Genomic DNA, 286,845 nt, shown 5'->3' with positions numbered 1-286,845 from the left:
TGCATTTTGGCTGCTGCTTCTGGTGCCCACGGGGTCCCGGGGAGCCATGCACACACAGCAGCCTGGCTGGCCCTGGGAGGCTTTCTGAGACCAAACCGGGGAGGGAGCACCCTCCTTCCCCACGATCGCTGAGAGAGCAAGATGGCCGTGACACATTTAGGTGTCCAAATACTGATTTTTCTCCCAAACAGCCAGCAATTGCGTGGCCTCTCCGGGTAGGGATCCCCCCGCTCGCCTGCGATTCCTCGGGCGCATCTTGCCCAGCCGTCACGCGCCGTGGAGCACAGCCAGCTGGCTGCTGGTTTCATAGAAATATTCTGCGTCGCATACGACGTCTGCCGAAATTACAGCCTCTCGGGGAAGAGGTAGCGAAGGCTTGTGCGGTGTTGTTGGCTGAACTTCAGCAACTAAAACTTGCTTCACCCAAATTGGAGCACAATGAGGCTTCCCTGCCAGCAGCAATTAGAAATTAGCATTATCTGATTACTTCCTGCAGCAACTGCACTTTGTTATTTCCCTTCTGTGAGGAATGAGGAAATATCATAAGTGGCGGTAGGGCAATAGCTGTTACAGATTTACCTTTGGTGACTGGGGGTATTTCTTATAAACTCTTCAGAAGTGCTTGATTCAAGGTTTTTGAAAGGTTGTCTCATCTTTACTCTGAATCACTTTTCCATCTTCCAGTTCCTGACAGAGCAGCTTTTGCCAGGCTGGTGGTTCAGGCTGAACCCGCAGAGCGAAGCTCTCCCGAAACTTCATTTAGGGATGAAAAGGGCTGCTGAGATTCCCCGGGAGAGATGCGAGCGGAAACCCTCTGGAAACAGAGTACGCTCCAGCGGGGAATAAAAAACAGGCAAGGGTTAGGTTTATTGTATTTAAGTTAGTATTTATATTGGCGCTAGTACTTGTTTGAAGGTCAGCATTTATTTCAGCAAACCGTTGCTATCAGTGAGCAGCTCAGTCCTCCTCCCTTGCTGAGATGGGGAAAAGCGTGCTGGTCTTGAAACACCAGCCTGGCTTTTCACATTTGCACCCCAAGTCCCACTGCATTTTTAAAGCACCAAAGACATGATGCTGCTTGTTACCCAACTCCTTCGGCTTACTGGAAACTGAGCCTAAGCTCTCTGCACGGCAGCTGCCAGCCTCGGACCTTTTAAGCTGCCGATGATGTGGTCCGCTATCTGATTTTCGGGAGGCTCCTCGTGACTCCGGACGCAGTCATGAGTGTTTGGAGTTTTGAAAAGCAGACTTTAGAAGGATGTCATAAACGGAACACCTTTGACTTCTGATTGCAAAAACCAGAGATCACTTCAGGAGATCACAGCCCCCGCGCAAATAGGTTTGGTTAGGGTGGTACCACCATTAAGGACTTTACTGACTGACACAGCACTCGCACAGTGATAGTCTTGGGGAGGACTGGTTTTAATTAGGAGCACTAAGGCTTGTTAAGTGGCCAAGGGTGGTACTGAGTCACATCACATGAAATGGTACAGAGACTGCTTAGGGCCATGGAGTTAGGTCCTTCCTTTTAAAATCTTTCCTAAGACAGTTCCCCTGGGAGGAGGAAGCCAGCGGGGTGTTTGGCATCCCAGCACGCCGTTCAAGCGGGTACCACGAACATGTCTGATCAGAAGCTAAAGACGAGGATTTTGTGGACTCCTAAGAACAGACATGCTGAAATATTACTTCAGTGGAGACACACTGCTGGGGAGGACATTTCTTCTATTCTCACGCAGTCCCTAAAACATTTAATTAACACTGGCCAGCCCTTTACACACCATGCTTTTGCTTGGGACTGTGTCGTTCTACCCAAGTGAAAGCAGTGCCTTCAGACAGTGCCCTCACGATGCTCTCCCGTGACGCTGCACGGAGCTCGGAAGGAGCAGAGGCTGTGCTGAGATGGCTGCAGAACAGCAGCGGCAGGATCTGCCTCTCCCCGTGATCCTGCCCAGGCTTCCTGCGCTGGGCAGCTTGCTCCAAGAGGCCTCATACCCTCCTTGGCCATCACTGTGTAGGGAGGAAGAAGCCTTTCGAAGGATGCAACAGAGCCGGCGAGGCTCGGTTCCTGGTTTGAGGGAAGATAAGATGTCTTCTGGGAACTGTAGTTCCCGGGAAACCCGAATTTGCAGCCTTCCTTGAAAGGTGAGCGAGGAAAGCCAGCAGCCCGCCACCATTTCCATTGCTCCGGTGTAAGGGAAAATGTGTTGAAATTAAGAGAGGGAAAATTGTACAGGCGACTCTGCTTGGAAATTTGCAGACTGCAGTAGGAAAACTCGAATACGCCTAGGAGAACTAGACACCAAGGAAGAAACTCTCTTTGCCTTGACGGGAATTGGAAAGGGGTGGTATTTCTTGGACTTTGCAGTCAAGGGGAAACTATCCTTGGGGTTCACTAGGAAGTATAAAGGCTGCTGGGGGAAAGAGCGTTGGCAGGCAACAGAGAGAACCAGGCACATCTAAGCCCTCATGGCTTAAGAGGGATGAAATTATCCTGGCAGAGTTGAAGAAAGTAGCTTTGTGAAAAGGAGATGGAGAGTTTGGATCCCAACCTCCACCTGCCCGGCGGCAGAGAAGACCTCCCCATCCTGCTGCTCTTGCCTAGGGCCGGGGCTTCGGGGCAACGCGTGCTGCAGAGCTGCTAGACGGAAACTGCAGCTAAGCTGGAGGAAGAACCTGCCTGTATGAACTGCGAGTTACCGACAAAAAGCGTACAGCAGTTGTTTGTGGTTTACATAAGCTGCCGCAAAGTCTGTACGCCGAAAGAGGCGGAGGAAGTGTTTCTAAGGACAACTGCGAAGAACAGAACACAGCACAGGAGTGCAGCTGATAAATCAAAGAGTGCACACTGCGTTTACCCAAAGCTTCAAATACTATATTCGGGAAAGGGATTTGTATTCTTATTCTGGAAAAGACCATCATGTCCTTGTTTGTGAGAAAAAATGCTGTCCTCTGGCTATGCGAAATTCAGTACGATCTGTTCTCTGGGAAGTCTGAATGCATGACCTAGAAGTCACGGGGTGAACAACCACCTCTCGTTACCCTGCTCAAACACACCTGCACAGCCCTGCAAACCCAGACCCTTCGGGCAATGCCTGGTCTTGGCCCTAGGCTATGCAGGTCCCAGCAGGACCGAGCTGTTGCTAGGAAGCAAGATTTACGTGTATTTAGCACGTATTCACATGCTAGGAACTCAGCTGTGGAGGTCTTGGTTTCATTACTGATGTTGGTTCGTGTGTGGCTGCTGCAGCGTGTCCTCTGCAGCCTCTCTGCTCTTGGTTAGAGGGCTCAAACCACAGTTACTCCCGGGCTGGGGCACAGCATCAACAGGAGCACTGCGCTTACAGGCTGAACACTAAATAACTGGAAATAATAACCAGTGAAGACATTTATGAGCTGAGTGGGGCCCTAGGACAATAAAGGATGGTTGATGGTAGCTCCTTCTTTACCACCTTCACATATTGGCAATAAAGCTGACACCAGCAGTCAGAATCACAGCCTCACAAAGGCCTCTTAGACATTATTTACCACTTTTACAAATTTAATTAGCTCTTTTTCCCTCAAGTAGCACAATACAAAAATATTTTTCCTGGTAATATAGCCATTTTCTAGTTGAAAAAGTGGAGAGAACGTTAAAGCGAAAGAGCATGCCTAAATTAAAACTGCTATTCTCATTTTCTACATGGACATTTTGGCAATTGCTTCTCTTCTGAAAGGAACAATCTTTTTATTTAGCACTGTAATTCGTGGACTTCTAAACCAGAACGCTGATGGATGAATTTTTGAAAGGTGGAGTTTAATCTGAATCCCCACGTCTCTCCCTGGATCTGCCAGGCTGGTGCAAGTTTAGAGGGTAACAATCGTATTTTCTTTCTCAGGAATAAGCTGTTGTGATCTCTGGTCCTCCTTCCCCACTGCTGGTGAGTTCACAGGGCTCTTGCATTTTTGGAGGGGGACATTCTGCATGATAGGAGAGCACTGAACAAAACCGTAAGGAAAGGATCAGAAGAAGCAAGAGCAATATGATAACAACACATAGCCCAGAAGCACCTCCTGATCGAACCATCCCTTTTCTCTCTGCCAAAATCAGAGCTGGCCACAACGGGTTCAGGCTGACGCAGCAGCGGAGCGGGGCAAGCCGAGGCAGGAGCTCTGAGCATCCCGCTCAGCTGCTGTCGAAATCAGGGCTTTGCGATGGCTGGAGCCAACCCCGGGGGGTTCCCAGGTAACGAACCCCCGCCGAGGCAGACAGCAGCGCACCGCACAGCCCAGAGCACCCTGTTCAAGGTCAGGGTTTGAGCCCGGACAGCCATCCGTTTGTGTTGATATATGTTCGTTTCCACAAAAGCTAATCTTTGTGCCGTTAACGCAGTCCAGCGTCTGGCTTCCAGAACAACCTGGTAACGGAGTTATTCTTTTTGTTACTTGTACTATCCAAATTCAAACTTATGGACTTGATTTTTTGCTATTAGGAAGCAGAAAATTAATTATGCCAGAACGCAGATGACAAGATTGAGTAAAGGCTCGGCTATTGTACCAGCAGTTCAGCCTGCCTTTCCCAGAAAGAAAATGTTTCACGTCTCCCATTACAACACCCTGCCACGTCGTTTTCCTGGCGTTCTGAATTTCCCAACACTGTGATGTCTACCCCCAGTCTGAGGTGAACAAAGTGATGTTGAGTGACCAATAATTCAGCATATCATCTCAGTGGTAGCATTAATGCCATCCCTGTTCAATGGGGTAATATTTTATGTGCAAAATGCATCGGAGGCTCAGTAAGCCTTACCAGCCTTACTTCTGAGCTTACTAAATCCTTACCAGGGTTTGGAGAACCAGTGTCTGTAGAGAGGGTGCCCCCTGCACTGAGCTGCTGGTGGTAAGAGGCAGATGAAGAATCACTCCCAAACCCATGCACTCGAACCAGCCCCTCTCCACAACAGCCCTTCTCTACCATGTCCAGAAGGTGCTGAGCAAGAGTCATCATCCAGATGCTGGAGATGCTCAACAGAGATGCTCCTCAGATGAGCTGGCGGCCCTGCTGCGAGAGGCCCAAGGTGTAAGAAGACAGATACGGCCGATAAGGCTGAGCACACAGCTTACCTCTTTGTCCCACAAGCTGGATCGAAGCTTGTCTTTCACAGCAACACCTCATCTGGGTTTAAGGACTCCAAGTGAGCACGGTTCCACCATCCTTGCTCAGAAGCTGCTCTCCCTAATTACCCTTTCAGCTAGAATAATTCAGCTTTCAAAGATGAATATTTCTATTTCAGCCTTTACCCGTGGGATCTCATTATGACAGAACTGCATTTCTGCCATCAGGTATCTTTTTCATCCGTAGGGGCCTGGAAACCCTGTTCATGCCCTCTGTCCCCTCACCGGGCTGCCTTTGTGAACGAATTGTTCCTCTATTGCATGCACAGTTCATTGCAGGTAATTCAAGGGGGAGCTGTTTAAATTGAAAGCATGGAAATGCCCTGTTGGACCACTGGATGCGGGGTGAGGAGGACCAAGCAGCAGAATTTAGCCATAGACCACCAGCAGCTCGCCCCACAGGCACTGCATCGCCTCCATCCCTGGGACACCCCAGCTTTGCCCTCCAGTGGCGCGGGGACGAAGAGCACGCGGGCGAGCTCGCCTTGTTCGATAGAAGAATTGCCAAAAGGCCCCGGCTCCGTCTTTCTTTGATAACAAGGCAGCCGAGGCATTGCCCTCTCCCACGAGCCCCAGCGCTCAGCCTGTGAGCTAACAGAGGCTGGCCTTTTCTTTGCAGCTGTATTGTTTTAGTGCTTGGAAAATAGCAGCAGGCTGAGCAATGAGTCATCTGTCACTAGATGGGGTTAAAGTAATTTCCGTTTTCTGTTGCCATGGGGAAATCAACGTCCTAAGATTTGTCCTTTCTCCCACTCAAACATGTGGGAGTAGAAAGCCTGGAACCCAGCAGGGCTAAACTTTTTTTCACTTTTTTAATTTTTTTATTTTTCACCCCCCCCTTATAAACAAACTTCCCTCCGTGGCCTTGCAGCTGTCAGTCTGTTCCCGGAATCATCCAGTTAACAGTGTCATTCCCCTTGGATTGCAAAAAACCCAGAAGCAGAGTTTAAGTAAATATTTGACATTCATATAGGAGTTGCTTCACGTTAACACTTACAAGAGTCTCTGTTGCTTGTAAAGTTTTATGGGGACTTTGGAGGGGGTTATAAACTTGATATTATACAAATCAAAGTGAAACTTCAAAAAAAAAGTTAATTAAAGTGGCAGCTCACCCAGCACTGACAACACGGTGAAAACCAGCAGGAGGAGACTGCGGGAAGCACCGTCTATAAGCCTCGCGAATGTATAGCTTCTATGAGCAGCAGCACAGCAACATCTAGTGTCGGTCAGGGATATAGCTGGGAGTCATCGCCAGGCTTCATTAATGGCAGTGGGGTGAAACCTGCGGGCGGGGAAGGGGCTTTTCCCGGACCACCACCCCAGCGCCCAGCTGCCGCTCCCCCGTGTTTCACAGCGTGCCGTGTTCTCACGCCCCGTGCCACTGCCTTCGTTTGCGCTGCAGAAGGCAGCCGGCTGGTAACGCTCTCAGTCCGCCTAGATCAGTACGGAAACGCTTCTGGTTACACCTAAGAGCTGACTACATAGATCTGCAGGTTTAAATGCGATTCAGTGCAACGGTGGCCCAATCTTTTAGCATCTGAACAGAAATTAAGCAGTGATTCCTGCCTGAGAGCTGATCATGTTACCAACTGTATCGTAAAACCCCGGACCAATTAACCACCGCTGCCGCGTGCGTGGAGTGCTCAGAACTACTTGTTTCCCAAGAAATGAGCACACAAGCGTGCGGCTCCAACGTGAAGTGGAGCGTCAGAGCGGGCCGTGTTTTCGCTCTCCTGCATCGCCCCGGGAAGGCAGGGGTTACTGCCTGATGCGCGCTTTAACACCATCTACAGAAAAACGGACTGAGGCGCGTCTGGATTCTGTCCCCATAGCCCATGTAGATGCTTCTGCTCGTTTAAGAGACACCTGATGCTCAGACTTCAGTTCCTTGCTGCTTAGCTCCTTTGTAGGTATGCATTATGGATTAGCATTAGTTTAGTTTTGATCAGTTAAGTTTAACCAAACTAATCAAGTCTAACTTAACATTAGTTTAGTTTTTAGTTTAGGTTTAATTATTTCTAATGGCTTTGATAAACACTCACAGTTTTTTTGTTATAAGCAAGCCCTTCTATCAGGGCTCACTGAGGACTCTAAATAAAATAATTAATCTCCTCAGATTACAGCTCCTATTACATGGGGTTTGCTTCATCTTCAGTAAAAAAACATCCTTTGGGTTTTCTCAAACTAAACAAAATTCATGAATGGCTGCTTTCCAAATCCAGCTCTGTCTTGCAACACCCTGTGAACAGATTTTTTTGCCACGTTCAAGTTTATTACATGATCTAATTAGCATGACTGTGTAGGTGCGTGGAATGCACTGGGGGAGAGGAAAAATACAAGTGCACAAAATGCTGTTATATAATTTGCTACGGGGACACGCTTATTAAAGACAGAGACCTGGATCATTTTCCAGATACTTTTCAACAGGATTTTGGGAGCGAGCCGTTGGGCAAGGAAAAATAAAAGATGTTCAAGTCTACAGCTGGTGAAATGGTAAGCGCAGGAAAGGCTGAATGCCACCTGATTTTTGTGACTTCAAAATACGATGACTGTTTTAAAGAGGTATTAATTGTATACTCACATTTGTTGCTTTTGTCTCCAGATAAAATAATTCCGTAGAATTCAACACATGACTCAAAGCGAGGACTGCAAACTCGTCAGCTACGCTGCGAGCCTCACTCTTCATCAAGGAGTGAAATACGGCTTCTAACTAATAGCAAGAAAATACAGATTGTTCACCGCTCCAGCCAAGAGAAGGGCATTAGGGTGTCTATTGGAAACACGCAGCCAGAACAGAGATCAGAGCTCTGCTTCGTGTAATTAAGACATTCACACTGCCCTGACCAAATTAAATGGGAAGCTCAGTAACATAAAACTATCAGGCTCTCTTTCTTCCTTCTGTATGCGTGAAAGAACATTTTAAAGTTACGTGTGATCTTTCAGAGCCTTTAAAGGGGTCAGGCACTCGGTGCATCTGGCACGCTGACCTTCTCTTTCAGGGACGTGAAGTCATCCTCCGAGTTGCGTTCCTGAGTCGAGAACATGTAATTTTCCACGTGTCACTCTGCTGACGTGCACATTGAACAGAGACTAATATTAATTTCATAGAAGATTGAGCACATTTAAGAAAATTGCAAGCCCTGCTAATTAGGTTTTAATTAAACTAGGAGTGGAATCGTGTTTGATAAAGAGGGCTGATGTTATTTGAATAAACACGCTCCACACAGCCTGCTGCCGTACATCAGTTCAGTGCCGAATCCCACCCAACGGGGTGAATTGGATATTACAGGATCCTCAAAGGTGTAAGCTTAATGGTAAAATTACCACTTCTTAAAACTGCCACTCTGCTTTCCCCCATCGCGCAGAGGGGACGTTGCCATTGCAGCAGCCCGAGGAGCCACTGCCATGCGAGCTGGCTTACCCCAAAGCACGCCTGTCGCGTTGGAGTCTCCCTTCAGAGGATCGGGATGTGTCCTGGGACACGTGGTGGTACCCGGTGCTGGTACCCAGTGCCACCCTGGCTGGTGGCAGCACTCTGGCGGGGGAGGACGGACCGCAGGTCTGAAAGAAATTTGGTGGTTATCAGCAGTGTGCCTCGGGCATTGCGTATGATAAAGTAAACACTACAATTGCTTTAGCTCTTGCAATCAAAATATCTGCTGTGGCAGGTAGGGAGAAACAGGGCTCCAGTCTGATGAGCAGTGGGAGGCACCCAGCCCTAATTCCTTTGAAATCAAAAGTCTTTCCCCCGTCATGCCCAGAAACAGATCCTAGGGGTGACCTCCAGCATCCAAAGCACCTCTTAAAGCTCTCAGTGACCTTCTCGTTCATGTTTGGGGCAATCAAGGACACCAACAGCATTAGCTGTGCGATAGACTAGATTTCAAGGCACAGGCTAGAGCCTACTCCCTCTAAATTTCCCCACTATAAACACATTACATCATCAATAACTCTCCCTGGGGAGAAGGTGGTCCTGCTCTGGAGGATGCATTCGTGTCCTGCAGACGCTGCTGGCATGGAGGCTGCTGGTTTCATGCTGGCTGTGATGGGTAGGTCAGCCTTGGAAACAACAACCCCAGTTGCTGTCAGCAAGCTTCTGGCTCCCTCTGCACCGGGAAGCAGTCTGTCCACTTGGGAAGATGGATGAAGGAGTAATTTAGAAGTTACAGGATGGGCTCTCTGCAGCTGAAAGTGAAGGGCAATGACTCTGAAAAAAAAAAATATTCCTAGGGGAGAAGGGACCTTATTTACTACACTGTAATACCTTCTGTTTCTGTAGGAACATCTGAAGATAAACAGAATAGTGTCTCATCGTGCCAGGTAAACAGCTCTCACATGCCATGGCTACGGTCTCTAAGGAGCTGCTGTTTATTATGAACAGTCTCTGCCTCGGCTTTGGCTACAAACCCTCGCTGTGAATCCAGCAGGGAGAGGCTCACAATGAAAGTGAAGAGCTTGTATGAAGTTACCAGAGGGATACTTCTTACTTTTGGGATTATAACCTTCCCCTCCTCCCTGAATTTTTGCTTCCCCCCCCCCCCCCCCCTTTTTTTTGTTTCTTACAAGCTGTGGTTCGTTGGATGGAGTGTTTGCCTCACAGTCCCATCTGGACTGCTTTGGTAGGCAGAACAAAAGTGTTATCAAAGGAAAGCTGTTAGTGATGCTACAGAGACTTAAAAAAGTCAACTATGTCTGAATTATTTATTTCCTAGCTCCTGTGAACTCTCTTTAAACAGAGAAATGCTTGGAATTACATGAAACTAAAGCAAGAGTCTCCCTTGAGCCTCTTGATAAGTTTTAATTTGCAGTAAATATTCGTGTATTGATCACTATCACGACCTGCTGAATTTCAATTTCCCTTCACAGAGAAAACGCAAACTTTCTCATTCTGAACCAAATTTGGATTGTTAAAATGGTGTAAATGTAAATTAACAGCCCCAGGGCTATGCTGGTGTAACAGAGATCGTTGTTTAGATTTTTCTTTGGTTCATTTCCTAAGCTTTTGCATTTCCGAGGGGATGGTGTAAGTGATCACACACAGAATCACAGAATGGTCGGGGTTGGAAGGGACCTCTGTGGGTCATCTGGTCCAACCCCCCTGACGAAGCAGGGTCACCTACAGCAGGCTGCACAAGACCATGTCCAGGTGGGTCTTGAATATCTCCAGAGAAGGAGACTCCACAACTTCCCTGGGCAGCTTGTTCCAGTGCTCCATCACCCTCAGAGGGAAGAAGTTAAGTGATGCAATGAGACAAGTACAACAAGCTTTACAGAGTCCAAGCTCAAGTTGGCACATGGCTGTGGAACCCTCATCCTCCTCGCTGAGCGCGATGCACGCCTGACACCTCCTCCCAGAAACCAGCTGGTTGAAGAACAGGAAGGCTGATGAGGTTTTTTTGGGAACGAGGTCCTGTAGCTGGGAGGGCTAAGAGGTGCTGTGGCCCTGCGGTGGTGGTGGGTGCAGCACTGAGCAAGCTGAGTTGGAGGAAGGGTGATCTTCTCCCCTTCACTCCAATGCTTGGAGGGGAAGATCTCCAGGGGACTCCTACCTCTGATTTTCCAGTGGACACAATAGTATTCTTGTGATTTGGATGGTGATGATTTAGCCACTGGGTTTTACAGCCATGTATTCCCACTGCATGGCTGGTAAACCATGAACCAATTTGTTCTTCTCTTTTTAACCCAAAAGGAGAGAGAAAAAGCTTTTTCATGGCACTGTCATTTCTCATGTCCTCATACCAAGGATTTGACTACAGTACTTTATGGCTTTCCTACCCCTCCATCAACCTTGGGATGTTTATTTTTCTTCAAACATAGCTGTTTGCAGCGTGCTAACAAGAACTGAAAATCTTTTAACACTGCTATTTGTTTACGGAAGACATCAAAGCCTTTTTTTCCACAAGCCTTCTTTGAGTCAGTACAATCTGCAAACACCCATGCAAAACCAAGGTGTGCTTTGTGTAGAGCAAAATAAAACCACAGAGCACTGAAGATAAATATTTTCTTATCTGAAATTCTAAATTTAGCTCTGCTTCATCTCTCTCTCTTGTCAAACTATTTGTTCCTAACCGAGAGCCCTGCAGTTTCAGCAGACCTTCCAATTGCCTTCAAGTTGGGTGAAGAACACAACTGCAAATGTGGACAGTGGCAGTGACAGCAGCCAATCTGAAGCAAATATCTTGTAACATCTCTGAGCACAGGTATTTCCTTGTTTATACTTTGGCGGTCGAGATGCTGAGCTATGCTAATGGAAAGCAGGTCTCAATTTTTTGCATTAGGTCCGGTGAGCTTTTGGTTCTGACCCAGGCTGTGGGTGCTGGGCAATACTCAGTGGAAGAAATGACAGATGTTGGCAGTGAGTTAAATAACAAGGTCTGCTGAAAAGAGTGTCCTAACAAATACTGGGGCACCCTTTTTATGGATCTCCTACATGTGTGGAGGCTATTTTAATGCCAGTTGAACTTCCACTCCTTATGGGATAAACGGGATTATTCCTTCTATGGACCATAAGGCAGCATAAACATCACTGTTTGCGTATCATTGGTCTTTTCGATCATACTTTAAGTATTGCCTCACCCCAGATATGTATCCCACCATTCAGAGCCTAGAGACAGCTTCAGAGAGCTTTAAGCATTGGCAGTGCATCACAGGAAGAGTCTCCATGGAGGAAACCCTCAAGTCATTTCATGGAGGAGGACCTACTGGAGTGGTACCAACCAACCAGCTCCCTCAGGAGCTATTCCCCTGTTTGGCTGTGGTATGGACAACAGGGAAGATGGGGGCAACAAGGAGGGAGGGCAGGACAAGGACTGACCGATGGGGTTTTTATTCCACAAGGAAGCAACTCACCCCAGGCTGCACTGGCTGAAGGTTACAGAGTGGGCAAATGCCCAAGGCTTTCCGGGAATCAGGAAGGACGATGTGCAACGTCAGTGAGGGTCAGCAAGGCAGATCTGCGCGGAAAAAGTACGGGTAATGAGAAATGCTGAGTACATCTGTTGAGGATGGACGGTGTGTTAAGGGCATTTTCAGCAAAATACAGTACTTTTTAAACACGCAGCTACAGGTATCCTTCACCCTGTGGCAGCAGAAGACATGCTGCATGAGCTGGTGCAAGGCAGGTGGACAGGACCCATGCAGGAGGGGCTGGGTGGCAAGAGGACATGCTGTTCAGAGGCTCTTAACCCTGCAAACACTGAGAGGCAAGCGGTAAGCAGTACAAACCTTTCCCCATTCACTGGCTTTAAACCAGGCAGGCAGTGCTGGTACAACAGGGAGCAGTCAACGAGGCTGCAGGACACAGCAGTTTTGGCCACTGCCCTTGGCTTTGGTTGCTCCTGAGCTTAGATGCAACATCTGGTTCAGCAAGGCAGGGCTCAGCCTCCCAGCGGTGAGGGAAAAAAGAGCGACTCTTCCCCGGTCCTGGGGTCCCCGCGGGTTGGGAGCAGGGACACAGCTCCATCAGTGACACAGCCAGTCTGCCCTTCCAGTCCCCACACCCAGGTGACTCCTGCAGAGCACTTCCAGAGTCTTGCCTGAAGAAATAAAACAAAATGGCAGAGCCTTAAAAAAAAAAATAGTTTTAAGCACATCCAACTTTGGGATAGAGCGTAAAGTTTCTTGCCAGAGAATTTAAAACAAACTGGAAACTGATCATCTACTCATTTAAACGATGTGCCTGGAGCTATACCAGCAAGGCTGAACAATCTCTGCACTGCTTTCATCCTTCTTCAATTTTTTCTTTGTTCTATCAGCCACATGTGCGTTAAGTGTAAATTGAAGGGCTCTTAGCTGGAAAAGCAGCTTGTGAAAAGGGCTTGGCCCTCATCTTCTAGTTCAGCTTCAGTATTACAATTACTCTTAACAGCATTCTTATTTTGTTGTATTGTTTATTCTGGCTAGAACCCTTTAGGATCCCTTGAAGGCTTTTTTTTTTTTTTTCTGGTGGATTTAGCATCCACTCATGAATCCAGATGTTTCTGCTTTTATCCACGGGAATTTTATGGTATGGATATGCCAAGATTATAACTTCAGGCTCAGCCTCAAGACAAGTATTTTTCAAATTCCCTAAATCAAAAATGGAAAGTGCCATGAAAGACCCAGGCCTTACTGCATTTCACATGCCGGAATGGAAATCAAACCGCAGGACAACATTGCTCGAGGTTCTGGATCTGTGTCGACGCAGTCTCCTATGTCGCACCAGGAGTTACAGCCCAGATCGTGCTATTTTCTGTGTTCTCAGACCCAGGCTCTTGCCTTCAGCACATCTTCAGCTCTTCTTTCCATTCACCAGCCTGAAGTTAGGAGAAAAGATACATGTGGGTCCAAGATGCTTACACTGGAAAAAAGATTACTCACCGCAAGCCAGAGCCACTGCTGGGGTCTAAGTGAATGAAAATGGTTGTCAGCTCTCCATCACCAACATAGACACTCTCCCAGTCAAAACTGGTTCTGAAATAAGGGCAGTGACAAAATGTACCCTGCCCTGATGGGGACCTGCTGAATAACAGAAGTGTCTGCTGTGTCTTTGACAGCACTTTGGAGGAACAACCAAACTCATTCCTTGTCCCGAGCGACAAAAGCAGCACGAAGCAGAGGTTAAAGCAACCGTAATAACCTTCCTCTCTGCGCTGCGCTGCCTGGGGTTTGCTTCAGGTGCTCCCGTTCACGGCGTCCCGGGTTTCTTCCCCACTCCCTGTTCATCAGAGTGAGAGCCCTTGCTGAAGTCGCTGTGCGGTGGTGGTCAGTGCCGGCGCGGTGTTTTGGCCGGTGGCCCCTGCTAGAGATGGTCACATCCTTCAAAGTGCCCTGAGGTAGCTCAGGAGCACAACAGCAGACACAGGAGATGCACAAAACAGTTTTCCTTGGCCTTTTGGCAGCAAACCATAAACATCATCTGCCTGCGGCCATGCTGTGCACAAAAAGGATGCGATGCTACGTCTGATCCCAGAAAAGGTGAGTTTTAGCTCTTCCTCCAGGACTCTCCTGACTGGCCTTGAATGCACAGGGCCCTTCCTCTGCTGTGCCAAATCCAAGTCCTTTTAAATCCACTCACAGTGCGCTGGTGCAGGGAGAAATGCAGAGCAGCTATCCCAGTCTGCTAGAGAAGAGCCCGTTCCCCTCCCCAAGTGGCTCAGGCGCAGCCGCTAGTTATTGCTTGCTCTAATGGCATTAGTCCTTTACCTGCAGAGTTCCTGGATCAAAGGAAACTTAAATTATTCCCAAAAGCTCTTCTAAGGCTTTCCCCAGCACGGAAAAGCCTCTCAGCTGGCACAAAGGACGGAGCTGGCTCCGCAGCAAACCCCTCTGGGGCAGGGATGCGCTGGGACAAGAAGGGGGTGCGAGGGCTGAGCACCCGGCAGCGAGGCAGCCGGCACCATCTCCAGCAGCAGAGCTTGGCCCTCACCTACCCCAGCGCTGGGCTCAGCCGCCACGAGACCCCGCCGCGTGGAGCTGCTGAGGGCGGGGGGAGATGGCAACTCATGGCAAGGGGCTATCAGTCGGGGTGACAAGGCCAGGAGCCTGCGTGGTGTCACGCGCAGGAGGTGGCAAAGGAGCAGCAGAGTTAATCTGGGCCATGCACTCGAAGAGGAAAGAGCTTTTCTTTGCTAATATTGTGGATCAAATGTGCTGTGCAGGGCTTACAGAGGGTGCACATTAAATATCCCAACAGCATGGCAGTTCTGCCAGTTCCTATCACATTTTCTGTTTTATAATGAGGAACTTTGTTAGCATTCAAGTATGCGGTTTGAATTTTAAAGGCCACCCACTGTACTTCTACGCTATATGACAAACTGCATAAGTATACCTGTTCCAATTTATTCTTCTAGTATTTTTAGTAAAATATGGTTTCAATGACTTTGTCTTCCCTGTAAAAAAAAAAAATCCACATTTTTCTTTAATAAGTTCATGACATTCAAGCTACTAGTTTTCCTTGCCATCACATCCCTTTTTGGACACAGAATAAAGGAGACAATGTAAAAACAAGTTGGGTTGCTTTTTTTTTTTCTAAGTTGGAAATAAAGAAATACAAAAATATCGTGCTCTTTAGTTTTAAAGTGTTTTTTTAAAAATCTCTCAGCAGGTCAAAAGAGTGATAAAATGCTTTTGTCTCCCTTTCAGGAGGAGGCCAGTTTCGCCTTCGATATACTGAGCATCACGAGGCCCTCGGTACAATTTGCTGCTGCCCTTGCATCTCCTCTCCTTGGCCCAACCTGCTACTGCTCGCTCGCTGGGACCAGCTACCTGGGGTAGGCAGCCCTGTGCCCCTCTCCCTGCGCTGACTTCCCAAACCTCTGCAAAGCCCCATCACGTGACGAGCGGTACCGCCTCATCCCATGAACTTCGGACCTGTGCTGGAGTTCGGCCATATTCTGCGCATCTTTGGTTTCTGTGATGACTTCCGTGAGACTGCTCTGGTCTGGACACCGAAACCCGAGCGTCAGTTGCGGCGGGGAAGGCGGATTGCTGCTGTAATGCCCTGACGGCAGCACGGCTGTGCCGGGACAGGCAGATCCTGAACGCACTCACGCCGGGATCAGTGGTGCCCCTGAAGCCACGCGCATTGTTCCATTAAATCAGTTCATGAACCAGTAATTTTTCCCTTTATAGGCATTACATCCCAGTGCCGTTCCAACTAAAGGGACACACCTTTAGCATACATAGCCTGGGCCTCTGAATTTAAAGGCTGGGCAGAATTTTATGGAAATTATAGCTTGCTTTTGACATTACAGAAAGCAGAACCTGAAGATTTGCATTTCTGTTCTTCCTTATGACTGTGAGTGCTGCACTGCCATTAATACATGGAGCTGTTAGAACCCGTGCAGACACAGTGAGCAGCAGTGTGCCCTGGCTGCCAAGAAGGCCAATGGGATCCTGGGGTGCATAAAGAGGAGTGTGGCCAGCAGGTCGAGGGAGGTTCTCCTTCCCCTCTACTCTGCCCTGGTGAGGCCCCATCTGCAGTACTGTGTCCAGTTCTGGGCTCCCCACTTCAAGAAAGATGAGGAGCTACTGGAGAGAGTCCAGCGGAGGGCTACGAGGATGAGGAGGGGACTGGAGCATCTCTCCTGCGAGGAGAGGCTGAGGGAGCTGGGCTTGTTCAGCCTGGAGAAGAGAAGGCTGAGAGGGGACCTTAGAAATGCTTATAAATATCTCAAGGGTGGGTGTCAGGAGGACGGGGCCAGACTCTTTCCAGTGGTGCCCAGCGACAGGACAAGGGGCAATGGGCACAAACTGAAGCAGAGGAAGTTCCGTCTGAACACGAGGAAGAACTACTTCCCTCTGAGGGTGATGGAGCCCTGGCACAGGCTGCCCAGGGAGGCTGTGGAGTCTCCTTCTCTGAAGATATTCAAGACCCACCTGGATGCGGTCCTGTGCAGCCTGCTCTGGGTGACCCTGCTTCGGCAGCGGGTTGGACTGGGTGACCCACAGAGGTCCCTTCCAACCCCGAACATTCTGTGATTCTGTGAAATCTGTTACTTGACCAGCAAAAGAGGTGTCAGAAACAACCACCACCCAGCACGTATCACCTCTGCTCCAGGTAGAGACTGAGGCAGCCGCATCCTGACGGTCTGGGAGGATGAGAGGTGAGGGCAGGAGCAGTACGAGGAGGAGGAACGGGGCTTTGGGCCACCTGGAGCGGAGGCACTGCCCAAGCACCACGCTCCCAACCGGCTCCCGCGTGAGGCACAGCGCTGGTTTCCAGCCCTGACATACCCCCAGCCCACACGCCTTGGAGAACTCACTGCTGGTTCAGACATTTGCAAATTTTGCTGTGCTGAGGAAAGTCTCACCTTCCATGCATCTGATCCCTTGGGGTTTTTTTCTTCCCTTTAACATTTGTTCAGGGTCAGCCCTGGATTCCTGAAAATAACAGTGTTTCCATGACAACAGCCCAGCAGTGGACTCCTCCAGGGCATCTGCAGAATCAAAACGTGGCCAGTGCTTCCTCCTGTTCCCACATCCCACCCTGCGGTACCACGGCCCCATCCTGTCACCTCTCCCTCCTCTCCTGCTCAAGTAGATGGCAAACTACTCTGGGCAGAGCTCCGTCTGCTTTGGCACTACTGGCATTTACTGACGGGTAAGTCACCGCACACATGTGATGTACGAGCAGGTGTCAGACTGTGGTACCAGCTTACGGAGGGGAGCAAGGCCAAGGGGGTCTGCAGTCTAAAGCACCAGACAGCTGTTGGATTTTGTAATCCTCTCAGCTTTATTAACAAGTTTCATAATTTTCATGCCCTCCCTGGTATTTTACAGAGGCTGTGAAATGATCCTTTGTTATTCGCAGTCACTGCTTTGCTTCCAGCACACCGCATTTCTCCTGCCCCACCTTCAGCAAAGCCGAACCCTCCGGTCCCGACTCAGCAAGGCACACGAAGGGCCCCACCGAGACCAGGAGCATCCCCAGAAGCGTTCCCTCCTCAAGCGGGGCACAACGCCAGCCCTGTGCAGGATCAGGCCCCGCTTGCCCAAGCATTTTCTCCTGCGGGACGCACAGCCGGTACCTTGCCAGAGACCAGCTCCAACCCACTGATCAATTGATCCACTGCTCTTGAGGCCGTTCCAAAACCCCATCCCTTCCCTGCAGCGCTTCTGCCTGCCCTCAGACCAGATTTATGAGGGTTATCCATGGACGTGGTTGCAGGAAAAAAACAAAAGCTTTTGTTGCTCTGCCGCGAGCGGCACTAAAACAGCAAAATGCTCTTTGCATACCTGATCCTATCTGAAGGGTTACGAGCAGGACACCCAGACAGACAGACAGCTCTGCAGCAGGACCCGAGGAGGCAGCGTGGACCCGTGCCAACCTGACAATGGGGTTTCTTTTAACAAGCACAGATTTGAGTGTGGAAATCAAATATGAAACAGTCGTAGCCAGCATTGTCTGCATTCTTGGAGTGGCACTGAACTAGCAGAAAGAAAAGAACTGAGACACTGGCCCAGACATGCTCCAGCTGTCTGTGACTACCTCTTCCCTCCTCCACTGAATGCAACTATTCAGCTTGTTTTCATTTCATTATAGGATGTTATTTTTGCAACCTGGGAAAAGAATAGAAGGTGGGGGGGAGGGAGGGAAGTCCTTCAAATGCTTTTGGGTTTCTTCTTCGGAACTAGACCATTTCTTTCCTTTTTATCAGAGATAAAGTAGACTTCAAAAAGTGCATGAGGCCTATGGTCTTATTAGGTAAGCATTTGTTTCTCAAATAAAGTCCTTTATCTCGGAGGCAGCAGCATTTGCGTTGCTGTCACATAAGTCGGACTCATTAGTACTGAGCACATGCAATTAAACAGCCATATGAAACACCCACAGGGTGAGCAGCAGCTGCCTACAGGTAACCTTAAATTTCATGCACTCGCTCACCAAATGCTTGAGCTCCAGCCGTACAAATCCTTATTCGCACACGGGCGTGGGGCAGGCGCTTTCCTCCGTCACCGTGGGCAGGTAAACAGGGGGCACTCCTTCCCCGGGCCCAGCGCAGACCCAGCTTTTAACGAGCTGGTTAAAAGCCTGATGCTGCTGGGGGCTGGTAACGGGAGCACTTCGCAACCCACCGCAGGGTCAGCTCTTCCCCACCGCCCTTCCCTCCTCCACCTTCCTTGCAGGAGCACATCTTTTTTTGATGTTAAAAAGAATTGGCATCCAAGAGCTGACAATAACTCATTTCTCCTCTCTTTACACCAATTTTGCTTGACAGGGAAATACCAACACGCACTGCCCGTACCCCCAGCTGGGGACACTCCACCCTGGGAAAAGCCAAACGCTTGACAGGCCAGGACTAGATGGTTTCCCACTGAGTGCAGTGGGAATTCTTAGCTAGCGCTGGACTTCTCTGGGGAAGAAGAAAAAAAAAAAAAAAAAATATCTTTCCTCCGTTTTGATGCCGATACACTTCAGCACAGCAGCAAATATTCAGTGCTGCTTCAAGGGAATAGCAGGATTCAGAGCATTTCTTATGATTTTATTTATCTTCCTCTTGGGGACAAAGGCATAGACACTTAACCAGAAGCCCTCTTCATAGCAGCTTTTACACACTCCTGCAGTATTCCTGGCAGCAGAAGGTCAGATATGCTTTAACGTAAGTTGTTGTCTCTCCAAACATTGTTTCATAACGTCCAAAGCAGGTCTGTAATTCTAAATTCGGATATTTTAAGCTCCAACCAAGATTCTGAAGTGCACTTAAATTAACCGCTGGCTCCATGCAGATCGTTGCTTCCTAATGGATGGCGTTGCTCTAAGAAGTTGCATGGAAAAGTTTTAATCTTATTTTTACCTTATTCCAGCCAGCTCAGTGAGGGGAGAGCCCCTCCTACCTCCCCCTCCCCTGCACTGGCCAGCGCTCAGCGTGGCCTTCACCAGCGACAGCTGAGACACCAAGCATGGCACTCTGCTCCCCACGGTGCCGAGCCGACCCTGCCAGGCGATCCGGGGGCTGGAGTACATCTGAAAGCAGGTTGGAAGATAGGAAAGAAATCTTGGAATGTTTCTCGAAATTGTGTTCTTTCGATTTTATGGCATTCAAATGAGCTCATTTCCTTTCTCATCCTGCCTTTTTTACCTTTTAGCGGTTTTTAATTTTTTGTTTATTGAAAATTAATTCTCAAACTAGAATCTAATTTCCATTCATTAAGGACAAAAGATGATGATATCAAGCAATGAGGTTCTCCAAATCCAGAATCCCTAAACATATGCTCAACACCAAGCTCATGAGCAACTCCATTTACCTTAATACATGTGCTTATCTCTAAGCATGTGCTTAAATGGTTTGTTGGCAAAAGCTAGAGTGCTTATCCCTTTCCAGATGACCCTATTTAATATTTACCGCTATTAATCTGCTCAGTAACTATAAACACCAGAAAAAACCACATTGAATTATCTCTACACAGAGCTTTTCCAAATATGATTTCTAAATTACCCAGGAGGGTCAAACTGTTCCATGCTCAAGGGCTGACCCCAAAGCCACGGGAATCAGTGGAAGGGTGTTGACCAATGCACCGATCTGGGGATGGGATCCCCTGTGAGCAGAAACACCTTTCTGTTTTTGGCACTGTGACTAATAGGGATAACAAAGACTCTACGCTACCACTAAAAAATTTGTTTTATGTATTGACATCCTGTTAACCTCCAGCGCACTTAAAGGAAGCTGTTAATTTAACGGTTGCGTCAGAAGGATATGGCAGAACACATATTGCTGAGCAATGAAGGAACTCTCCAAGCCTGATGTCAGCACGGACACCTGCACAGGGCAGCACTGCCTGCAGGGACCTCTGCACAGACCACAAATTTAAAGAACTTGCCCTTGACAAGGAGCAAATTTTCAAATCAAAGCAGTAGTAGCTGATACAGACTCTAGGTGCAGGCTTTGGTATCTGCCTCCACCATGCTCTCCAGCAGCAAAACCTCTCTAGATCCTACATGTTCTCCCAGATGAATTTGGTGCAAAAAGGATGGATTAATCCTCTCCCACCACTTAGAGGTAAGAGGCTGCGCACAGGGTCTTATCTCACCCTGTTGTAAAGGGTTCTCAGCAGCCCTCAAGAACCAAAAAAGTTTATTTTGATATTAAGCAGTGCCTTGATATCACTGCAATTAAATTTGATTTATAGGTGGTACCCATTTTACTGAGTCATCAAACTCATATCGTGCATGCATGCAAAGGTAAAAGTAGAAGGTAATGGTAAGACTTACCTAAAATGAGATGCTTAACCTAAAAAAACAGAAAGATATAAAGGCCCTGACTCAACAAAATGCTTCAGCACATACCCAGAGCAGATGAGCAGAAGATGCTGTTGAACTTAGCCTAACACAAGTGCTGTAACTAATATTATGATAATCAGGATCCATTACGAGCTGGATGGGGTCTGCATCACAGCTGTGCTGTAAAACCATGCTTTTAATCTGTGAATGCCAGAACATCACTCGAAGTGAAGAAGCTATAGTCTTTCCACTGCCTGCTCAGACACTGGTTTATATTTACACCCCAGAAAACAGCTTAAAAGCAAAGTAGAAAGATTATTTGGATTGTCACCCTACTTTTAAGAAAACCTTTCTCTTTGTGTGCCAGGCTGGCACTCACACTCAGGTTGAGTCCCAGCTCACTGACCCACATTTGACACTTCTCCAGACTGGAGCACTGACCTTCCAGGCATGAGACCATGGATTGGTGTCCTTTACTCCTGCAACTCACAGCACTGCTCCAAATGCCGTTCCCGATTGTGAGCCACTCCTGACTTATTTTCTGTTAAACAGCCCACCACCTTCGTTCATCCAGTCTCCCCATCTGCCTCCTGCACAGCTATCACTGTCCTTTCCCTACTCTTCAGCCTGTGGCTCAGGGTCAGCATCATCCTGCAGTCCTTCATCCCGCTGCTTACACTTTCCATCCACTAGCTCCTAACGAGAAATGGAAAGGAGAGTTCCTTACAGCTTCAGCCAACCCAACCTGCTAAGGTCTTTCTGCCCAGAGAGACAATAACTATGGTTCAAGCCAAGATACTATCTCTTCCAGACGAGGGAAGTCTGGCAACCCTGATAGCTAATGACCTACATAAGCCTGTGTTACAATTTCACTTTCCATAATTCCACTCCAGTTCCTAAACTGTGTGGAAATGCTATATGGTATTTATGGAAACATTAACGTTACTTAGATTTTTGGAAACAATAACACTGTTTTCAGTAGTCTTCGTTAACCACAGTCTTAAACTATCACATTCACTTGATAAAGCTTACAGATGCTTAGAGATATTTCTACCAAAATAGAAAGGAAGAATTTGTGAGGCATTTCAGAAAACAAAATCACTCATGAGCATGCGTTCCTCTGCTCATCCGGCTGCAGTCGGTGCAGTTGTCCATCTGCACACAGAGCAGACGGCAGAATTAAAGCCTAAACCTATAATCATTAGTCAGGCAAAATTACAGTGGGTGATGGTCTGCTCAGCTGAACCGAGTGCTTTATGGCCAGTAATCAGCACACTCCTGCCCAACAACCTTTTTAATCTCTTGGGTTTCTAGTCAGCAGTTCTGCTCATGTGGGCAGCAAGCATACAAAAGCTATTTTCTCTGCAAGTGTTATAATTTCTATTTCAGTTCAGCCCACTTCCTTATTGAACTGTCATTGCCCACAAATGAGTTTTCTGAGTAATTAATACTGCAGGGGCTCTAATGAAGATGCCATGTCAGATTTTGCTACAGCAGCTCCAGGTGACTTTACCAGCCTGCAGCCCTTTTCCAGCTCTTTAAAAATATGATGCCTCCTTAGCAGGACAAATCAGGGTCAAAATAGTGCTACAGCACCAAGATACCGGTTATTTTGCTTGTTTAAAAAAAAAAAAATAACTTTTATCACTAGATGTGTTATTCTAGACAACGAGATCCACTGTTTATCAAGCCAGGAAGAAATCACTAGCAGCAGCAGCCCAGCTCTCCACCGGCAGCCCTCATGTCTCTGGGCAGTGTTTGCTTTAGATGGTTTTTCATGGACTCCTTGCCACCAGTGTCACCCGTGCGCTTCCACTGCAACCAGGAAAGAAAAACGAAGGGCTGTCAACTCTGGGTCCGACCAGAGCAAAGGAGATTGAGCAGCCTACTAAAATATCCCAGCTACTGTATGGCTGTAAATGGTAGAGCGGGAAGGGTGATAGCAGTGTGAGGGTTTGTGCAGGGAAGGACTGGATTCAGCCGCTGTGATACGTGTGCAGTGCAGCAGACTGACCTGAGACCACTTGCTCCTCACACAGATGAAGGGGTTTAGTGCTGATAGTGCCTCATGTAAATAAGCGAAGCCAAATAATCCTTACACAGGAAAAACACTAAGGAAGCTGTGGTTACCAAATATGCAGCGCTAACAGATTTTACTGAAGGCTTGGAAACATGGGCTCAACAAACTAGCAGTTAAGGGATGTATTTTCAAGCTTGTGGAGTGCAATTGTGTTTCTTTGTGTGCAGGGAGGTTATACGAGTTCACATTCCCCAGCATCGGCTGAGCACACGTTGGGATCTGCTGGGGGGACGTGTGGGCGTCCCACCACCACCACCACGCTGCCCACCCCGCCACGGTGCTTTGGAGCAAAGACTGACATTTCCACCCTAGTTCAAGCTTTTATGTTCAGCTCGCCTCAGAAAACATCGGACATCAATCCTACCGTGCAGGTACTAATAACAGAGAAGAAAACATTGCTGAAGCCCCTGACCACCTTTTCCTCCTCAGGACACCTGATTTATTATTGACAAAGTGCTTCCTGCTTTGTTTTCACATCCGACTCGACTGCAAATGCCCGTCAGAAGTAAGGAGCAGTTCATCTCCTCATCATTTACCTCCAGGGCAGTTTAGGTTGAAGTCAAACCACATGAAAGGAGACAGTGTTTGTCCGCTTTTACAGCTCTGCAAAAATTGCCTTTTCATTATATTGGATGGCAATTTTTGTAACTGGCTCTGATAATTAATTGGAACCTAATGCAGGAACAAATGAGAGAGCATGCCACAAACTGTATTTGGAAGAAAGACTACAGAAGAAATTCAAGAAAGAAATTTTGCTGGCAAAGTTCAAAGAAAAGTAAAGGCATTAGTTAATAGCCTTATTTTCTTAAAACAAGAACCCCTTCCTTTGAAGGCAACAGCTGATGAGTAAGAATCTGATGCTTGTAAAGTTGCTTTGAAACAACGTACACCCTCAGAAAGAAAATAATTTCAAAACCCTGGCAATATTACGCATGTCTTCTGAAAATTCTTGTAGTTACAGTAACTTCTTTATTGTGTGAATAGCCTTCAAGGAGAAAAACACACACCTACTTCACAGATTGAATAAACAATCCTATTGCAAAGCTGGTATAACACTTCCTTTTCCCTGCAAGTTACACGATTTAAGGCAATCTTACCGAAATTTTCTACTTTGACTTCAGTTGAGCTAACAATTGTCGCCTTTATGGAAGCTCAGACCCAGCAGAAAACTCAGATGCCCACACAGCTGATACCAGAGTGCCTGGCTGTCAGGAGTCTGCCTCCCAGTTCCCATCCACACCAGTAACTGGAATCTCTGTATATGGCAGGAGTCACGTACTTCCTAGAAGGCCCAAAGCCCCAGATGTTCAGCTAGGCAGACAGAAGCAAGAACAAAGGAGGAGGAAGCAGGTACAGGATGGAAAAGTTTGAAATCCTGGCTCTTTCTAGGATTTCAAGACCTGGACTGAGGCTTTAGGGCAGCACTGGCTGACAGAGTCCAGCACCCACCGCGGTGGGTGCTTACAGCTGCTTTTGGGGAGGGCTAAGCAGATCTTACTCCGCTTTTAACTCCTAATTGCCAGAGCAGGGAGGGATGATGCCAAGGTTCTCAGGCTGGAAGCTAAAGCCAAGAAACTGAGAAACACAAGTATTATACCTTCGATTTCTTGGAGGGGGAGGGTGTCAGCAACAGCAGAATTCTGTTCATAGAGTAGGGAGGAAACGCTATTTTGGGACACTGGTACCTCTGTCCTTATTGGAAACCTCCCCTCAGCCTCAGGAATGACTATCTTCAGCACAAGAATGATGCAAGGTGAGAAGTTTCCACCTTGAACCGTGGCACCGCTCTTATCACAAGATGCCTGGTGGCAAGCAGGAACAAGAACTCTGAGTAAAATTAGCTCTTATGTGGGAGGACTACCTCAAGGCCCATCTCAGAGCGCTTAAATAGATCCTTACAGGACTGCTTTGAAAGGGAAGGAGACATGCAGAAGCTTTTCCACAATACCAAGACCAGCTATTTCCTTGCTGTTGGTCTCCACTGTCTGGGTTGGGGTTTTGCCCTATGGAACTAACCCAATATATCTGGTTTGCTGCGCGCAGCCCAGTGACTAGCTAGGCTGAATAAACCCTCAGTAATCCCATTTCTACCCACAATTCGGATGTGCTGACCCCTGGAGGGATCTCCCTCCCGGATGACTGGGGGCACAGGGGAACTGGTCTCATGAAATTCTAGGAAAATTCCTCAGGCTGGAATGCCTGCCCTGGTTGAACTTACATTTAACGCCAGCAGATGTGTCCCAGCTACCTTTTATAACCAGAATATAATTACACAGAATGGTTTCTTCAGTGCAAAGCCAGTTTAACGATTTCTGCCACAGTCCACAGCTGTCTGGGCTGGTGGCACCGGTACGGAAGTTCTCTAGCCTGAGAAAATCCTCAGGAAAAAGAGCCTCAAAAGAAGGGTGGAAGGTAGCACAGTTTAACTTGGATTACCTCACTGACTGGTGAAATTCCCAAAACAGTTACATGATGGAGTGGGAAAACATCACACATAGCTGAAGCATACTTAGAGATGGGCAGTTTTAAAGTGCCTGGATAAACAAGTGCATGCAGTAACCTCCCAACAAGCCTGCTGGTTTTGAGACTAAATACTGCCCATGGTCTGACTCAGAAACTGCCCCTGGCCCTCCCGCTCTGTTCCTCGCCCAGCGCTGGTGTCTAAGGGTGAGGTGTGCAGAGCCACATGAACAGCCCCGTGTCACCCGCAGAGGCAGTGCCGGCCCCAGCCAAGCATTCCTACCAATTTCCTTGCACATTGCCTCTCCGACCCCTCGGCAAGATGATTCAGCTCGCTAAACCATCCAAACTATTCGGCCCTGTGCTTCAGGAGGGCTCCTGCACTGCCCACACTGCGAACTGCAGGGAAAGGTATGCGACACGCGTCCAGCCCGTGGACCAGCTCCAAAACAAACGCATCTCGGCTAGCACAAGGAACATAAAAAGCCAGACACATACTACCTACTCCAAGCACATTTTCCTACCTTTGTGGGATTAAAGTCCCTCCCTGCATGTCTAGTCCTCTGCTCTGAAGCTTGTTCCTCTCTGTGTAGGCAGGAGATCCCTGTAAAAAAGGAATACTTCATTATAAGAGCATTCCTGTCTCTTCATCCCTCACCTACCTGCTTCTCTTGAAAAGATCACACACACACATTACCCATTTCCTAGAACTTGTAGCAGAGGCCTACGAGGATGATGAGGGGACTGGAGCATCTCTCCTACAAGGGAAGGTTGAGGGAGCTGGGCTTGTTCAGCCTGAAGAAGAGAAGGCTGAGAGGGGACCTTAGAAATGCTTATAAATATCTCAAGGGTGGGTGTCAGGAGGACAGGGCCAGACTCTTTCTAGTGGTGCCCAGCGACAGGACAAGGGGCAACGGGCACAAACTGAAGCACAGGAAGCTCCAGCTGAACATGAGGAAGAACTTCTTCACTGAGGGTGACGGAGCACTGGCACAGGCTGCCCAGGGAGGCTGTGGAGTCTCCTTCTCTGGAGATATTCAAGACCCACCTGGACCAGGTCCTGTGCAGCGTGCTGTAGGTGACCCTGCTTCGGCAGGGTGTTGGACTGGGTGACCCACAGAGGTCCCTTCCAATCCCTGCCGTGCTGCGATTCTGTGATTTCTGGACCACTATATAAGCCTCATGCAGCCTCCAACACTTCCTCTCTGGGTACCCCACCCAGGCAAATCACGCAAGCTTAGCGATGCTTTTTGTTACCCCTGTGCTAGGTGCAGGTGTTTCTCTTATCTTTACATTTCTAAGCAGGGCAAAGAAAAAAACAAGCTCCAGATCCCAAATGGAGTTTGAGCTTGACACCACTGCAGTTACCCCTGTTACTGAGCTCTGCCAAAGGGGACTTCCCAAATTATCGCAGTTCGTTGCCCAACAGGAGTCTCGTACCAGAAAACCTACCCCAAATCTGGTTTTATTTTGCGGAGTGTGCCATCATCATCCTTCCCAAGCGGAGCTCTGTTTTTTTACTGAGAATGTATGAAGTCTCATGCATATTGCTGTTATTGTGTGGCTTTCCCTTCCTCTCACAGCTAGCAAGCTCAGGAAGCCTTACATTCAGGTAACAAATGTTATGGACTGACTGCGGTCAGATATTGCAGTGCCTATAAGAAAAGCCTCAGATGAACCTTCAGTATCAGACAGCTGTACCCACCGAGGGCCATCGAGCAAGAGAGGCTTGGAAAAACTGAGTATAACAAATGAATACATTGGATTTTATTAGTCTGCATATACCAAGAAGGCACCAAAATACTGATTTCATGAGGCTATCTAAAAGCAGACTTGCAGAAATAGTTCCTTGTTGAAGGATCCCCGCAGACAGACAAATAACTTTTAAAAGTACCAGCAATAAAATACAAGTGAAATGGCTGTGTTGGTACACTGAGCTCACATCATTAAGTAACAGTGCTATGAGGTTAGTGGCAAAGTGATTCTCTTGTTTAAATCTAAATTGGAAGAGGTCTTTCCAGTTTTAAGAAGCCTAACGCAGTCTTAGGGAGACCAGGGTACTAACAGCTCACTAGAAACATCACCACTAATTCTTTGCTGTCCTCTAGGCTCCAATCGACAGCATTGATAAAGGATAAAAAATTACATTTATCTAAGCCACTTTTGTTGTCTAGTCACGGTCCTAGAGGACAGTCAGAATTCAAGTGATGTCTGCTAAATTCAGAGGTTTTTGGAATGGAATTTTGGGGTAATATTCATAATACAGCTAGGAACAACTAAAACCTGAATTTTAACTTCAAAATCCATTCCCATTCTTCCTTTCCATGCCAGTGCTATTGAGATTACAGCCAGACTATGAATTTAGAGAAAATTCAGAAGAGAACGTGCTTTGTTCATTTCCCCTCTAGGAACAAAGAGCAGAGCTGACTTTGTGCTCCGCAGCATCTAGCCACCAAGGCATCCCCAGGTGATTCAGCACAATGACAAGCAGGTGACAGGGCACCTGGCACAGCTCTGGGTACACCAAGAGCATCATTTCAGCTCACTGAAGCCAAGAGGGGAAGGTCTTAGCCCCTGTGCCAGGAAACCATGCCCAGCTGTGCCCCACATCTCAACCCAAGGCGCCTACTGTGTGCTGCCTCCTCCCAGTTCAGTTCCTAGACATTCAGTTCCACACTTTTTCTAAGCAGGCTGAAATTTAAGAAATTTGTGGAACTAGCAGTGCTGAGAGAAATTCAGGATCTTGGCTGAATAATCTGAGATACATAAATTCCTGCAACAATTAAAACCAGAATCTTAGCAGAGACCAAGCACCAGGAGCTTCTCGTAATATGTTCAGTTTCTCTCTTCTTTGTTCCCAGTTTGCACAGATAAGGGAGCCGAATGACTGAGGGACTGCGTCCCGCAGAGTCTTGGAAATTGTACCGGTGTTGACAAGATCAGAGATACTTCCCATCTCACAGCAATCAATATAACAACTGCTTAACGTATGCAAAGCTGCAGAGATACATAGTTCCTCGGAATCTCACATCCTCTGCAGGGCTGCTGCATCCCACCTAGGTGGGTTTGTTGGACCCCTCAGCAGTCATGCCACAGTACTGTTTCATGTAGAGCTTCCAAGGTGAAAACGAGTACATGGCTATTATATGAATCCTGGCTGCAAAGACATGGAAACCCACTGATATGCCACCAGTCCTTCCCTACACACCCCTCAGATCAAAGGGGATCCCTGTTCCAGCTGGAGCAGACAGGCTCTGGCTCTCTTGCAGGGGAGCTAACAGGGTCTGGGTGCCCGGAGAGTGAGACATGCAGGGCTCTTCTGCGCTGCGGAATGAAGTCCCGCATAGGCGTTTGCTTGCACAGTAGTCTCTGAACACAGGTAAAATGAGCCATGTTTTGCTGGGGATTACCATGTTGTTGCTGATTCCCCAATAGCAGCAGCTCCAAAGTGTAGACACAGCCAAGGGGAACGCTTAAAGAATCCAGATACATTTCTCAGCTTTAACATGTTTTCCTTTCCCAAAAATATCACCATACTTTTTGTGCAGTGACAGCCATGACACAGATACCTCAGCAGAGAAGACGACCAGTTTATTTGGCATGTGCTTGTGTTTTTCAGCTGAATACCAGAAAAGATAAATAGAGCAGTTGGCCCTTTATATACAATTTTATGGAGATTATATGAATATATGAACATATTGCATGGTACATGGCAGTCTCACCATCAAGGCAGCAACTTTTCTTAATAGTTATGCTACTAAGGAATATTAAATAGAACAATATGCATCTGGCCCTGTTAAAGGGCTTTACAGAAGACCGTAATAAAGTTTTCTGTGAGATGGGACTCTGGGCTGGTTCAGACAGTCTCTCTCAGTGCGTCTCTCCTTTAAGTATCAGAAATAAGCTTCCACATGGACATGGGGTATTTCAGGAAAAATAAACAGGCTAGGGGGCATTTATTTGAAAAGCACTTCAATAATCTAATCTCTGTAGCTAATTTAAGAACTCCTAGGGAAAGAGAAGGTAGAGATAAGGAATCTTAATGAGGTCAGGCCAAAAATCAACACATGATCAGCAATCAAATGCTTGCTGACTGCTGCCTGTTCATTATATGTGATGAGTTTGACAGGTTCTCAAGAGGAGAGACCATTACAAAAATAGTAAAAACATTCCATTAAAAAACCCACTGAGCCAGTATTGAAGTCTTAGTAAACAGTAAAAGCCTGGTAAAGCATTGCTAGTCATTGCTAAAGTATTGCTAAGCAACCTTTTATCCTCCTTAGGACTGGATTAGCTTCATCATGGCAATAACTAACAGCCCTTCATCCTCACTCGCAATGCTTAGTTTGAAGTGCTATGTAATTTTCTTTGAAACTCGAGTGAGAGTTGCCACTCCAGTTCCCAGTCCCTGCCAAGGCGTGGGGGAAAGCCGCACATCCGCAGGGAAGCCTGTCCACAGCTCCCAGCAGCTTCAGTAGCCAGGCTGCTGGACGCAGCAAGTCATTCATCTCGAAAGCCAAGCAACAGTTATGCGCCCTCACACTTTAATTCTTCACTGATTGATAATCAGCAGCTGACATCCCTCTTTAATACTTATTTTAAAAAGCTGAGCCTTGCTCTTGCCCAAAGCTAGACTGGCTGCAGCCAGAATTTCTGCTAAAGCTCTATTTAGCTCCAGTAAAACCACGAAATCAGGAAACTCCTGGGCATAGACCTCTCTGGACTACTGCTCAGAGGTAACAGCTTACTGCTAGGCATTGATTGCTACTATCTTCCGTCTTATTTTGTATGCCATTTACATTTGTATCTTCTCAGCAGGACCTCCAAAGTGCTCCTTCCCTGGATATTAGTAATAAATAACCTACCAGAATGAATTCAAGCGGGGTGTTAGCTCATCTCATCACTGAGCAAAGTCCAAAGGAAGACAAGAGGAACAAGCGACTCAAGCAGCACCAACCTGATCTGAAACCCAATGCAATGAGGGTCAGAGACCAGCACCACTAAACCGATACTTCAGAAAAGCCAAGGAGCCTAAGAAAAACGAGTTAGGTGAGCCTTTGAGGTCTGCCTAGTGCCACCTTCCCTGTGGTCCCAGAGGTTGGGGAGGCAGCACTCAGCAACCCATCTGCTTTCCCGGGCTGTAGCCAGAAAGGGTGGGGAGGTCCCAGGCACCTTCACAGCCTTTCTTTGCTTCCGACTACATTTCATTCTCAGATTAGCGTAGATATACTAAAAATAGCTCTCCTCAGCCCACATGGTGCTTTAGCAAAGGTACAGCCACTTTTATCTTGAGTCTGGCAAGTGTTGTTTGTCACCAGCCAGACCCACAGTGGAGTTATAATCTGGGGCTAGGATTTATTTATACATTACTATAGCTGTCTGCTTCAGCTGGTAAGATGACAGTTCTCTGTTAACTAGAATTACTTGTTCACTGCAAAAGTTAAAGTCCAGGCCTACAAGAGAGATATTTGCTAACAGTAATTTTTAATAACTGAAAAAAAAAATCAGTTACATAGTAGGAAACAGTTTTTTAGGGAAAACAGGGTGATAGCTGCAGGAGTATGTATTCAGGTATCATCCCTTTGTCAGAATGACCATCTCAGTGCAGGCAAGGGGTGGCATATAAGTCAGAAACCATTGTACATTATCTCTAGTTTAGGAAGAGCTCAAAAGCTTGATGCCCTTTCCCAGAACCTGGGATCTGAAGCAGACAGGGTCAGCTCACATGCTCTTACTCACATGGATGAAGAGATGCTCTCCCAGGAGTAGTAGGGCTCCTCCTGACGTGACAGTCTGGGAGAACTCCTCACTGATTCAAGTAATTAATCCCCCAGCTCCTGAAGAAAAACCAGGTTTTTTTAATTTTTTCCTGAAAAGACAATGCACACACAAGATGTTTTAGTTTTGTCACAGCAAGGGCTCCAGCTGCTCCCCGAGGGAAGGGAACCAAGGGTAACCCCAGTCAGGGCAGTGCCTCACTCCCACAGAGTCAGAGCAACCAGCAGCCCCAGAGCCACCCAGGGACAAGGAGGTCCAGGGGCCACTCAAGAGCAAAAGGAATTAGGACCAGAGGAGCTGCAACACACACACAAGGGGCCACAGAGGAGAGAGCTACCTGCAGCATCAGTCCAAGGAACACAGGCAGCAACAAGGCTACAGCCCAGCACCCGCACAGCACAGCTCAGACAGGGAGCAAGGGCCTTGGGCTGAACTTAAATAGGGTCCAGGGCCCATGGTCAGGGTGTGGGTGAGGTCCCAGGTGAGGCTGCTCAGGGCCATTAGGTCCCTGTGAGGCCCTGACACGTACACCTGATGATGATATTCATTTTATGGTTTAAATACTGATTTCTTCCTACGTGCAAATAAAAGCAGATGACAGCCACATATCAGAACCTCTCCCAAAATGCTCCTGGGACAAAGTTGTGTGGCTCTGCTGAACCCCAGGTCTCTGAGACCCGCTCCCAGATTAGACCTCACCCTGGCTGATGAAAATGCTGGGCTGGTAACAGGCAGTGGCAGTGTAGTTAAATTTAAGTGAATTTGTTTTTCTGAGTTGCCTAATTTCCCAGGTTAACGCCACCTCCAAAAAAGCACATCACTCAGTTTAAAAACGAAGCCCCCTTCAGTGGGTTTGACTTTCTCGTACACCAGCTCCCCTGGGACAGAGCTCAGAGGAATAGAAATGCCTGGCTTTAGGCATTCAGATTTGAATAAGTACATGACATATTTATTTATTTCCTAAAATCCAGCGTGGATAGATGGTGTAGCCCACCCTTCCTTCCACACCTTCCCTGTCTGGGGCCGAGTCTTCTTCCTTATCTGCAGCGAGCGGTTCTGACATTCTCCAGATACGCGCATGAGGTCATGCAGAGACTTTTTGGCTAAGTACCCTGCTTATCCACAGCGCTTGCACGTCAAGGAGGCTGGGGACATCTTCCCATATTTGAACCAAAGGGAGAGTTTTATCTCTGCGGGAGCCCCAGAGACACAATACAAATGTTTGCCTTACGCTGTTTCGCTCCTTAACAAGGCCCTGACGGCTTTCAAGGGAATAGATTGCAGGGCTGTGCCAAAACTGGCAGCTTCCTGGAGAATTTGCAGTAGATAACTTTAAACAGGTTGAAGGTAAAGATGAGACCCAGTAAACCATGAAATGGAATAATAAAACAGAAGGGAAGACTGGGAAAAATGGTGCGCTAAAGAAATGCTTTCTTTAGCAACGCCAGACTGGGGCTTTTTGCAAATAATGCTGATTCCTAATTAAACTGCTCCTACTCTTTACATTTTCTTTTTACAAATTTGCTTCTCTCTGGTATAGAGACAATGAAGAACTCACGTTTTCAAGTAAAGCTGATGTGCCAAATTGTGATCTCAGTGAAAGCGGTGGAAATGGACATAAAATGTTCCCTTAGGGGAATGGGAATTGTGGGGTTCGGAAAAGAGTCCTGGTCACACAAATGCAGTTTCATTATTTGGTATGTGAGTTCATTATAAGTGGGTTCAATTATATTTCATCATTGAAGAGAAAATAGCCTTTTCATCCAATGTATCTAGTTGAGTTGAATGCTAAGCACATCTGACGCAGCTTTTGGAAAAAAAACAAAACAAGAACAGTAGCCATGTGAAAAAAACAAACAAAACTAAGGCATCTCGGCGCCTCAGCGAGCTCTCTTTTCTCACGGAGCCATTGGAGAAAGCAGTGAATGAAGTACAGTAGCTTAACATGCACCGCATGAGTGTGTGCGGTGCCACATTTGCTGATTTACTAACTCGTTTTGTTTGAGGGGCACTTGAAAGGCTTTGACATTTACAGCTCTGTAGGCAAATGTGAAAGGAAAGAATAGACGCTGTATCTCCAAGCTCTCCACTGCTGGTAAATGTCTACTCAAAGCGCCAGCAATCCACATGGGATCAGGAGGCACAGTCAGCCACAGAGCTTCCCAGGTTTGTCTGCGAACACTATTAGAGAAAATACATCAACAGTCAGTAGAGTTAAAAATGTAAATGGATCTCTCAGCAAGATGTGAAATCTCTCAATGGAAAGTTGTAATGCCTTTACCAAGTTTTCTGTTCAAAGGCTGGATTCAGAGAACAGCCCAGAGCCTGCGGTTAGCAGCTGTGTATCAGTTACTGAGCATGCACTGGGTATCCTAAGATACTTCAGTCAGTGGCGTTTTAGGATGCTTTCCTGGACTTTAATTGCAAGGACAGTTTTGTTTCTATGTGAGTCACACACTATACAAATGTTTATTCTACCGTAAGTCTCCTGCTTCACAAGGGCCTCGTGGTTTTCAAAGATGTAGCACACGCAGACCTACCAGGAGCAGGACAAGCACATCTCGTGAAGTTTCGAGTACTGTACTCAGTCGTGCTGTTTCTCACAGATGTAGCCGTTACATCTTGATCTGTCAAGCCTGAAAGGTTTTTGTCTTTCTAAATCAATCAGTGGAACACATTTTTGATAGCGTGGATGTCTCAAAGCTCTTCAAATCAGCCTTAGCAGTGCTGATGTTGGATTCGTGGGCACAGCATTATTTTTCTATCCTGCCATGCGATGTGGCCTCTGTCTGTCTGCCGCTGGCTGACAGGCAGCTCTGTAAGAGTCTGCAGTTGTCTGTACACCCAGTTATTCTCTGTCAGTCCTTATCCACCTATTTGGCAGGACCCAGTTAGGATTTGTCAGCCATGTGAGGAATAGCATGGTAAAGACTGAGGGGATCAAGGGAGGAAGCAGGGTGGGGCAGGAGGTGAAATGAGATGGAGAAGAGGAAAAAGCAAAGATAGCAATGGAGTAGAAAAGCAATGAAAAGATACACAGGAAATACAATGATTAAGACCAGCAGGGACTGACAGAGAGATGATGACAACTGTTTTCACAAGAGGGATGGGGTGGTGCTGGTTCTGCAACGTGCAAACTGCGGGCGAAATATTCTTTACAGATCTTTCGTGCAGTCTTGCTCAATTGGAAACCTGCATGGAGAGTAATTGCCTGCATTTCCTTCCCATGGAGACCAGAATATAGGGGAAGAGAGTAGAAAGTTGCATGCTTGGATGTGATCCACAATTAGAAAGCACTGCTGGTCCTGTAGTTTAGACGTGTCCTGCCTTAAATACTCTCAAATGGACAAGAAATGGCAGGCAGCCCTACTCTCTGCCAAGCTACTTTGGAGAATTAATCTCAAAGAAGACTGGAAGATGTTTTCAGAGGTCACTAATAATATCCATCTTCCAGTTACACTTTGTCCTCTCTACCATCTCAGAGAGTCATGTGGAAGACCAACTCCCAGTCAAAAGCCTATGTGAATTCCTTCCAGGAAGGGCTCAGCTAAAACCACTCAGCTACAAAACTCGTTCAGCCTTCCCTGGACTAAGCATTACTAAGATCCACTGCTTTCTCCCGCATTCACATTCACGACGCCCACAAATCAGTCTTGCAGGGATGCCACTGGGCATATAGGCATGTGTCCACTGTCCTTTCCCTCGCCCTGTGAAGAAGAGTCGCTGAATGCTGAAGCAGCTCACCCCTGGTTTTTCTCATCCAGTCTCACAATCTGGTCCCCGGTCCCTGCCCTTCCTGTGTGCAGCCGCTCTGCAGAAGGAAATTCTGCTTAACTGCTAACTTGTGGGGAGGAGGCAACAATGGGAAATTCATGCCCTTCCTCAAGACTGCCAGAACAAAACCTCCTGTTTCCCATCCTACCACAAGAGAAGACACTTGGGAAAATACACAGGCTCTTGCAGTGCCGGATGCAGCGCTGGTGAGTTGTTATAGCAAAAAGTGTTACAGAAAAGTGGGATATTTCATTTAGATTTCTATCTAGATAGTATTGTTGAACAAGTAAGGACAAATTCCCCCAAATTGTTTGCTGAAACACAAATCACACATAGTTCAGATTATTCTTAGGATATTCGCTTTATTTCTCTACTTAGAGCTTCATATTTATCACATCTCATGCTCAAAATATTTTTTAATTAAGAAACAATGCCGTCAACCTACTCTTTTGCAAACTAAAACAATGCAGAGGAAGAAAGGCTGCTTTTCTCATTTTCTACTGCATACAAATGACTAATGCCATTCTGTGAGCATGCCTTTTGAAGTGCACAGTTGACCACTGCCACCCACCATGCACAGATCAATTCCTTAGGCTTTATGTTTCTTGAAAGTCTGTATGACATCTTTAGATTGGAGATAAGGTCAACACTGTACTCCTTGCCTCAGATGATGAGTGTCTAGGCTTGATTCACATTGACTTCTATCAAAACAGAATATAAAACAGAATTGTAACTGGCCTGCAAGAAAAAATGAATTAAGGAAAACAAATCATTCTTTTCTTCTGCTCTGATGCTGGCAATAAACATCACTGTAGCTGTGAAATGCAAATGAGTAAGGGCTTTCACTCACTGACAGCAGACATCACATCACCAGAGAGATGGCCTTGAGATCCCTGCCAGTCGCAGGCACAAGCCATCCCTATGGCAACTAAAGCAGGGGCTTGCATGGAAGAGTAATACTGGGAAAAGGCTGATTTAATATGCTCTAGCAGCTGAAAATAGGAGAAAAGTCAGCACCACAGGAGCAGCCTGCTTTCTGCAGATCACATCAAGGGCTTCGTCCCCCACTGGCAGCAAGGACTGCTACCAGGTGACAATTCAGCTGAGCTGCGGGGACATACCACTGGACGTCCCGAGGTCTCGGTCCTTCATTATCCTGCCCCAGAATGTGATTATACCACATAGTGACCTTCATCTGGCCCACACATAGAAATTTCCTTCCCATAAAAAGGAAAATACAGAGAAAAGCCTGGAGCTTGGGCACTGAGCAGACAACACACCCAGGCTAGGAGCTGTCTGAACGTTCCTCCTTCCAGACGTGGCCAGGGGACTGAAACGGCTTCCAACACATCCTTTTACAGTCTGCTTTCCACCCCGTAGATACAGGCCTTTGCAGAACAATGCTAAAATGCTGAAACACTCCAGAATCTCAGAACTTCTTCCCGAGCTGGAAAAGAGCAGGTACAGGGGCAAGCAGAGCAACTAAAGTCTGTTCTGGACTTGGTGTTGATGCCAGAGGTTGCTGTCAAGAGAACCAGCAGACTATTGCCATCGTGTGATGCCACCACTCGTGCCCTCATCTCTTACAGCCAGTAATTGTTCTACGGATTGCTTTTTTCATACCTCCACTTGAATATTGAACAGCAGGCACCTATAGGGACCCACCGTTTTTTCAACATCTACCTCTCGTTTTTCTATTTTTCATTGGCAATGATTATAGGAAAGGCGAGCATCACTAAAAGTAGGAGTAAAACAGCAGAATTTACCTGTTAGAAGCAAAAAAAATGCACAAGAATTAATTAAACTCCAGTAGGAAAACTGTTATTTGCTTTGTATATTCTAAAGTCAGGTTTAAATAAGGCAGAAGCTTTAATTTCCAATCCTGTTTCAACGTCTCATCCTGTTTCAATGTCTCATTTAGTAAACATTAAGAGGGAATGAGTTACAGAGAAGTAAGACAAGTTTAGTTAGGAGAAAAAGCTCCTGAAGAAAGAAAAAAAAAAAAAAAAGAAGAAAAAAATTCCAGTAAGCTGAAGTATTTGTAGGAATTTAAAATAAAGCGGTGAGATGAGCAGTGTGCGGCTCACCGCTGCTGCTGCGGAGCTCAGCCTGGCGCTGAGCTGCGCTCCGGGCTCAGCCCTGCTTTCTGCCAGCAGCAAGAAAGCCCGGAGAAACGGTGACTGGCCAGCACAGAGAGCGGCCGAGAAGAAACCACTGAGTTAGGTAAGAAGCCCAGACACATTACAAAGGAAGTGGGGAACTAGTGTAAGTAATCTTCAGTGAATCACTGACCGGCGCAAGCATGGAAAAAGAGTTTATTATCTGATAGTTACAAGTGTTGGGGAGGGACTGGATCACCAGAGGACATCTGCACAGTGTTTTCATCAGCCTAATTGTGCCAACATTAACATTAGCCAACAGGAACTGAGCTCAGTGTATTAAATAAACTTGCCAGTATTAACCTGTTAAAACTCTCTGAGTACTCGACCGAGCCAAGTTCTTCTCCAGCCCACCTGGAGCAGCGTATGGCACCACCAACCAGATTAAGCCTTTTAATCCGCATATTGTGGCAACTTGTAATGAGATACAGAGTTTTCCACTGTTTCTAACTCAGCCCTGGTCGGTAATGCTTTTCAGTCCCCGCTGCCTCACGGAAGGCTTTTCTGAAGTTATTCCAGTTACTGTTGTGCCTTCATTTCTTTGTAGACTTGTGATTACCGTCGTGACTGGCAAATCAACCGGTCATGTCAGCAGAGCCTCTGGGGCTGAGCAGGCCCCAGAAATCAAGCAGAGTCTCCAGCACAAAGGCTCCAAGCCCAGGACACAGAGAGCAGGACACCAGCAGCTAAAACTCCAGAGCCGTTTTCCAGCACTGGGTCCGTGTAAACTCTCGTTTCTCACAGCAGAGCCATGCATCTCTGTGACTTTTGTGGCGTTGATCTAAAGGTGCACCTTCTGGCTTGGTCCACCAACCCTGCTCCTCTGGTTTCAGCGAGCAGCGAAGGTGTGCTCACAGAGAACACAGAATGGAATTAGTTTTTCCTGGACCTGTGATTTTTCCTCCGCTACTTTTTGGTCTATCATAAAGATGAGAGAGGTCTTTCTTCTAATGGCAGACCACTGAGCTGTGCTGTAAGGTGAGGTCAAGGAAGAAAATAGGGCTTCTCTGGAGCAGAAGAATTATTTTCCTGTGCCACGTATGCCTGTTAAAATTTAGTTCATTGGTTTCTCAGCGAGGTGCAGCCTGTGTGCAGTCAGACACCGTCCACAGGGGAAGCTTGAGTCTGAGCACCAGCTTGGACAAACTTAATTGTCTGAGATGCTAAGTAGAGAAGGAAGCCAACAAGCAGGAGAAGCAAATATTGAATCCGACCTCGCTGTCCTTCCCAGAGCAACAGCTTTCTCCTCTGTGGCCAGGACTGGCACAGGCAATTTCCTCCCTGAGACTTGGTTTTCTTGGCAAAAGCTGTTTATTTTATTGCGTAATTTTTCTCCCAACGGGTCCAGTCCCTGACTTGTTTCAAAAGTATTTGGCAGTCTCTTTCTCATCACCCTCTCGGTTGCTGCCTCTGTGTTCTGGGGCTGCTGGCGGGGTGATGCATTGCTGCTGGGTGACATTTGCAGACACTTTACTGACAGGAACACAGCCACGATTTCCTGAGGTGAAACTTCCCGCTAGTCTCTGTGTGTCTGTCTTTGTGGATGTGTTGTTTCTTATTTTTCTTTGGCTTTCATGTGATGTCCCAGCTGTTCAAATTACATCACCATCACCCTGATATAAATTCCAGTTATTCACACTCTGGACAGCCCTGCTGCTCGCATCTCAGAGCTGGGGCTAGAGGAGTTTCTAATGGTCTCGCCCCGGATTCGGGTACTTGATCGGAGCCCATCATCTCTTCAAACCAAGGGTTATCTCTATAGATAATTTTGTAAAACATCAAGAATACACGAAGCAGAAGCATCTGAGCTGTATTTGCAGCTGACAAGTTTCAGAGTTAATTTCATCGTTTCAAGTGAGCCTTCTAGATACAATTCTCACTTTCCTTGAAAAATGTTCCTGTAAAGGATATATTTTATTCTTGACTTGACTAGGGCTCTGGTGAGACAAGAGTGGTGTTATGGGAGGTTGAGATCATGTAATGAGGGGTGAAAGCAAAGACTTTTTGCATTGTCTGGCGTTCAGCGAAATGCAGCAAACACAACGAGTACTAACATCAGATGCTCTATGTGAGGGTATGTCAGCAGGAGAAGAAGAGGTCCCTTTCAGAACTTGATTCACTGGATGGGTCTATATTTAAATGATAAATCTCGATGATAGTATTTTATATTTATATATACCATGTATTATATGCCTTTAATTTATACAAAATCTAATGCAGGGGAAAACATGGTAAAAACAATGAATTTTTAGTTTTTAATATTTGTAAGACAATTTAGCATGATAAAACCCAGTTTCCAATGCTCTGCCGCTTTGCCCCAGATCTCTTCCCATCCAACCCCACTAACCCCCACTGAACGCCTCATCTCAGCCACGAAGCTGAGGAGCCCCTGAGACACGCTCCCAGACACTGAGATTAAATCACACTGAAACCCACAGTCCCCTCCCTGATGAACTCGCTGGTGGAGAGATTCGTGCAGTTAAGACAAGGTGTCCTAGGAAAGCCAGAAAAGGGTCAGGTTGAGGAAGCCAGAGCAGAGTCGCTCGAGGTTTATGTTGTTTGAGCATGGCATGGCAGCAGTGTTTTGAACATCTATGAAACTGTTGAGCCTTGAAGAAAATACTGAGCTAGTGGCTGGAAGTGGTGGAGGAAAAATGGAAAAGGAAAGGTACATTACCACGGTGTATAAAACTACTGCCAGGAAAAGTATTGACTGAATTAGTACTAAAGCGTATTGAACCATTGATCGACGGAAAGAGTAAGCTTGGACACAATGTAAGATACAATATGATGTGTGTGGGGAGTTATCTGCACAGTCTTCCCATCACCAACTGCACAGACAACACACTACAGCACCCACATCCCACCAGCTCTATCCTCAGCTACGCTGTCCCATGCAAAGCTGTCTGAATGTAGTGTGTGTCATTAAGAAAAATAATGAGAATAATAAGATTATTAATATACAATAATAGATTAAAATAATACACTTTTTTTTCATGTGCAGACAGTTTGGTACAGAAATAGGAAAGTAAGCTGAGATGTTATCCCTGCTCATGGCAGGGGGGTTGGAACCAGATGATCTTTAAGGTCCCTTCCAACCCTTACTATTCTATGACTCTATGATTCTACGATTCTATGTTCAAGTCTGCCAGAGTGAGGTGGTGGTAACAAGCTGAGGGCTAAAAGCTGCCTTGGATAAAAGTTATAACTGCATTTCTCTGCATTCTTCCAGGAACCAAGGCAGGCTGGGGAGGAAGCTGCAATAATCAAGAAAGGCAGCATGCAAGCTAACAAGAAGCTGTTAAATGAGAGCTGTTCCATGGCCATGCTCATTTACAACTATAGTTTCATCATTTTTTTTGTCTGTAGAGGTACAATCATTTTTCTATGGAAACAGCACATCAGCCTGGAACGCGGAGAACAGCAAACACAATGCAGTAACGGCACTGACTGTTTAGAATACAAACTACATTCTTGCTTTGGCTGCAGATCAAATTGTGGGTAGAAGCCCAGGTCATTTCTCTTTCTGTCCAGACAAGTCTTCCATTCCTAGCTAGCTGTTGGCCTCGCCTTTTCCATCCAGGAGCTGCTAATACAGTAGTGTCTTCTGTAGCATATTTTAGACGTGCTGTTGTTACGGCCTCTGCAGTTTGTCACTCACAAGCCATTGCTCCCATTCCTTCCTTTCCCATTCGGAGAGACTTTTCATAATGGAGATGAAGTGCTGGATTTGATGGGCCAAATCCATTTTCTTACAGACAGCTTGTCATGGTAGGATTCACAGGGTCATGGTTGTCCTCCATTTCTGCTGTCTGTTATAGCAACCTGGGCATTCCTTTGAACACTCAGTCCTCAGCCCCTTCTACGTGCTTTGTTTACCCAACTTACTAATACAACAAAAGTCTCAACAACCTGGACTGCCATTATGGCAACAGCACTTGTAATAACGAAGAGAGTTCACTACTGCATCAGTAGGAAAAAAGGAAAAGACTTCTTTTCCTGACTTGGTATGAGGCCTGGGATATTGAGCTATGAATTTAGGGCAATAAGCTTTCCATTTTTGCAAGTAGAACTCTTACTATTTCACTTACCCTTTGTGATTCTTATAAATGAAAATATAATAAAGGTAACATTCAAACCAAAAATGTTACAAAAAAGCATGAAGCACATATAGATTTTTTTTTTAATGCTCTTAATTAGAGTCATAAAATTTCAGGGCAGAAAATTTCCATTTGAATGACTCATGTTAAATACAGGACTGTATGTTCCCATGGCTCAGCAGCCTTAGTAAATATATCGTTAGTGGTCCGCAGAGAGAGAATGGATAGTTTGGTGTTGGTGTTCTTATTTGTAGCAGCTTAACACATCAATGATATAACTGCCATTATTTTTCCATAAATGTTGTTGTCCCTGCCAGAGTATGTGGTGTGATCAGAGATGTAAGGCGAAGGGGTTCATGATTGTCCACGATTCACACTAAGACTGGCTTTCCATAGCCTGTTAAAACCTAGGCGGCATTGCAGAAGACTGAAAACCATTAATATAATACATACTCTGTAACTGTAATAACTATAACTATAATACATACTCTGTAACTGTAACAGGCAACTCAGGCTCCCTTAGATAAGTCCATACGTTAAAATCATGCAATATTGTCCTGTCTTTTTAATGTAGTAGGAAACACATCCATGGCAGAAAAAGTAAAAGATATTGGGTCTTTTGGAAATTTTCTATTCACAAGGAGTTTAACACTACAGCACACCTTAAGCCAAGGCCTTAGTCTTTTATTGGATCTGAGAAGCATGAATATGTGGACCTGTGCAAAGTGTTAATTAGTGACTATGCCTGTCTACAGGTGCTACGATTGCAGTCTATTGATCTGAGTACGCATCTTCAAGGTTTGCTCCCTATCTACCTAAATATTAATGGCCTCATCTCATCACTGTCCCTCCGGTTGAAATAGTCGGTGAGGCTGATGCTCCTCACTGCCAGTAAGAATGTATCCATTCAGACATGGATTTACATGACATAAGGAAATAGCACGAAGTAAGACCAGAGGTCCTGCTCTCCAGTAGTGATGCAGGGCTACGAGTGCTTTAGTAAGCTTTGTTGGCCCTGATGGGCCTCACTTGCGACCTCCACCCCCACTCCTGGCCCCAGCAGCAATATTTAAGCTCAGCCTGGGGGCCCTCAGCTCCTGCCTAAGCTGTGTTACTGGTCTCCAGCTTGATAATGCCTCTATTTGTTTGTGGAGTTCTTCGGTCCAGACCTCAACCTGCAGACTGCTCTCCTGGCTTGACTTCAGTCCTATCTTGCTGCTATGGACCTACCTGGCAACCCCTGGACCTGGTTTTACCCCTGACACGTGGATTGACTTACTGACCTTGGGCCTGTCTTGTCATCAGGATATAGCCTTATTGTCTGGACTCTTGGTCGAACCTGCCTTACTCACCTTGCTCAGGTACTACGGGAATGGGCTGTGGCCAGAGAGGTCCTGCTGGCCGTGTTATGCCTTTGGTGTTCATCCCTTAAGGAGTAGCAGGCCTTTGCTTCTTGCTGGCAAGCAGTCAAAGCAAATATCAATGGATAAGTGTAAGAGCAGCTGAGTGAGCATAGGCTGACGGTGAAGTGATATTTCCCCAATGTGTTGTTCCTTTAATCTCTGACCATTTGCAGCTCAGTGAACCAGAGTTGGTGCCTTCATATCTAATAGCTGTCAATGAATTTCCCTTATCTGAATTTCTTAAGTCTTCCCTTGAATCCGTGTAAACCTCTAGGATCCACAGTGTCCTGTAGCAAGGGGTTCAGTGACATACAATACGATGTGAAGAACATCATCTTCCTTGTTTTGAACCTGGTATCTGCTAGCTTTGTGTAATACCCATCACTTCTTGAAGTGATATAATGTGAACAATCAGTTCTTCCTTGCCTTCTGTGTTTCACTTTACACTGTAAGCTTCTACCACATTCTGTTCTTGGTCATCTCTTCTGGGGCTGAGGAGTTGTAGTTTACTTAGTTATCCCGCATCACGCAGAAATGGACGTAGGCACAAACATATGTGCGCACACCCTTCTGTTTATTAGTACTGAAATTCCTCAGGAGATGAGGGATGCCTAAGAACTTATGCCTCCATGGCTTTAGTGATTTGGTATCCCAAAGAATATATCCATCGGTATGGGTTTAAACTCTTGCAAGCTCTGTTCTTGAAAACAGACTGAGAGAAGTGCAACAGCATTGCTTATTTACCGATGTCTTGGCAGCCCTGCGGAGCAGCCTTCAGGGGAGCACCTGCTTCTCCCCGGTCAGTAGCGCTGCTTTGTTGCGAGTTGCATTGCTCCTTTCTACTGTTACTATCTAAGTGAAAATAGTTGAGAAAAGAAATAGGACAGAGTTTTAAAACATTAATAATTGATCTGTAAGATGCAGAACTGTTATTTTTGCTAGTACTTCATTTCTGGTCTTTACAAAGTCTTCTAAGTGAAGAGCACACAAGCTATGCAATTCAAACTAACAAGGGTATAGACTGTATCTGACAAATCAAGTGATTACACGTACATACAAGTACAGCTATTCCGTTGTGTTCCCACATGTATATTGAAGTCAGCTCCTGGAGAATGCAGCACAACCCAGACTTCCAAGCTGGATACTAACTCAGCTGGAAAGAAGCTGTTGTACTGGGAGCTGCTGTATGCTTAGCTCTTGTTGGAGCTTGACCTTAAAGGACTAAGAAAGTCTAATCTGCGCAGCCCGAACTGTTGCACCTCAGGACACACATCGGGAAGGAGGCGATGGGAGATGGGTTGGCCATCAGCAGTGTGTTCCTGGTGGGGACAAACAGCAATGCTTTTCCTGCTGGCATGGAACAAGGAGAGGTAGCGCAGAGCTCTGACAGCCTGCACAGCTTGTGTGTCATAGCAAATATTCACTAACATTCCTATTTCAAAGGGAAAAAAAAGAGCCTCCCTGACTTGGGAAAGCACTTACTGGCAGCTGCAGATTTGGTTTCATGACTGAGCAGCTCAACAGATCTCACAGCTTGAGGCTGCTGATAGACCCTTTTTTCCCCACTTACCTTTTATCTGTGTAAGTTAAAATAACTGCTTTCTCTCCCTGCCAGTGATGACCCACGGCTCCTAAAAGGAGTGGGACCTCTCACCCTGCTCCACTGCTGACTGTGTCTGCTGTTGCCAAGCTCAGACTATTAGCCTGTCATTTCTAATGAGACACTTCAGGGAAAGGAGAACACACAGTAACTGCTAGCATAAAATAACTTTGCAATGTGAAAATAACTGCTTCCTGACCCTGGTGAACATAGATGATTTTGAAGTCTTCTGCAGAAAAATCTTGTGGATCTAGAAGAACTATTGCTTGCTTCTGCATTGTCTGACCTACCTCCACCTGCTAGCCAAACTAAAACTTTGTAAGTGATGTGCCCCACTGCTACCCTGGCAGTACACTGGAGGTCAGAGCCATCTCATGGTGCTGGGAGTGAGCTCCTGCTGCTTGTTAGTTAACAGTAGCTGATGATAAAGAGAAAACAATACTATAAACAAAACTGCACCCATGCCAACATAGCCATTCACTCTTGAACTTTTCAAAACAGGAGTAATTTAACCTTTTACTTCAGTTTTTATAGTTTAAAAGCTTACACAGGCAAATGTGGGCATGTTCTGGCAATTAATAATCAGCTGAGTCAGAGGTCTTCAAGGGAGCTTGTAATGGTGTGCCAGGAAGGATCTTCCTCTTTTAGATTGAAGTTCCTATATCCGGAATGCAATCCGCATTGCTCAGCACAGCAGCTCTGCCTTTTTGGGCTACATCAGAGACATCCAATTGTTTCAACGGAGATGCTTTTCCTATTGCCTTTGACAGTTAAAAATGAAGTACCTGAGTTTTCACTTGCTGGAATACCTGAGCGTAAAAGTCATGCCAGTCTGATCTGGTGATGCTTCTCCCACACAGAGAGTGCTACCGGTCTGTTTATATGGTCCCTACATCTACATCAGCTCAGTATATTTGTGGTATTTTAGAGTAACAAATGAGCACAAAAATCGACCAGCTCATGCCAGGAATAGGAAGTGAATACACCCTGATGGGTCATAGCCTGGTTCCCCAAATTACATCCTTCACAGTTCTTAGGTGGGCTCCTTGGCTGCAAACCAGGCGGAGACACGTCACAGTAGATTTCTTTGCAAAGGCTCCACTTCCGCGGCCTTATGTCAGGAAAATAAGGTTACCAGACTTTTCCAAATGAATGACTATATTAATAAATATATTGGGGTCCATGATGTAGATTCACACTTCCAAATGCACTCATACAACAATGGCTGAAAGTGCTAGCAAAAGTAATACTGCAAGCATCTACAAACCAATTTGAAGCACACATTTTTTTTGTTTTCAGGGTAAAAGATCTGCATCCGTGGGTAACTGAGGATTCTGGGCTTGGGACTTGAATCTGGCTCTGCATTTCACTGACCTGAATAAGGTAAAAGGCAGTATGAGCAAGGTCATCACTTGGCTCAACAAGCTTATGCAGTCTCTTACAGCTGTTATCATCCCAGCCTCCTTATCTTGCTCCATCTGCTCCATTCCAGTGATATTTTTAGTCTGCATTCACTATACAGTTTTTCCAGTCTGCCTGCCTGACCCTTCGGTCTCCTAACAATGCAGCTGCAATGGAAGCAGTGCACAAGCAAAGGCTGCCAGTGAAGTGGGATTTTTTCCAAATCCCAGAATAACCCCCAAATTTGACCAATCCTGTCCCTTTGGAGCTGTTTTTTAACAAGTCAAGCTGGGAGGCTTTTTCTGTAAGCTTCTGTTAACCTATAAATGGCTGTAGCCCAGCTTTGAAGTTAACACTTCATCAAGATTAATTGAGGAAGTTCACACCTCTGCTGGGAGTTTGTCTAGCAGACTCTGCAAGGCAGAAGTGAGCTGATTTACACTCTGATGCCTGGCTTTGTAGCCATAAATAAAAGCAAGGGCAGTTGCTTTTGAAACTGCTCAAGAAACAGTGCAAGAGCTGAAAAATAACCCTACTTGCACAAGCTCAGCTCCTCCTGCTCCTGAACCTCATAAAGTGAGTGGATGCTGATGACAACAGCCCTGAACTCGCACTGCAATGTCAGGTGCCGATCCTGGGGCACTGAGTGAGTGGGGATATACAATTAAACCTTCTGTTGCTGGTTGTGGATAAAGGAGGAGGTAAATTTTTCCATTTGGCTACTGCTGCCTGGTACGAGCTGGAGATTATTCACTGTGAGGAGGGGGGAACTGGGGCTGGCTCCTGCTGACACACGGGCTGTGTCCGGTGCACTGTGTCTGTGGGAGAGGTCTCCAGGAGGATGCAGGGGAAGGAGCGGAGCTGCGTAATTCTGTCTCTTCCCCTTGTGTCAGGCCACGTGATGGGAAGGAAGCACCCCACAACATGTCAGGTCTGTCAGGATCAGGAAAGCTGATGTCCTTCTAGCCTCTTGTGTATCTGTAAGCATTATTCATGGTGCCTTCAAACCTGTGGTGCTTGCAACAACCAGAAATCAAATTTAGAAACAAATCAAGTATGGTTTAAATCTCTCTTGTTAGGGAGGAAGTTTCGGAAAAGCCTTACATGACAATGTGTTTTTTATGGGGACAGAAGGCGGGTGGGGGGACGGACGGACGACACAGGAAACCTGTCATCATCTTTCTAGAAAAGGAGCACCAAACCAATCAATGGCCCCTGCGTTGTGAAGGAAAACAGGTTGAAACCTCTAGCTTCTCTTCTGTCCTCCCTGGCCCTGCTGTTGCCAACTGCCCCTTGCCAGGCTCCTGCTGTGCAGTCCGGTGTCACGTCCCAGCGCAAGTCCGTGATGGACTCAGCCAATGTGCCAGACCTTAGGCTGTGCAGTGCAAGTCCCTGATGGTATCAGTTCATCTGCCAGACCCTCGGCTGTGCAGGGCAAACAGGGGAGCTGCCGGCTCTGCTGGAAAGGCAGTAGCCTGTAGCAGTGATGTAGCACAAGTCCTTGTGGATTTCAGCTCTGACTTCTTTCTCCTTGTGATGATATCCTCAGTGGTTGTTTGAGGTCAAATGGTCATTTCTCCAGGATTTCTAGATGAACGTCAGAGCTGGGATGATCCCAGGTAAAAGAAAGCCTCAAACAAATGGATGCTTCACCTATATGTTATCTCACAAGCAGTGAGTTGTATACCTCTGGGATACACCTGATCAACTGTGATAGTGTGTTTGTTCTAAGCAGGCCAGACAGCTGTGACTAGCAAGGTCTTAACATCACCAGACAGAGCCCTCCAGCAGAATAGCACAGTGGTAACTATGTTTATACCGGCACTTGGGAAATGTTGTGTGATGAAGCCCTTTTCCCTTGTGAAAGTCTGGAGAAACAGCATATCAAAGCTATGGTGGTGTTATGTATGGCATAGTAAATAAGTCAGATCTTGGAGTATGTCAAAGTTCATAGTCAGAACAGTTCTTACCCATAATTAATTTTCATCCTTAAGAGCAGATGAGTTTCAGACTCCCATACAACAGTGCGTATGAACTGCAGCTGAAGTGGTTTAAGCGAACTCTCCAATTTAGCAGTGATTACCTTCCACAGTAATGACTGTGTGGTGCTTTCCATAATATCTGCTCAGCATTTTGAAAGGGTTATGATTAGCTGTGATATGACAAAATAAACAATGGTGTGTAGTGTTTGCACAACGGCTTTCATACTTATGGCTTTGTGTAAGATAATCTTGCGGCCTGAAGCTAGGAGAAACATCTCTTGTAGCACAGTCAGCTTCTTTGATACATCTTTATCTTTTTACTGTGTTTATTGCTGGCAGAAAACAAAAGTAAATGTATAGATAAACTCCAGGGTCTTAACCGGCTTGGCTAGAGGGGTAATCCTGGCTCCATTCATGTAAACAGCTAAATTCCTTCTGATTCCATTTGGACCAGGGTTTCATCTCTTTGAGTACTTTTTTCCCCTCTGTTTGCAGTCCTTGAAGGAATTGCAGACCGCTGCCTACCACCTGCATTCCACCGGGCACGGGGATTGCAGCTGAAGGCTCAGCAGTGAGCGCAAGGAGAAATCTCCTCCTTCTAAACTTTCAGATCTTTAAGCATTTCTGGGGTGGGGAACGTGGGAGGATCCATGAACCAGGGGCTGAAAACCCATCAGGCACCAGAGAGCAGCAGGAAGAAAGGGACAAGTCCAGCTGCAAACTTGTCCTTTGATGCAGCTGCTAAAGCTGCACAGCTCCCTGTGTTACCGGTGCAGCACAAAGGCTAATATTTAATGCTCGAGAGACAGCGATGAGCATTACATCTTCGAGTTTTAATATCTTACTAATTTTTTTGCGGTACTAGTACCCGGAATCTTCAGAAAAAGAAAATAAAATGGTAGCAAACAGGGAGCCACTGCCCTACTTCTACACACAGCCCTCCGTTGTTGTATTGTGGCTTCATGTCTGGCCAGGACATTTCCAGTTCTGTGAAAAGATCTTTAGTGTCTGTGGTTCCTACAGGTGAAATACAACACAACATTTGCAATGTGCATTTTTTCCAAATATGTTTTCTACTTTTCAGGACAAACATTTGTACAGATGAAGGCTACGATACCGGCTGCATTAGAACTCAATCTCCTGTTCATTTTCAGGTCAGATCTAGTTTGGAGATCTACAGCACAAACTGCCCCAGCATTGACTGTAGCTTGCTAGTGCTCCCAGACAAGATCTGATTCAGTGGAGTCTGGGCTAACGTAAGTCCAAGCTGTCCGTAGATGTCTGGGCTCTCTTGGCGTAGCAAGAGGTCCTGCTCCCCCTTCACAGGAACTCAGAGCTCTATGGGAGTTTTAAATTCCAGTTTCTGCTTTACTAGCATATTCTATCCAGAGTTATGCTGCAAATGGCTTTCAGCAGTCAAATCACTCATAAAGATCAATATATCAGGAGGTCCTTTTATATAAGAAATGTTTTGCTGCATAAAACTAGTAAGACTAGCTTGCTAGGAGAAGTGGTGACTACTGCAAATACCCCTTTTTCTTAACTACTATGCACTCTAGCAAAGAATGACCATCACTGCCTTCCAGATTCTATTTGCATTTTGGTATAACACCTTCCATGGAGAAGAACTGGAAGCCATGTGGTTTTATCTGGACCTCCACTGCTTGGAAGCTGAAATACAGCTAATTTTTAGAAACAGGTTAGGCAAATGCTTGCTGCACATTGGTTAAGGATAAACAAAGTAATGTCCTCTGTAAAATATCATTGGAAATGTAGGTTTAGCTACCTGAGTTTGAATTCAGGAGAGGCATCTGGTTCTTGAATGAGTTCAGTCGTAACTACTTGCAGGTGAGCCTGTGGGATTCACTAGCCCAGGCTGGGCTAACCAAATGAAAAGGTATTTTCTGGCCTGGACCAGAAGGCTTCATGATTAAGGAAGAAGTGTCCTGTGTTACACAATCCATCAGGAAGATGGCACTTGCCCAAAGATAATACCCTTTACAGCATAACAGGAGAACTTCTTCCTTTTAGACCATTTTCACCAGGAAGTCTGTAGAATTGGTTACAGGTGCTCCTATCAGGGTAACAAAAGACACATTTCTTCTTAACTTAGTTGAAAAGTCTCTTTCTGTGCCTTCTGTCCAGTGGGCAGCAACTTGATTCATTCCAATATTCTTTCAAATTATGGGGATACAGCAGAATGCAGAAAAATTGCAGACAAGTTGATTACCCTCTCCTGAAGATCAGACAAGAGGGAAAAGTACTGCCTAATTGGCATGATGCGTTGTCCCCACAGAGTCTTTGTTCTAAGACAGTTTTGATATTTCCAGATGCAAACCCCTAAAACAGCAGTGAAGGGGGCTAGGGTGGGTGGTTGTTTTTTTTTTGGCTTGATCAGCTAACCTGAGAAGGTATGTCTGTGAAGTCAGGAAAGTAGCGAGATTCCTGGTTGTAGATCTTGGAAATTGTTGCAGAAGCAAAGCCAGGCTATTTCTATAGAAGTTGTGTTATCAGAAGTAGTCTGGAAAGAACACGTTAATATCTGGGTTTGATTTATTCGAGGACCTAGGGTTCAAGTTCAAATCCAAATCAGGATTAAAAAGGACTAGAGTATTCAGCAGGAGATTTTGGCTTCAAATGATAGAAACAGTGAGAGATCTAGCTGGCTTTGGTGATGGGCCAGGTTTTTAAATCACCTTGATTTTTGCACGCCTCCTCTTGCAGATAATTGAAGCCACATTGTGTTACACACACGCAGCATAAATTTTGATTAGTAATGTGTCTTTATCCTGAGAAATTACATTTTTTTTTTCCCTGTTACTGAGACAGAGAAGCTCCTTTTTTTGATCCCTGGCATCCTCCTTCTGGCTCCTGTGAAACAGTCTGGGCCTAATTTGAATTCCAGTGATGAGGAATAACCTGATATTTTGCTTACCTTCGTGAATGGAAGGTTAATTCTGTACATCTAAGTTCTATACTGCATGCTAGTTTGTTAAAGGCATTTTACCACACAGCTGGTGAGGGATTTTTAAAAAATACAAGAGAACTCTGTATGTTATTTGTTTTAACTTTTCCTTTCAACTCCTTTTTCATTAAGTTCCCAGATGACTGCACACTCTTGAATGCAGCAATCTGTTTAATCTAGTTTTAGCCTTCCTTTTCCTGTTTTGCTGTTTACTTTTCGTTCCATGCCAGTAGCTATTGAGGCAATACTGTGGGTCCATTATCTGTTTCAGACCTCTTGGAATATATGTGCTGGCTCTGCTCTGTGTGCCCATGCATGAGAGAGGAGGAATAAACATACATGTGGCCAATTAGTCAATACACTTAAATTAATGAAGAGCAATCTATGAATCTCCTTTTTCTGAGAATTTGAAAGTGCTGAGAACGCTTGCCATGGAGCCTTCAAAAACTTCAGAAGCAGCTATTAGGTCACAGTCTAAAACTCCCTTCTGTATACTCTCGTCTTTTCTAAAAATATTTCCCAACTTAATCTTCAGTAAGTGGAACAGGAGGGCAGAGGGGGAACAGCAGTGTTTACGACCAAAGTGCAAAGACAAGGAAGAAAATGAAATCCACAGAAAAGCGAACCTTTTGATCTCTGCTTCATTTTCCTCATTACGAACTTACCAGTGCCAGCAGTTCTGTTTTAACTAAACATTGAGTTTATGGACCCATGTCTCTGCCTACAGATAAGGGAAGGTCAAGCAGATCTCTGCTAATGCTGTCTTTGCTTTTGCAGATTTTCCTTGAATTGGGACACCCAAACAAGTCAGTGGGAGTCTAAACACCAGTGGTTTGGGTGTGTTGCTCCTTGTAGTAGGTAGAATATGCTCAAAGATATCTGCTCTGGATATACACAAGCCTGAGAGGATAGGGTCTTGGTACTATCGCAGGTAAAGGGGCCTCTAGGATCCATCAAACTTGAAAGAAAATACCAGAGCAAAAACAAGAACAGCAAAATGAACCCAGTAGCAGAATTTGGAAGGAAGGGTAAAACAAAGGAGGCTCAATTTTGCCCCATCTCTTTACCTTCATAACTAAGCTTACTGGGTCTTGCTCATCAAAGTAGTTCCTTGTCTGGTTGATAAACACATCCATCATTTGATAACGCTACAAAGTGACCACATCCTCTTCATCACATTCCCACTGTACTGGCTTCACAGACTTGCTTCATCCCCTGTAAATCCCAACCGTAGTAGCCAGCAGAGCTTGCACAGTGTGTCCTGACAGCCCACCAGTGCCCGAGGGATGCCCTGAAGGGTCACTCCAAAACAGGGCCCTCTCATACTTCATCCTCCAGATGGGATGACTGGAGTCCTCAGAAAACCCATGTGCATCAGAAAGGAGTTGAGGCTTGCAATGAAGAAGTCAAAGGAAGACCAGAGGTCCCAAAGGAGAAATAATGTATGACCTAGTCTGCAACTAGGGCTGATGCCATCCAAGGAAAATAAAAATCTTGCTCCCTTTCTTTCTGTGCTTTCTTATAAAGCACAGAAGAATAAGGTAGCCAGATTTTACCCTCCCTGAAATTACTCTGACATATAAACAAGTAACTTGGTACTGGACATTAAGGAGAGCTTCCATTAGGGCCATATCCAGAGGGAAATAGCTCACACAGGCATGTGTATTGGAGAAGTAAGGCATGTCCCCTGTCGCTGTTGGTCATCTATAATTTAGGCTCTAAGTACGCAACTGATTCTGAACTAGTTCCAAAAATAAAAGGAAAAGAAAAAAATCATAGTTCCTGAGAAGTCAGTATGCTGGCTCTGACTGACATTGGCCACGAACATGCCTGGGCCAGCAGCACTGAGCTGAATCTGGACTTGAAGCACAGACAGGTCATTTCCAACCGTCCTGCAATTAAGCAACACTCTTCACCCTAGGGAAGTCTCCCTTCCAAACACTTCCAGCGTTCCATGCGGGCTTTCTTTCAAAGTTGCTGGCTGTTCTCACTGTTTTTTCTTCATCTTTACTCTTTTTGAAGATTTTGGGATGTTTAGGGAAGCTGCTGTATTCATTTTCTCAGATGTTTTGAGTTCTGAAAAGCTTTCACCTGCGAAGGATTTATCCTGATGAGGAATTAATTCCAGCTTTCTTTGCAGAAGAAGGAGAACCATATACAAAGTGAAAGATGCTTGGCTTCTCCTCAGACACTAATACGAGCAAGTCTGAATGGAGATCTGTTAGAGTGTTCTGGATATTTGCATGTCAGCATGCCGAGAAAGCAAGCAAATGCAAATGAGTGTTCCTGAAAACAGCAATGGAAAGCAAATTTTTTTTTTTTTTACATGCCCTAAAAAGACCTTGTTATAAGGCTCATGACAGCAAGAGCCCAATTCCAAGAGACAGAAGTACTAAGCTTCCAGAGCAACCGGCTGGCTCACCGCAGGGGAATCGGGACCCTTCCCTCCTAGGTCCCAACCGTGCCCTAGGGCAGTTGGCTGTGGCACCACTTTCGGACCAGCTGGTGCAACCGTCAGCTTACCAGGTGCAGTACGGTTCCCAAATATATAATAAGACAGTTAACATAAAATAGCTGCATCATTGATGCTATCAGAAGAGAGGTTCATCATTAGACTGGCCCTTCATCTACGGGGGAGAGTTTGGGTGCAGGGTGAATAATGGGCAGATGGAGAATTTGTCAAGTATCAGGATAAAGTTGAGCAGAGTAGAGAGCTAACATGCAGCAGAGGAACTGGTAGAGTTCTCCTCAAAAAAAAGACAAATAATGGATAGAGGCAGCAAAGATGATGAGGGTGGTGAACCACTGGCACAGGTTGCCCAGAGAGGTAGCAGATGCCCCATATCTGGAAACATTCAAGGGCAGGTTGGACGGGGCTCTGAGCAACCTGATCCAGCTGAAGATGGCCCTGCTCACTGCCGGGGGGTTGGACTAGGGGACCTTTAAAGGTCCCTTCCAGCCCAAATCATTCTATGAAGTACACAAAAAATATGCAGCTTTGCTGTCTATGGGGAGCAGCTACACTCACTGTGTACCTACAACAAGCTAGACCCCCATGAGCAGATTCTTCTTGCTTAGATTCCACTGAGATCCCTAGTTTGATTTTAGATGCATGTCAGCATCCAGAAGCATTTAAGCCTTAGAAAACTCCTTTAGGTGGAATTTGGGCTGTGTAAATCTGCACGCAGGAAGCCTTCCCAAACCCCACGGCGCGTGGTTTGTGCACACACGCATGTGAGCGCATGCATGTGCTCATCAGGGAAGCAAAAAGAAGGAACTGAGGCAGCAGACACATGACTCGGGGTGTGGGCGAGATTGGTAATATAACCCCAGTATCGCTGGATTATCAGCAAGTTCGGATCTTCATTCTGCAGCAGCTGGGCTACCTCCCAGCAGAAAATGCTGTGGGCAATGTTTGTGCTTAGTAGTCAGTTACCCATGGAAGCAGGTAAGGGATTAGTGACCAGGTAGGGTTTCACACCTCTCAACAGGGCGAACACAGAATCACAGCGTGGTCGGGGTTGGAAGGGACCTCTGTGGGTCATCTAGTCCAACCGCCCTGTCGAAGCAGGGTCACCTACACCATAGCTGCTCAGAGATATTTAGCAAGAGAGAGGAAATAATACAGCTTTTTCTGTTCTAAACCACAAGTCCCTTGCATTTGAACTGAAGGAGAATTGTCTCCCTTTGGAATCTGGGATGTGACATGTGCCTGGACAAGATGCGTGTCCAAGTCACGTTGCTGCGTGCGCTGTCCTCGCCTTCCACCCGTGCCTGCCTCGGTACTGCAGCCCACCACCCCTGCCTCTGGGTCACTGCTGCTTGTGCTGTGCGAAATCAAGCGTGAAGATACCTGGCTGGAACTGGAAAAAGAAAAGGAAAAATAATTTCTTTTTTCTAGAAAGGCTGTTTTTCAGCCAGATCAATTTCCCGACCTGATTCATGGCATCGATGCAAAAACCAGCAGGCCCAGCACAAGCGGGAGGACAGAGCGCAGAGGCACCAGCTAGCAGTGAGGGGCAGGGATAGCTGAAATTCCAACTGCTGCCAGAGACTTTGCATCACGAACCTACAGCTGGAGCTGCAGTTTGGGGAACAAAGCTCAGCCGAACGCCGTTTGTATTCTGAACAGTGCAGAAATACCACGGGTTTAGCTGGTTTTTACCTCGGCCTTTGCATTAAGGGGCATGAATTAAGGTTTGCATCTTTCACCCAAAGAAACCGTATTAAGCAGCTTCTTTCTGCCAATGTAATTAATCAGGAGACACCAACAGATGACTTTGTTTCACGCCAGATTTCAAACCCCGTTCACCTGCTCTTCCCTGGCCTCTTGAGGGTGTCCCACAGGCTGCATCTTCTGGGCAGCTGTGGTCTCTTCCTTTTAGCTACAGGTGATGGCAACACACCTTCTTCTCTAAACAAATCCCTCTAATAATGCCTGTTGGTCTTTGAAAGCAATCAGGTGTGAACAAACTTACCTTTAAGTTAACCTGCCTAAAATTTTTTTCTGCTCTCATTTTCCTAGCTTTCATTTTCTTATGTATCCCATTGATTTATCAGGAAAAAAAATACTTGGTTTTCACTTCTTTAGGAGTATCTTCTGGCTCTTCAAAATTGTAGCATTTGCATCAGCTCACTTTAAATGTGTTTCCTCCATCCCCTGCTTAACATAGCTAAGGTTTTGCAAGTTTTGGATGCATAATTTACAGATTGCAAGGGTTTTCTCCTTTAAATTCACTGAATTATATTTAAAATACTCAGGTGCTATTTTATTATTACTAAATGGAGTCACAAAGTCAATATATGAATGGAACTGAGCACTTTTCATGATTAAGTTCAAGCTGGTATAAAAAGAGATGAATTACTAAAACTTAAAAAAACAATATCTGATGCTCAGAACTCTCCCCAACAAGAATAACTGTAGCTTGCTCACTCTCTTTACAGGCATACCATTATACAAGAAATGTAAGGTAAGATATGGGCATATCTTGAGTATTTGTTAAAATTAGCATTCTGTTCTTCATTGGATTTTCTTTGTGCCAAATAGAACTTTTTTTTTTTCCACATTACTCCATCTTGGACCCTGATCCTGCATGTGCTTGCTTGGTTATTCTGAATACTTCAAAGTACTCTCAGAACTGTCTCATACAATGAACAGCCAAGTCTATTGTGAATACGTTAATCTCAGGTAAAGTTAAATACAAATATATGCCCCCAGCACTCTGAAGCACTGATGTGTTTCTGGGTTAATCTCCGAGAATCTTAGTGCTAGTCAGAAGAAATGATCAGCATCCGTTCAGTCTTGCTTCCAGGCAGGTGTACATTTTCATGAGAAATGTATGTGAATCCCATTACAGAAATGCCAGCTTCCCTATTTTATAGTCACAGAAGTACTGAAACACCAAAGGACTCGGAGAGTGGTGTGGCGACACAAAACATTTATTTTTTGGACAGGGGTGGGACAGGATTAAAAGGTGCTGCCATACGAGACCCAGTACTTCTGCGGTCTAACCTCTCTCTGCCAGTTCCAGTTTATTTTAAAAATTCTGATGCATTGACTTCGAACAGACAGGCTTTGTGCCAGATCAGGCACTGTCCCTCACGTCCATCCCAACTCTGCGTTGAACCCCAGAGCAGAGGCAGGGTTAGCACAGAGGTGTCGTGTTGACATGAATGGTGCCCTGCACTCTGTTAAATTGAACGGACTTGCTTGCTCTGGGATAAATATGCTGAGAAGAAATCTAGAGGTACATGGAAGCAGTATCACCGCTTATGTAAAACGCAGCTCTGCAACCTCGGCTGAGAAGAGATGTGGTCTGTGGTAAAGAGACCATGGCTCCAGGGGCATCTCTTCCCTTTCCCACCCTCATTCAGCAGCAAGCAGAGCTGGGAGAAACCAAAGAAGTTACAAAAAGACAGACCAGGGACTGTGAGACCCTGAGGATGTCTGTGAGTTGGGACTGTAGGTACCAAAAAGGCTCGGTAATAAAAATGGACCAGGGAAACCAAAGTGGGTTGCTGAAGGCATCAGGAGAGAGACCAAGGCAGCTTGAAAATGATGTTTTGGGCGGCATGGGAGGTAGAACCAGGTGGCACGGGAATCCAGAAGAAGCTGGACTCGTGGGGAAATGTTGAGATAATCCCTTCATTTGGGTCTCCTACTAGCATTCCCAAGTGTCCAAGAGTCTAAAACCTGACCAAAACTCGGGCCCTGTAGTAGTGTTGCCTGGCTGGAGCGAGGCTGAAATCTCGGCTGGGGGCTGACAGTCCTAAGAGTTGCAAAACCGTCCCATGAGACACTTGGCTATCACAGGCGAGATGGCGTTAACCACATGCACGCACACCTCATCTGCTGGTGTTCATCGTTATGCTGTTATCAACAGAGACACTTCACAAACCTGCATAGGGCAGGGTAGAAATTTCACTGGAGATGTAAGTCTCTCCTGCTTTGACATGTGGGGTAGCACTGAGCTGAATGAAGTGATGGGAGAAGCATTCAACACGTCTCTACCACTACCTTGAAAGGAGGGTGTGGTGAGGTGGGTGTTGGTCTCTTCTCCCAGGTAACCAGCGACAGGACGAGAGGCAATGGCCTCAAGTTGCTTCAGGGGAGGTTTAGGTTGGACATTAGGAAAAATCTCTTTACTGAAAGAGTGGCCAGACATTGGAACTGGCTGCCCAGGGAGGTGGTGGACTCCCCATCCCTGGAGGTGTTCAAAAAACGTGCAGATGTGGCACTTCAGGCCATGGTTTATCAGGCATGGTGGTGTTGGGTTGACGGTTGGACTTGATGATCTTAGAGGTCTTTTCCAACCTTAATGATTCTATGCTTCTGTGATCTCCAGCCCTGCCCTGCCTCCAGCTGGGAGCTGTGCCTGGGCTTGGGGCTGGGGGTCAGGGATGAGAGCAGGACCCCTGCGCCCCACTTCATCTGCACAAGACAGACCGCTGGCCGCGGGGATCAGCTCTGCAAATCTTGCGGGTGACTTCATTCAGGGAAACAGAAGTACGTGCTCCGTGGTGAGGAATCGGTGAAGAGCGCAACCCAAAGCAGATTGCTCTTTATTTCACAACTTCGCTTCTGAAACTGAAGTAATGTGGGGAGAGGGGAATAAGAAACATCTGAAATACATATGAGAGCTTTGTCAATTCTTTTAAGATGTCTGTTACGTTTATTTAATCTTTATTGTACATGGCATAAGATTTATTTTATAACAGGAATAATGGGCACCTTTCCTCTGTAAGAACTTTCTTTTGGAGAGATCACAAAGCATATTTATAAATACCCGTCAATTAAGCCTCATAAAATCGTTGTGTGCATAATGAAAGTCATTCTATTTGCTTTCCTGTCACTTCAACATTTGCTTAAATCACATGAATCTTCAAAAGACAAACAGCAGCAGAAGCCTGTGAAGCATCCACCTGCCTTCTCATTTTAACAAGCTACAATCCTTCCTCCAGCTCTGTGACGGCTCTGCGGTCAGCCTTCAAGTGAGATGTAAGTTCATCTTCAAGCTACCAGCCATTGAACGATGCAGGACCTGCGTGGAGACCATTTCACGTCATCGCGTATCGCAGCTGTGCTCTGCCAGGGCGCACACAGCACGGCAGGAGCTGAGACAGCACGTTGCCTGTATTGCCTTGTTTGTGGCAGTTGCTCCTCCTTCAGTCAAAAACCATCCCAGGTTTTGTTGCTCTTTAGGACAGGCTGCTAGATCTTCACGTCATTAAAAAAATGTTCAAGGTGGGTAGGATTTGGGTGTGATAGTGTGTGTGACAGAGCATGATGGAGAGGTTAAGCCTGGGCGTTTATTATAGATAAAAGAAGTAACAGAATTGTAAAACAAACATTATTTTTTTTAAATCATTCTAGCCTGAGGCACAGCTAGCTGAAGAGATTTTTTCCAAGGCCATAACAAAACATCTCTATTATAGACTTAATTATTTATCAACATGAAGTAGATACATTATCTCAGGCATCACCTTTTAAGTCTAGCGAAGTTAGCAACTTGGTAAATAATTTTTAAAATGTGACTGCTTTTCAAAGTAGTACTTTATACCTTTCCATGCCGTTTGGGGGAAGCGCTAGTAAAAGTCATTACAGAATCACAGAATCACAGAATAGTAGGGGTTGGAAGGGACCACTGTGGGTCATCTAGTCCAACCCTCCTGCTGAAGCAGGGTCACCTACAGCAGGCTGCACAGGACCTTGTCCAGGCGGGTCTTGAATATCTCCAGAGAAGGAGACTCCACAACCTCCCTGGGCAGCCTGTGCCAGTGCTCTGTCACCCTCAGAGGGAAGAAGTTCTTTCTCATGTTCAGACGGAACTTCCTGTGCCTCAGTTTGTGCCCATTGCCCCTTGTCCTGTCACTGGGCACCACTGAAAAGAGTTTGGCCCCATCCTCCTGACACCCACCCTTCAGATATTTATAAGCATTTATTAGGTCCCCTCGCAGCCTTCTCTTCTTCAGGCTGAACAAGCCCAGCTCCCTCAGCCTCTCCTCGCAGGAGAGATGCTCCAGTCCCCTCCTCATCCTCCTAGCCCTCCGCTGGACTCTCTCCAGTAGCTCTTCATCTTTCTTGAACTGGGGAGCCCAGAACTGGACACAATACTCTAGATGGGGCCTCACTAGGGCAGTGTAGAGGGGAAGGAGAACCTCCCTCGACCTGCTGGCCACACTCTTCTTGATGCACCCCAGGATCCCATTGGCTTTCTTGGCAGCCAGGGCACACTGCTGGCTCATGGTTAACCTGTCGTCCACCAGGACACCCAGGTCTCTCTCCGCAGAGCTGCTCTCCAGCAGGTCCACCCCAAGCCTGTACTGGTGCATGGGGTTGTTCCTCCCCAGGTGCAGGACCCTGCATTTGCCTTTGTTGAACCTCATCAGGTTCCTCTCTGCCCAGCTTTCCAGCCTATCCAGGTCACGCTGAATGGCAGCACAGCCTTCTGGTGTGTCTACCACACCTCCCAGTTTGGTGTCATCAGCAAACTTGCTGAGGGTACATTCTAACTCTTCATCCAGGTCGTTGATGGAGAGGAGTCCGACTGAAATTTCTTAAATCATTCAATGCTTTTTTTTGAGATAATATATTAAAACTTGGTGATTTTTTTTTCACAAGGCCCTCCACCTGGCATAGAGGATCTTGTTTTATTGCAGATATATAAAGTTTTAATGTATATTTTTATATATATTTTTACATATATATTTATGTAAATGCTTTTCCATGATGTTTTCAAAGAGGATTTGTATGTATGGAGATGCACAAATGGGCATCTCCATCCGCAAGCTGTGAGCCCTCCGCTTCCACAGTCAGCCAGGGAATCGGAGATGCTCACCAATGGCTAAGAAAAACAAAAAAAGACATAGTCTAGGTGTATTTCTGCTACATTTGTGACTAAAAATACACTTAGCAAAGCTGTGAGGAGAGGAGGAAGCCACCAGTGCACAGCAACGTGCCCGGGGCTCCCCTGGATCAGAAGTGTCGGAGGATGGCTGGGGTGGGGGCTGGCTCTTCCCTAAGCACTTGCTGGGATTTATGGGAATCTTGTGACCCAGGGGCTGGAACTGCTGTTCCAGCACCGGAGGGGTTTATGACTCTCTTGTTGTTTTGATGTTATTTGTGCATTCACTGTACGCATTATGAAATTGCTGTGGTGGTTTTTTTTTTTTACCTCTGAAAAGCCAGACTTCTGAGCCACCAGTGTAGCTTTCTAATCGCAGGCATGGAAACTCCTGAACTTTAACCAGCGGTGTTATCTAAGCAGTCTTCTTTTTGGTTTTCCCAGGTGCTTTTTTAAATTACTTTGGGGAAAAAAAACAGTAGTAATGCTTGTTTAAAAAGCTTAAATTTAATGCTTTGCTATTGCAGAGCAAACCTGCTGAGTCACTGGTAACAGTTAAATTCCAAAGCTGGCAATGCTGCTCATCGATTGTCCCGTACATAAAAATCTCCACATTGCATATGTATGTAATTAACAGTAGATAAGGCTGTTCTATTTAAAGACTATGAAAAGAAGAAAAATCCTTCAAGTTGTACCCTGGCTGATTTAAAATTAATATGATTTTTTGACAAAACACCGTCTGTAGCATGCAGAATGAAGATTCCCAGTGTGCAGGGAAAGGCTTTCATGATACCACTAGAGAAGTCAAAATAAAGAACAGAAATTCTTAGGAATTCACTAGAAACCTTGGAAGGAGCTAGGAATAAAACCCCCATGTATAGTCCTTCCATTCAGCAAGAAAAATAAATGTTTACTTACTAAAGCATTTATTTCTAAATTGTCAGATGTGGCTGCCCTTTACAGGAAGGCGGGTGCACGACTGGCAAGGGAAAAGAAAAAATTAATGGGCAAAATAAATACCATGAAGAGGAAGGAGATACAGCACAGAGGAAAAATACTGTGATAGGAAAGGGCAATGGATCAGCAGAAGTTTGCTGGTATGTGCAGAAATGACAACATCTGATTTTTTTTTACAGTGAGAAGAAACCATTAAGCATATTTTAAGTCATTCCTGCTTGTATTTTCTCCCCCACTTCTTCCTTCGTAGTTGTGTTTTTTGCTTTTTTTTTTTAACTACACTCAAGAAGATAAATTGCTAGTTGTAAAGAGTGCTGCAGGGGAAACACTGGGGATATAACCACCTAATTATGAATTTCCTGAATGTGCAACATGACCAGGAGCAACTGGACAGGATTAGCGCTGTGTTTCATCTCCAGCTGTTTCATGAATACCAATCTACAAAATCTTCCAAGAAGAACATTTTTTTTTTCATGGCCCTACTTTTGGCTTTAACAATGCAAGCAATACTGCTTTGTTTTCTTTAGAGCCTGAACTGAAACAAGAGCTTTCAACAACACAAACCCAAAGCGAACCTAACGAGCCACAGAACTGCACAGCGTTAAGGAGATTTAGCTGAAATAGTTGTAAAATATTGAAAGGAACATCCTTCCCATTGGCAAAAGTGGAACTAACGCTGCAGAGATGGGTGATGATGAGACACCGAATGAGAGCATTTTCTTCTGGTGCAGTAGTCAGAAGTTATTGTTTTGAACAAGCACAACTGGTGTGTAATCTCCATGGCAAGCTTCTTGCACTGGTTAAGTGCCAATGCTCTTTGGAAGCTCTTGGCAGACGGGAACTTATTTAAACTTATAAAACCAATGTAGACGAAAAAATGTAAAAAATGCCCTGTGTAAGTCCTCGGCTTGCAAGCAGCCAAATGACGAAGACAATGGTGCTTCTCATGGAAGACAGGGCAACAGGAGCACTTTCTTTCCAAGACGCCTTTGTGTAGCTTCAGAAACAACGAACAGAATAATGTCCCTGACAAACAGCAGCTTCTGGTGTGTCAGAAATCGCAGCTTTAGAATAATGGCGCTGGTGGTTAGAGGGCCTCTTCTAGCTGCTGGTGAAGCCCCTGGGTCTTTAGTGACTTCTAGTAGGCTTTGACTGGGCATATTTATTGCTTAGTAGCGGTCCGAGAGATTCAAAGACCAAATTAAGGACTTGCCCATTAAATGTAATAAAAGGCTGCCCAGTCGATAACTGGTTTTATCACAGATTGATGTGCAATGCAGTTACCGTGTGCCCTGCTAACAAGAGAGGCAGATAATTTTTATTTCAGAATCTTGAAGTGATTAGTCCTTTGATCTTGGGGCTTGATTTCTGTGTCTGTTACTGAGCATGAGAAATACTGACCTGTGTCCTAAAAAGGGAAAAATCTGCTAATTAATACCACGAATACAAACTCCTCGCCAAACCCAGTCAGTTCATGAATGCAAAAACACAAATATATGCTCAGTGAATAACTGGCATTCATTTCCTCTAAATAGAGAGGTACAGACAGAAATCCTGGTTCATGCTAATGTTTACATGCCCTAGTTATTTAAAAAGAGCGTCCTGCAGAATTTTGGATTCCCTGCAGTAAAAGTGACCATTATGAACCACAAACTGCATACGCTTACCCAGATCTTCTTGCCTGTGCCAGTCTCCACTGGCACTATCTTGCAAATAATATTATAAAGATTGAAGGAATTCAATATGTTTTGATCTGTACAATCTAATCTGCCTTTAGCTTTGATTTTTTCAGATAAAAGAGTGAGAGAAAGCTACCGTGACCAGATAGTACTGTATAATTTTGAGTACCCAATTTTCTAAATTGCACTAACTGTAATGGTTTGTGATACTTAAAGACAAAGGCCTCCAAAAGGGTTTACTGACAAGAAAAAACAGATTATACATTCCTGTCTTTATTCTGTGGAAGGAGTAAGTTATGTGATCACAAGGGGGGGGAGGAAAGGCTTTACATCACTGTGTTTGGGGTGTTTTCATATGGAGATCATCCAGTTGTTTGCTTTGAGCCTCCTGCCCTTCCCCGGGCAGAGTGAGGTCCGAGTGAGGGATGCTGCAGCGCCCACTCTCAGCCCGCTGAGGCGTCACCAAAGGCGTTTCTTGCCGAGTACATCTCTTTTTCTCCATCCAAGTTGCTGCTGGCCCTGAGAGTAAGAGTCTGAGCCCGGAGCTCTTGCTATGGGTAAACGTAACCTATACAACAGCGAGACCCGAGCCAGCCCACCCCACAGCTGCTCAGAGATGTAATGATGCAGATGGAGAGACAACGCCTGCGGCCACAGTCCATCAGTGTTCCAGCAGAACCGTCCACCCTATATGTGCTGCAATGTGGTATGAAAAATGACGGAGGGCAGTACACCCCAGGTAAAAAAACAAAACAAACCAAACAGCATTCAGCAAATAAATCAATCAAAGCATTCTCTGTATACTGTCAAACAGCACCGATGCCAAGACCTCAGCCTGCCTGCCCTTCAGAATACAGAACGTGCAGCTTGTGGGAATAGTAAAAGTTTAACTCGAATCCCATCAGAAACCTGAGGAAAAGTATCCCGTGAGAATAAAGACTGTGTCTTCACAGCCTTTACAATGACGTCTGATCTCTGAGGCCACATCCCGATTTGTACGCGGAGAGTTTCCACAGGCCCCTCTCTGGGATTGTCACCAAACAGGAGGGGATGGATGACGGGGATGATGGCAGAATACAGGATTTAGAATTGGTTTGGATCCAGCCCCAGGCAACAGTGCCTAAATTGTTACTGTGTGATGGCTAAACAACCCCTGCTTGAAAGGAGCGCAGGGTTTCTGTCTGTTCCTGGTGGATGTGCAGCTTGGGAATGACTTTCCTAAGGACACAGTTCCAAGAGAAAGGCCAGAGAAGGGGACAGCATTGTCCCTTCATCCCACTCCTCTGCAACGGGCGCACGTGGGAAGGGAGACGGAGGAGATGCGCTGTCACGTTTCTGACGCCACTCGCTTCCTGAATAAACAGAAAGATCTCACCGTGATAACAGAAAAATATGCATGTTATTGTAAAAAAAACCCCAGACTCATCAAAACAGAAAAGTTAAGTTCATGGCTTTGGTCTGTATTTATTTGGATGATAGTTTAGGTCAGTCATTTTCTCCAGCGTAATTTGTCTCTCCCTGATGTGTCACTACTTAACTTCATCCTTTTCCTTTTCCAGGGGCAAAAGACGTTTCCTCCTCATCTGATTAATGCTCTTCCTAGATGAGCTGGCTCAAGGAGTAAACCATTAAAGAAGTAGTTTTATCTGTTATTTATGTAGGAACTTTCTGAGGAGAAACGGTCCTTGCTTCACTCTCCCCTGCCCTCTTCCTCGGTTTACAAACCATGACCAGTTTCCACTGCATCAGTTTGCTGTCGCTGTTAACCACATCTGCTCTTCCAGCTCATCACGGCTGGCATTGTAGGAAGGACTCCAAGGAGGTCGCATTTGCTCCAGACCCAGGCTGGCTTTGCTCTGTTCTTTGTGAGTTTGGCCATTTCTCCAGTTCCAGGTGAGACTGGAAATGTCCCTGTTCCCTGGGGCCTCTGTTTTGACTCTGCAAGTGAGGACCTAGCCTTCCTCTGGCCCCTCAGACAGAAAAGCTACAGATCAATCGAGGAGTTTAATTTCCTTCCTCTCTTTTATTTCTTTTAATTTTGCTTTCTTCAGGTTTGATTTACTCTGCAATGTAAATTTGATCTTTTCTATCATTTTCCAGCTCGGGTAAGTGATTTTTTCCTTGCCAAACCAACTCCTTCGCTCCTTCCCCCTGTCTCTTTTCTCTGTCTTTTCCTTCACAAAACAGTCTATTGGACCAAGTAAAGGCTTTACTGCCCTGGTGAATAATTAATCTCATCTGACTCTGTAACTCAATCCAGGATCATCAAAAAGTCTCCATGTTTTGGGTCACTAATGAAACAAAACATTTTTCTACTTTTAGATTGTACTCATTGCAAAAGTTTTTGCAATTAACGACGAACAATACTCTGTGCTGGCTGACCATTTTACACTGAAAAATCTTTCCCATGGGAAAACATAATTTGCTATTTTTGCAGGAATTATCTATTTCAGATAACTTTATTTTCATTTTTCTGTGTTTTTGTCACTTAAAAAACAAAAGCAGCCCAGCCTAGTTGGGCATGATGTTTTGGTTTTACCAGCCTTTGATGCCAAACCCATTTTTCTGCCGTGTGAGTCTCAAGAAGAAGCAGACCATCGAGGAGTCCTGTGGGAAAAAAAATGTTTCTGTTGATGTTTTAATGGAAGCTGATGAAAATACACCTGGGTCGCCTACGACTCCGCGGGGTTTTCTAGTTTCTGTGAGGAAACCTTGCTCTGGCGGATCAAGCAGATCAACCGCTGAGAAAAGTGGCAAGGAGAAATAACATTGCAGCATACGGTGATGGAGAGAAGGCAGAGCACAGGAGACACGGGTGATCAGCTTTCGCAGAGGAAGGTTAGCTACCCAAAGGACTAAGGCCAAATCAAGAGACCCACAGAATCACAGCATGGTAGGGGTTGGAAGGGACCTCTGTGGGTCACCCAGTCCAACCCCCCTGCCGAAGCAGGGTCACCCAGAGCAGGCTGCACAGGACCTTGTCCGGGAATGTCTCCAGGAAGGAGACTCCACAACCTCCCTGGGCAGCCTGTTCCAGGGCTCCGTCACCCTCAGAGGGAAGAAGTTCTTCCCCATGTTCAGCTGGAACTTCCTCTGCTTCAGTCTGACCCCTCAGAGCGTGGCTGGGCTCTGCGGCGTGGGTGAGACCAAGCTCCATTTTAAGCTGCTCCTGTAACCAGATGAAGGCTCCGACCCCGATCCCCACATTGCTGGGGTGCAGTGCCGGGAGCTGAACCACCACCGCGGCTCCTCCAGAGCTAGCGGAGAAACTTCTCTTCGGCTGCAGCAGCACGCCAGAGCACCCCTGAACCCCTCCAGAACCCTGCCCAGAGCTTCTCCTAGCCCACAGCCGAGGGCAGCGCAGGAATCAGCGGGCGGACGAGACTAGGGGCTCTGGTGGCTCAGCGCCCGCAGCTGGGGCCTGGGGCAGGATGGGCAGCGGGGCGCGGGAACCGCCCCCAGCCCCTCGGCCGCGGGCCTGCCCAGCCAGGCGCGCCACCGCCTGACGACCGGGCCCGCCCCTGCCGCGGCGGCGGGCAGGGCGAGGCTGCGGGGCTGCCATCCGGCAGGCGGTACCGGCGGGGAGCTCGGGGGCCGGGCCGGGTCCCCCCCTGACGGCTCCCCCCGGGCGGGGCCGGCGCGGGGCGGAGCGGGGCGGAGCGGCGGCTCGGCGGGGCGGGGGCAGCACGGCCGGCGCGCCCCGCCGCCGCCTCAGCCGGCTTTTCGGCGGGAGCCTCTACTCCAGGGTGCGCGGTAGCGTGGGCCGGCCGTGGGCCCCATGTGGTGCCGACATCACTGACATGGCGGAGTCCCCGCCGAGCCCTCCTGGCACTCGCTCCAGCTAGCCGGGACTCACCGCCGCCCGCACAGCCCGCCGCCAGGTAAGGACCCGGCGGCGCGGAGAGGGAAGGGGGGGGGGGGGTCCCGGGCGGGGAGCCCCGCGGCTCGGCTGGGCCGGGCTGGGCTGGGCTGAGCACGGCGGGCAGCACCCGGGCAGCCGCGTCCCCCGCCCCGAGTTGCCGCTCCCGGTCCCGGCTCTTTTGTTCGGCGGCGGGGCGGGACGCGCCCGCACTCGGCGGAAAGTTTCTCTCGCTGACCCCCCCCCCCCCCCCCCCCCCCCCTTTCCCTTCCCTTCCCGCCCGGTCCGTGCCGCCGCGCCCCGGGGCCCCGCCGGCTCCCCCCCCCCCCCGCCGGCGGCGGGACGGGCCCTCCAGCACCGCCCGGCCCTCCTGAGGGGCTGCCGGCCCGGCCGCTGTCATCGCCTCCGCCCTGCTCCGGGGGGGATCTGAGGAGAGGTGGGTGCCGGCGCCCGCGGGGCCACGCGTGGGAGGATGCGTGCGTGGCGGCTCCCCCCGCCCTGCCCCCGGCTCCCCCCGCAGCGGCCGCGCGGCTGAGGGACGCGGGGCCGCTCCCGCCCCGGCCCGGCGGGGACAGCGCCGGGGAGAGGCGGCTGCTCCCCGCCCGGCGCTCGGCCCAGGCGGCTGGGGGAAGGAAAACCCTGGAAACTTTGGGCTTTGCTTGCCAGACACCTTTTTAAAAAAAAAAAAAAAAAAAAAAATGGCATGCTACCAGGAGAGGGAATGAAATGAGAAAAAAGTCCTTTAAAAGCTGAACCTCTCCTGGGTTGAGACCGCAGCTGCATCCCGCGGCCGCCCGTCCACCCGTCCCGGTTCTCAGAGCCCTTCTGTGTCGGGAGGGCTTTGGCCAAGGTGGTGCGGCTCGGGGGGAAGCGCGACGGCCGGGTGTGCCGGGGAGGGGGGAGGGGGGGGCCTGCCTTTCTCTCTCCGTATTAGTAATTTCGTTCGCATTTCTTTGTGTGAGTGTCTGGAAGTGCTGGCCTGGCGCCTTAAAGTGGTAGTTGCCCCGTCGGAGATGGGGAGACTGAGATATGGAAAAACTGAATTCTTCTTCGGTGATGGGTTTTTTTTTTTTTGGTTGTTTGGGATTTTTTTTTTTGTTTGTTATTTTTTTACTTGAACTCAGTGCTGGATTTGTGAGAACAGAATTCACCTATCCCAGTGCCCTAACAGCGTTTGCTGTGTCCCCCAACTGCTCACCCTGCAGAACCCAGGGCTCAACCACCAAGTACCTTCCTGAAAGGTGCCAGACCAGTCTAACTCGAGCTGAACAACGTGCTAGGGAATGGGATTTCAAACTCGCATGCGTTTTTAAGCCTAGAACGCTATATCTCAACCTTTTTTAGCAGCTGAGCTCGCTTAAAAAAGGTTGCGGTTGCCAGGGCTGGCAGCACCTCGGTGCCCGTGCTGGGCTCTGCTCCTCGCTGGTGGGGAGCTGCTGTTCTGGCTGTGGGTGACGCGATGTGTGCTTGGCTGGAAATACAGGCGAAGGCATCACTTCCAGAAACCTCAGGAGTCTGCCGTGGGCTGCCTACTCTCGCCCGGTTCCCCGTGGTCTCACCACCTACCAGCCACGTATCTTTGTCAGCAGTGAGAGAGCGCGCTGCCGGTGCTACCAGTAAGAAAATGATTCTTGGCGGTGTTCCTGGGGTCATTCCGGGTCTTGCACAGAAGCGGTCTGTTAGTGCTTTTCTCCAAATCTTCAGCACTTTGTGGTTCCCTCTTGTTAGTTTTAAAGCAGTTGCGCTTTGTGGTTGTGTCGGGACCCTGCTGTGACAGAAGCGTCTGCTGCCCCAGAAGTGTCGCGTATTGTTCTTCCCAGTGCAGGATCTTTTAGCTAGTTTATGCTCATAAGGGAGCTCAGAGATGAGGTTGTGTGGAAGCTGATATATCTTTACAAATTTAAAAAAAAATTTTTTTTTTTTTTGAACCATCGGGACTCATCTGGTTTGGGTTTGAGGTCACTGCTGGGATGGCGATGAGAGGGGTTTTTCATACTGTTAGCCTGTAGTTGGCCGAAGGAGAAGAAACGAAGAAAGTCAGCGTCCAAAATAAGCTGACATGCTGCTATAGCCAAGAAGCTCGGAGCTGTAACTCCACACCGCAAGCATTTTATCTTCGCTCTCGGATAAGTTTGTGACTTCCAATCTGAAGTGTGTTTATTCTGACACTTTTTTTTTTTCTACATATGGTATTTAGTGAACTGAGAGAAGATTCCTCGTACCCCTTTCTTAGCAGAGAATTTATGGGCTTTTTTCTTTTTACTTTATAGATTGCTTGAAGTCCTCTGATGAGAGAGAGAGAGAAGCGGTTAAGGGCAGTTAAACCTCCCCAATTCATAAATCTGTGCAAGAAAATATACACAGATCGTACAGCAAACTTCTGTGTGTGTGCGGTTGTATTCATGAACTTTCTAATTAGTGTAATTGGCTTTTCCCTCAAAAATGTAGGTTGTCGGTCTGAGTGCTAGTGCAGAAGCAAAACTTACAGTGTGAATAAATGTTTGTAGTGTGAGGATCTAAATTCCTACAAAATACATGTAATTACATAAACGTCCCAGAGCCCATATACAGCTGAATAAAACAAATTACTCTCCACAGTGCTTCTCTTCTTGATACAGTTGCCGCTTGTCTGGAAAGGGGGGACATGAGGGGAGGTGGAGTGGCGTGTGGGGAGCAGTGGGGCTGGCAGTTTGGGGTGCCCCGGGAGGGCATCCTGGCCTCTCCGTGCTAGCGGGTGTTGAGTCTGGAAGTCGAGTGTCCCGGCGTGGCGGAATGGTTTTGTGCAAGATGCAGCAAGTTATCAAAGTCCCGTTTGTTTGCAGTAGCCTTTAGTGTACAGCAAATAAAATAAATAGCAGAGGAGGCCGGCAGACCCCTGTGTAAATCTCAGCTGTGCGAAATACCAGTGAGGCGAAGAGTTTCTCAGAGACGTTGCGCAGAGGGCTTGTGCCTGGGTGATCTTCTCTGCGCTGCTGAGTGGCAGCAGCTGAGCGGTGGAGGATCCTTTAGAAACAGGAATATCAAAAGTCGTGTTGTTTACGGCCAAGGTTTAGTGTCCTTGTGTGATCTGTCCCTGGAGATGGAAGGTATGTGGGAAGAGGGAAGTTCTTCAAACAAGGCGGTGGAAATAGGAGACGCTGGATACACAACGGGCACAGGCCATCTACAGGCAGGAATGTTGGTGTGTCAGCGAGCAGATAACCCTCCAAACAACCTCCAGTGGGGATGCGGTGGTGTGCATTTCTACCAGTTTACTCGAAGCACCTCTTTGCAAAATTCAAGTTGGAAGCCTCCTCTCTGTTGGATTGCAGACAGCCAGGAAAGAAACGCAAACTAATTAATCGTGATTTATTGTGGAATTTGTAACAGTGCTGGAGAGATTAGTTGCCTTTCAGAAATGCTGCCGCGGATGTTAAATCTGTGCTCTGCTCTGGATGAAAAAAGACAGTGCTGTTGAGCGAGTACACAAGAAAAGCGTAGTCTGTGCGAAAGTCTGTTCCTGAACAGGAATATTCCCTGGAGGTCCCAGGTAGTGCGGCTTCGAGCAAATCTTCACGGTGCTTTTAACTGGGAAAGGAGGGCTTGCCTCGAGCTTAGAGGTTAAAACGTTCAGCTTCTCCAGGGACATGCTTTCTGTGTTTGATCTGAGGAATCCTTTGTTTACAAGTAAATTGTGTTGTTCGTTAGCAGATAACAAACCAAAAGCCAACTACAACACCAACTGTATAAGAAACATTCCTTATTTGTATTTCTAGTGGTGACAGTTTATAGTGGGGTTATGTACTGAAAGTTACCATTTGGATACTCTGCTTGTTAAACCGCAGCTATGTATAATGCTATTGATGTAATAGGAAACAACAAACAAGTCCTAAGTAAGTATATAGTTCATATTATTTTTTGAAGAGGACAAAGATTGCAGCTAATACTGATAGGTGGCATTTGCTTGTTCTGGCATCTGCTTCTAGTTCCTCTAGAAGCTACTGGGTACAGTGACAAGACAGATTCAGGAGCAGAGTTTCTGCTGTCGCGTTTTGGTGTTGGTTTTTTTTTAAATTAGATTTAGGATAACTGAAATCAAACCCTTGAACGCTCTGGAGGTGAAGGCGATAACTTGTCTGATTTCTCTGTGCTGACTTAGTGTATAGCTATTATGTGGCAGCAACGCGCATACCTTAAAGCATGCTTTATGTGTAAGTCTCTTGTAATTGCCTTGCATGTAATTATGAACATTTCTATTATTAGGTTGTTGCAAAGGACTCTAATAATAGAATGTGTGTATGTGTGTATCTGTGTTTAAACATATACTTCATGCTTTCAGGAATGTTTCATATGGAATGTTTTGAAAAGAGAAAAAAGAAATGGCTCTCAAGAGGCTGTTAATAAAAACTTCAATAAGCACCAATTTTAGATGACCCTTGCCACCCTCAGAGATCGTTGGGATGTTGTGGACAGATTTCCCCATTCTTTTAATCTAAACTAGCAGGATATCAAATGTGTTCTGCTTGGTTGGTAGCAAGTTCTCTGGGCCGCTCTGCAGCTGTGCCAATTTTACATGGTTACTCCCTGTTCCCCACTCGCCCACTAATAAAATGCTAACATTTATGATCTAAATCCCCGTGTTATCTTTTGCCCCAAGAATTTCTGCATGATTCTTTAGTCAAGCCCAGGACTGTAGTGAAGTAAAATGGTGTGATTATTTTGGACCTCGCCAGCAGCAACAGCATGGGAGTGGAGAGTTGTCCTGATGTGTTTCAGGATCACCTTACTGTTTTTCTTTAGTGTAAGATTAGTTAGCAGCTAGAATTTATTCCACTTGAGAAGTTGCCTTTATTGTGGAAGTGTATGCCTGTTCAATGGCAATTCATATATCATCAGTGACCTTATGCTCGCTGACACTTGAGCTGGTGTAGGTATGTTATTAAGTATTATGCATTGCTCTTTGCTTGTTATTTATTTATTGATGTGGAATAATGCAGCAGAGGAAAAAAAAGATGATCGCATTTGTGGATAATGAAAGCAATGAATAGGTTTCCTTCTAGTGAGCCTGTTTTTCTTGCAGACTCACGTAGTGTCAACTCGCAGAAGAGAAAGAATTGCTTTCAGTGTCTTGTTGCTAGCGAACGTATGGCAAACAGAAGCATCACTGTATTAGAATAAATTAACAGAGCAGAAGCGAGGCAGTCGGCACTGCGGAAGTTGTGGATTGTTTGGGGTGTGTAACGCCTGAAGAGTGGCTTTTGTCCATAAGTACTGATGGAGGTGCTGAGGTTGAAAAGCAAAAGCATGGCTTGGGCTGGACTGACTTCATGAAGTGTGTTCCTGTACTGCGTGACTTAATGTTTTGCCTTTCTTTTCATGTTTTGGTATTGGGAATAATGGCTTAGGTTGAAGTGGAGAGTGGAAAAAATCCTGCTTTTGTGACAAGATAAGGCAAATTGGGCTATACCATGCCCCTGATTCTTCTGCGTCTATTTCAACTGGTTGCAAGTTGAGACCCAGCTGAATATATGCGCGTGTGCTGCCTTCTGTTCTTGTAGCAGAAGGGTGGTTACATGGTTGGTGTTTTGCTTTGAGTTGTGTGTTTGGTTGGCTTGAAGAGTTAAAACGTTGGTCTTCTTTTCCCCAGTTCTTAATCCACTTAACGTATATTAATATCCTGTTGTTTTGTAAGACACTCTAAAGCTCTGAGGAAAGATTTTATAATCTAATTCCAGTACATACCCCTTTTTTCAATTCTTAATCCAATTAATAAAAAGGTATCAAGTAAGCTGTCATTTTTTCCCCAAGACCTGTGGTGCTGTTCCTCTAGTACGCAATGCTGCCTTTAACTGTGGCTACCTTGGAAGCTATGGCTGTGGCTTCCAGGGTGAGGAGTGTGCTTCTGTTCAGTGGCACTGACTGAGGGATGACAACACATTTTCTGAGGGCTGGTTTCCGCTGAGTCATCCCCTGCGCTGGGTAGAGGGCCGTTCTCAGCTGCTGTCACATCTTCTGCTTTGGCAGGTTAATGACAAAGTTTTTTTTCAAAGCTTGCCTTGGGGAAGGGAGAGCTACAAGTCTTTGTTTTCTAATGCTGGAAAGCGTTAGAAGATGTGGCATCTGAAAGAAAAGCAGATGAAAGGAAACAACTATTTCTTGCTCTGGGTTTTTATGGAGTCGCCTTCTGCTTCGAGGAGATTTCTCATTCCTAGGAGTTCTGCTTGTCTCAGTGTCCCACTTGCCCATCCTTTCTTTAGTAGACTTACTCATTAGCTGCCTGATACGAAGACAGGGTTTTCCTTTTAATGCTGCCTCTGTGTGATTTATATTTTTCTGCGGCTTGCACAGTTGTTAAAGGTGATCCTCAGTCATGCAGCGAGGTTGCTTCTGCTCCCGTGCTCCAGACCAGAGGCTCGGGGTGCAGCAGTTGGTGTTGCAGAAGAAGTGTCCCTCCTGAGTGGCCAATGCCATCTGACAATCTGGGGAATGGAGCAGCTAAATACACAATACTTCATTTGGCACAGTGTTTGCTGGCTTTTCTTGAATGCTTCAGATGTGGGCGAGGGAGGGGCTGCGGGTCTGTGTATGTGGCACGTCGCATTCCCTCCTGTCCTCTTCCCGTTTGCTTCACGCGATGGGTGTGACGTGTGGTCTTTGCATGACTAAAAATGCAGGCATGTGGATGGGAGGCGGTTGTGTGGGCAGAACGTGTCCGTCCACACGTGTGGGGGGGGTGTGCCCAGCACTGCAGCCGAGGTGGCCGTGTCCTGTCTCTGGGGTGAGTACAGAGGACACAGGAAGGCTGCGGTATGCGGTCCCGGAGCGCTGCAGAAAGAGTCACAGAATCACAGAATGTTTGGGGTTGGAAGGGACCTCTGTGGGTCATCTAGTCCAACCCCCCCGCCGAAGCAGGGTCACCCAAAGCAGGCTGCACAGGACCTTGTCCAGGCAGGTCTTGAATATCTCCAGAGAAGGAGACTCCACAATCTCCCTGGGCAGCCTGTGCCAGGGCTCCGTCACCCTCAGAGGGAAGAAGTTCTTCCTCGTGTTCAGACGGAACTTCCTCTGCTTCAGTTTGTGCCCGTTGCCCCTTGTCCTGTCGCTGGGCACCACTGAAAAGAGTCTGGCCCCAAGCGGGGGCGGTCTGATCTGGCAGGACCACAGGGTGCTGCTTTGAGGTTGAGTCATTGGTGATGGTGCCTGCCAGCCGGCCACGCTGGGAGAGAAAACCCATGGGCGTCTTCAAAAGCTGGTTTTGAGGGGTGGGCCAGAAGTGTTCTGGCCTGTTTAGTAAAGGTGGTCATGGGTGGAGAGTGATAGGGAAGGAAGCGAGAAGTTGGAAATATAGAGAGGTGGCCTTGTGTTCTGGCTGTCGTGTACGGGAGGGAGCGTGAAGGCACAGAGGTGGCAGTGGTGGAAGGAGTTAAGCTGCGCGCGGCTTGCAGCGCTGTGAATGCTCTGTGGAGAGCCTGGACTCGGAGACTCACCCAGAAGCAGGCTGAGCTGCAGGGAGGTTGGTGGTGTTTATGGGCAAGAGAAAGGGCTAAGCAGGAAAAAGAAGTGTTTAAATTCAAAATAAACCATAACTTTCAGTCTGAAGTTGTCAGTCCATTAAGAGAATGGCGCTTTCACTGTGTGTTGATACTGAGCATGCACATATGTTGTCTCCTCTTAAATGAGTGACCTTACGTGGCTTGGAGGGGGAGAGAAAATGGCATCAGTGTCACAAATAATCCCCTGTATATACTCTGGAGTCTAACACCATTCAAGATTGTAGATCAGTGCAGGACGACTTGATGGCTGGAAGAGTGATCCGCTGCTCGCTTTGCACGCCGTGACCTTGCAGGTGTTTGGCTCTGCTCTGAGAAGTTCAAGCCTGTTTTGTACCGGCCTGAAATGTGTGTTAGATGTTTTGAGGATAAAGGATTATTTTTATAGCAATTCAGTGAGTATGTTGATGTGTTCCATAAGTCTAGCCGGTGAGACGCAGTTGTTTTCTTGCTGTTCCCTAATCAGAAGTTAGTGATTTAGGTTACTGTAGGTGCTCACCTGGTCTCGGGTAATACTGATGAAGGTAACTCTCAGAATAAGCAAAAGTGAAACACAATTTTCTGATGCTTCTGTGTTTCACTTACACACAAGGAAATAGGTAGCTCATACCTGTGGTAACTTTCTGTTTGTATGTTGTCTGCTGGGTTTGTTTGTTATAAAACTAAGTTATATTTTAGTTCAACAGGACCTCAAAACAACAACAGAAACCCAACAAACAAACAAAAACCTTAAAGGTCCAAACCAAAATGACTTCATATTTCACATTCTGGTTAACTTCAGTGGTGGTGTTCACCAGAGACACAGGTAGTGTCTTGTTGCATGACTCTTGCAGAGTACTGTGCAACCCTGAGCTGTTCCTGCCGTGCCGGGAGGGTAAAGTGCCATACCAAGGTGGCAGCTTATGGCTCACCGAGTTTTTTGCCACTAGGTCATGTGTTCCAGTTTATCTTCATGAAGGTCTAGAACCACACTCTTACAGGACTTGGTATGGAACGTGTGGGTTATCTGACTGTAACAGGTACACAAGAAATCTTATGGCTAAAGAGGAAAAAAGTCGAGTTCTGAGATTTGCAACAAAGCAAATGTTCTGCAGATCTTGATGTAAGACTTGGTGAAAACGATCTGAGTTGTTAACATTGCTCATGCTTACACGCAGTCAGCCTTAATCCTCGTTTCTTTTATGTCAGCTGGTGGCAAAATTAACTTGATTCTGCTCCGCACATATTTATTTTTGCAGCTCCATATGCTGCTTGTACAGATCTTTATTATTCCTTCTTAAGTTCACGGGTGCTTTTAATGACCGCACAAAAGATAAACATCCTCTGGGCCTTCGTTAGACGTACAGTGCAAATGTCTCGTTGCCGATTTGAAGCCCGTTCGTCAGGTCAGCGTGCATTGCCTGCGGCAGTCAGGGCGCTGCACGCCCACGACTCCTGGCATGTCTGAAGCGGAGGGGAATGGTCTTGTTGCTGAATTGAAGTGTCTTCTCCTTACAAGCTCTGGTGTGCACGGTGTCTTCTCTTTACCCTTTCGCCTCTTGCTCAGCAGAGCTGGACAAGCTTGTCCAGATGTTCCAGCTGCCTTGTTCAGCGGGCAGGAAATGGCAATGGGGTGGAAATTAGGCAATCCTGCCGAGCGTGACCAAAAGGGTCTCTGATCTCCTCCACAGCAGCCGCTTCTGGATAAAACTGAGAGTCAGCTCATTCAGATACTTCTGCAACCGCAATCTATGTAACGTACGAGACGGCTACACTTTAATTTTTGTGCATCTGAATGGGTTGCTTCAGTGGATGTGTGAGAGCTGCTATGTTACAGTAAAGGCAATATTTGTGGATATAAAACACTGAAGTTAGACATCAACGGTTTCACTTCCTTTTGGCATTTCTTGATCATGCAATCAAACAGGATGATACTATGCTCTGAAAAGTTGCTGCAAAAAGTTTTTCAATTTCTCAGACCTTCTAGACTATTATTAGAGTGTTTTCCCTGCTAGTGGATCTGGGGCCTTCCTTGTCTGCCTTAAATCCTTATTTCTCTATTTCCTTCTTCCTTCCTTAGATTCTTCTAGACTGGAACATTTTCATTTCAATGCGTCCTGAATTGTGGGGTTAGTGTAAGGGAATAAAGGTGACTGGATATATGGTTGTAGCATCTTCTGAAACATTCGAGTTGGGAAGTAGAAAATATGGGTATGTGAACACTATGAAAATAATAATGAAGAGAACAGTTTGCAAGTAGATGGAGCATATTATTTGTGGCCCTGCTGTCATTTAATATTCTGTAGTGTTCTCTAAATGAAATATAAGCAAATACAATAATATGCTGTCTTATGTGCTTGAGTTTACTTGAATGGTGATAATACCACCTCTGAGCAAATTTGGTACATCCTCGTTACAGGCGGTGACGTGGTTTGGCTGCAGCTGAAAAACTGGGCAGGGATGAGGTGCTGCTTTCTAAGGCTGTGGGTTAGCGACGTGGCAGTGGGAGATCTGCCCTTTCCCTTCGGGAGGGAAGTGCAAAGCTTTGGCCCGGTGCCTGGACTAGCCTCAGACGGCGAGAAGAGGGTTTGTACTCCGAGTTCGAGAGTATATGGGGGTGGCAGATGGGATCTGTCAACTTTCCTCCTCTTCTGTCCACAGGAGAGTTATTTTCTATTAATTATAATTATGGATATGATTTTTTTGAAGTGTTTTATTTAGGTGTCAGTGTCGTGGCTGCGTGGCGCGAGGGAGGTTCAGCTGTCTGCTGGCGGCTGCCCAGAGAGCCGTGCTGGTGCAGGGCTGGCCCGGGGCTGGTGGCCGCACGGGCTGGGCTGCGGCGAGGTGCTGCCAGCACTGCTCCTCTGCCCCGTCTGACCGCGGGGCCATCCCCAGCAGCTGAATGCAAAGTTCAGGTGATTCACATGAAGAAAATCTTACCAGATGACTTACCATAAAAGTTTTGAAGAGTGCTTGACTGGTTCTTCAATGAGTATTTAGTATTAGCTATAAACTGTGTGAAGTATCTGTGTTTTAGCATTTTTGCACATCCTTTTTGCAGAAAATATTTCACAACATTCAACAACTTGCGCGTTTTTGAAAAACGCAAAGGGATTTGGCAGATGGGAGAGGGAAGCAACTGAATCTGACTCTTCTCGTCGTGCAAAATACACGGTTGGGAGGAAGAAACAGAAAAATGCCGTTTTTATCTATTCTAGTATATTAGACAGAGATTTAAGGTGGCTGCTATACGTTTTTCTGCCAACATCATCTCTTCCTGACCTTTGTGGTCAATATTAGCATTGAGCTTTTTTTAAAGCAGGTACAGAGGCTTTGCTGTGTGACTGTTTGCACTGCTTGCCCACAGTGTGAGCGTGGTCTGGTAGTGGTGATGCAGCCAGGAAGAAAGGCATGCACCAAAGGGTGGCCTTTTCTTTTGCTTTTAATGGAGATGCGAAGGGAGGTTAATACTGTTTTGCAGGTCCTTCTGGGATTTCTTTTGGAACACGTATACGTTCTGATCGCCTGTGTTCACGAAAGATGGATAAATTTGAAGCGGTAGAGTTGTGGGAGGGGGTTACAAGCATGTATGGAAGTGTAGAAAGCCTTTCTGGTAAGATGAGATGGAGAAATATTTAACAGCAATAAAGTTCCAGTGAACTTTACTAAATCCATCAGAGATGTAAATACTGCGAAGACATGCGGGGCTGTTGAAGCCAAAGCCGGTGTCAGCAGATGAACGCATGGATGCAAGCTGTCAATCAACAAAACTTTTTCAGAATTTGATCAAACAGCTTAGTCCAGAACCAGTCCAGCTATCCAAACAGGAGACATCTTAAGGCAAGCAGAAAGACCTAACTAATTTTAACATGTAGAGCTTTATGCAAGGCTACAAAAGACTATGTGACTGTAGTATTTTCATATATGAAAGAGGAGTGTACAAGTGGCAGACCGATTTCAAGGAAGCGGGAGAACAGAAAAGGACCTTCTGTCTTGGAATATGGTTTGGTGAAAATACTTGAGGCTGTTTGCTGCAACAGCAACGTTTATAAACCTGATCCTTATTTTTTAATGAATTGACATGATAAAAATACTTTATTTTCAAACCTGCTTTCACTTGAACTTACGCATGTGCAGAATTGTACAGTATTGGTGGTGAAACGCTGATACGGCTGCGATCGTGGTGGAGTTTCACTCCTATTACCTGTTGCTGATACTCGCTTTTATTGATAGCAGGTGCTGATGTAACATAGCTTCAGGATGGGAGATGGGCAGCTTTCAGAGAGTTTTGAATATCAGGTCAAACGATCAAGGTGCTTTCCAAAACTGCTTTGTGAAAGCGGTGGGTCGCTTGCCGGAGTAAAACCCAGAGGTTCGTATCCAAAACTTTACTAATGATAATCTGTAGGAAGGAGCGTGTTAACTTCAGGATAATCACAAGCTTCAAAGCCAAATCAGAACACGAGATAAACTTTCTTTATGCGTTGGCTTAGGGGGGAAAAAAAAAAAGTAATGAGATCAGTGTTTCACAAATGTGAGTTATAATATTTAAAAATTGAAATGTCTGAACTTATATTTGCTGATAGAAGATTTAAGTTATCCTGAAATACAATGTAAAAGCTTTAAAAACAAAAGTGAAATAAATCAGTGAAACAGACGTGCAATGCCAAAATAGAAATATTTTCAGTGATACGGAAAAAAAAATCTAAATTGGGTCACCTGCAACTTCGGAAGTGTCTGTACAAACAACACATTACTTGTTGTGCTTGCACCAGTACTCTGGAAAAGGAAAAATCAGCATGTAGCGGAGGTATTATCTAGCTAATTGCTTTAATGCTGGGCTGTGGTGTTGCCTTTCTCAGCAGAAAGGCCTTTGTCAGGCAGTAGTTAATGTTTCTTGGAGAGAGGAGGATGCAGTGAGTCCTTGGGCAGGCTTTCATCCCAGTGTTTTCCTCTCCGAGGAGGAGTCACAGGAACTTGTTGACAAAGCTGTTCTCTGTGATTGAACCGAGGTTTTGTTTTGGGCGGTTTGTTTTCTTTGTTCCAAATAGTCAGGTTTTACTTAACTATGTTATAAACACTGCCTCATTTGAGCTTGTGTGATGTGCTTTCATTTCTGAGCTACTTAGGGGGGAAAATTGTTTTAATTGTCTTTATGTTAATGGAAAAGAACCGGGAGCTTGCTTCCATCCATCAGGTCTGGAGACTTGAAACAAAAGCCAAGCAAACTTCCAGATGGTGGCAGATCCTGGATCCCGGCCACTGCCCGACACAATTCAGCACGCCCGCCTCTCTCATTTAACTGCTTACGAAACAGCTGCCTGCCTGCCTTGCCAGCCTGGATTTTGCCTTCGTTAGCGGTCCGTGGAAGGAGGAAGGTGAAGCTATGTGGTGGGGCAGGAACAGTTCCCGTGGCTCCTCGGGCTTCGGCCAAGGCGCCTTGCCAGCGACGTCAGGACTGGCTTGCGAGTTCTCCAGGGTTATAAAACGCCCAGCTGTTGACTTTTAAAGCTGTGTGACTGGGCAGCTGAGAGCCTGGATGGGCTGGAGGACGAGCTGCATTGACAGAGGAACAGCGGTTTCTCCAGCACACACACGTACTCGCCTCGCCCCGCTTTCGGGGCCTTGGATGTGCATTATCTGCAATCCTGTCACTAATTAAAAATCACAATAAGCCAGTGCATTAAAAAGTGTGTTGTTTATTTTTTTTTTAATTTTAAAAAAGGAAAAATTCTCTGGCTGGGGAGTTAATGAATGGGAATGGCATGTTGCGTTGTGGCCACTTGCTCAATTGTGGTTAAGTTGGTGCAAAGTATGTCAGAGTCGAGTTTATTGTTCTGATGGGATTTCAGCCCAGGATGGCAAGGGAAGAGTTAATTTGGGTAATGGGAACTAACCCAGCATCAGGGTGTGAAAGTGCTGGTGGGAGGGGGGGAGCTGGCTGGAAGAACCTGGCTGGGAAGGGGCAGATGGGGCAGAGGGAGCATCCTGGGGCTGGGCAGGTTGGTGGGACCTCGGGCGCAGGCAGCAGCGGTGGTCTTTGGGGGGTCGGTTAGTGGTGGCTGTATGTGGGTGGCTGGGTAGTGTGGTTTAGTTTCAGTCCCACCCATGATCTGCTAAGCGTTTCCTAATTTAGGAAGGTCTGTATGAACAATTTGCAGTGTAAAGTTGTTGTTGTTAATGTGGACTGCCAAACAGATGCTGTGACCTGATACTTTTATTTAGTGTTACTGGCCAGGAGAGGCTGTCAATTTTAGTAGGAAATCGTTAAATAATCATTGGTGAATAACCAAGATGATGGTTCCTTTGCTCTTGGGAGATACCAGAGCACCTAGCAGAGGTGATGCATTTCATTATTCCCACTTTACAGCTGAGACGACGCGGAGGTAGAGTAACTGGAGATACTTGTTTGCTGCGGCTGGCTCCGGCTGAGGCTGGGCTAGAAATCCAGTTAGTGGTCTGCATGTGTCAGGAGGTTTCCCTCCCCACCACGAGCCTCCGGCAGCGCCTGCGTGGGGTTCGAGTACCTCCGAACGCCTCCCCCAGCGAGGAATGCTGACAGCTTCATGTGGCAAGAGGGCAATAACTGTTTGCCTTCTGTTTAGTCTACTCTGTTGTATCTGTAGGAAAGCTCTGTAAAAGGCTGACTTGTTACGGGTAAGGGGGGACGAAAATGGTTTTCTTACAAATGCCAACTATGTTTTTGCAAGCTAATAAAATTGTCAGTGAGCAGGACAACGTATGCTGAATTTAGTAAGGTTATAGTTCTTTTTTTAGAAAGGATGAAGTTATCCTGGCTTGCTCGTAACTTTTATTTCTGGTGAGCACATGAAGTCGTATTTCCATAAGAGGAGGAAATACTGTTCACTTCCCCTGGGTGATCCCATCTACTCTGGTAGCTAATCTTCGGATTTTTGTTTATCGTGTTGTGCCCAGCTCTGCTTTGCCTGGCTCCTGTTCTGCTCACTGGTTCTTACTGTTCTTTAACATGGGATACTTGCTGGCCCTGGGACCGTGTCCATAACTCTCGCGCAGCGCTGTGCTGGGAAGCCCCACCGGCGTGCCACGCGTCGAGCCGTTGGGTGCTCCTGCACCGTGGCGTGGCTGGTTCACAAACAGCGTTGTCAGGCTGCAGATTAAATTGTGGTCTGTTAGCTGGCCAGATCTGAGCACATTGATGGTATTTCATTTTGGTTGTGCAGTGCGAACTCTTCTATCAATGTTGCATGGTACCAAGTCCAACGCTGGCCAAAGAACAGATACGTGCGAACGCAGCTAGCTTTCCAACCAAAGGTGTAATCTCGTCGGAGAGTGCGCTCGGATGTGTTTGACAGGACCTGTTTTTATATAGAGCGACAGTGCTGATTGCGTTCGTATCTTTGACTTACTTATCGCTGGAATCCTCCGTCGCCTTTTGGTTGTTTTATCTGCGAGCTGTGGGGGCTAATGGGGTGCGATAGCACTGCTCATCCCGCTGCCCCCTCGGCTGCTGGCCGCCGCCGGGGCCGTGCGGGCTCCCCTCCATCCCTCCCCAGCACCGTGCCCCGGCCTTGGTGGGTCAGGCGTTTCCTCAAAGGCTCAAGTCAACACTTAATTGCAAGATTTCAAGGCCGACTTGGCCACTGAGGTATTTCATCAGTCTGTTTGATACTAGTGCATTTTTTTGCCTCTTTCCAAATACTGCGTGGAAAAATTTATTAAATGCTGTTTTCCTGCGTCATTAGCCCTAATTTCACTTCTGTTTTGCAGTGGGGTTACACCACTCTGAGGTCTCAGTCCTTCCTAGTTTATTTTAAAAAGCAGCTTATTTTCTGTTGTCCTGCGAGTCATGATTATTTTCTGTTGTCTGACTTGTCTTGACTTCAGTCTTGGTTTCACTTACCAATTTTCTGTAGTTCTAGTTCATTTTCATCACTGTCAGTTCTTTTTTCCACCTTTTATGCTTTTTATGTTGCATTATGTTTGTATTGTCTTCACTTAACCACTGAATTGGGGTAGGTTTTTAACTGGTTTCCCTCTTTCTCAAATGAGGGGATCATACTTTCGTAGTCATCTTTCTTAGAAAAAAAAAAGAGGGGGGAGGAATTACAGTTGTCGTGTTATAGTTGTGACTTGGATTTTCAAGTCACTTTTTCCTCTCGGTTCTCATCAGTTTGGGGAAATCAGCCTGGGTTGTTTGAACTGAAACTGCACGTACTAATTCCAGTTAATCTCCCTCTGAAAATGTTTGATTGCTCTGGCGATTCGAAAGCTCTCACAGGACGATCCAGGCTGGTTCTGCGAAGGAGAAACTTCCAGCGGTTGGGTGCTGAGTGTGCAGAAGGACAGGAAAACACTGAGGGTTTTTTCACACGTCTCGTATAGGTTGTGTGTGTCCGGTGTAGGGAAGTTTTGTTTGCTCTTGAGCTGTGTTTGAATTGCCTTTGTGGGGTAAATCAAATAATGCTCTAAGTACCTTGTAGGCAGCAGGGGAAGGAAACGGTTTCACAAGTGTTTGCTGTACAGAGCTTGGCAGATCACCTCAGTTAGGTAGTTAAACATCATGATATTAAAAAAGGAGGTGCTGCGATCCAACACCACGTGTACGTTGATAGATCAGATGCTACAGAGGTGCCTCAGAGAGCAAGTTCGTGGCCTGGTTGCACAGCTCCCAGTTAGTGCTGCTACCGAAAGGTCAGTCCTGCCTCCAGCTCCCTTTACGCCTGTGGCTTCCCTTCTTTCGGCTCGAGGAGTTAGAGCCCTGGGCTGAGCTGGATGTTGGCCTGAGGTCTGGCTTGCCGTGCCGCTGGGTGAGTGCTGGTGCTGGCAGAGGGGCAGCGGCGGGGTCTGGGGTGGCTCTGCGCGTGCCGCCCCAGCGTTGGGCTTGCTTCGGCCGCTCTGAGCCCGCGCTCGAACAACCCGGCTGTGGCTTTCAAGCCGAGCTGGCGACGGCATGTGATCCCTCCTCCTGTGCTGGTGATGCACCCGAGCGGGGCTCCGGTCCCACGTCAGCACCTTCCTCTGGCGGGCAGGGAAGATCTTGCGGAGGTAGGAGTGCGAGGGGGAAACGTCCGTGCTAAATGGAGACGTGGTGTATTTTCCTTTGGCTTTAGTCTTTTCGTACTGGGGCTGTTTGAAATCAAAGCATCGGTGAGCATTCACCAGTCTCGTCCCCAACCACCACCTCCCACCCTAAAGGAAAGAGGTTTGGAGAAGGTGAGCGCAGAAGCGTTATGGGTAAAACCTCCTGGGCTTCTCGGTGCTCTGCCGTGAGCGCATGTGGCCGCTCGCTCTCGAGAGCTCCGGTGGTGCAGCTTGGCGAACAGCTCAACTAGCTGGTTTTGATTTAAATTACTTGTTCTCCTTCAGTGTTCATTTTAGCTACCTGTCCCAATAGCTTAATTTCTTCCTCTGCTCTTTGTTTCTTGTATTTGAAGAGACAGGCTTTCGTGTCCTCCATACGAAAGGGTGTCAGGAAAGATCTTCTTCCCTTTTTCTTCCGAGCGGCTTGAGGCGGAGACCTTGTCTTTCTTTATATTTACTCATTGCACAGCACGTTGCACTGAGTAACAGCCACCTAGCCTTGCTGGAACAGCGTGTTCTGCACCAGCACGAATATCCCGAATCTGTAGAAAGGCTTTCCCGAAGGCGGAGGTGCATCTCGGCTTCTCCCCAGAGACTGGGGGTCCCTGGCAGCCCCCACGACCTGCCTCTCTCCTGCCTTGTTGGAATTCTGCGTTAACTCTGTCAGAACGTCTGCTAATTGCTCACTGCTAAAATCTGGTAGGTCAGAGCTACTTACAGGCAGAACTTGTATGGGAAGATAGATAAGGCTGGTCATTGCTTGTTAATTAAAGTCTGTCTTTTGTCAGGGATAATTAGGGCAGCATTGGTAAGAGATAAAGAAAAGTTCAGACAGACTACAGCTGAGCTGTAATCTGCTTGTGTTAAAGCCTGAAACAGCAAAGGGTGTGTTTGACTTGAAGCACTTGTCCGGGGATCTTTGACTTCTGTCCTGCTGGGGGAAGGGCTGGCGAGCTTTGAAATGCGAGCGCAGCTCTGATGCCGAAATACCAAGGTACCAAGGAAAGCCAGAAGGGTATCTGTAACAGAGGTGTCTGTATTGTGTGTTGGATTCCAGGCGGTGTAAAGAACTGTTAGATCATTAACAGCATCTCCTTATAGTAATACCCTGGTTGGGAGTCTCAGCTACTAGGATGCGTCCAAAAAGGAGCATACTGAGATACGGAGCAACGCTTAATGAAGTCCGTTTTGGTTTTTCCACCCAAGAACCTAGTCCTTAGGTCATGTTTCCCATATGTGTATGTATACATAGAGGTCCGCCCTTAAAGCCATGGGCTTAACTTCATTGGGTTCAGTTTAGCGTATGTAGGTTCACCTACACTATGGCTACGCTTACACTCACTTGCATCATCGGAGACTTGGTTTCAGCAGCAGGCTTTGTCTTGCTGAAGGGTGGGTGAGTGGTTTAAATGTAGGCATGAGAGAGAGCTGGGATGCCGGACAGACGTGGAATGGGGAGGTCTGTGTAATGCAGAAAGAATTCCAAGCATCTTTTTGGTTAATTCTGTTTTTTTACAGTACTGCTAGCGTGGCTGGATGGGAACTCTCATGTTGAGAGCAGCTTAAGGTGTCCTGGTTATTTCTAAAAATGGTTCTCTAAAGTTTCCCTGAAAACCTTTTTGAATTGCCAATATTTGTACTTAAGACAAAACAACTCAAAAAAGCCCAATCTTTTTACCTTTATTATTTTCATGAAACCATAGATAATACCTTGGCAAATACTCCAGTATTGAATCTATTTTACTCCTAATGTAAAAGAGCCCTGATACCATCTGATTCAATTTAAATTTAGGCCTTCCTACTCAGGGGCTGAATTTACTGTGCTTGGTATACTGTTTTGAAAATGCCTTATTTTGCCTAAGAATTGGTTTGATTTTATAAGGAAAAACATCTTTCCACAGTATTTGCAAATGCTACAACAACGTTCCTCTGCAAAGTGTATTGCTGCTGTTTCCAGGACACTCAGCAGAAGGATTTTGGATGTTAGGGTTTTGCTTCTGAAGGAGTGATGGTGACTTAAAAAGCAAACAAATGAAACCAACGTGTCAGAAACCAAGATCAGAAAAGTCCATTGTATTTGGCATTTAGATTCTATGAAACTGATTCTGGAAAAATGTCTGAGGGGACTTTATACCCTCTGAAATGCTCCATTATCTTTTCCTTTTCACTCACCTTCCTGGCAGTGCTTGTCTTCTGTAGAGATTATTCAGATTAGAACAAAAATGGGCATTTGACAAGCATATAGGTAGCCTTTTCTCTAACGCACATCAGCATAGATTCATTGTTTTCAAGGCGTTTGTCCCTAAAACTATGGAGTTTTTAAGCTGTTAAAATGACGTTGTCAGTGATCTGATAAGCTTCAACGGCTTGTGTTTCGATTGCACGTTCATGGCTGATAATGTCAACTGATAGCCTTGGAGAGCCGTGTGAGGGACAAAGAAATGCAGTAATGGGGATGGAGGCTTTTGAAGACATTTCCCCCTGATGAGTTAATACCTATCTACACCAGTTTCTCAGGGGGCTTTATGATTTTGCCGATTGGGATGCTGCTTTGAGAGTAAAAGCTGAGGATACAGGAGAGTATACAATTTATGTGAATATTGCAGGAAAACTCAAAAACCTTCCTTTTGTTGATGTTGTGTCTTTAAATGAATTTCGTTGCATAAAATTGTCTTGGAGGAGGCCTTGAATCTTGTGAGTTTGGTTCGGGTTTGTCAGTTTACTTCAGTGGACTGAAAAGATGTCCCTGAACCTCACCAGAAAGATTTTAACCCTTGTGTTAGTTTCTCAACTTTTTTTTTTTTCTCTTCGGCGTTACTCAGCAGTGGTGGTTAATTGGATTGTTCAGATTAAATTAGGAAGTGGCATATTTTTTTATAGGTCTGGATTGTGTTGTACACTTAAACTGATGGTGTGTAATTAGACACTTAATTTTGCTTCCATTTGACATCTTTTAACTAATTAGTTACTTGGATTTCTTTATTTTGCATTACTTACTTTCAGTTGATTAAGTACGCTTACTTCTCTAAGGGTACAAGATTAAGAACATGCTAATTGCACAACAATTTTGGCATGTGTAGATTGCCTCAGTGTCACCTAAGGACAAAGACTTCTCTGCTTGCGTTGCTGGCTCGCTTCCCTCCATGCCCCGTGGGCACATGTGTCAGAGGAGCCGCTGCGCTCTCCAGATTCTCCTCCTTGCTCCTGCAGTCTAGTCAAAGCTTGTTGGCAATGTCGAATGTAGGTACTCGCCCGTGGAAACGGCTCCGTCTCGGCTTTTAAATGTTCAGACCCACCAGTTCAGTGACTTTGAAGGATTGATGGTGGACAGCAGGGTGGTCTCAAAGGAGGGGAGACCCAAGGAATGGTGCAGTGAGGTGTGAATTGTGCCTGGAACCCAGGAGGCTTCATCTGGGAGCTGTCGTGAGGTGAGTGGGCAGTTGTGATGCTCTCTGTTGCCGGTTTCAGTAAATTGTGATTGTGGGTATTGAACATCAGAGAAATAATGCTGTGGCTGTAAAATAGTCAAGTGTCATATTTCTAGGAGCAAGTTTCCCCCAGGCATTGAGTGCTCTGGAATAAACGAGACTTCATTAGGAAATGCTTGCTCTGATTTGTGAGCAGATCGAGATGCAATTTGTTTGGGTTCTGGTTTGAACATCAGTTATTGACGCGAGGCACTGAGTAGGAGCTAAGCTGTGCCAGCCAATGAGGTGAAGCCAACAGAAATGAGAAAAAACACTGCGATTTTACTAATGTTGCTGCAGTGCTGACTGAAGCCTGAGTGTGTCCAAGCATCTGGTGTTCAGACAAGATATGCACTTCTTTCTGTAGAGCTGTTTTTCAAAGGGAATACTTGTTTTTATAAAAACAGGGTTTGTGGCTGTGCTTGAGTAAATGTCTGTAGGGGTGCTCTGCCACAAGAGGAGGCACAGGAAGTTTCTCTTGTGAAAGTGATGGTTTCTGTCTTTGATCCTACGTAGCTGTTTATATGTCTATGGTTGGAGTGTATTAATAATACTCTTGCTGGTGAGTTTGCGTTAAGGGTGGTGTCAGGATACCTAGCAGGCAGCAGCCCTGGGTGTTGGGGTGGTCGTTGGGTGCTGAGTCCAGCCTTGCATTGAATCAGCCGGGGTTGGGAGGGTGCATCAGTGTATGTGTGCTGTCGGGACACAAGGATCGGTGTATGGGGACCTTACCTTGTGATGGGTCCTCTGTCACCATAAGCGTGTCAGATGTTGCAAGTATGATTGACTGAAATGAGAATATCCTTTGGCTGGGGCTGTATTAAAACCCTCAGCAAAGTGTGATCATTCATGGGGTACGAAAAATGGTAGCTGGTGTTATTTTGTAGTCTTTTACAAATGCAGCATTAGCCCCCAGTTGTCTCCAGTGAAACCACAGTGATTTGGTGTTCTTATAAAGAAATGAGACACTTAAATAGAGACTAGCAAAGATGTGAAGTGGAAGTACTATTTATTACTGAGGCTAGATTTGGATGTCTATTTATTAAAAGAATAATAAATGGCACTTAAAAACCTTTAGAGAAATGTATTTTTAAAAGATCCAAGTGTCATGGCTGCAATTTTGCGCTGTCAGATTTTTTGCTTTTCTTTCTTGAAGTGCTTTTTTCCTTTCGTTGAACAGCCGCCCTCATTCCAGAGATGGCAGCCTTGGCTTCACCTCAGCTGCTCCTCTGTGTTCACTGTCCTCCTCACGGGAGGAGAAGTGTCAGAGTGCCTCGAAAGAATGGAATGCTGAGTTTAATAGGAGTGATTTTTAAGATTTGTGTACTTGGTTAAGAAACTTAAGGTGCAAACTATTGAGAAAATGTTGGACTTGGGTCATCGACTGGGGTGTTGTTTCACGGGGCTTGAAGCTGGTCAAGCAGGGAAGAGTTGCGTAGCAGGTTATGACGTGACTACCCCCCCCCATCTATGCTGTGTAATTTAGGTGACTTCATTAAAAGCTGAAGGTTTCTGTACAGTCGCTGCTGTCCCCAAAAGCCCAATTACGACCCTGTTTGTTCGGCTCCTGGTTGGTTGTGCGGGGACCCCAGCTCAGGGGTGGGACAGACCTGAAGACCTGTTGAACAAACTTTCTTCTACAACCAGGTGTCCGTTAACGTAACTTGTGTCCATCCCAGTGAGTGAACCGGCTCCGTAACGAGGGCAGCGGCGGAGCTCCCCGGCACAGGCGGGATGGCAAGTTTGCAGTTGTGGAGTGCAGTTGTTGAGGAATTTAAGCGAAGGTCTCGCTTGAAAGGCCAGGCTGCCTACATCAGGTCAGGCTGTTGAGGTGAGCGTTATGGGCAGAACTTAAAGCACCTTCTCGGAAGAGGCTGGGAAGGATGCACTGCTGATAGCCTGCGCCGCTGGTGTCACGTCTCTTTGGACCGCAGCGTGACAGCTGGGGTTGGGTGTGGGGAAGGGGGAAATATATCCCCTTTACCCGAAGGGACAAGGCTTCAGCCACCGCAGGGGATGTGCAGGGCCCTTCTTGGCCCCCCCGAAAGAGTCGCACACCCCCTCGCACGCCGACAACTGCCCGGCGCAATGGCAGGTAAGGAGGAATGCACAGTATTTTAAGTATCGTAAAGCTGGATATCCTTTGCACAGGATGTTTCCTGTCCACAAAAATTTATTTTACAAGAATATTATTGGCAGAAAAATGGAAGTGGGGGAGGGAAACCTGTGCATTGCAGAAGATGAGAAGTTTCTGGTTTTCCCATCTTAAGTGAAGAAATGGGAAGGCTTCGGAGAACAGAATACACACCCCTTAAGGAGTGGTAAACCACCAGCATGCCTAGTGGCACACTGAATATTCAGTGATTTGTATTTATCACTGTCAACAACATACAGCAATTAACCATTAGATTTTTTAAAAAAGAGACTTTTGAACATCGTGATTAAAAAGACGTTTACTTGCAAGGAGGGCTGAGCCTCGGGATGCGGGTAGCCGGAGGAAAGCTCTCCAGTCTGACTTCCACCAGGCTCCATTGCATGTTTTGCCTTTGCGTTCGCAATGAATTAAAGCCTAAATCATAAAGCGGGATTTAATTGGTGAGTTGTGATCTGGTTAATCCCGTAGTGAAAGTAAAGTGTAGTTAGCAGGGCTGCTGCCTGCTCCCCCACTGACTGCTGGGCTCGCTGGCAGTGCGATGGGGTCAGCGGCCGCCCGAGTGGCAGAGAAGTAGGTGCTGGTAGCTTCCTGCTGTGAAAATACCTTTGTACGGCTGTTTGTGTTTGCTTCCTTCTGTAAACTGCAGATAGAATTCACTTGATCTCACGAATGTGGCTGCATATTCTGGGATAGCTGTTTCTAACAAAGACCTATTAAATACAATGAGTATTTATTGTTTACCGGATTTTTTCCTTTTTCTGTGTGTTTCTAGCAACAAGTATTTTCATAAAGGATTCTTTTGCCTGTGGACATATCTGACAGTTAGCAACATGCATTAAGAAATTTACTAAGGCTTACAGAAAGAAGCCAGTGTAATAAAGAGGTGAGGCATTAACGAAGTACCCTTGTTTCTTTCTTATGCTAATTAAAATGATTTGATAGGTGTGTGGCATTCTTAGGGTTTATAACTGGACTTTGTTTTTGGAAATAGAAGGATTATGGTGTGTGTTATGCTACTTAACCCATTTTCTGTGCATCCCCAGCACCCAAAAGAACGCGTTTTCCTAAGATAACACTGAGCTGAGATTGCGCTTTTTGAGGCTGGAGTAACATGTTATAACAGAAATCCAAGCTGATGAGAACATTTCAGTCGTGGTGCAAAGACGATCTGGAATCTTTGGTATGTGCCAGTGGCAGGAGCTGCACTCCCCGATGCACCGCTCCCGACACGAGCGAGCGTTGGGCTTTGGGGCTGAAGGACACCCTGTCAGCCTGCGGGTTTTGGCAGCAGGTTAAATCCAGGAGAAATGGAGATTTTTTTTCACTTTACTGCTTTACTTTCTAGTCTTTAGCAATTCTTTGAAGTCATTTGTTTCCGAATACGGTTGAAGTGTTCTAAGGCTCTTGAGATTAAATAAGGTAATTATAGCCATTATGTAGATGAACACATATATATGTGCTCATCTACATACGTAGCTCATGACTTACATGGTGATCTCAAACCTCTGTGAATAGGCATGGGGAGAGTAAGACCATAAATGTAGACTACAGGAGATGAAGCACTGAAAGTAGTTTATCAGATTTATGTGCTGAAGAATGTGGCCTGACACTATTGTACCAAACAGAACCCACCTGTTGTTTTGCCTTTTTTAAATTTTTGAGGCACTGGCATGCTTTTAAACACTAAAGTTTAGATCTAGCACTGAAATTTATGTACCTGTTGTACATCTTTACATCTTCTCATCACTGATTGGGTTTTTTGGATGTGATTTAAAAAAATCTTTTTCTGACCTCTACCTTGTGTTTGACTATGTGTTATATACTAAATTTAACATGAAATCCAGAATAAAGACTTCATCCCTTTGTCTGCCATGCCTATTTATATTTGGGACACTTGCTTTAGTTCTACGTTACCAGTTTCCCAGTGGCTAAGTAACTTGATGACAAATGTAGATCCCTGTTACAGTATCAGTTATAGATCTGACAGCTGGTGTATAATGTTAAACTGCACTACATCAGGTTTTTCCCTGCAGTGATCCTTCCTAGAGAGGGAAGGGTGACTTCTGAGAGTGGGTTTCCACTCTGTTAGATGGTCTAAAAATTCTGCTGGTTTACCAGCTAGGTAGCGCTGCTGTTAGATACACCACCAGGCTGCTGTGGGTTTGATCGGTTTTCTGTTAATCTTCGGGAATTCTTAATCCTTTTACAGCCCAATGACGCTTCAACATTCCCACTGTAAGCAAAGGCAGTCAGTGGTTGTACTAACTATTTATTATTAGCGTAAGTTTGTTCTTGATATTTGACGAATACGAGGCTGAACCCACTAGTGTTTGTCACAAGAAGGAAATTACTAGTAGCAAAGTGACTTTCCTTAATCAATTCAAGAAATGTTCAAAAGAAAGCCTTGAAGACTAATGTACTTCATGTTTATAATAGTAAACATATTGTAGTCAGCTAAATTTAGGTGAAAAAGAGTATCTCCTTCATTACTTCTGAACCAAGTACTCTTCTGAGATTTCTGCACCACTAACGTATGTGGATGGGAAGGAGGAAAAGCAGAGCATCCACCTTCTCTGCAGCTACCGGAGGGCAAGTTTAGAGATGAAAGTTCTAGCAGATTGAGCTTCTGATTGAAATTATCACAAATCTTGTTCTGCTCTGCCTTGAATAGAGAGGACACCGAGAGTGAAGTGACTTGTAGTGGTGCCGAATTCCATATTGCTAACTTATGAGTGTTTAAAACTGCAATGAGCAATGATTACTTCTTGGTGTAGAGCTGCAGCAGTTGCTTTATGAAGCGTAAGGTGTCCCTGGCAGCTGTGGGATGGTGAGGAGGTACGCCCAGCAATCTGTGAGTTAGATTGTTCATAACAGGGCTTGATACAGCAATGCCTAGGAACACAGGACAGGATTAGAGGAAAATCCTACGGATGAAGTTTCATCTGGGGCAATGGAAAAAATTAGTCAGAATTCATTAAGGATGAGGGAATTTCCTTAGCGAGCATCAGGAGGAGGATGAGATGCTCAACAGCTGGTCGGTACTGAAGGGTTTCCCTGCAGCGTGGTCCATTGCCTGCGTGCTCATCAGCAGGATAAAACAACTCTGAACGCCCACACTCTCTGTCTAGACCATCCTGGAGTTATGACTGTGGACTAGAGAGAAGTGGGGGGAAGAACATGTACACGTGACAGTGGGAGGGCTTTTTTCTACGTAGGCTCATGACTGCTGAGAGCCTTCATTAAAATTGTTGCATGGACGTGTCATCTTCCTCCCCTGCCCCAGGAGGAATATGCTATGGTGTAGGTAGTGAATATAGCAGTTAGTTTTACTTACTTTTTAAACCAGGTATTAGCATGTCAAATGATGGGAAAAATATGTACCCTCCCCCTAGAAATGAGGGAACAAATAAATACAACCCGCTTAAATCCCTGCAACCTGTGAAGCTTTTTGCTGGAAGAACGGCTGGCGTTAATGGGTAGGCTGTTGTCACTGATTAACTGCGTACCGTATTGTTAAGGTGGGTATGCGCATCTCTGCGCTGCTGTGTGCTGCCAAAGTGTGACTGAACCGGGTCAGAATGTAAATATTAAAAAATGGGGTTTGTGCTGTACTTTCGGTGATAGCGCCTGGGTGTTCCAGCTTACTCACACCAAGCGAGTGTGCCTTGATAGCGCTCCCCTGTCCGTTAAAGCGGTGGAGTAAAACCTTGTTGGGCCGTGTGTCAGTTATATTGGTCAGGTAAAATTGAGTGCAACTGAGTTTTGCTGGGAAAGCTTGCCACTCGCTCGAGTCCTGTGCTGATGCCGTCAGGCTGTCTGCAGAACCCTGCCGGCAAATGCCTGGTTTCGCTGATGCCCTGAAGTTTCTGCCTCTGCTGTCAAAGATAAGCTGCTGTCAACCCCAATTTTAATTTTTAAATTTTATTTTTATATATATATATATAAATTACTATATTTTTATGTTTGATGTGGAACTCATGCTAAAAGGACATAAACTTAGTGTAACATATTTTGCTCTATCAGGATTTGTGTGAATTTCTTGGGCAATAAGCAAAGTGAGGTGCGTGTCTGGGAAAAGCTAAATGCTGGACTGTGAGGACACGTGGTGGTGAAGTGCGTTATATCTATGGAAGATAAAGTAGGAAACATTCTCAAAGAATTAGCCTTTCTTGTAGGTTCAGTCTTTCTCACTTGTATTCCTCCAACCTGAGTTTTGAGGGGGATTTTCTTACATTTGAAGGACTTGCATGTTTTGTTCCCATCTGTTTATTGGAGTTCTGTGGATGAACTGTTTGTGATTTGTACCTTCTCCCCTGCCCTCCAAAGTGGGTTACCTTTTCTTAAAGTCATTTTCCCCACCCCCATATGCTAACCGAGTTGAAGTCCGTTTATTGAAATTCAGGTTTGCATATTTTGAGATGCAAAGCTAGTATTTTCTCTGCCTGTCTGAAATACTTTGATTTTTGAATTATAGCTAAAACTATAAATGAAATATTTTTTGGAGAACGTGGTTTTTTTTAATACTTCTTTCCAGAAAGCCGAAATCCTGTCAATGGTTGTTACTAGAGATTTATCACTGTCAAAATGATTTTTTTTTTTTTTTTTTTTTTTTTAGAAGGACCCAAAGATAAACTCCGGTTTGTTACTGATGATTTTATTTTTACGTACTTGTTGCTAGTCTGCTGTAAGGCTTGTACAACGGACCTACCCCATGTTTATAAGTAGCGAGCTCGTTGTACGTGCCAACCTGTGAAACGAATGCAGTTTACCCTCTGAAAATCCGCAGAGCAGATTTTTCTTCCCAGCGGGGCAGAGGGCCGATCCCGCTGCATGGCTCTGCTGGCTGCCCCGCGCTCAGCCCGTGCCCAACACGTCTCTGCGTCACGGCCACGCGTGCTGACAGAGCTGGCGCGGAACGCTCCCGGGACAAAGGCAAACGAAATCGCTTCTGGTAGCGTTTCGGGCCGGAGGGGCTCTCGGCGTGGGGCGTGACAGCAGCGCGCTTTCGGCACCGCGCCGGCCGGGAAGTTTATGGTTCCCTGCTGTTTTGCTGGAAAAGTGCATTGTGTCCACGGGGCTGGGGATGCCGACACGGAGCCAGGGAGAGGGAGGGACGTACACGGGTGTCTCACTGGGAGAGCAGAGGTAGAAGTGCATTTGTCTTATTAGATCAGGAACTTTTTGTTCTCTTGATCAAAAACCGCGCAGATGTTCAGTAAGGAGATGACAACCCACCTTCTCATGGTTCACCTCCGTGGAGTGCAACTGCTTCCTTTCTTTGGATCTCTCAGGCTTATTTGAATGTTGACTCTAGACCCTTGCACCTCTGAAGTTAGGCGTGCAGCTGTGGAAATGAATTTCTCCAAGTGTAGCAAGGGGAATGAAGCTGCAGCTAGATGTGGCAGGAAGCTTGGAAAGTCGGTTGGCTTTCTGCTGCTGGTCCATTCTTTTTGCCTGACTAGAATTGTGTCATTTAAAGGATGCGGAAAGCTGGCTTGAGCTTGAAGGGTTTCATTGGCTTCATTGGAGCTGCATATGGCTGTATCAATAGGGAAGCACAATGAAGCAGGACTGTCCCCTTTTTGATTAAATAAGAAGTTTGCATTCAAAAATTATTGCATTTTGTGGAGAAATTTACCTTCCTTCACTGAGCTCAACTTCTGGTTCTTTTTATCATCGTGTATACGTGCCTCTTGACTCTCCCAAGAGAACTTTCCGTTGCTGTCTATTATTCTTTCTTTAAAATGTCACTTTCTCCAGGGTTGTGTGACCTTCCTAGTGCGTGAGGGCTGGTCTCCAGCGCGCAGGGTTGCTCTGCAGGCACGGGGGTCCAGCTGCGTCTCGGAACGCGCCTGAGCTGCCGTCCACCGAGATCAATTCTTAACAGGAACGCGCAGGTTGATTCTAGCCGCTTTATCCCGAGCGGAGTCTGCGTAGGTTTGGATGATCACAGCTACGGCCTCCGGGTTTTTAGGAAAAGAGAAACTCTGGATATCCATCTGCAGACCTAGTGTAAGAACACGTTGTTTCTTGCTTCGTTTTCTCCTCTTTTTTTCTCTATTTTCCTACCTTTCAGCCTAAGCTCACAGTAACAGCAAGCTGCCCTAGTGTTTTCTCCTATTTTGGAGCTAAAAGCAGTAGGGTAGGATATTTTGGATGATACTTTGTAATTAAAGAATGCCAAGGAAACAGAAATGACAGGTCTCCTGTAGATTTACCCTTTTTGCGGTTTATTCCCAAAGGAGCCTGATGAGCCATGTGCTGTGAATTGGAAGGTGTGCGCTGCTTGTTCTGAGAGCTGAGAGAATTCTCGTCAGTTTTCAGAAGTTCTTCATTATATGAAAAAAATGATGTGTGAGGTGTGTTAATAACCTTGCGGTACTGCTACTACCTCTTTATGTTCTGCTAACGCTGAAAGCTGTAGTATCAAACTCAATAGGTGAAATATTAGGAAGTTTTAATTAACAAAGACTTAAAACTCAGTAATGAGTAACCTGTATAACTAGGAGCTGTAGGGCTGGGGCTGTTGCCTTTTGGCCGCAGCCAGGGCAGGCGGAGGGGAGAGCAGGCACGGGCCTCGGGGCTGCCTTTCAGCCAACGCTGCTGGGTTTGATGTCATCTTTTAATGCGAGGTTGGCTTCCCATTTTGTAGTGCAAGTTGTCCTGTACTTCATTGTGTTGCTTATTATCAAAGAACAATACCAGTTTATTTTTGTTGAGAATAAATTTCAGCCTTCCATTGGCTGAATGAGTTGGCAGAGAGTAGGAATTAATTTCGTTAGAAGGGTGAGGATTCGGGATTGGATTTGGTACAGGCAGCCCGAGTGCTGGTGGTAACACTGCGGGACTGTCTCCTGCTGTATCAACAGAACTTCATTTCTCCTCCAATCTGTGTTACAAACTGTGCCCTAGTTCAGACAGGTAACAAAACCCAAAGATTTTCTATTTTAAACCATTTTATAGATAACTTAAGGTTTATAACTGTATCGGTTGGCATGGTGGTGTTGGGTTGACAGTTGGACTTGATCTTGGAGGTCTTTTCCAACCTTAAGGATTCTATGAGATTCAGCATCATGGAGAGTCAGCATTTTCTGCCTAGATAGAGACCCTATGTCTTCCCACGTTAAAGAAAACAACCCCAGCCCGTACTCTGCATTTAAAGATTGAGTGCTTTTGATTCCTTGATGCTTTATTATGATCGGAGATAAAATGCAGGCACCTGGAGTAGGAGAGGCTTCCTTCCTGTAAGGTTCTGGATACCAAAATTACTCAGTTGAAAGTGGAACAATGATTGGATGATTTTGTGTGTGTGGTGTCTTTTTTGCTTGTGGGTTTTGGGTTGGTGCTTGGTTTATTTTTTTTTAATACAAATTCCTGTCTATCTCAAATTAAGAGAAACCTTCTGAGGTAGCATATTATCTTCATTTTCATGAAGCAGTTCAGAAAATTTCTTGGAAACTTTACTTTATTCTGTGAAAATGGGGGGTGGTGCAACAAAATTTTAAATTAATTTTTTCTCCTGGTGCTGAAACGTTCTAGAGTGATGGAGTTTGGGTGGTGGGTTTTGGGTTGGTTTTTTTGTTAGTCATGCCATTTACGTGCTTGGATCCTGAGAGCACAATGATGATAATGGGCTCAGCTTTCCTTCTACATGAGAAAGTTCTCCGGCAGCCACGCAGAGGTGCTCCCTTGCAGCGGCCGCTCCGTGTGAATGCCTGTTCTCGAATCCCAGGGCTGAATGAGAGATCTCTCCGAAGCAGTTTCCCACAAGAACACAATGAGCCACTTTGTCAGCGCAGCGTCAGCCCGGAGTCAGGTTCGCGGTGAATGGCGACAGCAAAAAAGTTTGCCTTGCACAAAGGTGCGCTGAAACCTTGCTGTAAATGGAATTTGGTATGCTTGCTTTTCAAGCGCTGCAGATTGATGTGATAGATATCCTTTTTTTTCCTTCGTAGTTTAATTAGTGGGGGAAAAAAACAACCCCACCCTATCCCATTGATTTCAGTAGATTCTCCACTGCACAGGAACTCTAGAAGAGATAACCAAGGTCTTTGTGATATTATTGCAGAGATGGTTATTTGAGCGAGCAGAGTTGAAGGGGAGGGTATTTATCGCCAAATGCTTCGCTTATCAACCTCTAGCCGTGGTTAATACTTTGGCTGTTAGATGTAGGAAGAAAGCAAACAGATGAAGCGTATGCCTTATCTGACTTGCACCTCTGTGCGAGAGCTTTTCTCCGTGTTTTGTGTGGGTCCCTGGGCACGTTGCAGCCTGGATCCGGGGGAGTTCAGTACTGAAGTGTATTGCTAATAAAACTACTAAGAGTGCATAAAGACATATCCAAGTACAAATGTTTGCAGGACTGGGGCCCAAACTGCAGACAGGTGTAGGTCAAGATTGGAGAGGTTTGTTCCTCCTCAAGCAAATACATGGAATAACTCGGTATTTACTTGAAATAGCATTGAAGCTTACTGAATGTGATGGTGTGGATTTAATTTGCAACTTCCTTTTGTCAGAGGCAATATAGAGCGTGGAGAACCCAAAAGGGATTATCAGTGAAGTAGGAAACGTGCAGTGTTGTCTCCGTGGCACAGAATGGCTCTTTGCCATTAGAGGACCAGTTTGTGCCATGGGATGGAGAGCGGTCGGGGCACCGTCACCCTCTGCTCCTTACCCCGGCTCGTGGAGGGGCCTCAGCGGAGGAGCCCTGTTGGTGACGGATGGCTGGAGGATACCAGTGAAGCAGGAGGGTTCCACTTTGTGCCCGTCCTGTTTGAGGTGGCTTGTGGTCTCCTAGAGAAGCACCGAGATGCTGAGCACAGTTGGCTGTGTATTGTATGGCTGTCGACTGATCAGCACCCAGAACTCAAATGTTTCTGCGAGGGTGGACAAGCAGGAACGAATTAGTTCAAAACGTTGATTACTGCTTGTATTTTTGGAATTGCATGTTAATTTCCCTTTAAAAGAAGAAGTGTGTTTAAAGTAGTTGCTATTTAAAGCAAATTGTGCCAGGGCAAATTTTATAATTAGACACTTTTAAATGTAAAAAAATTAAAATAAAAAAATGTAAAGGAACAACAACACATAAAATTGTGGGGAAGAATTTGCCACCCTTTTCCAAGAAGAGTTACCTTCAGCCTATTGCTGCTTGGAAGGAGTGCTATGAAATACTGTGAGAATTGTGTGCCTGAAAACTTTTCTATTTTTGCAACTGTACCCCGTGTGAGTCCCGTTTAGCTGTTGTGAGTAATAGGGAGGAAGGTGAGGAAAGAAAGGTGTGAAGACTTGGAAAGGAATGAATACCAAAAGTGACTAACTTAATTTTAAGACTGAAGAAGCAGCACAGCAAAACCCACACGATGAGAGTGAGCGGGGCACAGGTTCTCTCCCTGTGCAGCGTGTGCTGGCATCAGTGGTGTGAGCTGGGAGGGTGGTGTGTTTGCCTGTTCCGGAATGGGTTCGGGCAGCAGCTGAATTCGCTGCTGTGATGCCCTTTGCAGAAGTGAGAATGTGGTGGAGCCACTGGATTAGCTCATCTGCCTGCAGCTTGCTGCTCGGCTGTGGCTGATATAAACCTAATAAAATTTGTGGAGATCTGTTGAACTGCTGGTGTGTTTATTCACTTAAATCTAGCACTATCACGTTTTCATCCGAAAAGGACTGCCTTCTGGGCACGTGCGTGGCGGTGGGAGGAAGGTCGGCTGGCTTTTCCTAGACAAGTTTTCACAAGATTCCCCTCCGGAAAACCAGGGGAAGGAAAAACAAACTCGTGGCGTGAAGTTTTCCTTTGGTAAAAGACTCCTTTGTGCACCAGCTGGCTTTGTTCTGGTATTTCATCGGAGCTGTTATGTGCTGATTAGCTGTACTTGCCTTGTGAAAGACGGCACTCCTGCGTGATGCTGTTTGACCTGATCTCCCCCGCTCCTGATGCTCGCTTTTGGTACGCGTTTGAAGTTATTTGATTATTCCGTTTCATCCCAAGGTTGAGCTTTTTGTTATAGTTTGTCTGTTCCTAAATGATCAGTGTTTGCTATGAGTGGTATCCAGCTGGTTGTGTTGCAAAATTGTTGTTCTTTAAAATAGTGGAGTTTCAAATCTGGAAAAAGTGAGGTCAAATTATAGGTCTAAATAACTGCAAACTACTGAAAATCATCATATCATTACCCTTTGGATAGCTGCTTTAATAATCTCACACCAGTCTGTGTGTGTGGGGAAACACCATTAGCTTTTCTCGATCCCCTATAGAGTTGAATTCTATTGATAATTCCATCTTTAGAGATGGAATGTAGCATGGATGTTGAAATGTGGTGTTATACAATATAAAGATAAACTAGAGGAGAATAAACCCACTGATTGATTACAGTGGTTAAGTTTTGAGAGGATATTTATGCTTTTCAGCATGCTGGAGATAGGATCCAGCTACTGGTGGCCTTGTTGGCTGTGAAATGGCACCGAGAACAAGCAGCAGGTATTTTGCTACCTCTTCATAAAATGCCAGCAAGCTTTGTAGGCATGCATTCCCTCTAGTCTGTTTTCTTTTGTCACAACAGATTTTTAAAATTGCATGTGTTTCTTCAAAATTGTTACGAAGAAGCCTGTCTGTTTGGATGCTTTCAAAATTAATCTACCGTGTTTGCAATTAAACAGAGGGAGAATGCTTTCAGGTTTCAATCGCTTTTCAGACGGATGTGATTTAACTAAACTAATGAACGCACATCAGACAAGACAAATTCCAGACGGTTTGTGCCTTGACCAACCATCTGTGCGCATACCTCCAGGTACTGCTCATGTCTCAAGAGGCTTTTCTACATGAACAATTATTACCACTCCTTTCTTAATTCAAGTGGCAAGCCATGGCAAGAGTCTCGTGAAGGCAGCTATACTTACCGCTCTGCTTTTCAGTGAAAATAGAATTGTGTTGTGTATGTTTTAATTAATCTTAAATTTCAAGATATGCTACACAAAATAAAATAGGAAAGTGGAGCTGTGTGTAAGCTCTTTCCTCTCTTGCGTGCAAACACCAGCATCAACAGTAACGTGCAGAAGAAGCATTTCTCATTCGGAGCCTTCCTGGCATGTCGTGTACTCCTTCTGAATTCGGACTGTATGAGTATGGGTGCGTACACATACGTTTATGAGTGTGTCTATACATATTCTGTTTGTGCACACGTGCAATTTTTTCCCTAGTTATTTTTCTCTGGTGGGTACAGTTCAAAATATCTCTGAAAAAAGCACCCATTTCTTCAACTGCATAATGATCAGCAGTGATGTGATTTGACATACCAGACTTCGATATGATTCTTCAATTTGAGTTACAAACTCCTGGAAAATAGCAAATGGTTCCAAGAATATATATCTTTTTATGGAATAATACTCTTTGCTGCAGGTAATGGCTGCAGCAAACACAAAAGGATTTTTTTATTCTCTTTGCATTTCACTTTATTTCTTTCCTGAAGTGAGATTACCTCTAGAAATATTTGAGTCTTCCCTGCATTTCTAAGCTGTGTCTGATTTCTTGGTGGTAAGTGGGACTCCCTCTGACACGACCCGTGATTCCATACATATTTTTTAACCATGGCAAAAATATTCTAAGCAACTGCTACTTCCTCTTGTCCTGGTTATGACAACGCAAGTATCTGAGGGTCGGTGTAGCGCAGTGGGTGGGGGAACCCATCTGCATTCACACTCGCTGTGCAGATGACGGTGGAGGGCTCGGGCCAGTTGTGTTACTAGGATGTGGTTTGGAGGATGCAGGTCAGATATCACACACACCTCCCTTCTGTGCTTGGAGTACTACTGATTTCTGAATGTCCTCGTTGCAGAACCTGGTTGGCCCCAGGACAAGCCAGGGAAAACGTCTGGTACCGGGGAGAAACAGTCACCTTTTAGGTAACTGCTGGTCATTAGATTGGTTATATCATCAGAAAACTGACTTTTGACATCACACCTGACCTAGCTTTTCCTGTCCTTGTAACCTACCAAGGAAGTTCCTGATGGGTTGGATTACTTCTCTGATCCATGCATCAGCTGCTGTGCAAGAGATCACCCATTACATGCAGAAGGGTAGAAGAGGGGCTCATATAATACATACATATGAGCTCCTTTCTACCATTATTTTTTATATATATTAGACTATATAACCCAATATTTAAAAAATAAATAAATTGGAATATATGGCTCTGACACAAACCTGTCCTTCTCTCCCCAACCTCAGTGGGATGTGTTTTACAATTTTGAAGAATTAGTGGAGCAATTTTGTATTTCAAGAGAACTATTTTTTGGTGGATAATAGATTCTGTCATCTTTGGATCCACTGTCAGTGTCCGAGTCATCTTTTGCAAGGAATGCTTTAGGTTAGCGTTCTTCAGGGGGGACTGGTCTGAGGTTCGTTATAAAGGCAGGGTAGCGTGTGGTTACTGATCATGACAGCTAGACGTTTATCCTAAATTTGGGAAGGGAAGGTTGAGCCCCAGTGGGCCTCTGGCTTTCTTGGGTGGTTGCCATTGCTGAGTGCTATTTCAGGTCAATTTCACGGGAAGCAACTTGAGAAACGGATGGACCCGTTGGACGTTGTGGCTGGTGGCCAGGCAGGGCTGTGGTCGCAGCTAGTTTGGGAGGTGGCTGGGCCGTGGATGAGTGGCTCGCCATGCCTCGGGACAAATCGTGTAGACCATCTGAGGAGTTTTTGTTTGCTTTCTTATTAACAGTTGCTGCATGCACTGTTTTGGGCATGTGTGTACATGTACGTCTATGTGTGAACTTCATCATAATGAAATTGTAAGGTGGTTTTTTTAGGCTGGAAAGAATTCTTCCTTCTTAGAGTTTTATACTCTGTGTGTTTCAGATCTGTTCTATGGCAATGGTAGGATTGAAGGTGGTGTAAGCTTCTTACTATTTATGCAGCATGTTCTTTTCTAATCAGATGGAATAGCCCTAAGTAAGGTAAGCATCTAATGTGTGTTTAGTACTGGATTTTTGTTGTATATTAAATTGGGATCTGTGGGTCTACTAGGTATCAGAAAGCTGTCAGCTGTCTTTGAAGTACAACTTTTTTAATTCCAGATGATTCAGATAAAGCAGCAGAACATTTTGTTCAGTAGCTTTTAGCGGTCTGCTGCAGGGCAATAAAAATTTAGCCTTTGCAGAGAGCGGTCGCAGGACTGAATATTCAGAACTCCTTTTGCTTTTGCCAGGTTCTCTGAATTTGTCTGCCATAGCTGGAAAAGGTTCTTTGGCTTTATAAAAGACAGAAGGTAGAAAAAAAAAAATCACAAAGAGAAAAATGTTCTTGGCTTATACCCCCATTAATAGCATGGGTAAAGCCTTCTAGGAAAAGTAGGACTTTGGTATCTTGATGTGGTTTGCGCTGCTTGTGGAATTTCAGGAGAACTCTGATGTAACCTGTTGGGTCATATGAATTCACCATACATGGACATTGGTTTCTGGATAGTTACACTTTGTTCTTCTGTGTGTTTTAATTTTGTCTCTGGGGCCACGTGCAACTAATTTTTGTATTACTAATTCACATATTGAATTAATTTGAGGAAATAGAGTCATCTCAGTGATCAGTAGAAGATTGCAGTACTGAATTGAAAGTCAGATTTGTAACAATAACTTGCAGACATCAAAAGGTTTGGAAGTTTGGTCTGGGGCGAGAAACATCAGACTTGAATGGGTATTCTTCCTTGCTCTACAGCAAGATGGGGAGCTGGGGAGCTCCATATTAGTGGAGGTGGCTAGACGGGGAGATGCAGCCTCCCGCTCCGTGTTGGCAGTGCTGTGGTCCATCCCAGCCAAACCTAGGGAATGTAGACGTACAGGAAATATCTCTCTTAAATTTAAATACAGTCAGCTTTCTAGACAAAACCCCAAATTTGAGTGAATACCTGGAAAAAAAAAAAAAAGGTGTGGGTTAGTATTTGGCAGTACGTAATTTAGCTAAGAAAGAGTTTTCATATCCTGAAATGTGACCTGGCTCTTTGAGTCCTTGTCTGGTGTTTTCTTCCATCGATGTTCCTGAATTTACAGGGAAAAGAAAAAGCTTGTGTTCAGACTTTGCTTTCTTTGTATTAATCAAGTTTGCTTACGTGAGCATCTCCTGAGGTAGAGGGAACGTAGCTTTTAGGGGGGGGAAGAATGCATGGTGCGTAGACCTGTTTTAAGTAGGACGCATGAGCAAATAAGCTAAAAAGTGCGTGAAGCAGTTTCTGAAGGTTTTGGCTTTGGTGTGAGGTCTGCTAGTCCCATGGTAGATGTTTAACCCCATCTCATCTAACTCTTTATGGAGCACATCTATGTGAAATACTTCTAAAGAAATGCCTGTGGCCAGCTGTGCCGTGTAGCCAGTACTGTTGCTGCCATTACCTCTGCCGGGGTCATACAAGACCTGACAAATAAAGGAAGCCCTTTTTATTTCTTTTTCTCCTCCTCCCTCTGTAAAGTGAGGCAAGTGTAGACATGGCTGTGGTGACAAACCATTAATAAAGCAAAAGGAATGCAGCTGTAAAATTTTAAATAATGACATGTAGCAAACGACTGTCAACATATTGGTTGTTGTGCCTGGAATGGAAATATTACTAGGAAAATACGTAGCTTCAAGCTACAGTCTGGCTTTTTTTCCTTAAGAAAATAGCATCGGCGTGACTCTTAAACTCTGTTACAGCTAGGGCTTTTAGAATCGGACTATATGAATGTGTCATTTATTTGGAGGAAGGAGTGTACTGTTTTCCATGGGTTAAAAGAGTTCCTATGTATATTGCATTCTATTAAAATCCTCATAATTAAGTTATGTATGAATATATATACACACACAAAAGCTGTAGATACATAATTACGTGTATAACCAAGGTAGTTTGAGGTACAATTGACTGTTGACTAACTCAGTCTGTTTCCACTGAAAGCTGCTAACTCATATATTCTCACTGGTGTTCACTATTAGGCTTTTTCAATTCTTTTCTTAATCTCAAGCATTTAAGAAATGGTTCAAAACCTCACATGTTCTCTTCTTCCCCATAATTTTGAACAGACAAAACCCAAATCCTGCTGCCCCACTCCTTGCCCTCCACCACTAAAACCCAACACCTATGAATATTGGTTCCAGACTTGGATCCTTCTCAAAATTAAAACCTGAGACTGTGAAGTAATGAGAAGCAAAGAGCTTAGGGAGAAGCTCCGAGTATTGCAAAACTTCAGGGGGAAAATGCCTTGAGCAAAGCTTCTGGGCAGGTTTCTGTGGCCCACCTAATGGTTGGGTCTTGAGAGCTTTGAATGACTAAGCCAGGGAGGCTTTGGTCACCGATAAACCTGTGCTGGATCCTGTGGGCTATGGGAGTGCTTAGCAAGTGTCCTTACTCCTTACCCCATGGGTGTATGTGCTGCAGGGCAGATTATTCAGGGTAGTGGTGATGGTAGGACTAAAACACTGCCAGGATCTGGGGCAAAGCAGTTGGTTCAGGCAGGCGGTGGGACTTGAAAGCTGGCTGCATGTACTGTCCTCTGGACAACTCTCAAGCTTTCTGAGAACTTCTGTCCTGTAATTGAGTCTCAAATAAAAGGAGGGATTTCATTTAAAGGTGGCTGAAAATAGATCGTCTCTGTTTATATCTCAGTGAAGTGGTGATTAGAAAAGCGGTGTTTTCACGCAAATAAGAACATCAGAAAGAGCTGTGAGAGTCGTGCTAAATTTGGTACTGAGTTAAATTAAAATGCTGGTCTTGAGATGTATGGCTGAAGGTGACAGGGCTAAGATTGCACGTCTTCTGAGAAACAAATGTACGTTTAGTCTTCCGGTACTACTTAGATGTGAAGGGGGCCTGTGTGATAAGAACGAGAGGATAGATGTGATTCAGTCTGCGTGGGAACCACCATGACTTTTAAATCACGCAGGTGGTCCTGTTCGGGAGCTGAAGTACCAGCTCCTGGTCAGGCTGATGTTTCCGATCATAAGGTTGCTCTGCGGGTGATGGGATTGTGATGAGCTCTGGAAGAGGTTGATGGAAATGAAGACAGCGTATTTCAACTAAACTATTGGCTCAGTTGTTAAGCTAAAAAAAAAATAAATCGAAAGTTAAGTCCTGGCAGCACCTGGAGGCAGAGCAGGTCGGGGGTGATAGGTTTGCAGCATGCATAGAACCGCAGCTCCAGCTCTGGTGAGGTTGTCTCAGCCCTTCATCCCCTCTGGAGCAGATGAATTAAACTGGTTTATGGCTCTGTGGTCAAGTGCTGCTTGTAAATACTAGATCCCCCATCGCTGTCCTCGTGAGCAGGGATTTGCCTGTTGCTCTTTGCCTAAAATTGCCCTCTCTGTAGCCTGGTGGTCTTGTGCCAGCTGATTACCTGGCTGTTAGCAGCCACGTGACTCGCTGCGTATTTTTTTTCTATCTTGAATTTGTCGTATATATGAAATTATTTGGGAGGAATTTGGGCTTCAGTGGTGTGAGAGGTACTAAGGAGGCTTCCTGATGAGCTCTGGACCTGTAAGGTTGCTTTGCTTAGAAGAAGTTGAGATAAGCTATGTGATTAGGTCATTCATCCTATTCACTGAAGAACTGGATTACTGTCCCATATAACAGTCTGATGGTATTCTTAATGCTAAATTAAGATTTGTTTTTACAAAGCAATCTCCCCATGGTTTTAGTGATGATTGCATATCACATCAATTAGCTGCGAAGGGGGAGGGTGTGCGGGAAGTGATGCGTGATTCTTCACAAATCACTAAGAGAGATTTTCTTCCGCTGTTGTCCTCTGTATAGCGCGAGGTGTTGGGAGCGTGGGGATGCGCCGTCCCTTCTGCTCCGGCAGAAACCTTTCTCCTTTGGATCATGATCAAGTGGAAGTTGGGCGCCTGCTCTTTGTCTTATAGGTGGCAATTCACACTGTTTACAGGGCCCTAGAAGGAAAACAAAGGTGTTTGGCTTTGAACTGTGCCTATCGAGTGAAACCGGTGTAACCACACGCATGAGGTGGTTCCAAGAGCTGTGGTAGCCGGCAGGATGCCGATTCCTAGGAATGGAGCAAAAATCTCCCTCAGAGTCATGGAACTTGTCTGTTTCAGCTGTGCAATGAGGGCTGGGGATTGGAATTGTGGAAATTCTGCAGTGGAAATCTGGCTAGCTGGTTTTTGGAATTCTTGCATGGAAACTTGACTTTCCATGCTCTTGATCTAACGGGTAGAACCTCTGGTCAGTGCCTCAAGTTCCTGTAGGCATCCTGTTGCAAAAGCAGGCGTCCCACTTAGGTTGCTGCTTTAATGGCAAGATCCACATGGGTGCCAGTGACTTTCTAATATACAAGTGAGCTTTCCAGGGTATTTAACTGCTGCTTCTCTTGCAGGAAGCCCGTTGAGGAAAATTCTCCATGAATGTACGTCACAATGATGATGACCGACCAAATCCCGCTGGAGCTGCCACCGTTGCTGAACGGGGAGGTAGCCATGATGCCTCACATCATGAATGGCGATGGTTCACAGCAGGTCAGTGAGCTTTGCGGAAAAGGGCTGGTTTGAAGAAACGGTTTCTGAGCCGCCAAGGGATTTGGAAGATGGGGAAGATGGTTTTCCCTGTTACTAAGCAGGGCAGAGTATTTCCTGGAAGGCAGAAATTTGCCCTTACACTGCAAAGATGTTAAAAGCAATACTTTAAGTGTAGCATTAAATTTAATGTGATTATTTGCATGTGTATTCACTGAAGTTGAAACAATGGGTTTGAAATAATGGCTATAAATGCTACGTTTTTGAGGGCTTTGCGGAAAGCTAGTGTCATGATTTACTGGTGCTAGCTGTTGGCCAGACGTCTTGCTAGTATCTGTGATGAGAATTTAAGAACTTAAAACAAAAATGGTGAGGTTGTATTAAAAAAAGAAAGGAAAAAAAAAAAAGGAAAGAACTGGAGAATTGAAGACATGAGTCCTCTGATGTCTGCTATTCTTTGCTTACCTAAGTGTACGGATCCCGGCAGTTCTGTGTGTTACAGAATGTGCTTCATTATAACACTTTCCCCTGTAAGGTTTATAATTGCTTTCATATTTTTCTAGGAGATAGTTTCTAATAGAGGTAGGTAGAATGATTACAAGACCATAGCTATGCCTCCATGTCGGGATACAGCCTGGAGGTTCAAGGCTATGACAGTTGGTAGATTCCCAAAACTGTCATCTTGGGTTAATGTTTCTTTTTGTAGAACATCTACCATAGCAATCTTTCTGTGTTACTCAATTTGGTTCCCTCCTGATTTGAGACATTTCAGAAAAGTATTTTAACCAAGGTAGAAATAAGCTGTCCTCCATGAATCAGTATAAAATGTCATTCTGTTACTTCTCATTCTCTTGATCATTTGTTCCTCCCTCCAGGCTGTTTTTTGAGCTCCAGAGGAAGAATAATTTCCGCTTTTCTTGTAAGCTTCCAAGTCTGTCTGCTTATCTGGGTGCTCAGTATGATACAGATTTTTTGTTGCTGTGATCATTTTTTTTAAGTAATTTCTGCACAGTGTGCTTCAACTTGAATAAACAGAAAAGAAAGCTTTCAATGTCTCTGTTTACCAAGTCCAATAGTAATATGCTTAAGTGAAGGAACATTCTTACTGGTCTCGGATAGGATAATTGTTCCTTAAACATGCCTTTTCCTCCTTGCTGGAAACCATTTATCAGGTTAGACTGTCCAGTGCGCCTTCTGTATTACGGAAAGAGTAAATGAAGTCTTCTGAGCCCTGCTTTGAGATGGGACTCTTAAGTCTAATCTTGGAATTTCCCCATCAGCGATGATTCAGCAGCCTTGCTTGGCGGATGCCTCCATTGCCTTTAACTTCTCATCTAACGTTTTGGAGTAAAAAAAAAAAATTGCTGACGTGCTGGAAGTGCATTACTTTCTGCTTTTGCTGTGCTCTGCAAATATGACTCAGCAGAACAGTTCTGGGCCAGGTTCCTTTTCTGCGTGAATGTTTGTTGGGTGATGCTTGTAGACCTCATCACCTGATCTCTTCAAGTACTTGCAGCTGGGATACCAGTTTGCTGGGAGACATTTTTTGGCCCCCAGATGTTGCAAAGCTTAACTGCCTTTATGCTTTATCATTTTCATCCTGTTCTGAAGCTGTGGTTGATGTCTTCACTTTTTAAAAGCACGGTTCTAAAAAGCATTTATTCCAATTTAATTGCATGTTTGATCTTTGTGTATAGTAGCAGCAAATGGACTACGTTAATTGCTCTTAATATTATTTCTTCTGTAATGTAGACGCAGCTGTTGCATGTTTATTGAAATAGATTTATCTTGATTACTTGTAAGGCAGGAACAGCCTTCAGATTTGATCCATGTAAGAATGATTTCCTGAGTAAAGGTGGTTTCTGTTACTCCATAAATAGGTGTTAGTTTTATAAAGATGTGTGCTTTTCCGGGGCGTGATTACAGTCTCCATTAGAAGCTGGTGGTAAGAAAGCATCACAGCTGAGTGTGTGGAGTTTTCCAGGCTGCGGTGTGGCCAGCACGCAGATCCGTGCCTCGTGCTCTGGAGCTGCTGAGATGCTCTGGGTGCTTTCCCATTGCTCGCCCCTCGCTGTTACCTGGTGTGTGAAGCCTCAGCCATGCCAGCATGGTAGAGCCGTGCAACGAGCTGTACCTGGGAATGCTGAGCTTCAGAGAAAAGGTTTTTCTCGAAAGACCGTTTCTTACCTATGTAGAAAAGAGCAGATGTCTTCGCTTTTACCAGCAGCCAGATGGACAGCAGTGCAGAAGGCAATTCTGTTGGTGAGCAGACCTGTACTGTAAGGCAGTTGCGGAGAAACACTAAATTGTTTGATCTTCATGGGGAGAAGTGCTGCAGAGCTGTACAGGGCAGAGCCAGGAATGTCTCTGCCTGCTTGACAGTAATCCCTCTTCTCTAGACTAACCAAAATGGCATTTCTAGCCCTGGCTTATATTATTTTGAAGTTTCCCACACTTAATTTCCACTACTGCTGACTGTTTTTAATGCTTTCACATCCCTTCCAGAGCTGCTACTTATTCTGTTTCTACTTCTAATCCACTTGTAACTCCTGCGGGGATTTGGGGAATGATAATTAACCTTCTGGTCCAAGAATTTCAGTGGTTTCCTGTAGGTACTCCACTGCAAGCTCTGAAAAGCTTGGAGTATAAAGTGGAGGGGCAGCTAGCTGTGCCATAGCACGTCTGTACAGAATGCAAATTTAGTTTGTGAATTATTTCGGCTTGGTTCTGCCACTGCACCTGTGAAGGTATAGCAAGGTTTCCGCTTGCCAGCTCTTCGTAAAGGCGCGTTTACCAAACCCTGTCTTTGCACTATCTGGCTCGAGCCCAGGCGCTGTATGTAGTGCTGTGTGTGCTTGTTCTTGCCTTCTGGGGTCACACACTTTGAGTAAGGGAGGCGAGAGTACGTCCAGATAAGGAATACGGTTTGGTACCTTCCCGTAGCACAATATGTCTGTGCACCTTGCAAGAGCTTGAAAGCATTTAGCTGGGTTTTATACTGTGCCTGAGCAGCAGCTGAGCGGAGTGAATGAACTTGGTGCCAAAATTTAGAGTTACTTCTTCATACTTTCTTGTATTTTTTTTATATATACATGCAGAAATGTCCTTTTAGGTGAGAGGGCGGGATACTTGCACATGGGAAGCTTATTTCAAGAAGAAGGAGGTTTGTAACTGGTACACATCTTAAGATACCTGAGTTGAGAAGCGTCAGTCCATGAGAAATGGCTGTTATATAAGGGATGGCGACGTTTCCTTCCGTTGGCATACACTGCCTGTTAATGCAGATTCGGTAGTCTGAGACGTTTAGACTAGAACAGACAGCAGATGAGTAGCGTTAGCAACGTTAACCCACGGGCAGTGTTTGCCACCTAGGAGGTCTCTAGAATGAACTTTCCTAAAGGAATTTTAACCAAAGAATGTTGGTGGGCAAACTCGGAGACTGTTCTCACAAATGTGTTTCTTTGTGAATGCAGTGAAACACAGAATTTGCTAGAACTTCATGAATCTTAAAATTTCTTGCTTATCAGGGCAATTGGTTACACAGATATACTGATTTTTTTTTTTTTTTTTTTTTTTTTAAACTGCTTGCTTGGAGCATGTTTAAGTTGTGATAAATTAGGGGGTTCAGAATCTGCCACTTACGGACTTCCGTATCAGTAGCCCTGGTTGTAAACTGACTGAATGGCTTCGTGTGTGTATTTTCTGTCCTATGGAGAGAAGGATAGTTAAGTCCAGAACACTGTTATCAAAGTATTAATTTTTCAAAAGTCACTCCTCTATTGTTTAAGATGTAGCATGTTCCCTGATTTTTTTTCTTACTGAAGAGAGGTTGAGCGTATTTGTCCTGCCGGCTCCTGTGTGGCTGAGGAGGTGTGGCTGAGGAGGAACGGATTCCTGAGAAGAACGTTGCACACAGTATGGTGTGAACTCTTTGGTCCTTCCTGCGGGATGGAGCTGGAAATTCATCAGGATCTGGGGCACAGTCTTTTAAAGTAGGACAGAGAATGAACCCAAGTGATTATTCTGATTTGGGGGCTTTTGGTGGTTTTTTGTGTTTTTGTTTTGTGTTTTTTTTAATCCCCAAAGATGCAATACATTCCAAAAGTTGCATGCTGTAGAAACTATGAATACGGTAGATTTTATTAATTTAAAGCATTTGTGAGGAATCTGTGGCTAGATCCTAGGTGGTGCCTGTGATGCTGTGCCCCCCAGCTGCATGAAGAATGATGTATCTCAGCAGGGAGGGGAAAATTTGCCACACGGCAAAGTGCTTAAGGCAGGGCTTTAATAAGCCAGAGCAGTGCAAGTGGCTATTTGGCCTCAGCAAGGAAAAGGTTCTCATAAAGTGGAAATATTTTAAAGCAGGCATTGGGTTGCATAGCATCACATGGACCCAAGTTAATATCTGCCTGCTTGCTGCTGCGCCGGCGCTCCCGGGTATCTGCAGCACGGCAGTCGGGAGGTGACAGACGGTGTTGAGTGTGGATTTTCTTCTGTCTGATTAAAAAGCACTTGGATAAGTAAACCAGTACTCTACAAAATAGATACTAGCATATGCCCTTGGTCCTTACCAGGTAGCATTGGCTGTCTGTGTCTGAGACTGTTTGCCCACAACGTGTATAGTTTCATATTCCTGAACCTGAGCTTTAAGCCTGTGTTAGACTTTGCTGGCAGGTCCGTTTGTCGCTCCCCCAGCTCCCCGTAGGCACGGGAGTTGGACGGTAGGAACAAGGGGGACACGAGTGACCCGTGTTTGGCTCGTCGGGAAGCCTTGGTCTAGACATAGAGAAAATTACTGCCAAATTGGGGATGTGTGTGATTGTATTTATAGTGACTATGCAACTTAATAACATTGATCAGTCTTAACAAACATGACTTTAAAATACAATAACATTCTTAAATGCAAAATAAATGCAAAACAAAGTGCGTTATGGAGATAGCAAGCTTTCTCTGGGGCTGCAGCAGGTAAGGCTGGGCTTCAGCAGCGTGTGAACTGAACTGCTAAAGCAAACAGCCCAGTAGTTTTTAGGGAAAAAGCCTTTGGGATTGTGCTGGTGACACCCTACTCACAGCGGTCACAAGCTCCAGCGTTTGGGATGTGAGGAGGCCAGGGGACTGAAACTGGGCTGAAGTGTCCTCGGACTGCACTCTCGGGGTGCTGCTGGGCAGCGGCGTGGGCTCAAAGTGACTTCTCAAGTTCTCGCTCCTCTTGTTCACATCCCATAAACGTGCTTACTTGGGATGATGAATATTGGAAGAGACATAGGGCAATTAAAGATCGTCTGTGTTTGTTTTCATTAAAATAAAGATGTTATCTTTAGACTTTTTTATTGCTTCTCTCAGATCTTTAATTAAAAGCTTCAGAAACGAGGCGTTCTCATGAAGGTCCCTTGTGTAGAAAGGAAGCAGAAAAGCCGTGTTCCAGGCTGCAGAATGTAGTTGCTTAGGAGGACATGGGAAAAATAAATCTTTGAATGAGTTTGACATAATTATGACATAATTAGGGTGGATGTAAACAAAAGAAGTCGCAGTGTCCCTCGACATTGTTTGTCCCAGGCAACTGGGACAAACTGGGGGCATTGGCTGGAAGATGCCTGGTGTCTAATACTCAACGTGCGCTGGCCTTAATCGTTTGACCTCAGGTCTGCAGCTCGTTAGTCAATGCTCTATAATTGCATGCTCTCAGGGGGTTACGCGCAGCACGGGGTGAGTGCAGAGGGGTTTGGGTGCTGGGGTGGGTGATGGGGGCAAACCGCAGCACCTCGACTTTGGGCAGAGAGGAGAAGCAGGTTGTGGTCTGCTAGAAGGGGTCTGCGGCAGTGGGGGCACGCGGAGGGTCCTGCCCGAGGGGCCTCCTGGTCACTGCTCCTGGGGCTGAGGCCACCTCGGGTGCCCGTGCGTCTGTGCCCATCACCCTCCCTTCGTGTCCAGCCCTTGCTCCAGCCTTGACCCACATCAGTCACACGTCGGCTGTTCCTGCTGGCTCTTGGTACAGCCGCCTTCCCCCAGCAACAGCCCATGAGCGTGTTCTTCTGCTCCACAGGTCCCCACTTTGAGCATCACTGCAGAAGAAAGCCTTTTAATATCCTCAGAACTCAATTATTACTTCACATTTTAGGAAGTGACAGCTACAGTACTTTATTTCAATGCAGTTCTTGCTTATAGTGTAACTCTTTAAGTCTGTTATGTGGTCTCGTGGTTACTGGTTTCAGCATGCGCTTTTCTGTACCCCTGTAGCCGGCAGTTGATTTCCTCGCTGTTCTGAGAAACCCTGCATGGCTGGAAGTGGCCGAGAGGAGATGGCCTGCTCAGCTGCACGCAGAGGCTTGGCAGCTCAGAGCCTCAGGTTCTGCTGTTGTTCTTTGGCTCTTAATTTTTCTGAAATTTGGCTGAAATGAATGAATTTCACAAATGTTGGTGTTTCTTCTTCTGTGGCACAGAAAAACACTGCTCCGAAGGTGCGGGTCTGGTGGGACTGCCATCATTAGGTGCAGAAAATCTCCTTGGTTAGACAGAAGCCAAGCTCATTGACCTCCTTTGAAAATCTTTGTGCTTGTGTATGTGTTTAAATGTCCAAATACCAATAAGACCAGATGCATTATGGTTTTTAGCCTTGTGAAGTGTTAGGAGATAAGATGGTAGAAATTACATGTATTTCACAAATACAATTTTATGAACACTGAAGCTCAAAAACTTACTTGAAAGCCTGAGAAACCAGGATTAGCTTTACTCGATTTTAGGTGAAAACCATGGTGGAACTTGATTGACAAAAGAAAGCGTGTTTTCCCAGCAACGGTGTAATTTTGCAAGGGCCCGTGGCTTAATTGCCCAGCTAATAGTTGAAAAATGTTATCCTTTCAATGCATTTGATATTTAACCTCAAAACAAGACCCTGAGTAAAAAGATTTTGTGGTCTCTTGTCTTTATTGGGCTGTAGTTAAAATTTGGGCAAAATAGTGTTGTCTCTACTCCTGGCTGGCCAAGTAGGGGTGACTGCTGTTACCCTGCAGCATGCAGTGGGCAGCTTGGCTTTCTGGCCAACCTAATCCCATGTTTTGGGGCAGTAATTAGTGCTAAGGGTGTTTTTTAAATAAATAGGAGATCTTTAAGCTGTTGTACTTTCGGAACTGTCAATAAAGAATTATTTCCATATATATAATGTTTTAATAGAAGATACTGTATAGAAGTCCCAAGCTCTTGTGATGGGGGGATGAAGCCATGGTGGCCGCTGCCCTTCAGGAGCCAAATTTGTTGATGGAGCAATTTGTTTGTGTTTAAAAACCTGCATAATTAGGTAAGGATAACGCTGCTTTATTTAGGCCATCGTAAGCAACAGCTGTTATTGGAGATATAATCCTGAGAAGGCGTTTCTAATGTGGAGACCCAAGGAGTTCTTTTCAAAGCATAAGTGCAGGCATGCTAACGCAGACGCTGGGGCTGGCGACTGACCTTCACGCTGATTCCTCGAGAAGGAATTTGTAAATCATACCCTTCTGATAACGAACTCTGGGGCAGACACATGCCTTGTGTAGTAAAAGGAATCTCTTTCTCACGGTCAGTTTTGTATCTGCCGTTAAACTCAGCTTCCCGCTTTAGGGTGAAGATGGAGCTCTTCACGTCTGAGGCATCAATCTAGTTAGGGTACGTGTTTCGGTGTGTCGGACCAAGTTCTTCCAAAGGTGTGACGGTGGGCTAGGGCATCTGCTTTGTGTTAAGCAAGCGTCTTGACAAATAACCATCTTTGGAGCTGTTGGTTTAGATGTATAATACAAATGAAATATCTTTATGATTCTTTGCCTCGTTGTGTTCAGGTTTGTGGTTTGTTGGTGGTTTTTTTTTTTTTTTTTAAGCTGAATGACACTGCTTTGCTCTGCGCTTCTGTTGACGCCCGCACGCTGTTGTGGATAATCCACGCCTGTTCATAGCAAAAGAGCACTTAAATGTTGATTGTTTGGAGATCAGGGATGGAAGGACTGTGTGCCCCTTATCTTTTCTGAACGATTTATTGTGCTCTATATGCTGGATCAGATCCACCCTGATCAGTGCTCCCAGGGAAATTAGTGTTGCAGACAAAATAATGGCTTTCGCATGTTGTTTTTCTGATTTCCAGCTTGTGCTTTACAAATGTTGCTGGAATAATGGCTTTCTGTAGGATTACTGTAATTCTAACGGTCATCTAGGCAATAATTATCTTATGCGTGTAACTTAAGGAATTCAGAAACACAACATTAATTCAAATTCTGGCTTTCCAGTCTGAATGATGAAATTCTGCATGCAGGTGTCCCAGAACATAAAGACCAGACCTAAATTTAGAGAGAATTTTCACAAAAAGATACACATTTAAATTTTTCATTTATGCCAGGATTAATCCAGATTTGATTGAATGTCTGACAGTGCAGAGTTACCAGAAGCGTGTTTAAAATATTTGAGTAAAAGTTTCACAAGCAGCAAGAGCATGGGGTAAATGATCAGTAGTTCCCTGCGAAACTCTGCATTAAAGAAATCTAAATCATAAGTTTTGAAACTATCATTTTGGACACCTGAAAAATTACTAAAGATCTGTACGACGCACGCAGAACTGGGGTGCGTTTTGGTGCTTCCTGGTCTTTGTAGCGTTCTCATCACCTGCAGAATTGAGCAGTGGGGGGCTGGGGTGATATTTTGATTACTTTTTTAAAAAAATATTTTATCTGCTACTATTATTACTGGTTCTGTGTGCAGCTGTTGAACCGTGTGTGCGTGTCTATGGATTTTGCTTAATTGAGATCTCTTCTGTGTAGGGCTTAAGGGTAAGTTTTAAAAACTGTAATGGATCAGCTCCCCTTACACTGCAAAAAACTTTTATTCCTGTGAACCTGAAATCCCAGCACGGCTTGGTGCTGCGTGCTGGAGTTTGTGCTGTGTGCTCTCATGAGCCAGTGGGCTTATGTCCTTCGCTGTCAGCATTTGGCAAGTTCAACACACTGTCCAGAGTTTGGTGGTGGAACCCGAAGCCATAATTCTTACCTGCACACAGCTGATTACATCTTTGTTTCAGCTCTGACAATGTAGATGGGTAGGCAGTCTTGAAGTCTCTACCGGCCCTTGGACCCTGCGGGGACTCAAAGATCCGGTATACCAGTCGGTTCTGTCCCTGGCCCCCATCGCTCTTCCAGAGTATGGATGACACAACTGTTGGGTTGGGGAAATGTCATTTTTGCAGATCCCAGTGACACAAATGTGTTTTTCTTTCGGCAGGTCTTTTTGGTTCAAGTTAATCCAGGGGAAACCTTTACAATAAGGGCTGAGGATGGAACCCTGCAGTGCATCCAAGGTAAGCGGACACATGGACGTGCGGATGAGCGTAGCTTGTTTTATGGAAAACTAGTTCTCTCACCTCTACAGAAACGTGACGTACAGCTCTGAAAATACAGTGAGGCACTTCAGAGTGAGAAGTTGCAGACCTGACTGCTGTCCATGTTACAGGATTTTAATGTTTCAGAATGAGTCGTGAGTTTCTTGTGCTTTCAGGAGACTTCTCTTTCTGTTCAGTCATTTATCAGCACTTTCTGTTTTATATATATGCATATTTCCTTATAACCAAATGGTAAATACAAATGAGAGATCCCAAGTCAGATTTAAAACTAGTACCAAATGAAGTGTGTATCTATGGAAAAACTATTTTGTTTTCGTACGGTCATCGGGAGGGGTAGAAAACGAGCGGAGAAGTACAGTCAGTGGAGAGTGCTTGGAGAAGTCAGGCTGGGTTTGAGCAGTTTGAAATTGGTGCTTTCACAGCCTAACCAGCTGATTATGTAGTGTTGAATAAAAGCATGTCGGCCATCTTTTGATTGCTGCTTTACCTCTCTGTGAAATTGTGCAAATTCGATAAATAGTGCTTGTGTTTTTTATAAGAGAGAGCCCACACAAAATCTTGTAACAGGTCTGAAGGGAGAAGCAATCAAACACCTTTCAGATTGTATGTTAAGTACTGTGAAGAGGGTTTCTAGCTGGCAGCAAATACAGGTTTTAAGAGAAGCAGATATTTCCCTAGGTGTGACACTGTCTACAGTAAATACAGGAAGGTTAAATCAAAATTTAAAGGGAATAAGCTTTGTGTAGCTGTACTGCTAATACTGTGTTCAGTTATATTTTTTGTACTTATGCCATTATCTTTATATTTTTGAGGAGGGAGGTTGGTGGTGTTGCGTCCCCATCCATTCCAGATTTTATAGCATTAATCAGCAATCTCTGTGGGCTATTCATTCAAAAGCCTTTCCTAAAAAAGTAACAGTAATGGGGGGGAAGTCAGTTTAATAATAATTGTATAGCTAGTGAATTGGCCCTGTATTTTGACTGTGAATTTCAAATCTAGTCAAGAGAGATGATTTCTTAGACTGCATCAAATACTAAAATCATGCTGCTGAAGGATAACTATGCTTTTGTTAAAAATTGGGTTAGAAGGGAGCACTGGAGGTCACCTTAGCCAACCTTCTGCTGAGAGCAGGGGTGGTGTCAGAGGTGGCTCGGGCTGTCCGCAGCCCCCTGAGTTGTGAAGCTCTCTGAGCATGGAGGTTGCTCCCTGGGCAAGCTGTGCCGACGCTGCACTGCTCCCACAGGGAATTCCGCGTTTGGCCTTGGAAAGATGTGAGATTCCCCAGCTTGCAGTCTCTTTTCTGCGGCCCCCTGCTTAAACAGTGGAGGAGTTGGTGGTTGTTGCTTGAGATGTCATCCCCCTTGGGAATGACGAATTAATAGGTGTTGGAGAAGCTGCCCTGAGCACCATCCAGGATTAGTCGGTCCAGATGAGCAATAATAGCAGCAATTTAAAACTGCTTGTTGGGATTTGTAGCCAACATGCTGCATGGTAAGAAATTGGTCCATGTGACAATTAGCAGAGGAGTAAAGCTGGCTAGTCTTTCTATTGGAAATGAATGCTTTATATTTGTTAGTACATTTCCAATACAGATGTAATTACGACACTATTTATTTATATTTTTTTTCCATGCTCAAAGTATTGTTCAGAGAGTGTATTTGAAGAAATGCAACTTGAAACCTCCTGGTTCTTTATTCCTGGTAATTTAACACATTTGTGCCACTGGGGCTTGTTTGGTACTCGTCAACAGTCTTTCATAAAATTCATTTAGGATTTGTAGCAGAAGATTGTTGCCTTTTTTTTGGTAGAGCTGCAGTATTGACCACCAAAGGACATGCGTTTATACACTCTTTAGGTCAGGTCTGAAAATTCTGGTATTCTTTTCATGCTAAAGCTTCAACTCCTACTTTATTATGAAATATATATATTGCCGAAATATGTACATGCTTCAAATAGGGAAGAGCACCTGACTGCCTTGTTGTTGCTTTTTTCCTTTCTTTTGATAAAGCTGTGTTCACAGTGCAATGGTGGAACGTAAATAGTGTTGGTAGGGATCTGCTGGGGAAGGAGCTGTAGTCAGCCAGCAAATATACTGAGAAAGGGATTCCCAAAAGTTCTGTTCTTCCTGTGCTCTGAGCTCATTGTAAAAGACAAGCTTACTTTGTGTGTAGTGTTTCCAGAAATTACACACCCCCTTGCTCCACAGAACTTACTGTGTCTTTCCCCTCCCGTGATGGAGGATTCCGTATGTTTAAAGGTTAATGCGTTCCCTGTATGCAGGGCAGCACTCGGGCAAGAACGATGCCTCTTCCTTTGCTCCCACATTGCACTATGATTAGCAATATTTTTAGCACTGTGTTACAGTGAAAGTCTCTTTTTTGGCGGTGTGTGTGCCTGTGAGTAGCTCCCTGTTGAACAGACAATACTCACTTTTTCCTCACTGCCCCATAGTCAGTGTTGTGACGCAAGACGTGCTTGTAAATAGGATTCGTTTGTATTCGCAACATGAAGGACTACTTTATTATGGATTGTGTGATTCTCCTGAGTTCAGGGAGTGAACGCTGTTGTTAAAAATTTGAGATGTCATGACTTGGTTACGCTAAATTCTTCAGGATATATGAGAGCTGCTCTTCCCTTTGGCGTGTATCTGTTCCGCAGGGCGAGCTAACATCTCTTATGTAGAGTGACTTTCACCTTTCTGAAAGCGTTTATTTATATATGGCTTTTTGAGAGGTTTGAAATCTTCAGTTTGTGCTCCTGGAGCCTGTTTTGGATGTCCTGTGAGCCACCGCTGCATAGCCAGAACCCCCTTTGGCTCCACGGCTGGGGTGTTACTGGGGGTGGGTGGTGATAACGTGTGTGAGAGGACTGAGATGAAGAGAGCGGAGAAAAGGATGACTTAGTGAATCTTCATTGGTCTTCTCAAGGTTGTCTGAGGAAAACCTCTGGGGAATAGCCTCTGTTTTAAATACCCTGAAGTGTAATTATCCACTAATTGAGTAATCACTGTTTAAAACCAGAAGGACTAGATGCCTGTTTGAAGGTCTTCGATGTTTTGGAAGAGTGGAGAAATCCTAAATACAGAAACTTTGGTCCCAGTTCCTCAGGGTTTCACCAATAAGGCAATCAGTGAAAAGTTTAAAATGAAAATAACCCTACCCCTAACTGAGAAACAGCTCCTCTAAAATTCTATAAAACTGGGGTGAATGTGTACTTATAATTGAACATGCAGTGTGTTACAGCAAGTGCTGTCTTCATTCCTGTTGTGTATTTGCATGTAGCTTGAGGTGACTCTGGGCTTGTTCAGCCTGAAGAAGAGAAGGCTGCGAGGGGACCTGATAAACGCTTATAAATATCTGAAGGGTGGGTGTCAGGAGGATGGGGCCAGACTCTTTTCAGTGGTGCCCAGCGACAGGACAAGGGGCAATGGGCACAAACTGAAGCAGAGGAAGTTCCACCTGAACATGAGGAAGAACTTCTTCCCTCTGAGGGTGACGGAGCCCTGGCACAGGCTGCCCAGGGAGGTTGTGGAGTCTCCTTCTCTGGAGATATTCAAGACCCGCCTGGACAAGGTCCTGTGCAGCCTGCTGTAGGTGACCCTGCTTTGGCAGGGGGGTTGGACCAGATGATACCCAGAGATCGCTTCCAACCCCTACAATTCTGTGATTCTGTGATTGGTAAGCCCGTAGATCATGGGGGGCTGGATTAAGCGGCTCGCAGAGGTGGCGGTGGCTGGGAGAAGGTTAACTGGTCAGTGGGCGTGAAGAGGTTTCCTCGCGAGGACAGATTTGAAGAGGTTGGTAAATCCAGTCTTTGGGGAGCAGTGCAGCCCTGGAGTAGAGGTCTGCATGGAGCAGCCCGGATGTCGGGTTACTGTGGCGAACATCTGTGCGGTTCCAGGTGCTCTCCCCAGGGCTGTTGTCACCAGCTGGCTTTTGGAGGGTTTGCCGTCTCCATCCTATGGGAGAGAAGAGATGCTGCTGTGGTGTGTGACTTCTGTAACCTGTATAACCACAACCAAATAAAGGGATAAAGAAGGGGGATATTGGGGATTAATTGAGGGGGATCTTTTTTTTTTCAGCAGTTGCTAGAAGCTGACCCAAGTAGAAGGCTGGGACCCGGTGCTGGCTGTGCACGCTCTCCTGTCTGCCTCGGCCGGTAACAATGAGCGCTCACTGAGCGTGGAGACTGGTCACCTGGCCCGCGTTCTAAAGCGCATTCTTTATTTGTGTGCAGTTGGGCGACCAATTGTTGTTCCTTTTCAGCCATGTGCATATTAATAACAAAGTATGAGTATGCTTCCTGCAACAATCCGGGTATCCCTGGGAAGCAAAGCCCCGCTCGTCCTGTGGTGCCGACCGCCCTGGCTGAGCTGTGGGCCTCTGGGCAGGGGAGGGGGCACTGGTTTAGAATCTGAATTCAGTATGTCCGAGTGGTGACATGTGTATATGTGCTTTATCATCAGCATTTTAAAAACTGCTCTTTCTGTAGAGTTTTGACAGATAATAAATGTTTCATAAATACTTCAGTACTTTAAATACTTCATTTCCTTTTTGCATTCTTCCGCAGAATTTCTCACAAACTCAGGACTTGGCTGTTGCTAGCTCTGCAAGGAAGGGACGAGGGCAGGACATACCCTCACCAATTTCTTTGCACAGCTATAACTGTAAACCTTGTATTCCTGTTAAATGGAAGATTGCTTCTAGCTAGTGCTTTGGGATAACCGCACTAAATAAAATACAGAAGAGAGGGAGAACGTGGGTCTAGTCAGCTGAAGAGCGGCACTGAAACAAACCTCCTGCATTTGAAATACAATTATTCTCCTTTCTGAATTTTAGAATAGATGGATTCCGGGTGAATGTGACGTGTTCAGGAAATTCCGCTTTCCCTAGTGACTGATTGAAGGCTGGTGTTTTTAGCTGGTATCTTAAGATCTTTGGCAGAAACTTCTATTGCTACATGAGAACCATGTCATAGACTAAATTACTTTAAAATACCGCATCCTGTGCATAGTTTGAGGCAGTGGAGCTGTACCCAAGCATCTGTTTGGTGCTTTCGGTAATGCCAGGCTGTTGTGTGCACTGGGGTATGAATAATATGGACAAAATAATTATTCTGGTGCAACTTGAACTTGCTTGTCACCCACATGTTGAAAATACAGATGTTTGGAGACCTTGATTCAAACTGAGTAACACTTCTATCCATTGATCGCGCAGAATTGCTCAGTTATAGGCAAATGGACTTTCTGTTGCCATCCATCTGAATGATGCCCGAGCTGGGTCTTGTTGTCTGCCACGAGCAAACCAGACAGAGTTTTCAGTGCTGTCATTTTCTGTATGTATGCGTAGCATGTGAAAAGCCGGTAACAAACGTAGAGAAGAAAGACGAGGTAGCAGAAAAGGACCTGGTGGGATAAAAATTGAAATTCTTGGTGTTGATGAAAATTGAAATTCCTGGTGCATCCTGTCTAGCCTGTGCTGGGGAAAATACCCTCCTGAAATGTACCTCTCGGGTTTGTTCCGTATCCCAGCGCTAGGTTTGGAATAGTAAAGCACAGAATTTGCGTGCAAAGGAAACAAATATGCTAATGAGAAGAAATTATGCTTTAATTCTGGCATTGCACAGGTGAACAAGGCTCTGTATTAGATGGGCTGTTGTTTTTCAGGAACAAGATACGTGCAATGGCATGGAGGGATTGTAGCTACTTTGAAGTGTGAATATCTGTGTAGTAGACAAGGCTTACGTTGCTTCTGGGTGGTTACATTTTGAAATGAGAACAGGATAATACACATACATGGTTTACTGATACTGATATTTGTTTCAAGTGATATTTTGAAGTGTTCTGCCACTGGTGCTGAACTTGAAGCAGAGCCCTTGCTTGATCTTATCTCGTAACACAAAGATTGCATGAATTAAATTTCAATGCTGCTTCTTCCATGGCTCTAAAAGCGAGTAACTCAAGAGAAAGGCCAGAAGTATGCTAACAATCTAGCAGTGGTTTCTCAAGTGAAAGATTTCCTGGAATAATTATTCCCTTAATTTGGTGGATGGGTGTGGTTTGGTGTGGTAATGTGAAGAAGTGGGCAATACTAAAGGCGAAATAGCTGTAGATTTATGTAGGAAGAGCGTGTGTGTCAGTGAAAAAAAAGCTGCTCAGTCTAGTCTAAGCAAACCAAAAAAAGTCTTTATTTTTTTTTCCCCTTTAGTATGAGATTGGAAATGAGGAAGTGAGTCAGTTTCTTGGAGGGAAGGAAAGAGTTGAAAATAGATGGGACATGGTGTAAGCAAAGGAGTGATAACTCTGGCGTGTTGCTGGGTGGGGACGGAGGCGGCGGGGACGAGAGAGGCGAAGGGCACACGCGAGGGAACCGGTGGCTGTCAGATCAAGGACTGGGGATGGAAGAAGCCTAAGGAGACGGAACAAAAAAATACAGGTTCAGGTAGCTGGCTGTTGTGACAGTGCTGCGAGCTGACCTGTTGCATCAGCTGCGGAGAGCGTCTTCCTCGGTCACTCTGGCGGTGCCGCCGCCGGCGGCGGGGAATGGAGTAATGGCAGCACCTCACATCATGGTGCTTTGGGGAGGTTTCCACAAGGCTGGACACAGACTTTAATCAGAGGGCAGCTCATGAAATCTTGGGGGGGGGGGTGCATCGGGTGCTGCCTGCGCACTGGTGAGAGCCGGGGGCTGCAGGGGGGCCAGATGGGGGCAATATCTGCTTTCATTCCACAGTACCGGCTGAATTCCCAGAATTTGGTCCTTGGTGAAGTTTAAACAAATTAATTTATGACTGTTTTCAGAATACGCTGCGAACCATTACATTGATCAGAACTTAAAACTCTGCAAAGCAGGAAGAAATAATCATAGAATCATAGAACCATACGTGGGAAAAGACCTCTAAGACCATGAAGTCCAACCATCAACCCACCACCACCACCCCTACTAAACCATATCCCCAAGTGCCACATCTGCATGTTTTTTGAACACCTCCAGGGATGGGGACTGAACTTTAGCGTGTCTGTCTTCCATCTGGTGCTCGATGGGTGTCTGCATGGGGCCAGGCACGCTCCCAGGACAGGGAAAGGGCTGCTGGGCGCGCGTTGGCAGGGTGCATGGGACTGCGACGGGTGGACAGGCTTTGGCTGTGTCAGGGAAGGGAGGGGTGAAATGCGTGGTCAGCTCTGGTTTCGTTTCTGCTTGTTTCTCCAGAGTGTTTCAGCTCTTTCCACTTAGTGCTGGTGTGCGGACTGGCTATACAGTGGGTGGAAAACTTTCCGTAGGAACTGTAGTTTCAGTTCGGATTGCTTTGGTCATTAGGGTTTGGAGCAAAACGGCGTGTGTGAGGTGATGCTTTCAAATACAGCTCTTCTTCTGGTATTAAATAGCATTTGTTTACATTTTGTTTATTACGTTTTGGTTCAATTTCTTTCTCTTTTACAGTAAGGGCCCTTTTCATCCTAAGATGTTTTAAAACATCGTCCTTACCACTTATTTACATCATCTTGACTCATGGTACTTCATGTTTGTTCAGATTTTAATACTGGATGGAAAAGTCGGGCCTCCAATACCCATTGGCCTCCTTGGTGTATCAATACATTTAAATAAGGTTTTGGTTTATTAAAGTTCTTTGTACTAATGGACAAAATGAGGAATTATCTGCACAAGCATCCTCCAGAACAGAACTGTGGTGGAAGGCTGTAATCTGGAAGAATCCCATGTCGCTGTTTGTAATTCCTATCTAACCAACCTTTGCTATGTTGGCCAAACTCTTTGTTTCTTCCATGAGCGGAGTCATCATCATCCTTTAGCCTTGTCATCGTATTCTAGCTTTGGTGCCTGCGGTGTGTTGGCAAGCTGGGCTCCACAGCGGTGGTGTGTCCCCGGACCGGGGCTCAGCCGTGCCGCTCCTGCGGGGACGTTACCCATGCTGTGCTGCAGAGTTTCCAGAGATATAGCTACAAACCACCAGTCCTTGATACCCAACCGTATAATCATAACAGATATTGTTAACTTCGTTTCAGCTTCTTTTCTCCTTGTTGCCCCATTATTAACAGCAGATAGCAGAATTTGCAGTGGAGCCTTTTATCCTGTGCATCCTTCGTGGTGACTCCACCTGGATTTCAGATATGGACCCTTTTGGCTTTTTAGTGTTTGGTCATCTTAGAAAACTAAGGACCTGATTGTGCGTCATTTCTTCCTTCCACGTGAAATCAGTAACTTTCACGCTTCCATACCCTTGTGAAGCTTGTGTTGTATCCTCTGTGAGAGGAGGGGAGCAAAGGGATGCTAACTCAGAGTCGATTTTTTCCTCGTTACTGTCAGTAACGCCAATCTCTTTCATCTCCTAAGTTTTGTTTTTAGCACACTACAATAAAGCGTAGGAAACTATGTAAGAAGCCAAAAGTAAACAATAGGATGCTTTGTTTACTGTGTGAGTAATTTTGGCTTCTCCATTTTAAATCTGATAATGCTAAGAATAATCATGGAAAATTTTTTTGTGTGTTTGCAGATTATATCTTGAGTAAGATGCACTTGCACTGGTGGATTCAGTTTATAGAATGTCTTGTCCATTTAGTGTATGGAATATCTTGTCCTTTAAAAACCCATTTTGATTGAAATATAGTGAACTGGTAGCTATTATTTAATGTAACTCCTGTGATACAAGACAAAAGAGAAGTGAAGTAAGTTGACACATAACTGAATTTTGTTTTGGCTCAATCTTCCCAAATCCTACAGTTTGAATGTTTTGCAGTACACACTGCAAGGAGAGAAAGGGAGAGAAATACTGCTGAAACTGGAAATATTCCTGAAACGCTTTGAAATCTGGAAGCACCGAGTGTTTTGTAGGGGCCACGCCAGCGGTCTGCACCCGCGTACGCTCGTTGGGGCGACCACAGCCCTGCCAGACGCCGCACGTGTCCCTGCCCCAGCCAGCCCGGGACGGGACCTGGCCGCCCGCGCCGCGTCCTGCCGACGTGGCCTGTGGCCCCTGGGTCGTTGGCAGCGTGGAAAGTGAAGCAGGACTCCAGCTATTCCAGTCTGCAAGTATGTAAGAACGAGGCATCCCGCCTCACAGCAGAATAACACATAAAGGAGCAAAGGCGTAGTTCATGAAGTTTGTCTTTAGGTAAAATGGAGATTTTTGTGTAATTTTTTTTTTTGAATGCCTAAGAATCTGCTGGTGGGAAATGCATTTATCTCTAGAATTAGGAAAACAGACTTTTTTTGGTGTTGTAAATGTGTTGTAAATGTGCAGGGCTTGTATGTGGGGTTTGTGCCTATCCTTATTTTACTGGTGTGTGTATATATATGTCTGAAAGGATCAGTAAGTGTGGGACATTCAAACTAGTCTGAAGGGCACGTGGAAAGGCAGTGTCCCGTACCAGCACGCTATCCATTTTTAAATATCTCCTAATATCCAGGGCTCTCTCCCCAAAACGCAGAGAAGCTGTGCGAGTGCATCGGTGTCTGCGGGAGTGCTGGAGCTGTCAGCGTCGGCCCTGCTCAAACGCAAAGCATTCTCCCAGCACAGACCCAGGGCGTTCCGGTCAGTGGTGTCAGGATTTTAAAATCCAAGATCCACATTCGTTACCCAGTCTGCTTGGACTACAGACATTGCAAATGCGTTACTCAGTGCTTTTACTCTGTCTAAAGACTGTTAGTGCAGCTATGGTTCTAAGTTAGTAAAGCAGTTATATTCAGCTTGCTTCATCTGAAGCAATTATATTTGTTGGCCAGAAGAGTCAAGAAATTATTCCGTCAGCCTTATCAAATGCCATTACTCCTCCTCACAGGAAAATGTTTTGTTTCCTATACTTTTTATTCTTTCTCCTCTTTGATTTTGGTGTTTGTCTTGTACATGCGATAAAAACTCTTCATGGTGCGATACGATTTGCAGAGTTAGATAAAAATTAGCGTTTGCAAAATAAAGCTAGCATGAGCGGTTACAACCAGAAGGAGCTCTTTGTGTAATTTTGTTGGAAAAGTCTTATCCAGTTTTTGCAGTCACCTGCGGAGGAAGAAAATACAAGAGAGTAGGACACCGAGAAAGATGACGAATGTGTGGGTCTCCTGGCTCGGTTACAGCGTGCGATTTGTCTCAGATGCCGGACCTGACAACCCGGGCGTTTGGTGCGACGTGCAGTGGGACACTGCTCTTCAGAGGCTGCAAAGTGAGTTCTGGTAACTGGAGTCCTGCCTGCTCCTCTTGCCAAAACCAGAAGCAACTGTCGTGGCAATTGGCCTTAACCTTGGTTTACAGAGAATATGTTACCCAAATGCAAGGAACAAGTAACCCTCTAGGTCAGCCCTGCCACGGGCTCGCTCTGCAGAGCTCGTGTGTCGCTGTCTGTCCACGTGAATAGGGGTAACACCCTCGGGTCGCTTTGAGGATGGACCTCAAGCTGGAGCAGTATAAATTCATTGTGTTTAACTTATTCTTCAGTTCAGACTTTCTGGGGGAAAATCACAGAATCACAGCATGGTCAGGGTTGGAAGGGACCTCTGGGTATCATCTGGTCCAACCCCCCTGCCGAAGCAGGGTCACCCAGAGCAGGCTGCACAGGACCACGTCCAGGTGGGCCTTGAATATCTCCAGAGAAGGAGACTCCACAACCTCCCTGGGCAGCCTGTTCCAGGGCTCCATCACCCTCAGAGGGAAGAAGTTCTTCCTCATGTTCAGCTGGAACTTCCTGTGCTTCAGTTTGTGCCCATTGCCCCTTGTCCTGTCGCTGGGCTCCACTGGAAAGAGTCTGGCCCCATCCTCCTGACACCCACCCTTGATATATTTATAAGCATTTCTAAGGTCCCCTCTCAGCCTTCTCTTCTTCAGGCTGAACAAGCCTGGCTCCCTCAGCCTTTCCTCATAGGAGAGATGCTCCAGTCCCCTCCTCATCCTTGTAGCCCTCCGCTGGACTCTGTCCAGTGGCCCCTCAGAAAAAAAGGAAAGGCTCTGTTCAGTCGTGGCTCTTCCCAGATAGCGCTGCCTTGTGAGGACTCGAGGTGCGTGTCTGGCAGAGGAGTTCTTCAAATGCAGGTGCCTGAGGCTGGGAGCCCGTCGTGCTGTGCCGAGCGGTGCTCCTCCCGGCACTGGTGACACGCTTGCTGTATTTTAGCGTATCAAGAACTATTTCCTTGCAGGAAAGAAATACCATATTCCCCACCAAGCATGTTCTGCCAGTTTCATAACTCTTATGAAGTTCGTATGCTCCATTATAACTGCCTGAAATTGGCATAGCGAATATTTTGATGATATTTATAAGAATTCTAAGGCAGGCATTTCCTTTTATGTAGCCAGACTGTAACCCCAGGAAAACAGGCATTAAGCAGCAGACTTCAAGTGCAGACTTCTTTTGAGTTGCTTATTTGGGGGATGATGGGGGAGACAGAAAGAAGCTTGGTAGCAATTTCCAAATACTTGTACCTGGAACCTCATTTAGGGAGCTGCAGGTGAAATCCCCACCCCCACCCCCCACCCCCCGAGGGAGGCTGGAGATTGGCCGTGTTCACTTCTGCGGCAGCAAGGCAGGGTCTGTGAGTTAGTGGTGAGACTGAGGTAGGAGATGGGGCTTGGGGATGTGGATGAAACATGTGGCCACTTATAATTGCTACAGGGCTTTGATGTTTCTTGTTTCGAATTTTAAAACAAATCTCAACTTGGATAAGTAATAATGAATTGCCTTTAAATGACTTGAAGGTAAAGAAGGTAAATTGGATTGTTTGTTGGTTTTGCTGAATTATACATTGTATTTATTCCTGCCATCGTAAAAGAGAAACCCGTGGCGGTTGTTGGCAGCTCTTTCTGAATCGGCTGTTGATTCTGCTGTTGTCAGGTTCCTTGAGTTGGGTAGCTTTTGATCCCTCAAAGTCTGACCTCTTCTGTGGTTGGGTACAGTGTGTGTCAGCTTCTCCCTACGAGTCTGGTTTGTTCCTTCTGCACCTGATTTTGTTGTAGTCACTGCAATACAGTGGGTCTGTGCCTGTGACGTCAGTCGGTTATTTTCTGTATCGTGAATACTGTCATTAATATAAGTATGAAGAATAGAGGTTATTAACAGAAACAAATTGCTGAGTCAGCTTTGCAATGAAAGCATCGCTGGCTTCAAAACAAAAAGGACAGGAAGAAGCGCACTCAACCACATTACCCGGTTTGAAATTGCGTAGCTGTGGGCAACCTCGAAGGCTGCAGACTGCCATCCAGTAGTATCAGCAATAGTTATCCAAAAAGTGAACCTAGAATCTGAGTTTGTATTATAAGATATTGAAGGCCAATATAATCAAAACAAATGAACCTATACTGTGACTTACTTATTTAAACACCACAAAACTCAATTTTATTTTTTTCTTTCCTTATGGGTCAAAGAGCATCAAATAGTACTTAAAAATCAAACTGCTCCTGGAAGTGAGCGTGGGTTTTGTTTTTTTTCAATGCTCCTCACAAGACCAAATTCTCAGTCATAATTTGTGCAATTTATTTTTTTATTAATGCACCCCCTGTGTGTTATAACATAAAACTGCAGGGTTCTGCAAATGCTTTGTTTATAAGCTGTGTTTGATTATTGCTTACAACTTCTTGCCTTCTTGATTAGATTAATAACAAGAGTTCTGGTGGTGTGGTGTGGTTTTTTTTTTCCTTGCTGCTGTTTTTTTGTAAGCGTGTCGCTCTTGTTTCTGTTGGGGTTGGATGGGGGAATGTTTGAGCATAGGTGGCTCGTCAGAAGCAGTGCCTTCTCCTCTCGGTTGCTGTTAATTCTCTGACAACACCCTCCATGGGAGGTTTTAAAAACATTTATTAGCACAGAAACATGTTAACTCAGTGTGCGTGTGAAGTATTGCGAGTTATTCACTGGCAAGGTTTGTTTTTTGTTCTCCTGGCAATTGAAGGGCTCGTGACCCCATAGGTATGGAAGAAGGAAGCCGAGTAACCCGTGCAGAAACCCTGGTGTAAGGCTTTGTCAGAGAAATACATTCTCGATGTTCTGTTACGGGAAGGCTCCCCTATTATCGATGCTGGCTGAGCAAGAGCCTTCATTTTATTTTAGCTCAAAATGCTTGGGTGTTTTGTCCGTAGAGCTTTCAAGCAAAGTTGCGTAATTAACCGTGTGGCCTATAACTACCTGTGTCCTGTTTATCCAGACGTCACCTTTGAAGTGATGTACATGTTAAGTGAGGCCACGCTGTGTTATTTGTAAAACTCCAGCCTAAAATTCCTAGAAACTCGTACACTTCTGATTAGCACACCAGCCGCTGCTAAGGGTCGGTCTCTGCAAATGCCGTCTTGGCTGGGTCACTGCAGCTGACCTCGGTGCAACATTAGAAAATACTGGTTTTGTCTCGGCAGACGATATTATCTCATCATAACATTTTTGAGCACTTGTAGCTGAATTGTTTCGAATGTTGGAGCTGTGCCTGGAGAGGGGACTGCAGCACAAGGCCCGTCATTCTCCATTGTGTGCGCCGGAGCCTTTGCGTTTGGGGCTACGGCGAGTAGGGTGGGAGTGAGAAGCTGATAAGATCCTTCCGATCCAGTTCCCAGCACCTGTTGCCTTGAGGCTTTTATTAGCCCAGACACGTTGAATTGCTAAAACAAGTATTTGTGCATGAGTGTGTATGTATGTGTATATTTATATATGTATCTATATATAAAAGTATATGAAAACATATCCTAATGTATTTATATGTATAAATATATACCAGCATAAACATATATTTGTATTTATATTTACATATGGTGGTTTCATCACTTCAGGACTGTTGCTAGGCTCTCCAAAGCTGGTCCAAGCCTGGCTCTCCTCTTGGTGGAAGTGTTTCCAGCCTTTGCTAACAGCGTGGCAATGGCAAGCAAGTGCCATTGGGTGATTTGCCTGCAGGGTTTTCACTGAGGGTCCATTAAAATTACTTAACAATTTAGAAGTGATTTGCCTCCCCGGAGGGAGAGTGCTGATACTTGGACTGTTTATCAGTCATCTGCAGAACGGAATGAACGTAATTGGTGGCTAATTGTTTGCAAGAACTGTGAAATACAATTATGAAGAGTTAGGCTGAAACCGATTGTGTTTATGAAATCTAGCATAAGAAATACTATATTAATCCTGCCTCAACACCAGGAAACACAATTAATATAATTAAGACTATCATATTGTAATTTTCTTGGCGACTAGATGCTTTGGCAGGCCCTTTCTTCTTCCAGCATGGTTGGAGCGGAGCACGGTCCTGTCGGCAGTGCCTGCTGCCGCCGCGGCCAAGGGGATGCTAAGATTGCTCTGTTTACCCCTGTCCTGGGGCGCAGGAGATGCGGCTGCTGCCGAGTGGAAGAAGCATTCAGACTCCTGCATTGCAGCGACGCGGTTGTGGTCGTGGTGTGGTTTTGCAGACTGTGTTCGTGCGTGGTAAATGCAGCTGAGAAGCCCTGTCTGCATGTTAAGGAGAGCGCAAGGTTTGGGGCTCCTCCGTGGTGTCTCTTAAACATTCAGGTTGGCAGCTGGAGTTCCACCGAAGGAGCTCCAGGGATCGCGGTTTGCCTGCTGATGACTGCCAGTCCTGTCCTCGGCAGCACGCAGGAACCTCCGTGCTCTGTCCTGCGGTGTCTTGGAGGTTGTAGCTCTCCAGTTAACAACCTCCAAGAGAAGTGATGTATACTAACAGTATCTGTACTGCCACGTCGACCAGTGACTGCGCTTAGGGCTGAAGAATAGATAGATGAGTACTGCAATTAGATTCTCATCAACATTACGTAGTATGTCATGAAAAGTAGATAAAATAAATAGAATCATAGAATCATTAAGGTTGGAAAAGACCTTTAAGATCATCAAGTCCAACTGTCAACCCAGCACCACCATGCCTGATAAACCATGTCCTGAAGTGCCACATCTGCACGTTCTTTGAACCCCTCCAGGGATCGGGACTCCACCACCTCCCTGGGCAGCCTGTTCCAATGCCTGACCACTCTTTCAGTAATTTTTCCTAATATCCAATCTAAGCTTCATCTGTTTGTATTTAAGTAAACTTCAGCATGTTTAAATTGGTCTTAGGAGTAGTAATCATAGATAGCTCCATGCTAGCAGGGAAAAACTAGAATATAGACAGACTGACACACTTAAATTAGCTTTTTGTTGAATATGTATTGCTGATGAGATGGTGGATTTGTTGTGCTGTGTGCCCAGGTCAGAAACAAATTAGGATGTAACATAGCTGTTGCAGTTGGTACGTCACTGCTGTGAATGCATTCAATTAAGGGATAATCAGCATAATGCCTACTCTGAGCTCCTCTTAATGGTTTAATTGCTTCTCTAAGTTAAATAAACACTTAATGCTTATTTTACAAAATTTTCCCTCGGGAGCTCATCACGTGGAGGTGTATGTGTATGTATTTGTCTTTTAAGCGTTAAGAATAATCAGTTATTTAATTAAGCTTCCCATGAAGTTCTCTTTTGGGATGCTCTGTGTTCTTATGAGCTGGTGGAATAACTGATGTGTCAGAATAGACTAGGTAAGAGAGATAGTGGATTTGTCAACCGGAAAATGAGTGTGGATGTTAACGATCCAGACTGTTATTCCAAGGTCAGCCGTGTGCCTCCCCTTCGTGGATAGAAATACCAGTGTACGTGTTTTTGCACTTGGTGGAATGCTTTAACAATCTCAGGTTGCTGCAGCAGCTCCAGATGCGAGGTTTGGGCTCTCTGCAGACAGACGGCCCGAGGGCTGTCCCTGGGTGATGCGGGGCTGAGGGTACCAGCAGGTGGGGGACGGGAGCGGCTGCGTCCCCTCCGCCGGCTCTGCCCATCGTCTGGCTCTCCACAGAGACGTCCCTGCCCCGTTGGAGCTGGGAGCCTGTCCTGGAGCACACCCACAGCTTCCCACAGAGAGCGGTGTGCTTGGGACGCAGCAGGAAACCGCACCGTCCGATTCTTTTGATCCTTTTCTCTCTGTTTTCTCCTTCTGTATGTTGTTTTAAGACACTTTGTGCATTTCTGTGCACATCATGTGTGTCAACGCAGCCATCACAACTGCCTGGAGCCTGCAGAAAATAGTAGAAGGAATCGCCATATAATGTTTAAAAGTCTTCATGTCTTTGCAGAAGTTCCCTCACTCCGGAATACTTGTAAGGGATACTCAGTATCTTCCTTTATATTACCTGCATTTCTCCAAACTGTCTGCTCTGCCAGAGATCTCTTTGTGGTGTTCTGGACCTTGAGGTTTCCTAAGGTGCCCTGTTCCGCAGAGAGTGCAGGGACTGAACGTTTTCCTGGTGGTTTCCCAGCCAAGGAGTCTTGGCTTACAAAGTGCTGTTGGGGAGGGAGCAGTCGCTAAGTAAAGGGGTTCTCCCCTTCCTGCCTAGCAGGTGTTTGATACGTTTCCTTCAAAAGGTTTTAACTGCTGAATGCATTCATCTGCTCGTTAAGATGGCATTGAAACAGATCTGTCAGAACTGTCTGTATTGGTGCTTCCCGGGTAGTCGGTGCTGCCTGCGGCTTCCAGCCGTAGCTCCTGCTTCGTGATGCTGTAGCTGACCGGGTGCGGTGTTGAAGCCAGCTGTGATGATGAACACTGAGGGGAGTAATCCTGCTAACTGAGGCTGAGAACGTTGGTGTGTGGGTGGTGGTGCTCTGCAAAGGAGGGGGTTTTGTTCAGGACCAGGAGGGTACACTGAGAAAATCTGTACTCTGCTGGGGCTTACTGCAGTGGGCTGCTTTCGAGAAGTGTATAAGCAATGGCAGAACCTTTAGTGAAACTCCAAGTTTAAAATTGTCTGTGGAAACTTCGTTATCTCTCGGAACATGGTAAGATACTAAATTGAAAGAACTTGTTGTGGTGAGGCATGTGGAAGAGGTAGACATAATAATTATGGCTGTAAATGCTAATAGCGTTACAGTAGTTCCAATCAGGCAGAAATATTTGTCCTGCCGAACATATGGAAGCATCCGAAGTGTATTTTAGTGTAAGCCATGTGTTTAAAAAAAGCAAAAAAACCCTCGAAAACCACAAAACCCCCAGTCCAAAGTTTCCTTCCTGCTGTCATAATCTGAATTCTCCTCCTCCTCCTCCACTGCAGCCGTTCTGCAAGCAGGGCCGAACTCTTCGGGAAGGCGGGTGTGTGAAGGCTGTGCAGTTTATTTATCGATGCTTTGTCTTTGTTTGAACTGTGGCCTTTTGGATGTTCAAATAGCAGAAGCTTACATTTTCCTCGGCATGAATCTAAGGCTAAAATTGTTTTGTTGACAAGCACAGCAAACTCAATGAGTTAGACTGAAGTTCAGTGTTAAGGCCAGCCCAGATACCTGAGCATCGAATTTGGCTACTCTGTTTTGTATTGTATCGTATACACAAAAGGAAAGAGGCAGAAGTTTACAAGCTGATATCTGGCATTTACCAACTGCTGCTCATTCACATAGTTATTTCCATTCTATATATAAAAGCTTATGCACAAAATGGGTTACGTGAATTAGGCAGTTATTTGGGCCAGCTGCTGTGCTGGAAATAGAACCACAGCTATTTTCTAACCCCAGGCTGTGTAGTTGCAATGTTCCTTCAGTACTACTGTGTCTCCTCTGCTTGCAGCTTTTTAAAGCCCTTGTTTCATCTTTTTAGGAGGTATATTGCAAGGACTGTTTTGAGTATCCCGTTTGGAGTGTTATTTTTCTTGCTTCATTTTTGCTTGAAGATGGATGTGCCAGGCAGACGTTGTGGTTAGCCTTATCTGCCCGGGTTTAGTGAGTGGCTAAATGCAGTTTGTGCAAACGTCTGGGCGATTTTAAATGGAACTTTTTATAATTAAAAACATAATGAGAGTCAATAAAGCAGCAGTAACTCTGTCCTAACGACAGATGCAGTTAGAGACTGAAAAATTGCCTTTCGAACCAGAGAACCCTTAAAAGCTGACAGCGTGCAACGTTGCTGGTAAGGCAAGCGGGTCTCTAAGCTGTGCACACTTCCACGTTGCTGTCACCAGAGCTGGTCGTGTCTTCAGGTACTTGTGGCAGAGGTTGCTCTCCCCACATGTTTTCCACCCTCCAGGTAAAAAGCAACTCTTTTATATTTTTATTTGCTGTGTGTGGAGATGACATTTTGATTCCTATGGGGACAGCTAATGAGTGCCCAGGAAAGGTGGCCAGAACAGTCGTGGGCTTGGCGGGATCTGCATGTTTTCTATTTTGTTGCTTCAGTGCACCCACTCCATGGGAAACACTGGTGACTTTTGTACCTGCAGCATTTTTCCACGCTCAAAGTCATCTTTGCCACTTTGGCAGCTGCGACAGAGAGTAGCCCTGTTGGCTTAGGAGAACTTCCCCCTCAGCATTGCAGATGGCACGTTTCTCATTTCTGAGCTCTTCACTGGGCTATGGCTGAAATTCAAGAAGGAGATATTCTTCTGATAGCAGTAGGCATGGTGTTATTGGGTGGATGGTTGGACTTGATAATCTTGGAGATCTTTTCCAACCTGTGATTCTGTGATTCCAATCAACTCAAATAATTAGGATTTTTCAGATTCCTGAGATGCCGTAGTACTGAGTGGTGTGGTAGTTTTTTTTGTTTTGGGATTTTCTTGGGTTTGATTTTTCTCCTGATGTGGTTGTCTGCACCCATGTGATTGGTGGAGTTGCAGGCAAACACAACTGACCACGTACTACTCTTCCTCAAGACATGGTTGTTTCTGGACAGCCTCCAAAGTTGCTTGAAATAGCCAGTTTTCACCAAAGTGAAATGCTACTTGGAGTCGTCTTCCTAAATTGATGCTTTATTGATATACAGTATAACTTTGTAATTGTTCTCCCAAACGTGCCTTTGCTGAAGAATGAGATGCCAACAGGTCGTCCATAGAGCTGTCATGTTAAGTTGCATTGCCAGTTAGCCTGCTTGTTTTAAACAAATTTGATCTAGTTCTGCCAGATGCTTTTGAGGTTTTTGATTCTGTAAGTTCAAGAATTAAGATAGTTGAAATCTGCTGCTTGGTTGTCAGCATGCATCTTTAATGGCCATAATTTAATCTTGAAAACTTTTCTTTCAGAGAATTATCTGTATCTGGTGCTTGGTTCGTCAGGGCTGTCTTGTAATTCTTGTTCAAGTCACCCTGTAAGTATCCATATCTCTGTTATCCTGCTGATGCTGGAGCTGTCAGAAGAAAAATGTCTGTAACCACATCGCTTGCAGAAGGTGAACTGGTGTGTGCAGTGCAGCGTTGGTGAGAATTCATGCCATGTTCTGTGTTGCTACAGGGGACCTTGATAAAACCCAGTGCCTTAAATGGGTAAAGGAGCTAAAGACGTGCGTCTGTCTTTAGCTTCACTTTTGTTTCTAGAGTGGAAAGAAATGTCTGTCTCAAGTCACTGTACGTTTAGGTAGGGAATCCACATATTTAGATTAAGAATTTTTTTTTCTTGCATGTTCTTTTCAATACACTTACCGAATGTCAACTGTGTTGCCCTGGCTTGAAAAGGTATGAAAAATTCTTTGCCAGTGGATTCATCTTAGGAAAGACATTGGTTTGTTGTGTGCAGGTGACTTGAATTATCTCTAATTGGTAGATCATTAGTTCATTAGATCATTCTTGGCTCAGTCTGATGCTGATACTGGTTCTGCATGCGTGTTCACAAAACCTTTCTTACCTTGAAGCATCCTGTCTGTGATTCACATTAAAATAAAACCAAGGTTGGTACCCATATTTGCGCTCTATTTTCTCAAAGCTGGCAGGATAATTAGTGTTTATTTGTTCGCCTGCCCGTGCCTGTTCAGCCGAGCGGTGCCTGGCTGTGCGAGCCCCTGCTCACCCCCGTTGGAGCCGGGGGGGATGGCAGCTTGCTCGCGGCGCTGGGCTTCCACGCGGGCACGGCACTCGGCGCTGCGCTGCCTGGGCTGAAGTCACGCGATGGGCAGCCCACGCCGGCACCCACCCCAGCACCGCGCCCGGCTGCACAGCCCGACCGCGGCTGAGGGTGCTCTTGGGTCTGAGGCCATAGATCTCTCTTCTTGGTCTGTACGCGAGGCAGGGAAACAACTAAATTGGGGGCTGAGTGTCAACACGCATACTGTCTGTGCGCGTGTGGGCTTCTGCCCAAGAGCTACATTTGTGTTTGTGAAGCTGTAAATTTGTCCATCAGACCTTTCTATTTGTCTTGAATGAGAGAGCCTCAAAAATTCACATCTATATAGAAGTTGTGTGTATTGGTGAATAAATGTTCCTTACCGGTTGGCTCTGCACCTTTCCTCTTTTGAAGATTCTGCTGTTTCCTGAAAAGTGGCAAGCTTCTTGTTGGCCTCCAAGTGTCATCTTGAAACGGATGGGTTTTTCCAGTATGAAATACCACCCTCAGCTTCATTTCGCTGGTGTCCCTGGTTTGCTGTCGTGCTGGCTGTTGTACCGTGTCTGCTGGATGCTGAGGTGTCTGTTACCGGCAGACAAAGAGGGGCTTCTCAGAGGTGTCTCCAGCCACAGGAGCCAGCTCCCCACCTGGGCTTGCGTACAAAGGGGCTCTGTCCTCCCGTTTTTCTGTAGCTTCCCAGAGTCTGAAAGCTGAGCTCTGTGGGGAAAACCGACGCAAAAGCCGCGTACGGACTGCGGGTCGGGTGTTTCAAAGGGGAGCAGCCGTGCACCTGCCGCCGGCTTGAGGCAATATCGTGTGGTTGCCATCTCGGGAGGCTTCGGGCTTGGCATTTGATGTTCGAAATGACTTCCTCAGAGGGAACATATTTGGCGTAGTATCACTTTTGGATGTGACAAGAGCATAAACTATAGCCTTGAGCACTGAGATGTTCCGCTGGCTTTCAGCCGGAGTCTGTGGGCCCCGATAACCGTGTGTTTCCGTGCAGGGGTCAAGGGGGGGGGGAGGAGGATGATCAGGTTTTCCTTTACCTTGGGCTTAAGCTGAAGCATGTGGTGGTGGTAACTTCTCAGCCTTGCATGTCTTCATGCAGAAACCTCGGTCAGCACTGGCCTTGCTCTCAGCTTGTGCTGGACAAACGCTTGGCACGTCTCTGTGCTTTGCCAGCGGGCAGTTGCCTTCATGCCAGAACACATTTTGATTTGCAGTGAAAAATACATACATGGTGGGGAGAAACGATTTCTTCTGGCATTCCTTGAGGCGGAAACAGCTGCGTTCAACAGTTTTATTTTTTTAAAGAGCACAGTGGCATCTCCCTTGGTAATCAGAACTACAGCTGAGCATGAACAGCAGGGCATAGTTCTGCGCGGAGTCACTTAGCGCAGTGTTGCAACACGGATTAGCCGACACGGAACAGCTGTACTTATTACTAATAGAGCAATTTGACAAAACACCAACACGGCTCTTTCCCACAAGAGCAGATGTGCGGAGCACGCTGCCACCCCCCTCCCCAGCCTGCCGGCATCTGTGCCTCGTGTCGCGCGCCGAGGCGTGGCATTGCCGCGCAGCCTGCCAGGATGGATGCAGTTATTTTAACGATATGAAGAAATAGTTATGTTGTGACTAACTGGGATGCATCGGCTGGAAAATTTTAACGGTTTGGAAGAAAATGTTTCTGCCTCATTATTACTTATTACTTAATAATAATGTTTTGTCGGTGCAAATGTATCTTAGCTTCCCATCATGTAGCAAGCACATGTAAACTCCGTTCTTTTTTTCTTACTGTCAGCTGTTAAACAGGCGATAAAAGATTCTAGTTCACTATACCCCTCCCAGGTTCTCCCTGAGAACAGTGTAACTGTTGCTTAACTTGCATATGGGAAAAAAATACATATTACAGCAAAATAGTGTGAGATTCTGGACAGTGAGAATCTGTTTCCCTTCTTTCTCCACCAACATAATTTGTTATTCCATATGTAAGATCTCAGTAGAAGCACCTGTGATTACAGTAACTTGTTTACAATTAAACTAGTGTATAATAGGGGCCACCTAAATATATTAAATGGAGTCAGAAAGAAGATTGCCTTGGGGAGGTCACTGGGCTTTGAAGTAAGAGGGAAGGAGGAGGGAGAGCAGCGGGGACTGTGTGGGGAGCTGGCGGGGGCACACGTCTGCAGACACTTCAGAAATAGAGCTTTGATTTATTTCTGTTATTTCTTAAAAATAACAAGCAGTCCTCCTTGTTGAAGTGCAGGCATTGAGTAGCAGAATGTGATCATGTTTGCTTTTTTAGAAGACAGAAGGATACTTCTCTCTGCACATCAAAGCACAGAGACAAGAATTTCGTTTCCAGTGTCCCTGCAGTAATGCTTTTCTCAGCTGACTGACACGCTGAGACTTGCTCCATCTCTCAGATTTTTGTTTTTTTGGAGAGATTTCTCAGGTATTTGGTCTCTGTGCCTTAGAAGCAAATAACTCTAAACCCCTTTTTTTGTATTAGCCTACCAATAGTTGTCACTAAATGTTTCACTGGAAGTGTATTTGTGGGAAAGAAATGAAGAGCATAGAAGGTAAGAAATCCAAAGAATCTGAAAAATCCCGTGGTCTCCAGGAAACCTAAAATGAAATAACTGAGAGACAGTTTTGCTTCTGGTTCACTTGTTAGTCTGATGAATGACCAAAGACTTCCAGCGTTTCATGTAGCTCCAGGCAGTTACTGGAGGTGGCCGAGATGGACATCCAGGCACCTTGGTTGCCTCCGTGATGATCAGGGCATTCCGGAGGCACGGGCAAGGGTGTTCGTGGGCACCTCCGCAGCTGAAAGTTCAGTGAGGTGGGTCTGGATTGAGGTCTTTGCAAAGACCTGGTTTGTGTGAGGCTGGTTGAGATGCTCTGTCCTTGCTCAGCTCCTGTCGGTGCGAGCTGGGGAGCGCTGCCCGAGCAAACGTTCCGGGAGGGCTGTGCGGCTGCTGCTTGCCCACTGCCCGCTTGGGAAACAGGCACTTGGTTTTCCGGGGTGGGAAGGGTACAGCCGTGGTACTCCATGGATTAAATACAGGACAGCTAAGGTGTAAAGAACGCTTTTGTGTCATGGGCTGAAAATTTGGGGAATCTTTGCTGGCAAACAGTCTTAAAAAAAAAGAAATATGTTCTCAGCATCTTATGAAATCTTGAGAGTGCGAAACAGAGGAAGAGCAAAGAGCTTTCTACCGTAGAGTTTTTGGTAGCCCAGCTCTTGCAGAAGCACATGTGTTCTGGTTACAAAGGTGTCAGTTTCAAGCAGATGAGGTCTGGAGTCGTGTTGCAACCCACAGACAATGCATGGGAAAGTGCTGGTGGGATGCTGGGGAGCTCCCCGGGTAACGGCTTCAGTGACTCCGATGAGGTCAGTAGGACAATACCCAGGCAAAGCTCTCAGCAGATCAAATGCGATGCCTGCTTTCATCGCAGCAACCGAGATAGCTATCGATAGTCGGCTGTGCAGTTGGCACAGGAATGCCAAAAGCCTTTGCAGAAGGGATGGTGAAAGAAACTGTCTTTCAGCATGGCCATTTTTCCCTCACCTGGAACTTTTTCAGCTGATGATAATAAAGCTTTAATAATGTGAATATTTGTTAATAAAAAAACCTGAATTGATACTTGGAAGCAAAATGATGTGAACATATTTTTCTGGTTATTCTTGCTTGCAGGTTTGATGATTTAAATTCTCTTTTAGCCTTCAGGTTGCCAGGATAACTTGCTGCATTCCTTCAGTAATGCAGTCAAAATGTGTCCTTCAAACTTGTTAACTGAGCCTAGGCTTCATAAACACAACTGGGGAGACAAAAGGGTGTTGTTTCAAAACAGGACACTGTCAAACAAACCATTCATTTTAAAGCTAGCAGAAGAAAACAGGGAATGCCTGCAGGTGGTCTTTCATGGTTTGGTTTAGAGACCTCTGTTTTCAAGACGGAATATGAGTAAGCTGGACCAGCTGTCATGGTAAATACATAACTGCGGGCGATATCCTGCATTTGCTGAGTTGCTGGGATTAACCCATTTCTGCTGGAGCTCCCCTGCTTGCAGGGTTTTCGACATTTTGACTGTATGGAAGGTTTTAGCAGGGGAGTGCGCGCAACTGGAAAGCAGCATGACTGTGATGCTCTAGTGTTCTTCTGGCTTCTATCTGATGCAAGTAAATGCATAGCTGTGGTCGTCTTACCATGAACTTACTACCCATGCGAGTCCTTGGGAGCTTGAAGACTTGATTTTTCTTTAAAAGCAGAACTGTGTCTTGCGTAAACGTTTTCAAAATTTGTTAGGGTTTTGCCTATTGCCGGTGTTTTGTTTCAGCCTTACTAATAAGATCATTTAGCTTTGACACTTAACTGTTCTAGAATAATGTTTTTAGAACAGGCTCTAAAAAAACGGTTTGTGTTTTTAACATATACAGTTAGGAACCAGAAAATTCAGATTTTACTGTACTATTCTGCCAAACTTTGTGCCTTTCCTTTTAAAGGATAATATAAGAATTCAAACAATAACAGTTGCTTGACTTGGAGCAGAAGCTGGTAATGAGATTGTTTAATGACAAAATAATACTAAAAAAATAAGGAAGTTAGACTGCAGCATTTAACTCCTTTTATTTTATTACTTGTTTGCTGCTTCCTTGTGTTAAGAATGTGGGATTCCTTAAGTACGTCTCTGAAACTACGTTCTTCTTTCAGAAAGGTCAGTGAGGTTGCTTTCTCCAACTCCTGCATGTCATCTTGAGACTATAACCTGATAGTGGATCGTGATCTGTATCTCTGATGTGTCGTCAGTTCAGAATACAAAGTGGAAGCTTCAAATGCACGCCGATAGATTCGTGCAAGTATTACAAATCAAGGATCATGGTTTACACTGGAGGAAGAATGCATTTTGTTGAGTCCAGCTTCAGAATACCAGACATTCACTTAACATTTGTGGGTTTATGTACACCTTTGATTTTTCTCTTGCTTCAGCAGCTTGTTATAACCTTAAAAAAATAAAAAATGTCATTGCTATGTGCCAACAAATACTTTGTTAGAGGCCCACCGAAACTGTTAGACCAACAGAGCAGAAAAAGAACTTGCTGGCAGAGCTCCTCAGCTTACCCTCTTCTCCGTTCGAGATGTCTTCTGTCTTGTGACGAAAAGCTGAGAAGAAAGAGCGTAGCAACATTGGTAACGCTTTGTGTGCAGTATGTGGGGGGACAGGAGCGTGGCACAAGGTCAGTTCCATGTGTTCAAGAGAACAACGTGTAAAACCTCTTTTTGCTCTACGAAAGCCGTCAGTGCCACAGGCCTGGGAGGGATCTCGGGCCACGAGCTCCGTTGTCCCGGCAGCAGCTGGTAGCGCAGGACATGGCGGTTGTGTTAAGATGCTTCCTGATGGCTTGGTTGAGGCAAAGGTATCTTTCTGTTACACAGTGTTATATATGTAGTCTGCATACATGTGCATAGATTAGAATATCATGTATTATGCTAATGAACATGTCGATGTCGTAGGCCCTGATCACTGTATGTAAAAAAACATCGCTTGGTTGCTGAGACTTGGGCCAAGTGGCTCTGATGCCTGCGGGGAGTCACCCTCCTGGTGAAGAGCGAAGTGCAGGGTTTTGGTATCCTTTATTTGTGAAAGTGAAAGATTTACAAACTTGATTTGTACATTAAGCCCTCCTATCTTCAGTCATCCCTTTAGCTGAAGGAGAAGTTTCTGGATTCATCTGCAAGCTCTTTGAGGAATAATCAGTAGTAGTATTCAGCCTTCTATAACTAAAAACAACAATAAATTAGAAATAGTACTAAAAGATTTAATGGCTTCTTCTCCGCTTCCTTTGTGTATTAATGCCGTTAATCTTTAATCTTCAAATCTGCTTTCACCCTCAGGCTGTTCTTTGAGTTCTGTGACAGCACTGTACAGAATTGTGTTCTTGCTTTCCGATCTCTTCGGGCGAGTGGTGAGGATTAAGGATATCTGCTCTTCATCTGTGTGAGCCCTAGGGAGATTGCTTATAAAATTCTTACAAACTCATTTATGTCTGCTTAGGATGACTCCAAAAATAGTATGCGCATGCCGTCTGCATGCTAACATGCTGATTTGCATGTCTGTGCGATGCCGGTGTAGGAGGTGTTGCAGACTGCTTGGAATCGGTCTTGCAGCTCACCTCGTGTGAGCCCACGAAGGCAAACAAGAAAATAAAATGTGTCCTACCTGCCCCTGTGTCAGTGGGTGCGTTATCTCGGATGCCATCTCGCGGAAGCACCTGAGCAGGCTGGTTCACATTGCTGGCAATTCAGGCTGGTTATTGGGTACTGCAAGACAAGTCAGGCTAAAGCATAATTTTAGCTACTGCTGCTGTGACAGTGTGGAACCCAGAAACAGTGTCTGGAATCATACACTCGCAATGCTGTTCCACATTGTCTTTGTAATTCTGCATGTGGCATTGTTTCTATAGCTTTTCTTGATCTCACCACACTTGATTTTGGGACAGTACTTTTAATTTTCTCACTCTGCGCATAGTATGAAACGTATATAATTACGATACCTATTGAGTGTGTGTGTCTGTATGCACAGCAGGTATTTAGAACATTGTGAAATTATTATGTCATGATAATTCATACAAAAGGGAGCTGGAACACCCATTGAACTCTTAAGGCTTTACATTTTTCTCTTCCGTTTCCTATAAGTAAGAATGTGTAAAATACGATGCATTGTGCCTTAGAACAGCTGGTATATGTTTATGGATTATTTTCTTCCCCGTAGTAGATCGGTAAACCTCACTGGCAAACAGTGCATAGCAAATGCAAACTGAGACCAGCTTGGCTATTTCCATTGCTCTCCAGTTAGGTATCGCACCCCGTTGCCTGCTTCAGCTGGGGAGGCAGTGCGCAGCAGGGCTGTGCCGATAGTCTTGTAGGTCCATGGAGGGGTCTTTGGGCAGCTGAACTGTGCTGGAAAAGGCCAAAATGAAAATCCCCACCCTCAGTTGAAGAGAGGATGGATGAAAATCAGCAGTTGCTGGTTCTCCAGGACACCATCAAAATACTGTAGCAGTACAAGAGCTTCACAGAATCACAAAATCGTAGGGGTTGGAAGGGACCTCTCTGGGTCATCTAGTCCAACACCCCTGCCAAAGCAGGGTCACCCAGAGCAGGCTGCACAGGACCTTGTCCAGGCAGGTCTTGAATATCTCCAGAGAAGGAGACTCTACAACCTCCCTGGGCAGCCTGTTCCAGTGCTCCGTCACCCTCAGAGGGAAGAAGTTCTTCCTCATGTTCAGACAGAGCTTCCTCTGCTTCAGTTTGTGCCCATTGCCCCTTGTCCTGTCACTGGGGACCACTGAAAAGAGTCTGGCCCCATCCTCCTGACACCCACCCTTCAGATATTTGTAAGCATTTCTAAGATCCCTTCTCGGCCTTCTCTTCTTCAGGCTGAACAAGCCCAGCTCCCTCAGCCCCTCCTTGTAGGGGAGGTGTTCCAGTCCCCTCATCATCCTCGTAGCCCTCCGCTGGACTCTCTCCAGTAGCTCTTCATCTTTCTTGAAGTGGGGAGCCCAGAACTGGACAGAGTACTCCAGATAGCTTCACTTGTGCCCAGATTTGCCCTCCTCCCTTGATTTCTCTATTGTGATTTTCTTTGTGTCTCGCAGACCTTTTAAATGTAATTCAGAGAATGGAAGTGTTTTACCTAGTGTTCACGGGCGCGTGGTGCTTTGGCACGAACCTCAAGGGGAGAAGGCTTCTTTGTGCAGTGTGTGTTGGAGCCGATGGGAGCTCTCGGTCCCTCCTGACGTGAAGCTGACCTCAAGTGGTTCCCTCCCTGAGAGTATGATGGAGTAACTTTTAGAAGAAGGTGCTGATACCACCTTCCTCCTGCTTGGGAGCAGTTCTGTGATGACTGAGATAATAACGGTACTTGGAAAAATAGGTGGAATAGGTGCAGCTGGTGGATGGTCAGAGAGAATGCTCTGCCCTACCGAGACAGCGAGTGGCAGAGAAATGGCTGCTCTCTTCTGTTTCCAGACGGGTCACTGGTCATGGTGGAAAAGAAGATACATCTAGCCTTTCCCCACAATTAATAGCAAATGTGAGAATGAATGCATATTCAAGCTTTTATTCGTAGAGGAGACGTTTCCACTTAATGTTCTCTGTTATTTTGCTGTGAAATGGAATCTGTTGATTTCAAAGCCTTCCAGACCATCCTTATTTCAGAACGGTTTATCTGCAAAATGGCCACGTACTGTCATTCTTGCAGGACGCTTTAGACAGCCCTAACTGGGACTTCAGTTACTGTTGCCCTGATGCTGAAGTTATGGTGCTCAAGCATCCAAGGAATTCTAAACACGGAGTGGGGACGGTTCCTAGGAACTGTGTACCTTGCCACCATTTTCTGTAGCAGCACAAATTCCCTGGGTATTTACATAACTGTCATAAACGTTTGTGTAAAAATCTCTACTGAAATCTGAAATTAGCTAGCTTTTAAAATACATGCAGAAATACCCTGTTATTTGCAGAAGAGACAAGGTGGCTGGTAAACGTTGTGCAGAGTTGCAGAAGGGCATTGGAATGAGCCTGCTGCATATTTAATTTGTTTAATACGCCACTGTCACTGGTAATAGCTTTCACACAACTAAAAGCTTTGCTCATTCAAAAGGCAACAATTAATAAACAAGATTAATTTTTAAATACCGGAGGAAAAGCCTTTAGTTATTTTTAAAAATGCGTAGATAATTTTCTCTCCAGCATGTGTATGTGTAAAAATGAAATGGTAGTCCCTTGAAAAAGTGCTTGCCCATTTATTCTCATTTTTACAAAGTAACAGTGGTTTAATAAAAAGAAAATTTAGGGGGATAAATTAGTTTGAATTAATTTTCCTATATGAAAACATAGTTTATGTATTCTTTGGTGCTCCTTGTGGGCACAGTACTACTTAGGAGGAGAGCACTGAAAATCAAGCTGTTTCAATTTTTTTTTTTTGATGTTTGGAAAAAGTGTGCTCAGTTCTAACTATTTTCTGTGGGTGGCTCCTTGGGTGATTGATTTTCTTTTTTTTTTTTTTTTCTTTTAACTCTCCCCCCCCCCAAAAAAAAAAAGCCCTGCCCAGGGGCCGGTGGCAGGATGGAGGCAGCCTGCAGCCATGCTGTAAAAGGGCACCTGCCAGAATTCCAGCCCTTCGGTTTTGCCCGTTGCAGGCAGCTTTATCTCGGAGAGGACTCCAGCATCTGACAGCTTCCACCCCTCCTGCGGTTTGCCTGGCTCCTTGTCCCCTGCCTTGCCAGCCTGCGTTGGAGATGTGCCTGCTGCTGTGTGTGCGAGGTGGCTGCAGATCAGGCCCTCTCCTGTCTCAGTAGAAACCAGGAAACTAACAAAAGGGTTTTGTAAGAACATGAATATTTTTCACATGCATTAAATCTTCTTGCTGAGCAAAGTAGCTATCACTGACGTGGCTCTCCTAGGCGTAGTAGGGTTGCACGTAGATAGCACTGAATAGTGCTAACCCTGTATAGACAATTGTTGGCAACTTCATACATTTTTATGATGCATCATTAAACGAAATACTGTTACCTTTTAAAACAGCACTCTGACGGAGCTTCTGCTTAGCTCAAAAAAAATTATCATCTTGTGCTAGCCGTAGGCACAAAACAGGATAATCCTGAACTTGGAGAGAAACTGCTGATCAAAGACTGGTTTCCAAATTTGCGCCTGAGCTGTGCTTGCATCCCGACACTTGAGAGCGGGGTTGGTTTGTTGGTGTGGCTGGAAGTCTGAATGCCTCGTTTATTTAGTAACCACTGACCTATTTATCATTCATAATCCTCAAATGGAGCATATGCTGTGTGCGCGCGCGGTCCCTTGTACGGCTGGGCCTGCAGCGTGTTCTGCTGCCTCGAAGGTGCCCTCAATCCAGTCGGCACGCTGTCTGACTTAGGAGTTTGATTTTTTTTTTTTTTTTTTTTTTTTGAAGCCTGGAATCGCCTGGAGCACTGCCTGTTCTAGAGTTACAGTCCTCACAGTGTTACCAGGGGAGTAAATTTTGAGAAAATTACGTTGAGGGTAATTAACGCATTGTTCCACTGGGATGAGCTGTGGATTACTTGTGTTGGAAACGCTCCCAAGTGTTAGGAAGGTTGGGTATAGAAAAATAGCTCTTGATGTACAGGGGCAATCGAACAAATGTTAGATGGATCCATCTCGGGGTGGTTGGTTTTACAGATACCCGATAATGCCAGACTCTTCAGCTCTCTGGATCTTCTTGTAGAGGGAACAGAACTGAATTAGTAAACCCTCTAAGCAAAGGTTCACCGGTAAATCTTCGCAAAGGCCCCCACTTCCCCAGGCTTGCAGGCTGATGGCTGTACCAGCTGCCTGGGGGCGAGCATTACCAGCGATGCTCTGGCCGGGAAGGATGGACACAGCCGAAGGGGCTCCTCAGGGAAGGCTTTCACCTGTGCCAGCAGCGTATCCCACGCCTGTCGTGCCGCTGCTGCCTGCAAACCACTACTGGTTATCATCTGTGGTTTGTGAAGAGCTGCTTCACCACCTGGCCCCTGTTAGTTATTGAAAATAAAGACATCTGGTACATTTTCAAATTACTACATAGCAAAACAGGGCCTGCAAGATCAGTTTTGATAACTTTATAATTCCTTCATCATCAATGGAGTTGCGCCTGAGTTACTCCAGCATGGTCAGTCCCCAGATGGTAGAGCATGGTCCCCTAAAGCACTGACATTATCTGATTATAATCGTTTGCATGCTGAGCAGGAGTAGCAGTGGTACAAAGTATCCAGCTACACTGTTGAGGGCTTAAAAGGATCTTTCTTAATAGGCTTTCTTAATGGCAGTCTTAACATCTAATAAAGCAAAAACAATTACACCGTTCAAAGATGAATGCAGGCCGGGTAGGTTTTATCCGGTGGACTTCATTAAATAATTCTGTGCGGTTTGATCGTACCAACAGTGACCTGCCCGGTTTCGGAGGTCGTGTTAATGACACTGAGTATTTAAAAGCAGCGCTTTCAAGAGAAAAGCTGCTGTACCCTCAGTGTTGCTTACCTCTGAGGAAAGCTAACAGGTAGCAGGATTAAGCTTCCAAAAATGAAACATCTCAAAAATTCTAAGACTTTGCTTGGTATTCTCATGCATTTCTTTTTTTTGTGTAAATAATTCACACCATTAATAAGTGTTGAAACAAATTCTGTGGCAGAAGAAATTTCCAGGTGTTTTCTACCTGATACTCTTCGCATTCTGTCCGTGCTTGATGGGTTCATAAGAAAAGGGCTGCCATGGAGTGGAGTAATTAACAGACCATGACTCCCTTAACAGACATGAAGAGAAACCCTGTATTGTGTAAACTTTCTTGATTATTATGATACATTTCATACTGTTTTGAGTATCTTTGGTTTATAATTTTTGTATTTTTAAGAAGACTTTATAGATAGCACTTCCAAGGGTTGTGTTTAGCATTAAAGCTAAAAGATTTTTTACTGCAGCATTAAATCAGAGAATAATTTAGGTGAGCTGGATCTCCAGAGGCCATTAGTCCAACTGCCTGCATAAAGACAGTCAAACAGAGCAGGTTGCTCAGGGACTTCTCCAGATGAGTCTTGAACACCTCCAAGGATGGAGATTCCACAACCTCATTGGGAAAGCTGTTCTAGTGTTCGGTCGCCCACATGGTGTGTTTAAAATAAATTTTAGAAAGGTTTTCCTTCTGGTATCTGATTGCAATTTCCTGTGTTGCATTTTGTGTGTGTTGCCTCCCGTTGTATTGCTGTGCACCTCTGGAAAGGGTCTGGCTCCGTCTACGCTGTATCCTCAGTATTTGCTGTAGTAATGGATTTTCCTTTAGTTACGAAACTACTTTATACATCTGGACAAAGGCACGGTTTGTAGTTAAACCCTGGGCTGTATTTCCTTGAAGACCCTTCTGAAGGTAGACATCGCACATTCCCAGCTTGATGTTTCGAAGGAGGGGGTTGCAGTGTGGTTTTCCATTCCAGTTACCACTGATCTACTGCTGTCCATAAATACTCAAAAATTCCATTCAATAATATTTTGAAGCGCTTTCCACCTAGCGGCGTTTTGTGTTCTCAAACTCTTCATTTGGCAAGTCAAATTCAGGCATCTAGCCAGAGTTGTCTGCGAGCCGGCAGATCAAACGAAGGTGTACAGGTCTAGCAGAACCCCTTGGTGCCGTGTTGCTGGGGCCCCTTCCCGGCGCACTGCTGCGTCGCTTGGACGAGCGGGCTGCGTTTGGTGAGGTACGCCTTGTCTGTGGTGGTCTGCCCCGCGGAGACTGGGGCGTGGGGCGGTTACAGGCGGAAGGTGGATGGGAAGAAAGTTTCCAGAGCTTCACCGAACATCACATGCTTTTCAAGAGAACGTACCATTCTTTTGATCCAACTGAGCTGATTTATGGTTTACCTTTCAAAGGTGTAGACCTGGGGGTGGAGTTGTGTGCCACTTGATTCCCCAGGGCTTGTTCCTGTCTTCTGCAGGGGGGTGATCTGCACGGTGTGTGTAAAACCTGGCTCGCTGACATAGCTTTGCTTTCGGGTCTCGGTCACTGGTAGAAAGCTGCGTGTGAAAAGCATTGCCTTGTGCTCTGTTCTTCGGAGGCGATCTGGGTTTGTGCCGCAGCGCGTGTAAAATGTGGGTGACTTCACGTGTGCGGATCAGCGACGCTGGAATGGTAAAACCGAACTGGGTGAGTGCTTCCGTGCCTGTGTGCGAAGGGAGCACTGGGGCTTCCCCGTTTAATGCTGTGTTTCCGTGACTGGATTTTTAACCTACACACGGTATGTGTAACTCCATACTTGCAAGATACTATGTGCGCCCTTGGGAGTCGCTCAGGTTTCTAAAATCTGAGAATTACATGTGTTAAGCATCTTGCTGGATCAGACTAATTGTATGTATTTATGTGAGCAGATTGACAGGTTCACTTAGCACGTTAAAATAATGAGGCTCCCTCAATTTATTCGGTAGGAAACGTGATATTCCTTTTCAAAAGAAGGGCAATGATTTTGTTTAAAAAAGAAACGTGATGGCGTGTTATTACTAGTGGGTATGTTTCTACAAGTCCGAATTGTGCAGCTTGCAGCAGCTTTTCTTTAGATCACTTACCTCTAGTGCCTGAATAAAGGATGTGTATGCTGCCTTGTGTTCTGTATTGGAATTCCCCCAAATAAATGTCATTTAGCAATTTCAAACGATTTATGGTAACTTTCCGGCTTTGGATGTTGTTTTCCTATTGTTCATTGTGAAACGGCTCCTGCCTTTAAACCCGGAGCCTGTTTCATCTGGGTGGCAGACTGTCACCCGTACGTGCCTGCACCACACATCATTTAGTGGCAATATTCCTACGGCAAAGGACACGGTTACGTCCTCTGCCCTCTCTCTTCTTTGGGGGAGTATTACATATTTTGAGTTTCTGGGCGGTTTTTGAAAGCTGTCGTTGCGCAGTTGAGGGAGAATATAATTGATCTTAGCGTGTCCTTTTTAGCCAGGCACGTGGTTTCTGGTTTCATGGTGTATCTTCAAAGACGAGGAACAAGCAGTGTTGAATCCTATGCTAGAAATGAGGCTCCAGGTCTAATAATCTGGCCAAAAATGGGTCAAAAATGATCACTTGGGGCTGACAGACCTCTCTTCTTTCGTGGGCAAAGCTTCTTTCTTAGTTATGAAGTGCAGTAGCACCTTGATGCAGAAGACAAATAATTTAGGTGTTTGCATATGTATCTAAATGTCTGGATTTGCCCTGGAGTAAATTCTTAGTGTTCACTGTTCAGGTGTGTTATTCTAGGCTCGATGCCTAGCATAACTTAACATTTGATCGGGAGCGGTGAGTAAAATGGGATGGAAAAAGATAGCAGGGAGAGAGAGAACAACTAGGTAACCCTGCCTGCGAGGCAGGCTATTCATGTAGAATAACTGGGATTTTTTTCCCCACCTTTCCCCTATTTCTCTGTAGTAGGCTGATGATAATGGGCTCTTCCCAGAGTTACTTGCAGTTCGAGTTCAATGTCAGTATGGAGATTAAAGATGTTTGTTTTCCGTTGGCTTAGTAAGTCTAAATCCAGCCTTTGAAGTCAGGTCATTTTAGATTCTGTAGATGAAAAATCAACTCGTTATTCGGTAATCTACCCAACACCCTCAGATTTCAAGCTTAAATAAAACGCTGCCTCTGCTACAAATGATGTCAGTATTGCCTGAGGTTTGTTTTAGCAGAAAGCTGAAGTCAGCTTGAACAAAACTTGGCAAAAGTGGGATGTTTTATTCATATGGATGGTTTGAATAATGTCCCAGAGTTTCCGTGGTATAATTTTGTTGCACTTTATGTTTAAAGAGGACCCCCCCATCCCCCTCTTTTAGAGAGAGCCCTTTGGTTCGGCTTCGTTTTTGGGCTTACGGTGAGTGGTGTATTATTGCAGTGTAAATACAGACTTTTTCCATACGGACAAGCTCTCCTGACGTTTGTGGAGCTCTGCTGCTGAGCTGTGCCGGGGGGAGGGCTGCACCTGAGAGACACAGCGCTGCTGGCGAGCAGCCTTGGAAACCGGGAGGCAAACGATAAAAATCCCACGAGTTTCAGGATTCCCCACTTACCCTTTTCCTCCTGCTCCTCCTTGCTCCGCACAGTGCCTTTTGAAGCTTCAGAGAAGGAATTTACCCCTCTTCATCAAATGAGTGTGTCAAGGAGTTCTTTAGAAGGTGCCCCAAACTGCATGTGCGTGCCTTTGAAGTCCTCTCTGCTTCTACTGAGTCTCTGTTCCCCCTCCTCCTCCCCCGTGTCCCCACCGCAGCTCCTTGGGGTCCCTTTGCCCTTTTCATGTCTGTCTCGCTCAGCCCAGGCAAGGGGGCACTGGGGGAACCATTAACCGCTTCTGAGCCCCAGGGATGTGTGCTTTCGAAAGCTCGGTTCTCCGAAGGCTGGGTGTCTGGAGTGTCCTCCAGCTGACGACTGTGAGAGACGAGAGGGCTTTGCTGTTCGTGGGTGGTGGAAGCCAACAGTGGGCTACAAACTGGAAGCAGAAGCAGAGGTCTGATATAATGCTGCTCAGGTAAAATGGAGGAGGAAACAGAGAGGTTCGTAAACTCAGAGATTTCAAAGGATAATTTTGATTGTTTAATCTGATGCCTCATGATGCTGGCCCCAGGACCAAGCATGGCTGCGTCAAGCCTGGTCGTTGTTGTTGAACTGGGCTATATCACGGTAGAAAACCTTTCCTGGTTTTAATCTCTGCGCTGCCCTACCTTCAAATCCCAACAGCACACAAACCACAAAACCAAAAAACCACCTCCAGCTCAGCTGCTAAATGCACTGGGGAGAAGCATCAGACCTGGGACGGGACGTGGGAGTAAGGTGAGGCAGGGACTGTGCCCGCTGGGCTTGGTGGCATAACCGAATGCCTTCAAATCGTGCTTTTCTTGTGTAATTCTGTAGTTTTGGTTTTCTTTCCCTTACTGAAGCTGCCACCGTAGGAGTCTTATTTGGAGTAGGATGTTTGATGAAGCATGTAGAAGTTGCAGGTGTCTCTGTTAGGATTGCGTTAATGAATTGTGCAAGTGCAGAATAGCAGTAGTTAAGATGGAGCACACGTTGGGCAGAGAAGCTAATTACTCCCGTTGATTGCTTGGAGCCTGGTGCCCCATGCCGGAGTCTCTTTGGGCTGCAGAGATGTCTCCGCTCCCCGTGGCAGGAGCTGACGTTACAGCCGCGGATGGGACGAAGCCTGGTTCATTCCCGCAGGGACGAAGGGAGCGGAGAGCAGGCGTGAGGATGCGGTCCTTGTGCCCTCGCCCTGCTGAGCGGGAGCTCCGGACCCCGGCGAGGGGGCTGGCAAGCGCGGGGCGATGTCTGCATGCTCGGTTGCCATGCAGATGTGCTCGGGAGAGGCAGAAGCTCTGCGTGCATGGGCTGGTCGAGGGGAGGCTGCCCGTGATGCCGTATCAACGCTGAAGTTCACGGTTGCTTTGGCCGAGGGTGGTATTTCAGTTTCTAATATCCACTGCTAACTTGCAGTAGCACTTGTACTTTCCACTCTGTCTGTCGCTCGGTGATTTTTATTTTGTTGCTTTAGGAACATTCAAAAAGCCGTAGCATTAGGAACCCAACCAGTATCCGAAGATGGATTTGAAATATTGTCCAAAAGTTTAGGCTACTAAAGATACACTTAATACAATTCCATGGTATTTCCTCCTTGTTTTTCAGCCTTTGAATATTTTTTTGGCTCCAAACCTAATGCTGAGTGGAGGGAGACAGCTTTTCTTTTTTTCTTTTTGATGAAGCCTGTTGAGTTGCAGCTCGGCACAAAGAGGTGTTTGTTCTGGAGCCCCAACCTGATGGGTGCGAGAGCCCTCGGCGAGGGCCGGCGCTGCTCCGTGCCGCGGCGTCGCAGGAATGCCGCTGTTTGTGGAGGGGATGGCTGGGCTCGCTGTCCAAACAGATCCCTGCCTGCCAACGGGGAGCATATTGCAGTCTCTGTGAGGCACTCCATCACGGCTTGAATAGCTCCTCTTGTGCTCAGGCGTTCTGAATGCGAGAGAGAGAGAGAAATATTCCTTTCAGCCTTCTGCAGTGTCAAAAAACCTTCAGTGACAGTATGAGAGCATTGCCTTAATGCAGGGGTTCAGAGAGGGAAGGAAGTTGAAAAGAAGGGACGGGAGTTTGACCATTTGTTGCTGTATTTTTAGATTTAAACTTTTTTTTTTAACAGTAAAATGTTGCTGTGGCTACTTCTTGGGGAAAAAAATGTAAGTTTTTAACATACCATTCAGTTTATTTTGAAAAAATGTTTGCGGTCACTAACAAGTTGACCATAACTCTTTTCTAAGAGACTAAAATGGTGCCTGTAAAATAATTCTTTTCATCTTCTAAGCCTTCAGTTGTAGTTTGTAAACACCCTCCTGTATTGGAAAATCACCATAGTAAAGCCTGATTCTACGGCAGCGTTTGCATGACCTGCTCCGTTACCTGTGCACGTCCATCTGGCGTTGGAGCATTTTACACAGGCTTAACTCTGTGCATCCGATATTCAGTTGTATAGTACAGATAACTTCATATCATTCTGGAGAATCAATCTGAAAATTGTAAGAAGTGCTTTAGTAACTTGAGGCTCTTTGCGGCACAAGTAAAATTTCAGCCTTGTTCCGTTCCCTCCCCCAAGAACCATTCGCCCATTCCCTAACTATATTTGTATCTAACCTAAATAAACACGGATTATAATTCCTTTAAGCGCACTGCTCATCTATTTTTGTTTTCAGAACGCTCCACAAGCAGTTCTGCCGTTCTGAAGTTAGAGAGCTTTTTGCATGGAAGGAAAACCTGATGTGAGAAATGCAAGCTGCTGGAAATAAAAATGTGTTTCAAAACGAAATGACCAAATCTTGAGGCTGCTGAGTTCCGCTCAGGACTTTGCTGTGTGCACACGCTCTCTCAGAAATAACAAGAATGTGTTTGTTCTTGGACTTTTGTGTGCAGGGGAGGGAGGAAGGGAAGGGCTTCGCTGCTGTCACTGTTTCTATAGTGACAGCTCATTCTCAAGACAATGTTGACATAAACTGTAGTCAATCATTTATAGCGAGAAAACGTAATAGGAAAAATTAACCACGTCTGAGTGTTTATAAGCTCTTCACAGTGTATTATAAATTGTAGTGGAAGTTAATCCACTCTCTGAGGTTTCCAGAGCTTACTGTACTATAAGATGCTGATAAAATACCCTGATACGGTGCACAGCTGTATAAAATCCATGTAAATGGCTCTGGTTAATGGATTCGGTATGGTATATTGGGTTATAAAATATCCATGAGTGCATGATGTTAAGAAACTTACATTTATCTTAAAGCAGGAGGAGTTGACATGCAGTAGCAATTTTTACCAGATGATCTTTTATCATATATTTCTTGATAATGAGAAAACACAATTTTAAAGCAGAGCAACCTGTAAGGAAGTGTTTAGTTATGATCACATCCGACCAAAATCTCATCTGACCCTGGCCTTTGCAGGAAACCGAAGCGTGCAAGTTGATGAGTTATCTCCATAGATCTCGTCCCGCCAGCTAATACCGAATCAGCCTGGCGGGCTCTGGCTGTGGCTTGTGCCTTGCCTAGCCGTAGTGCCAGCTGGAAAAGCTGCAATGTCACCTACTGTGTGTTTTTTTTCTTGGCAATTCAGAACACACTACAGTTATTTCAGGGGACTCGCCGCCCGGGGCCAGCACAGCCCAGACGAACCTCCAGAAGGCAACTGGTTCCTGTGGGTTGGCCGGGGGTTTGCTGTGGTAGGCGTGAGAGGATCCTGGAAGGAGCCTGTAGCTTGTCAGGTCTGCTAAAGCCCCAGGAGCCAGCGGGAGAGCTGCCACGGTGGGTAGCGAGTGAGATTTGAAAGCCAGCCTAGTTTTCATCAGAGCGTCCTCAGAGTTTTCACCTGAAATACTTTGATTCTGGCAAACTTGTGTTTTCTGTAGGGAAACCTTTGCTGGAAAACTTTCAGCTCACTTCAAGTTGGGCTTACTGATGTGACGTAGCAGTATCTTCTGTTTTGGATGAATGTTAGAAATGTGGACATCTCACTGTGCATCCAATGGCTGTAAACGTTCTTCTTCTATGTGTGTCATTGCAGGACATCCTTCAGAACTTCACCCGGGTGCAGCTAGTGTACTGTCACATGGAATGGATTAAAATCTTTTACGATCAGAGATTTATGGGTTAAAATGTCACTGTTCTTAATTTTTCAGAATTATTTCTTTTATCTCATGTATGCCAGCATAAGTGTATGTGAGTACATGTATATCTGTGCACACACATGTAGAAATGAGACAGAGAGAGGAGGTAAATCCTTAAAACATATGGTGTGGAACAATATTTCCATTATGCTGACACAGCAAAGTTTTTAGGAAAGATCATTTCCTAATGAAAACTATATTGGTTTAATGTAACTGAGAGGCAGGGCAAAACACAGAGTGACAAACCACATTTTTCAGAGAATTTTTGTCAAGTTGTTTTCTTTTGCCATGGCTCTGGACTGTTACATGACTGATTGAATCTTAGGTGTTGCAAAGGGAGAGTGATGGAGGAGGGGGCTGGAGAGCTGAGCATCGCTACGGCTTAGTTCTTTTCCTGCTGCTTTCCCTTGCTGTTGGTGCGGCAGTATCGGACAGTTTCTCTTCTTTGTGGTGTTCCCCTATAAAAGAGGGTGTTATAGCTTACGGACAACCTACGACGGGGTTTAGAGGTTCTTTAATGCTGTTAGGTGCAAGATGTAATTTTTGATGCTAAGCTTTCTCCCCACAGATGAATGAAGTGAGTGTAATTCTGTTGTGCCAGGCTGTTCCACTGGCTCATATCTGCGGTTCAACATGAAATATTTAACGTTACATGTTCAGATTCTATGGCTAAAAATAATGGCAGACGGTGCTGTTGCCTACAAATTGAAGGCCGACTTGCCTTCCAAGGCTGTGGCAACCTGGACATAAAATTGGAAGTCTGGGAGTGCAGTGCAGAGAGTCATGCAGCAGAAACTTCAGTGGCTGCCTGATTTTTCAGCAGAAGGCAAGGAGGTGAGGAGGTCATGGTCAAAACTTGAATTATTTGCTTTTGGAAAAAAAATCGCTGCGTTAGGTCTTCAGGGATGCTGTGAATAAAGGCAGGAAGCTTATCGAAGAATCACAGAATGGTAGGGGTTGGAAGGGACCTCTGTGGGTCACCCAGTCCGACCCCCTGCCGAAGCAGGGTCACCCAGAGCAGGCTGCACAGGACCTTGTCCAGGCAGGTCTTGAATATCTCCAGAGAAGGAGACTCCACAGCCTCCCTGGGCAGCCTGTGCCAGGGCTCCGTCACCCTCAGAGGGAAGAAGTTCTTCCTCATGTTCAGACGGAACTTCCTGTGCCTCAGTTTGTGCCCATTGCCCCTTGTCCTGTCACTGGGCACCACTGAAAAGAGCTTGGCCCCATCCTCCTGACACCCACCCTTCAGATATTTATAAGCATTTCTAAGGTCCCCTCGCAGCCTTCTCTTCTCCAGGCTGAACAAGCCCAGCTCCCTCAGCCCCTCCTCGTAGGGGAGATGTTCCAGCCTCCTCATCATCCTTCGTAAGAAGAAAGACATGTCTATGGCATGAAGTATTTTTTGCTGAATGCATTACCTTTCTAGGACAGAAACCCATTTCTAGGTCCAAGGTAAAAGCAGCAGTCTTAGAAGTGAGGTAGAAGTTGAGTGAAACTGCTCTGAGTTTAAATGTAACGAAGTTAACCTGGTAAGCACTCGGAGCAAATCAAGTAGCTAATGCATGAGTGTTGTGGAAGATGTCCCTGCTCATGGCAGGGGGGTTGGAACCAGGTGATCTTTAGGGTCCCTTCCAACCCAAACCATTCTATGATTCTATAATGCTTTTTTTTCTGATATTTCCAAAACAGTTGCTGAACATCGGTGCAATCTGAGCATTAGAAAGGCTTGCGGTAAACAGTGCAGTCTTTAACCAGAAAGGTCGACAAGTTGTAGTTTCTGTAGAATTCCAAGGAAAAGAATAATGTTAATTTTTGTTGTATTATCCAATGATACTAATTTCTGTAGATGATTTGCTTTTTAGCCAGACCTCATGATGTGTGCAGATTTCGGTAACTCCTTGATGGGTCACTGCATGAGCAGATGCAGGGGAAAATGGTTGAGTCACGAGCCTGGGACCCATGAGAAGAGATCTGAAGCCAGAGCGATCCAGTGTTACAGAAGCAGGGCTTTCTTCAAGCAGCGGAGAGACTGAGTCACCAGGACAAATTGTTTTCATGATTCTTTTTTTTTTTTTTTTTCCCTTTTTTTTCTTTTTTTCTTTTTTTTTTCTTTTTTTTTTTTCCTTTTTTTTTTTTTTTTTTTATTGTGCACTGGGAGGGCGAATGCACAAACTGGTACGACCCGGTGAGTCGCTTTCCTTGCCGTTGGACAAATCCCGTTGGATGTGCCGCGGTGCCGACACCGGGTATTCCTGTCCCTTCGTCACTGCTGCTGTTGTTAGTGCTGCCCAGTTGACCGGGTCACTGGAATGGTTTAAAATCGAAAAAGATGCTGTTTGCTGCTTGACCTCGTAAGCGGTTGGCTTCGGAGTGGTGAAGGGATGGGGAGGGATGGGGCTGGAGGAACGCCTGGTGCCTGACTCGGCAACTGCAGCCTCCCCGGGCAAGGGCTGGGGACAGCGTGTACCGTGTAGACCTGGCAGTCGGATGCCTGTCTGGTTTAGCTTGTGGTCCTTTCATCCTTCCGTTAAGCTGGAGGAGCTCTCCAGGGATGGCTTGGGTGAAAGTGAGGAGAAGGAGAAAGAAGAACCTGCCTGGGGATTTCGCCGTCCTTTTGTCAGAGAAGCGCTGTGGTTGTGGGTGCAACACGCAAGCCGCACAGTGGTACCTGCCTGCAGTGTTTGGGGGGTAGAAATAACATCCAGATTTGAGACGTGATGGTTTCTGCCTTGGAATGCAAACTTTCAGTAGTTGTTTATGTACAGAAATGTTAGGAAGAGTGATTTTCTTTATTCATTTTTTTTAATGCTCAAAAGTAATTTAAATAAAACAAGGTGAGTGAGATTTGGGTTTTAGTCAGTCAGCTCAAGTCAAGGCTACCATGTTCCCTGTTTCTGTCTGGGTACACGCACTCCTTGCTCATGTTAGCACATGTGCTTCTGCAACCACAGGGACCGAATTTATGACTCAGAATTTTACCTTTTGAAAACTGTGTATATTTTTTTTAAATTTACACACGATACATGTTTTCTTAGCTGCCACCTCCCCCCGTCTCCCCTAGCTTTGTAAGGAGAAATGCTGTAATACTGAATTTGAGCTCTTCACTTACTCTACTGAGATGGTAGATCCCAGCAATACAGTTGAAGTATTGAGAAATTCAAATAATCCAGAAGATAGTTTTTCAGCCGAAGGTTGTTGAGAGGAGATCAAGAGCATTGCTTGAGTAGTCGCAACGGGAGTAAATCCCTTCTCCCCGCACCCTACTCACTTTCTGCCAGCGCCTGGCCCTGCGGTGGGGTTGCTGTGGTGGCTCGGCTGTGCCTGGGGGTCCCTCTGGGACCCTTCTGAGCCTGGGAAGGGCCCCGCAGTGGGACGATCCCATGGCTGCAGCACCCGCAGAGCCCTGGAGCGGAGGCAGCTGCGCCGGCCGGTTCTCCTCCAAGGCAGGGCTTTGCTTCTGCTGCTGGGACGGACACGCTGAAGGCCTGGGAGCCGCTGGAAGGATGGTTCTTCTGCTCAAAGACTCAGCAGAATAATCGGCTGAGCACAAAAAACCCCCACAAAACAACAACAACAAAAAAAAACCAAAAGTTTGAAAACTTTAAAAATAAGCTCTGCATTATACTGAGCTCTATGTTATTCTCCTTAAAACTCCTCAGTGGTAAAAACCTGAAGAGCGGGGGCCAGTTGCAATGCTTACTCCCTAGAGTAAGGATTGGGGTTTTTTAATCTCCATCAAACTACATGATGAATGTTTTGTGCAGTAGATTAATTTCACTATCGCTATAGCCAACGAGAAACTCCCTTTATTGCATTTGAAAATTCAGAATATTTCAGATGTGTTGTGGAGAAACGGTCCTAGATTGTTTCTTTTTAATTAGAAGTGTTATTTTAATAATCTCAATAATTTAGTTAATTATGCAATATTTCTTTCTCACCAGCAGTTAATTTATATGGAAAGGGCAGAGTCTATTTCTCCCCGCTATGTCGTGCTATGTGCATAGGGTTGTTTATCTGGGGTCACAGGAAAACAAGGATTTGTGCTTTAGCCTGGTGCAGGTTGTGATGCTCTCCCTAGCCGAGAGGCAGGCTGTGGAACAGAGCTCGCTTAACGTGCTCCTTGCAGTGGCGTGGCTTAGAAATAAGAGAAATTAAGTGAAATGGAAGGGAGGATGACGTAACCTGGTGAGTCACAGCCGTCCCCCTCACCTTTCTGGGCTATAAATGAAACCAGGCTGTGAAAAAGCGCGTTGGAGCCTTCTCTGGGGCAGCCGCGGCGTAGTTGAGAGCTACAGAAAGAGTCAGCTGGCGTAGAAGTGGTGAGGAGGATCCAGAGCCGATGTGAGGAGGTTCCTGTGCCTCGCTGGGGTTCGGGCAGCTCTGCTGGGCTCAGTGGTGGGGTCTCAGCGCCTGCCTTTAGGTTTGGCCTGACCGCAAGACGTTCAGAGTCAGGAGTCTGTAAACGCGGTCTGCGAGAAAAGCTTGAAAAATGGGTTTGGTATTGGTCTGTGGAAGGGCAGGCTCAAGGGAGATCTGGGAAAGTGAAAGGGGACGGGTAGGGGCTTTCATAAAAGGTTGTTGGAAAGAAAATGATGGAAGGTTCCTCTGCCTGCTGTCGTGGGTGGAGAATGAACAAGCCAAACATTTTAGAGGAAAGAAATGCAAGTTGGACACACTTGCAGTGGGAAGGGAGGTGGGCAGTGGAAGGCACCAGCTGGGGACTTGGTGGAGCTTCAGTCCCTGGAGATGCTGAAGAAGAAACGGCAGCAGCAGTCAGGAGAAACTCAGGGAGAGTTGGGGAGGGGAGGGCTGTGCTCCCGCAGCTGCCTCTTTCAGGGACGTATTTTGTTTGTGTGCTACACTTGCCGACCCAGAGGAACGATATTCTGGTTGAGGCTTCTCTCCTTAAGATGCAGCTCTTTATTTTTTAATTCTTAACGAGCTGCTTCGGGGTTACCAAACCACTGTGAAGGCAGGAGGCGATGGCTCTCCCTCCGGTGTGAGCGCAGCCCAGCCGGGAAACCCCTGGGCCCGCCGAGGGCATCGCTGGGCGCTGCACCCATCCTCACCCTTGGAATTTCTGCTTGCGGGATTTTCCCAAGTTATTCTGGTGTAAATGCAATACTTTAATAATACTCCCAACAGAGAGAGAGAAAATATTAAACATCTTGAAAACTTTTTTTAATACTTGCTGACTATACATCTCTCTATATATCTGTGCAGATTTATATGTATTTATTGATCTATATTTATATAGTAACAGTATATCTATGTAGTAATATAGTGTAGATCTATATATAGTAATAATATATTAATATCTATAATATTACTATATACTATTACTATAATACATAGTAATATCTGTAATCTGCAATATAGATATAGTAATATCTATATGAGAATAGATACAGATATAGATCCATAGCTATAGATATATATATAAAAGTATAGATATGAATATATAAACAACTGTGCTTCTGCGCAAGGAAGATGGCAATTTACCACCATGGCCCTGGTAGTTGTTTCTTGGTGGTAAACAGCAAATACAAATATTAATGACTATTTCTGCCTCGCAAAATAGCCCCGCAAGTACCCGAGTACCGACAGTGTTGGTGATTCTCCTTCCCTCCCCACTCGCCCGTGATGAAGAGGGCTTGCTTGTGGCAGGTGGGTGTTAATTGCTGTGCTTTTGATGAGCACGTTCAAACAGAGAGGTTTAGATGATTCACCAAAGTCCAGGATCCAAACATGTCATGAACAAAACTCGTCAGCCCCGGTGACGATGACTGCTGGCGCTGTCTCGGCGCTGGGCGGGCGGTAGGATGGAAAGTTTGCTTTAGTTTTCGCTGGCAGGATGATATTTCTCGCTGTGGGTGGACAGGTAAAGAATAGCCATCACCTAATTGTTGCCTCGTTTGGGGCAGGCGGAAAATAACGTACTGTGCAACTTCTTTGTTGGCTGGGTTTGGGGTCTGTTGCTGATTGTGGAGTCCTTTTGGCGTTGCCATGGGAATGCAGTGATTATATTACGAATAACTGGAGCATTTTCTTTTACTGCTGCAGAAAAGTGATGTTGTATAATTATCGCTGCCTTTAATGGAAGTTGTGCTCAAAGCCGATTGTTTAGCATTTGTATAAACCTGTTGCAGAGGACAGAACTTTTGCAAGTGAATGCCAGTTTGTACATCTGCCAGAAAGCTAACGCTTGCACACGCTCGCCCCCAAAACCATGAGCATCACTAGGATGTGTTGAGGAGCTGTTTCAAAATTGCAAAGGCAAAATGATGTCCGGAGTTGAACTTCCTGATGATGTCCTTTGCCTGTTGTTTGTCTTTCTGCAGACAAATAACCTCTGTTGATGGCAGGCCGGTAGTGCTGTGTAGTATGCAAACGATAATGTTGTTAATAACTGGTGCAAAATTAAAATCCTTCTCATTTTGTGACATCCGTTTTCCCTAGCGCTGAGCTCTGGATAGAAGTCAGTGCACTGGTTGTACGGGTCTGGGGGGCAGCCCAGCCGCAGCGCTGTGCATCAGGAGGATGCTAATGCTGCTGTGGCTGTTCAAGGCTTCAGCAGTGTTAAAGCCTGGTGACGTGAGATTCTTTGATTCTACAGTGAAGCCTGATGCTGACAGAGATCTCCCATCGTTTGCACAGGTCGGCAATATTATTTGATGGGTTTCTCCCGTTTCTGAATTCAGCTCTATGGTCTCTTTCTGTCCCTCGGAGCCGTCTGCGCAGGGCAGGCTGAGGTTTTCTGTGCGGTGTCGCATCTGTCTCGCCTCTCTTGGTAATGCTGTTCCCTCTATTCATCCATGGGATTTCTCTATTTCTCCCATAAACCAAATGGTTATACAAAGTAAAAAAAAAAAAAGGTTAGCAGAGATGAGGAAGAGTGTTTTTCGGTTTTTGTTTTGGTTTGGGGTTTTTTTTCCAAAATAGAGTATTTTTCTATGAGATAACCTACTGGTCTTCAGCAGTCTGAAGATTTATTCAGGCTTAAACAGTGTCTCATGACCTAAACCCTGTTCTGGGTTTGTGTCCAGTTGCTGTTCCCACCAGCTTCCTGTGTGACCCTGCGTCAGGCGTTTCGTTTCTTGGTCCCACAGTTTTGCTTGTGAAGCGAAGAGCAAAACAACCCCACTGCAGCCAGATGTTCTGGGGATGGATTCCAGAGTCCCTGTGGGGTAATGTGGGGCTGGGGCAAAGCCATGCTTTTGTGCTCCTGCTTCAGATGTCAGGGTGTCATCTCAGGCTAATGTTCATCAAGAAATGAATGTCTCTCCGGTTTCGGGTTATTGTGTAGTGGCTCATGTGCTAACGGATTAATTTCAGATGTTTTCAACGTTGCTGGTTTTTCTCTTTGTTTCCACCATAGTCCTAATTTATTAAACAGTATTTGCCATTCAAGTCAACTGATTTTAGGCAGATGTTTGTCTCTTGTGTTTTAGTCTAGACATCTATGATTTACAATCTGTACCCCATCTGCTGAATTGCCATGGGAGTATGCTTATTTTCAGTGCTTGAAGTATTGCAACATACTCTTTGCAAGTGTTTCTGCAGTAGCGGCTGATGAACCAACCATCAGAAAAGGTTTAATGTAGCAGAGGAATCCAACTTGTTTGTTCAGATTAGGGCAGGAAAATACTCCATTTCTATTCAGAACAACAACAGCGAAATGTTCCACTCCAAAATGTTGCCTGTAAATTGAAATTCTAGAATAATACATGGGCCTAGTTTAAAAAAGAAACAAGACCCACCTGGGAATGTAGAAGCACAGCCAGAGACCTGAAGAATCCATCTCCTCCATCTTCGTTCTCTGGGGCTGAACAAGTATGCTCGTCTAACCTCTCCTGAATACTTCGGTGAGCTTTAGACTGTCCAAGTTTCTCGTAACGTGCTGCAGGTCGTGGTTGGTGATGCTCTGTCCCTGGGGCGGGATGGTCCCAAGCTGCGGGAGCAGGTCCTTGTCCCCCAGCGCTCTCTGCTCCCCTCCCAGCCCCACGGCCGGAGGAGAAGCTGTCGGTGGACCAGGGGCTGATGTGCCAGGCCATAAAAGCAGGCTGTGGACCTCGTCTGGACTCTCCTTCGCTCATTAAATTACTGAAGTGTGATGAGGTGTGGGACAGCGTGTGAGGTCTTGCAGGTGAGGAGGGGACAGTTCTTTACGATACGTATCTCAAAATGCCATGCACGTAACATTCAATGCATCCAACGTTTGATGTTTGAAACCTTATTAACATAGTTGTGTGGGGGATAAAACTGGACATTTGACCTAGCTTCCCCTTCAGCTTCCGATGCGATGCTGCTGCTGTGGAACAGCTCGTAGTGCCACCATAGCATTGGCCAGGGCATGGTCAGCGCAACTGGTACGTTTTAGTTCATTTCCTGGTTTTATGGGTTACTGTATTATTTCGAGAATATGCCCCAAACCAGAGTTCAGCATCTGGGAGACAAACGTTGCAAAAGAGCAGGCTGCTGAGTAGGCATCTCCTGGTTCTTACGTTAAAGCGTGGAGTGCTGCGGTTTCACAGACTGGACGTGCTCGAGCCTCCCGCTGTGTCCAGCAGGTCAAGGAGCAAACACAGGTGAAATAAATGGTTCTCAAGAACCTCTAGTGTAACCAGCAAAGGTGCTGCCATGTAAATAAGCCAGACAATGATCCAGGATCTGTCTTTGGCACAGAGCTCGTAGTATTTTGATCTGATGTTGGGTTGAGTGAGTTGTCTGAGCGCATTGAAGACATTGGTCCAACCCAGACTCGCGGCTGGAGGTGGTTGTAGGGCCGGTGGCTGCGAGATCCTGGTGCGGAACGAGTCTGCAGGATTTGCAGTGTCATGTCAATAATGGCAATGCACCAAAACTCGGAGACACCAATGTGTTTTTTGTAAGTTAAATTGTTTTTTAAATGCATACAACAAATGAACTTGTTAATCTGGGATGTGATGGAAGCACTGCTGTAATTTGTGACTTCTAATGTAGTCGCAGGATTTAGAAAGGGTATTGAAAAAAACAGAAAGCGGTCATAGGAGTCGCAGAGGAGCTGAAGAAACACATTGTACCTACGTTGAAAGTGCTTCGATCCCCACGTTCAAGCCCCCCGTTTGGGCGTGCAGGCTGAGGGGACTCTGTTCAGTGGCTGAGCCATGCAGGTGCAGGAGACTTCAGGCTGGTTTCGTTGTTTTTTTTTTTTTTTTTGGTGTGTTTTATTTGCATTTAAGTAGTCATTTGATGCAGGATCCAAGATTGTTTGAAATCCATGGAGCCATTTCTGTTAAACTGGAGGATTTCAGTAATGCTTTGGTACTGTTCTTGTAAGGTGAAGGAATTGCTTCCTACTACTAAACTGTGATCTGAAAAGAAAGAAACAGTCGAGGTGCCAGACGACGTGAATGGACAAGTGGTAGGCATCCTTTTCTTCACATCCATATTTGCGGATGAGGTTGTCTTGAAAAAATTGACAAATATGTACGGATAAGCAGTATAAAACTCTCCATCTGCTGCCTGCTTCAGGCACAAGCTGGTGCCACGGGGATGGCCAGGCGCTGGATGCTGTCGTTCACGCTATGCCTTGGTAAGCTGTGCTGATACTGTGATTTTTGCACCTTTCACCACCCCACCTATGGCAGGATGAGTGCAGCGTAGGTGGGGTTCTCTCTAACGTGTCAGACCTTGCCAAAGGGATTTTTTAAAGCTGTTGGTTTACCCCCTCGAGCACTTAATATTGTAAAAGCAGCTCCTTCTTTTCCCTCTAATGTGGAGTTGCTTGAATCTACAAATTTATACTCCTCTAAGGACAGAATATTCGGATCTTGATCAGCAGCAGACGTAAGATCCTGCATCTCGGTGACGTGAGTAGGCACCGGGGGTTGACTCTTCCTCTGCCCTTGACCGTCTGTGAGCAGAGTTCAGTGAGATCCGAGTTAGCTCTCGTCTCGGGGAGACAGCACCTCGGAACTGCGGTGCGAGCAGTGTGTGAAAGCTCCTTACATCCTGCTCTCAAGGCGTTTAGAAAGTGGTCTGACGCGCTGGTGTTAGCCGGTGCGAACAAGCCGTTTGGGGCTGCGGCCAACAGGCTGGGGAAAAACGCTCGCCGGACCTCTGCTGCGAAGGAAGGGGGGTGAAGGGAAGGATCCAGGATCTGGGGGGGCGTGTTTTCCTTGTCATCACCTTGTTTGGTCCGTGAGCTGCTTTGAGAACAACCAAGTGGAGGGAGAAGACACGTGTGCCGGGCAGCAACAGGGAGCCTGTTTGTGCTCATTTCATTGAGGAAATTGTTCCGGAACAGCTGCTCATCCATGTGAAAATGCAAACCCTTGGGTCCCGGCCAAGGTCAGCAAGCCCTGGGTCATTTGTTGTAGCAAAGCAGGCCAGTTTGCCCTTTAATTATCTTTCTTTTTTGTGCGGTCACACCTCTTGCTCCATAGATTTACATCCGGAGAAGCACCCTATGTGAAAGACGTGGTACCAGTTTTGCTGTGAGTCAGAGGGCAGCGTAATATTTTTTCATGGATTACCTATAAGTGTTAAACTTTATCAAATGCAATGCATTCACCTGGGTGGATTTCGTTTTCTACTTAGCAAGTGCAGTAGCTTCTTGTTACTAAAATGTACGGGATTGTTAAATTTCAAAGCAGAAGTGCTCAAATGACTTCATTTCCTATTCTTTCTCTGCTAATGCGGGTACTGCGGTGTGAAATGGTAAGTCAGAGAATTCCTGAGCTTCAGAGAGTTTTCGGTAACTGGTCTCAGAATGGGGATTTTATAACAAAGCCTGGCAGGCTTTGCTCTTAGTAACAAGCTACGCAAAACGGTGAGTGGAAACACGGAGTAAAACATAGGCCTATGTGCTGGAGCTGCATGTGAAAAATATTCTGCGGTGGACAGAATTCAGTAACAAAGAGAGAAAAGCAATGCTCTGTGAGCACTGAGGAAAGGAGAATAGTGTAGTAAAATTACTGACTTGCCCTATAACGCTGTACGGAAAGACAGGAATAGGAAAGATGTGTTGCTGTAGCTGGAGGAACTGAAATGCCAGATTTTGGCTTCTGTAATTTAAGGATAAATATCTAATTAAAGTAAAGCAATCTGTATCGCATGCATAAAAGTTCACTCAGGAATAAGAAAAAAGCATACTTATTCCAAAACTGGTTTTATATAAGAATTTTGAAAGTGCCATGGATTGCAAGCAAGGCTATAATTAGCCTTGAAAACCTTGGGACAGAAGTTTCTCAAGTAGATTGTGACATGATTCCTGAAGGAATACAAATGGCCAGAAGATCTGACCATGATACCAGAAGGAGCAGAATTGTTGCCATTTTCATTAGACTCCGCGTGCAAGTGTTTTTTAAAAAGGCAATAGATTTGAAAAACCTTTTTGGTCATCTAAAATGGTTAAAATAATGAGCTTCCACACCATCAGAGGAGTGACAGACCAGCACGGAAGAGGGAACATGTGGCTTGGAAGAGGAGGACAGGCTCTTACTGGGGTGTCAAGCTGTTAATTAGCTCTGCCACAGTATGAGACAGAGATGCTTCTTGTACTGCCCCTTAATTATTAACATGTGTTAGAAATGCGAAAACCTTGTGCTCTTGGAGCTAGGGACGAGTGTGGTCTGTCACCCGCTTGGCCGATGGACTTGGATGCCTTCAGCTTGGTGGCTCCTCTGCTTCTCCTCCTGCTTCAGAGGAGGGCAATGACTCCCTTGCATGGCGTTTTGGACGGGGCCAGCCCCAGTGTTTTGGGGCAGCCCTCCCGGAGCTGGTGCAGGGGCTCTGGGTTTACGATGTCAGAGCTCGGGCTGGAATTTGGCCCGGGGCTTTGTCAGCAGAGGTGGCCAGAGCTCATCTGGCTCGGTTTCGTTATGAACTCGGGAGACAGCCTTGGTTTGTTGACAGGTTCCAAAAGTATTACAGCAAGCTCATGTCAGTGTACAGCATCCGTGTTAGCACGGGCTGACATTTTTCTCATTTAAATTAAATTTTGTATTGAACCACCTGTGTCAGTTAAAACTTGAGAATTTCTAATTCCCTGGAGGACACATTACTTATATTCAGCCTGTGGATACAAGTGACTGGGGAACATCCTACTCTAAATGTCTACTTTTTAACAGGTCAAAAATAGTTGACATAACTAAAAATACTAAAAAAAAAACCCCAAACCCGAAAAGATGTGGTTTTATTTTAGTGTTAACTGGGGAGTGGTTTCACTGCCAGAATAATCTTTAATAATTCCTGGGACTCATTGTGCTGTGGAGATGGGGTCTGTGTTTTACTCGCTCCCACCTGAAGTTGTTTTGATACCATTGATGAGAGATTAAATAACGTGTGCTAAAGTCATTTGGCTAGCCTTGAAATCAAAGTGCTGGAAACAAAATCTAGCTGCAAATCACGAGGCCGTCATTCTTTTAAGCCCTGTTATCCAAATGACTTTAACAGTTTGTGGGTCATTTGCAAGGTGAAGAATCATCTTGCACGGTGCACATTTTGATGATAAAACTCAGTTTATTTTTTTTTATTGGAATGGAAGTGTTACAGTCAACAGTGTCGGTGTGGGAGTTTGGTTTCTGCCTGGAAGCAGATCGCTACTCCATATGAGCACTTGGCACAAGATTTAGAAGGACAGATAGGAGGCACGCCGAGCGACGTGCTTCTCAGATGGCATGTAGACACTACCTGGTTTGTAGGTAGAAACTGCAAAACCATTCCATTTTAAAACTTATTTCCAAGTCAGAGAACCTGTTTTTGAGAAAGGCTGGCTAGGGCCAATACAGCTATGAGTAGGCAGCGTTTTGGTGAGGGGCTGAAGCAGGTTAAACATTAAAGCTTTATTCTGTTGAGCAACGTTTACGTGTAACATTTAAATTATTGTTTGCTTCAATGGTGAACTCAGGATTTTTGATTTTATAAAGACTTTTTTGTTGCAGTTTTTCAGATTTGTGAAATCACTATCAAGGAATGAGTCGCATAACAATGTTAATTATTCATTTTACCTAATGTCAGGTGTGTTCCGTGCTGAAGAACTGAACACCGCTTGATAATCCTGCGTGGACTGAATCCCCCGAAAAAGCATCGTTGTGTGTTTGCTGGTGTTGACTGTTAGGGGTAGACATACTGTGCAGCTTACTGCGGGGTGAAACTGGGCGGTGTATGCAAACCAAAGCAGATTCAGAGGGAAATAAACACCCATATTTCTCAAAATGAATTTTCAGAGGAAAACCCATTTACTGAAATAATATTCCTGTAAAGTTCCTTCTGAACTAATTGTCACTTGGTATTTTTGCTGTGTTTAAATAGAGCTGTTTAGGTGACAGCTCCCCCCCAACAACTGCTTACTGCTCGTGCTGATTTTTTTTTTTGACATTCACACTAAAATTATTGACTGGGGAAACAAATAACATTGAAAGGCCTAGAGAATAAGGGGGGAGGGTGGAGAGCCATGTGTGCTGAATGAGAAGTAAGAAGTTTTTTATTCTTTTTGGTGCTGTGGTGTAGGTAACGCTTCCAGCTTAGTTAAGTGTAGGGGAGTACGAAGAGCAGCAGAACCACACATCTAAAATGACTTCTTTTAATTTAAACTTCAGAGTTTTCATGTGCTTAATACACTTGATAAATTACCATATTTCCAATCTAGATGTGGCTGGTAAATACCATATGTGCTGATTAGTCTGTAAATAAATGAGGTAGAGAAGATGAGCTGAGATCAGAGGAGAGAGAAATAACTCGGGTAGGTTTCTGTGTGTCACTTGCATTCTGAGGGGGTGAGAAGCCCTGCTCACCGCACGATAAGCAGCCGGAGGAGTGTGAAAATGGAGATGGATAGGGAATGACTGTTTGCTAATTCAACGTGGGCTGGTTTTGCTGATATCAGGTAACAGACTGTGGCTCACTTTGTTGCTGGGGATTTCACTGCATTTGTCTAAACTTTAGGAGCAGTCACTCCTGAAGGCTGTTACCTCCCATCTGTGCTTGAAGGCCTTCGTATGTTTTAGTGTTTAGCTTCCTTGCCCAGAACCTGATACGGTTTGGAGACATCAGGTGGCTTCTCCATCAGATAGAGTTATGAAGTTATCTTTTGTGTTGTTAGTCAAAGTGAAAATTCAGTTTGCAACAACAAGGAGCAGAGTTCTCTGACCTCTTCTCAAGAGTTTGACCATGACTATTTTCTTAGCCTATGGCAAATGACAGAAAACAGGTTAGTGTGAACATTTGAACACATAATAAGGAAGTAATTACATCGATTTTTCTTTTTCAAAGTAACAAACTCTCATTGCAGACATCTGTCTGATGTTTGGGGCGTTCACTTTATTGACGGCTCTGTGTGATGTTCCCCATTTTAGTGGCTGAATCAACGAGCAATGGCGTGACCTGCTTCAATTTTACCTAGGCGCTCTCTGTTAGCTGTGAGGCTCGCTTTGCAGAATTCGAATGGTTATGGCACTTGCTTTGTTATACTTGCACTCAGCGCCTTGAAATGGAACTTGTATGTTCAGGGCTGGATTTCAGAGTGGAAACCATAAGCTTCTTGCTTGTATAACCACATTCCAAGGTTAGTCTGAATAGCTGAGATAATGAATTTGGTCTTTGTGCATTCTTAAATAGATAGATAGTTTTTTGCAGATGTGATTTTTTTTTTTTTTTTTTTTTTTTTTTTTTTTTTTTTTTTGCTACAATTGGGCGCTTTCCTTGGGAGCTGCCCAGTTCCAGGCTACACAGTTTCTGCTTTGTTCTGAGCTCCCATGCCTTCGACCAGAATAACTTCACCAGATTTCAATATAGGAATTGTGGGCTGCTAAAGGGCATATTGTGTTACTGCTTAATGCTGTAGAAGTTGATCAGCGGATAATATAAACTCTACGTTTTAGCTGTTTTATGATGAAAATATTATTTCAATGGAATATATGGTAAAGTCATTGAACAATGATCTTATTCTCAGGATGATGGCACGAGGCATTTTCCATATACCAGGAATTAGTGGAGCTGCTCATTTTGTTATTGCAGGCTTCAAAAATAAAGCTATTTTTAGCCTTCTCTGAGCAATTGTGCAATTTTTTTAACTGAAAAAACCTAATATCTTATTTCTCTATTTTTGCTAGGGCCAGCAGAGGTTCCCATGATGTCACCCAATGGATCCATTCCCCCTATTCATGTGCCTCCCGGTTATATCTCACAGGTATGCTTCTTGAAGAACTAAAATGTCTGTAAAAGCAATAGCATTGGTCCATATAGAGAAGTCTACTTGCTTGGAGTTTAATGTAGAAATATTAATGAAAATGGTAATAGGCGTTGTCATCCTCCTCCTCATACTGACAGAACACGCGCGTTCGCCCAAGTGAGCCTGTCTGTGTATATACCTGGTGTGTATACCGGGGGTGCTTTTAACACTGGCACCAGCGACGCGTACAAACTGAGCCTGTACGTGCGACTTCTCTACCTCTGTGAGAGGGAGAGAGCGCCGCGTTGTTAGGTGATGCCCTGAGTTCTAGTGTGACGGTCAGAAGGGGTAGGAGACCGGTGGAAGTGAGAGAAGGAGCCACTGTAGCTATAAAAAAGGCTGTTGATCTTCAGCATCATCCCAGTAGAAGTCCCAGCATATCAAGAACTGGGGGGGGTGGGGTTTTTTTATCTAAATATGGAACAAATGGAAAAAGCTTTTCACAAAGCTGTTAGGTTTTGGAACTCTTGAACAGCTACTGCTCTCCTGTGTAAACGATCACTTCAGATTACCAATTTGTTTGTGTTCCTTCCATCTTCTCCAAAGTTTAGACTTTCTGAAGTAAGAAAGAAAAAAAGAAAAAAAAATGCTGATGTGAGGCAGAATAGCTGTGAATACTACAAGAAGTGCAATAATTTCACCACTTTCATCAAGACCTCATGGGACTGAAAGCTTCATTTAAAGTAGAGAAGTATTTTAAATGTCCTTGATGAATAGCGTAAGAACTTTTGATACATATATTTTGGCATCTTGTTGAGCAGAAGATAGATGATGTCCTAGAATCGCTTCCCCTCCCCAGGACACATGTGAGCTTGTGTAATTCTGAAAAATTGTGGATAGCGTCATACTTTAATCCCACAAAATACTGCAATCGCCCTGTGGTATTTTAACTTCTGCACAGAGTGAAAACATGCTTGAGGCACGGGGGACATGGTTAGCCAGGGCTGGGAGGGAGGGCAGGGCGGCGGGGTGCTCCAGCTTGCCCCCGCTCCTCCGGCACCCCGAGGCGGGTGGCTGGGGAACGCGTGGAGACAACCTGTCCACTGCCGTGGGATAGTCCTCACACACCCACTGCCTTCAATAACCTGACTCGTATCATGCAGAGGGATGTTTTTAAAGATCTGCTCCGCCTTTGGAAGAACTTGTAACACCTTTTTGTTATTAAACTGTTGACACCTCTCAGCCCCTGCGCTGAGACAAATGACTGGGCGCAGTTGCAGTGCTTTCCAAACCTTCCAGCTGCATCTCTGAACCCGGTTCCTCTTTCATGCTTTTCATGGGGCACCGTAATAATTTCGCTGAAGAAGCCTTTAAATAGTTTCTTAACCAAAAAAACCCTCTTCTGAAGAAATTTTTCCAAGGAGCTGGAAATATGTTGTAAAGTTTTAGGGGAAAACTCTGTATTCAGTGCTTTTCGACAGCAGAGTGTGTGTTCTGCTGTGTGGGGAGCGAGCCTCTTGCCCTTCGGACTGCTTTGTATTAAATAGTTGAAAGTGTGTAGTAATCAAATCAGTTCTTACTGTGATAAATATCTCTGCCTTATTTGCTCTTCTCTTGTCTATTGCCTCATAGTTTAGAACTCTGTTTTTAAGATAAACAATGAGAACACAACTTAAATTTAGAACGGCAAGGGAAAGGCCATAAAGCAAATTAATGCACTCTGAGATATGAATCAAAATATATTTGATTTTTCTGTTTGATTTGTCCCCAAAGTGTACATCTAAGAGTCAGGCAGAAAGCAGATACCCCTGCGGAGAAATAACGGTGCCTATTAAAAAAGGCGTGAAATCTTTTTTCCATTTTGTTATGCCAAGCCTTTTGGAGCTATGAGTATTAGCCTTAAATATGACATTAGTTATCAAATGATTGCAACCCTGGATTAAAGCGATGCTTCATTACCTCTGTGGTATTGTGAAAATGATCAGCAAAAAATTTGCAGAAGGTTGTGTGCCCTGCAAGGTTGGCTCCGCTGAAAGCAGATAAAAAAGAGTTAGGCTCTGTTTCTAGACTTCAGGGACCATGTCAGTAGTCGTGAGCAGAAGCCGCGTTTGTCGATGTTCAGGAGATGTTCCCAAAGATGAGGTTTAGCCAAAGCGGGAAGACATCCAGGGAAATAACACAAGACAAATACGCACCACCAGTTCAGATCTTTCGTGCTCTGGTTTTGCTTTCAAAGACTGGTTCAGTACAGCCAGTTTTGCGTTCCGTTTTCAGCAGACAAACCTCTGTGCATTCCTGGCAGATAGGAGCAATCACAGCAGCGTTCACGTCTCCGCAGTTCGTTGTTGGCTAAGGGTTGGTGAAATACAAAAGAGAATAAATGTTGCTCCTGTGCTCTTGGTGGACAGTATTGCTACTGTGAGAGTTAGTTGTGGAAGGTGGCATGGTAGAGAAATTTGTATTAAATGCTTGCAAAGCCAGCAATTTTGGTTTCAGCTGTTGGCCGTTGAAGAAGGGAGCAGCTCTACGGCTTGTCAGGAGCCAGACACGGGCTATTGAAGCCTGTTCCAGTTCAGAGCTGCGGGTGGAACTGCTTGCTGGCCACCTGAGTCTTGCTGAGACTGTGCCCTCCGTGGGGATGTCCACCAGAGACAACCTGCCCTTGGTGGGGTCGGTGGCCCAGTGCTGCCTCCTGGCTCCCCAGCGTCAGCGTAGTCTGAAGATGAAAGACGATGATTTGGACGCCAAGCTATTAAATTTGGGGATGTCCTCATGGTTTTTCGATTCTGCTTTTCGCCGCCTGCGTTTGGGAGGAGGGAAGGAGGATTTGGGGTGTTCTGACAAGAAGAACTAGAACAAGGGAAATATCAAAAAGCACGAGCGTGTACGTGTTTGCTGAGGGCTATTGGCTGAGGACTGCTCTCTCTGAAATAAATCTGGAGCAGTTCCGCTGGAGTTTGAGGAATTACTCATGTGTAGCTGGACATGAAAATCTGGCATGAAACTCTGCTTTTAATTTTATTTACAGAGTTGTTAATATGTGGTCTCTGCCACAGATATTTTAAGGCTAAAGGACTAATTTACTGGTTGGAGGGTGAAGTATGCATAGTGCTGATAAGACTCCTTTAGTCAGGAGGCAGCGCTGGGGTCATGTAGTCTAAACTGTACAACTCAAGCCATGGTCCTGCGGTTTAACATTCCTACATCAAGGACTTTGCATTTGACAGAACTAGAGCGTAACTTCTAGAAAGAGGAAAGTCTTTTAATGACATTTAAAGTGGTAAAAAATCCATCACATCCTTGGAAATCAGGATTTTGGTCTTGGGTACATCCTCTGCTCAAGGTGAGGTGCTCTCCAAAACCGTGTTTGGCCAGCGTAAGCTTTTAGCCACAGACGCCTTGTCTTTGTATGGCTTACTGCTCACGGAGCTCCTCCGCATGTTTTGTGGGCTGCGATCGATGGAGTCATCCTTTAACGGTGATGCTCGACGCTCTGAGCACAGGGAAGGTTGTGCAGATCTCATGCTTGCATGGAGCCAGCCAGAAAGGGACAGTCCTTTTAGGTTCATGAGCATTGGTCCTGAAGACCTGTGTCATTCTAGATTTAAAATACCCCAGCATTCTTGCCAGCATTACAGATGTTCATCTGTCTGTTCTCCAAGTTCAAGGGAGAGATTTAATACCTTTGTTTGTACGTGATGGATGGCAAAGATAGTGATGCAAACTTGCCAGGGCTGGCATGAACTTGAATTGGCATCCTTAATAAATTAAGTGAATAAATAAAATATTGACATCCAAGTTCCTTGTGGATGAGCTCATTCTGTACTGTTTTCTGGTACAGATTGATTTATGAATGAAGCTTCAAATTAGTTTATGAAATTCCCGAAGTATTGGTCGTGGTCCACCCAGTGGCCATGCTCCAGATGTCCTTGCTGAATCTAGCACGCGAAGTTTGAGTGAAAGGAGAAACTTTTTATTTTGAAAGCAAATGGAAATTCACTCCGTATTACCATATTATACCCATTCAGTAAACGTCTGTGTTACAGGACAGAGATTGTATTGCTTTAGCTGGAACTCACCAAATGTAGGTACAGTTTACCTGTGCAGTGTTAACATGCCTGGCTCTCTCCTGGGGGTGTAGTATCAAATTTCAGTGGAGAAAAACAAGAGAACATGGAGTAGCGATGTCCTTTGAATATGTGAACTACCTCTAGTTAGATTGAGTTTTCATTGCTACAGTGCTATCTTTAATGTAAAACAAATAACATTTAAAATGATATTCTCAAAATGCAGCTGATGGGGGAGGCATTTTTATTGTGTATGAGTAATGTTCATCCAGATTCTCCTGAAAGATCACCTATCTACCTCACTCAGCAATTAAGCTCCCTAAAATATGGAAAAACCCACACAGAAAGAACTATGCTATAATAATATTGTTATTGAGGCGGCATGCCAATTATGTAGCAAGCACAGAAAATAATAGCAAGAGACAATTTGCCCAGGAACTGTTGGAAAAACAGAAAATAATGAAAGTTTAGCTCTAGGTGCCAAATGGCCAGCGATGTTTATTTTCTGTAAATATAAACTGCTAAAATTAGTAATAGCAATTACTTTTAATATTCCAGTTGCATCTAGAGACCTCAGCAGGGATTAGGGTTTCGTTGCTTCTGGGCACCGGGCTCAAGACAGTTCAGCAGCCAGCGTGTTTCCTGATGAAGTTACCATCTTCATGACAAACGGTTTGAAGCACGTGCAAAGAATTGCACATTCCTTTTTTAAATAGCAAAGTTTCACCTCTCTGCTAAGTGATGTGATTTACATTAAGGGATTGAAACGAATTTGCTCTGGCTTTCGTGAGTTGAAAGCGGCGTCTCCCGGAATGGCCCCACTACAGTCCACCCACTGCAGGCTTTGCACATCGGGAGGTATCTGCAGTCTTAACCCGTGCTGGCTTTGTAGCTATCTGGTGCATAGAATACGTAATACATTGGATTAGCAGTTTTAGGATCCGTTAAGGACAGAATAGCATATTTAAAGATTGTATGTACCACTTCAGAAATTTACATATATATCTATAATTTCTAGTTTAGGGAGGAAATATCCTGTAGGATAGGGAAATAAAGTACCTTTTTTGCAAGGTTCCCTGTGTTTCTGCATTCATTTGGAACACAGGGACATGAGGTAACGAGAACGCTGTCGGCATTCGTGGCCTGGGAGGAAACAAATAAAAGATGCAAATATCAGTCTCAGCTTTTTGATGGACGTCATTTGGAAGGCTGGCTCCTCTCCTGATCTCTGGCTTTTCTCTCACTACTGCTGGTATTTTATGGTTGCATCTAGCAGGATAATTCCATCAAAAAGGTCTTCAAAGGAACTCTGAGCTTTCCTCCTGGATCTCCAGAAGATAGTTCAGGAGGAGAAATCCTAGTAATTTTAAATATGGGTTTACATTGCGTGCTGCTACAGAGTAGAAGTCTTCTGTCCAAATCTGTGCTTTAACATATTCATCTTTCCCTAGGGCACAAAATACTCATGTGGTCTGATCTAGGTGCACAGGTAACATCTTATACCCACCTGGAAGACTAAAGTTGTCATTGAGGCTTGGACTAGTTAAAGCCACTTTTCACATCAAGATGTAGGGACTTGCTGTCTCAAATTAGAGCATGATCCAAGTGTAAGAGAGTTAAGTTCAATGTTTCTGTACACAGTCATAAATAAGTAGTTCTGTTCATCAAATGTGTGCTAAATGAGAAGGATTTTCTTCTTCTGCGGGTTTGGGAGTGCAGGTTTCAGATCGGGCACCAGGATAAGAGATGCTGTGGAGGTTATGTAGAACCAGTAGCAGAGATGGGAGGCCTGCAAATGTGGCAGTTACACCAATCTGAAAATCTAAATCTCTGAGTTTCAGCCGTCTTTTGAGGACTGTAAAGTCTTTCAAGTTTGAAGCAGGCAGATGACAAATTGCTAGCTGAAGTTGTGAATTTAGAGGTTAGGATCAAGTATGTGAAGCTAAACAATTCCTATTCTGGTTACTCAGCATAGCAAGCAACACATTTGTTTTATGTAAAACATCAGTTACAAATGAGTGAATTAACTTTCTGTAAAAAATTTTCTTCTTCCAACCAATCCACAGAAATTGTCCACGTCTGTGGTGGCAGCTCGTAGCTTGCAGGCGCGAATTCATAGACCCTTAGGATACGTGTGGCCTACGGAAGGAATTGGGTCAGCTAACACTTGTTGTGTTTTACCTTGTGATAACTTGCTCAGCTGGTGCCTGAGTCCGGGACTGGTGTTTGCTGGAGCGTTACCACCCAGGGCTGTGGGCATCGCCTCTCAGACGAGGTTTGTCCCTCTACCGTGGAGTCAGCAGAAACAACCCTGTGCCCGCTTGCTTTGCTCCGGGGTACATCAGCATGAACAAATATTTCTTTGTGGTCTAGGTCCCCGTGACGTGATGAGGGTCACTGGAGCATGAGGATCCACAGCGGGGTCTCTTCTGCCGATGCCGCTGTAGGGGGTAGATAACTCCAACCAACGTTGGTGGCAATCAGCCAAGAGTGGCAGCATCTGACGGCGGGCGCCCTTGATGCACATTCACTTATCTCATACGACACGTTCATCACACACATCGTAGCACTATCCCTGGGTGTCATCAGTCAGTTGAGAAAAAATAAGGTTTTTAACAGCCTGTTTGTTGTATGAAAGGAAATTATGCCTCCTTCGTGCTTTTCTACCTTATGCACATCAACGTACAGAATCAAAGTTGGGGCTGTTCAGCCTGGAGAAGAGAAGGCTCCGGGGTGACCTTATAGCAGCCTGCCACTACCTGAAGGGGCCTACAGGAAGGATGGAGAGGGGCTTTTCACAAGAATGTGTAGTGATAGGACAAGGGGGAATGGCTGTAAACTAAAAGAGGGCAGATTTAGATTAGATATGAGGAAGAAATTCTTCCCCATGAGGGTGGTGAAACACTGGCACAGGTTGCCCAGAGAAGCTGTGGCTGCCCCCTCCCTGGCGGTGTCCAAGGCCAGGTTGGATGGAGCTCTGAGCAACCTGGTCTGGTGGAAGATGTCCCTGCTTACGGCAGGGGGGTTGGAACCAGATGAGCTTTAAGGTCCCTTCCAACCCAATCCTTTCTATGATTCTGTGATAATTGTACTTACGCGGCTGTATTTTGAAGTTCCAGAAATGGCAGAGTTTTTTTGAATAAGCTTCAAGGAAAGCTTGGCTCTGAAGTCTGGGCTGATATTTGGCTGGTTGACTGTTCTCCAGAAATGTAGCTCTGGAAAAATTAGGAGCTGAAAAACTATTTTCAGCCTAAGCACATTTCCACCTTCCTACATCTGTTTTTACACGCTTTGACCATGGCATTTCAGGCCAAGTTATGCATATTCCAGAGTTGGTTTCCACGGACATATAGACCAGCTCTGTAGCGGAAAAACCCTTCTGCCTGATAATTTGTCTTGAATACCTGTTGTGAGCAGAGCGATTCTTTTGAAGCGGTGTGTCAGCATGAGGGGTTCCCGCGGAGCACGCGTCTCCCTGCACGCACGCAGCCTCTCTGCGACGGCAGTGCCAGCTGCGGTCCAAGCGTTACCGACTCCGTGCTCGGTCAGAGTGCTGTCGGAATCAATGGTAGGAACTTTATGGGCAGAATGTAAGGTTGGGCCCAATGAGTACTCTTATTTTGGTGCTTTGTGTTCCTTTTTCAATTGTTTTACTGCCTAAATGCAGGTTGTTTATTTTGTCTCTTGCCCACATAGCTGTCGTGAGCGGCGGTGAGTCTCCCAGTGATTAGGGTGGCTCTCTGAGTCTCCAGGAAAAGCCACGTCACCACTATGATTACTTCTGCTGATATTAATTTTAGAAACGTGTTCATGAGTTAAACCTAAGGACCAAGCGTTTGCTGACGGGAGAACAAGCCGTAAACAGTGCTGTTTTAAAAATGTGTTTGGTTCAGATGCTGCGTAACGTGCTCGTTTCCCTGCCTTCCCTTCCAGGTGATAGAAGACAACACCGGCGTTCGGAGGGTGGTGGTTACCCCCCAGTCTCCGGAGTGTTACCCTCCTAGCTATCCTTCGGCCATCTCGCCAACCCATCACTTACCTCCATACCTGACGCACCATCCCCATTTTATTCACAACTCTCATACAGCTTTTTATCCTCCTGTCACTGGACCTGGGGACATGCCACCACAGTTTTTCCCACAGCATCATCTTCCCCCTACAATATATGGAGAACAAGGTGAGCTGGAAGGAAGGTACTGGTATTTCACACCTGTGTTCAGCAGGTTTTAAGGACTAGTGAAACAAAGAGTGGAAATCAACTGGAGAACTTTTAGAGTGGTTTTGCCCACATGGACGGAGCCTCCTCTTTAACATCTGGAGCAGGAAAGTGCTGGGTGGTGTAGCCACCCAGAGCACGGCCATGCAGGACAGTCCTGTGTCGCAACACTAGGTTGCAGAAACAAAACCAATTTTAACTCAATTTGTAAATACAGTGGGGGAAAAAATGTCTCATCCCATGCTCCAGACTAGGGGCATGAGTCACGCCGATTGCTCCTGCTGTGTCACGGTGCAGCGTTGTGCAGAAAACCAAGAGACAAAATGGGTCGGTCCTGGCTTGGGAGTGGGAATGGAAACGGAGGGCTGGATCCAAGCACGGCTTGCCGCAGTGGTGTCCAGTGGGAAAAGCCACACACCGCTTCCCGTTGGCTGTAATGTGTCTTCTGCACCCCAGCCGTGGTTTTCCAAGAAAAAACAGGCATTTTCTGTTTGTTATTCTGGTTGAGACTGGGCAGTAAGTCACTGAAAAGCATTGTTCGATACCAAAGGGTAGCATGGCAACCCTAATCAGGGCATGAGTAAATAATTGCAAGAAAAGGAGTGAAAGGGGCATATTTCTGTCTGAACTGTACACTGTTGTGTCTCCGCCGCCCTGGAGATAAGTCTCTGCGTAATCTGGAGGAGGGCGTTAACCAAAAAGTAATCGGCAAAGCTACTCGAGATGTTTAACATGGAAATCGGTTCGGGTTTCATGGTTTTATGTTACTGCTGAGCTACCTGGAGTGAAGTCCCTTTCTAAAGAATCTGTTGAAGCCATATCCCCAGAAGTGAGGTTCTGCTGGAGTGGGAAGGAAGAGGCGGAAAGGGAGGTATCAATTGATGCTACCCCTTGAAGCTGCTGTTGACCAACAGACCCCCATCTTCTAGTGAAGAATGGACACTTACAGCTGACATTTAACTTTGCTGTATTGGAGGAAGAGGTGGGAAGCTCAGAGTGCCAGCAGGACGGGGTAGCCAGCCAGACACCCCAGGGAGGGACTTTTCCCTTGAAAAGGGAGCAGGGAAGTTGGTCATATTGCTCGGCAAAGTCTGATGTGCAGTCATGGTAGTGCGTGAAGCGAGCGTCGAGCTGCCAGTTGAGTAGATGTTGAATATTTCCATAGCCTGGAGGTACCAAGAAGCCGATTTGACTGAAAATAAATTTTAAAAGTCCTTGGTAGCTTTACTGGGATGACCTATGCCTGTGGCACTGAAATAAATGAAGTGGTGAATATTGAACTGATACTAATATTGCTGTGCACTGGCTTATACTTCAAACAAAAATTGCATTTGTTTGCAGCACGCTGTTTTTAGGCAGCTGGTTGCTGCGAGAGTACAAATGTGATCGTGTAGCTAGATAAGGAAAGATGAAGGCCAAGACGCGCTGAAATAGCAAAGAAAGAAAATCTAGCTACTTGAAGCAACATGGAAAATTATAATACACTTTGTCTGGTAATTTCAATTTACAAACAAGGCTTCCAACGGCTGGATAGGATGCTGGTTTGCTTCAGAAGTTTGTACGATACCTTCTGGTGCACGGATGTGGAATAAAACGAAGAATACATTGAATACCAATTATTACTTTGCTAACAAAGGCAAAACTGTTGGTTTGGGCCTGAATTTGTTCAAGCTTTGGACTTGGAGGAGTGCAAAAAGGAGGACTGAACGATAGAGAAAAGCAGAAAATGCTGATTCCTGCAAGCTGACCTGCCTTCGCTTAGAAATTCTTGGCGGGGCGGGGGGGGCTGTATTTCATGAAGTGTAGCTGAAGTGTATGTAGGATATTTATGATATTTCTCAAGCTTATTTTTTAGACAGTTTTACTTACCTAAAGCTTTCACTTCATGCCACACTTCTCTCCTTAAGCAGGCACAGCTGACACGATTGTAAAGTCTATTTATACTAGGAAATTAAATTGCATGAAACCAGTGATGGCAGCTGGAAACCGGGGCATCTCAGCTTATTCTGCCCAGTCAGGCCCTGGGGAAGAAACTGCTGAATTACTGTGAAGTGGCAAAGGCTTTTTCTTAAATAGCGTCACCCGTGATTTTTCCGTGAAATCTGTGTCCCTGAAACACAAAGACTGAAAACGAGGGGAAAAATTGTCACCCTAATTGCTGTATTTTGCTTGTTCATATGTGCTCATCCAAAGATTTATAAAATCTCAAGCAGCAAATGAGCACACGTAGCATAATAGAAAAAAATTCATCTGTCCTGCAGAAAAGTATTTTTCAAGAAAAAAACCCGCTTGGTTTGTTGTAAAACCTGTCTCTAGGAAAATCTGGCAGCATTTCATTTGGAGATGGTCAGGAATTTGGTTTCCTGAAAAAACACGGTGATTTTGTTGTTGTGAGTTAACGTGGGCGAATTCTTCCCTTGCAGAAATCATACCACTATATGGGATGTCCAGCTATATTACCAGGGAGGATCAGTACAGCAAACCGCAGCACAAGAAACTCAAAGACCGGCAGATTGATCGCCAGAACCGCCTGAATAGTCCTCCTTCGTCCATCTACAAAAGCCACATAGGCAGCTGCACGACTGTGTATAATGGGTATGCGAAGAGCCACAACGGAGCAAGCAGCGGCGGCGGCGGGGGGGCTCCGGCAGTGAAGAAGCCGGAGCGCAGAGCGAGAAGCAGCCCAAAGTCAAATGAACAAGACCCACATGGTAAAGACAGTTTTATTTATTTTTAATTCCTTTTTATTGCACCTTTCCGGCTTACGGCGACCTGTATATGGATCTCTAGTAACTATGCCAAAAAACGCTACCACCCACACATAAAGACAGTGTTAATACAGTGTGAACTTAAACATAAACGTTGAGCTTGCTATACTGTATTTGTTTTGTAAGATGAACCGGTTGCCTCCCCATCTTCTGTGACTACTCCCTGGTAGATGCAGCGTCGTTCTCTTTTTGTCTGTTGGAAATGGAAATGCATTTTATGGACGAGTTCTTGGTTTAATTTTGCTTTTTGTACAGGGATCTTCACACTTACAAAGATCCTTATGGACCACTGAGCTATAACCAAAACCTGACTACTGGGTAGCACTACTTTGCATCTCCTAGGTGGATGTAGTAAACTTGCTAGAACATGCAGAGACAACTGCTGAAAAAACAGATTTGCTTATGTGAAAGTTCAGTGAAAGTACGATTGCTGGAAACAGAAGAAATTTGAGAAGAAAATGCTTCATCTTATCCACTGGAATTAGTGGTTTATTAAATCTTGTAACTTTAAAAATAGTTTTCCTCAACATTTTTGTGGGCTTATATTTAAAAATTTGAAAGTCTACAGTAAAACATTAGGTCATTCATCTAATCAACTCATTTATCACAAGCCATTCGACACATAGCCAGTTCTACCTCAGTTTAGCTCAATAACTTGTTATGATCCATTATACCTTTGCGCTGTTCTGTTCTCTGCCTGTCTCTCTCTGGTGACTGCTACAACAGTGGTTGTCTGAACAAACTTTTATGTGGTAAGCAAGCTTATACCCAGCACTGTCTAGAATATTTATAATGTAGCGCACTTTGAAATATCTCATGTGAATTTATGCATACAACATAGGTTTTCAATTATCTATATATTGTGTGTATTTATTTCACAGAATCACAGCATGGTAGCGGGTGGAAGGGACCTCTCTGGGTCATCTGGTCCAACCCCCCTGCCGAAGCAGGGTCACCCAGAGCAGGCTACACAGGACCTTGTCCAGGCGGGTCTTGAATATCTCCAGAGAAGGAGACTCCACAGCCTCCCTGGGTAGCCTGTTCCAGTGCTCTGTCACCCTCAGAGTGAAGAAGTTCTTCCTCATGTTCAGGTGGAATTTCCTCTGCTTCAGTTTGTGCCCATTGCCCCTTGTCCTGTCGCTGGGCACCACTGAAAAGAGTCTGACCCCGTCCTCCTGACACCCACCCTGCAGGTATTTAGAGGCATTTATAAGGTCCCCTCTCAGCCTTCTCTTCTTCAGGCTGAACAAGCCCAGCACCCTCAGCCTCCCCTTGTAGGAGAGATGCTCCAGTCCCCTCCTCATCCTTGTAGCCCTCCGCTACGACTCTCTCCAGTAGCTCCTCATCTTTCTTGAAGTGGGGAGCCCAGAAGTGGACACAGTACTCCAGATGAGGCCTCACTAGGGCAGAGTAGAGGGGAAGGAGAACCTCCCTCATCCTGCTGGCCACACTCCTCTTTATGCACCCCAGGATCCCATTGGCCTTCTTGGCAGCCAGGGCACACTGCTGGCTCATGGTCAACTTGTCGTCCACCAGGACACCCAGGTCCCACTCCACACAGCTGCTCTCCAGCAGGTCCACCCCAAGCCTGTACTGGTGCATGGGGTTGTTCCTCCCCAGGTGCAGGACCCTGCACTTGCCCTTGTTGAACCTCATCAGGTTCCTCTCTGCCCAACTCTCCAGCCTATCCAGGTCACGCTGAATGGCAGCACAGCCTTCTGGTGTATCTATCACACCTCCCAGTTTGGTGTCATCAGCAAACTTGCTGAGGGTACACTCTTAACTCTTCATCTAGGTCATTGATGAAGAAGTTGAAGAAGACTGGGCCAAGTACTAACCATTCAGCCAGTTCTCAGTCCACCTCAATCCACCATTTGGCTACGTACTTTCACTTGTGAGATGTAACTGAAATAAAGACTCATGATAAGTAGCTTAAATGATAGCCAAAGGGGGAAAAAGTGCTGCTGGCTTGGTAAGGAATGAGAATTTGCGACTGTGCTTGGGGGTTTTTAGAATTAGCAAGGAGCTGTATTTGGGAGTGCTTTAATCCAAGAAAATGAATCACTGCATTAAACTTCCTCATTATTTCTTGTCAATCAGCTTATACAACCTTTAATATTCTTATTTATGTTTATCTTTTTTTTTTAACTCTGGTCTGTGGTGGAATATACACAAGGTGCGTAGAAGCACCTACGTGAAAGACCTGGAGTAAAGTATAGTCTTAGCTACTCTACAATATAGCTTCAGTGGGTACTGAGTCAGCCTTGGTGATCACTTGTAAATCAATCTAGATTTAATATGAAAATGTGTAGTTTAAGGGTTTCCTGCAACCCTTTTGTTTGTCTAATTTTTGCTGTCGGAGTAGTCTGCTGTGCTCCAGCAGAAGAGCGTGAGTGCTCTTAAAATGCCGAGAAAATCAGTGAAGTCAGGGCTACGGCACGTCCAGTCCTCCTTGAAACTGGGAACAGCAATGCTGGAGTCTTCCCCCAAACTGTGAAAAAGTCCAAATAAAGACCATGCAAATAAGCATCATTTGTGCCACCCTCCTGATAAATCCAGCTCTCTGGTGTTTTAAAATTAGGTTCTGTGTCTGCACCCAGAAATGGCAGCCCGGGAGTCGTGGTCAGACAGCTCTACAGCACAGTCCACGGCCAAAGCAGGAACAGGACTTTTTGTGTTAAAAGGGGAAAAAAAAATGCCATGGGCTCATATGTGAGCTTTTTCACATCCAAGTTTGTTGTTACAGTCAGACACATATACTTATGTGCAGGTTTCTGCAGAAAGGTTGTCACAGAGCTTTTGTAATGGCTCCCACCAAACAACGCCCTAAAAGAAATTTCAGCTTGGTATTTATAGCTTCCAGTCATATCTACTGCTTTATATTTACCTGCTTTTGTTTTTTCTTGAATTGTTTGGGGATTTATTGATTGGCAGTTGGCTAACATGGCCATACAGGTAATTGGGGTGCGAGTTAAAAGCAATCTGGGAACAGCTGATAATTTTGATTCATGCTGCTGAGATGCCGGTGTGTTTAGAACAGCCAAGAAAAAGAAAGTGTTAGAAGCAACGAGTAGCAAAGCTGTTTAAACTTACACATTTGTGGATATGTATCGATTCAAGCCTGCTAATAGTTAAAAATTTGATGGCTTCCAAAATTGCAGGATAGCCTGGAAAAACTGTATAAAAGATATTTATATGATGAGTAGAGAGTAAGAGTCTTTATTTAGAAAACCACTTAGCTAAAAAGCTCCTAAGGGGCAAGTAGGAATTTGTGAATTCAGAGTAAAACTTCAGAATAAGGTGAAGGAGAACTGAATTTCTTAATCGAGGTTGCGATGTGTTTTATAGCATACCGTTTCAGATCTGGCAGGGGGGGGTTGTGCAAAGGGACCTGGCGCTGATTGTTTTGGGTGTTTGGATGTCGGGGCCACCGGGTGAGCCAGCTCCTGGCAAGCTGCTGGGGCCGGTACGCAGGCGGAGCAGGCGCTCCCACGTCCGAGATCCTGGTTGCCGCAGAAAGCGGCGTGGATCTGCTGCCCTGGGTTTGAGTAAATGCTTGCCCTGCACCTTGTTTCTCAGTAGTAGTTCCTCGGAGGGGTGTGTTGCTCCTTACTGAGCACCTCGGCGGCTGTGACTGCACTGAGCTTACTACGGAGTGCTGTGAGAATGATATTGGGGAAAATGTTCAGTGTACAATGCAAGGACAACTCGACTTCTTTCCTTGAAAGGTACGGCATAAATCACAAGACATGAGGTATTGAAGTGAACAGTGTACTTTGCCGTCAAAATAAACACTCGTTGAATGATTTATGCCCGTGACACTCGAGTAAGGAAAGTCAAGGAAAACTCTGCCGTGTGTAAAGAACTTACTGCTTCTGGCCGATGTTAAAAGAACCAGGGGTTTTCTAAAAGTGGAGTCAGCACAGGTAGAAGAAATGGTGTGCTAGCATCATCGGTGGCACTAAAACAACATGTGTAAATGACTGTGGAGCACTTTTGGTTCAGTCACCTCTTCAGCTGTGGATCCAGCGTGTGCTCCTCTGTGCCCCTCTGCGCTCGGTACAGCGTGAGGGGACATCAGAAACGCGTTGGTGCTTCTATGACGCACCCTTGTCCCAGGCTGGCCCTGCTTGCGTTGGGACTGCTTTCGAGTAGGGAAATGGCAGTTTCAGACCGGGGCCTTTCCTCTGGCCTTTTCCGTTGACAGCATTATGCCTTTATGTTGGGAGGTGCTCTTGTAAATAAAGATTTCTAGTTATGCTGGGTGCTGGAAATGTGGCATTTTAAGGCTAAAAAGGAAAGTGATTGCTTAAAATAGCCTGAGAAGTTAGCAGTTATTGCTGTGGTAGGATGGGTGCTGTCTTGTACAGGCAGAGGGCTTGGAGATGTGTCGCAGGGATTCTGATTTAAAATCCATACGGTAGTTTTTCTGCAGAGCTGTTTTAAAAACTGAATGGGAGAGGAGGGTTCCAGACTGGGGTTTGGGGGTTTTTTTTTGCTTTCATAAAGGAGCCTCACCATGTAAAAAGAGCCGTAAGCGGAAATCCTGTCCCATTCATGCTGTCCTTTATGAATTTCAGTCTGAGTCACTTCCTTCTCGTGCACTCAGTGGTTCACTGCTTGGTCATGTAGTAATCTGGGAGTTGGAGAAGTTTTGTGTGTGGCTGCGAGTACTGTGGGAACGTAAGCAGTTATGAGCATTCTTACAATGCTTTTGCCTATTTGCTCATAAAACATCTTTATTTTTCCTTTAAATCAGGTAAAATCTGTTGGTTTTTTTTTTTAATCTTCATTGAAGTTTGAAGAACTTAAGACATCCAAAACTAAACCATTTCAAATGGGTAAAAGTAGAAAGCGGGAGATGGATTGTTCTGTGCATCCTGCCCGGGAGCTGGGTGGGTGCTGGAAACTGGGTGCCAGAATCAACAGACCTAGCCTGGGCAAGGAGGCAGCTCTGGGGGTCACGTGCACCTTTCCGTAAAGAATATATAATTTGGGGTTTTTTGTGGTGATTAGATAAGGTTTGGCCCTACTGGGTCAGAGCAGAGGTCCGTCCCGTCTAGCCCAGTGGTCTGTCTTGAGCAGGCATGGTGGGGATACTGCTGGGAGAACCTGCGCGCCGGTCCCTGCTCCTCCAGCAACATCCAGAGCCGCCGGGCAGCGCGGAGGATTTGCTCCTGCCTAGTCCTGCGCCTTGACCCGTTGGCTGTGCACCTGTCTAACGCTTTTTGGAGCTGGCTGGTGGTGTGTGTTTCTTTCTGAGCTGCAGAAAAGCAGACTTGCTTTCTGGCTGCTCACAGCGGTGCCTGAATGCTGGCGTGGTGTCCACTTCACTTCTCTGAGCAGCTGGTTCCTTGCGCCTGGAGTTGGCATGCTTTACATACGGAGAAGGGAAGACTGGAATTATTTAACAGTTCGAAGAGTTGTTGTAGGCTATAGAGAGATCCTAAACTTTTGTAGTACCGTGGTCATATGTCTGCAACCAGCTTAAAAACTCCAAGGTGTTGCTTTGCTATGGTTGAGGTTTCGTAAAACTGATTTTGTGCATTAAAGCAGCCTTCAGGTGTTCCCAAAGGTGAAAACCATTGCCTCAGGTGCCTCACATTCCTGCCTGCATTGCTGATGGGCGTTTCTCAGGAGATGCGGCTAGCTTTTCGTTTTCATCTCTTCGAGGTGAATGTGTCAGGAAAACAGGGAAAATGGGCTTAGCGAGGGAACTTTCTGACTATGGTGGTTTTCCTTTGAGAATATTTCAGAAGTGCTGAACTCAGCAAAACAGATGTGGTGAGATGAGGTGAAGAAGGTCTGGCGAGCCTGGGCTGATGCTAGCAAGAGCCAGCACGGCAAGTGTCCCTGGGCAGTGAGGGAGACGCTCCGCCAGCCGTTAGGACGGGGTGCAGGGCAGATCATGACATATGGAAAAAATAGAGCTGACGCTCTCTTGATACAACCCTATCCTGTTCTCTCTCTTTTTCCTTTATAACTTTTGAATATATTTAGGAAAAGTGGGGGTTTTTTTTCTATTATTGTTTTTTAATTGTATCCTTTTTTTATTTAATCCAGAGCCTGTGAATTCAAGGGAAATGGAGGGAGCTGTGATTCAATGCAGACAGGAACCAGGCGAAGTTCCTCTACTTACTCATTCTAGATCCTGTCAATTCTTTTCTATTTTGGTCCTGAATCTGTTTTGCAAGCTCTTTGGGCTGTATATGTATCTGGACCTGTATATCCTATAGATTTAAAAGCCTAAAAGAGTAGCTTCATCACTTTTGGTCCCTGTAAGCACAGAGGCTGAGAAACACTACGGCAACATATGTAACTGTTACGTGCTTTTAGCCAGGAACTGATGATTTGGGACATACTAATCGAGAGCTTTGTTACACCAATGTAGAAATGGTCAGCAGAAAAAGTTGATCAGAAATGGTTCTCCTGCTGACATACAAAATACCCCCACGTAAGTGCAGCTTCCCTGTTTCTCCAAAATGTGTTTTCTTCTATAAAATAAAGAAATTTAACAAGATTGTCTCCAGAAGACATCCCATCAAAACTGCCACAGTGATTTTATTAGCAACGTGGAAAAAAAAAAAATCACTCTGAAGACTAGAATGCATCTGTCGGGATACGTGAATTTTAGTATTACACCAAGTAATGAAATGTGAAACATCGTATTTACTGGAAACAGAGACGTGTTTAATCTTGTGAGTATAGATCAGCATCACATATAAAATCTGAATAGTATTACTATTCCTACTGCATTTTTTTAATAGTTTCAGCAAAGAATACTACTTGGCTGAATTGTTTAGACTTATACCTAATTAGAAAAATGTATTGTGTTTTGTGTGCGTGCTGTTTTTCTTGAAGTTTTAAAAAGTGAGAGGAAATAGGATGCATTAATTCGGGTGCTAGTCTGAACTTGAGCAACCACCGCTAATTTGTGACACCAGGGAATTTCCAGGGTGGTATTCTAGTGCCTCCGCCTTATCTCTCACATCATGACCGAGCTGGTGGTTTTGTTTGTTTCTGTTTGGAAATATGCCTGCCTCTTAAACATCCTCTGTCTTTTGTATTTTCTCTAAAATAATAGGCTGTGGAATTGTTTGTCCAGGCAGAAATAGAAGCGGTTACGAGTTTCAGATACTTCTGATGTTAACATGCGGCGAAGACACCTTTGTGCACCAGATTCAGCTCCATTAGCTGGGCCACTTGGAATCTTTACCAAAGAATATTTTACTATTAGTCACATAAAGTAACCACTGCAGAGAGCTCTATGAATATGACTGATGACTACATTAGAAACATATTGGCATTATGCAGAGTTCAAGCAAAGTACATTCCCAAGTTCATGTGAATCTGTACGCGTGCAAGGGTTTATCCAGATCGGGCTTAATTTATGTCTTTTCTTCAGCAAAAAGAATAGCTGAGATGTCTATCCAGCATCACCAAAAAAGACGCTGTGTTGAGAGAGAGAAACAAGTCTCCCTTTCCTCTGCTGTCCTGAAACTTGACTTGTGTCGTGGGGCTTTGATGGAGAAAGGTAAAAGCTAAATATCGCAAGTAGACCAGTGGTACTGGAAAGTAAGTCCATGCCAGTGCCAACATCCTGCCCCCCTCAGCGTTGCTCTGCCCAGCCCCAACCGCAGCAGTGTTTGTAGGGAGCGTGGAGGTATTTTCCTGCTGTGTCCGTGCTGCAGGAGCAAACCCAGCGTTTGCGGGAAGCCCGAGTGCCGCGGCAGTCCTGCCTTCTCTCACCGCGCAGAAGGCTGGTTTGAGCCTCAGTAGCACAGAGTCCGGTGAACTGGGGGGCTGGGGCAGGGGAAGAGCAGATACTCACGCTCTATTTTTAGGTGCTTATCTTGAAAGACTAAAGAACCAGCTTCCTAACTTAGGCGCCAGAAGCTGTTGATAAAAGATTCTCTTCATCAGCTAAATGAGAGCATCACCTCTTAATTTAACTGCACAGTATTCTCCTGTCTTCAATGTCAGATACTTTTAAAGGCAGAGAGAAATGTGTCAGACTTGGTTTCATCCAGCCTTTTGTACCTGGCAGCGCAGTGTCCTCTGGCGGGGGTGTCGGCTGCCCTGAGAGCTGGTCTCCTGGGCAGCTATGGCTCTGGGGCACAAACGGGGCAGGAGGGGTGACGGCGATTCCGGTTGCATTTTTCAGTCTCATCACAGCAGCTCAGACAAAATAAACCTCAGCTGGAGCTCCCTAACCTTCCTGCGTGTGCTAGCCAGCTAGAAATGCAGCTCCAAATCCACCTAGGAAAGTGTTGGGCGCATCTAGCAAAGAGTGGGGAAATCTGGATCCAGGACTCTCCTTTGACCTCACTGGTGACTTAAAAACCCTTTTGACGGTGGCTGGAGTTTGTCCCCAAGGCTGTTTTTCACAATCCTGACCAAACCCCTTAGACTCCCACGTTCTTGTTCGGCTTTCATCCCTCGCTTGTCTGGCGTTGCCAGCGGGATTGCCTTGGTGGGGGAGCTGGATGAGCGATCTTCTCCATCGTTTATCACAGAGTCGGGGCTGAGTGAAGTAAGGCACAACCTCTTTCCCCCGAGGATCTTCATATTATCTCAAGAATTCGCAGCTTCTGCTACAACTGGCAGTCAACTCCAGAAGACTGAAATCTGAGAGTTTTTCCTGGGGGGTTACGTAATTTATAGATATCCAACCAAGAGAAAAAACATATCAAGTACATTTTCATCCAGCTTAAACGCTCAGTGGTTAAATCCCCAGGCTGGGGAGAAGAGTTACACAAAGGTCTCGGAGCTTCAGAGCGAGATAAACAGTGTATTCTCACCAGTTAAGAGGAGATAATGTGGACCACCGACAAAGGAAGGGAACCACGTTTCCCTTATTTGGAAATAGCTGGGACATTGAGCCAGAAGGGAGAGGGTGTTTCTGGGGAAGAGACAGAACATTTCCTCCCTCTGGGGTATAAAAAAATAAAACACCTCTAAGTCTAATAATTTAATGAACAACCCTTATTTGTATACCCAGATGTTCTGAACAATGTCCGTCTGTATATTCATCTGGATTTGCAAAGGGGGCGAAATGAAATTGCACATCCCACTGAAGTTAATGGGATTTGTTTACCTCGCTCTTTTAGGCTGTGCTACAAAACTCACCTGTTATCTTGTCTTTTCTGAGGAAGGGTGGAATTAAATTTCAAAAGGTTTTTTGTGACCCTTCAGTATATTTATTGGAGGGGGGAACTTTAGTTTTAGAAACACAGGGTGATGCTTTGAGTATTGCAGTTAACAGAAGGGATAGACGCTGGTCTAAAATGAAGCAACCATTTCAGTTTTCTCCAAGGTTTATTATGAAAGATTATGGCCTGAAGCTTGGGTTTGTTTTTTGCTTTGTTTTTTTTTTTTTTCTGTAAGGAGCTGTGTTTAGCAGCAGCTGCTTTGATTTACCGTGATTCATGTGACTTTTGCCTGAATTTTATCTCGGCAATGAAATCCAGATCAAGTTGAAATTCCTATAGCTTTGTTGAAGCCTTCCCAATGAGCTGCAATCAGGTGGATATTCCTGTGAAATGTTTTAAATAGTTGGAAAGATTCTGGTTGAAAAAAAATGGTTGTGCGGATATCTGAGATTGTGTTTTCCCCTCGTCCCATACAGGACTGCTGATTGCCCGGGCAGTTCTTCCAGCTCACCAGCAGTTAATGGGTACAGACATTATCGAACGGGTTTTTTAAACATCCTTGAGTGCCCTCTTCACATCACAGGCATGGGAGGGCACCGATAACGTCATGTCAGCCTCTTTTAACTTTCACATTGTAGGAATTTAGCACCTCATCTTTATGAAATGTTCTGTTTAATGTAATTCTGGCGCACGTAACGGTCGTTCATCATTCAGACTTGACTGCGAAGCGATTTAGGCTGGGATTAGTCAAGTAAGTTGATTGTCATCTGTCCCGAGGAAGGTGACTTATTTCTGTTCTGCTGCCAGTCTGTAGGTCCTTGGGTTGCTTTAAAGAGGGGAGAGGGAGCTCTTCGTCTCCCCATCCCTGAGCTGCTCTAGTGCCTGGGCTGAGTGGAAAGAAAAAAGTGTTCTTTCTGTTCCTGGATTATTACGCTCTCCCCCACCACTCACTGCGGTCTGATTATCTCATGGTTTGCATCTGGGAGAAGAGGTCAATAATTTACATGGCTAACAGAAAAGCTAGGCTGGGGTTCATTCAGAAAAGATCGTGACTCTGCAGCCGTTCCCTAGGTTGACAGTGAAAAATCCCAGTGCAGGCTCCCTGGAAAATCTTTTTGTATTTCAAGCGTTGTAATTTGATTTCCTCTCCCCTTAAGAACAGACTTTTTGTGTAGTATCTAACCTCTTTAAAGAACATGCAGGTAGTATAAGCAGTGCATAGAAATAGAATTTCTGCTTTAATGTAAATGTTAAGACAAATTCAAGAACAGTGAAAAGATGACGCGTTTTCTGTATTTGCCCTGCTTTAGTTTTCCCTGCTTGCCTGCTCCTAGAGGATGAATAGCTCGCTCTGTCTCTGTTCTTGGGAGTGAAATGGTGGTTATTGCTGAAACCTAGTATCCAAAGCACTTTTCATTACCCATGGTGAAAGCTAAAGACGACACGTCTCCATTAATTTCTTCTTTGAGTCAGGTGATGCTGAGGAGTTGTGGCTGAGGGCAAAATTTGGTTTAGGTTTGTTTTCTTGCTTGGACTCTGATGGGCAGCCTCATGCCTTTGCGCTGCTGCCTTCAGCTTGCTGGAGTAAACTCAGTGGCTTCACGAGGTTCATTGCCAAGGAGGTTGTTAATTTTGGTGGGGGAGCTCCGTTTAATCCTGACCGAGTTTGGAGCTCCTACGGAGTCTGTTTCAGCTGTGCTGTCTGATTGTTTTCCTGTGTACATATGCAGTTTTGCAGGTTATTTTGCTAGGTTTTTTGTTTGATCAGGAAAATGCTGTTATTGTGTTTAGTGGGCAGATTATCAAAGGCTTTTATTGGCCATTTTTCATATGGTCATATTTTTGAAGATAAGAAAAAGCAAGTTTTATTTTGGGTTCAATAGTGATACTGTTGTCCCCCTGTGCTGGAGATTAGGAAATGTTTTTCTCTGAAACACTGATCGGCGCAGGGCAGCGGTCGCAGGATGTAAAACCCTAGGCTGGTGGCACTGGAGACTTGTCCAAGCCTGTGTTTGCGAGGGATCGGGCTTTCCACCCCAGTTCTTGGAGAGTGCGGGGGGAGGACCTGCTGGCTGTCTTGGCGGGGAGACCAGGGAAGGGTAGGGATGTGCCGAGCTGCCTGCTGCTGGTGGCGGGGTGCGACGGGGCCGTCTGCGACGCCCTTGGGAAGAGAAGATGGTAATCCCTGGTGCTGTCAAGCTTGTGCTTTTCATCGGTGTAAGGAGAAGTGGTGAGACTCCTTTCACTGGATCTGAGGTGCTCTGCTCTCACTTCACCCGGCAGCTGGCAGCCAGTCGCCGTGATTGAAGGGAGCCTGTTCTTTCCGAGAGGAAACCTTGCCTCTGTAAATGTCAGATAGCGCCGTGTCACAGCTGGCATCAGACGTGCTTTTGAGTGGCTGCCGAGCCCTCCTTTCCCACGTTAAGAAGCGTGGGTACCTTGGCTGTGCCACCGGCCGTCCCCTCCTGCTGCAGGGGCTGCAGAACCCATCGGGCTTCCACGGCCATATCGCTTGTGGCAGCGAGGTCAGAAGAAAAGCGAGGTGGTGGTCTCTGCAGACCCTGCCTCTCCTCTCAAATCACGCTTGGGTCGTAGGGTTTGGAGGGCTGCCACAGGCTGCCGTGCCATGCTGTGCCCTGGCTCTTGAATACCAAGGAAGACCGGGCTGACAGGTGGTCACAGACTGAAGTGGCAGGGAGCGAGGGGAACCGGGACGGGGAAAGCATGAAGCAATACACAAATAGATGAAAGGAATTAAGGGTAAGGCAATGCCGCGCATCCCAGCTATCCTAGAAAATCATGAGAGGTTTGAAGAACTTCATAGCGTCTGGGAAAAGATCAGCCTTGGTTGGCAAAGCTTGTAGTGGGAATGAAACATCAGATTTTTAAAAAGTGGGAGTCAGGAGCTCCAGGAAAATTTTAGGAGGACTTTTCAGGCTTCTTGTCAAATAAAAAAAATTCTTGTTAGAAATGAAAGGCATTAATGGCAGCAGCAGGTAGACTGCTTACAAACTTCTAGAAGAATAAGTAGGAAAATGTTCTGCAAAGATGCATAAAACACACGTAGCTCCTATAAACCCAACCAAATCAGAAACGGCAGAGAAAAAGAAGAGAGGTAAAGTTTGTTTAAAACAAATGATTTCACTTACATTACAACAACTCTCTCAGCAGTCCTTAGACACGTTCCTGCACCTCAAGCAAGGTGCAGGAAGGGACAATGATTGATGAAAATAACACCTGAATTGGAAAGGATCAATTGTGTGTCTGGTTTTTTTAACCATTTACTTCAGTCTCATAGTATCACACCTGGTGAACTGCAGTGGGCTGCAGGTAGTGATATCTAATGCTCGTGTAGAAGGGACAAGACTAGAGAAGAAAAGCTTCTTCTCCAAGTCTGTCTGTGTGATCTGTCTGGCGGCGTTGAGCTGCTGCTCTCCCTGGCGCAAAGTCCGCGTGCAGAACCGCGGAGCGGCCGTGTGTGTCCCCCCGGGCCAAAAGGTGAACGCTCTGAGCGCAGAAGGGCAGCGCCAAGAGTCAAGCTGGAGAGGCTCAGGATGTTTAACCGCAAAGATTCAACCCTAGCTGTCGGGCACGCGGGGGTTTGCTGTGGTGGGGAGGCATCGCCACATAGCGTATCTCTGCCGGTCTCGCGCACGCGGGGGCTCGAGGTTTTGGCGCTGCCAACGCGACTTAGAAGAGCGCTTCAAAATTGCAGCCCGTAGCGTTGAAATTATGCTAATAAAAATCAGCAGAATTTTAAGTAGTTCTGCTTGGTGAGCTGCTTCTGTGTGACTCGTCTGCACCGGTTTTAGAAGCGTGCTGGACAAGAGGCCGGAGGGGCGGCCGCTGCCCGTGGCAGCCTGCGTAGTCAGCCCTTGTTGGCTTTTCTCAAACCCAAGTAGCATGCAGGCTCCTGTTAGGTAACAGCAAAAGGGAACCTGCTGAAAATAAATAAATTTTAAAAAATTTTTACGTGGATAATAAGCTAAAGCAAGTCAAAAGTACGAAAGAGAGCATTGCAAGTAGAGTTCCTGTGTGAGAGCGGCTTGTTGTTCCAGCAGACTGAGCTTGGGCTTGCTCTGTTTCTGTGGGTTGTGTCGTTGTTTAATTTGGTGTTCCTTCAGAACCAGCCAGCTGCGGCCATAGGCAGCCTGTTGCCTCTGTTATCTTCTTTGTGAGATGTACAAAGCGCTTTCTTGAGATGTAAAATGTATGTGATAGAGATGGGGGGTTGCAGTATTTTGCTAAGAAAGCCCTTTTCTGCCTTCTAATGGACCAGCGGCGTGTTCACAGTAGGAACTCACTCAGATCTTTAGCCAATAAAGTAGGAATTGTTATTGCTGTCTTCCAGCAGTAGCAGAAGAGAAGCAGAGAAAAACAAACCCAACGTGTTGCTCACACTCCGTTTGTCCCTTGCATCCAGCATTTCGTTTCCCTTGTAGGTTACTATTGACACGATTTTCCTTGCTCCATCCTGTTGAACAATATACATTAAAACAATGTTGGGGGACAGGGAGGATTAAATTTATTTATTTCTGAAACACTTTTTAGCAGAACTGGCTTTGTTCTGTACATCTGAGTGCTTCTACATCTGCTTGATGTGAACACATCTGATGCTGATCCACGATGGCCGATATCTTTTGTTAAAGAAGGGTGGCTTGAAGCAGAGACACAAACTGTACGTGAATTTGAACTCCAGGTATTTTGGAGTATCCTGCCCCATTGACAGCGGATGCTGAAGCAGCTGATGTGGAACTATTGGGTTAATAGACATGGACTACGGCCAGGACAGCTCTGAAACAGGCGATTAAATTCACGCCTAGATCACAGTGGTGTTGAGGCGAACACTTCAGTTACCCTTTGCTTTGTGTCCCAGTGAGTCAGGATGGCTAGAGACTTATACTTTTTTTTTCTTATTGGAGATCTGAAAAAGCAAGTTTCTGGGCTGCGTGCAGGGGTCTTATTTTATTTGCCTTCAGTTGTTTAGGGAGTGGCTTGGTTTTTTGTTACCTACGTATGATTCAAGGTCAAATACTGACAGATAAGCTCATAGAAGTCAAGTAAGGCATTTTAGCGGGAGGATTAAGGTAACAACAGTGGGAGGGCTCTTAGAGATGGAAAACTTACACGAGATGCTCATGCACAGCAATTTTTTAAGAATTAGAACATGTTTCAACAATTGGATCTTTTCTTGAAGTTGGATAATGTCGATCTTTCTACCTCGGACGTGGGAGCTACAGTCATGTTTTCTTGCTAGTGCTTTTATTAGCTTTCATGTAATTAGCAGAAATTTGAAATATTTAGTGTTTAGGATTGAGATCTCATCCAGGTAAGTTAATAATCTTCCTCAGAGTGTTGTATTTTAGCATGGTGCGACTGACTGTTCTGAATAGAAATGTTTCTTTCCCAAGTTTGTGATACTGGCGAGCTCCCCGGTTTTGCCAGTTGTGGCGGTGGTGCTGAGCTCCGTGTGTCCAGTGTGACCCTGGATTTGCTCTTCCTGGTATTCCATCTGCTCCCCAGCACAGAGCCCTGCAGCGTATCCATGACCCCGTCCTGCCTCCCTGACAAACTGGAAAGATGCATCCAACGAGATTAGGCAGGAGTCTGTCCTAGGTCTGATTTTGTTCAATATTTTCATTGAGGAGTTGAAGGATGGAATAGCGGTTGATTCTTATTAAATTATAGTCCATATCGGGCTCTGATAGGGTGGAGAGTGCTTGGTGGGTTAAGGGGGAGGGCAGGAGGACGGGGCAGGAGAACTAAAATGGCCTTGAAAGAAAAACAGTTTGCTCAAGAGCAAAGTGTCACATTTTAGCCAGTCCTTCTCAAACCTGCATTTTTTTTGTTTACTGTGTACCATTTCTGCACAGTAGCTCTGGGAGGTATGGTGGACTACAACACCTCAGAGTCAAGCTGCCCTATAGACAAAGAGAAGAAGAAACCTTGAAGTGAGCTGTGTAAATGGTATGTCGCTCCTTCCTCGGTGCTGCTGGGGCCTCGGCTGGAGTGGGGCGGAAGGGGTGGTGCCACATCTTCCGAAGGATGGAGACCAATGGAAAAAACATTCCAGAGGACAGCAGTCAGTGAGAGCTGTGATCTGGTAAACGCAGGTAGAGAAGAAAGGAGCTTGCTTTGTTTAAAGAGAAAAATGCCGTCGAGCATGCGAAAGGGTGCAATGATGAGGGTGGTGATGAAGTCACCCGCTGTGGGCGTGCAGGAAAGCGGCCATAGGCTGGGGTGCAGCAGGGACAGCTGAGCAGTCTTCCCAACGGCGAGGAGAGCCAGGTGCTGGGCCGGAGTGCCTAGCCAAGGGAGCTCTGAGATTGCCACCATCACGGGGCAGGAGGTTATTTACTTCATTTTTATTTATTTTTTTAAAAAACAGGCTAGGCAGATGTCTCTGAGGAATGGTTTAGGTACAGAAGATCGTTTCGGTGTAGGAGGGTGGACTTGACAACAATGGCGCATCCCCCATAGTCCTGGTCTCTGTGACTCTGTGCAGCGTGGCATCTGCAATTTTAGGTTTGTTCTTGTACAAGGAGTTTTTTTTTTATGTATATTTCTACAGTTCTCTGAAATGAAAAAGCCTGTGTGTGTTCTTCTTTGTGTCTTAAGCTTTCACACCGGCAGGCAGCTCATAAAAGAGTTGAGTTGTGTTTTGAAGAGTTCATTTTCTTGCGGGTTGTAGGTTGCGTTGTACGTGACTGATAAAAGATCTTTCCTAGCATTAGGGCCGGTCACAGCCCCAATAAATCTGGAACAAATTGTGAGAAAGCAGGTCGTGTTATGACTGGCATATCTGTGAGCATGGAGCTCTGCTTGAGAATTAGAGTAAAAGTCTGCGAAGTGCTGGTGCTGATGTCATTGCCTTGGAATGGAAAGGCTGTTGAAGCAGTAAATGCTTTCTGTGGCCAGCAGCAAAGTCTTGAGCTGGACCTTTTCCTCTCTGTGAAGGAAAGAATGCAGAACAAACCTAAAAATCTGTATATGCAATGGGAAAATCTTAATTAGTTTAGAGCTTTTAGCTATTTCAAACCATTTACATAGACAGCTGCTGTTCATACAAACATGAAAACTGTTCATGGAAACTCCAAACTTACCTTGAAATAACAAGTATTTTGTTTTTTAAAGCTGTGCCTGATGTTTCAAAAGTATGGTTGGAAAGGTCTGAAAATTATATTTGTACTGTACGTGCAGAGAGGAACATAGGCGCGGGCTAACAGAAGCATAAAATAGAAGGCTTTAGTTCAGCAAGGCTTAGCATTGAAGCCCTGTTAGCACCAAACAGCTGCTGGGTAAGCAGTCAGTTTTTAGGGGCATTTACTCTTGGTTCTATCCATGGAGTTTTGGTTATGACCCAAAATTCCGGAGAAAAAAAAAAAAGAGAGATGACCAAAATACGAACCTAGCTGTGGTCCAGGTCTTACAGCTGCCTTCTCTGCAGTGAAAGATTAGTCTGAAACACCGGAGCCAAATAACCTGCAGCCTGGGAATGAGAACCTGCTGCCGTGGCTTGGGACAGCTAGAATGTCTGTGAGATGCTGCAACCTACAGGAGAACTCAGATTTTTGTCCTGTCCCTCAGAGGACCCCACTGAGCATTCACAAGGAATTCATCCCCACCCCCAGCTTCCTCCGAGGAGGAAGAATTTTGCCATGGCAGCTGTGGGGAACAGATGTTGAGAGGAAAAGTTACAACGGGGCAGTGACCTGAAGTGTTAGTTGGGGCCTTCCTTGACGTGACTGAGCTTCTGTTCCCGATGGCAACGGAGCAGAGCAGCGCTTGTCCGGCGCCGGTCTCGGCGAGCCCCGGTGTTAATGTCGGGCAGCTGACACACAGAGCTTTCGTGTGTTCGTGTCAGACATTCGGTGCTCGGTTAGCTGGGGAGGGGACACAGGTTTAAAGGCAAGTCGGCTGTCTGTTACTCCAGGACGGTTAGTTCGAGGTGGGTGAGTCATGCTCAGCCACCCACCTCCTCTCCCGAGCAGTGGTAGGGAATTTTTCTGAATTTCGGTCTCTGTTTTACGTCAGGGCTTCCCCTTTCTTTCCTCCTGTTCTTCCCCGCCTTTCCACTGTGGCATCTGTGGTGTCTGGGAGACACTCGTGCTCCTCGTCCCTAAATGCTCCGGTGAGCTAATCTAGTGGAAGAGTCTTCAGTGGCTGATGAGTAACAACAATAATGAGCTAGGAAAAACGGCTTTTCACCAGTTCTGTGTTACCAGCGGAGAGCATATAAGATGGGTTTTTTCCTCCCTATCATTTTCTATTTCGGAAGGATTTCTGCTCTTTTTGTGGCTTGGGAGAGAGATGTTGAGCTTGACACTTAGCGTGGTGTGCGAGAGGTTGACAGGTAAGACCAGGTTCCTGCTGAGGGACAGATACACGACAGGTCTCGTTCTCCTTAGCTTAGTCTGGCTCAGGAGACTGTGAATAATTATGTTTATTGCTGAAAGGAGATCAGCCATCCATAGAAGCCTGAGAATTGTTTATGGCTCTTGAAATGGGAAAGTAAGTCTTTGAAACCCCATAAGAAGATGACAGTTCTGTGTCTTTCTCTCTCCCAAAAAGGTTGGCTTCAGTTTTATTAACAAGTTTTTCCATGGGGCATTTTTGTACTGTTTTTTTTCTAGCTTTCAGACAAGAGGTTGGGCTTGATGGCCTCTCCTGAGCTCCCCTTCCAACCTGAGCTGTTTTCTGGTGTTACTATAGACATCACTTGTGCATATTTATTGCTTTCTGTCTTCAATTTTACGTTTGCTGTATTTTCACAGGGCATTACCTATCATTCATGGTGGTTTTCTGGTTTTGATTCAGTGCCGGGCTCAAAGGCACACGCTGTCCTTTCCGTAGGGTACAGTGATTTCAAAGCTTGTGATGAAAGGGCGCTTCTTATTATGGCCTTCTCTGTCTTCACAGCTGTTCTTGCAGAACGGCTCATGGCATTAGCAGGTCGGTGACGTGGGCTACCTCGGCTCTGTACGCCTGAAGGGGCTGGGCTGTGTGCGGTGTGTGCAAGTCGTCGCCTGCACCGGCCCGGTCTGTGAACGCTCGGGAGGCTCAGCGTGGGGGACGGCTGACTGAGTTGGGCAGCATACGTGCAGCATCTGGTACATCTTATTCTTTAGAAAGTGCGACCCAGCACCCACCTATATATGTATTTATTCATCAACTTTAAAATCAGTTCTTAATTTTCTTGTGCTCATGTTGTCACCTGAGGTCTGTGTGCGTCGCATTCCCTCTGTCCCTCTCCCCAAAATCTTTGAAGACGGCTTCTCCCATCTCCAGGCTATCTGTATGTCACTCCTAGTGACATAAATGTTCACATTAATATCCACACGTCCTTAATAACTCAAAGCTTCAGTGTATCTGGTACTCAGAGCCTTCTCCTTGTGAACAAGCTACATATTTGGGGAGCTAATATGAAAAATTTCCTTAGTAGTGTTCTTCATTGAGAAGTCTGACTTGAAGTACTTTAATTACTGTTATTTATTTGCTGGGTATACCCAACTCCATGAGGTCTGAAAGTCAGTTCCTGTATTTGGAGCAGTTTGAACCTTCAGCCCTGACCTGCACGGGTCAGAGGACTTGGTGACTGTACAAAGCGATTGTTTTTCGTGGGAGAGGGAAGTGAGATTTCTTTGGGCTTCGGGGTTTATTTTCCTCCCCTGCTTAGTGTGACACAGATAGCAGCATCCTTGCTAGAAAGCAGAGAGGGGAAAGAAAATGCAGTCCACATGTTTGGGATTTAAGGTTGAGAATGATTCACGCTTAGCTTCTGGGGGTTGTAATTAGGGGTGACATAATAACCATAAACTTTCAATAAAATAGTAGCAGCATTTTTGCTGCATTCTGTAGCTGCAGAAGCTGCTTCTGATTAGCATCCCTTCAAGATAAGCCTGCAGTCCTCCGCAGTTTCTAGATCTGGATCCAGGCTTTTGTGGCACAGTTCTACTTCGGTACTAATGCTGCAGGGATCCCCGAATTCTGCAACACCCCGAACGCTGCTGACATTTTCCCTTGGATCAGCACCTCAGCCTTTTCCTTAGCCATTTTAGCCCATCTGTGTATTTTTGAAGTCAGCATTATCTTATGCTGGCTAAATCCTGCCAGTTTATACACTTTATAATACACTCTGAGAGTTATCGGCTGTGGAAAAAACCAGTCATGCTATCCTCCTCTTCTCCTGAGTTACTACTACTCCTTTCTTTTCCAAGCGGCTGAGACTAAAAGGAGTCCAGGAACGCATGGAGCAGGAGATCTGTCATTCCCACTCCACACCAAGGCGCATTCTTCTAGGGAGAGATGGGCATTTACACTGGAGTTCTGCCATCACCGTTCAACCAATTCTGTTTTTTTGGCAGCCGAGCACATGGAATTTTTAAAAAGATGTACTTTTTTAAAAGCAGGTCACAGACAAAAATAGAGACACATTCTTGGGCTCCAAGAAGTAGGTCAGGCTTTGGGGGAATCGTTTGTGAAAGCTGTTGATCTGATCTTACCGGTTTTTCTTTATTAATATTTTTTGCTTCCCATGCCAAATTTGTGTGCTCTTTATAAACAGGTCCTGCTCATTTTGCTTTAGGTGTGACATATTCTTCTGCTTTGGCTAGAAAACTTTTTACATTAGAAAAAAAAAAAGTGCAAAAAAAACCCCAGAAAAAATATGTTCTTAGTTTTCCATTAGAGAAAACCGTAGTGGAAAGTGAGGCCTCTCTGTGCTGCGGTCCAAAAGGAATAAAGCTGCTTTGTGTCACCTCATTACTCTAAGCTGATGTTTTACCTCAATACTTTTTTTGGGGGAGGAGGCAATGGAGGAAAGGCTGATTCCGCCGCTCAGATGATCGCCTCTGCAGCACCTTCTGTGCTCGATTAATCCATGTCATTTAGGGGGAGCATTTCACACCCTGCCCTGTGATAACGCTGTGCGTAGCCCCTGCACGAGCTGCCGTACCCGCCGCAAGGCTTGGGGAGGGGGCATGGGTTACTGCTGCTCAGGCGTCCGAATTCGCCTGGCGAGGCTTCGCTGCCTCCACGGCTGAAAGGTGGCAGTTGAAGGAGCTTTGAGCATTACACGCTAACAGCGTTTAAGGACAGGTAGCTGTCGGGTGGGTGCTGGGGCTTTCTCTGCATGGGGTAGGTAGGGATGTTCGTGCTCTCCAGCCGCCCGGTGCTCCGGCGAGCAGACGGATAGCCCGGCTCTACACTGATGGTGGAGTGAGGATGTGTTCGGTGAACAATGCAGGGTTAGGTTCTGCAGTTCAACTGTAGAAACTCCTGGGCTTCTTCCACGGCCAGGCTTTAGAAACAGGATGGTTTTGCTCCGTGAAAGCAAATCCCAGTTAATAACGCTGGTTGTGGAGGACGCCTCTGCAAATAACCTCAGCTGTCTGAATACCTGCAATTACTGGAAGGTTTCATTCCCTCCTTTTACTCTTTTATACTTTTTTTAATATTAATCCATGTAACTGCATACCATGAATTCACAAGAGCAAAACAGCTGATGCTTGTCTACAGGTAATTCTCTCTCTCTCTCTCCTCTATACAAATTCCTGAAGAATTATTGACATAGCTGATGTTTTTGTTTAATTTTGTTCATTAATTTTTCTTCCTATTTCCACATTCTCTATTTTACAGAATTTGATTCAGAAACAAAAAGGGTTCAAGACATTCTTTCTGGAATGGAGAAACCACAGGTATGTGATCCAAAACTACCGTGCACACATGCAAAAAATAGCCAGTATGATAAGTAGATTGTGTCACAACAGGCTGGTGACTTCACAGGGGAGCACCTCTGAATTTTGTCCTTAATAGATTGTTGCCTCTGTATATGTCTAACTCATTTTACCAGGATACAGTCAGTGGGAGTAAATGTGAAGCATCTTTCATGCTCATGGGTATTTGTGGGCTCTGCCTACTGCAGAAATCGCACCAGTCGCCTGTTTCCAGAGGACAACTCCCAGTATTCACACTGCGATGGGGAACCCAGTGCACTGGGATGATTTACATTGCTCTTACCCGCTCTCCCCTGGGTTTAATTTTATTTGGCATGAGCAATTTATGTCTGTGATCGTGATTAAGTTAAGCTAATTCTATTATTCAGTGGCAATTACAACATTCTGAGTTTGTCTGAGCCATAAAAGCATGTGAATTGTGATGGAAATTGAATCACCGGGCTGGGTGTGACCAGAGTCAGGTGAGGCTATCAGTAAATCTGGTTGGAAGCCCTTTAAACGTGATGGTGTTTCTAGTTTGGTGTGTCAAATGAAAACCAGAGGGGTATTGTGGGTCTAAATGAACGGTCCAAACAAGCGCTTGAAGAAGCAGTCACGAGGCGGATGGCTGTGCTTTGGGAGTTTTATCCCCATTGCTCTGTCAGGGCTCGGGCCTTTCTCTGTCACGCTGGAAAGCTAGTGAAAAAATAAGCAAGTACAAAAAATTACCAGTTGGAAAGCTCATCTAAAGACTGGGTTTGGTAGTAGCTGGGCAGAAGGTGGTATAGAGAAATTCTGCCATGGGAGCATGCAGGGGTGGCTGTTTCTTGGGTGCAGAAGGGGCAGAGCTCAAGGAGAGGCAGGCGTGAGCACAGGCGGAGTTTTATTTTTAGGCTCTGTTCTCTTAGATGCTTTTGTTCCAAATAAATACAAAAGGTGTTCGGTCTTAAATCGCTCAGTCAGTAGGTGTTGGACCCTACTGTCATGGCATCTACAAGAGCAGGTTCAAAGCCAGCCAGAATCTAACCCAGACCTGCTGAGATGATAAATGCTGGGGGCTACAGCCCCAGTTTCTGTCTGCCAGGAGGAAAGTGGCTTTATTTCGTGTAGAAAGCAGAGACAGTACTAAGCTGAAGAGTTCCTGGGAGATCAGAAGGGAAGAAAGTGCTCTTAGCACAAAATGAGGCTAGTCTGTTGTGCAGAGTGAGTCAGTATTTCTGTGTCGAGGACTACGTGAATGTTGCTCATCTGGTAAAATGCCACAGCTAGATGCCTTTTACAAAGATCCGGAGAGCTGACATGAAAAATGTGTTGTTTCATGCTTCTGTCTGCAGAGGTGAGGAGAGAAGCGATGTGAGCAGTTTGTACAATTAGATTCATGGTAACCAGAGCACTTAAAGCAGAGGGGGGGCAAAAAAATACCAACAGACAAAAATAATTTTCATTTAAAAAAAAGAAATATTTTTTAAAAAATTAGAACATGGTAAATGCTAGCTTAATACTCGTGAAGTTTAGTGAGTCGATGCTGGGGATTATCTATTGTTCTCTCTGTAACTACGGCATTTGTGAGTAATTAAACTCATAGGAGCCTCCCAAAATATTAATTGTTATGAATGATTATGTGTGTGCATAGTCAGAGTTATAACTGATAGAAATGTATCATATTATGCATAAATAGTCAGCTGGGCCATATTTCTTGGTGAGCCTTATGCATATATGAATGAAAAATAGAACAATATATAGAAAAACAATTGTGTGGAAAGAAACGACGCAATTAAAACGAAAAGGCAGAGAGCAGTAAGTCAGTGGCGAGCGGAGTGATGCTGTGTCTGCGGCACACGGCTTTGGTGTGTCCGGGCGAGCGGCGCTCTCCACTGTGGAGCGGTGAGGAAGCCGTCGGAAGGGGTGAGCCTGCTGAGCAATTCCTGCAGGAGACTCCGCATCTGTGGTATCGCTGGGAGCTGTCTTTCATAGAATCACAGACTGGTTTGGGTTGGAAGGGACCTTGTAGACCATCCAGTTCCAACCCCCGTGCCGTGGGCAGGGACGCCTCCCACCAGACCCAGTTGCTCCAAGCCCCGTCCAACCTGGCCTTGAACACTGCCAGGGAGGGGGCAGCCACAGCTTCTCTGGGCAACCTGTGCCAGGGCCTCACCACCCTCAGAGTAAAGAATTTCTTCCTTACATCTAATCTAAATCTGCGCTCTTTCAGCTTGAAGCCATCCTCCCTTGTCCTTTTAATCTAGCTTGTCCAGGTACCTCTATGTGACAAAGTCTCTGTCACCTTTCCAAGTACAGTATGTACACTTTTTGAATTATTAATTTATAAAAAGTCTGTTTTCGATAGTAGATGTTACCTGCGTGAGAGACATGCAACCAAGCTGTAAATTTAATCATAGTTTTATCCTTTTGACAGCAAAAATTTTAAAAGAAGCCTTTTCTTCCCCCCCAGTGTTTTTATTTAAACTGAAATACATTTTTAGTTGGTATTATCACAGACCAAGTAAGCATTCTGTAAAGCAGATACCTCGGTGTCGGGAGCGGCGGGGGCAGCGGCGTGGCCGAGCGGCTCGGGGGACATCGCCTCCCGTGGGAAGCACTGTGGTTCCGTGGGGACGGAGCTCGGACATGGGCTTGGCTTTCCAAAAGGCAGCCTGCCCCTGCTGACTTGCTCTGCGGCAAAACTCATATTTAATCATCGGGATTTTTGCCTAAAACTGCAGGATTAGCCCCATAGTTTCAAAGTGAAATCTCGACCCGGTAATAACCGTGAATTCATTTGACCCCCAAGTCTTTCAGCCGTTGCCCTCGAGGGAGTAAATGAATGTTGCGTGCCATGTGGTTCTCACAGACACAATGAGCCCCGAGCCACACGATGCCTGTGAATGCTAACCCGGAATGTGAAAGATAATGAAAGTTGTACAGAAACATTGTTCGTTACCTGAAAGACGGGAAGGACCGATATTCATCAGTCTTGTAACCTTATTAAAGTAGCGCAGGAGTTGGGATTCTTTCCCAGGGGCTTTTATAAAATAATTATTTACACCACTGAGTTTTGATAGCGTAGGAAGCAGGCATTTACTGTGTAAACTGAGAAGTTTGCAGAAACTAATTAACTGTGCTTTTCACCAGACTAGAAAACTCCTTGTGGGAGAAGCTTTTGTTAGGTCTTTGCTAAAAGGCCGAGCCAGTCCCGTTCAAGGCGAGCACCACGATTCTGGGGACAGCTGAGACAGGCTGGGGGAGCTAGAAAGCAGCACAGAGGTTTACCTGCCCCGCCAGTGAGGAAGTGCTCTGGCTGCGTATATTTTGGTTGGATTAAATTAGGGCAGCATTAATGAACAGTAAACTGTTTTTTTCCTTCCAGCAAAATATTTTTGCCTGCAAGTTGAGCAGCGGCATTAGGCCCACCATCGTGGTATTAGCTGTGCTATTCCTTCCAGCATTGACAAAGACTGGTCCGGATCCGTTCTGCTGCTCGCTGTTGAAGGGTGCTTGTTTCCCCAGGTAGAAGCGAGAAAAGTTGGAGTCACAGCCGCTGAGCGGGTTTGCGAGTGCCTGCTTGTTATTCTCAGCTTATCAGAGAATCACAGAATGTTCGGGGTTGGAAGGGACCTCTGTGGGTCACCCAGTCCAACCCTCCTGCCGAAGCAGGGTCACCTACAGCAGGCTGCACAGGACCTTGTCCAGGTGGGTCTTGAATATCTCCAGAGAAGGAGACTCCACAACCTCCCTGGGCAGCCTGTTCCAGTGCTCCGTCACCCTCAGAGGGAAGAAGTTCTTCCTCATGTTCAGACGGAGCTTCCTGTGCTTCAGTTTGTGCCCATTGCCCCTTGTCCTGTCGCTGGGCACCACTGAAAAGAGTTTGGCCCCATCCTCCTGACACCCACCCTGCAGGTATTTAGAGGCATTTCTAAGGTCCCCTCTCAGCCTTCTCTTCTTCAGGCTGAACAAGCCCAGCTCCCTCAGCCTTTCCTCATAGGAGAGATGCTCCAGTCCCCTCCTCATCCTCGTAGCCCTCCGCTGGACTCTCTCCAGTAGCTCCTCATCTTTCTTGAAGTGGGGAGCCCAGCACTGGACACAGTACTCCAGATGGGACCTCACTAGGGCAGAGTAGAGGGGAAGGAGACCCTCCCTCGACCTGCTGGCCACACTCCTCTTTATGCACCCCAGGATCCCACTGGCCTTCTTGGCAGCCAGGGCACACTGCTGGCTCATGGTCACCTTGTCACCCACCAGGACACCCAGGTCCCTCTCCACACAGCTGCTCTCCAGCAGGTCCACCCCAAGCCTGTACTGGTGCATGGGGTTGTTCCTCCCCAGGTGCAGGACCCTGCACTTGCCCTTGTTGAACCTCATCAGGTTCCTCTCTGCCCAACTTTCCAGCCTGTCCAGGTCACGCTGAATGGCAGCACAGTCTTCTGGTGTATCTACCACTCCTCCCAGTTTGGTGTCATCAGCAAACTTGCTGAGGGTAATATCATAACCCCATTTATTTAACTCACCCTTTTTCACAGTAAAGCTAGCGCCTGCTACTCCAGGTAGGAGCTCCTTGGTGAAGTTAAGTGATGGCTTTGGCTGCTAGATCAGATATTGAAGAGATACGCCTTTGGCTGGTAAGTGTGATATGATATCAAGCCTGCTAGTCGGAGAGCAGCAGATAGCTTTATCTCTGGCCACACAAATAAATCCGTTCCCGGTGCTCACACTGACGTGCACAGCACTGGTCTGCTCTCTGTACCCAGGGAGTGTATAGATTTGCCTTTTCTGTCTTTATCATGCAGGCAGTGACCCCTCGCTTGCTTTACTACACTTGCTGTGTGTACTCAGTGCAGCTAAGAATTGTATTTAATGATTTCTGGTGCTTATTTTTAAACCTCCCCCAGCAGTTACTCTCTACATACCAGCACCGAGGCAGGCCGGCAGCCACGCTGAACGCTGTATCAGTAAGAAGTTAATGGGGTAGTGGAGCAGCTTAGCAACTGGGCTTGGACTTTTATCCTCTGCGTGGAAATGTCCGCGCGCTGACTTCGGGGTAATAGTCTGACAGTTTCTAGCCGTTAGTCCGTAAGATACTTTCTCTTATTTTAAGAAACTGGAAAAGACCTAACTTTTTACAGATGCCTGAAGTTCATGAAAGGCCAGAGATTTTGCTGTACGCAGAATATATACGTGTGTCCTTGTGAGTAGTCATAGAGAAAAACATTTCAATAGAACATTGGCAGGATATCATGCCTCCAGCTCCAAGTCTGTCTGAATTTATGAAAAACAATCATGCAAGCATATTTCCATAATAAAAGAAACTGTGTGTTGATGAGCTGAGCTGGCATAATAGTAATGTATGTTAAAAAAAGTGTATTTGGATCTTATTTTGATCAGAAAACTGGATAGTATTACTTAAATTACAGCCTTTTAGCTTTAAATATCTTTGTCACAATTTCATTCACATACATGTGTATATATATATCTCAAATTTAAATTATCTGTCTTGAATCATTCAAGATTCTTACAAGCTATCTAATCCAATATCAGTGTTCACTGGTTCAAGTTTTTGAAACAAACCTTGATTTGATAGCATCAGAAAAATGTGACTAGAGCAAGAAATGCCATGAAAATTCATAGAAGAATTTGCACCTTCATGTCTTTTACAAACAAAGCTTGATACTGCTTAAAGCTTCTTGCCTTACAACTTGTTTTTCACATTATGTTGAATGGAGGCTTTCTTTTTGGCAAGACTAAAGTGTGCTGCTATAAATTAAAATCTTTAACTTTTGAGAGCACAGTGTTTAAGTTAAGATGAGGCATTTTGTGGTGTCACCTACTTGTCAGTCTGTTAAAAACAGATTTATGACTTGCTCAGAAAGAATCCGTTTGATATGTGGATATCACACACAACAGTTGCAGTGCTCTTCAGCTGGAAGCAATGTGTTTCACGTGAGAAGTTAAATATTCTCCATTGTATAAAGACATCCAGAAGCCAGGTTTGTAAACTAACAGTCCGTGAAAGCTGATTGCTAGTATTTCATTACCAAATCATTTATGAGTAAGGTGTTTCAATTGTCTCAATAGAAGTGTAGGAAATGTGTAACTAAGCACCTGCATCATTCACCTTACACCTTCTAAAATAACGTTTTGCTCTGTGTGTTAGAAAAATCTGTTAAAATGCTAGAACCAGTGAAATTTGATGCGCAGGAGAAATGAATGAAAAATAGAAAACCTTGTGCTTTGATTCCTCCTCATGGAGGCTAGCTAAAAAAAATATTCTTCAAATTTTCACTAGAATTAAGAAAGAAAAACGTAGTAGTTCTCATTATGGAAGGTGAAGAGTTTGTAGCAGAGAGCTTGAGGCTGTGGAGGCTTTGAGGCTTTCCAGGGCTTTTTTCAGAAGGCGTGCGTAAAAATATTGTGCTGTCTTTCCAAGATAGCCAATGCAATTGTTGTTTTTTTATTTCTTTTTCTTCTGAGACAGTGGCAGGGGGGATTTTTTTTTTCTTCTTCTTTCTGGGCATGATAACAGAAGGCTGTCCTCTGGGAAGCTGCTGTTCGGTCCGTGCAGCTGATGAGCAATGCCCCCGGCACCGTGCCAGCAGGCTCTCCTGGTGAGAAGGGCGATGCTAGCTCTGTAAGCTCAGCCGGTTGCGGGGTGGTTGAGCCCGCGCTGCTGGAAGAATACAGCTGCAGCGGGCAGGTGGTAAAGTTGGTTTGGTGTCGGGGTTTGAGGTATTATTTCTGTATTTTGTTAAAAGAGAATGATTGCCCGTCTGCCATTGAGGTGTCACTTACAGGGCTGTGCCCAGGACTGACTGTAAATCATACACACAGTCTTTCTCTCAGGGCACAAAGGGACTGATTTGCAATGTAATTTTTAATTGACAAGTTGGACTTCTCTTATGATTTTCCCTTATCCTCGCAACCTTGCAGATCGAATTGGGGTTCTATACTTACTCGCAGTTGAATTACCGCAGTTTCAAACTACAAAAAGGAGCAGGATAACTGAAAAAGACATCAGAGTTTTATTAGAGAATCTCCCTAACAAAAGTTTTAGGAAAATAACTGTGTACCAAACAGTCTATAGGATAAAGTCATTGGTTCACTCAGTTCCACTTGCCTTCTGGTAATGGCCACAGCAGCAGGTACCTCGAGAGCAGCGCGGGGCGTCCTTTGCTGCATGCTCAGTGACGAGCCAGCTCACTGCAGGGGGACATCCTGGTGGGTTCCTCATCTGCTGAAAATCAGTTTATGTCGTGAATCTGTATTTTTGTTTGTGTTGTTGATGACCGTTTCTGACCCTTTACTCTTCACCTCTAGCTCTGAAATTTCCTTTTTGCAAGAAATTAATTGTGAAGATGCAAGCAAAAAGCAAATACTTAAAAGATAGTGTTTTTCTTGGAATTTGAAGTAACTGATGTTTCTTTTGTAGGTTACAAATATTCAAGCAAGAACAGTTTTACTTTCCTGGTCTCCTCCCACTGGCCTTCTAAATGCAGATAGACACAACAACGGTTTGCCTTACACCTGTACCTACGAGGTTGCCTTATCAGATAAAGGGAGGGATGGAAAATACAAGATAATCTACAGGTAAGAGCATCGTTTTTACACGTGTGTTGTTCTCAGTTTGTGTTTTTCTTAGCAGTAAATTCTCTTAGCGTTTCAGGGTGCATTTTGGCATGCCCAGTAGTCACAGAAGACAGACACATTTGCAGCAGCCGGTAATGGCTCCCTCGCTGTCCGGTCAGCCCTGCTCACTGGAGGAGCTTGCGGCGAGCTGGTTGAGGGCAGGTCGCAAGGTCCCTGATTCCCTTCCCCTCCCGCCTCCCCAGCACAGGCAGACCTTGCATACGACGCAGTCACTCCATTGCTAGTGAAAAGGTTACGTTTTCTTTTATGCTTAATATCAAAAAAATACCTTTCGTGTATACTGTGTGGGCAGGATGGCTGCCTTCCTAATGGTCTAATTTTGTGTGGATGTGCAGAACTAAGAGCAGTAAAGCTTGTTTTTTGAGCTAACGGGCTAAAGTTGAGGGCTTTACTGCTTCATAGTGTCTTAGATTAGCAGAGGAGGGAGCACACCGGTCAGTAGGCTACATAGGCTCCTCAGAAAAACCCAAATACTTGGCTCTTGGCAGTCTCCAGTAAAAATTCTGAGGGATTTCTCTGTCTCTCCTTCCAGTGACCCTCTGAGCTCATTCTGTGATCAAGTACATACGGCGTTAACACCTTTATTTTTCCCCACCAGTGACGCCAAGCATAGAAAATTTTGAGACTGTGACCTTGGCTGTTGTGAAGTAACTAATCCTTCCCAAATCTCATTAAATAGAGTCCAGGTGGTATAGCATTTATGGAATTATGTCTGGAGACCAAGCTATCTCCTTTCTTCAAAGTCCTGTGAATTAGGGTATTCTTCCTGGTATGCTAAAGGCAGGTCTGTGTGGACTGTCTAGAGTAGTATAAAAAGAGCATATTAACCAGGGAAAGGCTGCCTGATTTTTTTTTTCCCCCCAGTATTTACACTAGCTGTTGGTGAGCCAGTGTGAGCATCTCTGTAGGTTAATGTGTGCTGCTGAGCCTTTAAAATGGGAAGGATACTTTCTAGTGCTTCTTGTGCTTGCTGGTGCGGTGGCTGCACAGTTTCTCCTGGTTACGCGATGGTGTGCATCTGTTTTAAAGCTGCTGGTAGTGATCTGTCTCCTGCTGCTGGCCAGAGCACAGCCATTAGCTTAACGTGGTGCGCTCCGTCACGAGCGGCAGTAATCGTTACTACTCTAGGCAAAAGAAAGTCTGCAATATGTTGAATACATTGTCTCTGCGAGGAGGTGCATGCATTTCCGAGGGAAAAAAACTGAATTGGCAGAGCATTGGACTATATGAAAAAAAGTTTTATTGGTGGATTTCTGGCAGGCCAGCAGGCGTGTGCTTTCTGGTTGATTTTGTTCTCTTAATTTTGAGATCTCTCCTCGTATTTGTCCAACTCTCTATGAAATATTTCTTTATGCCGACCTGAGAATGTTCTTGTTCCCTATATTTTAATAAAATCATGAAGAAGCTGAGCATTGACATGTGGTGGCTATTACTTTTTAAGCACTGACCTGTACCTTAGTCTTCACAGAATTGGCAATACATGACTAAGCCTAGTGTTCATTTACCAGCAAACAAACCTGAAGGAAAAAGAATAGAAGAATAGCCCTAACTATGTTGGCTACATTTGAAATTAGTAGATAATATGCTGGTTTTTTCCTAAAATGTCTGAAACACTGTGCTTTTGCTTTTCACGGTATTGAAAGAGACCTGGGTCCAGCTGTTAGGGCATTAATTAGACATCTCCTTGACGTGGTCTTCACAGAGTGTGGTTCTGGGAGAAAAAGCAAAGAAGTGAGAAGGTTGTGCAAGAAACTATACTTTTTCCTTTGAAGTTCAGTTACTCTCACTTTATTTTATGAAGTATTTTGATAGAGTGAATGTGCAGAAAGTACAAAAGTAATGTGTGGATTCTGCTCCTTTCAGCTCTGGGAGGGCTGAAAAACACAATGAGCTTTATGCAAATAGCAGCAAAATGTGAGGATAGGATTGAAATAAACCCATATAGCCAGTTTACCATATGAATGGGGATGAGAGCTACTTTTTCCATTGCGTAAAATTTTCAAGAAACATGAAGTGTGACAAATTGTTGGTATATTGTTTACTACTGGTTTTCTGTGGTGGGTTGGCTTTTCTTCTGTCAAATCATAATATGAGGAAGTTGCTACTCACTGGAAAGTCACTAACTGTGCTAAGTGTGATGCTGCTTTTCATAATTTATTGATTTATTGGTTTTGGGCTTTTTTCCTGCAGCGGAGAAGAATTGGAATATAACCTGAAAGACCTTAGGCCAGCAACAGATTATCATGTCAGGTGAGTCAGTGTGACTATGAATGTCACTTGAATATAAACTCTTCAGTTATATCAGAATAAATGTGGCAGTTTTTTATCTTAACTACTGTACAGTGTAGCTCAAGAATTTCATGGTCACCTCTAGGTATTTTTTCGGGGCCTCTAAATATTTTCTGATAGATTTTATCTTTAAGTGACGAGAGTGCTTTTTGAACAATACATTTTCTGTCATGTTATTGTCATTGCTAGAGTAAGAGGAGAAAAGACATCTACATGTCTGTATTTCTATGTGTATAATAGTCCTAGAAGCGCTTCTGTATGAAAGCGGGATATACCTCAAGCTGCTTAAAAATTTGACTCAAGCAACTGGCCGTTCTTCAGTTATTGTAACAGCACTGGAAGGACTCCAGCACAGTTTCTTCCTAAATACTCCTTGCTTCATGAAGTAAATTTTCTGATTACAGATCCATCTGACCATAATAATTCAGCATTTGTTCCAAGAAAAAGTGGATTCACACTGGCCTGTCTTGATATTTTCAGAGCATATTTCTCTTTGATTCTGAAAACGTGGTTTACACATTTATTAACACATTCTCAGTTTTGCTCCCTGATGTTTTTAATGCTGTGTATGTTTGTATCTGCTCACATTGCTTTTTTTTAAAGACTGCTTATGAACCAAGGCTTCAAATTCACATCCTGTTCACTTATGCTGAATATCCTTTTTTAAAAAATCTGCTTGCTCCTGTCTATTGTTTCCTTCTGGTTTTCCACTCAAGGGCTAGGTTTAGTGTGCTTTTTCACATCAAGGCTACTCCTGTTTGTAAAACTTTAAAGAACACACACTTTGCTTCTGAGCTCTAAAAAAAGACCCAACACCAAAATGTGTGTGTCTTGCTCCGATACTACAGCTTTTTTTTTTTCAAGGATACTTTCTAGTGGAGGCCTAAAATGAACTTATTGAGTAGAAGCACAAGACCAGACGTAACTGTGGGTAAATAAGTGAAAGACCAGCTCCCAGGCCAGGCAGTAGTCCCAGCCCTAGCAGCAAATGGATGGTAGCGAGGAGGAGAAGGCTGTTAAACACTGCTGAGCTTCTTGCTGTCAGCAGTTGAGCATCACTTTTAAAGCCAGCTTCAAACAGCAGCGTGGTCACCACGTGCAGCTTGGCGTTGGGATCTCATGCCACTTTTAGGGGTGCTGGGAGTATTTGCCTTGTGTCCTGGCTGAATTCTTTCTGCCTACCTACGGCTTCCTCTGCCTTCCTGCAGGTTTGCCGAATTATAGTTTGTGAACAGTTGGCGATAACTTTTGTTTAAAAAGAAGTGACAACCAAATAGAAGTTGGAGTTAAAAAGGAGCAGCATGCACTTGTGGTGGAGGGAACCGACACTGACAAGGCCGGCTGTTTGCTTTCCATGACACTTTTTCTCTTCACTGAAACTCCATTATGTATTAACGACTGTGAAGAAATAAATCTGTTAAGTAAAGAAATCTGTGGGGCCAACAGTTACTCAACAGATCGCCATGGGTCTCCTTAACCTTGGCAGCGTCTCTCAGGGCTTTGTCTCCATGAAAGCTTGCACTTGCTCCTGCCCCGCTGCGCCCTGGGCACCCAGGACAACCTGCCCTGCTCAGGTCCTGCCGCCTGCGTGTCTTCGGGCAGTGTTATTTTGGTACCTTGAGAGATGACTGTGCTCAGTGTTGCAGTGACTTGCGGAAGATGCTTGTTAAGCTCGTTTTTGCATGGTTGTATTCCCCGATGGTGTGTGTGTGATGCTTGGCTACACCGATTTCTGGCACACGTACATACCACTTGCCAGATGCAGGCTCAATTAATTAATTGCATTTGTTTTCACCCCTGACTGCCAGCAGGTGATGGGTAAAGCAGTTCTTGTGAACCTCCCCCAAAAGGTTTGATTCTGTGTAGGTGGCCATTGTACATAAATTACTCTTATCTACTGAAAACAAATTTAGAAATTGCCCTTTCTTAAACTCTGCATTCAAGTACACAATAGCTACAGCCAGCTCAGAGGTCATCGTCTGGTCATGCTTTGAACGTTTTTTTGAGTAGACAACTTCCAACTTGCACTTTTCTTTTGCTGTGTGGAAAATGTGAAGGGAAAAAATAACATCATTAATTTTTCAGGAAAAATTACTATACTGTATTCACTTTCCCACATTATTTGGTATTGTATATCCCTCTCTGTGCTGATATATAGAGGATTTGCCTGAAATCAAATTTGCTTTGAAGATTTGTAGTTTATCAGAGCAATGTTCCTGAGCTGTGTTCGTTCTCATTCATGGAGGTCCACAAAGTGTTGGCACCTGAGCTATGTAGGAGAAGCTTGCATGCATGGAAGGAGACCAATGGTTACCACCACTCATACTTTCTGTTGCACTGTGGAGAGGATTTTAGCACAGTGTGTGAAAGTCTGGCAGTGGGCAAGGAAATAGTGATGGGAAGAAAAGATGATGGTGATAACTTAGTGGTCTACGGGAATATTTGCACAAAACACTGTAATATTCTTCTACTGTGACTTTCTTGCATACTTGTATGAAGTGAAGTAGAATAATGAAGTCTATCATTAGTGGACGGTATCATGAGTGCTTTGGTAGTCAGATATTGTGGCTGAGGCAGTGCTGTCTCATCTTGTAGCTGTCAGCAAATTTATAACCCATTTGAATATTGTTTCCAGGGTATATGCAATGTACAACTCAGTAAAGGGATGCTGCTCAGAGCCAGTAAGCTTCACCACTCACAGTTCGGCACCAGAGTGTCCCTTCCCACCCAAACCCTCGCACAGGACCAAAAGCTCCTTAACCTTACAATGGAAGGTAGGTAATGCTTGGATTGGGCAAGACAGCAGTGAAAATACAGTTCACTGACAGTGAGCATAACCGTTGAAAATATTTGAAAGCTGAGACAGTCATTTTTCAGTAAGGGACTTGAACTTGTTGTGCTCTGACAAATCCCTCCCCGTGCACTGACCTGACTTTTAAAATGTATGTGTTTCATTACGTACAGCTTCTTCTCGGTACTCGTTAAGAGGCTGCCAAGCTATGTGCAAACCCTAAGCTTTGGTTTCACTTTAAGCTGCGGTCATTTGCCCTGGGGGGAAAGTAGTTTTCCCTTATTCCCAAAATCACCCTTTGTTTATTTTTGTTTGTAGGCACCCATTGATAACGGTTCAAAAATCACCAGTTACCTTCTGGAGTGGGATGAGGTAAGTCGTAACTAGTTGATACAAATACATAAGTTAATGGCACTCAGACTTTACAAGGATTTGCTGAGTAAAGAAAAATAATTAAGTACAGGAGAAAGTAGAAGTAGGCAAATGAAATCCTGATGGCATTAGGTAAAGAGTTGGAAAGGTGAAACAAACAGTGATGGGAAAACTTCTCATTCAGTGTATTTTACCCAGAGACAATGTTCTGCTTCTTGAAATCTAACTTCTTATTGCTCATTTGGTGTAATTTGTTAATTAGCATTACTTATTATTTAATAACTTGTGATATATCTTAGAGGTCTGTTTGTGATCTCTTCTTCTGGGTGCTGTAAGAGTGCAGAATAAAACACTGTTCCTGCCTCAGAGGATAAGAGGCATCATCCTTCAGCCCTTTATACCGGGTCAAAAGAACAGTATCCTTTACATAGTAGCAATGAGTCCCTTCCACACCCAAGAGGAAGTAAGTTCTCTGTCCCAAATACCTCACATCGTTAGTGAGCAGCGTGCTGTTGGGGAGAATGCCGAAAGCAAGGGGTGTGGAGTGTTTGCTGGGGGTGGGTTCTGGTTGCAAGGCCTCCCTCCATCCCCTGATTCCTTTCTGCCTCCTTTCCATTGTGCAAGCCATATTTCTGCAGAAAGCACGAGTCAGTGAATATCGTCTTTGAAGGAAAAAATATGTATTGGGTGACAGAAAAGGCTTGGGCAACATGTAAAATAAAAAAAGATGGAGTCAGGAAATGAAGAGTGTGGAAGGGTGTTTAGCTGTGCAGTCTGGGAAACATCTCTGGAGTTTTTTAGTAGTCAAAAAATAATATTCTGAAGGGAATATTCTGTTACGAATTATTTTTCATCGTTTTGCTAGTAACATGTTCCCAGATCATTCTGTTACATGTTGTATATTTGGAACCCTCGCTATGCAAGCATTTATTGTATGCAGTTGTATGCAGTATCACAGCAGGCAGGGTCGACATGATGAGAAACCCACTGAACTGAACTAAAATTAAACAATGATTTCAGAATAGCTTGCTATCCCTCTCTGCATGATGGAAGGGGAAAAGTTATCAGTGGAGAGTGGCGTGTGAGGTCTGGGAAAGGAGATTAAAAAGACACTTCTCCAAAAAGATGGGCCAGGATGATCCCATTACACCTTCTGTGACACAATGACCGTGCAGTTGTGATCTCTTACAAGGCTTCCAGTAACTTGGAGCCATGGGAACGTAACAGCACTGAGCAGTGAAGCGTTGGAAATGTGAATGATTCCAGCCTGCAAAGGGAAGGGAAGCAACAGGAGGTTTTGTCAGAAGACAGACTAACAACAGCCCATTAATACACTGCAAATACTTTTCATGTTAATTTTGTCCACGTGGAGCCTAGTCATGATTTTGGATACATATAAGGCAATTCTAAAATGCTCTTGTCCTTTAAACCCTATAATACGGAGTGTATACTTCGAGTTTTTGTCTTCACAAAGAATTGTTATGATGTCTGTTTTTCACAGGGCAAAAGTAGTTTGGTTCAGGCTAGCTCATGTACCAATGGTGAAAAATGACAGAATCCTGTTTCCCTTAGTCTATCTATTTTAATTACTTTGTTTTCTCAGTAATGATCCTGAAATCTGAGATCCCAGTGGATATCTAGCCAGTGAATATGAAAGAGTAATGGCCCTGCACAAATCAGCTTGGTACATCTCCAGTGGTTTGACATGACTTGTGGCTGAAATGGAGTTGTCTGGTTGTGAGATAGTTAATACCACAGGTGTAGCTTCTGTGGAATTTTTTCTTCTTCTGATAAGAGACAGAAATGCAATTTTGAGTTGCTGAATTCAAACTTGTGATGAAGGCTTATTAGAGAAAAAGTCTGAAGATGCAGGCTGGGTGTGCCTGCCTCGGCAGGAGCCCCGTCTGCCTGTGACGACGAGTTCGGCAAGCTGTCCCGCTCGCTTTTTCATATGCCATTGCAAGTTGTGCCTTGACGTAGAGTGCAGTCAGCTACCGGAGTTACGGCACTGAAGTACAAAAGAGAATTCACTTGCGGTGCCCTGTACCCTTGCGCTTGGTTGTGTAAACTCCACGTAAGCAAAAGCACCAACTTTGTTACAATGCCACACTCTGTCCCAGTGAAATCAAGAAATAAATACACCAGGGAAGAGGGGAACGCTTGCCAGGCAGCAGCGAGCGCTCTGCCAGAGCTCAGCTAGAGCAACATTCATTAGCTACAGGGCACAGAATAAAATATAAACACTGGAAAATCAGCGATCAGAAGGAAATTAAATTGTGGCTGCAAAGCAAAGGGGGCTTTGCATGAGTGGAGAACAAGCAATCTATCTGATGATATAGTTAGAAAAACAACATAAAATGGCGGCCTGCCTTAGAATTGGGTCCCTTCCCAGGGAAGGATAGCATGCGAGTGAGCCATGGAAAACCCTCGCAACGCAGAAGCGACATGCAGATCCTGGAAAGCTGTCATGCACAGGCTGCAGCCTCCGACTATGGAAACCAAAGCACCATCAGGCACGGGAGATGTGGGGAGCGGTGGAGGCGGCTGGGTGAACGCGCCCGGCTGTATCCTGGGCTTGCTGGCACGTTTTCCCGGGACGGCACCTCTGCTCAAGCCGTGCCCCCTGCTCCCAGCAAGGGAAGGGCTCCAGCAGCCCCTCGGCACTCCCGCACGGTGGGCGACAGGTTGTCTCTCTCCTGGGCAGTTCAGATCTTGCAGCACCTCAGATGCTGAACAGTATCTCAACTAGTTGCTCCTGTTTTTACAGGGCGAAGTCGTAGTTTATAGCATCTAAAATGCTGCCAGGAGTGTAGGTGGCATTACTTGCATATGCAAAAAATAAATTATTGCTGTAAAGCAACAACAGAAGCAGCGTGTTTTACAGCCCTAGTAATGCCTTGCTAATAAACTTTTAGCTTAAAATGCCTGAAGAATTATGGAGCACAGTCTTCATTCTTTAATAGCAGACTAAAAAGTTCAGTTCAGCAAATTGTCACTCAGTTACATTGGATGGACACCAGCAAAGTTTCCATTGACTTCAAGGGAGTTAGGGTCAGCCCCTCTTCTCGGGTATTTTGGAACTGGGTAGGATCCGGACGTGCCTGCACCTCAGGTGCTGGGATTGGCAATAGTAAGTAGTCTGGCAACAAAACCAGTTAAAAGTAGTAACTAAGGAAAGCTCCACCTTCTGGCTCTTTTTTCTGCATTTCCATTTGAACTTACAAAGCTAAACTAGTCAGTTGATGATTTTGTGCCAGGATTGATCGTTCAGGGTAAGTAAAAGGCTATTGGAAAAAAAGGCATTAAACGTACACCGAGCAGAAAACATCACTGTAAAGGAGGTGATGCTTTCCCCTGATGGCAGAGTTCATCAAAATCAGTAAACTGCAACTGCATTGAAAAATGCTGCTGGCACTGCTGTAAGAATCAGCCCTTTGTTACTAATTAATTTGAATTGATCATGATTAAGTGGTAGTAAATAAATGTTTCTCTTGTGCCTATGGATAGCGAGAGTATCCTATTTGTCCTCTATGGGAAAGCAGAGGACTGTTCCTGAGCCAGAGACAAGGACATGCCTCTCATGCAGTGTGTGTCGCTGTTCTGTATATAACTCAAAAGCAGCTTTAGTTCTGACCCAGTAACCACCTCATTTTAATTTGCTCAAGAGAGAGACAGATACAATACCACACTATTTAGTGCTTTGGTGATGGAGAGTTAGTAGTTAAAAGGTTATATATAGATAAAAGGGGGTAACTTTGTTCTGCCACAAAGTTTTAAACTTCCTGAGGCTAGCAGAGGTGTGCTTATTTAAACCAGCTGACAATGCGGGCCGTGCATCTCAGTGATGGTCCGCCAGAATTCGGATACACAGGGCTCCATGCTGGTGCCTGGACTTGAGTTTGTTCACTTTCCTGCCCTCTAGATCTGTTTGGTGCCTGTGCCGCTCCTAGGAGACGTGCAAGAGGAGAGTGTTGGAGAAAATGGGATTTTGTGATGTTTCATAGGTCCTGTTCTGTCTTCCACATGTTTGTATATGTAGAAAATTCAGTCACTTGTACAGAAGCCTGCACAGTAAATGCTTGGCAGAGGTATTAGGGTGTGTTACAGTAATTGTTGGCAGTTTGCTCCACAGCTTTGTGTCAGATTGAATGCCAGTCTGTTGCTTTTTATTGCCAGTATGAACCAAACACAGAAGTTAATGCTGGCGTGGCCTGCAGCGGATTGCCATCTTGCCTCCTGATCCGATGCTGGCAGCTTTTATTCAGTCTTTTGCTGTGAGGTCTGGTGAAGGACTGTGCTCTGTTTCTGCATCCACTGTACCTGCAGTGGCCCATTCCTTCTTTTGTGTTTGTTCACTAGGGAATGCGGTCAACAAAACCCATTTAAAATCTCATAACCCTGGTCTCAGTAGACGTTATCTCCAAGACAAACTTAAGCACTGTTTTAAGTGAGTGTGTAGCTTGAAATACAGCTAAAATAGCATGCAAAACTCTTAAAAATTGTGTTGAAATGCTGGGTTACAGTATTGTGCAAATCCTAATTATTTGTTGAGCTGACTTGTTCTGTTTTCCTCGGGCAGGCCCTGATGATTGTCACAGTATGGGTTGTCCTTGTGATGGATAGGGAATGCAGGCTGGGAGAAAGCCAGGCTGGTGAAGAAGTCAGACACTGTCTGCTCTCCCTCTGAAATTTGTGGATTAGAAATATTTGCGGAAATGATACAGTGTATTTTAAGCAACTTACAAAACATTATTTAAAGGATTAAAACTTGGATGCTGAGCGTACAAAGAATAGGAGAAGGATTCTGGGAAAGCTGTAAGGCTCTTGGGTGGCAGCCAGTACCAGCCTGCCAGTTGTTCCTGTCCATAATTACGCCAGCATTACTGCTTTCATCACTCTTGGGAGGGAAGGAGCAGAGAGACTATTTCCAGGGTATTAATGCCAGGATAATTAGAAATATCGGCCAGCCTCTCCAATTAGTGCCAATAGAATCCAAAATACCAGCCAGTCTGAGTAATTTGAATACCAGTCGGTCTCTGAGCAAGTCTGGGGAATGTACGTTACCAGTTTTAGAAGAAAAATATATACAGTATCAGACATTGTACTGTTATAAAGCTGAAGATAACTTGATAAACTGATAAATGTTTGGCAATCTTTGCAAAGTCCTAAGCCACCAGTTTGACAAATTGGAATTTCCTTGGTCCATTGCTCTCAGTTCAGGCACTGTGCCGCAGGTGAGATTTTCCGTGACTTTCCTTTCTAGCCAGCCATCGCTCTTCATCTCTGTCAATCACATGCATTTGGTCATTTTGTTCTCTTGGAGAAAAAATGTAGGAAAATGATATATTAAAAAAACACCCCATTCTTAAGCAGAAAACAAGAAGAGATTAAATGTTTTCAAATGGCTTACAAATAGTAAAGTTGTTAGAGAGTTAGAAAAAAAATTAATGCATCTAAACCTGTAAAAGAGAGTTTGCATGGTAGGAGGAGAGGAGAATCTATTCTTATTAGTGCTGCACTGATGAATGGATATTTTACTAAAACATAGGATTACTAATTAGGTTTTGTATAGTCTGGGTTTTAAATATGATATTGCTGAGCTGGGAAGTATGGTGACCTATTATTTTTGTCCAAAAGGAGTTTTATCATATAACTATGTCTAGGGATTTCAGATCTGGAAAAGCTTTCTCATTTACAAAAGACTTCTCCTTTAGGATTCACGATTCTTTTCCATTTCCACCCCTTAATTTACTTGAGCCATACGGTAATGTTACAGCTGGAGCAGGTGGGTGAAGTTGAAGGTTGTGTATAAAACCAAGTTCTAGAACAAGTCTAGGATCACACTGTATAAATAAAAGTTATGGCTGTTTCCAGCATGCTAATTGTCTCTTCAGTGCCTCCAAATTGTTATGCTGTGCTGGAGGTCTGCATGATTGTCTCTAGTTTGATAAACACATTTTGGAGATTTACTACAAACATTTTATGGAGTTCTTCTTTCTGTGTTGCAATCTGAGTGAAAAGAGGTAGAAATTGATAGGAACTGGAGAACAGGCCACTGAATAATGTGTCCCACTCGGGTATTTTTGAAATCTTTAATGAAGAAGTGATGTGTTGACCACAGAGCAGGAATGGTGCATGGGAGGACAGAGCCCCGGGAGGCAGCAGCAGCAGGTGAGGCTGTTGGCCACAGTGAGGGACACTGGTATAAGTAATTTTCCTGATAGCCTGCTTAGGTGTAGAAACATTGTGTCTTCTGTCAGGCTGGTGTATATGGGGTAAAATAAGTGGTCTTGTCTATGGGCAGATACTAATTTTAGCAAGGTAAAATAAAAACTAAAAATTGTAGAGACAGGTGCCAAAACTAATAAATGGCATAGCAGAGCTTTTGCACCAGAAGAAGGTGCGGAGAAGGGTATATAACTTTATCTCCTGCACCAGTTTGAGCACCTGGGTGTGCTTTGCTAGGCTTATCTTCTGTTGTGCTTTGGGGTACCTGTAATATTGCTATCCATTAATTTTGCATTCAGGTTTCAAAATAAAACCTTCTTTAAACTGCTTCAAATGAGGTAGATATTATTTATGTAGAATTGAGCAGTCCAGCCCCTTGCTCCTGAAATATTTCCAAGTGACCACTTCTCACATGTGGCACAGGGTGAGACCAGTTATTCTTTATCATCTTGGGGTATCTGTCCTGCAAAAAGCTTGGCTTTGTTTTTACCCTAGGGCATAGCACACTGGGTTGAATTGAAGAGGGTTCGGTTCTTTTTTAAACGTGTTAGGGAGGGAGAGAACTTCTGAATGTCCCTGTCCTCGGCTGTGCTGGCTTGTACTTGATGTACCTGAGGAGGGACTCGGGAGCCAGAGAGGTGTCTCGATACTCTCTCGTGCTGCTTCCCTGTCTTGGCTTTGTCAGGGCTCATCATCGCTCCAGGTCACGTTGATGTGAAGCTCCCATAAACCACACCTCTGGCATCCAAGTTGAAAAAGTTTGATGCTTTCCCACAAATCCTCTTCGCCTATTACACGCCGCGTGCTCTGAGCAGTGGGTTGGGTACAGACCCTGGCACAATAAATACCCCTCCCTGAGGAACCAGCCGAGGGTGTGGGGCAGAGTGGCGGCTTGCACCCTGGCTGGTCCCTTGCCAGGGCTGGACGGACGGCTGGCTGGACAGACAACGGGCAGCGAGAGCCCTCTTGTGGGATGGAGCGCTTGGGAAGAACTGGCGAGGGCTTGCTGGGGCTGGAGGTGCAGAGGGTAGCATGTGTAAGAAGTGTTGGTTGCAGTTTTCCTGTGCTTTTGTGACCAGGTCAATTCACAGATGAATTTCACTTTTAACATGGTTAATGAGTAGGATAAATTGCACTTCAGGTAGGGTGACAGAAGCTGTGGATAAATCTCATGAAGAAAAGAATCTGAAAAGAGGAGGAATCTGACAGCAGACTGAGTGTGTTGATCCGTATTATTTTAGGTAGTGTAGCAATGCTGTCAGTGGCTTACTCAGCTTTCTTTGCACAGTGCTTGTATGAAAGCGTCTAATTCTAATATCACTTAACAGCTCTTTTTACAGTAAGAACCGCGTGGTTTTGTTTCATAGCTATCCGATTACAGATTGCTCTCTTTCTAGGGAAAGAGGAACAGCGGTTTCAGAGAATGTTACTTCGGAAGCCAGAAGCATTGCAAGCTGACTAAGCTTTGTCCAGCTTTGGGTTACACCTTCCGATTAGCAGCTCAGAATGACATCGGTACTAGGTAAGTCACCAGAGGTACACACTTTCTTGAGAGTAATTGGTAGCTGAAAAGCTTAACTATCAGTGACAGTGTAAAGACGAATTTCTGGATGGATTTTTGTTTGTTTGTTTTTTCTCGTTACAGTTTAAATATCTTGACATTTGCTCTGCTATTAATGCTTTAGAGTAAGTCACGCCTTCCCTGGTGGTATCGTTCATCTCCAGAGAATCGCCATATACCTTTAGCGTGATGAGGTTAGCCTAAGAAGATAGGCTCCTTTTGAGGTGCTAAATGGTGTTTTGTGATCTATTCCTAATACAAAAAGAATACATCTGTTATGTAAAATTCCCGCTAGGGACCTCTGTGAACCAAGAAAAACAAGCAAGAGGAAGCTAAGTTACAGATTTTGAAAGGAATCTCGATATATTTATTTTTCTGGTTTAAAGCAAAGCCCTTCTGTCTTTTTTCAGCAGCACAGTCCCTTTCTTCTTCCACAGGACTGGCAGGGCTGGCTGATGGGGTGGGAAAGAAGGGTGCAAGAGCCAGGACTGAGAGGGGACAGACACACCCAAGGGCCCTGCAGGATGGGTTTCAGGTTCTGCTTTTCTTTGCACATGAACAGATGTGCTCACGTGAAGATGATGGGAAATTGGATTTACTACAATGCTCTGGCAGCTCCTGGGGAGCCCAGGGCTAAAATGTTAGGCAGCTGAGGACTGGAGTGTGCCCGGAGAGACATCGTGCTGCAGAGGCTGTGTGCTCCTGTGCTCGCAGAAGGAAAGGAGGCCAGGAAGAGTTCAGCTGTGAAGAAGCTAAACATCCAGTGCTCTTGCGTACTCCTTTATTGTCCTTCTTAGCTAAACAGGATCTAATCGTTATTACAAGGACAGAAAAGGAAACACTAGTGGTATATAACAATGTGTTTTGATGAGATATTCCTGTGTTGTTCTCTCTTCCAAAACACAAACTTCTTAGTGATATGTAGCTTTTTAAAGTTACTTTATTGATACTCCTGGTTTTTTCCCTCTGAGATGAGCTGGGACTGTTCATGTATGCAGAGAGTCATGTTCATGTTGCCTTTTGGCAACTTCTGGCAAGATTACTTCCCTCCCTATTGAAATAATACTTGGTCTGGGGGGAAAGAGAGAGGCAGGCTGAACTGGAGCTGCTGAGTGTAAATGGAAAAGGACTGCCAGTTCTGTGCTAAGTTCCCAGTTTTGGAATATCTTCTCTTTGCCAGATTCCAGATTTTTAGAATACCTTGGGGCATGCTTCAACCCTTGCTCCCCCTTTTTGTTGTTTCTCTCTCTCTTTTCTTCTCAGGCTATTGAGGAAGGAGTGGTCTAAGAACTGATCAGCTGCTCTGTATTAATCTATGAGATAAGCACCAACTGCTCATGGCTTATTTTTATAGACAGCACTCAAAATTATGACATGATAATGTCATCTAACACTTCATGTCACAGGACTGTTTTGGTTGGTTGTAATGCTTGTCTGCCTACCATTTAAGATGATTCTTGTCTTGTTTGGGTGTTAGTTATAGGTGGATTTTTTTCAGTATATTTCAACAAATGTTAATTTTGAGAAAGAGGACTCAGAAAAAAGAAGATGTGTCTTTTTGTGTGTGTTAAATTCGTGCTCTGACTTTAAGGAACAAAATACATTTGTACTTTGGAAAGAGAGATTTGAAAATTGCAAGAACGTTACCTTCAGTTGAGAGTTCTGATGTTGACCTCCTGAAAATTCAGCAAAATCTGTCCATTTTAAACTTTGTTCTCAAATTTCCATTGTACATAATATATTCCTCATCAAGTCTTCCTACACTTGCCTGACACAACCGCCTATTATGTTTCAAGGCATTGTGTGCTGGGATTTAGACAAGATGAGAGCGTGCATCTCCTCTGCCGCAGATATTCTCTCTGGTTGCGACCTGAGCTGTGCAGAAGAACAACTTTATGCTCAGCTTAAAATGCAAAGAAGTTTGGGCAGGGAAAGTCAGAAAGGAGTGGAGCCAGCCCGGAGGGTTGGAAGGTCTCCGTGCCTGCCCCAGGCAGCTCGTGCGTGATGCCGAGCATGTGTGGTCATGACTGGATGAGTTTTCCCTGGTTTCTTTGGAGATGGATGTCTGAAACAGTGGGACGAAGTTTGCTGCAGCACTTCGTTTCAGAGGTGTAGCTTAAACAGAAGTTGTATTCTGAGTGTATAAAAGGTGGAACCTGCATCGCAAGTTCAGCATCTAGAAGTTGAACACTTGGGGCTTTATTTCCTATTTTTTAGTTCCCCTTTGTTAAATGAGATTTTCCTGTACTTCACAGTTAACAGTAAGTTAATATTTTTAGGCAATTGTATATTATGTTTTCCAATATTATTGTGATGAGATCTGTAAAAATGACTGTGAGGACACATACAATCCTGCATTTTTTTTGTATTCTTAATTTTGGCATTTCTTAACTGGGTGCTCATCTTTTCTACTTGGGCAATTTTGTCTGGATTTTTTTAAAATGTGACCAATTTCTCTAAGTACACTGTGGTTTGTTTTCTTCAGTTTTGTTCTGGGCTTGGTTTTTTTTTTTGTTTAAATATTCCTCACTCTCCTTCTCTATCTCTGTGCAGTGGGTACAGCCAGGAGGTGGTATGCTACACTGCAGGTAATATTCCTCAGACCCCTTCTGCACCAAGGCTTGTTCGAGCTGGTGTTACATGGATCGCATTGCAGTGGAATAAAGTAGAAGGATGTACACCAGAGGAAGTGATTTCCTACACCCTGGAAATTCAGGAAGAGGATAATGTACGTAATGTGTTACCGTAAAGTATACTGCATGACTTAGATTAAGCTTTCATTTGTTAATTCAAGATCACTGAGAAGATTGTGGATTGCTGCTTTGGAGGGTCTGTTAGGAGTACTGGGTACTTGGCTGGACAGAGCTGTGTGATTTCTTCTGCTCCACAGGAGAATTATGAATCCTTAGCTAAAAATCTGTACTGTCATCCGTGATTCCTTTACAAAGCTTCACATGAGTCCGTAAGGTACAGGGCAGCTTGTTCTTGCCCAGTTCAGTCGGCGACGTCCTTCGCACTGCTGTGTGGTGTGCTTGCGTTCCGTCATTGGTCACTTTTGTTGCTGTAACATCTGTCAAACTGTCACGATTGGTTTTGTGCTTATTTTACGGCAAAATTATATTATTCAGGTCAGTTGTAACATCCTTCTAGAAGGAAAATTATTGTGGCCTTTCAGCTTAAAAGTAATAATAATTAAAAAATCACTTTAAAGCCTCTTTGTTATAATGTGTTCTAGCTACAGGCTAGAATACAGTGAGCGCTTCCTCAGACTCCTCAGTTACGGGTATTTGTTCGGTTTTGTTTTTTCTAGGATAGCGTGTTTCACCCAAAGTACACTGGAGAGGAGCAAGCCTGTACTGTGAAGAATCTCAGAAGAAGCACTCAGTATAAATTCAGGGTAAAATCTTTTTCCTCTTGTCATTGCAGTGTTCTCTGTGTAGGGATTTTTCCAGGCCCTGTAGGGACCCCTTAGCAGCACCTTCAAAGTTGAGTCATCAAATACAAATATACTTTATTAGACCTAATAGATGAAACAGTTGTATTTTTACTTCTATCACAGGAGATTCTCATTGCTCAGCCTTTTTGACACAAGCATAGTTCTCGGTACCGTGTACTGTCAGGTATGATGTTGTAGAAGTGTGGCTTGGGGCCTGAGGTGGTTGTAGCCGGCTGCATCACTCCCAAAAACTGCTCTGTGCCCACAAAACCCATCTCACTTCGACGCGACGGAGCAAGCGCTGCGAGGAGCCCAGCGAGCACAGCTTCCTGCCCCAGCTCGGGGCCTGCCTTCCCCCGACGGGCTGGAATAGAAGCGCTTCCATCTCATACGTACGGGTGGCTGCGTCTGGAGCTGGGTGTTTTTAGTAAGTGTTGGTCTCTCTTGCTCTGTGGGTGCTCCTAAATACAGAGCCCGCAGAGAGGTGCTCCAAAGCCTTCTTACAGTCGCTGAATTCAGACGCCCACCTCGCCGCTGCCGAAGCCATCAAGCACAACGCAAGTGCTGGAGAAGACAGGGTGGTTTTTACCAGACACGGGCTGCGGTGCGGCTGTCCGCCCGCCCGTCTGTCCGTCCCTCCCCGCGGCCGGGCCGCCCGCCTCGGCGCCTCAGGGCGGGCAGGAGCCGAGCGCGGCTCCACAAGATGGCGCCGGGTGGCGCGGCGCGGGCCGCTGCCTGGCTGCGGATCGGAGATGGCGGAGGGGGGGGGGCTGTAATGCCGGCGTCTGCCGCCGTGCCATGCAGGAGTGGTGTCTGGAAGCAGCTCTCTTTCATGTGTAAACAGCGCAGGGAGAGAAAGGTGCCATAGGCTTGTGTCGATTCAGAAGCGTGGCTTCTGTAGGTCTTCGTATATTCAGGAGCAGCAAAACGAAAACTTCACCCAAAGACTCATTTAATTCCTTAAGAACAGCCTTGTGTATGCTCCTTTGTGGGACAAAAGACCTTGTGAAGTTGCGTGAAGAGCTACCAGAAGAATCGGGCAGTGTTGTGGTGTCCCTTGGAGATGGTGCCATTTCGTTCAGCGTGGTGAGGGCTGCCGTGGCCAGCTGAGGAGAAGGGCGGTCAGTGCTTTCACATTAAATGTGAATTTTTACAAAACAGGGTTGATACCAGAGCCAAGAAGTAGCCTCTTGTCACTGGCTACAAGCACAGCTCTGATGGGACACGGCGCTGCGACGTCCCCTCGTTGGACGCAGACCGGCATCGGTGAGCTGCGGAGCTTGGGGAAGGGTCCCCCAAGCTGCAGCCCAACACCACGAACACGGCCACCCTGGGGCACAGCGGGGTGTGAGGGCTCGCGGCCAGTTCTCAGCTGGTCTTTAAACCCGGGCCCAGGATGTGCTTTGGGGAACCCCCGTAATAACAAAGAGTTAAGGCAGAAATTTAATTCGTGCCAGACGATGTGTGCTTACAGAGGAGACATGCTGATAATGTTTTTGATGAAATAAAGGTTGGTTAATTAAAGTGGCTATGGCAGTGTAATCCACCTCGTAAAGGCATTTGTTCAACACCAAGTGAGGGTTTGGCACAGAAGGGTAAGTGACACCAAACACAACACAGCGAGGTGCAGAAATTTCATTCTCTGAAGTGTTTGACATGTTACGTAGATGGGAATCGCCAGAGGCTGCTGGTAGCAAGGTTCCACAAAAAGCAGTGCTGGCGTATACTATATCATCATTTTATCAGTGACCTAGAAGCAAACAAGGTTCTATTTTTATTCCTAGCAAGAGGATGGGGGACTCTAGGTTGCAGAAGCCATGGCTCTGAAGAAGTGTTGAAGATCCTGCTTGAACAACCAATTTAATATGAATTTTCAGTTCCTGCCAGGCTAGTGCAATCTTTAGCTGTATAAATAGGGGAGTTTATAAAAGTTGCATTACATTTGTAGCTCACACTGATGCCCTAGAGCTGTTACTGGGGTATTTCTCTAGCTCATGTATCTGGTATTCGTGGCAAGATGTCTTAAAGTGGAGAATAGTCAGAGAAGAACCAAGAGATGATACGCAGGAGTTGATGCTGGCTTTAGTGACTTGTTTACATGTAGGAAATAGAGAACCTCAGTTACATTTTTGGCCTTAAAAATTACAAATTGTTTTGCTTAGATGCCTGTGTTAGAAGAGAAGATAGAAATTACTTCTCCTGAGAATAACAGAGCTTCCCAAGTGGAAAAGTTCCTGCTAGCTTATATTTGCAATTAGCAATTATAATACATGTTTTATTACTCACTTCTTTGGCAGCAGATTTCTGTCCCAGAGACTAGCATGAGCTAATACAGCTCTCAACAGCCACAAAATGTTGGACCATTTGGGGTTTTTTGCACAGTCCTGGTCTGCTCAGTGTCCTGGCCGGGTCCTCATGTCTTCTCTTAGCTTAGCAGCCTTCTCTCTGAAGTCAGCAGAAGGTGGTCTTGAGTAGAGCCAGGCAGAGAAAGTGTACTTTGTGCACATCCTGCTGATTTCGGTGGCTGTGAATCACACGTTTCTTGTTTGCATGTCATGCATGCTACTTAAGCTTTTAATTGTGTGATTACTGGTACTCCAAAGTAATTTCTTTTAAGTAGCAATTTGAAATACCTCCAAAACAAAAATAGCATGCATATTGTCGTTATTTTCATCTTTTATGAGTAAATAACTGCAAGTTGCTGTGTGACTGTTTTTCAAAGGGGAAAACAGCAATGCTCTTATCTTAAACATATGATTTATCGCTAGTGGAGGAAGGGGGAAAATCAATGTGGTTTGTAAAGAAGCAATGTGACAATCTAATATCTGTTATTAGAAGCCCACACTCTTTGGGTGTGACATATTTTCCAGTTTAATGATATTTTTGCAATTACTGAAAGAAGTCTGATACAGAACTGTCAGAAAAGCACTTACAGTAAACAATGGCAAACTTGTCATGGTTTTGTTTCAGCTGTTTGCTTCTAATGTGGAAGGAAAGAGTTCTCCCAGCGAAGTGTTGGTCTGTACAACAAGCCCAGACAGGCCAGGACCTCCGACCAGACCTGTTATTAAGGGGCCAATAACATCTCATGGCTTTAGTGTGAAGTGGGGTAAGCCAGTTCCGTTTGTCAATAGTAGAGTTTTTCAGGGTCATAATAAATTCCAATGAAATTGTGTAAATTTGTACTAGAACTTAAAGGTTTTGTGCTGCTTCTCACACCAAAGTTGAACATGTTTGGAGAGCTTGACAACTTAATTTTTTTAGTATTTTAAAATATGTCTAGAGGCTCTTACGTTTTCAGATTCAAAAGTGTTGCTTGTTTTTATTGACTAACTCGCACTTGCACTCAAGTGCCTCTTCAGGCTTTTCACCTTCCATTTCATGTCCCATTGCAGCATCATTCCAGCTGCTCTGTTTATCAATGGGGCAAGCCTCCAGGCTGCATCTCTTTCAGTGCTTTTTCCATAAATTTTGTTTGTAGCATCATTATCCAGCTGCTTTATTCTGACTCATGCTGCAAGCTAATGCTTGCTACCCACTTCTGCTATAAATTCCGTGGTGCAGTTAGTATGGGGGAGTTTGTGGAGGAGAAGGGGCAGAATCGGAGACAGACTCTGTAATCTTTTTGTTACATTTTGCTCCTAATCTTGATTTACTAACAACTTGCCTTATTTTTTCAGATCCTCCACAGGATAATGGTGGTTCAGAAATCCTAAAGTATCTATTAGAGATTTCTCAAGGAAGTCCGGAAGGTAAACTTGAAGCAAGTTTTCTCCATTTCAGTATGTTATGGCTACTATAAAGAAGTACTGACCCATTGGGCTATTATTGTTGTAATCATTAATGAACTAATGCTGTACATATGATTGAAACTGAGTTACGTACTTGCAGCCTTAAAACTCACAGGGTTCCTGGGTGAGTTTGCATTGGGTTTGAGGGAGTTTTTTGTTGTGTGGGTTGTGGGTTTTTTTTAAGTATGATCTTTTTCTCTGACTGGTGGGATTTCAGGTTGCAGGGCTAAACCTACTGTTTGATTTGATATTTTGCATATATTTTAGAAATGTTCATGTTTGTGAGTGTATCTATATTTGTATATGTGTCTATATATGTGTGTGTCTTTAAGCAGGAATAGTATAGTAGTATTAACACTAACAACTTTCCTAAAATATACCATTTGTGGAAGACCACACTAGGGATTTTCTTTCTTCCTAGAAACAAGCCTCTTGCTTTATACTTCTCTAAACTTGGGTACATCTCATTTTTTAGCAAATCAATGGGAAGTGGCATATAGTGGGTCGGCTACAGAATATACCTGTACTCACTTGAAACCAGGCACTTTGTATAAACTCCGGGCATGCTGTATCAGCACTGGCGGACACAGTCAGGTAAGCATTATTTAACAATAAGGACTATTGGTTTCATATTTTTCAGAGCTTTATCTGCTATTTTTGGTAAAAGATGTCCACTTTGAAAAGAGGGTGAATATTTTTCCTATAGCACAATAGAGCTACCCGGATTGCAGTTAATCTTATGTTGCAAGATGCTGACTTTTAGAAGACTTCTATATGTACCTGATGGTTTTTTTTCAGGCAAATTGCAAGTTAGTGAGATTCAGTTTCCTCAAAACCAATTTGTAGGTGTTTATACTTACACTAGAAAAGACCATCATGTTTATCTGATCTGGCCACTTGCTTGAGAAAGACAACAGACTCTCATGTACATGAGCCTGTACTGACAAAAGCTGGTGAGTGAAGATGCATTAGGTGTAGTTTGTTGTAACACTCAATTACCTGAATTATTCTTTAAATTTTTGGGTTCCATTTTCCAGGCACTGATTCCCGTCATTCCCTTCTTTGATTTAAAATAATTTCAGTACCTATACTTTTATTCCTCCTGCTTTGATTTTTTTTTTTTAATGATTGAGTACTTTAGGCCTTGATATTGCTGTAAAAACAACGTAAATTAAAGAGCCTCACAGCATTAGCCATCAGAGTTTCCTATGCTACAGTTTTGAGTATGCTAATGAAAGAACTCTGTTAATTGCATTTGGAAGTACCGTGCTTGATAGCATCTCCTATCCTTTATTGTTTATATAAATTTCTATTAAGTGGTTGTTGTAGAAAATAATTTCTTGTGCCACTTTCTAATCATGCCTCACTTTGTAGGCAGTAATTGTACCGGAGAGCTAACTTCAGATCCTGTTCTCTTCCAGTGTTCTGAAAGTTTACCTGTCCGTACGCTAAGTGTTGCACCAGGTCACTGTCGGCCACCGAGAGTTTTGGGGAAGCCGAAGCACAGGGAAGTACAGCTACAATGGGGTAAGCCCTTGGAGCATCTCACTGTTGAATAGCGTTGGTCTTGGTGGTTCGTTGTCTTCACTTTTATTTCTGTTGACAGACGTTGTGAAAAGTTGCAGTGTGTTCTTTTCACTAGGAAGTACAAAGCGAAGTCCAGTGAAGAGTGTGCAAGTCAGAAATGGCGACTTCTCACCGTCTGTTGTGGCTCTGTATTGGGTTTCTGAACTCAGCTGTCCTCCATCTGTCCGTTAGGCCTGATACTGTGCTCTCATTTTGAATTTAGTTAGAACCTGTCTCTGTCAGGACTATAAAGTATTGGCTACCTTAGAATATCTACCCTATATTGCAAAACACCATGTGATTCAAGATCATCTTTATTCCTTTGCAATATTGACTTAGCAGAGGCGTTTTGCTACTTCTAATACAGGACTTCTCTCAGAAATTTGAGTTAGAACATACTGAGGATTTTGGGTGGCATTTAAACCCTGATCTGCGGTGTAACACAATCCATTGGACACCTGTAATTTTACAAAGGACATGGACCATGGACATGACATTAAACTGTCAAAAAAAGGCACAGTTTTCAGAACACAGGGTACATTGCAGAATCCAACAGAGGTTTTTCTTTACTATGATAATCTTGCAGCATCCAGGATTCTTTGTGGCATCATTCATTAAGCTAAATTCTAGAGCAGAACCATTTGTAACTGACTAAGATATCTCAACACCAGCATAAAAATTCACCATGTTGTTTCCTGAAAGACTGTACCCCTTGTGGTGGAGCACTTTCCAGAACCCCAGACAAGTCGATTCTGTGGTACTGGCTTGTGATGTAACATCGCCAGTGTTACCAATCATGTTGTTTTCATGGGAAAAAAAAAGTGTCCACAACAAAACAGATGCAGGCACAGGAAACAAATCCATTTTCCCAAAAAAGCTGTTATTCCAAGTGAAGCGCAGGGTTTAGATCATTGTACAGAGACTTAGGATCTCATAAATGTTAGCAGTGTGGCTAGTGAAGTTCAAGGATGGCTGTCGTTCATATTTTTATTGGGTGTTAATGAGGCTTTGCCAGAAATCCCACGTATAAGTAGTAATTTTGGAGTGTACGGGACGCACCTCAGCCTGTGTCCAGCCACAACCAGCAGCCAAGATGGGGTCAGACAGCCACCACGTGCCTCCTAATTTCTCTCTGTCGCAGAAGGGGTCTATTCAGTGCTAGTCCCATACTTCATGCAGCTTTCTGCACCTTTTCTCCTGCCTCACTGACCAGGTTTTTTGCATACAACACCACCTTTGATATTGGGGGAAAGAAGCAGAGTAGCTTTTTTTCATCCTCAGAAGAGGATGGTAGCTATTGTGTTCTGCTTAAAAATCAGCTGCGCACCTCCTGGCATCAGACACAGCTTCCCAGGGTGACAGATCGTTGCCTTGGGGGAGCTGCTGCTCTTGCATAGGATGATCTGACCTGGTGAATGTACAGGGCTGAGAGCGATTTCACTCATTTGCTTTAAAAAAGTCCGTCATGTACGTGGATGAGATATTGCAGGTAAGGCAGATATTGCAGGAAAGGCATCTATCGAAGAGGAGAATCATTGTCGGTGTTGTGTGTGTGTATAGAAGTGTGTGTGTATAGATAAATGTGTATATATATCTATACTCACATACATACATATATTTCTGTGGTATGTGAAGTAACAAATTAATCTTGCTGGCATATATCTTTATGTTATTAGTGAATTACATGATTTCTTTCTAGATGTCCCTCCATCAGAAAGTGGCTGTCCCGTCTCAGAGTACAGCGTAGAAATGACAGAACCCGAGGAAGTTGTTTCTGAAGTGTACCATGGGCCTGATATGGAGTGCACCGTCAGCAACCTTCTTCCTGGCGCAACGTATCAGTTCAGAGTGAGAGCTTTGAACGATGGCGGGGTACGTGCAGCGTGCTGGAGCGGGCTTTGGCTTTTCCTTGCTGGAGGTGGTACCTTGCCTGAGATGGGCGGTTGTGGAAAGTGATTGTGTTAGTGCTGCTGATCAGAAAGGTGCAGGGGAGATGGGCAAAAGAAAATAAAGTCAGAAATGCTTAAAGGAACTTCTGAGGAAGAGCTGCAGTTTTGAATCTGGTACTCGTTCAAAAGGCTATTTCATGTACTAACATGATTTGACTGGCCAGAATCAGCCACATCAAAATGTGCAAAATCCCTGCAAAAAGTCATATCTGCTTACAAGGAGGAATATGTTTATTCTCCTTCCACTGCATTCCTTCTTTTTGTTTTAAATCTTAACTGTGTAAAAACAATTATTGGCATTTCACTCAGATATTGATATATTTTGAAGAAAGCCTGCATTCTTAATGATTTTTTGTTTTAATTTGAAAAAAATACACGCTTTATAGATTTGATGGGGTTTTTGTTACATGATTTCCTTGGAAGCTGTGCCTTCCCAAATACATCAGAAATTCTGTCTGATGTCCATGGAGATCTGTTGAAAGACCTTGTTGATTCAGTGAGGTTTGGGTTGGTTCTGCTTGCCTTTGTGAGAGCATCTTTCCTTGGGTTTTTTATAAAGGCAGTCCCAGTAACAATACACACATATTGATGTGTTTGTTCCCAGGAAATCTTGATGACAAACCTAGCACAAAGGTTTAAAGTTATTCACTTACAGGGAGAAGTTCTGTGAAAACTTAACTTAGGTATTAGAAAAATACGCAAGACTGTTAAACTGTTTTGTCTTAAAAATATCCACCTTTTTTTGTGTGAAAAACGAATGAAATAAATGTGGAGAGATTGGATTTGCTTGGTGGAATGAAAGCTGTTGCCTAGCTGGTAGCTTCGGATATATGATGCCTTGCCTTTTTTTTTTAGTTCTTGTTTTCTTCTTTTTTTTTTTTTTTTTCTTTTGGCAAAACAGTATTTAAAGTTGCAAAGCATTTCTAGCCCCACCCTTTGTTAAAAGGGGGCTGGGTTTGGTTTGGTTGGGTGTTTGTACCAGATGCAAAATGAGGGTGCTCTTTACCAGATGCAAGCACCCTTCTTGCTCCCATTTGGTAAAGAAAGCAGCAGAAGTCAATAAATGAGATTTTCTGAAGTGTGTGTTCTTTGCAATTCAAACAAAGCGATGGGTGTAAGCTGTTCTGCATAGCACACATACTGGCACATCTCTCTTGAGAGGTTTGCTGGGGTTCATAATTTCAGTGTTATTCAGCCTTTATAGTGGCTCATTTTCTTCATATTTGCTAGTATTGCATTCCAAAATAAGTAAGTATCAGTGGTTTTCCTCTAATTGCTTCCAGCAAAGTTTCTTTGCTCTGAAGAACAATTTCTAATTAGCTTGGGGATGTACTGAACAAACTTCATTATCCCACTCAAGTGGCCTCAGCAAGGCCACTTCCACTGTTATCTCTGCTGTCCTCGCGCTGCTGCCTGAAGCCAGTTTTCCAGACTCTTGAAAATTGTCTTTTCTTTTGCTAATAAGCATTTAAATTATTCTCCCACCAAGGACTCAGAAGTTGTCTGAGCAGTTGGCTTAGCTGCCTGTGGAGCTCAACCATACACAGCGCATGTGCAGCGTGTCCCTGCACGTTGAACGCAGGCTGGGGCTCCATCGCATGCTGTCCTTTCATAATTAACAAGTGGCAGACATTTAATACAAAAGAAGCTGGATTTGGACTCCAGTATGTGCTTTACTGTTGCTGTGCTCTTCCTTATTACCCTCAAGGAGCCAGTTATGCGGGGCTATGGCACAGACGTGCGAGCACATTACTTTAAGGTAAGGTAGAGGGACACAAGCTGTTCCTCTGTCACTCCGTTGCTGAGTGCACATTCTCACTCTTGGGTAGATTGGAGGTGGCTTACACTTTCACGGTCACTCACACACCGTACAGGAGGGTGTACTTGCTGTCTGCTCTTACCTGAACTTACCTCATGTTTTAACTTTGCGGTTATGTATGTGGTCTCATACTGAACTCTGGTGCTGAGTGTCAGAAGCCCAGCTTGTCTTTTAGGAAGTTTATTGCACTGAAAAGGTTTCTGCGTGCTGTTCTTGAATAGCCTTTGAGGCATGCGAGATGGGTGTACGCTTATATATTAATGTACAGACACCTTGTTCCCCTCTAGTACGGGCCGTATTCGGAAGCTACAGAAGTCACCACAGCAGCAGGACCTCCCGGCCAGTGCAGAGCACCTTCCCTCTCCTTTCTGTCCGACACACATGTACTTGTAAGCTGGGAGGTAAGTCAGGTGCACGGACTGTTTAATTTCCATCTTGTTTATCCAAGCTAATACAGTCACCACAAAACCTGAAGGCTAGTTTGAGTGCTGTTCACTGGTTTGGACCAATTTTGTAGCGCAAGAAAGCCGTATGTGGAAACTCTTCTATTGTAGAAAATCATCTTCTCTAGTTTTCTGTTTAAAGAATTGCGTAAAGTTGATCATGAGTCATCCAGACCAGGATTCAGATACGAGACCTCCTACGCTGGCGTCAGATGATAGAGCTCTGGTTGGGTAGAATTGCTCTCTACTGGCTTTTAGCATGTCAGGGTGTCCTCTGGTGGGATCGTGAAGGCAAATATTTGATTTTGGCTGAAGCTGGAGTCTCTGATATGAAATTAACTCTGCACAAATGGTTACAATGTAGTTTTTTCATCAAAAATTGTTTGTTTCTTCCCCAAATATTTACTTTTATTTTAATTTATGTGCATTCCTCCATTCTCCAGGATCTTAGACATTGGACTCTTAAAATAAGGCTTAGCTCAAGTGCTGAAGGGTTGATTGGTGTCATTAAAAAAAAAAAAAGTTATGTAATTAAGGTAGAAAGGAAGGGATGTTGTCATAAGTCAAGTTGTGATATGGAGCAATGGGGCTGTAGTTCTACCCCAGACTTTCTTTGAAAACCTAGCAGCCATACATCTATCGAGTCCTTCCACAAAAGGATGTCCTTGACGAGAAAGAAATCATTAATGTCGCAAGATGCTCAAATAAATTGATTGTGCTAACGAGATATCTGGATAACAAGCATAATCTGGGTTTAATTTTATAATGAAACAGGTGTGTTTGGTACAGTTTGGAGGTGTTTGTTAATACTTCTTGCAACATTTTGTGATGCTAAGCTAGAAGTCGCACTGAAGTTTTTAAATGCTGCCTTCTGAACGAGGGTATGGACAGGCATTTGCTCTCCCCAACTGCGAGCAAATACAGCAGTGTTTCTGGTAGGCTCTGTATTTACATGCAAGATATGTTTCTTTATTCTAACTAAAAAATGAAGCTGTGGAAGGAGTAATATGGTTTGCAATGGTGGTGGTTTTTTTAAAGAGTCTATCCGTTTCTGGCTGATAAGAATGTGAAGGAAAAACAGCAAGGGGCTGTGGAGTTTTTTGGCTGTAGAGCACACTGTAGTGCGTACCATGCCTTTTTTACACATTCATAGACTCATAGAGCCCACCGAGTCCAGCTCCCTGCAGTGAGCAGAGACATCTTCAACTGGATCAGGTTGCTCAGAGCCCCATCCAAGCTGACCTTGAATGTTCCCAGGGATGGGGCATCCACTACCTCTCTGGGCAACCTATGCCAGGGTTTCATCACCCTTGTCGCAAAAAATTTTTTCCTTATATCTAATCTAAATCTACCCTCTTTTAGTTTAAAACCATAACCCCTTGTCCTATCCCTACACGCCCTTGTAAAAAGTCCCTCTCCAGTTTTCTTGTAGGCCCCTTTTAAGTACTGGAAGGCCGCAATAAGGTCTCCCAGAGCCTTCTCTTCTCCAGGCTGAAGAGCCCCAGCTCTCTCAGCCTTTCCTCACAGGAGAGGTTTCCAGCCCTTGGATCATTACTGTGGCACCACTCCAACAAGTCACAGAATCACAGAATGTTAGCTGTTGGAAGGGACCTCTGTGGGTCATCTAGTCCAACCCCCCTGCCGAAGCAGGGTCACCCAGAGCAGGCTGCATAGGACCGCGTCCAGGCGGGTCTTGAATATCTCCAGAGAAGGAGAATCCCCAACCTCTCTGGGCAGCCTGTTCCAGTGCTCCGTCACCCTCAAAGTGAAGAAGTTCTTTGTCAAGTTCAGCTGGAACTTCCAGGTCTATGTCTGTCCTGTGCTGAGGGCTCCAGAGCTGGACACAGGACTCCCCGGAGGGGTCTCACCAGAGTGGAGCAGAGGGGCAGAATCCCCCCCTCGACCTGCTGCCCACACTGCTGGGGATGCAGCCCAGGGTACCGTTGGCCTTCAGGGCTGCCAGTGCACACTGCCGGCTCATGCTGAGCTTCTCATGAGCCAGCACGACCAAGTCCTTGTCAGGGCTGCTCTCAATCCCATAATTGTTTTAAAACGTGGATGTAGCAGTTCTGAGTGCTCCTGCTAAGCTATCTGAAAGCTCAGAGGCAGAGCTGGAGCAGCCCATGTGCCTGTGCAGGGTGGTCATTGTGGTGTGCAGTGTTGCTCTGGATCCTTTTACTGGAAATTAGACCTTGTGTGCTATAATCATAAAGTCTTTGATGTGTATTAGACCACATGTCTGCACATAGAGCAGTCCACACAGAACAGCTCTAGGTAGTTCTAGTAAAAACAAAAAATACTTTGTCTGGGGAACTGTGCCGTTATGCCTGCACTAGCTTATCTCCAGCAAATTCAGGTATTTATTCTGTGTTCCCCTAGACTTCAGGATGATAAAGGTATTCTTGAGGACATATGGATCCTGTAGGAGTCTTTTTGTGGACGTTAATGTACCCAGGTCCACACTCTGTGTCCCATACTGGGACCATTAGCTTGTGGGTGACTTTCACTGAAAACCTCAGATGAGCTTCTCACTTGTTGAGGTTGCTCTTTTCTCAGTAACATGAGTAACTGCTTCAGGCTTGTGGGCTAGCTCTTCCAGAGCCGTGTTTTGATTACGTGACTAGACTAGACTAGATTGATGCTTTTTTGTGTTCTTCACGGTTGTGCTTCTGCCAAGCCAGTGGAGAGACAATTTATTCCTGAGTGTCCTGATGAAAAGCAAAGTAGCTGCATACACTTTCTCGTTTCTCTGAATTTCTATCAGGTAATTTTTGTGCTGAATTGACCTGTTTCAGGAACCTATTAGGGAGCACTAATTCAGTGCATTCCCATTTGCAGCAGTAATGGTGTATTAATTTAAAAATAAGGTGGTTTTTTTTCCCGTGTACTTTATTTCTTACCCAGTGAAACAGGGAGATCTGAAATGCTCATTTCTGAATTGAACCACTTAAATGTTTGTGTTGCAGAGTCCTGAATGTTCTGGTGCTGACATCTCTGAATACAGATTAGAGTGGGGAAAAGATGAGGAGTCTCTACAACTTGCATATAATGGCACAGATACCTGTTTTGAAATAAGTGAATTGTCAGCGGCGGCGCATTACTGCTGTAGGCTACAGGTACGGAAGTTACGAGGTTTTGCATGCATTGCAATCTAAGATGTAAACAGTTTCCTCTACTGTGTTTTTATTTTCATCGTTAGCCACCATGAAGTTATGTGCTCTGTAAGTCAGAAGGAATGTACATTTATTTTAAATAATGCAGACTGATGCTATATAACAGAACAGTTTAGATTCTGCACAATTCAAAATGGTAAACAAGGGACTTGGTATAACTTTTAGCTCTCGAAAATTGCGCTCGTGTATCATGTGGTTTATTTTCAGAGGATAATGCTTTTAACAGCCACCTTGCCCTCTGATATTAAAATGATAATGCTTTAGACAATTTAAAAAAAAAAAAATTCATATTTTCTTGGTAACGAGATGTAAACAGAATCTACCTCCCAAATGGATGTTGAAGATTCCCCTAGCTTAAGTAATAAAATCCAACATATGTTTCATTTATCAAATAAAGCAAACCAGCTGAATAGATTCCTGTGTACATAGGACATTGTAGATGCCAGAAAGTGAGTCCTCATCTTTACCATTTTGTCTGTTTAGGTTTGTAAGATTGGATCTCACATAGAATTGCTATATGATTTTTTTTTTCCTTTGATCTCTTTTTCCTGAAAATAATAGGAAAGAAACAGTTTAAATATTTATATATATATATATATGAAAATACAAATACAGCATTCTTTCTCCTTTATGTCCACTGAAAAATAAATGGAAAATAAATTAAGTGGGAGTGAAGTAAAAATATTTTTGCCCAAGATGCTCTTCCAAAAGATGTGTTTGTATGTGAAGATGAAATACCACCAGTAAATCCAACCAAAAGTTCATGTACCCACCCAGCTGGCAACATGTGGACCACCCAGGGTCGTGTCTTTGATGAAGGACAACACGCTTCTGTCGAGTGTTTCCTTCTTACTTTTTTTTTTTTTTTTAAACAGGACATTGAAATTTTTCTTTTTTACAAAGTAGCTTTCGAGCAGCTGGCCAGCAGCCAAGGAGCAAGGGCCCCACACCTCTAAGTACACTCAGCTGTGGTTGCTGACTTGGTCATAGCTGGCCATAGACCTTGCTGCAGCACTGTTGGGGGAGGCGAATTCAAAGAGCCTGTGTGAGTGGCTTGGAAGCATGAGCCAGAAAGTGCCTCTTGTTTGCGCAGGAGAGCGTTTGGCATCCACTGGGCAGGGAGGAGACCCTGAGACCACTTCTGCGGTGGGCAGCAGGGAGCTCAGGGAGATTTTAATGTTAAAAATGGAAGCAGCCAACTGTGTGGCATCTTTGATTCCAAGCGGGCATTCATTTTAAGTTACATGCCACAAAAATGTTGCACAAATGTGTTTTTAACACAGCCAGTATAATTTAATCCATAGGCAGAAGTTCAGTGAAATGCACAGCAGCACTAAGACATTTTACTGCAGTCGTCAGTGACCCATGCATTGCTTTGCAGAGGGCTTCATCCTCTAGATCTGATCTGTGTATTGTGTGGAGAAGAATTTGTTAGAAGATACGGTGGAACATTTAAACACTTAAAAACAGCATGTATAGCAAAGAAGGGAAGTTTATTAGTTTCAAAAATTTTAGTGGGCTTTTTTTTTTAATAAAAAGGAGAGAATAATAGCTGTTTTTCTTATCTGTTAGCAGCTTCAACAGAATAATCTTTCTTTTACTTTGTAAAAATAAAGATTTCCCAAACTACGTTTACTCTGCCTTCTAATAAACACACAGGATTGCTATCTCAATCTACAGTAACTCAACAAAAAGGGAACTGAGGAATCAGGCATATATAGCTGCAGGGCAGACAATTTGTCTTTACTTTTGCTCGTCTTTTTTCCTGTAATGAATATTCCTGAAAACAATTGTGGCTTCTGCAGAGAGAAATATTGTGTCATTTGGGGGCAGGTATCTAGGAAACAAATTCCCAACAGTTACGATAAGATTGTCCAATAAAGCAGTTAAAAGCACCAGTAAAAATAAATTGCTTGGAGCAAGATAGAGATTGCCAAGCGCTGGTTTAGAGGCAAGACAAATAATATCATTGGCAGACCACGAAACACGGCTCACTTCTAACAGCTCTCAGAGCACTTCACTAAATAGGAGATGTCCCTGGAGCAGGATTTGTTTTGAAGGGCTCCTTAAAGGCTGGCAAATCTAATTTTATTATCTATTTCTTCCGCCGAGCAAAATGCCTCCTGGAAAAACAGAACATGACTTTGTGTTTGTATTTGTATAACAGAAAGAAGTTATTCACTACAGTTAAGCATAGATAAGAAATCAAACAATTGTTTGACGTGTCCTTTCCTTGCCGTCGTAGTCCTGCTGGCAACATTGTAAACGTGGGTTTTCTAATTAATTGTAATCTGGTGGGAGACTCTGGGCTCGCTTTTCCAAATGCAAAGGAAATGTGGATGATGGACGATGCTGGGCAACATCAAAAGCTGCTTTTGAAGATCTGCACCTGCTGGACCTCCTGTAGCTCAGCCTGTACCATGGTAGGGTATCAGAAGCTCTCCACACACCCTGTGGGCTAGCAGCATGCTGGGCTGCGTCAGGGGGAGCCCAGCCAGCAGGTCAAGGGGAGGTGGCATCGCATGTTACAAGCCGTTCTTATGAGCCTGGAATACTGTGTCTGGTTTTGCTCCAGGCAGAGGCTGAATAGATGTTCAGATGAGATATAAAGAAAAAATTTATCCCTGTGCGAGCAATGAAGGATTGCAACAGTGGTCCAGAGGGGCTGTGCAATCTCCATCCTTGGAATTTTCCAAGACTCAACGGGACAAACGCCTGAGCGACCTGGTTTGTAGTCAGCTGTGACCCTGCTTGGAGTAGCAGGTTGGACCAGGTGTGTCCCAAGGCCCCTTCCAGCCTGCATGGTTCTGTGATTGCTTGCGCAGGACCTTAGAATGACCCTGGGGAGGTAATGTTAGTCATTTGCTGGGCCATTCCGGTGCAGCATATACAGCATTTGCCACTGACTGAGCATCAACTGATCAAAAGGTCTGTACAGCTGTGCAACATGCAGCTTGCAAAGACAACAGCCTCCGTAATGAATGTAATTAATGAGCAGAAGTGGGCCACATTTTGAAACCTGGGTGTCCACTAGGATCCTGGGTCTGTGCGTCAAGATAAGAAGCTTGGCAGTTGGTTGCTCTATGCTCTTGTGGAAATACTGAGCTACGTGCCTTGGTGGTGGTTTGCTGGTGGTTTGTGACTTCTGGGGAAATCGGAGTCATAGACTTAATGCCATGCTGAATTCCTGTGTGCTTATATCAGAAACTTTTTAGCATGAAAATAGCTATCCGTTTTCTGAGTTGGGAACCAGTGTAGCTCTCAGCAAGCCAAATGCCCCTTATGTCTAGGGTTACTCTTCTTGCTTAAAGCATCTGATGTTGCGCTGTGCAGTACACGGAGGCTTTTATATAGGGGAGCTCAACAATTTGGAGTAGCCAATTTGCTGAACAACGTGATGTCACCTGTCACTGACAGCATGCCTGCGACATTTTCCCGTACTAAACAAAGTTTGCTGCTGATAAAAAGGTTACTGTTAAGTTTGGTTAAATAGCTGTTAGAGAAAAGAGAAATATTCTCCAATTTATCTGAGAGGTACTCCTGAGTAACAAAGGGGGATATTAATTGCACTTGCATGGGTAGAGCGCATGAGTCATGCTTTAGAGAAGAAGCCAGCGGTGTGTATCCTCTGAAGAATCCATGCAACTCTTCCAGGCTGCACGTTATTATGAGCTCAATAGGCATGTGAAAGAGAACAAATATCTTGTAAATTATTTTTTTTTAACACACAGGCTGTTAACCAGGCAGGAGCTGGACCCTACAGTGACCTGGTAACCTGCCGAATCCCCGCATCTGTGCCTGACGCAGTCTCTACCCTCTCTGTGCTGGAGGATGAGCACGTGGATGCCTGTCAGCTGTCACCCTCTGTGTGCCTTGTACTGAGCTGGGAAGAACCGTGCAATAACGGAGCTGAGATTACGTCATACAACATTGACCTGGGTGACGTCAGCATTCCAGTAGGAAATGTTACAAGTTACGTTATCAATGATTTGCTTCCAGAAACCTCATACCGGTGAGTACAAGTTTGTTTTTTTTTTATGTGGTACAGAGCACTCGTGATGAGATCACACAGCTTAATTTTACGTAGGAAATGTTCATGGCATGTAGAGTGAGCCAAAAAAAAAAACCCCAAGAACCCAAACAACCAACCTAGGGAGCATAGAAATCTGCAATAATTCCTTTATGGAATGAGTTGCTATCGTTCAGGTGCAATTATTGCCTTCCCCCCTCCTTTTTCCTCTTTCTCTTCTCCTTCCGTTGTCTCTGACCTCTCCTTCTTTTTAAGTTGGTTTGCTAAAGTAAGGTTAATAAGGTAAATAAGTTAAAAAATGGGAAATAATTAAAATTGCAATGCAATATCTCGTGTTTTTTCAGATGCTTAGCAGTACTATTCCAGGGGTTTGTCTTATTAACTGTATTGGTCCCTGTGAAGGGCTAGCAGTTTACACACAATAAACTTTTATTTGTATAGCTAAAGCTATTTTTTGTTTCTAGATTAATTAAAAGATAACCTGAATTTAAAAACAATTTCTTTAAATTGCTTCAGAGTCTAAATTTCTAAGTGACATTGTCAAAATTTTATTATTATTTTAATGTTCAGGCTTATATATTTTTTCCCTAATTGCTATTAAAAAAAAATATGGCTCCATGCAGACAACGAACAGCAATACAGCAGAAGATGTGACAAAAGAAATTCTGTTTTAAGTACTGTTCTAACAAAAACTGAAATCTGATTGCACAGTTGTGAAATCAGACATGGCACAGACCTTTTGTAATATTTTTCTTTTTTTCTTTGTATTCAAGGTCACAATCCCACAGGTCTTGTAGAGTTTAAATGAAAAGTTCATTTCTCAAATTTTATCATGACCCAAAAAAGAGAACTTCCTGTAGCAAGTATACAAATATGTATACTAGAAGTTATTTAGAGCGAGCAACATATATTGCTTGTGGTGCCTGGTCCGGTGGTTCCTGATCTTTGCCTAGAATATGTAGGTTTTAAAACCACCTAATAAAAAATAAAGATACAGATTCATTAAAATATACATATCTGAATATGGCAATCTGAAAAAAGGAGGCGAAAAACGAACCCCTCCATTCCAGGTCACTTGCATAAATCCAGCAAAAGTGACTGTGCTATTGCTGTCTCCAGTTCTTCAGTGGCTTGTAATGCTGTGATCCTTTTTGGCAAAGGCAGCAATGAAGTATAAGCATTTTCTTGTCCTCTACTGTGTTTATTTAAGATCATGGTTTTGTAGTTGGTTTAAGCTAGCATTGCTGTCAAAGATAGCCTCTTCTTCCCTCCTTGTGTTGTCCCCTGCTTTGTGCCAGCAAAGTGCTATTGCACCATTCCAGACTGGGAAAAATGGTCTGGGTAAAAACTAACCATATTTTTTACCTTGTAAATGGGTAGCCAGAAAGAAAGGCCAGCATGTCTGCTAGACAAATACCTAAGCTAGTTTAAGGTATTTGTGAATCATAGAATCATTAAGGTTGGAGGGTACCTCTGGGATCATCAAGTCAAATCAAGATGGTGGTTCTGATCTCTTCTCCCTGGGACGCAGTGACAGAACACATAGGAATGGTTCAAAGCTGCACCAGTGGAGGTTTAGACTGGACACTAGGAAGCATTTCTTTACCGAGAGGATGGTCAAACGCTGGAGCAGGCTTCCTAGAGAGGTGGGCAATGCCCCAAGCCTGTCAATGTTTGAGGCATTTGGGCAGTGCAAAAAACATTTGGGCATGCAGAACATGTTATTAACTTTTGGTCAGCCCTGAAGTGGTCAGACAGTTGGACTAGATGATCGTTGTAGGTCTCTTCCAGCTGAAACATTGTATTGTAGTCTGTTGAAGATACTGCATGTGAGTAAAGCTGTACAAGGGTTTGATCCAATTCAGGTTGCTGCTGTCATGCTTCTGACCTCCCTGCATCTCCACGTTCTCACACATTTCTCACTCTCTGCCTTGTGTCAGCACTGATGCTTATATGATCTTACTCTAAGCCAGACCAGGGAACCCAGCTGATTGAAGACTAATCAAAAACCTAATAAAATTAGTAAGAAGTTGAAGAGTTTGTCTGTTGACTGGCTACCCAGCTTTGGAACTGCATCATCTTTGGGCAGTCTCGTACTCCCTGGTTTCTCCTCATGTGTTCAATCAATAACGCAAAATGAGAGCATCGAGCAACATGGTCAAGACAGCCAGAATAGACCATCTAAATTCTTCACTGAAGTCTTCCTCCTTCAGTCTCTTTTTTTTATCTGGTTCTTGGTTGTCTGCAGCTTCCGTTAGGGAAATGTCCTTGTCTTCAAGGAGATACGGAATGACAGGATGGGCAGGACATTACTCGTCTTTGTAATCATGCTTTGGTCTTGTCCATGAGGCTCTTCTGCTGCCATGAAAAGTGCTGTTACACTGAGATCATACTGGATTTTTTTTTTGCATTCTTATTTCATTATTTTGTAAAAAAGCACCGTATTAAATCACGTATTTTTAGTCAGCAAGTCTGCTCGTCTCTGATCCAAACAAAAAGGCTAAAGCACAAGCATTAACTGTGCCTATTCTAAATATTATTGTAAGACTAAGTTCCTACCAAAAAAAAAATTCTTGTGAAGAGCACAAACCAGAGGATGACTAATCAGAAGTAATAATACATGGAAGCTCTTTTCTTTAATAAAACAAGAGAAAGAAACCCCCAAATCTTGCATCTCATGCCTGTCAGGGAAGGCAAGTTGACTCGCAAAAGCCTCTCATCTACAGTTTGAAATATTTTTCTGCTAATAAAAATAGACATGTCCAAGTGTTCTTGCTGTCGATCGTCAACTATTTCCTTGATTCTTCTTCTTCAAGCCTATCTTGACACCTGTCTTTCATCAGGGAACATCTGTGCCCTGATAAACGTATCCATAAGAAACACGTTTTTCAAGCTGTATGCTGAAAGGTGGTGGGTTTTTTGCCCTCCCTGTTTTAATCAGAAGAGAGTTTCAGAACATCACTGATCTCATTCTCGAAATTTGTTCGCCAGTGGTTTTTCTTTCTGTGTCAACTTTGTTTAACTCAACTAGCTCTTCTCTCTCTCAAGCGTTTATTCCCTGCTGTGTTTAAAAGCAGCAAATGTGTTTTCTTCCAGGTCTTGTTTTCCCTAGACTAAACAAGCCAAACACTGCTGGGTTTGAGACTCTGAACTCTCTTGCCAAAGTTTCAGCAGAATTTGAAATAAACTGGCAAAGGGCTTGTATGTTTTAGTTGCATTGGAATTTCACTGTCAGTGTTTTTGTTTGTGGAACCTGAAATTGAAAGCAAGTCTTGGTTATTATGAATCCACCGAGTCCAAAGTTGGAAAGGGACGTTGTTTTGCATAGCGGTGTGATTCTAACAGCGTGTCTACGTGTGTCCACCCCGTTGGTCTGGGGAGCCCAGGCCTGGCGTTGCCCTGCTGCTTCCAGCTTCTGCGTGGGAATGGCCAAACATGAGCAGCTTGGATATACACTGAGCAAACTCCAGGCTCGTTGCGGAGGTGGGCTTGAAGCTGACACAAGTTTGATGGTTTCTGTGTCTTAGTAGCAAATCCAGCCAGCATGCCACAAGAAGGATTTCCATCCCAGAATACATTCAAGGCAGGAGGAACTGTGGCATGCCTCTGCCGTGCTGCATATGGCCAGCATAGGGTGGAGTTCAAGAGGACTTCTCCAATGTCAGACACAGACCAGCACTCTTATTGCAAAAAGCAGATGCCTTGCAAAAGCGTTGTGTAAACATGATTATTGGTGAGCAGCTGCAGAAATATGCCTGAGAGTTCTGCAGTCTTCCTGTTTTATTGACATAGCCATGAAGCTCTGGAAGCTCTGATTATAGCGTAATAGTACTTGGGCCGGTGTTCTGTGAACTGATGTAACTAGAAGTGAGTTAATAAATATTCCACAATAAATAAGTATTCAACAGTAATAGAAATACCAATTTTCTGTTACACTCTGTTCCCAAGCTTCGCTCAATGCTTTCCGCAGTTAATTGTGCTGTTGAGATACTTCACTGCAAAACAACTTCCGATTCTTAAGAATGCCTATTTTCTTCTGAAGTTACATAGTTTACAGAAATACATAGTAGCCTTATTGAATTTTGATAGCAACACTTAATTTTAATTTGATTTAGGAATAAAAATTGTAGACACTTTAAATTTCTGAACTGTAGTGAGGATAAGATCTTCCAAGATGGAGAGAAGAATGCACATAGGTGCTTAAGTGAGTTATAAAAAATGTATTCCTCAGAGTGTAAAACTAAGTCTTGTTCCAGCCCCAGAAGAGTGCAGTCGGAGTGGGGCTGGCTTGTCCTGGGAGCTGCGTGTGGTTACTGCCCATTGCGAGCAGGCTGCCGCTGGTGGTAGAGCATGCTGCCTCTCCTCCCATAGGAAGTCCATTGTGGTTTAACTCCCACAGGTTTCCACAGGCGCGTGTGTTGCGACTGGTGGCATTCCACTTATGGGAACTACCGAATCAAACTCTTCTCATGTCAGACTCTTCAGATTAATTCAAAAGTGATTTTTCATTTTGTTGGAGTACTACACAAAGGATTTTGTGACCAATCTGAAAATAGCATCCCATTTAGCGTGTTTATTTTCCTGGGTCAATAATCTTAGAAGATATAATGGTCTGTTAAAGATCTTTTAATGGTTTCTAAATTTGCCTGGTCTGATTTATTTTTTTCTAAATATTTAAAAGATGCAGTGGGAAAATGTGAGAATGAATGTATTTTTGGTCCAGGGTCTGCCAAATTAGGTGCTGTCCCTAAATATAGTCTTCACAGTTTCAGAAAACTTACCTTCAAATTGTGATTGTCAGCTTTTAAAACCACCTTTCCAAGGCGGCGTTTGGGGAATTTTGACTTAGAAACCATTGGTGAAAAATGTGAAAGGAATTCAGGAAGTGGTTTTATTGCAAATATTTCTGCATGTCTGTATACTACTTTTATACAAAAATAACGAATTTATTTTTCCCACTGTCAGTTTTATAAACAGTAATTGATTTCTGCTTAATTGTGGAGTTATCTTACCCACTATGGCTGTGCCACCCAGCTGGAGGAGCTCAGAGTGTCGCAGGCTAGGGCAGGGACGTGAGGAAGCGCCTGAGCTGGAGCAAAGATGCTCCAGTACAAGGTGTTCTCCCACCACCATGTGCTCTCCCTGGTCCTCCTTTCTCCCTTTTCTTTTTTTTCCCTGCTTCTTCCTTCTCCCCTTCCCTGTGGACATGGCCAAGGCCCAACATCCATTGAGGAGATGCTGCTGTGTTTCAGAGGGAGGTGGGAGCTGGGCTGGGTTACACTGCCACGTGCACAGACAACCAAAACTAGTTGTTTGTGTGCATCCGACAGAGCTCAGGACCTGGGAAAGATAGTGACAATTTACAAAGAGTTTTATGGTGGTGCAATCAGCAGAAAAAGGGTAGCCACGTTAGAGTCAAATAAATCAATTCTTGCTTTCCCAGTATCATCATTCATCTGGAAAGATGCCTGTCTCTGTTTTAAGGCTGAAGACTTTTCATCAGTCTTTCTGTGCTCCAGCGGTGTGCATATTTGCGCGTGTCAGAAGGTGGGAGCAGGAACACCATGCAGCAGATGAAAGCAATAACGAATGAGGGAAGGGGAAGAGGAATAGGCACATTTGTACCTTGTGCAAATACCTGGCAAAGGGAAGAGAAGTAAATGCAAATGTATGTTCATGCACGTATCTAAAAAGCACATGTCGACTTCTGCTTAAGAAATGTGGTGTGATATTTGAGAGAGATTCGTTTCAATCACTGCTTGTTTTGAATGTGGTAGTCGCCATTTGGAAATGAGTTAAAGTTATGATGCTTGAGGACAGGAGAGGCTTCATTGTTACTGAGATTTTTTTTGGACTGGAAAGACCATTAAATATAATGTCATGACTCTTCAATCTGAAGCAAGCCAATAACCTAGTATGAAGTAAGATCAATGCCTATATTAATTAGATATTAGAAAAGCATTTTGTTCTTTCGGTGTCAAATGCTTAAATGCAGCAGTTGAAGAGGAGGCTTCTGCTAGGTCTTTCTTCACACCATCCACCCTTTGGGAGGAAGAGGATGAAATCGCTGCTTTATGGTGTTGTAAGGTGGTCAGGGTGCATTTCCTGAAACCAAAGGAAGGTCAAACGGAAATGGCAGCTCCACGCCAAGCAATACTTTACCCTTGTTAATGGCTAGGTCAATAAGCAAAGGTTTAACCACGTGTTTGCACATGACTGTGTAAACACAGTGCACCCTTACAGTGTACAATTACTTTAGCTGCCTAATCAGTAGATAAAGCTCTATTATTTTGCAATATATTTATTAGTCATTTAACTGTTCTTGAAATTGCAGAAAATATGTTTTTGGTTTTTTTTTAATGGGGAATATTGTTCTCTGGAGGGTTTTTCGCCATCCCTTTAACTCTACTTAATCTTCTTCCAATGGTAGAGCTGAAAACTTGCAGTTCAAAGCAAAGTAATTTTTCGTATGTTGTTTATATGAGCTTATATCACTTTATGTACTTCAATCAAAACAAGTAGCTATGCCAACCAAAGACAGTTATATTTATCTTCTGCTTTCTCTGAAGCAGACAATTGTAGGAGTATACCAGATTCTGCACTTCTCCCCCTGCCACCATCCCCAAGGACTTCTGCCTTCTTGGTACCTGATAGTTTTGAGAAGCAGCAACACTTCTTGTAGAGAGTCTTTTCCCATAAGAAAATACTAGGCTGCTTTGCACAGGATTTCCTAAGTAAATGGCATCTGTTCAGCTATCTAAACTAAGCTGAACTATCAAAAAAACCTAGTTAGTTTGCCCTATTTGGATAGTTAGTTTGGATCTATTTTCTCCTGTTTTCACTTTGATTTAAGAAACTTTTGAAGCCTTTCAGGCTCATCTGTACCAGTATTTCTATTTATACAGTCCTCAGAGCTCTTTCAAAATGTGTATTTCACATTTGTGTTACGGTGTTGCGGTTGATGGTACTATAGTAAAAGACTACTGCTCTTCACTCATTCCTGTAAGCAGATTCTCATGGTGCAAATTGTTAAGGTGCAGATAGATAAGAGAAAGTGACAAAACAGAAGCTGGGAGTCATTATCTTAAGAAAGAGAATTTAGAAGACTGTCTCAGTCTTAAGACTATTTCCACATTAAAACTTCTGTTGAAGGTGGTCTGCTTTTCTGTTCTCCTAAATGCCCTTAATGCGATACAAATGGCTCAAGAGCTTTTGTGCATCTTGCGAGAATGACTGGAGTCCAACTTTTATTTGAACTAATAGATAGTTCACTGGTGGTTGACATTTCCACTGTTTGTGTAAGACATGTAGAAGGCTTGTGGATTTAACCTTCTCGGTTAGCTCTTCCCAGTAGAGCTTCATGTACTTCAATAGTGTGCTTTGTGAGACATTGCACACTGAAACAATACTGCTCTTCAGAGTTATTTACCAACATGAAGATGGGTTTCGTGGCAGTGACTCCAATGCTTTCACTTAATGATTTCACCTAAATTAATCCATGACCTTTTGTTTGACAACCACAACACACTTCTGCATTCTGTTTATTCATAGTTACACACTTCATGATTTCCAGGTTTCACTGGTGTCTGTGCTGCTGTTCATGTGGTTAAACAGAATGCCATCGGGTTCTGAGATTGCTTACCCAAATCTTCCCCCCTCTGCCTTACTGCCTTTCTTGATATCTTCGCTGCAGCTCTTACAGTATAAACAGGAGGATAACACTCGTTACATTTACAGAGCCTTTCTCGTTGCGAAAGCAAAGTGCTGGGAGCGGGCACTGTGTTAGAGACGGAGCAGTCAGGTCCGGAAGGCTGTTGTGTTCCTTGAGACTTTTTATACCAAGAACCTTGTCAAAGTACTTTATTTAAACACTTAGCTTTTTGTTGTTCATTTTAGGATCAGGATCCAGGCTGTCAATGAAATTGGAGCTGGACCATTTAGCCACTTTATTAAAGCAAAAACCAGGCCGTTACCACCCTTACCTCCTCGGTTAGAGTGTGCTGCAGCAGGTCCTCAGAGCCTGAAGCTGAAATGGGGAGACAGCAGTTCCAAGCTTCACGCTAATGATGACACAGTCTATATCTTGCAGATAGAAGACAGAAATAAAAGGTAAGAGAGATGAATCTTTTCATTGTGTTAATGAAAATGAATTCTGGTTCATCATAAAGCAGTTCTGAATCGTGGTAAGAAAAATATTGTTTTCCTGATTACTTCATACCTACAAATATTAACAAAATATTATTTTAGTAGGGATTCTGTGCCTGTACTCTAACTGAACGAATTATGTAAGAAAACTGTTAAAGTTATTGTAGGACAACTGAAATCAGTGCTGTACTGATGAAATTTTAGCAATACCCTGGTACCTACTGCCAATAGAAGTTAATACCAAGTTTCATGGTCATAGTGCTTTACCCTTTGGAATATACACAACAAAGATCTTCCACCCAACATGCTGCGTGTATGAATAAAACAACTGTTTACAGAAGTCTGGGAAAGGCAAAACTGAGCAGAACAAGGGGTTTGGGGCAACTGGATGGTCAGAATTTTATAGCAGTAGTCTTTTGGAGCATGAGAAGATATGAGCTTGGCGTCAGCTTGGTAGCTACTAATAATTATGAAATAAGGATGCAGAAGAGCTCATCCACCATGTTTTACTTCTCTCAAACTTTCTTCAAAGCCACAAGAGCTTTCAGCGTGCAAGAAACACAAAAATGGACATTAAACAGTCAGTGCTCAGCAAGGATTAATTTGCCATACAGAATCACAGAATGTTAGGGGTTGGAAGGGACCTCTGTGAGTCATCTAGTCCAACCCCCTGGCGAAGCAGGGTCGCCTACAGCAGGCTGCACAGGACCTTGTCCAGGCAGGTCTTGAATATCTCCAGAGAGGGAGACTCCACCACCTCCCTGGGCAGCCTGTTCCAGTACTCTGTCACCCTCAGAAGGAAGAAGTTCTTCCTCATGTTCAGCTGGAACTTCCTGTGCTTCAGTTTGTGCCCGTTGCCCCTTGTCCTGTCGCTGAGCACCACTGAAAAGAGTCTGACCCTGTCCTCCTGACACCCACGCTGCAGATATTTATAAGCATTTCTAAAGTCCCCTCTCAGCCTTCTCTTCTCCAGGCTGAACAAGCCCAGTTCCCTCAGCCTTTCCTCATAGGAGAGATGCTCCAGTCCCCTCATCATCCTCGTAGCCCTCCGCTGGACTCTCTCCAGTAGCTCCTCATCTTTCTTGAACAGGGGAGCCCAGAACTGGACACGGTGCTCCAGATGGGGCCTCACTAGGGCAGTGTAGAGGGGAAAGAGAACCTCCCTCGACCTGCTGGCCACACTCCTCTTTATGCATCCCAGGATCCCATTGGCCTTCTTGGCAGCCAGGGCACACTGCTGGCTCATGGTCAACCTGTCATCCACCAGGACACCCAGGTCTCTCTCCACACAGCTGCACTCCAGCAGGTCCACCCCAAGCCTGTACTGATGCATGGGGTTGTTCCTCCCCAGGTGCAGGACCCTGCACTTGCCCTTGTTGAACCTCATCAGGTTCCTCTCTGCCCAACTCTCCAGCCCATCCAGGTCTCGCTGAATGGCAGCACAGTCTTCTGGTGTATCTACCACACCTCCCAGTTTGGTGTCATCAGCAAACTTGCTGAGGGTACATTCTAACTCTTCATCCAGGTCATTGATGAAGAAGTTGAACAAGACTGGGCCCAGTACTGACCCCTGGGGGACACCACTGGTTCCTGGCCTCCAGCTAGACTCAGCACCGCTGATGACAACCCTCCGAGTTCTGACATTCAGCCAGTTCTTAATCCATCTCACCGACCACTCATCCAGCCCATACTTCCTGAGCTTGCCTATGAGGATGTTATGGGAGACAGTGTCGAAAGCCTTGCTGAAGTTGAGGTAGACAACATCCACGGCTCTCCTCTCATCTACCCAGCCAGTCACACCATCGTACAAAGCTATCAGATTGGTCAGGCATGATTTCCCCTTGGTGAATCCATGCTGACTACTCTAACTACTAACCTTCTTTTCCTCCACTTGCTTGATGATGACCTCTAGAATGAGTTGCTCCGTCATCTTTCCTGGGATGGAGGTGAGGCTGACTGGCCTGTAGTTCCCTGGGTCCTCTTTCTTGCCCTTTTTGAAGACTGGAGTGACATTGGCTTTTCTCCAGTCCTCAGGCACCTCTCCTGTCCTCCAGGACCTCTCAAAGATGATGGAGAGTGGCTCAGCAATGACATCCGCCAGCTCCCTCAGCACTCGTGGGTGCATTCCATCGGGGCCCATGGATTTGTGGGTGTTCAGATCGCTTAAGCGATCTCTCATGCAGTCCTCCTTGACCAAGGGAAAGTCATCCTCTCTGTAGGCTTCCTCTCTTGCCTCCAGGGCCTGGGATTCCTGAGGGCCTGCCTTGGCACTGGAGACTGAAGCAAAGAAGGCATTCAGTAGCTCTGCCTTCTCTGCATCCTCCGTCACCAGGACACCCGCCTCATTCAGCAGCAGCCCCACATTTTCCCTAGCCTTCCTTTTGCTGCTGATGTAGTTGAAGAAGCCTTTCTTGTTGTTTCTGACATCCTTTGCCAGCTTCAATTCCAGATGGGCCTTGGCCTTCCTCGTCGCATCCCTGCATGCTCTGACCACATTCCTGTGTTCTTCCCAAGTGGCCTGCCCCTCTTTCCACATTCCATAGACCTTTCTCTTCCACCTGAGCTCCGCTAGAAGCTCCTTGTTCATCCATGCTGGTCTTTTGCCTCCTTTTCTAGATTTCTTTCTCGAGGGGGTGCACCGCTCCTGAGTGTGGAGGAAGTGATGTTTAAACAGCAACCAGTACTCTTGGACCCCCTGCCTTCGAGAGCGCTGGCCCACGGAAATCCTCCAAGTATCTCTTTGAAGAGGCCAAAGTTAGCTCTCCTGAAGTCCAAGGTTTTGATCCTACTTATGGCCCTGCTTCCTCCACGCAGGATCCTGAACTCCACCATTTCATGGTCACTGCAGCCGAGTCTACCGCCAACCTTCACATCCTCCACTAGTCCCTCCTTGTTTGTTAGTACAAGGTCCAGCAGAGCACCTTTCCTTGTTGGTTCCTCCACCACTGGTATCAGAAAGTTATCATGGATGCTCTGCAGGAACCTCCTGGATTGCATGTGCCTAGCTGTGTGGTCTTCCCAGCTGATGTCAGGGTGGTTGAAGTCCCGCATGAGAACCAGGGCCTGTGACTGTGAGGTTGCTTACAGCTGCTTGTCGAAGGCCTCATGAACTTCCTCCTCCTGGTCAGGTGTCCTGTAGTACACATCCACAATAACACCACCCATATGAGGCTGTCCCTTAATTCTAACCCATAAGCTCTCAACTCCTTCTTCATCTGCCCCCAGGCCAAGCTCAATGCATTCCAGTTGCTCCTTCACATACAGAGCAACTCCACCACCTCTCCTTGTTGGCCTGTCTTTCCTAAAGAGTCTGTAGCCATCCGTGACAGCATGCCAGCCATGCGAGTTGTCCCACCACGTTTCTGTGATGGCGACCAAGTCGTAGCCGTCCTGCTGTACAATGGCTTCCAGCTCCTCCTGTTTATTGTCCATGCTACGTGCATTGGTGTAAACACACTTGAGCTGGGCTGTCAATCTCACCCCTGACCCTGGCACGCCAAGCCTAGGCTCATCCCTAGTGAGGCGGGCTATGACCCCTTCCCCCTTCGAACCTAGTTTAAAGCCCTCTCAATGAGCCCTGCCAGCTCGTGGCCAAGAATCCTTTTTCCCCTTTGAGATAGCTGGACTCCGTCTGTCGCCAGCAGGCCCGGTGCTGTGTACACCTCCCCATGATCAAAGAAACTAAAATTCAACCGATGGCACCAGTCTCTGAGCCACCTGTTAACCACGTGATTTATCCTGCCCCTTTCAGTGCTGTTCCCTGCCACTGATGGGATGGAGGGAAACACCACCTGTGCTCCTGATCCCTCAACCAGTTGCCCCAGTGCCCTGAAGTCCCTTTTGATGGCCTTGGGACTTTTCTCTCTGCTATCTCGTCCCCGCCAACCTGCATTACCAAGAGGGGGTAGTAATCAGAAGGCCGCACCAGACCAGGGAGTTTCTTAGCAACATCCCTAACCCGGGCGCCGGGGAGGCAGCAGACTTCCCTGTGGGATGGGTCCGGTCGGCAGATCGGGCCCTCTGTTCCCCTCAGAAGGGAATCGCCTGTGACAATGACCCTCCTTTTTTTCTTAGCTGAGGCAGTCATAATACGTGGGGCTGACCGACTCATCCTAGGCAACCCCCCAGATGGACCTTCACCTTCACCCACATCCTCTGTGGCCGGTCCCTCACATTCCAGAGCCCCATATCTGTTGTTTAAGGGCAACTGGGCAGGTGAGGGAGGCCGGGGGGAGATTCGCTTGCCACCCTGAGCAGGGACCTGTTTCCATTCCCCCCCATCTCTTAGGTCGCCTCTTTCTGCTCAGTGGCAAGAGGGTAGGGAGTCCTCTGCTTCTCGTGGAGCCGCCTACTGCTGCCTTGGCCTCGGGGACGGCAGGGTGCCGCTCCACCAGTTGATCTCCCTCTCACACTCCTGGATGCTCCTTAACCTCTCCACTTCCTTTTTCAGCTCTCCCACCAGGCTGAGCAGGTCATTTACCTGCTCGCACCGAACACAGCCGTTGTCTCTGCTGTCCTCCAGTAGAAACATACAAACTTTGTATGGGAGGATTCAATAATGCGACTCCAAAGCTGTCATGAGAGATATTCAACTAAAAAAGACAAGGCAAGAAAGACGAGAAGTGAATGTTGCCTAACAGTCTGAGCTCTTCAATGAGTAAATATCATAGATGGCTCATAATTTACGAAGAAACACTCTTAACTAGTTTAATTAGGTAAAATAACTGACATATCAAGTAGATAATCCTTAGAGACCCTCAGTACAGATCATAATTTGATGTAAATTAGGATGATTCCTTCAATTTAAATAGAGCTGTGCTGAGTTTATGCCAGCTGAAGATCTGGCGCAGAAGCTCTAATTGTAAGTAATAAAACCACCATGAATAATGCCTAAATACCTCCAAGTGTCTCAACTGTAGTACTGCTGTAGAGAGGGTACCTGCTCCCCTATGCAATTATATTCCAATGAATATAAATGCCCATTTGAAAGTCTGACTGATAAAAACAGTTTCTGCAGAGTGCAATGATGCTTGGCAGGAGCCCATCACCTGCAGCAGCGTGTGGTCAAGTCGGCTCTAGAGAAACATCCAGCAGGCTTCTTTTGTTTGCTTTCTTGTAGCACTGCAGGTAGGATGGTGAGGAGCTGTAAATTATTTTAAACTTGTTTTTATGTTGGAGGAAATAATGTTTCCTTGTAATACTAAAATAAATTATGTTACCTGGCAGCAGAGAAGGAAAGCTTTTACCCCTTTGCTTTTGCCCAAGGCTTTGGCATCATCCTTTGCTTTTGCACTAACTTTTCCCTCTGCAAATGGTCTCTTAAGAGCTGTTAATTAGGAGGAATTTGGACTTGTTACTCTGCTAGGTCTGCTTAGCTTTAAATGTGGCTGATTGTCCACTTGAGCTCCGAAGGATGCAGAGAAACTCATCTACATTGCACTGATTCTCTCCTGCTTGAATTGAGTCCTTGCACGAAATGGCTTCCTCTGGTCATTGGCTTTGTAGCAATTCAGGCAATGCCTGAAGCAAGGTGTAGCCCCGACCCTCCGGCTGGTGCCGTGGGTACCAGCGTGGCACAGGAGGAGAGTGGGTGCACTGTTGGTCTCTGCCAGGCACTGCGCTGGAAAGCGGTTGGAGCTGGCAGGTCCTGGCAAGAAGATCTATTTATTTGTTCCCTATCTGACAGTCCCTTTTTGCTCCCCGTCGTGTGCATCGATCATGATGAGACATGTTCCTGAAAGGGTACGGCAGCGGAGTTTTGTACATTCAGGAGAGCTGTCACTCCTCATGAGCAGAGGATGACAGCCCACACATGAAATGGTGGAAACAGCAGTTAGTTACAGAGGTAGGAGTCCTCTCTTAGCTCATTCCCATGAAATAAACCCCATCGTGACGGAGGGGTGACCTGGCCGTGTGTGTGCTTGTGAAGAATACTGAAGTACGTTTATTTGAGCATCTTTAATTGTACAGTGCTGTAACAGACTAGTGCAGGTAAACTGCAGACATCTAATGGAATAATTAAATGCTAGTCTCTGCTGAAAAACAACACTGAATGAATGATCTAGAAGGATATTTTTGAGTCTTTTGTGGTTTGAAAGGGTTGTAGGAAGGTTCTGTGGTGTCACCGCCATTTAAAGAAGAGATAGCACCTGCCTCTGGGAAAGAGGCTGTGGCGTAAACATGAATAACTTAGATTTGGCCTGTGTCATATCCTTAGTCTTTCGGAAGATACTGTTACTTACTGTCTTCTCTGAAATTACTTTTATCAGCTTTATCTTGAAATCCCTCAACTCATTTGAGGGGTATCACAATTTTCCCTTCTTCAGTGAATCTGAGCACGCACTTGCTTATTGTAACATTGCTTACTGATGATGTTTAAAATAGGAGTTAGTTTTAAAATGCCATTGAAACTTTTTCAAAAAAAAGAAATACAAAGGTGAGCAAATTATTTTTAAAGAAGAAAATCATCAGTAAGTCAAATTCTGATCCTGATAGCTTTGATGGCCTTTTTGTAAAGATGCAGCTCCAGTTTTATGCAGTGATAGCCAGCCAGCACCCCTGAGCGTGTTCTGGTCATTAAGATTTGGTTTTAACATCTCCGTGCTGTAATGAGGCATAACAGGCCAGTTGTTGGAGACTAAGTGTTTCATTGATTGCAAGACCTGTGAAAAAAAATACTTGGAAATCTCCTGACACTGATTAATGTAGGGGCTTGAGAAGGTGTGCACATCAGAAACGTACCTGCTTTAGCTCTCATTGGCTTTTCAGTGGGTGACATTTAGGAAGATCAAATTAGCACCTCTTGTCCTTTCAATTACGTGTAGCATTAAGTGGAAATGAAGAAAAACCTGTTTCTAGAAAGCACAGTACATGGGAACATTAGCTGAGAGTAGTTGACATGTGAAGAGGACAATAAAATGTCTTTCTTTTTTACAGAAACTATGAGTTGTGACGGTCGTAATGTCAGGAAAATCATGTTAATCATGTTGCACAATTTTCCGGAATAGCGTGGATTTTCCCTCTCCAAATGAAACAAATTATAGTAATGCTTCTGATTTTTTTCCCTGTGCTCGTAATTAGTCTTTAGTTGTTCCTACAGCTATTTATACCTCTTAGTGTCTTAAAATGCTTACACTATCCAGTCTGAAAGAGAGAATTAGCAAGTACGTTATTAGTGGGTCATTTATTAGTTGCTTGTGTTTCTTTTAGATGAGTATATGTTGCAGTTGAGATGAATTCTGTGATTTCTTTGTGCGCATACAGAATCCAAATAAAAACACATGTATTTTAAGGGAGAATCATTGGTAAGGTTGGCTAAGAAGCCACCTAAATATATTCTTTAAAAATATCAATGAAAGCTCATTCACAATTCCTAATAAGTCTGATTTTGTAAGTGAATTGTAAGAGATGGTATTTACTGGCATTTTAAACTGTAATTGCTTTTGTTATGGTTATTTACTGAAAAAATGAGTTATGAACCCATATCACTGGCTAAACAGTAGTAGTATTTCCCTTTCGTATCGTATGAAAGATGATTTATGGGTGTTATAAACTGTTTTAAAATACTTTGCTAAACTATATGTGCTTGCCATTAAAGGAGATACTATTCTTCAATATAAATGAAAAACTGATCACAAAATTTAGCTTGCCTAATGATTATAAGTATTAATTTGGCACAGCCATTGTGCACACACTTTTTCTGGTCCCAAAGGCCATAGCCATACATCAATGTAGTCCTGGAAACTTCTGGCGACTCCAAGGAAGGAGTAACATTTGTAACCAGATGACATAATCCCTCAAATTGATTTCTTCTACCTGGAGAATTTTGCCTTAACTTGAATATTTCTTTCGGGAGGCATCCCACCTCACGCTCCTCGTCCCCAGAGTGCCGGTTGTCATGGGCAGGCAGCAGAGGACATCTGAGCTGTAAGCTGGGTAGACTCTCAGTTGCCCTTCAGCGACTCAGGTTGCCTTTCCTTGCTCCTGTTCGGTGGGTTTGGACAGAGCCTTTAGAGCCTGCATATGAACAGGGGAGACGTACAAGTTTTTCCTAGTATCCAAGGGAGATGTAGTGTCCCACCCATTTCAGTGCCTGCTATCCCAGGTGTTAGTGATGCTCCTAGTAGCGCTGGCTTTTTCAGTTGTATGGTAAGCTATTTGTTTGTTGAAAGCCTATAAGAAAGAGAGAAAAATGTATTATAAAATTCTGCACCAATATTTTCCAAGGTGAGAGGAACCAAAAAGCGTTTGTCAGGAGATGGTTTACAAGGAAAATTAAAATGTGCTTTGAACAGTAAAGCCAGTGCAGAGATGCAAATGGGCTCATTTTTTCTGCAGAAGGGCTCAGTTTAGGAAGCTCCTAGCTCTTCCAGTGATTCTCTCATCATTCTGTGATCTTCACGCGGTGATGCCGGAAACCTTTTCTCCCCCAAACATGCTGAAGCTCTGTGTTAACAGAAGAAACGATTTTCCCTTTGTTCCAGAACAGTTTCTCTGACCTAGTTACTCCTTGAAGAAGCATAACAAACAGCAGAGAACCCACAAATGAAATGCAGGCCATTTGTCACAGCATCCAGAGGAGTTTCCCTAGCTGTAGAGGTGGGACATCATATATGATGGTTTGGTCTAAGCAGCAGTCTCAGCAGAAAGAAGGTGCCAAGTACGGACTCTGTGTGTTAGGAAGTGGGAACGTGTGTGAGCCTCAACACGTGTGTTTGCTCTGCATTAACATGAAGAGAGGTAGAATAGAAACACAGAGATAAATTGCTAGATGTGCTGCCTCTTCTGACGACTAGCATAATCATTATCTGGTTACTGCAAGTTTCAAGCAGCCTTAATTAAAAAATTGTTTACATTCATTGTTTGATCAAGACAATTTACACCCATTTTAGCAGTAATTACTGATAATATATCAGGCCTACTGGCTTGTGAAATTCTATTAAAATATAAAATCAGATACATTAACATACCCTTGCAAAAACCTGCAGGAAAAATCATTTTCATATTGGGGAAATCAATGATGAAAGGAAATTAGCAGTTAGCACCAAGACATACGGCATGCTAGTTTACTCTGCAAACCTGGCTAAATAGAAAGTTAACATTCAGAGAAGTCTTTCAGGTAGTCCATATTCACTTCATATTGTTGAATTGTGTAGATGAGTATTACTATTAACAGTAATGATATGAATATTAACAGCATTCTGATCAGATACTTGGGGCTGTGCAAGTGAAAGAGAAGCAGAACTGTTTCAAGTGTAAAAAGCTTAACTTGTTAATGCATTTCAGCTTTGTTCCTAGAAACAGGAGTAAAATGACATTTTTAGTAGATATGACTTTATGTGCATCATCTTTTGAGACGAAGTGTGAGAAAACAAAGTTAAATGCTTGAGAAGAGATGTTTCAGCTATTAGGAATCTAGCAAGACACAGAATTAGATGCTATTGCATAAGTATTTTCAAAGAACCCCTGGCGTGGTGGGAAATTTAGTAGTTAACTGCATAGAAACACAGTGGACCAATTTTCTCTTGTATTTTTGATCGGTGTACATCTGCAGGTACTTCAGACTTTATGGGTGTAACTGAATACTCCAGGCAGCAGATCGTAAAGAAGAGCAGCATCTAGACCCAACATTGTCACTGCAGTGAAAGCTGTATTCTGCACATCTGTAACAACCTCATAAGAAAAGTAATGAATCGGAATAATGACTGGTTAATATCTGAAGTGGTAGTGGGGTTCAGCTTAGAGCAACAGGATCACGTTGGCCAGTTGTCCAAGAGCACATCTTTAGGTTCCAACTTCATTTTGCTGAAGTTGGTAAACTAGAGACTATGCTTGACTTCCTTAGCGAGCTTTGCCAAAGCAGGTTACGGAGACTGTCACGTCAGTAAAGAGCTGTGAACGTGACATGCTGCGTGAGTTTCCTTTTAGGGTTCATAGATGCCGTTAGTTGCTGCCATGCTAGGAGAGCGGGTTGTAAAGCTGCACAAGGAAGATAAAAATGCTTATGGCTGCAAGAGCGTTAGTTTGCTACTGTTGAACTGTGCTTTGTTCTCGTTTGGTTTTAGCTTTGTTAGGCCCACCCTTGTTTGTATCTACTGTTAATTATTAACACATTGCTATGGCAAGCCATGATATTGGTAACTGCTTAGTAATCTAGTTCTTCCTGACTGTATAGTTTCAGCAGGCCATTGGATGTTCTCCCTAATTTCTCCCAGATCTTTCATTCAAACGCTGTTAATTCACATTAAGTTGTGATCGGTATTGTCCTTCCTATCTGTTCCTTGGCTCTGATGTGGCTGCACAGAGGAATCATCTGTCAGGCACTTTGCTGGTCTGTCTTCATTCCTCCCGAATGTGCCCAGAAGCTCCTTCCAGAAAACATTTTTCTCGCTATGGGGGAGCTTCTGTAGGTTAAAGCATCTCCATTTTCAATAATTCCAGTTATCTGACAAGTGACTGTCTGTGGTAAATATGGTTTACGTGCTCAAATTCAGCAGCAGATGAAAGGTGATCTAGTAGAAGCAAGCTAAAAATCAATTTTGGGCTACAAGTACTCTTTATCTAGCCTGTGGATGTGCAAGGTAATTAACCGAAGAAAACAAAACTCTTCCCATCTGAGTGTTACCACTTCTCTTCCTGCCTTTTTCTGCTCTCCACTTACTTTTGCATTTCTAAGTATAAAGAAGGATAAGTTGCCTCCTTTGGTGGGTCCTAATATTATTATTATGCCTGTAAACAAAAATTCTGTTGACGGTGCATTGTGGAGTTTAGTTTCTAAACATATGATGAACAAGCATACATTATAAGCTTTCCAAAAGGTATCTTCTAGAAAACAGATATTCAGATCAGAGAGGCCAAGGCGTCCCATCTGTTTGGTCCACAACTCACTTCAGGGCTGGAAGTCAGGGTTGGCAGAGGTTGTGGGAGCACAAAACTTTTTTGCCCTTTGCTCAGCACCTACCCGCAGAAGATGATGCCAAAGAGTGGCTTGGAAAGGTGCCCCAAAGTGAGCATTCACCTAGCAGCACTGAGAAGATTGGGTCAGCCTGGTGCTGGTTAGAGGAGCACTGGTAGGTGCGGGATGCTGAAGATTCTGAAATATAGCAGAAGTTTTAAAAATTGTGTGTTGAAATTACTCCTGTATCTCTGCCAGTTTGACAGAATAAAAATCCACCCTATACTCAAGGCGTGGATCAGAGAGAGATCTCAAGGTGCTTATGGCTGGGGAAGGACAAGTTAGCATGTTGTCACAGAATCATAGAATGGTTTGGGTTGGAAGAGACCTTATAGATCATCTAATTCCAACCCCCCTGCCATGGGCAGGGACACCTTCCTCTAGACCCGATTGCTGCAAGCCCCATCCAACCTGACCTTGAATATTTCCAGGGATGGGGCATCGACCACCTCTCTGGGCAACCTGTGCCAGGGCCTCACCACGCTCGTTGTAAAGAATTTCTTCCTTATATCTAATCTAAACCTACCCTCTTTCGGCTTGAAGACATTACCCCTTGCCCTATCACTACGTGCGCTTGTAAAAAATCCCTCTCTGGCTTTCATGTAGGCCCCTTCAGGTACTGGCAGGCTGCTCTAAGGTCTCCCTGGAGCCTTCTCTTCTCCACGTTCAGCAGCCCCACCTCTCTCAGCCTTTCCTCACAGCAGAGGTGCTCCAGCCCTCGGATCATTGCGGTGGCCTCATCTGGTCCCGCTCCAACAGGTCCAGCTCTGTCCTGTGCTGAGGGCTCCAGAGCTGGACACAGGACTCCCAGGGGGGTCTCACCAGAGCAGAGCAGAGGAGCAGAATCCCCTCCCTCACCCTGCTGCCCATGCTGCTGGGGATGTAGCCCAGGAGACGGTTGGCCTTCAGGGCTGCCAGCACACATTGTTGGATCATGTCCAGCTTTTTGTCACCCAGCACCCCCAAGTCCTTCTCCTCAGGGCTTCTCTCAATCCATTCTCCGCCCAGCCTGTATTTGTGCTTGGGATTGCCCCGACTCATGTGCACTTGGCCTGGTTGAACTTCATGAGGTTCACACAGGCCCATCTCTCAAGCCTGTCAAGGTCCCTCTGGATGGCATCCCTTCCCTCATGGGTGTTGACCGCACCACTCAGCTTAGTGTTGTCAGCAAGCTTGCTGAGGGTGCATACGATCCACTGTCCATGTCACTGACAAAGATGTTAAACAGTGCTAGTGCCAATATCTGCCCCTGAGGAACACCACTCATCACTGGTCTCCACTTGGACACCGAGCCATTGACTCTTGGAGTGCGACCATCCAGCCAATTCCTTATCCACCAAGTGGTCCATCCATCAAATCCATGTGTCTCCAGGTTAGAGACACGGATGCCATGTGCGATAGTGTCAAATGCTTTGCTGAAGTCCAGTTAGGTGACATCCCTTATCCATCAATGCAGTAACTCCATCGTAGAAGACCACCAAATTTGTCAGGCACAAAGGTGTGTGAGAGGTATTAGTTCATGACATGACGTGCAGGGGCGGGAACTCCGGAGAAGCTGTGCCCAGCAGAGAGGCTGAACAGCTTTGTTTTCTGCTCAAGGAAAAAAAAAAAAAATCCATTTAAAAAAAAAAAAAAAAAGGAAGTTCTTTATCTCAAGGGATAAATTACATGGTTTGGTTTGGTTTTGAAGGTTTACTTTCCGGGGTGCTACCTTGCGATGTAGGGAGCTGCTGGCGGGGAAAGAAGATCCCAGAAATCAAGGAGTGTTAGATAATGTTCTTTGAACAAAGTAGAGGAACAGTCTAAAAAAGCAAGTGGGAGCTATAATTCTGGAGATAACAGGGATGTTGCGATACTGATACTAAAAGAGCTGTTGGTTTGTGAAATTCATGCACTTTCACTTCTAATTATGCAGTTGCCCACGTAGGCTGAGATGAAGCCCCGGGTTGCCAGGTCGGACCAGTGCTGGGTTAATGATTTCTCTCCAGCCAAAATCATGGCAGATCCCCGCATTTTTCTGGGAGACGGTAACAGGATAGTTCGGATGGCTCTTTTAGCCTTTGTACCTGGCTAAAGATTGCGGTCTTATTTAGTGCTGTATGGTAGTTTTTCTTTCAAATTACATTGTTGTAAGGACAAACGGGTTGCTGAAATATTAACAAAACCTTAGAGTTTGAAAGGGAACCTGCTGATTAAAATGTGCTGGGAACTAACGAGAGGAGGTAGAGCGAGTACATTCATATTCCTCTGCTCGACTGGAAGTGACTGGAGTGGAGGAAACAAAATAGGTGCAACATGTAAAACATTTCCAGGAAGATCCTCACTGAGGATAAAAAGGTATTGATGAAAAACTAACAGCAGTGATGTCTCCCAAACAGTCGTTCCAGGACATTGTGTTCTCTCTCCTCCACTGCTTGTAGGTAAATGAATAATCCGTGACCGACATGAGAATGTCTGGGAGGGGGAGAATTGGGATTGCTTGAGTGAGATGAGGGCAAAGTAGCCTCTGGAGAGTGTCTCCTTCCTTGGAGAAGGTTGTTTTCTTTTCTGTTTCTGCTGTTACTTTACTGGAGAGGAGAGGCAACGTCGCAGCATGTTAAATTTGAATAATACTGATTTACTTGTCAATGGTGCAAACTTTAAAAAAAAAAATAATGCAACTGTATTAAGAATGCCATTAACCCGTAGGGTCAGTCTTTTCGCAGAGACAGGGTACCAGTTTAAGGTAGCCTAAGTTCAAGACCAGCCTACTGTCTTCTAAATTCAGCTGGGCAAACCTCTTGGAACGGACAATTTCTTGGTGCTTATTAGCACACTTCAGCAATCCCCACGAACGGTCTGAGCAGGCAGAGGTTGGAGAATGGACGCATCTTGGTTGAGACATGCTTGAGCATGTTTTGTGTTTCCGTTTTGTCTATCTTGGAAGGGGAGAGTGGTGAAGAAATGAGAAACTAAAGTGAACACACATTTCTAGAAGTGTGTTCCTGCAGAGGAACAGGAGCACTTCTGGCTTGTTTAAACCACTTGGGTCCCTGTACTATCCCCAAAGTTTTACCAGTACAGCTGTCCTAACGTGACATTGGACAAGCTAAGGAACTGATCCAGTATAAGCCTGCCAGTTTATGGAGATCTTTAACCTCTGTCAGTTCTCAAATCCAGTTCTCCTTTAGCCCTGTAAATGTTGGTACTGAAGGAGCAGCGTGGGGATGGGAACAGCCAGCTCGGGGAGGCTGGGGCAGGCGTATGGGACCTTTTCCGCAAACATCAGCATGTTAGTATTTGGGCACAATTTCACTAAAGTTTAAACGAACCTTTTCAACGTTGCACCTAAAAGCGTATCCGCTTTGATTGAAGGGACAAGAAGGAGCAGTTAGTCACACTGCAGTGTTTCGGTCACATTCAACTGTGTGCCCATCCCTGCGCTCCAGCCTCGCCGTGCGGGGAGGAGGCATGGAGGAGGCTCTCAAGCCCTGCACCCGGCTGCCCCACAAGCCTCCCACCTCTCACGGCCTGATGTGCAGGATGAGTTGCTGCGCCATGGAGACTGGGACTTGAGTCTGCTCACGTTTGGTTTATGAATGACGTAAAGTTTTGTTAGGTGAGCGAAGTGGGGTGTAGAAAAAATCCACCCTCGCAATGTACTTCAGCTATCACTCTGAAAAGCCAGAAAGATTTTTTTTGATGGCTGTGCCTTGTTAATGACCATGTTTATGGCACCCCACAGCATCTGAGAAGGAAACCTCATTGTCCATGTTCAGATGGAGAACCGAGTAGGGGCTGGAAGAAGGTGAGAAAGAGATAGAGAATATGGGAGCTTTTCCATACGCAGATCAAGTCAACTTTTAAATGCATAAGAGATTAATTCCTTGCAAACAAGCTCGAAGCTGGCTTATTCTTAAGAAAATGTGTGGAACAGTGCCCAGATAAAGCACAGTGAACAATGTCAGGCTTGCCAAGAAGGCAGAGGTATATAGACCTCACATTTAAACGTGCTTATTAAACTAGGTTTAGTTTTTAATCTAAAATCTTTAGATTGTAAAAACAAACTTGCAAGAATATGAACAATTTATCTTCCTTTAGACAATTTTTAATGTATTCATACATCACAGTAGCAATATGCAATCACACTGATTGACTCAACTTTAAGTTCATTGCGGTCCTTCAGCAGAAAACCTAGGAGACTGAAAAAGGATTGTAGGATATATTGCTCCAAGTCTGTAGCCATCTGCATCAAATAACTACACTATTTTTAAAAGGAACAGAAATAATCCTGGAGTAGTATAATGTACCTACTTTAGACATGAGAAATAACCTACATTATTATCAAAAAATCACTAGTATTTTGAAGTTAAAATGTTTCATCTTCATTATGTTTCTTACATCATGATCTGGATCTTCAGACACGGTGACAAAGCATTATTGTCATAGTAAAGCCTAACAGCAATTGGATTTGATTGCCTTAGTCATCAGCCTTTCTTCTTCCAAAATTGGAAGCCCTCTTGCTTCAAAGATGGTTGAATCTCAGAAGCTGAAGTGTGCTTCCATTACAGTCTTGTGTATTGAGCACAGATGCAAGCTTTTCCATAATGGTTTTTGCTTTCATTACAGATGTGTTTTGAGTTAGAGAAGTAAAAAGGGGTAGAGATGGAAATCCGATGGGAGCATCAGTCCAATTCCCAAATGACAGGAGGAGCTCAAGTGTTTCGCTAGATCACATTTTCAGTGTTATGAAACCTTAATCGTATTCAAAAGGTGAAAGTGTAATTCAGGACTAAGTCATTGGTGTTCACCATGTAAATACAGCCAGCAAGTGTACCGTAAGCGCAAGCTAGGGTACAGGTGTGCTTGTGTGGTATCTGGTAAGGTGTATTTATCCTCCCTTGCTTTTCTAGCTCCAGAGATTAAGAGGACATTAGTCTAAAATACTGCATTGCATCTTTTGTGCTATCTGTTGCCCTTGGGTCAGGGTCAGAGACAAGTCTCAGCTCTTCTCCAAGTACTGCAGTGGTTTCTGAGCCAGCTGCCCGACTGAGCTACAAGAAGTGGAGCGGAAGAGAGAGATGATAGTCTTGTGTCTTCAGTCTTAATGCTGTCCTAAATACATGTGTTTCGTTCATCACGCAGGGAATCCCAAGAAACTTTATTCCATGAGAACAGGTCCATGGCAGTCTCTTGAAATGTGCCATAGCTGCTTACATGAGCCTCAAGGCAGTCCTTAAAAGTGTGTAAGCATAAGATTGAAAAAAAAAAAATTCTTCTTTGGAAATTAGCTCTAAAATCTCCTCTTAAAAGCTTGTGGGCATATAGATCATTGATTTCCAGTCAAGGTGAGGGGCTCACTAAAACTTGGTGGGGGTAGTAAATCACAGTAGTCCTCAGAGAACATTTCCAGCAATTTATATTACCTGAACGTTTCTTTTTATTACAGATGATTCTTGATCTCTCTGTTTCTACTTCTGTGGATTTCAATCATAATGTAATGTGAATGGATTTCTGTCCCTGAGAACTAATGACAGCCCCAGTTTCTTTGAAATGCTCAAATTGGTTATACTGTGTATGTCATGCAAAGCCAGAGGACTTATTATCCAGGATGAAGCTAGCACCTAGACAGGGTCATCAAAACCAAATCTCTTTGTTGGCTTCGTGGCAATTTAAGATCTGCTGAAGTGGTTAAGATATTTGAGTAAGTGTATTAAATGATCAAAAAAACCTATGTGATCTGATGTGTTGAATTTTATGTTCTCCAGATCCAGAACTATTTCATGTAAGACTTTTTTTCCCAGTGGAAGCTGAGCAGGTTATGCAAGATGCTGGGTGCTTCCTCTTTATTTACCCTTATCCCTACTTTTCTCAGCACCCGGGGGGCAGGATCTCCATTAGAAATTGCGGGCTAACATATGACTGTTACTGAAAAGCATTTGTCTGAGCAGAGCAATTGAAAATAGAAGTCAGATTCTCTCTAGCAATATGTACTTTTTTCCTTTTTTTTTTTTTTTTTAAGTGACATTGGTTTTGTTCTGCATTACATTGTTGGACAAGTTTGTGTGTGCTGTTGTTTGTTCTTGTCAGTGGATGTGTTTTGTCAGCCTCTTCATCCGTGCCGTGTCTTTTTCTTCTTCTTAGCCTGCTCTTGAGCAGAGCTGTCAGCACGAGTGGCCCCCAGAGCTCCCAAGCTGGCATCCTTTTCCATCCTCTGTAGTCCACTCACTATAGCCATGCTTCCCCTGCGCCTTTTCACTCAGGCCACCATGTATTCTCTCTGAATCTGCTCTGTCTCTGCTGTTTGGCTGTCTTCAGTCTGTAAACTCTTCAGAACTGAGAACCGTGTGATGTATTACACAAGTATTATGCAGTCCATGTGTTCTGATTTAAATAAAGTTTCTCTGGCTTAAGATGGCACGGGTGACTGTAAGTTGTGGTCTTTGGGTCTTAATGTGCAAATAATGTCCAAATCAAGCAATAAAAGATTCGAACTATTAATCTTGTTTTAAACATACTTTTAAACCAGCAGCACACACAGTGTATCGTAACAGAACACAGGTCGAGTCCGTTTTGATTGCTAGGTAGTAGGAAGTGCATTGACAGATGTTTTTCCTGATAATTCACGTAATCATTTTGCAAGGTAAGTATTAGTTGCAGAGGGGGCAGTGAACTTTGGCTTTCCCTAACCTACTAATTGTTGTTAGTGTGTTAGAGCCTTTAACAGCTCTGCAAAGCACACTGTGCCGATCTTCACAATATGAATACCTTGCACCAGTATGTGTGCAAGCCAGAAATGTCAGTGCCACTCCAGTGTAGCTACATACTCTCGTTTTTGTTGTTTCCAGGTTTATTCCAATTTATAGGGGACCAAGTCATACATACAAGATACAGAGGCTGATGGAATCCACTTGTTACTCGTTCAGAATACAGGCGGTCAATGATGCTGGGGAGGGACCTTTCTCAGAAATATGTACCTTCTGCACAACGAAGTCAGTCCCACCTGCAATCAAAGGTATGAAATAGATTTTTTTACTTTGCATATATGTAAGTAATACATAATTATTTCAGTAAATGGTAAGTATGCAGTGAGCTTGTAAGTGTTGACGTAAGTATGCAATGTCATATGAAAAATCAGTTTGTGCTGCTTGTATATTTCTGTCAATTGTGAAGTTACATTATGGTGGGAAGCTAATTTATCACCAAAAAATTCATATAAACAATAGAAATGTTACACCAGCCACTGTTATACATAAACTGTTAAAATGCTTCTGCTAACAGTAATGTTTACCTGGGGATTGCTCTGAATTACCACAGCACTTCTCTAAGGGACATAACAGCTGCAGTAGATGTGTGCACATACCACCTTAAGCTTTAGTAAAGTTTAATGTTGTTTTTAGTTGTGTAGGTGATGTTCTGCTCAGCACTTCAGAGTTACTTTTCCTTGAATTTCTAAATTTAGTTTAATTAATTTATAAAATTAATAACATTGATTTTATTGATAATATTAATTTTAATGTTATTAATTAGTAACATATTTCACATACATAAAGTGTTAGATTCTTTAGCTCACTTAGCATGTGTTCCACTAGAAGAACAAAAGGCCTAATTAAATGAAGTTTTGTAGTGAAACATCTTTTACTATTGTAAATCTTGCCCTAAGTAATTTTGCTGCTTCCTTCCAAGGACAACTATTCTGAAGGCAGCGAATTCACTGTATCGGCTCTCAGATAAACCGAGCTGAAATCAGATGCACCTTTTTGTCCTGTGTGCATACAACTCCTTGGTACCATTTACTGTGAGAAACAGCAACCGTTAGTTTGTCAGAGAGGTTTCGTTTGCTCCACTGTATTTAAAACTGGCTTTGGTGATTTTGACACCGTTCATGATCAAAAAATGAGAGAGGGGAGAACACTGCTGGGGTGTGACTCCCCTGGTCCCTAGGTTAGCTGCTCTGAGTCGCCCCCAGGAAGAACAACACTCTGGAGCGCAGAGGGAAGGCTGGGAGACTGGCTTCACCACCTTCGTCTCTCCCTGGGTACCCCCTGGGTTTTGGCGTTTGTTTCAGCGCTATTTCTGGGAGAAGATATCTGTATGTGTTTGATGTAAAGTTCAAGGGTAAACACAGTCAACAGTGAATTATCCTGCTTGACTCTATTCCGCAGCTGTAAGATACGTGACCCAGCGCAGCGAAGGGAGCTCGTGTAGGTGGATCAGGCTGGCATAGCAGGGAGGGTGTGCTTCACAGCTGTAGCAGCTGCGAGCTGTCGGGGTGCCTGGGCACAGGCACGTGTCACTTGCGGGTCCTGGCTCTGTGTTACAGAATCACAGAATCATTAAGGTTGGAAAAGACCTCGAAGATCATCAAGTGCAACCGCCAACCCATTGCCATTGCTTCTCTTAACTGCATTAAGTGGATAAAACTAGCACACGGATGCTGGCATGCATGCACTGTAGTCACATTTTCATTTTGTTGGATAGAAATCCATTTTATAAAATTCAGATCTCACCTAGGTTTTTGTTTTGAACTCCCTGTGTGCCCATTTAGTTCCTGTTAAATGTGTGACTCATGCCCCGGACTGAGTATCAAGTGGTTGGCGCAAATACCGGGTCGTGTGTGGGCTGGGATCACAGGTGCATGACAAAACACTGGCTGTAACAGAGAAAAGGGCACAACAAAAACTGCATTAGTGAACACTGTCGTGGGGAGGTAATGCTATAGTGAAAACAGATCTGTTGAGGCAAAATTATACTGTTGATTCAGTTCTGTGTTTGGAGCAATACAAAGGAATGTAAGTGATAAGCTTAGTGCAGTTTTCCGTGTGTCAGAAGCACATATTTAGTCTTCTGTATTCTGATTACTCACTTAGTGATGCCAACCCTAAAATAGCATAGTTGTTAATGGCAGTGTTTTATAAGCATCAGATCAAAACCTACGTGCATCGGGGTGAGGGATGGAAGGAGGAGGGAAATTAATTGAGAATGTTGTTGTCAGCTGAGATGAAGGCATCTATTATGAGTCTCAACACTGGCAGATGCGCAGAGAGAAGCAAATGGATATTGATTACATTTGGGTCCACGTACGATTCGTGTGTTCCTCTTGGGTGGTAACAAATCAGTCTAAAATTCACGTAATGTATGCAGCAGCAGCAGCATTTGTTTCTTTGATAGACTCTCCCAGTGTCTGTTTTCGTAGGGTTGGGAATCTAGATTGCCTTTAACAAGCTCATGTCCTTGCCATGTGCACACGTTAACCCCCCAGTAAAGCATTCAGCGCCATTTTTTCTACCTGTTTCATTTTTTGCTCATGTGCTTGCTTGCTCTGCCGGATGGTTGGTGGACCCTGGATGCTGTCACAGTTGTGCTGATGCCTTCCAGTGGCAGATGCTTAGCTGTGCATAGAAACACGCTGCCGCTGGTAGTGCTCTGCTCAGCTGACCTGCAGGCTTGCCATCGGGCATCGTACGGTGACTTTTGGCTTTCAGCTGGTGAGAGATCCTTCCCAAAGGACTGCAGCATGGTGACAGCTGACAGACTGCATTTCTTCAGAGTTCTACTGAAAGTACTAGTGTAAGCCTGGCGAGAAAGATCTGGTCTGATCATCTGAATGTCAGGCTCAGAATTAGATACGAGACCAAGTCTTTAAATTTATGCTTGTACTTTTGCTTTCCAGGCTGGACTTAATCTCTAGTGCAGAAGATTATTTAGCATTCCTTGTCACATTCCTTCTCCTGTTTTTCCTGAATGAAATGTTTGATATTATTCCTCTCTTTCAATGACGTGTAGCATGGGAGGAATATGCAGGCGTCTCCACTGATACAGGTGTTTGCTTAGAACATCACAAAATTGCTGCTTTTATTAGTGCCAATGTGATTCATGCATTGGTTTCTGCTTTGGAAAGATCAGTGCACATCATTGCAATTGAATTTTAAAAGTTCAAAGTTTTCTATCACATCCACTGCCGCTTTCTAGCGGCTCACACAGCTGACAGCTGAGAGCTGCTCTAACAGCTGAGTGTCCTTCTGCAGAAGTGATCGGGGTCCTACAGTAAACTTCTTAGGAGCCCTAAATTTCACCCAGTTTTCTGTGGATAGTTTGTTATTGTTTAATACCACAAGTAGCCTGAACTGCTTAAATATATGAGACTTTTGAGTGACTGAAGAGTTTTACTTCTTTCATCCAGTGGTGAAGGCAATTTGATTTTTTTGGCCATATAAATACAGTACAGATTATGTGCTACGAACCCCTTGGATGTCCCGAAGTTCTCTTTTTAAAATGTTCTTGTATATATTACAACACACGTAAAATGAGTAAGATTTCAATGCCATCTTTGTGTTAAATGTGAATGCAATTGATTTTATTGTAGCCCCTCGAGTGACACAGTTGGGAGGAAATGCCTGCGAAATTACCTGGGAAACGGTCCCACCCATGAAGGGAGATCCTGTTGGTTACGTTCTGCAGGTACTGGTTGGAAGAGAATCTGAATACAAGCAGGTAGGAAAATGGCCTCATTTTAATATTGCTAAATTGGTGACATAATGGAAATGTTTTTGAACATTCCCTGTGCTGCTGCTTTCTACTGTATCGAATTACACCATACAGTGATGTGTCAGGTGAACTTTGGTGAAGGCTGAGTCAAAATTAAGGGCTGTAATAGGTTGTTTTCTCCCCCGAGGGAGTATACAGAACATCGTTATCCTGTTGGAGTGATTTGTGCTCTGTCCATAGTTAATCACTGTTTCTAACTGAACTAACCTTTGAAAAGCTACAGTTTTGTCCACCCATGCTTTCTTCTGAGCTGGCTGGTGCTAACTGTTGTCTGAAGATGTGAAGATGAAGTAGGTAGATTATCTTCCTTGTTCACCAAGCCAGTTCCAAGACCCTCCATCAAGGATTTCAGTCAAGTACACAACTTTTAACTGGTTTGTTCAGCCATCCCATTCCTGTCTAAGGTTTCGATGCATGGATGTGTAGCTGCTGTATATCAGCTGCCCCACAGAAAACTCTGTCCTTTCTTGCATGGTGGAAACAAAGTGAGTGAAGTAGGGCTGATTGGTCTTTCCTTGTCTATCTTGATTAGAGATCACAAGCGGACATTTCCCCAGAGCACCTGAAACAGAACAACTCATTCACAGCTAGATCTTTTTATTTCATCTGTCACACCTCTGACTGTGCGATTTACAGTGCACTTTGCCTGTGCCCTGTCTTCTCCCTGTCCTTTCTTTCATTGTCATACAAATTCCAAATAAGTCCGAATTAGAGAATGAGATCTGTTAAACCTTAAAAAAACTCCTAAAACTATGATTGAGGTACTGCTTTCTTTGCAACTGTGTCTTTGCTCCTCTTCAGTCTATTTTTGAGTGTTACTGTGAATTAATGAATAATCAAAAATAATATAAATGCAAGACAATTCATGTGGATGCTGACGATTCAGAAACCTATTGTTTTTGTCAGGAAACACTTTTGATGCTGGTATAGTTAAAAAAAAAACCTCTGTGTGCTGTGTTGGCCTCCTAATGTCAGTGACAGGTGGATAAGTGGATCCATTTTGCTGTTGCCTGATTTATGAGGTAGCCTTGATGTATAACCCCACATCCAGCTTTAGTAGTCATAGCTTCAGCGTAAAATGTTCTGGATCTCCTTGGGGAGAATTGGGCATGGCTTCATGTTCCTCTAAAGTCAATGGTGGCTTTATCTTCACAGTCAAGAAATTGTGGTATGAAAAACCCAGCGATAAAGGAAATAAAAAATACCTTCAGGGTCTTTTGTTGAAGATCTTCATTTCTCATGAGGCATGACCCTGCGGAGGGGTGTTTTGCTTGAGTTTTCACAAGTAGCTCACTAGAAGCAGCTCCTGGCTGGGATGCTCAAAGCTGACACTGTGACTTCTGTAGCTGGGCTGGCTGATAACCAGCCATGGAAAAGAGGGAGAGTGCCACTGTTTCACCTTCCCAGAAATCAGTTTCACCCATCAAAATGATTTGTCTTCATCCAGAATGCGGGTGTCTTCTGAGCACTGGGGCACATCTCTGCTTGCTGTCCGTTAGCTGAGCTGCAGGAGCTACCTGCATGCTCTTAGCTCCTATTATGTGAATAGAAGATAAAATATATAAATGTCTTTCAGTGATTTTGTGGCTAATGCATTTCAGTTTACCTTTGCTGTGGCATGCATGTTATCACTCGCTACTATTCAGCTGAAAAGTAGTGTTAGTGATAACGTTAATTATGTTTGAAATGCAAGTCCGAAATTCACTTTTAAATTGATTTGTTCCCTGCCAGTGACATATACAGTTTGCATATGTATCTCAAGGGGCATATTATATTAGAAGAGTTTTGCAAATTGCTTTGAAGGGTTGCACAAATGAAAAATAATGTAGATTTTCAGGCTATTAAATGCACCCATGAGAAAGAACAGTGTCTTAAGTGACTGGAGTTTCCATTGCAGTCTCCAGTGTGTTTTGCAAGAACCAGGATAGTGTAGCTGGATAAGGAGAAAAATAGCTGCATTAAATAAATTTCTATGTACCCCTGGCATGGAAATAAATGCAACAAATAGCTATTTCAAGCTATCTGTGGGCTATGCAGGACTCCTTATCACATGTGAATCCTCAGCTGCCTTCACCTTCAGTCACCCTCCAGGACACAGTTGTCTCTGTTCTGCGACATGTTTTATGCCAGCCCAAACGCAGATGAGTTTCATAGAACAAAAATCTACTTTTAAATTTATCTTAAAGTTGAAATTTTTCAACCAGCGAACATATAAAGCTGTTTTTCTGTTACAAATCTGTAATCGTGTCAATAGATCACTTTATTTGCAGCAGTTTAAAAGTGACTGTTTAGGGCAAGCCCTTGAGCAGTTTTAACTAGGAAGGTGTGTTACAAACCCATGGAGCCACGTCTCCCTGTCTGCTCCCAATTGATTTACTGCAGATGAATACAGCTGATGGGAGACATCCTCGTTTTGTCTTAAAGCCCTAATTCTTGCTTTCAGTGTTTAAAGGAGTAAAAGCTGATGAGTGTGAGTTCGTGTGCAGGTATATCCTGGAGCAGAACAAACCAATTAAAGGGTAAAGCATTTACTAAGCATTGCCGTCTGTAGAAGTCAGTAATGCATGGCAGAAATCAAGATGATGATGCAGTCAATCTATTTTTTGTGTGGGGAATGGGAGAATGTTTGATACATGTCTGTGTTTCTCCCCCAGGAGATTTCACAAAGGTATCGTTATTCTGATGAACCCAGGAAGATGACAATACGACTTTTGTGGTACTGCCTTAGCATTCACACTCTCATATTTTTTAAATTGGTGTGATGGTGTTTTATTGACAAGGACATTGTATGCTAGTAGACAGTAGATTTTAGTCTTTTCATCTAAGTAAAAGCTTGGAAAAAGAAGATCCTATTGAGTTAGAACTTTTTAATGATGATTGTGTTTGAGTTTTCAAAACACAGCTATATCCTATGACTATGTGGGGAACTGTTGTGCACATGGAGTGGCATGGTGTTGAGCACAGTCTCCCTGGACTCGAGAAGAAATCTCACAGAAATCCTTACACAGGCAGCACAAATGTGACACTCGATCCCTGTTTCTGGGGAAATTTTACGTTGCAGACGTTGATCAAGCTCTTTGCTAGGAAGCCATTCAGAAGGTGCAGAATGTGATACTCTCCCATATTAATTTCATTAATAAAAGGAAAAATCCACCTGGGCATTTCGTGCTGACTCAGCAGAAGTGGTCTGCTTCCCTTTATTCTGGCACAGAGTCTGGTGCACCCTGAAATAAGTGGCCATGTTTCACGTGACTTACTCACACAGTGTAGCTCTTCAGCACACGGCACTGATTTTTCCGGAATTGCCTGTGGAAGTAGGGCATCATTACACCTCTCTGTTGTGGTTTATATTTAAAGTGAATAAATATAGAAAACTCATTGTGAAATAAAACATGAATAGGGGAAAAGAAAGTCTTACTGCCATCTGTTAACTCAAATTTTGAGCGCATTATTAATCTATTGCTGTGTTACGCCATCCTAGAGATGAAGCTCTCGAGAGATGTAGGAACACCTAGGAGCAGACCACCGGTCTATAGTTGCACCTCGCATATGTTGCAGAAACAAATTCAAATTACAAAAAATAATCGTCATCATTAATTTATAAAATAAGCGAAATCACGTCAGCATTTCCTTCTACTGCTGCAACATTAGCCGCTGATGTGCTTTTGGGTAAAGCTATAGTTTTTCTCTAGGTCATGACACCTGAGTGGTCTCCCTCGCCCTGTATCCTGATGTGTGCAGCCCTCCACGTCCCAAAAGCCACTGCTTTTCTACCATCTGACCTAGCAGAGGTGGTTTCAAAGCACTCAAAAGCCCTTTTTCTCAGACTGGGGCTGTAGGCATCCCTGCCCTCCTCTGGGAGAACACATAAATATTTCGCTGCAGAGAATTGTCTGAAGAACTGGATTTGCAGGAGCTAAACAGATAACAATTCAGCTCCTCAAAATGTGTGTTTAAAAAAATATTAAATACTTCTTTTCCTGCTTCTAAAGCGATGTGTTCCTTTTTGTGTTTGTATGCCTTATCTATTTGGATACTTCAAAAAAGCAATGACATGTGACAGTTCTTTTTAGGAAATTAAATTTTCCTTGTTTACGAATCAGGATGTAAATCACGGCAGATTCCAGGAATCGGTCACCCGGATTTGTTTTTCTGTTTCTTGCACTTTCATCTAGCAAAGTTTACTCAGTCAGAACTTCGCTTTAAAGCGTGTTAAAGTTGTCTCCAGTTTTGCATAGTTTTAATCTGGCGTTAGGGGAGCAGGGTGGGTTGTGCAGCGCTAGCAGGAGCTGAAGCTTGGGATAACGGTCGTAACACTCGGCCACCTACGTTTTAGTTTCCCAGCTGAGCAGCTCTGGGGATCAAATCACCAAGGAGCCAGCTCTTCGTAAGAGCTGTCCGTGGGACGCGAGAGCTGAGCTTTAAAGCTGCTTTATCCTTAAATGGTTTGCCAGTGAGGCAAAATGTTCTGCCTTTCAAATTTCCGAGAGTTTGGAGGCAGTGGTGTTTGGTCAGCTTCTGCCACATCTCTTCTGGGAGAAAACTGTCCCCAGATGCTTTCCAAAAGAAGAAAAGATATAGGTAGGATACACTGGGTGTGTAAAAATCCCCCAGCAGCGCAGTGGGAAGCCTGCTCGGGTCTGCGCCGAGAGGTGGGCTCCTGGGATTGGTCTTACCAAGCTCTAATTTTTATTATTGTTTTTTCTTTGTTTCAGGCTCTGTAGACGCACAGTATCTGAAACACACTCAGTGCACTTTTAGTTTCTGTAAAACCCTAATAAGCAAAAAAATGGTTTTCCTTCTCCATTTTAAATAGCAAGTCAAAGGCACTTGTACTGGTTGCGTGCCAAAATACAACAGAATTGTACAGTACGCGCTGGCATTTGTTATTAGCGCTACTTGCATTGAGTGTTTTCTCTGCCTCCTGATGCTGGGTTTGTGTCATGAGATGGAGCAAATAATTTCCTTTTGTTAGTTTTTCAGTGCAGCCCACCTCGCGGAAGGTGATCTGAGGGGCTCTTGTTGGCTTTCTTTAGGGTTTAAGGCTGTCCACACAAGTCTTAGGGGTTTATGAGCATCTCAACGGTGGAGTGATTGAAGCTGATTTTGCGTTTGGGTAAAATAATAAGCCAGTTTCTTAAAGAGAAATCTGCCAGATGACTTAGAAGAAATTAAACTTTTCATGTGGGTGCACTTTCTAAATAAAGTGAAACCTGCCTCTGATTCTTGATCTTCTTATCACCATACAAAATTGGCTTTTATTAATTATTAAATACACTGGTCATTGCAATAGAGTGCAACAAGCAGGTAAGGTTACCTTACACTTTCCAGTGTGTTGCTCATAGGGCAGTTGTGGCTGTTGTTTTTATTATTTGGAAAAGATGGAAGACTTTGCAATTATTTAATGACATTGGTGAAATTGAGAAATACTTGCCTACAGGAATTCTCTGACCTGTCTGGCTCGATCAGTAGGATCAAATGCCGTAAGAGGCTTCAGCAGCAGTTTATTACTTGTGATGATATTGTCATTGAGGGAGCCAGGCAAAAAAACTCATCACGTTTTTATTATATTATCGGGTGCCTAAACAGAAGAGCTGTTTTTAGGAACTGAAAGTGATAAATGGGATAGCCACTTTGACTTCTTGGCCACCAAAGCATGATGTGCTACATATGAAAAAGTATGCTGCTTTATATGGTTGTATTTGGTTTCATATTTGTTTAGCAAAGTTAAAGACCTTATACATAATTGTCAGGTTTTTTCTGTTGTGTATGTGAAGTCCATTCACAGAGTGCAACTGTTCACAACCAAGCTTATATGTTTGTGGGCATCCTGCGTTGGCTTAGCCTGGTCCTACAGACACTACTGCAGGGAAGATAAATTGAGCTGGAGCCAGCAGTGTCTGTGCCACGGTTTGACCCCGCAGCGAAGCCCTGGACAGCTGCTCGCTCACCCTTCTCCTTCCTCCCAGTGGGATGGGGAATGAACAAAAGGGGAAGCCCGTGGGCTGAGATACTAAGACAGTTTAAGGCAACAAAGGAAATACTACTAAGAATAATTACAATAATGATAATCATGAATATGCAGAACAAGCTATATACAGTACAGTTTTCTCACCACTCAATGACTGATACGCAGCCAGTCCCCGAGCAGCAATCGTGGAACCCCGAACTCGCAAATTTTGTGGATTTAGCAAAACTCCCAAAAAAGACCAAACTCACAGAAAAAGTTCAAACTCCCGGACAAGAGAGGATTTGAACTCACGGAAATGAGAGAGAAAAAAAATTATTCCTGCCTGCCAGCCAACCCCCATTTATAACGCGAGCATGCCATCCACAGTATGGAATATTTCCACTGGGCAGCTTGGCTGTCTGCCTGGCTGTGCTCCCTCCCAGCTCCTGCACACCTGCTCATTAGCTGAACATGGGAGACTGGAAAAAGTCCTTTATTTCACAGCAACAATTAAAACCATCAGTGTTATCAACATTCTTCTCGTGCTAAATCCAAAACACAGCAGCTACTGGGAGGAAAATTAACTGTTCCCCAGTGAAACCAGGATGGTCTCCAGGGTGCTTGCTGGGGCCCACTGTGGAGGGTACAGAGGCTGCTGTCAGAAGTGAATGACAGTTAAGCACGATATTTTTTTACCTGTTCCTGAGAAAGGACACGGGTCTGCTGGTGCTAAATACTCATCGAGCCATGGAGAGCAGGACAACTTCCACCACCTTCCTAGCTTGAGTGTGGGAAATGTTTTGTCTTTATCATTAGTGAATATTAATTCATGTATTCAGTGTACTTTCAACTATTTTTCAAAATTTCTGTAAAGGTGCACTCTTCTCTCACTTGTCTGGCCTTTTCCTGGGTCATCTATATTTATTAAGACTGTATTGATGATACAAGTCTTTGATTTAGCTAAACTTAGCGTCCAGTTGCACTAATATTCAGCACCCTGACAGAACAAAACTAGTGAAAAACCAATTAACTGGACGTGTTTTTTCAATGCAAAGACAGGTTGTATATTTTTATTTTGTTTTAGAAGTGGTCATACTGGTTGCAAAGGTTTGCTCATGGCAAAGGCATGCAGAGCTCCTCTGACTGTATGTTTTGAAATGAAATTAAGAACTAAAGCAGCACCAGAAATCATACCTTGTTTACAGTTGTTTTGTAAGGATGGATGCTTTGAGTTACTGTGCCTCAGAGTCTAAAGAAATGGGACTTAGTCGAGTCCTCCAAGCAGAACAATCCTGACTCTGTTCCTGTGGAAGAGTGCATCCTTTGCTAATTACTCGCTAAACTTGCACCCACATGCCAAATGCATGCAGCTTTTCCTTGCGTGGTCATTTCTGTTTGGGAGTAAGCTGAAGTATTAGCCACCTACAAAGTGTAGCGTTGATGATGGAAGAGGTGGGGGGCAGTTGTCGACAACAGGTGGGTATTAGAAATGGAACCACCACTGGAGAACAGAGTGGTAGAAATGTTCTAGGGAGGACGAGTGCTTTGCAGACAGATGTTTCAACCTTCATGTGATTTCTGTGGACCACTACAGCACTTGCGGTTCTGTTTTCCCTGCAATTACTCTACTACTGTAACTTAGTGGGTCGTCAGTTCTCGTTGACGTTGGAAGACAAGCAAAGAGGACAAGAAAGGCACCAGTGCGTAGCGGTGGTTAATCACAGAGATGTACGGTGTGGATTTGTTGTGTTCCTGTCACCTGCGCTAGGGTGAGCTTCCTGTGAATGCTGAGCATACCTGAGGAAGGTAACATCATTTCATTTAAATGTTGCTTCTTGCTTTATGCCTTGGGGCCGAGAAGCATGAGCCAGTCAGAGGAGTTCACTTGGTCTGGAAGCTCAGAGTCACCATTATTCAAACCATATTTGGAAAAACTGTGGAAGTTTTAAGAGGAGGGGAGAGAATGAATGAAAGAGAAACCTTGATCTTTTGTCCCAGGCCTTCTCCAGAAACCAGCGACTGGCTTTTTAGCTGGGGGATGAGTCGCAGGGGCAAGCAGGGGCAGGAGAGCGGGACTCTGTCAGTGGTGTTTAGCTGAGCATGTCTGTGCTTTCTCCTCCTGTATTTCTTACGCCAGAGTAACACCGACGAAGTTCTCTGTTGGCTCAGGTTTAATTTCCCTCTTGTTACCCTTTTCTAAGTTGAGTTCTTGCCTCCGGGAGGGCAGAGATGCTCTCAGCAGCGAGGAGAAGGAAACTGGCTAAATGAAGGGATCTGAAGTTCAGGATGGTTTTTTGTAGCAGACATAGGCACTTTGTGGCACGTTTTTCATTTCATAAAATACCAATTTCAACAACCCTCTCCCACATAAATTGTTGACTGGTTATTTTGTTTTCAGAGTTCGTGTTTCCAGTGGTCTTTTTCCATTAAGTCACAGAACTGTCTCTTTGATATCCAGTTCTCTCTCTTCTGTCTCATACTGTGAGTCATGCTCTCTGAGTCATGCGGTACCTACGTTTGATTAACACAAATACCTGATGGGTTTGGATTGCTGAAGAACCGAATACAGTGCAACCAAGAGGAGCTTTGTTATACCTTAATAATATTTTATTGTTTCCACAATTCTGAAAGTGTAATTTCTGGCAAGATGGCTGACTCTTGAGAGAAAAGTGAGGGAAAGTACATTAAAATAGTACTTGTAACCAATTGTATGATTATACAGTGAATGTCTTCCAATAACCTTAGTTTGCAGGTTTTCTTCCTTTTGGGGCCAAACCCGGTGCTTGTGTCTTACACGTTTTAGGCATAGAATCACATTTTAAGAGTGCAGAAGAATGTTTGTAGCGTTTATCACACCCACAGAAGATGAGGACGTCTTACGGTTGATACACTGCCTGAAGTCTTGTCTGTCCTTGTGTGTGTTGACTCTGCTGAAGACTCTGTATGGTTGGACATCTCTTCCGTAGTCCTCCACGTGCCTCTGTTTTTCCAGAACCTGCACTGACCTTAGTGAGTTCCTTCCCTTGAGAGCTGCAGAAGGGTTTCCTTGAGAGACTCAGACTTGACCTAACTTTCTGACTCAAATCCTTGCAACATCTAGCGTTACTACTTTTTAGAATTGTTCGGTGCTATGAAAGGAGGAGGAGGTTGTCTTGCTCTTTGTATTTGACTGTGCTTGCTCTTTTCTTCTGCAGGTGTACAAGGGAGAAGAGACCACATTCCACATCTCAGGCCTTCAAGTCAACACAGACTATCGGTTTCGCGTCTGCGTCTGCCGCCGGTGCTTGGATACCTCACAGGAACTTAGCGGACCTTTCAGCCCATCCGTTGCCTTTATGCTTCAGCGAAATGAGATCATGCTTGCGGGAGAAATGGGGAGCATAGATGATCCGAAGATGAAGAGCATGATTCCTACTGATGAACAGTTTGCAGCCCTCATTGTGCTTGGCTTTGCAAGTTTGTCAATTATATTCGCCTGTATATTACAATACTTCTTTATGAAGTAGAGAATTCAATGGAAGTTTGAGATACAAATTTAACTAATGCTACGCATTATAATCCACACATTTATTCAGATACTTCTTTTTTTGAAATCCTTTTGTTCTACCATACATTTTATATACTTCTCTTGTTTTTACAGTTCTAGCTTGAAGAAAGATAAGTCAGTGTTTTGATGCACCTTTTTGAAATTCAAAACTAGGAAGTGGTCAAACTGGAGAAACAAGCAAACCAGATACCAAAAGCAAGACTTTTTTTTTACTTCACAGTTTCAAAATTGTCACCAATTTGCCTTTTCAGCGTAGTTTTGGTTGTTTTCACTGAAGTTCGTACAGTCTCTTATTTTATCTTACTATTTAGGAAATTTTAATCATGAGTCACTTTTTTGTCTCTTCTTTTTCCTTCTAAACATTAGTCACAAGTGTGTATAGCGGTAAGACTAGAATACAGTGTTAGTCAACAGTACCAGGTTTTCCTTGAACAGTATTAGCCATGTTGCCTATGAATTACTCACTACATTTGCCCCGTTTTTTTCAAGATAAATGTAAGTTGTTATTTTAACTGTTTAGTGCATTTAAATCAGAACAATATCCTGCAGTCAAAAAACCTTTTTGATTATGTTATTTTTACAGTTACAACACTATAAACTGCCTGTATAAGAAATCAAATAACCAAACTGCATATAAATTATGAAGCATTATAGATTTTTTACCATTTTGATTCCTAGCAGTAATTTTAAGTAAGAGGGCATTGTGCAATAGTTAGTTATTCCTATGTTCAGCTATTTAAAAGCTGCTTTAACTTGTCTGTTTGTCACTGTATATAACTGCTCCTAATCTAATACTAGATATTATTCTATTATGTTCAGCCTGATTGATATGATTAGAGCTGGTGACAGCTTACTGCCTCTACTGAATTAGGTGAGATTTACACTCAATGTAAGCAAACTTTACTGTCAGTTGATTTCTCTTTTTTTTTTTTTTTGGAGGGGTATCCATTTTATAGAACTTTCTTGGAGGTATCAGAAATCAGATCTCTCTCTTCTGAATATCTTTAATGGGTGTCTACGCTACTCTTACCACAGGGTGAATTGAATTAACTTGGTGCATGGCAAAATTCAGACGAGAACCCTGCAGAGGAGCAGTCCCTGCCCTGATGGGAGCGTCCCCTCCTGCCTGCCCTTTCCCAGACACACATTTTAATCCATCGAGATACTAGATTTTTAACTCTGGAGTCATTGGGTTATTTATATAAAGTCAACATTGTGCGAGTACCTCAGGGACGTAAATGAGCTGGAGGTGCAAACAGATTCCAAAAGGGTGCAACAGACACAGTGTATTTCCCTGCCTCTTGTTTTTGTATATTTTTGCTACTTGGTTTTGCTTTTGTCCTAGCTATTTTGTGCTCTGTCTCCATCGTCTAAGATTCAGTGTCCTGTACTAGCGTAATATTCCCTTAACCAAAGTAATGGGGAAAAAACAACATTATTTTTGTTTTAGGTTTATTTATACTATATACTGCATACAGTACTTTAAATACCAATTACAGTGCAATCTTTTATTTATTGTAAAAAAAATTAAAAATAAAAAGTGTACTTATGTACTAATCCCCCTCCCCACCCTCCCTGTAGCATGTTATATTTTGGCTGTTTTATACTGTTGTACTTTAGGTCAACTTTTTACCTGGCAGCATTCCTAGTAGTATTAATCTTCTTACATTTTCTTGTGTTCTTGAAGATGGGAGCATCTAGTACATTAAATGCCAAAAAAAATCCCATTATCAGTGATTCAAACGTTTACATGTATCCAAAAACATAATCATCTCTGGAAAGAAAGTGCTAAGATCAATGAATTATTCTGTGTGCCTCTCTAGATGTAGCAAATATTAGAAATGTTCTGTATTTTGTTATTGACTATAATTAGTTTAATTTAGCCTTGCAAACTAATGGCATTGAGCTAAATATATATATATTTTTTTGTTTTTGCCAAAGTCATGGCTTGTCAAATTTATTTACATCTTATTTAAATTTATTTGTGATATGAAACTTTGTGACCTTGCATCTGTATTTTGTGATCAAAGCGTATGCAGCTGTCTTCAGTGGAGGGGAAAAGAGTGTATTTTTTAAAACAATGAAAAGACCGCTAGTTTGGAAACCCGGCAATTTGAATAGATTCCCTTTTTTTATTTTTGGAATATTGTTTCAGCAGTGCTGCTATGAAATCCAAGCTTGACACCTTTTTCAAAAAAAACCTGCTTTAATGAAAAAAAGGAAAAAAAAATACCTTGGTTTAGATGATTTGATGAATTTTGAAAGTTTGAAATCCAGATGATACCAAAAGCAGCGAGCAGAAGTGCCAAGAAAAACAATCAGTTACACTTGAAGCACTTCTGTCGTTGCTAATTCGCTCGCTGTCCCTGGTAATCACGCTAACGAGAACGCCCAGTTCCGCCCTGCGGTGGTCGGAGGAGGTGTTCTGCAGGAGGTGGGGCTGGCCCTGCAGAAGTTAATTTGACCTTCGTTTAGTTTGTGCATTCTACCGTAGTGATTTGGTTGTCGTTGGTGTATGAACACCGGCCTAAAGCATCCCGGATCTCAGACCATTCCTGTGCCGACCCCCGGCCCTTGCCGAAGCCTGGCCCTGCCCCATGCGCCTCTGCTCCAGCATCAGCAGGCTCTGGGTCCAGCCCGGGGGCTCGCTGCCCTCGGAGAAATGATGGAAACAAAAAAAAAAGGTAGAATGAAACACTAAATATTTACAGCCCTTAGGGAAGGAGAGAGGTGTTTTTGTATTGTTCTGCCTTTTTCTTTATGAACTTGAAACATTTTCTAATCCTGTTTGTTGGCTACGGTAGCTCAGTATTCGGTGTCCCGATTGAGAAGTGCCCTAACTGAATGTCTATGAACCTTATCCTTGCACAGTTCTTTAAATTGAAAAAAATAAAATGTTTTTACCTCACTATGGGAACATACATTCCAAGCTTTTCAACTTAAAAGAAAAAAATAATCATAAGTTTTCTTGTATTGTAAATTTTAGACTATTTCATATGCATTGTATTAAAACTGCCATATCAATTTTAATGTATAGATTTTGCAAATACTACACTATGTATGTAAGACTTAACTGTATCTGTAGTGTATATGTAATATATTTATGCCCAATAAATGTTTTAATTCTTTCTGATATTACCAGGAGTGCTCGTAATTGAAGACAGCCCTGCTTTCTGCGCGGCCCCGTTCTGCAGGTCAGTGGCATGGCTGCGGCCGGGGGTGGGCGTGGGCCCCCCCAGTTTCCCGCGGGAGGTCTCTGATGGGGCGTTGGGGTGATGCCCTGCTCTGTGGGGAGCGTTTGCTGCTGCAGTTGGGCAGTTCATGGTGTGACCTTTGCTTAGGCTGAGCTAATGCACCCCAGGTTGCTAGCCCGTCCCCCGGAAAGCTGACGCTCGGCCAGGCTGCGCTGGTGCCGCCGAAGGCTGCTGCTGTTCTGACCAAGGCATCGTCTGGGTGAATGGCGAATTCGGTAGCCCTCCATCTCCTCATCTGTGGGAGGTCATGGTCCTCACCCTGGAACCGGCACCCTCGGGCAGCACCGGCGGCGGCAGCGAGCTCTGCTGCTGGGCAGTTTGCTTCCCTTGGCGGGGATGGCTTCCAGTAAGCCAAAGTTTATAGAAATAATCTTAAAGTCAACCTTCTCCCGTGTTTTAATCACTTCTTTTAAATAGCTTGTGTGAAAATTTAGGATGGTAAAAATAATTACTAGATTTGTGATCTCTGTGTAATTAAACATCATTGAAATATCACAACTTTTCACTTATTTGTTAATTATGTGCAATAAATTCAGTTACTCACCATAGAGAATTAATGTAGCATGTGTACATGTTTCTTGGTAAACATTGATGTTTGTTTTTAAACAGCTTTTCTTCTTCAGATAGTGATTTGAATAGCCATTTGCATAAGTACAGGATTTTATTTGTTTGCTTTTTTAATTACTGCAATTTACAACGTGAGTGGTTTTTTCCTGAGGAAATATAGTCATTTTTTTCACTTGGTTACTCAGCTTTATTTTTTCCAATATTTAAACAGTGCTTGCTGAAACAGTCTCTGTTGAACAAAATCTTTTAAATTTGTCCGTACGATAGCAATGATGGCTTCGGTGTCTGAAGAGATCTTTTCAGCAGTGCCTGGTGTGGCCGTGAGTGTCTGCAGAGAGGACGGAGGATGGTTAAAGCCCCTGGGAGCGAAGGAGGATTTGGGTGTTTGCTGTCTGAGCTCTCAATGTGATCTTGTGGTGTTACAAGGCTTGGTGCAGGGGTACTGGGTCCTGTTCCCACACCCAAACTGGGCAGTGCTGGGGCGAGCAGCACTGAGTTTCCAATGGGTTTTGTTTTACAGAGCAAGTTGTAACCAGGCTTGGGCAATATTGGGTCGAACGTCTCTTCCCTGCTGGTACCTGCTGGGAGAGAAATATCTGCATTGAGAAGTTTTGAAACAGGGCGTGGGCTCGTATTTTTAGATATTTTTGTGGCCTTGCAAACAATGTCTAGGCTGGTACGGCCGTTGGCTGCGGGCCGTGGCACATCTCGCAATCTGAGCAATCTCCAGGTCTTCCTGCAGCAAAGCGTGGTCACCGGGTTGGTGGCCGCTGTTTCTATAGCAGCAGCAATTCTCTCTCTTCTCGGTAATCGAAGAGCCTGGTCGAAAACGAAACGGGTGAAATTTGTTTTGCTTTTGACTTCAGCCACTGCTGCAACTTGGGCACGTGTTTGGTTTGGTGGAGAGTTGAGCCCCGTTGAAAGGGAGGTCTCTGTGCGAGAAACCAGTGTACCGAAACAAGGGGTGGTGTGGTCTGAGCCACCCGCTCCCTGGGACAAACAAGAAAGCAAATGGGGTCTGGAGGCAGCCTCAGTCTGCTGTACCACGTTGTGCGTCTCCTGCGGAGCTTTTCCTGCCAGACTCCTTCCAGCCTTCGAATTTCAGGAGATGCTCAAATTCAGCCCACTATGAATAGCTCTTGCTCGAAGGGAGGTAGACCTGAACTCCAGCCTCTGTGTCAGGGGACCGAGGCTCTCCTGCTTCTCCCTCCTGCCTTGAAGCACAGTGGAGGTGTTTGAAAATACCCCTGAAAATGAAATAGTCTGGGAACTCCAGCTAAGAGCCCTCCTGGGCGTGCTGGGTAAACTGACATCACCCGAGCTGCTCCACTCGTGTGGGCCAGGGTATCAGCGTGGCTGGGGCTCTCAGCCAGGATGGAGCTCAGCGGCGCTACCCGAGGTCTCCTGTCGCTTCCAGTTTTGCAGATGGAGAATTGTTCCCTGGGGAACGTTGCTTTTCTTGTCTGAGCGGGGGGATGGTGATACCTCGCACAGAGAGCTGGTGGTGGTGGTGGAAACTCAACGTTTCGTCATCGCAGTCAGCTGAGTAACGCTGTTGTGCTGTGCTTGGCGTTCAAGGGGAAAGAATCATAGAATGGTTTGGGTTGGAAGGGACCTTTAAAGGTCACATAGTCCAACCCCCCTGCAATGAGCAGGGACATCTTCAATTCCATCAGGTTGCTCAGAGCCCCGTCCAACCTAGCCTTGAACGCTTCCAGGGATGAGGCATCGACCACCTCTCTGGGCAACCTGTTCTAGGGTTTCACCACCCTCATCATAAAAAATTTCTTCCTTATCTCCAGTCTA

At 44.8% G+C, this 286,845-nt stretch overlaps 1 protein-coding gene across 1 annotated transcript; it reads left to right on the top strand.

Annotated features, from left to right (window-relative positions):
• The first annotated feature begins 66,229 nt into the window (after positions 1–66,229).
• FNDC3B (fibronectin type III domain containing 3B) lies at positions 66,230–284,322 on the top strand. The gene is made up of 26 exons (XM_075418319.1): positions 66,230–66,408; positions 105,911–106,049; positions 115,284–115,359; positions 169,034–169,110; positions 177,093–177,336; positions 179,799–180,086; positions 200,933–200,991; positions 208,430–208,587; positions 210,838–210,897; positions 213,572–213,710; positions 214,046–214,099; positions 221,725–221,849; positions 224,442–224,616; positions 225,199–225,285; positions 228,295–228,433; positions 229,005–229,076; positions 229,591–229,709; positions 230,537–230,642; positions 232,381–232,553; positions 234,737–234,850; positions 237,859–238,008; positions 241,797–242,077; positions 249,992–250,204; positions 268,022–268,188; positions 271,540–271,667; positions 280,866–284,322. The coding sequence occupies exons 2-26, from the start codon at positions 105,939–105,941 to the stop codon at positions 281,175–281,177; spliced, it is 3,627 nt and encodes a 1,208-aa protein (XP_075274434.1). The 5' UTR covers positions 66,230–66,408; positions 105,911–105,938; the 3' UTR covers positions 281,178–284,322.
• Positions 284,323–286,845: the final 2,523 nt, after the last annotated feature.

This window comes from Opisthocomus hoazin, chromosome 4, assembly GCF_030867145.1.
Source record: "Opisthocomus hoazin isolate bOpiHoa1 chromosome 4, bOpiHoa1.hap1, whole genome shotgun sequence".
Lineage (NCBI taxonomy): Eukaryota > Metazoa > Chordata > Aves > Opisthocomiformes > Opisthocomidae > Opisthocomus > Opisthocomus hoazin.
The sequence above is the reverse complement of the archived record's forward strand: the minus strand, read 5'-3'. Positions and strand labels throughout refer to the sequence as shown.

Excerpts from the sequence above, each read along its gene's own strand:
- FNDC3B (XM_075418319.1), top strand. The coding sequence starts at position 105,939 with ATGTACGTCACAATGATGATGACCGACCAAATCCCGCTGGAGCTGCCA. Across the intron at positions 200,992-208,429 it reads CTGGAATGGAGAAACCACAG|GTTACAAATATTCAAGCAAG; the intron begins GTATGTGATCCA and ends TTTCTTTTGTAG. Across the intron at positions 271,668-280,865 it reads GAGAATCTGAATACAAGCAG|GTGTACAAGGGAGAAGAGAC; the intron begins GTAGGAAAATGG and ends TTTCTTCTGCAG.